This window comes from Pagrus major, chromosome 6 (genome assembly GCF_040436345.1).
Source record: "Pagrus major chromosome 6, Pma_NU_1.0".
Classification (NCBI taxonomy): domain Eukaryota; kingdom Metazoa; phylum Chordata; class Actinopteri; order Spariformes; family Sparidae; genus Pagrus; species Pagrus major.
In genome coordinates, this window is record NC_133220.1 from 22925483 (window position 1) to 23213840 (window position 288358).

Genomic DNA, 288358 nt, shown 5'->3' on the forward strand with positions numbered 1-288358 from the left:
ACACATGAAAGAGCCCGCGGTCCTCCAGAAGGAATCAAGATTAAACCTCACTGGCCCTGAGCCGAGCAGAGGGGGAGAAAGAACCACTGTGACCTCCAGAGGGAAAAAAGTCAGGGAACAAACCCAACAGGCAGGCTTGTCCACCAAAGGAGCGAAGGAGGGAGGGAGGGAGGGAGGGGAGGGGAGGTTTAGGGACGGAGAGAAACAGAGGAAGAGAGAGAGAGAGAGAGAGGGAGGGGAAGGAGAAGAGTGAGAGAGGCAGAGAGGAGAAAAGACACCAAAGTTGTGACTTGACAAAAGAGGGCAGGTACCAGAGGCAGGTAAGAAACTTTATTTGTTGTTTCTGATGGGGGGGGGCTGCTTTAGATGGGACATAATCAATAAGATAAGCAAGCAGGCATGAGTGTATTTGTGTGAAGCAGAGAGCGATGAACACACAGCAGTGTGTGTGTGTGTGAGGGGGAATCCTGGCTCAGGCTCATGAGCCATGCTTGAGTGTTTCTATAGAAACGCTGCTGTGCCATAGTGTGAGTGGTACTCCGTCCTCCAGGGAGCTGCAGCAACACTGGGACTCGACTGCTTTTCTCCAGTCCTGCCTGCGCGCTCACCTTGATTGGATTTTTCCATCAGTGTGTGAGGACGGCGGCTGCTGCAGCGCAGTTAAAATATGAGGAGTGAAGCTTTAGTCACGCTTATGAAAACTTGCTCACTTTGGCTGGTGGACAGGAATCTTCTATTTTGCAGCTCATCAGGTGGATGAGTGGTGGAAGTTAGTTCAAGGCAGTGCACACACAGGGCTCTTTGCTTTAATTTATGTTACTTACTCTGCAGTGGAGTTGTAATCTAAACCATTTTGTCATCACAGATTCAGATGGGTCTTATGTTTGGATTGGTGAGGCCAAAATAAAACTGATGGGGAATATTTTAGGAAATGTGAAAAAAAATAATCTTGTTGCTCATGCATTTTTGGTGAATAACTGCATTGTAAGAGAGCTGAACTTAAAAAAAAATCCTCTGGAAAGTGTGTGAGGAATGTAAAAGGTAAACAAAAATCTATTCAGGTTGAGCTGGCTGATGATCAGGACAAGAGAACAGGCTGCTTTAAGTTCGAAGGTTTCTGATTCTCTACTCTCATTTTGCTTTAAACAGGATTATTTTAGTTCATTTACAAATGAATCACGTGTTTTAGTCATTGCACTTTCTAACTGTTTCACTGCACATCCAAACTGCCACAGATGTAGATCCAATCTGTGCACAGCCACTGCAGGACTGCCCCACCCGCATGAGGAAATGTTTTGTTAATCATGTAATACTAATGCAGAGTATCTGCTTCCAGTTTATGCACAGTATACCAAGCTATTCTAAGATTAAGTCCATCTTTACTATTATATAACTAGCCATAACTATGTTTCTGATTCATAAAGATGATGCATAACAGTCAGACGACAAAATTTGGTATGATGTCACATATATCATCTTTTGTTTTTTGGAGCTCTCTTTGTAATTGTGTTGATCTGTTCAAGATATTTCCAGATATGTGAGTCAGATTTCTGCTGTGCACGATGTGGCTTTTGTTCAGACTATTTTAGTGGTCTTACAAAACAGGGGTGATCATTTTTGGCTCAAGGAATCACAGGGCCTGTTCTGCCAAAAAAGAGAAAAGTGAATCAGAAAGAGCTCATTATCAAGGACTGAGGATTAAGTTTTTGTTTTTTTTACTCTCCTGATACACACGGACACTCTGCAAACAGCAATCTGGAGCTCTGATGTTGACTGAGGATATTAATATCTCCCCTGAAGATATATCAAGATTTTCACCTAGTACGACTGGTGTTCTCAGGGGGGGTGCAGGTCATATGTCACGACTTTCTGTGTGCTGGTGCCCCACCTCATACACCTGGTGCCCTTTTTATTTATTTTTTGCCCCTTAAACATCCTGAATCCGCCACTGCCTACCACATATCTAAAATGTAAAGATATTGAAACTGTAGTTTTCACTTGTGAAAATAGCTGCAGTTCAACATAAGTGGACATCTGTAATCATGATAAAATAATGTTATTTAAGATGTTAATCTTGAGTTATGGTCTTAATTTGAGTGAAAATACATTTTAGATTAGGAAAACTGAAATGAGGGCGAGGATCAAAATGCATTGTTGACCTTGGATACATCAGCTGAGGAAACGTTCCCACCATTAAGCACATTTATGTTGCTGTGTATGTAGCTCATATCACATAAACATCTGCTATACTGCTATAATGTGATCAAAAGCTCCAGGACGTCTGCTAAATGGACCTTGTGTGGGGTCTTTTAAAGAAGGATTCAACTAAATGCAGAGTAATTGTTGGTTTTATAGTGTAGTTCATAATGACTAGGGATACATGAATCACATTTATCTGTAAGTGAATCTCTTCAATGTATGATGAGGTGGTTTGTGACCTGCAGAGATGTCCTACAGGAATCTCTAATTGTAGTTCTCATACTGATCAGATTTACTTATTTAGGTCACAAATAACAAAGCAATGACTCAGCCCTCTCTGACTTTGAATCTTCAGTTGTTTGCCAGACCACAGGTCATGACAACAGCAGCATGAAGTAAAGCTGGTTATGGTTTTGAATGGTGAGCTGGGAGGCTCTGAGTGGCTGACAGGGAAAAGGAAGGGTAGTGCCAGGGAACACTGTCAGGGAAAAGTTTATTTTTCCAGGCGGGACAGATACTGGCTCCCAACCCCATTCCTGCCCTGTGATTCATATGTGATGTTTATCAAATTGGCCTGGAGGCTTTACCAAATCTGAGCTGGAGCGATGTGATGGAAACTAGCGGTGCATTTGTGTGGTGATTATTTACAGCAGGCTTTACTGATGAGGTACAGAAACAAATGCACACAAACAGACATCCTGAATAATCTAAAACAAACGCAAGAAGTGGATTTATCTCCACTGAAGGGTAAATAGTTGTGATGCTAAGTCAAACATCTACATCACTCTCTCTCTCTCTCTTGCTCTGTGTGTGTGTGTGTGTGTGTGTGTGTGTGTGTGTGTGTGTGTGTGTGTGTGTGTCTGTATGTGTGTGTGTTGCAGCCTCTCAGCCTGAGGACATGGAGGTCAATACATCATACACACATGAGCTCAGCCAATATAAGTTGAACACATCTGCATCTTGCATCACAAGTCGTATTTAAATAGTCATTAATTACAGTACACACTTTAAATGAACCTAAAACTGCTTCAAAATTTGACTTCCATGAGTCTGTATGCCACCAACATGCTAAATCATAACAGGTAATACCATTAAAATACATGCCAGCTTTCAACCTAACTAACTGCTATTGATTTAGCATGGTTTAGAAGATACAAATGATCTCCATCTGAGTCTCGTTGGGATTTCGTCCAGTTTCCTTTGAGTCTCTGTGGGGTCAACGAGCCTTAACCTTCCAGACCATAAGTTTTTTCCTCCACAACTCTCCCTCTGGACCACTGCTGACAATAGAGCCTTTATCCTAACTCCTTTCCTTCCCTCCCTCTCTCTCATAAGTACTAATTTCCTGTATCGGTATCTGGCCCTCCTCCTCCTCATGAATTTAATCAAATTTAACAAAAGACTGCCTGCTCTCTTGCTAGTTCTCTTTCACTTTTATTACAAAACCACAAACCACCCCCCCATCTTCCATTTGTTAAGAGTGGAATAACATATCAATTTATGTCACTTTTACACTATGACAATAACATACAGAATTTACTGATACTCTGAAAGACACTGGAAAGGTAAACCAGATTGCTCTCTTTGTGCACATACTTTACTTAAATTCAGCTCAACAGGACACTGACATCATGAAGAGCAACAACCACTTATGTAAGAGCAGCAATGGGCAGCAATAATTTATGTTTAAATAAAAGTGCAGCAAATGTTTAGGCAGCAGACTGCTTATACTACATATTGGTTTATCATTTACAGTCTCAGTGTTTTCATGGTAAAGATCAGAAAAGAAACCTGTGAAGCGAAGTGTTTTTTCGGCTAGTTCACCAAACAACACAAACACAACAATAGGTCAATGCCTCAATATAAGTTTATAGTCATGACGTACAATGTAAGAAAGGTTCGATTCTCCTGATTCTACTCTTGCAAATAATTTCAAGATAAAACCACATCAGCAAGGTACAATCAACAAACAATCAAACAAACAAGCTAACAAACTAGCACGTACAAAATGTGTGTCTGGGTGTTTCAGTAGTGCATCAAACTCCAAGTAACATATTTAGTCCAAAACACAGTATTTCATGATTAAATGGTGACAAAAATGAAAAAAAAAATGCAATCACGGTTGCTTTTTCATGCTTTTATCTGTAAAAAGACTCCTCATTTCACAGCAAGCGCCATTATCCCTCCACAGCAGAGATGCTGAGATGGCAGCCGTTTGATTGACAGCTCTTTTAAGTAGATTGGAGCTTCTATGTCCGCCCTAGAGCCTACAACAGCCAATTAGTGATTGTGTAGACCCGTGACCACTCTCTTTTCTTTCTCCTCTCTTCCCCTCTTAGCCAGTTATACACCAGCCCCTAAGATGATTGATGCACCATGTAGCCCATGATATTTTAAATCTCTATCTCTAAATCTATTTAAAAATCAATAATATATAGTCTATATCAGTTTATAAAGCCTTATGTAGTTTTATGCATTTCACTCTGAATAGAAAAACGCTTAGAAAAACAGGTGTTAAGTGTTCATTTTTTCAAATTTGAACTTTTGGACCATGTAAAACTTTTTTGGGATATTAAAAATTTAGACAAGAGAACAAAAAAGAATAATTAATTGTGTTTAAACTCCTACAGATTAATGCCAGAAGCACTTGCAGAGCTTCTGACAGCTTGGGGAAAAAACATCATCTTATAACCTTTCGAAGTACCATGCCTGTACTCCAAAAAAGTTCAACAACAGCTTTCAATTTACTTTGTGCTGGACAGGGATAGGCGATTTGGGATCCTCTTACATACATTTCCAGGGATAAGCACTGAGCCTCTCAACACCTGCCAATCAAGGAAACAGGGTCTGTGTGCACACAAGAGTCAGCACTGCCCTAGACCTCCCACACAGGGCAAGAAATACAAAAAGTACCATGTGCATGTGTTTCTTTATTAAACTTCCTGTGAGGGAAAGATGAGCTGACCACATTGGCTACCATAAGATAAGACAATCCTTTATTGACCCCCACAGGGAGAATTCGGTCATAAATGGCTAACCAGCAGAACCAAAATGATAGCTTGTGTGATGTGGGATTGCTTCTTTCTCTCTGTTACTGTAAATACAGTAGTACATCTGATCATTTTCTGCCATAGGACCATGAAGGCTGGCGCAGGACTCGTCTCTGCATTGGCACTGTTCCTCCTGATGGGGGCAGTGTTCACCCAGAGAGTTCGGCCAAAGAAACCCACCAGGCGCCCAGCCACCACCAAGAAGCCTTCTGTCCCCAAGCCTGCTGCACCAGCACAGCCAGAGCCCGTGGAGCCAACAGACTTCCCCCCACCCATCCTGGGCCCACCCTCCATGTATCCTGACTGCCCACGAGAGTGTTTATGCTCCCCAAGCTATCCCAACTCTCTCAACTGTGAGAACCGCAACATCCGTGTGATCCCTGTCATCCCATTTAGAACCCACTACTTGTACCTGCAGAACAACTACATCTCAGAGGTGACAGCAGAGGCATTCTCCAATGCCACTGATGTCCGCTGGATCAACTTGGCTAATAATCGCATTCATCAAATAAATAAGCAGGTCAGAAAGCTTCCTTGATTAAATGAGACCAACTATGCTTCTTCATTTTTTACCTTTCTGTCTGTGTTTTAAACAGGTTATTGTGAACGCAAAAGATTCTGAAAGTTAAAAAGGTCAGCAGAAGCTCCTCTCTCCCACAGAAAACACTGCTCCTGAAACACCTCGTCAGTAATCTCACCTTTAATTCTGTCACTTTGTGACATCACACGATGTCACATAGTCACACATTTGCATAATGTGTGCCTAGGCGCTAGTTTGGCATGTAAGAATTGATTTAGCACAGCGGCTCTGTTGTTGTTGGTGGAGCTGGGTCAAGAGTGTGTGAGCTGACCAATCAGAGCAGACTGGGTATTCAGGAGGGCCTTAAAGAGACAGGACCTTAAACGCAGCATCTCTGACAGACGGAGAATACAGTGCTGCTGCACTGGACAGTATGAGGAAACTGATGTAAACATGTAAACCTATTCTAGTTGTAACCCAAAATAAAATTATGAGCCTTAATTAGAATAATATGTCTCCTTTAATACTCATGGTTGTTTATACCATAAAACCATCTCGACTGTGTTTTTTTGATATCTGTCTCTTGTGCAGGTGTTTGAGAAGATCCCAGCACTGCTGTACCTTTATGCACAAGGTAACCAGCTGAAAGAGATCCCTTCAAGTCTCCCAGCAAGCCTAGAACAGCTCCGCCTTGGCAGGAATCGCATTTCTAAGATCCCTGCTGGTGCCTTTAACAAGATGGGGAACTTGACTCTGCTTGACCTCTACAACAACCAGGTAAATCTCTGTTGAAAGTACTTAGCTTGATCATCTTACTACACTGTACTGTTTATGATTGAGCAGTGTGTGATGACTTCTCTTCCAGCTGAGTGACAGTGACTTTGGAAGGAACACATTTAAGGACCTGGCTAGCCTCATGCAGCTCAATCTGGCTCGAAACAACTTGAAAAAGATGCCTGCTGGTGTACCAAATGGCCTCATACAGCTTTTCCTGGACAGGAACAACATAGATGACATCCCAAAGCAAGTATTCTTTGCACACGTTGTCACATAGCTGATGGCCATACATGCACACACTCATCTCATCCATTGTTCTCCTGTACAGAGACTACTTCAAAGACTTCACTAAGCTGGCATTTGTGAGGCTGAACCGCAACCAACTGAGTGATAAAGGAGTTCCCAAGGCTGTGTTCAACGTATCCACCCTGCTGGACCTGCAACTGTCCCACAACCAGCTCGCTTCGGTTCCTCTTTTCAACTCTCACCTGGAGCACCTGCACCTCAACCACAACAGCATCGAGAGTAAGTTATCTCAGCAGCAATCAGAACCAGCTTAGCCTATGGTGATTAGATTCAAATGTTGGCATTGTACGTTTCTGTAAATCGCAGGAGGGTAAAATTTTTACATTTCATATGTATCATAACATCATTTCAGCAGTAGGTATCATATTATGTTCAGATTGCATGGATAATAGCTGACTTTCTCTTTGGGAGAAGAGGGGATAGTGGTGTCGAGAAACCTTGGCAAGATGGCCCCCAAGCAAGAGACCATTTGATAGCACTTCAACCAAGAAAACCTGCTTATATTAACAGCCATCAGGTCCTTCTTTGTGGCAATAAAACAGGGACAATTTCCAGCTAAAAAATTTTCTTTTCTGCACTGTAACCATGTTGTTATTGTGCCTAAATCTAGTCGGACCTTAAGTGCAGCTTTGTCACAACATCAAAATAAAAAACTGAAACATAAAATTGAATTGTTAAGTAAGGTTAACGTTAAGGCGTGTACACTGCCATTGTGGATAAAATGGGTTGTAGTTAGATGAGACTTGTTTCATTCATTGTTTCTGGCGCAAATGTTGTTGGGTTAGAGCAGCTTTGGAAATCCTTCAAGCTCCAAATTTATCTTCCTAATTACAAAGCCCTTATAACTGAGTTCAGCAACATGGCTAGCCCCTTGCTTTGTTAACCTAATTTCCTCCAGTAAACAAAGTCAGTAAAAGATGTACTTGGGACTAGCCCATGCCTGATATCTACTATAAATAGCTCCCTTCAATCTGCCCCATCTTATTTTAAACAGTCTCTTCTGAAAACACTTGATCCATTGCTTTCCAAAAACTACTGGCCTATATCTCAGCTGTCTTCTACCTCCTAAATCTTAGAGAAAGTTGTTGCCAAACAGCTCACAGCTGACCTGACAGCACACAACATTTCAGATATATTCCAGCCTGGTTTTCATCTAAAGCATTCCACTGAAACAGCTCTTCCCAGAATCTCCAGTGACATAAGGACGTCTTCTGATGTGGATGAATGCTCTGTATTGGTGCTGTTGAAGCTTAGTGCAGCTTTTAATTCTGTCAATCACACCATCCTCACTAAAGGGCTTAGGCAGTGGGAGGGTGTCTCTGGGCTGGCTCTCCTCATATCTCTCAGATACACATTTTTCTGTGCTGCTTGCTCACTACAGGTCTAAAACTGCTGTGGGGTCCTTTATTAATTGCTTTGTTTGCTTTAAAGGACTCTCTTATCATTGTTACGCTGATGATATCGTACTGTTTGTACCTTTTAAGCCTGATGAGACCAGTGGCACTCCCAAGGGGTACCATATGCATTATTATAGTCAATCTTTATTTGTATAGTGCCAATTCGCAACAAAAGTATTCTCAAGACACTTTCCAGTTGGAGTAGGTCTGGACTTGATATTAACCTTGGCAGACACTTTAGGACGGTGTGTCTTTCAGTCTTTTCAGATTGGTAGTGCGACGTTACATTTCTCAGGTGGCAACAAACATGACGCCACATGAGTTCTGAAGTTAGTACATGCCTAATAATTGTGTTAATAGGCAAGCATTTGCTGACATGTTGACTATAAAACTTCAATGTCAGGGCTGTTTCTGAGTTCTTCTGCCACCTAGTGGCCAACAAATTACCAATGCAGCTTTAACCTTCTGTAATCACCTAATCACATCTTATTTATTTTGTTGATAAACTTAACTCCAAAACTTTCCTGAAACTGAGTCATTTGACACAAATTTGAGCAGTTGTGGTTAACTATTAATTGACATGTACTTGTACAAAGCTGTTGAACAAGCACATTATGTATCCTAATTTTTTTTTAAACATGTTGAAATTTACAATGATCCCAGGCTGATACACTGTTATATACTGTTTCTGCAAAATGTTGAGGATACAGGACACAGGACATAGACTGGTTCATGTTTACTTTCCTGTTCGAGCCAACAAAGTGCTTCTTCTGCAGCTTTGTTGTGTTGTTGTTGTGTTAAAGAGTTTTTGCTGACAGGAAAAGCTTTGCTTGCTTCATTCAATTACATGCATTAAATCACCATTTAGGAATTAATCCTAATGTGAGCTGTTTATCTGATCATTTCCTTTTATTGATTTCTCCTTGTTGCTTTGTCTGAAATGTATTTACCCTCATTTGTTTTATTTCTGCTGTACTGCTTGACACCATTTGTTTGCTTAACTGATTAACATCTTTTGTTATCTCTCTTGTTTCAAAGCACTTACGAATAGATGATGAGTATCACAAACAAGTAAAATAATCCTATTTAATGGGCTTTTTTAAAAAATTCTTGTTGTATCAAGGAAAACATTCGAGGACTAATGACTATGTGTTTTCATGACAGGCATCAACGGCACACTGATCTGCCCATTCAGCCTGCAGGAGGACCTGAGCGACCTCAGCCTGGTGCCCAAACTAAGGTAGGTCACATCACGTCATGTCTTGGAACTCAGCAATACAAACTCACAGAGTGGCACCTTTTGAAAGAAAGTGAATAGTCATTGTGATGGGATTAAGTTAAGTGCCCGCTCTGTTGTGTCAGGTACCTGCGTTTGGACGGCAATCACCTGAGCCCCCCAATCCCTCTGGATGTCATCATGTGCTTCAGACATCTCCGCTCCATCGTGCTGTAGGAGAACCATGCTTGAAGGCCTGTGGGCATGCACACACATACACACACACACTTAAACACACACACACACACACACACATACACACAAATAGACACAGTACAAACTGAATTTAAGGCAAAACATGCTCAGTGAAGTACAATTCAACTGTACGTGAACTCCAAATAAATGAAAAAACTGTAAAGTTATTACGAATCTACAAAGAGTGGATATACTGACATTTAGGGTTAGGTTTTTGTAGGAGTAACAGTTTATCTGTTGTTTTTTGCTTATTAAATTACAATGCAAAAGTGAGTAAAGCCTGAAAATACAGGTACATTGACAGACATGCTACAGATATGGAGGGTAGTTATGTTCACTAGCAGATGAGTACAGCTGCCACCAAGGACAACACACAGACCTGCAGTGGATGCCAGAAGAACAAGTTTAAAACATTCTGTAACTACCATGTAGTTGAGACTGTCCCGAATGTGCCTGTGATTTTCAAGGTACTCCATGTAAAAATGTCATTTTATTCTTTTTATTCTTAGTCTTCTGTATATTATTCTTCTGTATAAAGAAGCTTTGTACAAATAATGGAAAATAAAACTTTTTCTTTGATCATTTGATCATGTTTGATGTTTAATTTAAACACACTATAAGGACTTTTTAACTGGTTATCAATACAATGCTGGTGCCTCTATAAGACATAAGCAAATGAGATAATCAGCAGATGGTTGGTTATTTCTGCATAGTTATTATAGTCATTCTTAATGCCTGTCATTGGTCAGATTCAGGTTCATCCAGTCTCAATAGGTCTTTAATTACAAATATTTCTTATGGTAGAGTGCTGAGGATGAGTTCAGGAGTCTCAGAGCCTGAGGAAAGAGGATGCTCTGTAGTCTGGTGGTACAACACCAAAACAAAGTTTACTTTGTCCAAAGAAGCCACCAGAATAAAATAAAAAAAATCTTTGCAGCAGCTTTAATTGAAATTACAAATTTCTTGTATGTGCTCAACTGGTAACTCAGTGGTTATCGACATGTTCCAGTCATTTGGGGGAGTATATCGCATATGGAAAGCTGTGGAAAGACGAAATCTGGAAATGCTCAGAGGCAGCAAAGGATTAGCACTGCATTAGCAAAGACTTACTGTGGTTACAAGTAGCCACTAGAAATTACTACTGAGTTGATGTGCTTTATTAACACACAGTGGTCCCCAACCTGGGGGCCAGGACCCCCTCGGTAGTCACAGAAGAACTCACAGGAATATTGTACTATTTATTATAATGTGTCTGTGATTATCATAACTTGGTGGATGATGTGAAGATAGATATCTTAGACCAGTAGGTGTTATATTCACCTACAGTTTCCTAAAGATTCAAAGACTATCAGACTTCATTAGAAGTTTGTCCATGTGCACAAAGCTTTGTGACGACCTCTAGTGGCTAGAAACGAGCATCAAGCATTCCTGAGCTGGGAAGTGCTGTCAGCTGTGACACTGACATGTTCACCTCCTCAAGGGAAATCTGGAAATTTTGCACTTCCTTTTTTACAGTATATTGCTATAGATGCCAATGATATATCTAATATTCTTCCTTGAACATGGGTTATTCCTGTTTCCATTGGACTTTCCTGCTCTCAATTCTTTCCACTGCAAGTAATTTTTCAGCAGTAATCAAAAGTTAACTCAGCCTGACAAGCAGGTGAGCAGGTCCGGTAGGTATTTCCGATCAGGACTCGTCTGACAGGAGTGAAGTCACTTCTAGCGAGAGTGCTCCTTGAGGAAAAAGGAGTAGGGGTATGTCCTACTCTGCACTGGGGGAGGTGTAATTTCCAGGATTTTGTTGAACAGTCACACGATATTTGAGAGCAGACACAGATATCAATCAGAAGTCCATGAGAACAAAAAAATCATTGTTAAGAACAAACATCAGATGAAGATACCCCCCAAACATCAGATGAAGATATTTTAAAAGATCATTAGCCAAATGATGCAGGGACTCATTTCAAACAAGGAACAGCCAGCTGATTGAATCAAAGCTGTTGTGGAATGACGACACTCTGATCCAGAGAATGACTCATGAAATAATTAGACAGAGCATCACTGACAGTGAAGGTGTTTCTTCTCTCCGATTATTCCTTTTCCTTTTCTTCCAACCAGATATTGAGACATCCGCTGGCATTTCCTCTAATAGTTACACACTTCCTCCTCCTGTAAACTAATTTGTGTGAATGTGCAGGTACTTGTCTGTGTGTGTGTGTGTGTGTGTGTGTGTGTGTGTAAGCTGTGCAATACCTGGTGAAAAATCCCCCTCACTCCACTATAAGAGGAGACAGCATGGAGACACAGAGGCACATCTCTCCCAGGACTCTTCCTCTAAGTGACACAAACACAGGTGAGTCTGAACACAGGTGGTGATGCTCAGGGTCATGGTGGTGGGTGATGGTGCCTGAACATATTGAAGACAACTTGCCTTTATTTTTTAAACAGGATAAGACATCCAACAAGGATTATAGAATATATATGGCATTAGAATATATTGATTGTTTTTTTCATCTGTTAAGCAAGATGCCAAACATTTTCTGGTTCCAGCTTCTGAAATATGCAGATTCAGATGCTTTTATCTATTTTTTTTATATCTTTATGAATTGAGTTTTAATGGTTTGGGGTTGTTGTTTTGACAAGATATTGAATTACTAAATTATTAAATCACAAAATAATATTATTATAAAATCATGCCTATATATTTTCTTGTAGATTTATTTTCTGCTTCTGCCTATTGGGCCTTTATTTAGATAAAATATATGTTTAATAAAACTATTTTCAATATACTTTTATCATAATTTAGCATAATGTCCACTGGAGTGGACGGATGAATATTCAGTCATAGAACAATATTATTCAAATCTGGATAAAGTATTTCTAACATCTTATTATTAGTTGAAAAATGTTTATTTTTACTTTACATACATGAAATGATTTAAGTTATTCCAGAGCTTCTTGGTGCATCTTGTTAACCCTCCACCATTTTGAATTTATGATGCTATATCTCAAAACTACAATGAACAAGGAAGAATCGAATGGAAGTGTAGTGGCTGGAAGTTGGAACATGGTGCTACAACTTCAGTGGTTCAAAATGGCTTTTACAAAAAATGTCTGTCGTCTGTAGTGGATACCATGCACCAAAGAGTTAAAGAGTAAATAAACATAGATTCTTTAACTACATGATATAATTGATTGCCAGTCATTTATCTTAAGAGATTTTAACAAACAAAATGTTTCTGTTAGCTTTCCCAGACGATAACCTCAGTGATGAAGATGCTGCTCAGCCTGCTACTCCTCCTCGGCTGTCTGAGTGAACTCGTCCAGAGCCGAACTTTGCAACTGGACAGCTGCTCTGTCAATGTTCACACACATGAGCTGCGCAAATATTACTCCACAATACGATCAAATGCGGTGAGTTTAATACAGACACACTCTAAAATTTATTCACACAAAAGAAATCAACACAAATGACTTAAAATGACCTTAAAAATGACAGACACTGTTCATACAGTAGCAACAAATGCAGCATAGTATCAGTTTGTAAAAATATTTGACATAATTTGTCTACGTGGACACAAATTTTGAATTGTTTCCATGTCTGTCAGCATTACTATTTTTTGTGTCTTCACAACTTTTCCTTGAATGAATGAAACACAACATTTATGAACTGTGCTGGCATTGCACAGAATTGGCCAGGGTGGATGGTCCAGGGCTGTCACACCAGAATCTGAGGTTCCCCATCCAGTCTGTGGTTAGGTGTTGGCAACAGAAGCACTTTGGTTAAAGGAGACCCTTTATACTCTTACTCTCTTACCAAATGTATGCCTACAGCTTGTTTGGCATGTACAAATTGATTTAGCACAGCTGCTCTGTTGTTGTTAGCGTGTATGAGCTGACCAATCAAAGAAGAGAGGGAGCCTTAAGAGAGACAGGAGCTAAAACAGAGCACTTCAGACAGAGGGGGAATATGTATGACAGGGGCAGTGTGAGAAAACATGTGTTTTTTTGAGTATTAAAGCATGGAAACCTGTTCTAGGAGTAACACAAAATAAAATTCTGAACCTAAATAAGCATAATATGTCACGTTTAATACTCAAGTACCATAAAACCATTCCAAACTGTGTTTTGGATATCTGTCTCTTGTGCAGGTGTTTCACATTTCACATTTCACAAACTGCTGTGATGTTGTGTTCGTTTATTAAATCTTTAATTTGACAAAAACTTAGGAGAGATTCTTACTCGTTCTTTGTGGTGTCTGTTCTACAGATAGCAGGAGACAGTGAGGTCGGAGTGAAGCTCCTGGAAAAATCATTGATTAAAGATGTTCAGGTGAGTCTTTGCACTGTTCTTTGTGCTCTCTATCTTGTTTTTTTTAATTTTTTACATTTCTCTGCCCTAAGCGATTCATAGCTCCAGGCTTTAGAAACAGTGTATGAGTATGTAATATGAGTGTGTGGGAGCTGCTGTAGTCTGACCTCTGTGTGTCCCTGTCAGGACGGTCAGACGTGCTGCTTCATGCGTCTCGTGCTGCGTTTCTACGTTGAGAGAGTGTTCGGCAACTACGCTCCCTCTCAGCCACAGGATCAGCGCTGCTCCAGCTCTCTGGCCAACGCTTTTGTCAGCATCAGGAGGGATATACATAAATGTGTAAGTTAGCTGTTCAATGAGCTGCCTGATAAAATGTGATTCAATTAAAAAAATAGCGATGAGTCGTGTTAATAATTGTGTTTCATTCTGTTCAGCACTGCCAATGTTCAGAGGACACACAGAGGAAAGTGGACTCCCTGCATGCTGAGTTTATCAAGGTGTGTACAGACAGAGCCCTCACTGAACATTAAAATCTCTTCATGTCTCACATTCTCATAGTGGACAGCAGAGGGTGCTGGAGTCATTTAATTAATGGTTTAAAAATGATGTCTTAGTTGGTGATCACTACTTAAAGGTGCCCTGAGGAGGTTTCTTATAAACAGTTTATTTTCATCTTTAGTGTTTCTTAAAACAATAAATGGCTGTCTGGAGGTTATTATTAACAAAACCTGTCTGCCAAATAGTTTAATTTATATCCATTTATAAGAGACAAAGAACATGATATGAATGAACTAGCTCAATATAAGTGTCACTATTTGTTTTATTATTGCTATTATTATTTATTATTTTTGCATTAATTTTCCTTTGCTTTCATTCATTCCGTCATTTTTATTTAGAAATCACCTCTTAGCTTATTACTTTATTTATTTTCCTAAAGACTCGTGCTGTCTGCACGTACTGAAGCCCTGAGGGGCAAGCGAGGACATTTAAATATTTTCTTTTGGTGATTCATTTTCTAAGTCTGAACTAAATTGTTTTCTGTTTATGACTTCAGAACTGGTGTTTTGCATGGATAATCTTAGAAAGATTATTTTGTCATCTGAGGAACTATTTTTTTTTCTTTTTATGTGTGAAACCGAGTAAAAAACAAAAATCACTTGATTTCACTGTTTTTTTTTATTCACTTGGCTTCACACATGAAAAAACAATTCTCTCCCAAAAAACATTTCACGTGTTTTTTTCTCCCAGGTCATAAACAATAACAACAAGTTTCTACACATTATTTAATCACCTGCTCTCTCTTTTCTTTCTCCTTCCTACGAGCAGCTCGAAATAAACCAGGCAGCACAGAAGGCCGTAGGAGAGCTGGACACTGTGCTGGAGTGGCTGGAGGGACTCGGCCAGAAAACACTCAGATGATCAGACGGACACTGTGTAAAATCAACAAAACGATCCCAAAGTTTCCCCCGAGCTGATAAAGTAACTCCTGAGCTGACAGGAAGCAGAGAGGAGGATGGGAATTTTTCACTTCTCTTCTGCATCATTGTGCATTTCTCTATTTTGTACTTGAATTAACTTAATGTGTGTGTATGTTAACCACTAATATGTGGACTAAATGGTTTTGATGCAATATTTATAATTAATATGACATAAAGTATTTATATTTATCAAAAATAGACAGCAGTTAAGGCATTTTATGTGTGTTTAAGGTTATTATGACTACAGATATTGTTCAATTTCATCTTTTCAATTTGAACGGTGGTTTAATTTCAACTTTTTTACTTCGAATGTTCTTAATTTCAACATCAATAAAAAAAAACCTTATCTTGCCTACAAACTTTGGGTGTTTTCTTTAACGCAAACACATGATGACTGCTCATCGGTTGCAGTGGCAGGAGCATGACGGTTGGTTGAGGCTTCCTAAACTAAGTCTGAGTAACAAGAAGTCTGGCGCAATAAACACTTTTTTTGCTGATTTGACTTTACTGGATCATCTGCTTCCTCTAACACAGATCGGTGACCTAAAAAAGTCAAATAACATAAGATTCTCATGCTCTCTGGATCCTACACATAACATGACACAGTGTCACTTCCTGTCTTTGAAACTTGACATGTGGTCAGTTTTTTTTTTTTTGTTTTTTTGTTTTTTATGGTGCTACAGTTTCAGGAAATAAGTTGTTCTGCATCTTGACAAACAGGATAAGTAATACTGAACCAGTGGTGGAGGAAGTACTGACCTACTGTACTTAAGTAAAACTACATACAACAACGTAAAAGTGCACCGTTACAGTGTAAGTCCTGCATTCAATATCTTACTTAGATGCAAAGTATGGAGATATTTTCTGTAAATTGTAGTAAAAGCAGAGCAGGCAAGGAGAAGTACAGATCCTTGAGTGATGATAGTGATTAAAATTCTTTACTCAAGTAAAATGTACTCATTGGCCAGGGCTACAGTCGACACAGTGACATATGGACTGGACAGGATCTAGACACATGCCTAGGTCTTATTGCTCTTTTAGCCTGTTTATGTTTAACACTGAATATTATTTAGACCATGGTCTGGACGAAAACTCAGGCCGCAGCTCAGGTGGTTCCAGTGAGTACAGGTATATAAGTTGCTTCAGATAAAAATACTCTTTAACTCTTACTTTAATTAGTTTCTCCACTGTAGTAAACCCACTGTTAACAAATAAATACACTTAATTCTACAAAATCTATCAAAAGAGAGAAATCTAGTTTGTAAACTTGTCCTCAGGACAAAAAAGTAAACGGAAGTCTCAGAACAACAAAGACATCAGCTCAGAAAGCTCACAAAACAAAATCATCGTCTGGCAACACTCATACCACAGAAAATAACGGATTTAAATACAAAAGAGTGCAAGATGAAAGACTTTTCTGTCTTTTCTTCTTCCCTGAGATGAACAAGGTCACGGGTCAGGTCTGTCAGGTCTTCAAGCGGAGGCCACATGTGTTCCGTGCCGTTTGGAAGCCAGATATGTCTCAATGTAGTTGAACAGCAGATCCAGCTCTCCCATGGCCTTGTATAGACCTTTACTCTCCATCTGTGGACAGACACATGGCTCACTTTATTAAAACCATCAAAAATGCAAGCATGCACACATATATGCTGTAGGCCATCATGATTTCATATTTTTGCAGTTAAATCTTGGCACTCAAGATTTGTAAGTAGAGTTAAGGCTTGTGATGTCAAACGTTTTTTTGCAGGAGAAGTAATGTCTCTGTAAGAGGAAGAAGAGAAAGATGAAGTTACCACAAAGGTTTCAAACTTTTATGAGACTTACATGCCCTGAATTTACCCCCCCAGACAGCGGCCAATAAATGAAGCGATCAATCTGTCAATACATGACAAGAGTGGTGACTGATACAGGGGCAGAGTTGGTGTAAGGAACTTAGTCTGAGCACCATGTCTTCCTTTCTTTCTCTTCCCCTTTTGCAAGAACTGGATGATGCACGGTTATGCATGCTGCTGCAGTAAAGGAGACACTGACTGAGGCAACATTGTGATCTCTCCTATGAGCCATCTCTGAACTTTTCCCCGACTGTCTGACAGCCATTTGGCTCATGTCAAAAAGTGTGTAGAATCTTTCAACAGGTCTTTTGGATGAAGCCCAAACCACAGGATGCTGAACTGACTTCTACTTGCCTACAGTGTGAGCAACAGGTCGCCCCAAACGTGTCCAAATGTAACGTTTCAGTGCAGTAAGAGAAAACTATGTATCAGGAACCTCCAGGACCATTATGTTACATAACATGGAGGTCGAATTTACTTCTCTCCCTCACTTATTTACCCTGAGACGTTTTGCAGAAAGACAACAGAACCATCTCATCTCATCTCTCTGCGCACTGAGTGTGCCGGAGCCTTCTGCTGCGCGTAATCGGTGCGTACTTGCATCTTTATTCTCGTGTAGGAGTAACACGCGTTTCAGATACTCACACATGTGTGGACATCAGTCTTGAGCTGATCGAAGATCTGCTGGATGGACTGCATGTGAGGCTTTAAGTCCCTGGTGTCCTCCGTCTCATCGGCCAGGGCTGTCGGCAGCACCGTGCCCAGATAGAAGTCCAGGATGCTGTTCATGGCGTGGCAGGCGAACGGCGTCTGGAGAAGGAGAGGGAAGCATCAGCCTGGTTATACGAGTCTCCTTTAACTCTTTCAAAGTCTGCTGTTTCTTTATTTAGGGAACCATGTTTTCTTTTAATGATGAATTAAAAGTGAAACTTACTTTGAGAGATTCCTCCACGCTCTGGTCGAGAAGCGCTGTGTCCAAATTATCGTTTGCTTCCTGCAAACAGAAGGAGAAAAAAAAAAGCTTGTGTTCAGTGTGCTGTGAGGCAGACAGACACACAGTCAGCATCACCTGGAGACAGACAGGAGCTACACGGCCACATATGGGCGATGAGGATGTCTCCAAATGATGCTGCACTAACTGTCGAGGTCGGTGCAGAGTGAGTGCTGCGCTTTTACTCACGTAGAAGTCTCGGATGTGTGAGAAGTTCTCTCTGAGTTTCATCATCGGAGTAGAGACATTGCTGACAAGTGTCAAGAGGACCAGGACGCACATGAGGAGAGACCGAGGAGTCATGGCGTTGCAGGTGGACAGGCTACTGAAGTCTTCTGGAGGCAGAGAGGAGAGGTCTTCAGGGTAAAGATGTTGCTGAAGAGTAAAGTGAGCATATTTGGTCTCATGTCTTGGGTTAATTTATAGTCGAAATTTCGACAGGTGAGGGAGGAGACTGACTGGAAGAGAAATGGTTAAACATGCTTCATACATACAGGAGAATTTTTTTCCTCAATGAGATTTGGGCCCCTCCTCCCATGATGGTACTATTGATTGATGTCAAGATGTGAACTGTCAAGGAAAGAAATCTGTGATCATCATTCATATTTCTGACATACAATATGTACATTGTGTTATACATGTTACATTATTATTATTATTATTATTATTATTATTATTATTATTATTATTATTATTCAGTGGCCTTTTATTGTGGCCAGCCTAAGGCACACCTGTGCAATATCCATGCTGTCTAATCAGCATCTTGATATGCCACACCTGTGAGGTGGGATGGATTATCTCGGCAAAGGAGAAGTGCTCACTAACACAGATTTAGACAGATTTGTGAACAATATTTGTGAGAAATGGTCTTTTGTGTATATAGAAAATGTTTTAGATCTTTGAGTTCAGCTCATGAAAAATGGGAGCAAAAGCAAAAGTGTTGCGTTTATATTTTTGTTCAGTGTATTTGTTGTTTAGGTCATTAAAAACAGTAATCTAACTACTTGAATCACTTGTTGCATTGTGTATCTCACCCCCTCCCGCCATCGTGCCTTTCAGGAAAACATGTGATTAACTGTGTCTCAGTTGAAATTTAGCACAAGTCTGCAAACCATCAAAACCACCTTTCCATTTTGGACTTCATCCAAAAGCTTTTACATTGAAATAAGGCAAATATCTGACCACAACACAGAGTTCACCGATGGCTCATAGGACAGATCATACTGTATTAGTCAGTGATTCATAGACTACAGCAGGTTGTGTAAATGTGCACCAAGCAGTTCCTACAAAAGAGGCAGAGAAGTTTTTACCCTGAGCTGTGCCTCTCAGGTTGAACGACCAATCCTGACCAAGGCACTTCCACCCATTATCCATATTGCATGTATACATTTCCCTACTGGAGGATAATCACCTGAAAGAAGCAGTTTGCCGTTAAAAACCTAAATTGTACTTTCACTAAAGGTGACGACCAAGGACTGTGAAAATATCTCATCACATCTTGAAGAGAAAGATTACTGAGGGGAATTTTTGCAATATGGTTCAATTATGTTCCCACCTAGAAAATACATTGTACATGTGTGCATGCCGTTGTTTTGATGGATAGTTTTGATGAGTTAGTGGACAAACTGTGTTTGTCCACAGTTGAAGACACCTTCAGTGGGTGGAAAACCTTTGTGGTGTTCACATGAAGTTCTGTCAACAACTTTGTGATCTGTACCCATGCTCTACAGTTACTGTTGTTTGCTGTAGGCCTGCTTCTTTTCTCCATTAGAAAATAATAACGAAACCTCACACTTGTTTTAACACTGATAATGATTGTAATGTCTTAATTCGTAGAGTGAACTCTTTTTGGCATGCAATGTATCCACAGTTTACTCGTCTGCGCAAGCTATTTGTGTTTTTTATACACTTTATTGAAAAATGTTATAAATGTGCTTTCAGCTCATTATTGCTGTAATACATTTTAACAGTTTGCAAAAAGAAATGTAACAGTAATGCACAGAAATACAAGCATGAAATAGGTGCATAATATAAATTATAATGATAATTTTATCATAAATTTTAAAACATTTGCACAGTAAAACAAAGCAACAACATAAAATGAAGCCGATTGTGCAGATGAAATTTAAGAAAACCTGTGGAGGCTTATAGAAGAAATCTCACCTCAATATGCAATATGAGCAAATAAAAAAGTACAGTAATCCATAAAAACTAAGTAAGTAAACAAGTAAACACAGGATCAAAAACAGTAAAATGAAACAGTAAAAAATACATTAAAAATTTACATAAATATGTTTAAAAACAAAGTTTAAGTAGTACACATAACTTTCACTTTAAGAACATTTTCCTAAAATATATTTCTAGAAAGTTAATCATAGTACAATCATTTTAAAGTGTGCTGAAAGTTTTATTATGAAAATGGTACAAACATGATGTTAGTATATATATTTGTAGATGGTATAATTCTTTGTTAATATATTTGCAACGTACCATTGAAAAATGTGAGTATACTTAACATCTAATGTATTTTCCAGAGAGCAGGAGACAGTGAGATCGGAGTGAAACTTCTGGACAGACCATTGTTGAAGGATGCTCAGGTGAGTCTATCTGTTGTTTATACAGTGTAGTGCTCGTCATGTGCTGTCTATCCTCACCTCTGTTCCATACTCATAGTGACCATGTGTCTCTCTCAGGACGGTCAGACGTGCTGTTTCCGGTGTTTTGTGCTGCGTCTCAACATTGAGCGTTTTTAGCCACTACACCTCATCTCAGCCACAGTGCTCTCTGGCCAATGCTTTTAGGATCAGCAGAGATGAACATCAAGGCTGCATTACCAACTGGGCAAAATGGGCATCTACCCCAAAGGCCCAGACATTGAGGGTCAGAAAAGTTCCTCAGGATCATTGCATTAAGGTAGATGTGCAGGCGCTATCAGAACCCTAACAGGTTCACCCAGCAGTGATAGTTCGATATTTTCAGTGGTATTTTGAAGGCTATCCATCGGTGTTTGTAATGAGCTCAGGATTCAGTGAGTGACTAGCGCAACCCAATCCAGAATAAATGTTGGCTAAGTACATTTCTGCAAAACCACAGATAAGTTCAACCTGGACGTTACTTCATGTTGCAACTTTCCATTTGTTTAGGTTGAGTTTTCTATTTCTCTTTTGTCACAAATCTGTGCTTTTGCTCTGTAAAGGTTTAGGCTTAGGGTTAGGAAAGCATCATGGTTTGGCTTAAAATACCTGTTTTGGTCTCCACGCTGATGGATGGGGATGGTCCATCTTCCTGTGAAAAATGGCTGGTTTTGATGCCCCATAAACAAATGGAAATGTCTCCATGGCTCCTTCAAAAACAGTCGGTTTTGTCACCACTCGAACCGCTGAAAATGTTGTGGTGTGGTGTGGTGTAAATATCCAGTGGTGTCATTCATACCGGGGTCGTCTGGTTGGCAGCCTTGTTGGCTTGTAAAAATAACACCACCTTCCCCTCCACATCCTGCTAGGACAGGTGGCTAATAACTGTATAATGTGAACGTGATATGCCACATTTGGTACAAATGTCAGCCTCAGATGTATCTGTGGTTTGCAGAAACATTAACTGCTAACATAATATCCTGGCCACTGGGCTGACTAGTGATGCCTCAGTGTTACTACTGCTAAAAACTCAGGAGGGGTTTTGTTTCAGCACCAGTCAGATTTTTTGAATGATATGGCCTATAGATCCATATCACGTTTCAGATGTCATGAATGGCTTTTTATGGTCTAATTTATTCATTTGTTGTGCACTGTGACTACAGTGTGTGTTGTATATATGTATAAATCAAATAGTTGAATATTAATAATCTATGTTTTAATTTAAAACATGCACTATATTACATTAATAGGTGTTTGAATGTATGCACAACTGACTACATGTCATTCTCGCAACGGACTCCAGAGGGTGCTATGTAGTAAACCCTGGGGCAATTTAGTTTCACTTTTGTGATGATGATCTAGTTGGTTTAAAGAAGTTAACTCTCTGTAATCATTACTCTCTGTAATCCAGTGTGGATAGTAAAGTAGATTGAATAATAGATTTTTTGTTTTAAAATGAGAAATAAGCTGTTTCTGTATAAGAGCAAAAGGTTCAGCATGAGTTTTGGGACATAATCTTCTTATTATTTAGAATTTTAATTAAGTGTACATGTCAGGCTAGTATTGTAGTAAACTCTGTGCTTTTTGCGAAATGCAACATACAACATTGTATCATCGGCATAAAGATGGACATTGCAATTTTCATCTAAAGAATAAATACTATAGTAAATAGCAGGGGATGTAAACCCTTGTGTCTGAGCTGCGACAGACCAGGAACCAAATGAATGTAAATAAAAACCAATTAAACTGTGATTCATCATTCAAATTGCACCGAGGACCTGTGTTATTTTTAACTTTAACTGATTCAGCACTCATATTTTTGAACACCATGGGAAAATATGAGCTGTCACAATGAGAGCTGCTTACATAAGTGCGGTTAACACCATCAACGGCACTATGCGAATGGCCATATGATGCATGTGCTTACGCACTTGCACCCTAACACAAATAAAAATGGTATGGAGATTGAAGTGTTACACTTTCGGAAGCATCACACTGGAGTGTTTCATCAACTGAAGTTTTAGCCTTTTTATGGTGTCATTAATTCATTTGTTGTGTACTGTGACTGCAGTGTGTGTTGTTTATTGTCTGTAATTGATTTGGTGGCAAATGAGGTTTCACATGGGATTAATATAACTGTGTGTATACATACATATATATATATATATATATATATATATATATATATATATATATACATATATATATATGGGTGTGTGTGTGTGTGTGTGTAAATCGAATAGTTGAATATTAATAATCTATGTTTTAATTTAAAACACACACTATATTGCATTAATAGGTGTTTGAGTGTATGCACAACTGACTACATGTCATTCTCACAACGGACTCCAGAGGATGCTTTGTAGTAAACCCTGGTGGCAATTTAGTTTCACTTTTGGGACAACGATCCAGTTGGTTTAAAGAAGTTATGGATGTCTGATATCTGATTCACACATTTTGCCAGGAAATTTCTAATGAGTCAATTATATCAGGAAAAATGTCTCCAAAGAAAATGATGTAACCTGCACAAACACAGCCAGCACATGTATTAGGATGTTATTTAAAATGCAGAGGGTCCTACAATGTATTAAACTTGTCACGGATAATAAGAAAAATGTTTTTTAAAACTATTTTCAAAGAAAACTGTTGTCTGTTGCTATTTATGATGCAGCATTTTTAATATAGTAAGTTTAAGAAGATTAAAAAATTACTTTAATGCTGACTCAAATAATACTGTACTATATATTATAAACACATAGCTTTTCTTATTTCTTATGCAACATGTATTAATTTATTCATATTTATATTTTTATTCATCTATTAACATAGATTCAATGTTTATGTATTTATATCAATTAAACAGAGGAGTTTAACAAACTAAATGACTAACTTTCTAAATGAAAATAGCATTACTATATAGTAACTATATTAGTGAGATCAAGATCTTTTTCACAATACAAACTGCATATATGTAATGTCACAACAAGAAGGCTCAGAGATAGAAGCTCAAAAATAGCTTAGTCTTTTTGCTGATGGTCTCGTTTGCTGTTGCAGGTCATATATAATCATCAGAGGACTCACAAGACTGTTTTCATAAACACTTAAATGTTCCCCGTAGTCACTTTAACAAAATATTTTTACAGCATCAAAAGCCTTGGCTAATGAGTACAGCAAGAATATTGACTGCTGTGCAATATCACCCTCTGGTGGTGATCAGTGTTGTATTCGATACAGGTGAGCAAATGTTTCTAAGTCAACATCATCATCAGCAGCAGCAGCAGCATTATCGGCCATGAGGCTTATATACCCTCTACAACAGGTTCTATATTTCTTTGCGTCTGAGCTGCGACAGACCAGGAACCAAATTAACGTAAATAAAAACCAACGAAACTGTGATTCATCATTCAAATTGCACTGAGGAACTGTGTTATTTTTTACTTTCACTGATTCAGCACTCATATGTTTGAACACCATGGGAAAATATGAGCTGTCACAATGAGAGCTGCTTACATAAGTGCGGTTAACACCATCAACGGCACATATGCGAATGGCCATATGATGCATGTGCTTACGCACTTGCACCCTAATACAAATAAAAAGAGTATGGAGATTGAAGTGTTACACTTTTGGAAGCATCACACTGGAGTGTTTCATCAACTGAAAGTTTAAGCTAGTTCAACCGTACATTACTGATGATGTCCAGTTCAAACTGAAACAGAGAGTTTCACCTCCTCCTGATGAGATGTTTGGTCAGCAGAAGGACAAGGTTACTTTAGTTTTTAAGTTACAGAAATACATTCATCTAATGTTGCCTCCTCAGTTCTGTAGAAATTCTAAGATTTCCAAGGAAGTCTCTGACTATCTTTACTCATGGGTATTAAAGTTCAGATTTGCATATCTTAATTATTTATTTCCTTTCCATCATAGGAACTTTAATAGACTTAGCTCTACCGCAGATTATTCAGATCCACAGGGTGATATAGTAGGTAATATGCCAACCAGAGGACAGCTCATGTTTGCCATCATGGGTGAATTGACAGGCAGTCTTAATGATGTCATCAAGGAATTCATCTGAAATCCAGAGGGGTGTCTGTAGGTCACTCACAAGAAATAGAATACTTGAAGCAATGTGGCTTTTCCGTTCTACACATCCTCAAAATGGTCATCCGCCTACCCAGATATCAGCTGTCATACAGTTTGTCACCTAGCCTGAGTGAATCACTGTCCGCTTATTTCACATGACAACTCACACAGTATACATTTCTCATAGTTTCATTGAAGCCTTTTTAGAGAACTCTTAACTATCATTTATGTTTGCATAACAATAACCCCTCGCCATAACAGATCTCTGAGGAAAAACACAAAAAAACACAAAACACAGACATGCACAGTGAACACATGATCTGAAAGTGAAAGAGGAATGTGGTGGATGTATTTGCAAAACAGACCGATTTCCTCTAAAGGAGACTCTATGAAGACACACTATGCACACAGTGTGAAGCATAAGGTAGAGGCAATGTAAAGGCATAACTACAGTACATCAAACAGCTCATCTGGGATTCATGATAAAACAGCTGTTAGCATCCACATCAAATCTTTGTGAATTCATCATTTCAGTTCAGTGTAACCTGGTTTTCCACTGTAGTTCGTGTTCCAACAGGGGGCTGAATCAACTGGATGTGATATCAGCAGTCAGCTTTCAGGTAATGGGCTGCAGTATTGCTGACTGCAAATTCTGAAAACTGGCTTGTGACGATCAGAAAACCATTCCCACTCAGCACCTGATCACAGAGAAGATGACTTTCTGCTGACTGGTGCTCAGCAATAGACAAAGTGATTCTTGAAAGATAAGATTTGACTGATTCAGCTGACACCCCATTTTGAGGGGGCAGTGTGAGCAAAGACATGGAGGGAGAGGATTCCAGCTGGTTCCTGGTATAGCTTACTGAAGGAAACAGTTTAATCAGAAAAAGCAGGGAGAGAATTTCACTGACTTCTTGACTCTGGTTTGAGTGCACAATGATCATTAACTTGCTAACATGAAGCCTCAATTCTACTTACCCTCAGGATTATGACCTGACAATGTAATCAAACTGGTTTCAGTTAATAATGTCACATGAGACTAGCATGACCACATCCAGAGAGTGGAAAAAGCAGACAAACCGCACACCCACTCAACTCTCATATGAATGAATGAATGAATGTATCCTATATTTTGGTAAAAAGTTAAAATAAGAAAGAATAATCTGTCATGTGGTCTGCTTTTTATGAAACAATGAAAAACCTTGTAACAACAGGATTAGTAATACATTAACGTTGACAATAACATGACACTGGTTAGCACTCAGTATTTTCCCTGGTCACTTCTGGTACGTTGGGTTTGATTATTAGTTTTGAACGAGGAAGAGGCTGACTCACAGCTAAAACTGAGTTACAATAGAAAAATACTATATGACATATTAGCAGACTCGAAATCTCTCATACACGCATATAAACAAAGCCGCAACTGAAATCCTATAGTAGATTGGGCAGGAGCATCTAAAATGCAACCACACAAACTCTCGAAATCACACAGTTACATGCATCAGAGCAGACATGCATGCACACACACAGTCAGTGCCAAACTTAGAGGGGTTTCCCATAAACTAGTTACTGCTGACTCATCTTAATTTTGCAAATGAATTTATAGGTACATATATTTTAATGCATAAAATATAACTGTTGCTTTAACGACTGATTAAATCTATACACGTTGCTTTAATTACTTCTTAAACTACTTACATTCTTACATTTTGAGAAATTAATAGAATAAAACCTACTTTATTTTAACCCACCAGTATACCAAACCAGCATTATTGGTTTTGCTGCTGTAGTTTGTATGCAAGTACAATGACCTGCATTTCTGCATAACGTTGCAGTTCGTTTTGTCCAGTGTTACATGGATTTCGCAATTCACAGAATTCTCTGGGAACAACTTGTTCTTGGTATTTTTTTTTCCTTCTCTCAATACTAAACCGTCAGCATCTCTCCATAACCAACAATCATTTTTAACCTTTTAACCAACAACAATATCTTTATATAAGTAAAACTGTATATAAGAACGACTAATTCACAACACTATTTTCTGGCTCAACATTCAATTTGCTCTCACTAAACTGTCACAAGTTACCTTTGAAATTCAAAACTAACAGACTCTTTCAAAACATGTACGATAACTAAAATCTTTGAATCTCTCGTTTAGGTAATGCATTCACTGGGCTATGGAAGATTTTAAGCGCCTAAACAAAAACAATTCAAACAATGAAATAAAGTTAAATGTCGCTCACACTGAGTTAATTCTGTTATTAAACATCAAAAAACAAACAATTGTCCTTTTGACATGTATTTTACACAGTAAACACATACACAAATAAAATACAAATAAAACGTACAATGTATTTTTTTTCTTTTTTGGCATTTTATATCTTCCATACAACGGGGGCTTTTGTTTTTTTGAAAAAATTCAAAATCTTTTTTACTAAGCCTCTAATTCTCACTTTGGTGCACTGTTTTATCCGCATTTGGCTGTGGTGCCTTTGATTTTATTCACTACTTCTGTGAAAAGCACACTGTTATCAGTATGAGACAAGTTTCATCTGGTAAATGAACTCTTGTGGAACCTGACAAATTATCCTGAATTTTATCTGCGCTGAATGTGAAGTCTTCATCATTCAGTGATAATAACTGGGAATGATTTTCCCTGCAACAGTTTTCAAAATACCAGTATTGCCTAACATAAAAGACGAAGAGTAAATAAAGCAGACAGAGATACATTAGTCTGTGATATGTGGGTAAAACAGAAAAAAGTACTGAAGGGAAAACACCCCTTACACTGCCACTACGAGGAGTCCAGAATCACTTCTCTTCTGCAGTTTCTCCTTTTTTACATTTCTATATTTTTGGCCCATGCATATGCAAACCTCAAAGAGAAAGAACACCATGACTCCAGTCACCAGTTAACACAGCAAAAAGCAATGATGAGGGGACGTCACCTGTCCTCACTCATGTCAGTCATATTACGTACATATGACATGAGGGAATCCACAGCGTCATCAACTCAGACCACAACTCAAAGTCATTTCCATCAGAGTTGCACGATTTCCTCTGTTATTGTGAATGCATTAGATAATATGATGTGATTCACTGCTCTTTATGCAATTACAATCACTACTTTTTAACCTAAATATCTATTATAGATTCCATATCCAGGGCCGGATTAAATGGAGAGACTACTCTATTTATTCAGGGCCCCCCATACAAACATTTTGATATTTGGTGAACAAAAAAATTACTTAAATGCCACATGGTTACTATAACACTCATTAATTTAGTTAGCCACAGCTTCTTTCTCCTTAAGACCAGAGTAATACATGTAAAGGGATTATGTGATCAAGATACAAAAAAATGGTGACTGTATTCTGACAAAGTTACAGAAAAAAAGATGTGATTAGATTACAGATACATTCAGTACAAAAGGGATTACTAAGAGGCGTGATGAATGATAAACTGACTGAAACCATGATCACGTGCACATGTGACAACACTTCTAGAGTCTTGAGGTATTCTGTTAAGATTAAATAAAAGTCATGTCATCTATATTTCTTTTCTCTTTTCTTTGCATTTGCATAGCCTATGTTTAGTATTGAAGTAATCCAAAAGTAACAGAAAGTAATCAAATTACATCACTTTAATATTGTTATACTTGGATTATGCTACAGACTGCATTTTTTTAACAGGTCATTTGTAACTGTATCTGAATACATTTTTCATTCAAGTAACCCTCCCAACCCTGCTGAATAATAATAATAATAATAATAATAATGTAACATGTATAACACAATGTACATATTGTATGTCAGAAATATGAATGATGATCACAGACAATGATGTCATATTAAATTCCATAAGTGCTTTGTCAGATTTCTTTCCTTGACAGTTCACATCTTGACATCAATCAATAGTACCATCATGGGAGGAGGGGCCCAAATCTCATTGAGAATTCTGAAGAAAAAATTTCCCCTGTATGTATGAAGCATGTTTAACCATTTCTCTTCCAGTCAGTCTCCTCCCTCACCTGTCGAAATTTCGACTATAAATTAACCCAAGACATGAGACCAAATATGCTCACTTTACTCTTCAGCAACATCTTTACCCTGAAGACCTCTCCTCTCTGCCTCCAGAAGACTTCAGTAGCCTGTCCACCTGCAACGCCATGACTCCTCGGTCTCTCCTCATGTGCGTCCTGGTCCTCCAGTCTTTCCTCTGCACCGTCTTGTGCAGCCCTTTGTGCAACAACCCGTGCTGCCGCTTCGTGGAGGGCTTTCCTGTCAGGCTGAAGACGCTCAGAGAGAACTTCTCACACATCCGAGACTTCTACGTGAGTAAAAGCGCAGCACTCACTCTGCACCGACCTCGACAGTTAGTGCAGCATCATTTGGAGACATCCTCATCGCCCATATGTGGCCGTGTAGCTCCTGTCTGTCTCCAGGTGATGCTGACTGTGTGTCTGTCTGCCTCACAGCACACTGAACACAAGCTTTTTTTTCCTCCTTCTGTTTGCAGGAAGCAAACGATAATTTGGACACAGCGCTTCTCGACCAGAGCGTGGAGGAATCTCTCAAAGTAAGTTTCACTTTTAATTCATCATTAAAAGAAAACATGGTTCCCTAAATAAAGAAACAGCAGACTTTGAAAGAGTTAAAGGAGACTCGTATAACCAGGCTGGTGCTTCCCTCTCCTTCTCCAGACGCCGTTCGCCTGCCACGCCATGAACAGCATCCTGGACTTCTATCTGGGCACGGTGCTGCCGACAGCCCTGGCCGATGAGACGGAGGACACCAGGGACTTAAAGCCTCACATGCAGTCCATCCAGCAGATCTTCGATCAGCTCAAGACTGATGTCCACACATGTGTGAGTATCTGAAACGCGTGTTACTCCTACACGAGAATAAAGATGCAAATACGCACCGATTACGCGCAGCAGAAGGCTCCGGCACACTCAGTGCGCAGAGAGATGAGATGAGATGGTTCTGTTGTCTTTCTGCAAAACGTCTCAGGGTAAATAAGTGAGGGAGAGAAGTAAATTCGACCTCCATGTTATGTAACATAATGGTCCTGGAGGTTCCTGACATATAGTTTTCTCTTACTGCACTGAAACGTTACATTTGAACACGTTTGGGGCGACCTGTTGCTCACACTGTAGGCAAGTAGAAGTCAGTTCAGCATCCTGTGGTTTGGGCTTCATCCAAAAGACCTGTTGAAAGATTCTACACACTTTTTGACATGAGACAAATGGCTGTCAGACAGTCGGGGAAAAGTTCAGAGATGGCTCATAGGAGAGATCACAATGTTGCCTCAGTCAGTGATTCTTTTACCACAGCGGCGTGCATAACCGTGCATCATCCAGTTCTTGCAAAAGGGGAAGAGAAAGAAAGGAAGACATGGTGCACAGACTAAGTTCCTTACACCAACTCTGCCCCTGTATCAGTCACCACTCTTGTCATGTATTGACAGATGAGATAATGATCGCTTCATTTATTGGCTGCTGTCTGGGGGGGGTAAATTCAGGGCATGTAAGCCTCATAAAAGTTTGAAACCTTTGTGGTAACTTCATCTTTCTCTTCTTCCTCTTACAGAGACATTACTTCTCCTGCAAAAAAACGTTTGACATCACAAGCCTAAACTCTACTTACACTCAGGTGAGTGCCAAGATTTAACTGCAAAAATATGAAATCATGATGGCCTACAGCATATATGTGTGCATGCTTGCATTTTTGATGGTTTTAATAAAGTGAGCCATGTGTCTGTCCACAGATGGAGAGTAAAGGTCTATACAAGGCCATGGGAGAGCTGGATCTGCTGTTCAACTACATTGAGACATATCTGGCTTCCAAACGGCACGGAACACATGTGGCCTCCGCTTGAAGACCTGACAGACCTGACCCGTGACCTTGTTCATCTCAGGGAAGAAGAAAAGACAGAAAAGTCTTTCATCTTGCACTCTTTTGTATTTAAATCCGTTATTTTCTGTGGTATGAGTGTTGCCAGACGATGATTTTGATTTGTGAGCTTTCTGAGCTGATGTCTTTGTTGTTCTGAGACTTCCGTTTACTTTTTTGTCCTGAGGACAAGTTTCTAGACCATATTGAGTCCTACACATATGAAGTTACAACATACACTGCCACTTGAAAAATTGTGATATTTATTGTATTTAGTATATTTATTTTGACTGGATATGTATTTTTACAGACTAATAAATGAATTGTTGAACATGACAGACTCTTTTGAGTTCATTTCAGAGGATGATACAGCTGATAGAGCACTAATTACATCACATCCTGCAGAGCTGCAGTCTACATGTGGGGAATCACTTGAGTGTAAAGTCAACAGGCTGTTGCACTAACCTCAAACGTGACCCGTATACACCACTTACCAGCAGAGGCCCTGCTGGATCTTAATTTACGGTAACTGTAACTAGCCAGCCTCACCCTTATGGCATATGCACACTTGCACAAACACTTACACGTGCAGTGCATGCAAAAGCAATCACACTTGACATATATAAAACAGAGCTAACACACAGGGTGAAATAGGGCAGTCCTACGTTTAGAAAATGGCTATTACTTTTTTATTACTATGACATTTCACCTTCTTCAAAGTGACAGAGGCAAAGACGTTAACTGGGCTTTTTTAAGTCAACTTAAATGAGCTCAGAAAAACAGCCTGTTTTCAGCTTTGTAATAATCTGTTTTATAACTAATCCCAAAGGGTTTTTAAATAGTTTATTCAGCTAAAGAAGTAGGAGAAGAAGAAATTGTATAAAGTACAATATTTGCTTCTGAAATGTAGTCAAGTAAAAGTATAAAATGGAAAAATTTGAGTTAAGTACCTTGAATATGTAGTACTTAAGTAAATGTATGCATTTATGTTCCACCACTGAACCTGAACAACAAAAAGTTTCACAAAAACATGCTCTGCATCCTGAAATAATGTTTGAATGTAGGTAACTACATGCATTACTCTGACGGTGTCTGTCAGGTTCCTGACTTCACTAACTCCTGATTTGACTCAGGCCGTCACACTGAAACTACTCTAAGGACATTTTATCAGTCACTTGCTCAGTCACCGTGGGATGATCTGAAAAGTATCACTCTAGCAATGGCGGTACTTTATGCAAAAATATCATTCATAACATTTGTCTGATGGAGCATAATTATGTCATTTTGACCAATATTAATGGCAGTTGTCCTCATGGATGAACCGTGTTTATCATAGTTTGCTCCTTTAAAAATTCTCTGTTGATTCAGTCTCCTTAAAACTAGTGTTTATGTTTTGAACCGCCTGTCTGTTAACGTGCTGGTTAAGATCATATCTAGCTGTTATGAAATGACTAGATGCTTCTCTTCAGAGAACGATAGTTTCGAGGCGAGAGGTGAGAAAAGAAAATGACTCCATCATTGACGAATACGCCACCCAAAATGTGCAGCTGTAGTTCTCCGCATGGTAGGGGCTTGAAGGAATAGTGTGTAATCGCTTTTGAAAGATCTTGATAAATTGTTACTTTTAATATCTAAAATATGGATCTAACATGGCCAACTTCACCTCGATAGTTGACACCCATTGGGCTTACCCCCAAAAAACTTCAGTGCCCTCCTAATACCCAATACCTCAAAACAATATAGTAATGGCAAGCTGGTGAATGGTTAGGACCAGAGTAAATGAAATATAGGACATAAAAAGTGTTTATAACTGTTGGAGTGGAAAGACAGCCGCCATGGGATAACGCTGCTCATGTTTACGTAGTTCCTCCAAGAAAGCATTAGTGTTGCTGCATGAAAAATGACTTCAACTTGTGTTGAAGATGCAGAGACCTGGAAATATATTTTTCTATTCTACATTTAGAAATGTCAAGTTTTAAATTTCACATGAGAAGGAGAGGAAATGGAACATCTCAAAAGCAGTGAAATACATCCGTTGTGATTCTTTCATAAAGATTAAAGATGAGTCATATACAAGATTAGATTGTTCCAAAGTAGAGATGTTATAGATATCCAGATCTTCCAACACTGCATTAGTGCAGAGTGACACTCTCTATAATGAACTGAGTCAGTGTATGATATCGGTCCATCACATTTATAATACACTTTGTGTATTGCATCATCAATCCAGTCTCATGGCGTGTCATGATAAGTTAAAGTACACCTATTATGCTTTTTCTTTTTTTCCCTTTCTTTTAGTGTAAGTGTAAAAGATCTTGAAAGTAAAAAAAGGTCTAAGTCCGCACCAACAGAAGCTCCCCTTTCCCACAGAAAACAATGCTCCTGAAACATCTCATCAGTAGTCCCACCTTTAATTCTGTGACTTTGTGACATCACACTACTTAACACATTTGCATAATTTATGCCTTGCAGCTAGTTTGGTATGTGAGAATTTATTTAGCATAGGTGCTCTGTTGTTGTTAGCGGTGCTGGCTCAGGCTTGTGTGAGCTGACCAATCGGAGCAGACTGTGTATTCGGAAGAGGGGGCCTTAAAGAGACAGGAGCTAAAACAGAGCATTTCAGGTGGAAGGAGAATACAGTGCTGCAGCCCTGGACAGTATGAGAAAACTGATGTGTTTTTTCAGCACTAAAGCATGTAAACCTATTCTAATAGTTACCCAAAATAAAATTATGAACCTGAAAATTAGCATGTCTAAGTCCACTTTGCACTACTTCTTGGTAGGCATTGCACAAGTTTCCCTGAATCTTAAATTTAGCAGCCCAGTTTGAGTTGAATTTCTGCTCTTTCTCATGTCTTCTTCATGTCCTTTCTGTCTCTTTACTGTAATGTAAGGACATGTGTAAGCTCTGACCAGGGTGTGACAAAGTAATATTTCACAACAGTGGTAGATCTTTGACAGGTTGAGAAATCCCAGTATTTTGTTTGTGGTGCTTTACCAAAGTCATATCATTCTAACGCTGAATACCTAAAGGTAAGGAAGTAGAACACATTCAGATCGTTAGGAAAAAATGGACTCGTCTCACTGTCATTCATTTACTTTGGTCATGTCAACAAACACGCCAACATTTTGGCCTAGTTGCCTTCATCAGAGCATTGAGTAAAAATGTTCCATAACACCAATGAAGCGCCAGAAAAACAGCCTTTTATTGTCACTGCTGTTTGGCACCAATTAACATAATGAGTGGTCTATTTCAAGTTATATTCTTATAGGCAGATACGTGTATTTATGTGCTGTATGGAAGTATCAAATGACTTGAAAATAGCGGCGGTGAATAAGGTAGCTCTTCTGTAAAATTAACAGAAAAAATGCATTAATGACCTCATTTACGACATACATACACGTACTTTTAACTGTATGTATGCATATATATGTTCGCTTTCTTGATTTTCCACAGCCTCTTTTCTTAGAAAACCATAACGAAAGCGTTTTTTAAAAAAAAAGCTCGTTTTTGACACAGGAAAGAAAAATATCAATGCCAACACTTTTACCACAGCATGTATCTAGAGCTGCACCTGACAGAAAGAACAACCTCATTTCCAGCATGTGCGACAGATTAGAAAAGACGTACGTGTAAAACTTTGAAAAAAAAGGGTTCCTCACAATGGTTCACTCTGAGCTGTGGTTTCACGCAGGGGTAATGTGTGGCATCTCACTATTGCTACATTGTCTGGGGCATGTCGATCAGCTCCGTCGCGTCTGTGAGAGGATGTGCGTTTGTGTGTCAGAATCAGGATGGCATGCCACTTCAAAGAAATCCGAGCTGTGTCTTCCAACCCCCACCAGCTGAGAAGTCTCCGTCTTTCATATTTTCCCTCACCTTTGAAGAGGGGCGTACATGGTAATGACATGCTGGCATGTTTACGCTGACATGTTTCAGTTTCCAACCAAGAGAAATGAATTCATCACTTGTTTTCATGTTTGTGAATTATTGAATGTTTTCTCCATGATGATGGAAATCCTCTGATGATGCTGAACTTTTGAGTCGATGACATGATATACGACAATAAAATGCCCAAGGGTTCCTTTTGAGAAGAACATGTTGGGTGGGTGCACTGAGGTTTGCTGTAGGAAGGGTAAAGGGGTAGAACCTCCAAGGGACTATGATGAGAAACTCCCCCTTAGACCCATTTAAAACCCTGTCTCACTTACCTGCCAGACGAGAGAGATGACTGTAGTGTTTCATGACACTCAAAGCTGGAAGCCCAGGGCCGCCTGACACCTGAAGAGAAATAACCTTGTGCGATGGTGGGAAACTGCTCTAAACACCCCAGTGTTGGCAAATGTCCATGTTGACTCAGTGCCACCACTGTTTTGCGACGCAAATTCGTATATTCCAGGAGTCACTCATGCTAACAAGTATGTTCATCACGAGTTGAGCCTGTGCACTCCGTGTCGAAGCCACAAATCCCAAAACATCCTGACAACCTGAGTCATAGTTGAAGACATGACTGACAAGACAGATTTTCTAAATGTGAAGGCAGAGGTCAAATATGGAGGAAATAATTAAAATTTTAGATTTGTCTCTTTTGGAGTTTAATCAAGATATTAAGTTAATGAGAAACTGGACCAACAACCCAGAACAGTAACACACATGTAATAAGTGGACAAGTTGGCTATTAAAAGCCAAGTGTTTGCTTTGCAATACAGAGCCATAACAGCCAGACAACTTTCACAAATGATCAGTCAAAAGAGATATGACCTCTAATAAATGTCACTTTAACTCATACTACATTCACTTGCTTTCCTTATACAGTAGAAATGCTGAATTACCTTGGTTTTAACCATTTAAAGAATATAGGTCAATGAGACAGCTCTACCAAATGCTTAAAGTTAAACAAAATTTCTATAATAAGAGTTTCTGAAATCTTTGAGTCCATTTGATAGAAAATCACATTGTTTACATGATAGTACCAAGTGCTACTGAAGTCCTGGAATTTGTTCCTTTTCAAATAGAATCCACTAAAATATTTTGAGAGCTTTAGATCAACACCCTAGTAATGAGAATTAGTGAACAGGTAATAAAGGCCTTATAAAGTCCTTAATAGTTGCTTATTAAAAATGTGTGGATAAAACTGGCTTAAAAATAGCATTATAAACATATTTATTGTTAGATTATGATTTATAAGCACTTAAGAAGTTTCAGTTTATGTGTACTGTTCAAGAACTTTAATAAAGGTGTTACGAGTTTCTTATAATTGTTCATAATACTATTATAAACAAAATTTGAGTTTAACTAGCTTACCTATTACTGTTAAACCTTTACTAAGCTTTCTTTAAATTATTTATTAAGATTGATACTTACTTCATTATGCATTAGCAGTTAAACAAGCACCTAATAACAGTTAACTATGATTTTGGCAGGTACTGGATATAAAGCAAGAACGGTACCTGAACAAAGAAAACAATTAAAAGAAACATTTATAACGTTATATCAGGTTTCTTGCAATTGCTTACAAATGTCTTGTATAATCCAACAATAAACATGTTTATGATGCTATTATTAAAACTAAGGTCATATTACAATAATGTTAATGAGCATCTTATATCGACGTATAAAGGCCTTGTCACCTACTAACTAATGCCAAACACAATCTAATGCTTATTACAAACATCTTTTATTGTCTGTTTTTCCTTTACTGTTAAAAGTTTTTTGGTATTCAAAAAAATGGACAAGAGAGCTTTTTTTTTTTTATGTGTTTTTTAATCCAAAGCTGAAGCAGACAAAAGTACGGCGGGTGGAGCTGAACAGACTCAATGACAAGAAAAAAAAGACATACACATCTGTGCTTCCACTACAAAAAAAGTGTCAAGAGGGACAAAAAGAAAAAAAAACATTGTCACAAACATTCAATGAACATTTTTACAGTGAGAGATTTATAGGTGCCATGTGATGGGTAATGTGGATGTGATTTTACAAAGTGAAGTGGACCAAATTGACAAAAAAAATAACACAATCATTTCCCATAATCCCAAGTGAGCTGGGAAGTGTCCTGTTGCGTAAACAGAACATTGAAGAGGAACCAACCATCACACTCATCATAAATGTGATGACAGCTTGCTGGTGGTATGTCAGATTCTGCTCCGGGACCAGGAGCAGCTCTTAAGTACTTTCTACTTCTTATCAATCCTCCAGGAAGTGTGGAGGACAAGTGTTGGAGAATAGTGGCAATTCACCAGATTAGGCCCAATGAGCCTCCTGACAGTTACAGTAAGCTGGTGCAACCAACAGTGATGCAAAGTGATCGTTTCAGAAAGACCTCCAGAGCTCAACCAGTCTGTCCAAACCATGCATTTCTTAGAGGGTGTTACTGCTTACACAAAAACACACACAAACGATCCCTATAGTTGCTCAACATCTCTCCCAACACACCTGCAAACAGAAATCAACACTAAAGGTCCTAGCGGTACTTCATGCTGACAAACACATCTGCATAGCATTAACCTGAAATATAATCTGGCAATGTTATAAATTCTGAAGCATAACATTGGTAAAAGCCTGAACAGAATGGTAGGTAGGGGTTAAAAGTAACTGGCTGCTTTAGCAACACTCAGTAAGGCCTATGCTAACATGTTCATAAAATCCATGAAAAAATACAGTATCCGTTGGCTCCTACTCTCCTATTAGCTACATGCAGGAGAAAGGTGGAGCCAGTTTTATGCTGCATGGCATCCGTCTCTGCCCTAAACCTACATACCTGAAACACAAGCGTAGATCAAAGGTAGGAGAGAGGGGCCAAGAGTGAGGTGCTCTGTCAGAATGGCACACGGCCCTTGTGAGTGCATAGGCCTCTGTTCAACATTCACAAAGACAAACTGAGCTGACAGACACTCCCAGGTCATGTCCCAGAAATGAGCGACTATCTCCAGCTAATTCCAACAGTCAGGGACAGAGTCCTTACATTCCACTCGTCAGTTCAAAATACATCTGCTTACTTTGCATTAACGTAAATAGAAACCTTCCCTTGCTTTTATTTTTGGGATTTAGCCATTTGATTTAACATTCACAGGTTTGGGGCTAGAACAGGGCTGTGGGGTGAAACAGAACTACTGCTAATGCTAAGGCTTCATGTCCTATCCCACCGTTTGAACCCCTCTGAATACACAACCTGATATTTGGGAAAGGAGAGGAGGGAGATCTCACCGATTCCCTCTCCTCTCCTTTTCTAGAATTCATAATCTCTTCACTGGTGTAAAAACACAGATAAACACCCTCTCTGTCAGAGCAGAGTGGTGCGCTTGTTAAAATGGTAGAGTAATAAAAACAAACACTTCTACAAAACATTAGAATTTGCCATGAAAAATAAAACACTGAGAAAATCCATGCAATGCGACTCGTGTCGACAAATTATTGCTTCCTTTTTACAACCTGTGTTTGTATGTGCATGCATACGTGCATCTTTCAGTGGGCAGCAGACTGCGGGTCGTCCATGGTGTTATTGGCTTTCTTCCTCCGTTTCGTTAGCAGTGGATTGGACGAGTCCTCAATGGTCTTGATCTTGATTTGCTCATAGTCAACCCTCATTGTTGCCAAGGCACTGGTCATTTCCTCCTAAAAACAAATGACAAAAAGAAGCTCATTAGAGTTTGCCGTTTTTGTATAGACGTAATTAGGCCTGGCACAGTTATTTGAGCTAACCATGATCATTTCACATAATCGCTTCCATTCATCTGTATAAAAACAGCTGGATAAAAAAGAACAGAACATAGAAATATCAAGTTTACATCACTACTTTCATATAATGTTCCACCATTTGAAGTTTGACCAGTGTTCCCCATCCTCTGCTATGGTTTCATGGCACCTGAGTGAAGAACTATCGTCACCAACTCTTCCTCTCGGTACTTATCTTCTAATATTCACATAATTCTGCTGGTTAAGGCAAAAAACTGTCTACCTGGGCACAAGGATACAATGTTAGGAAAAAAAAAACAGACCTTGGCTGTCTAGGCCAGTGGTTTTCTAGCTTTTCGTGCCTAAGGCAAACCAAATCTCAAGGTACACCTGTATTCATATCTGTGCAAAAATAGCCACTATAACACGTTATCTGATAACTCTGAACATCTGTTTGACTTTATCTACTAATGCCAATTAAGAATTTGGCAAACAACCAAATTACTTTATGAACAAAAGGATTCAGAAATGCATTTGAAACTTTGTAAAATAACATAAAAACAGCAAGACATGCATTTAAACCAGACAGGTCACAAAATAAAAAATGAGGTGAACTGGTCCACATAAGAAAGTGGTTCATTTCCCCCATTTTTACCCTACTTCACTTTGGCTGTCAATCAGGTGATGTCCAAATTAGGAAATGAATGTGTACAAAGTACTGATATAGTAAATGAAACCTCATTCGTTACTTGATGTATACTGCAACATAAAATGTACAGTTGTAACAAAATCCCACAGCACATCTAGACTTGTCTCACGGCATACCATCTGGGAACCAATGGTCTAGACTGTACTGCTTCTTTTGTTTCAGCTCATGTTAGACCATATTTTTTTTGCTGTATACCTGCATAAAATGATCATGACAGCCAAAAACATCATGAACTTTTGCTCGCCAAGCAAAGCAGGTGCCAGATTGTAACTTCTGTCCAAAGGGAAGCTAATCAGGTTCATTTAAATTAAGAAGTTCTATGGCATAAGCAAAACCTCAGATATTTCTACAGGGAAATTGTTGATGACAGAAAAGATAAATTAACACCAACCTTATCCTTTTAAGAGTAAATAACAATCAGTAAATGTAGTCACTAACCAGCATGGGATATATAATGTGATTTCTGAAGTTAATGAAAGGTATTTTTTCTGATATAATTGGCTGGATTCATTTATCAATCAAACATCAAGGATTTAAACATGATAAGTGAAAGGTGAGAACTCCTTACAAACGCATGCTAAGAAAGTCATTTTAACAATTGTAGCCATGATACAGGCACAGCGGTCTTTTCCAATATTTTCAGGCGAGCAAAACTGATGCAAAGTGAACCAGGCTTCTAACCTTGACATCCTCCCATGCATCCTTCTCTTCCTTTAGCACCCGGCTGGTGTGAAGTGGGGTCTGGGGAACCTCCATCGATTGCTTCAGGGAGACACACAGACACACATCAACATCTTACTTCAATAAAAGGATTGTCAGCTAAAACAACTGAGTTGAAAGATGGCCAGAAAGTGAGCTAGAAATATGCCTGACTGTGCTTACATTGATCCATGGATGATTCATGAACTCTGTGATGGTCATCCTTTGTGTCGGCTCAGTCTTAAGGAGGGTCCTAATCAGTTGTTTAGCTGCAAAAACAATTATTATTTAAATCATTAAAAAAAAAAAAGGCTCAACTCTTACAGCCGCTAAAATTAAATTTAAAATCACACACTAAGAAAACACAGGTTGGCCCTGAGTGATGGTGCCAGATTTATTTAATATATTTTTGTTATATTTAGATTGACTGGCATATCATGAGGCATATAAAGTGTGTGTAAGTATAAGGAAGTGTGTCACGCAAAGTACAACCAATCCTTCCACACCCTTCTGTTACAGTTAGATATTGGTTAGCTATCAGTCATCATGTTAGCTTCTCTTTTCTCTCTAAAACCTTTATATTACTCAAGAAATACAACGTCACTTTCAATTGTAGTGAATCTGACTGCTGGTATCAAATAGGAGGTGAAACACCTGCATCAGTTTCAATTTCTTGATAAGCCAAAAAAGCTTGTTTGACACATTTGAGCAGATGTTTTATGAAACGTGCATGAAAGAAACTGTGAAACAATGCTGACATGATATGAAGCAGGTGCTCCTTGGTTTGTCAAGCAGATAACTGACGTTTGAATTTTCCAAGTTTTAATACATTACTCTTAAAGAGTAATATATTTCTTTATAAGTTATATAATCCTTCACATAACTTGGTTTTTGAATCTCACACAATCGTCCAAGTTTACTATTTTTACTGACCTTCCTCTGATACATCAGACCATTCAGGGTTGGGAAACTCATACTGGCCCATCCTGATCCTCTTCTTCATCCCCGGAGAGATGGCTAGACCATGGTTAGAATAAAAAGGAGGGTACCCACACAACCTGTTGAAGGTTAAAAAAGGCAATATTAGTTACAGCAACCAAAAAATAATCTTATGTGATAAAAGGTTTAGAGATACTAGAAAAAACAGACTTACAGGATATACATAATGACACCCAACGACCACATGTCACATGACTTGTCATATTTCTCTGGGCCCAGAACCTCTGGAGCTGCAGACAGAAAAGTGAGGGACAGAAGAGATAGTAGAGAAATGTGTCATGTGTGTTTATCAATACGAAACAAGTGCAGAAAATGAGAGAGTACAGATCCTTACCAACATAGTAGGGTGTGTAGCAGGGAGTAGCTAAAGAGTTATGTGAAGTGGTCTCCTTGGCAAAGCCAAAGTCTGTGAGTTTAAGCAGGGCACTGGACCTCTTCGAGGAATAAAGTAAATTCTCTGGCTGCAGGGAGGAAATGGGAGGAGAACCACAAGAAATTACAGCAAGGCGTTATTTATCATCCTTTAAAACCTTCTAGCAGAGTGCTTTAATTTCCCAAGAAAGAGCAAGAAAACGTGTCATCATAGGAAGTTATTGCACAAACCTTGACGTCTCTGTGTGCAATGTTGATCGCATGCAGGAACTGGATGGCCTCTCCTATGCTCTTCATGATGTCAGATGCCTCTAAAGTAAAGACATATAGGGCTGTGTCAGGAACAGCAAATGTACAAAAATCACTTATAGGGGTTGCTTGATGTGGATCTTAGGGTGTCTGCTGCTTTATACGGTATTCAACAGGTGCCTGGATTTGTATGTGGATGCAGTGGTATATCTGAACCAGTGTTATGTAATCGTGTAATACAGTGCAGCAGTAGCAAGAGTAAGAAAGGAAGTCAACAAAAGCTTATTACCTCTCTCTGTGAAGGCCTGGTCTCCTCTGTCCTGGATTCGACTAAAAAGCTCACCACCGTCCATGCTGCAAAAAAATAACAATACATTTCAGGAACTGTTTTTTGTAGGCAAATCAACTTCGGATGTTCTCATTACTAACCTCAACCTTGATTCTTTTCTAGTGATGCACGATCTGTTATGACCCTGGGTCATTATTTTGTGTATACTGTGTATACTGATATGTCCCTCCTCCTCCTAAGGTGTGAGCAGTCTCCTCTGAGTGTGTGTGTGTGGGTGTTTGTGTGTGATTGATAGCAGGTTGGACCTGCTGATTGGCTAGATCTGGCTGATTGCCGACCCAGGATTGGTCAGAGGCAGGAGAGGAGCCTTTTTGAAGCACCGGCTGACTGCAGTCTTCCCTCTCTCCACCTATTCGCCCACATCCAACTTGGACTGGTGTCTAGCTTGCCTGTTAGTTTGTTGTGAGATCCAGTATAAGTCAATCATCTGACTGTTGAAAATGTTGTACATAGAGAACTGTGTTTGGTAGCCGAGTAGGAGGGAGAAGCCTTTTATTTAACCCTTTTTCTCCTGTTTTTCCTTCTTTAGGAGTTAGGTAAGAATTTGTCTTTTTGTTACTATTTTTGATTTGTGTTAGGAAGGTAGGGAGATAGACTCTTTTGTTTGTTGTGTTGGCTTTTGTCTCCCTCTGAAGCAGAATAAAAATGCTACCTTAAACATAAATGACCTGTGACACTGGCCTTCTTGGGAGTGGGAAGAATGGGGGAGAAGCACTTCATGTTATGTCTCTGTTTCCCCTAGACCAGGGGCGTAACAGATCATATTACATATTGACCCATCAACCTGATAATGGTAAATTGATATTAACAGTTATATATTGGCATCGGTTAAAAGTATTGCTGATAAATTGACATAATATGAAGCCAAATTGCTCTCAACAACCTTAATAAGCACAGCATTTACACACTTTGATACGGTGGCACGTTGAGTAGACTAGAGAGCCAAACAATATTAAATCATCCATTTTTGCTCACTTTATCCGACATCTCCCTCAGGTGTAAATAAGCTACAGGTTAATAACTTTCTGTTCACTCATTCTGTTAACATGTGATGCTGTTTCTAGTCCTACCATTTATGAAGTGCTTTTGAGGATAAAAAATCTGATATTATTTAAAGGCCATGTCGCCTAGCCTCAACAGGCCAATCGAGGATCAGAAACAGCCAACAAGCACATATTTGCATAACATGCCACTGACTCATGTCTGGGCTATATGAGGCGCTGTCATGTGTGGTTGGTCTACAGTGACCCGGTCAGCCGGACACACTCATGGTCAATTGCAGGAAAGAAGACAGAAATAATGTGACTGAAGTCAATTTTTCCCCTTCTTCTGAGTGTGAGAACTAAAATTAGCAGAAAAAGGCTCTGGGTGCAACATAAATATCACTATACTGTAACCACCGGAACTACTGTAAGATCAAATGCGAAGGCAACACGACGTACTAAGCCAAAATAACTGTATGCCATGATGTAAGATCTTGCCTAATTGTGCGGCAGCTGTATGAAACACATCCGCCCTGCCAGTTGATTCAATGCAAGGAGGATGCACACTTTTATCTCTCTATGACTGGTTGCTGGTAAGCTGTATGTTTTCTTTTGGTTGACCAACACAGGTGATAGCTGTGTGAAACCAATTGAATGACTGGTTCATACCTTTGGCCCACTAACACAACTATGTCACAGGCCAGGTCAGCAATCTGCTTGCCATTTTAAAAAGCCACACAGAACAAAGTCACACCTTTTTTAAAGGGGTTTCTAAGTGGTGATTAATCAGCATCAGTACGCTAGTACAGTTCAGTAAAGACTGCACTACAATCAACCTGCTGCACACAAGTTCACGCTTTCACCAGGTGCATGACACATTATGTCGTCTGTATTTTGATGACTAAAGCTTGGTAATTCGCACTGCTACTCAGTTTTTCCAACAGTACTGAAAATTTGATGTGTGATGCAACTGATGGAACTTGTCATTATACATTGGTTTTGTGGGCGAGTTTTTGTGTGTGTGGAGAGACACACATCAGCAGTAATTAAAGTAAATATGTTTTGGAAATGAGAGAATGTGGAGAGTACAATTCTGAATATGTTTAAAAGCAAAGTGTGGGTATTTGTTGGCCTGAGAATAAGACTAAAAAATAAACCAACTATTTCAGATTCGCTTTCAAAGTTTGCTTACATGGTGTTGCTTTAATTGTCCGCCTTAATGCACAGTCACTAGCTTGCTTCACCTTTCTGTTTCTCTCTTTCTGTATGTCCACTCTGCTGACTTTCTTCTTCAGCAGTATGCTATATAAAGTCACTGAAAAAATACACCTCGCATTTTTTACTTTTCCATACATGCTTCCGTTTCCACAACAGCAGATGAGCCGCGAGTGGAGAAACCTTGTCTAATTATGCAGCCTATCGAAACTTCCAAACCCAATGTGGTAGCGAACGACATCGCAACAACCGGGCGCGCTTACAAGCTGCAACGGCATAAGTAGTCCTACATTAAACAGGAGAGGTCACATCACAATCATTGTGTTTACAGGAGCGATGTTACACCAGAGAACATCTCTCTCTGTGTTTCTTTGCAGAGCATGTGCTAATGTGCGTAGACACGAGGGGTAGAGCAAAGGTGGATTGTCCACTAGTTTAGTGACTGGGGAAGGCTTTGTTCTCTCGGACAGATAAATAAATTAAAGTAAAAAATGCTAAAATAGGTCACAAAATATTCTTGGGTGGCCATTCATGGTCGGCCTGCCAGAGTAAAGTCTATGTGTGGGAAACACAGAGGCACCTTTTGTAGAAATGGCTACCACAGAAACAGTTTTGAGTGCAAGTGTTTGTTTATGTTTTTGTTCTTTCTGTCCGTCTGTCTGTAGACAGATTCTTGTAAGCATGACAGTGTCACAACCATGCAAGATACAGTCGTGAAACTTTATAGGTGTGTAGTTGAGAGTGAAATGAAGGCCAGGTTTGAAGATGATTGTGGCCTCATGAGCTAATGTAAAAATAAATACTGAGTTATCATGGGTCGGAACGTACCTATGTTAAAAGGCCATTGCAGTTGATGTGATCCAAGCTTTCAGGGGGCGCGCCAGGTTTTGAAGCCAACTTTCGTAGTGGCCAAACCGCGTAATTACAAGGTCACGTGATGCACTGGGGCCCAAAAAATACTTTTTGCCATAAGCTTACATTGTGAAAGAAGGGTCTGTAAAGTTGTGGATATATATATATATATATATATATTTAGAGTCAAACCCCCCATGAAATGACTCGTTTGACTATCGTGTATGAAGCCGCTCGGTCCAATGAAATTTGGAAAGTCTAGAAGAGTCGCAAGATCAAATCATTTTATTTCTATTCAAGTTAGCAGGGCACTAAACCAGAGGTTAGCCGGCTTTGTCGGCGGAAGTCTCTAGTGTGCACGCTCTACGGACCCCACAAGGTGGAAGATCTAGGTTATTTTAAAGCCGAGAAGTCGAGCCATTTTGGCTTAAATGCCACTGAGCAGCTTTCATAGGAATGAATGGGGCTTTGCCTTCATAGCCATGTCAAGATCTTAGTGTAACATCCTTGATGTGATCACATCGCAAGATGGTGTCTAGTTAATTTTCCAATTATGACCCCAAAAAAATGCACAAGTTGCATTTTTGAATGCCATGTTTTAAGATGTAAACAAACTAGTGTATGGCAAATTAAGAGCACACAACCTTTAGTTACAGTTAAGAGTAGACAGAATGGCTCATTATTGTAATTCTAGGATTAATATCCAGTATTCCTTGATCCACTAAAAGCGTTTATTTGTAAACAGAAATTTACTAACATAGCACAAAAACAACCATAGCCAAAATTCAAAGTCAAACAAAAAACTAATGGTTGTTCAGTGGGGTAACAGAGTTCAACCGAGCATGAGAAAATTCATACTCGATGCACTTCTTAAGTTTCATTTAATCCGTTTGCTCAGTATGACTGTGAGTTTCAATCATCAATGCCAATTTTGTGCATGCGTGTGTGTGTGTGTGTGTGTGTGTGCGTGTGCGTGTGCATGAAAGCACAGACCGATTCTTCAGGCATACGAGCATTAAGGACCCGCCGACTCAGAGGCACGGGACGGCCCTGCTAAACCACAGCACACTTCAAACTTCTCTAAATCACTCACTCACATGTTGAATTCTGCTGACAACGCAGAGCACTTGGAGCCATATCTTTTGACTTTATGATGATCACGTGTGAGAAACCGCCAGCAGTGAGGAAAACCCTCAGTTGTGCACACACTTTCTCACACGGGTCCCACAGTTTTTCTTAAGTGGTTGAAGATAGAGAGGAACTTGAGGTCTCTTGACCCCATCCCCGCCCTCTTTGTTTCTGAAAATGCCTTGAGGTTGAGTGTGCATTCGCAGCAGAATAGATACTTAATGGTAATGGAAGTGCTAAGAGTGCTCATCTAACACCATCACAGCAGAAACACTGAAACACCCTGTCTTTCACATCTCAAGTACAGTGCGGAAACGACTCATGGGGAGGAAGGATGTAATGTGCTCACTGGACCGCTTAGAAAAAAAAACAATACACAAGGTGTTTTTGTATTTCGAAACCAACTGTTGTTCAATCTAATTTGTGAAATGTAACTACTGTTGCTCTCGTTAGTAGAGCAGAGAGAGGCACTAAGATGAAGCACTAGAGAACATGCATCGATTCACATCGTCCTTCTCAAAGTAATCCACAGTCCAGCAGCTGCCCTATCATCTTACTGAATTTCCTAAATTACAAAGGTGTCTTGACATAATGACATGGTGACCCTTTACACAATGTGGGAGAATACAGCAGAATATAGGTCATCACTGGTCTCGATTTATGCAGTGTCAAAAGGAAAGGAGCTTGAATAGTTAAATCTCAAATTTGCTGTGTTTCCTCGTGCAAAGTTCTAGGAAATGTTTTAGTTTCAACAGAACTACTTGTTTCTTTATTGGCATTTCATGCTGAGTTTTCTCAAGGAAATTACTCATCAGCTGCAGCTTTTTTGCAGGAGTGTGGCGGCAGATAGGTCAACTACCTCTGCAATATAAAAGGTAACCACAAACCCTAATGCCTGCACGTGTGTGAAGTTGATGCAGCTAAACGGAAATATAGCAGCGAGGAAAGGACTCATTTAGAAGAAATGGGTCATTTTCTCCTCAGGGTCACACATAAGAGACTTACAATAATCAACCTGGCTGAAATGTGTATAGAACTATTGAGAGGCTAGGATACTCATCACTTAACCTTTGCTCAGGATAAGAGAGGCTTTCTCGCACGTGCCTTCCCAAGTCTGGAAACTGCACACTAATTACCAAAATATTTGATTCAATGTAGAGTTTTGTAAAACGAAAATGTACTGATTTAAATATTTGAATCTAAATAATGGTTTTAGCTCTATGCAAGTCCCTGCACTTTTTGGAACAACACGGTCAATTCAAATCATATAGACTAACCCAGGTTGAGGGTTTAACTAAAAAAGCCGCTGTAACAGCTGTGGTATCTCACTTGTAAGCCAGCACAGTAACACTGTGATGTATGTAAAGGATTTTACTTTTTGAAACAGTTGTGTTGTGGGTTTTAAGCCAAAAAATATGTCTAGGACATCCTTAACAGCCCTTCACATGTCAAAAATATAGCAATTAAAATGTCATTTAACATTTTGTATACTTTTAAAAACAGACAACTAGGCACCTTTAACATGAAAATCATAAAAAACCACACTGACTGGGTTCTGTGGTTATCAGATGATCAAACAGTGAACTTTGGAATTAAAAAGGGAAGCAAAATCCACAAGCCTCCACCATAGATCAGTATGCCAGCTGGAAAGGGGCACTCTGCATTTGTATTGGACCCAATTACAATACAAGAAATCCGATACTTGGTGCTTTTCATTTGTGAGCGAGCAAGAAAATGCCAACTGGAGTCAATAACTTACAACTTCCACATCCAGACTGTGACGTGTGGACAAAAGTAGCACATTCCTTTTAAGCCCCTGTCCAACTAATTGCTCGCTACTGTTAAGAGGCTGAACTTCCACATCCACAAGAGCATTTCCAACTGTGACCAAACAAAGTACATCTGCTCTTAATTCCAGTGAAATGCCCCAAAACCAACAAGAGAATAATGAGCTGCATTCATTTATGCTAATATTATTCATCATTATTCGTGATGTGTGTGCGTGTGCATGTGTAAGTGTGTGTGTTTTCGTGTGTGTGGAGAGACACACATCTGCACACAAGTTAATATGTTTTGGAAAGGAGTGTGTGTGTGTGTGTGTGTGTGTGTGTGTGTGTGTGTGTGTGTGTGTGTGTGTGTTCACTCACCACTCCATGACAATAAGCAGACACTTCCTGCCCTGATAGAGGTTCTCATACACATCAATGATGCGCACAATGTTGGAACACGGTGACGCCCTCCAGTGGAGCTCCACTTCTCTACGGGCCTTGGTACAATCCTGCAGCATCTGGAAGGAAGGACAGGGACAAGGAGGGTGAGGCTGATTAACAATCATGATTAACATCATCATCAGCTGTTCCATCATAAAAGATAGTACAGGTTAACATTATTAAGGTGAACAAGTGACATGAAACCTATTACAGACCAACTGGATACCACTACTTATTCACATCAGTAGTAAACACATAAGGCAAAGGTGCAGTGCTGCCATCAGCTGGTTGAAAACATGTTAAGTTTTTACACTCCAGTTTTGTGTGAATGTAGCACCCTCTCTGTGTCACTTAGTTATTGCACCATTCAACAAAAGCACCTGCAATTTTGATGATTTTATGTCATAAGAAAACAGTTTAGCTACTCATTGCTGCTAAATTATTAATCTCTGACAACAAAATGTTACTGACTCACCGTCTTACACCAGGAAGTCAAACTAGAGTGTCAGTGTAAGTGTTTGAGAAACACTTATCTGCAGGAGAAGTGTTTCTTTAACACTTACAAATTCAGCATGCTGCTCAAGGACACTCAGGATCCCTGGCCTTATGGTACCTAGCATGACTCAGGCCTTATGGCAAGGTGTAATTAGATTCAGTATTCCCCTTCTCGCAATACTGAATTTTAAACAAGCAATTTTCGGGTGTGCACATGTTTTATTACCCCCTTAGAATCTAAAATTATTCATCAACATAAAGCCTTGGTCATCTTAGGATAGTCATTTTCACAGCTGTCATTTCTATAAAATATGATCCGAGGGTGCACACAAATCAATTTCTTTGTTTGATGTAGGAGGTATGATTATTGAATATACATTTAATTTTATATTTCTTGCCATAATCCCTATTTGCTCCTTTTCTTTTTCTTGGTGAAGCACTTTGAGCTGCAAGTTTTTTTTTTCCTTTTAGGTCATGAGACAAAACAGAATAAGCAAGGATTTCATGCCATATCCTGACTATAACTACAGACATTCTGTGCACAAAACCAGCCATTAATATGCAGGGGGTAAGCTGTCATTTATACAAATAAATGTTTAAGCTGTCATTTATACAAATGACAGTTTGGGACATATATGGAAATGTATGACATGTATATAACATAACAAAATTCGATACTCAATAATGTAAATGTCAGTAAAAGCAGTCAGCAAGTTACTAAGAATGAGTTTTCAAATTGGTACACCTTTTCAGTAAGCAGATGAACTTACTCAAGACAGGGTCACGAATTATTGCCCGTTGTAAATAACACAGCTGACTGATACGGGAAACTGGCAGACTCCTTTACAGTAGTAAAAAGAGTGGCTCGGTCAAATGTAGGCTTGAAATTCTGAACCATTAGCTCCAGCCTGTCTCAAGTAAATACAAGATAATCATCAAACAGGAGGCAGCATTGGTTACACAGCTTCAACTTAAAAACAAGACTGAAATAAGAATATATCTGAATTGAAAAACTATAATGCAATGAATCTGGCATGCAATTTTCCATATTTTTTTGTAAAATGTTTTCCCTATTTTTTGGTGTTATTTAGATCACCAGCAGAAAGCAGTAGCCAGAGGTTTTCTTTCCTAAACAACATATCAAAACACAAAAGAATCCAGAAATTTGAAACCAAGTATGAAGAAAGTGATTTTTTACAACTTTTCAATCATACAACTGCTTAAAGTAAAAGTTAAATAAGCGCTAGTGTTTGTTTACAGATTTAATTATATGATATACAATAGTGCAAGTAAAACCCTAAAATATCCTTGTCAGTCAATGGAAAGAATTTGGCCTTCTGTAGCTTCGACAATGAGCCATCGTCTGTCCATCTCATGCTGGATTACATTCCAGCCATGCCCACGATCACAACACAACAGTGGGCTTCGTTCCAGCGGGCAATAAGAGTCGGGAGAGACAGACTCTCCAGACTGTTGTCTGACCTGGCACACAAGACTGTCAGTACGTTTCCATGTACAACCAGGTTACACAAAAAAAATGCACAACACACACAGTACAGTGTTGTAGCCTGGTTACTGTGATGCAGCAGGTCAGTAATATGAGAGTTCTGGCAAACCTCCAACCTCATTTTTGAAAGAATTACTTTTTTATTTAATCAAAACTGTATTAGTGAAAAAGATACTGCTTCCTGATTTTGTTTGTTATGTATGTGTGTGTGGTGGGCTAACAGCGCAGTAAGAGGACTCTGAATCAAATGCTCAGTGGTGCAACATAACTTAATACTCAAATTCTAGAGGCAACTTAAAAATATGTGACATCATCATAATGTGAACTCTATGGGCAGAACGGGAACTTGTGGGCAGCAGTAAAAACACTACCGCTTATATTCACTGGGTCGCACGTCGGGAATTAAACCTAGAAGCTAGAAACTTTTTGCCGTACATACCGAGCAAGCAGTTTTCATTAAACTGAATCAACGCCCTCTTTGGGTCAAGTATCTAGTCCTATTGTAAATCTATGCGTTTTCCTGACCTCGATTACAGAAAGCAGGTTTTTTTACAACATGATATTTAAGAAATCAGGTGACTGCAGAAAGCCCTGTAACCTGGTTGTCCATGTAAATGCAAATGACTGTTCTGGGCCGACTCCTCTGCCCAGCACCAGTTATTGTCAGATCATGTTCTTCTACTCAGTTGACTGAAAGCACTCCACCCAGTTCAACCAGGACACACTTCAACCTACAAAGTACCTGACCTCAAACCCACTTTAGCTGAAACCAGAAAGTCAACCCAAGACATAAAAGCCTCAAGTTCTCTGTTCTCATTTGTGTGTTTGTGTACCTGTTCTAATATAAAACAAACAAATACGGCTACAGCCTGTTTGTTTAAATTTAACTTAAACGCAAATAGAAGACATCGATGTGACTGTGAACAACAAGTTATTGAAAAATATATTAAGATTAAAGCAGCGCATTATCATTACTGCTCAGCTCAAAACAGACAGGCCACATTAAGATACATCTGTGAGATTATTGCTTTTCAAGCAATTATTTTGAAAGATATGATTGTAATATGACTCCCGACTAGTGGGAATGATCATTTTTTGATCACAATTTTCTATTTTCACTGAAAAAACTATTAATGACTTGTCATTTGTTGGCTTTTGTACGAAACAAACACGTTTTCTAACATCTAGAGAACAAGATTTTAGGACCAGGGCATCTCTGCAGCATTAAAGTACTTCATTATAATTCTGTTTAGACACATTTTACCTTTATTTAAAAATTGAAGCTAGTTGCGATTTGGATATTGTGATTGTATTTCGATTAACTTTGCAGCCCCAATTTGAGAGAACAAACAATTCTGACCTATACATCAGAGTACTCTTAAACATTTTTGACAGAATACTGGCTGCGGCTATATATAGGAGTATTGATCACTATGATTGATTTTATCAGTGTTATCTTTCCAATATAAAAGTAAAACAAGGTAAGAAGAGAGACACGTTTTTGACTTGCATATTTACATCTGAAGTATTAACTTCAGACTTCTAACCTCAGCTTCACAGTTTCAGCAGACCTTTATGAAGCCTAAAATGAAGCCAGCAGGATCGACAGTAAAACTACAAATAAACAAAGTTCCTAGGTTATTGAAGCTTCTGCTATAAACTAACTTCATCTTCACTGCATTAATATTTGGTGCAAGTGATTTTCACTGCTGCTCTGACCCAATTCCAAATTTTCATGACAAATATTCCGTTTCAAGGCGAGTGAATGAGACTCTACAGCTCTTTTAATGAAGCAAAGAGCATTTTTAAGTCTTTAAGTTTAAAAGACCAACGCCTCAATTCTCCAGCCTCTCTCACAGCAGTGTGAAACTCAAGCACATGTCAAGTCCAGCCAAGTTTATTTTCACATGCTTTGTTTTTACATTTATAAAAAGGGCTACAAAAAGGGTCAAGTCTTTGTTCCCATCTGTCACTCTTGAATACCAGATGTTTTGAATGCTTTAACGCTTTGGCTACATTTGGTTTAAAGAGTTCACAATAGGCAACACTGATCAGCTACCAAGTTGAGACAGTCAGCTTATGAACAGCATTTTTTATCTCAAAAAGCTACCAAAGTGTTACTGTCCTTCTGTTTGTATCCATGTTTGTTCTCCAGGTTTGATATTATGACAACTAGTGACAATAAGCTCTGCATCTCTGAGAAGTGAAATAGATACTGTTTGCTCTCTGGATGTGACCGAATACTTTATTTTGTAGTAATTTCTGTCCTTGTGCAGCTGTTAACACCTGAATTTCCCCTCTGGGTGATCAACAGAGATAGGAAAAAACTATGACAGGAAATTACCAAAAAAGGAAATTAACTACCCATGAATGATAAGACAGGTGGACAGACAAGAAAGACAAGATATCACAGACAGAAGATTACTTCCAGATTTGTACTTTTATACTTCTAATCTGAGTCAGAACATCCCGTTTTACTTAATATTTGATCAATAAATGAGGTTTCTACTTATGCACTGGCATGTTGCATAATAGATTAATTGACATTAAAACCAATGGTTTGAGGGGCGAGTGACTGACCAATAAAAAGTGACTGTCTTTGTTACCAGGAAGAGTTGGCATGGCGTAGTTGAGTATTACTCTGCTTTATCTCAACAGTGAACACACAGCAGCACAGTTCAACCACCCTTAGGGACAAAACAAACAAGGGTGGGTCTTTACTTTCTGGTCACAGTGGACCGAAAAAAACTCAAATAAACACGTGACCTTATGGACACAAACAAAGGAGGCATAGGACGGACCTGAAGGACTGTGATCCAGTCACACTTTCACCCTCTGTGATGTTTTGACATAACTTCAAGTGCCACTAATTGGCGTATGATTATTTAAAAAAAGTTTCATTTAAAATTATTTTAAAAATCATAAAATCTAAACGTGATAATCCACTATATCAACATATTTTTTAACTGAAAAGATAATCATTCTGTTTAGTTGGACCTATTCAAAGTATGCTAAATCCATCATCATCACACTTACAAAACCTAAATTTATATAGTTACACAGGCATACGTAAAATTAATTAAAATATAAAAAAGAGGCTCAGTTTAACTTTTGATACAAAATTAATTTAATAATAATGGACCAACAATAGCATACTGTTTGTTTTATCTCAATTTGGAATGTAGCTGTAGTCCCTTCTTCTGAATATGCTTCTCCTGGACAGCATACGGTTTATACTTTCCGCCCCAGATCACATTATTTTCTCAGTCATTTGGGTTATTGATTGAGTCAATTGATTTTTAGGATCAATGCTGTCAGACAATTTTTGCGCTTCATCTTTTTCAGGAAACAGGCTATCTTATTTCAAGAAATGACAAATTGCCAGTTTTATTATATTGCCTTCAAATTTCGGTGACAGAGCGATTAAACAACAGTGTAGACATTTCCACGCCTCTCTCAGGCATTAGGGTAAAAAGTCAGTATAAAAACATGCAGCTGGTATCATCTCCAGAGCGTCTAGCCTTAGGCAAAAAAACACATGTTTCAGTGCACTGGTCAAAACCACAGATGCACCATGAAATAATTCAAAGAAAAATTCTAAAATCAGACTTTTGCTCATTACAGTGACTCACTAAAGTTCAATGTCAATTTTTGCTGAGTTACACACAGGACGGTTTATGTTTGGAGATTCATTTGTGACCCTGATGTCAAAGAAGAACTAAAAGATAGATATATGTGCTTGCATCCACTGGAAACAAGAATCATGTGTCGGAACCAATATTAGCGCATCTAAATTTAGCAGACTTCCCTCCACAAACAAAGACTTCACACTGTCGACTCAACACATGCGCAATCGTATACGCACATGAGAAACACACCCCCGTCACCTCTCTGCATGTGATAGTGTGACTGCATGGCCCCCATCTGCTGTTGGCCCTTTGAGGCTAAACAGTGAAGCTTGTGGAGAAGGAGGGAGACAAGGGGGGCAGATGGGCACACAATACGCTTCCCTCTAGGAAACACAAAAGCTCCCAAGACCGGGGCAGGACAGGGGGAGGCGGAGTGGGGATGGGGGTAAGCTGAAGGAGCACCCATCCTCCACCTGCCGCTCGTGAGCCAAGGAAAAGTCCAGGGTTGATGTAGTAAAACTAGAAAAAACAAAAAACAACAATCACACAGAGGGTGATAGGGCAGTGAAACTCTGAGGATAGAGATTATAGTGGGGTGACAGGTTAAGCTTGGCTCAATCAGAAAAGCCTCTTAACGTGACAAAAAGGGTTAAACAACAACCTACCAGATGAGGTATCACTGTATGTGTGTGTCAATGTGAACTGATCTGATTAAAGACATCTGCTAGGCCTCACAAGACCTTCACATATACATATATGAGTGTGTGTACACTGTGAATCAATCACATTGTGTGTGTCTGTAATGCACACAAACAACTGTAACTTTTGGCTGGTTCGATTACTGAAATTAAAACGTAATTGTGGCCTTGGCTAACATGATATCTGTGTGTTCAGTTGTGCCAATCAGGCCCCTGTAGTGAAACTGTTGCACGTGGGTGCAAAATGATGAGGTTAGTGCAAAAATTTAACATGAATGGAATTTTTGAGGGGGCAAGATTTCATTTATATAGCTGATGCAAAGATTTAAATTCAACCTGAACTATGTATATTAGGTATCCTGCATTTCCTCTATGATTCTATGCATGCTGTCGTGCTTCGGCCAGTAATTCAATTTTCTGATAGTATTTACTGCCCTACTGGTCCAAACTTTGTTTCTAGTTGAGCTTCCAGTTTTACAAATGTTTTTAAATCTTATTATGGTATAATCATTACCGTTAAATTCTGCTTTATTTCTCTTGCAGTGGCAGTGCTTTCCTTGCTGTAACAGCACACTGTTAGATAAATATAGAACAACTCTGATTTCACTTCATGAACATACAGAAACAAAAGGAACATGGAGTGAGAGAGGAGGGGCTGAAGTTACTGGTAAGTTCTGATGTCAGTCAGTCTCAGCCAAGACAAACACACACAGCTACTCTCCACACATACAGCACAGGTGGCGCTTACGCTCCTGCAAAAACACTCCAGTTGTTAGTTGTGCCACTAATCCAAGGTAAAATTTAATTCCCAGCCATTTGAACACACCTTAAGAGACACAAAATCATTGTATTATAAATGACCACTGCATGCTTTGAAAATATCCTCCGTCAGAAACAAGATCTGTTCAAGTTTTGTCAGTCCTAGCTCTCAAGACAGACAGACGTCTAGTTTGCAGGTGAGTATCTTCAGCCAGCAGGTGTCCTGGCACACAACACACATTCTTAAAAAATGAGTGTCTGACAGGGGAGTGGAAATGAGAGTGTGACATCTGTATGACACACAGAAACAGCTGTCTCACTTCCTGACAAAGGCTGGAAGATTTGCTTGAAAACAAAGAAGAAGATGGAGTAGGGTCTTTTCAGAGAAACAGCAGGGAGACAAAGACAGATGAACATAATAACTACATAAGTGAACTGGAGAGTAGAGACTAAAGGCGTTTGTCATATTTTTGACAGCCTTTACCTATCTCTGTCCCTTTGAGCTGACTTCACTAACTTCTCCCTTTTGACACCTTATGATTCATGGTGTGAATCCCCTACTGGCCCGATGCAACAGATAATGCTAGAGGCTTTACTGCAATAAATACAAAGACTGGTTTGTTATCAGCTGCATTGAAATGACAGGGGGTTCACAGAGATGTGGCCTTTTGATTAGTCGTGTGCATGTACAAGTACAAATTTACATAGTATGTTTTCAGACAGACTAAATACAACTGGCCTGTTACATCTACCAGGCAACCAGGTAAGAGTTTAGGAGGTTACTAGTCTGACTCATAAATTTGTCATTTTCACACTTCAGTTTTTGTCCTGATTAAACAGAGTTTAATTGGTAAAGGTCCGTCATACCATATGTAATACTGTCTCATCTAACTCTGGGAAAGAAAGCAAGTGAGCTTATTTCCCAAAACATCAAACTATTTCTTTCATGTAAAAATGTGTTCAATTGTCTTTTCCACAATCTTAGAAGCTAAGGACACGTCTGTTTAAACATACAACCAACTAAATCAATTAGGTGATCAAAGGACAATTAATCAATGACAATTTCAATGATCAAGTTTTGATCATACAGAGAAAACATCAAACTTTTGCTGACCACAGCTGCCAAAAAGTGAGGACTTGCTCGCTTTTCTATGCACCAACCATCAAATTTTGCTTCAAATTATCTTACTTTTGCAGTCTAATGTTCATACAAGAGCAACAGGAGTGTAGCATGTTAAATGAATGAACTTTGGAAGAGAGAAAAACTTTCACTTCCCTTAACCGTTAACACCATTCAGCACATTGCTTCCTTATAAGGAACAGATCATGAGACCCAGGCAAAAAAAACATACAAACAAAAAAAAGTTGGAGTTGCTGTCCACCATATATAAAATCATGATAAGATACTGTAGTTATGTCTTTTTAAAACACATTAAGGAAGTATTCTCAACCATTCATAAATAAGTGTGACAGAGTATGACAGAGTGCTGCATCCGCTTGGAAACTACTCTGTATCACAGATATAGTTGGCTGGCTAGTTCTGGGTCCATCTATCACAACCACAATACCACATCCTTCCAAATACACTACACCCAGCAAAACAGGGAGGCAACAGAGAGAGAAAAGGTCGAGGTGGGGGTGGGTGGCTAACTGCACCCAATCACAGACGATATAAATTGCAATCCAGTAACTCATATTAAGTCAAAGGAGCTTACAACACCAAGATAAATGTTTGTCAAAGGAGCTTTAACGTCAGCTAATCTGTTTGTGACAAATGTCACACAAATATTTTCACAGTAATCTGAAGGGAGAAATAAGATCTTATGGCAGAAAGTGATTTGTCACAGTTTTGTCATAACAATTTAAAAAATACAGACCTGACAAGCTGTAATAGTATAATAATAACTCACTGGTTTTTTAATTATAGCCAGTCCAACATGTACCGACTATAAGCACTGCAACCACTGGACAACAGAAGAAATACAGAAAGAAGACGAAAACACGTAAGTAAAATGGCTTGATTGTCTCAGTCTGTATGGCTGTAACTGTGCGCCAAATAACAAATAAGTAGTCCAGTCACTGAAGATAAGGCAAACTTTCCTCTATAAACAGACACTAAGACATGGTTGTGTAACACCTAGTGGCACTCCTAGTTCAGACATTCACATATGAAAACTGGAGTGAAAGTCTTAAGGACAATTGCTGATTTTATTTCAGCTTCATACCACATCCATGTAGAAGTTCCAGTTGTCCAAAGTGTTTTGTAATTTGGAAAATCACATTTGTGGTCTTTGGTTCAAATACAAACTTCGATAAGTGTATGAACTTTAAGACTTGTCCTCAGGGCAGGTGGCAAGGAACACGCTAATCCATTAAACATAGTGAAGTACAATGTTAGACATTCTGTAACTAATGTTTATTTACATTATTATTGGATAATCAACAAATTATTTTCCCAATTAATCATTTTGTCTGTAAAATATCAGAAAATAAAGAAAAAAAAGTTAGACTTTCCAACATCCAGTTGTCAAAAACCCAAAGATTCAGTTCAATCACTCACATGACAAGGAAGAGCATCAAATCATCGCATTTGAGAAGCTGCAAATTTTGGCATTTTGCTTGAAAACACCCCAACGACTAAACAATACCGAAAGTAGTTGATTAACTTCTGTCGATCAACAAATCAACTAACTCTGTTACACATTACTGACTTCTTTGTGACCTACTAATTTGCAACTGATCTCCACACGGAGCCTCCGTACCCTGGAGAAGAGGTGTGGAAATGCATCTTGGTCTTATTGAGATATAGAAGAGTTACATATTTTGCTTTAGAGAAGGGCAATTGTTCAAAAGTACTTTCTCTTCTATCTAAATGCTGTACCTAAAGTTCTCAATAGTGGAACATAAGTTTGTAACATATAAACTGCCACTAGTATTGCCAATATTTTTACGTCAATAAACCCATTGGCAATCTAAATACATCACCCCAACACCAACATCTTTTATATCTGATTGCACACCAAATGAAAATGGGTAAAGGGCATTATGTAATAAAATTCTGAGTGGGAGCATTTCTCATGAGGGTGTAAGTACAAGTATAGCAGAGATGACTGGTTACGCAAGTGGCAAAGACCACATTAGTGAGGCAAAAACTTACTTTTCACAACAGGGTGAGATGACTGATTATCAATGAATTTTGTGATGAAAGCAGGGGGAATTTAGATCTTGCTCAAGTGGGTAATCAGTGGCATAGTGAAATAATGAGTAGGTACACTTAGAGCAATGAACAAAAGGCATCTTATGAAAAGTAAAGTTAGAAGAGAGAGAGAAAGAAGTCAAAGAGGGCCACCAGAGAGAGGACCTCTTCCTTCCTTCCTCCCTCCTTTCCTCCCTCCCTCCTTTTCCTTCCTTTCTCGCACGATCTCATGATTAAAGCATGGGCCTGGCTCTTCCTCTGTATCTTCCTTGTAACCTTTAATCAGACATGCTGACATTTTCATTGGATTATTCTGTTCTCTAGTAGTGCAAGAGGAAATTTTAGAAATCCAACAAACATGAACAAAATCCTCCACTGGAACTGGTTAATGGTTCCAGTTCCTCTTTTCTCAGCCAACCCCTGACAGGTGTGTTTACTTCACCATAGTGACTTCCACATCTTTCCAAATTTCAGGAAGCGCAACTTCAACGACTCACAAAATGTGGCCAAAGAATTTGGTCATTCTGTTTAATATTACATCACCTTAACGACACACATTTCACTGAGTTCCTTTCCAGATGAAGCAGAAACAGGCTTAAGGAGTCAGTGGTAAACCTTTACTCTTAAACAAGGACTAGAATTTGTTTTTAAAACATCTTGTTTAGTCATCACTTCAACATGTGTTTGTAAGGCAGCATCACTGCGACTGCTTTGCCTGTTGATTAGCTTTACTTGTACAGTAAGCTGGTTATTGTTATCTTTTCACAGTAACCACATCATGAAAACAAGGGACTTTTTCTTAATTGAGGTAAGGGATAAGGATAGGATGAGCAATATGCTTAATTACATCCAATTAATTAAGTTCAAAGCCTGACTAAAACTTTAAGTTTGTAAGTCTTAACAGCAGCTTGTTCACATAATTTAGACACATGGAGTAAAATAAAAGCTGGTCGCACTACAGAGTAGAGGTGTAAAAGGACATGAAAAGATCATTTAGAATTTAGAGACAGATAGTTTTTACGGTAGCTGTGGGACCAATGTACAAACACTAGGAGGTCCAACTGCATCATACCTCTTTTCCACCAAAATTAGCGGGTCTACGCAGGTTTTTTAAACCCGGGTCAACCCACTAAAAATCACCTATTGACCCCATTAACCACTACCCACAGGCAAGGCAGCCTCTGTGATTAGTCACAAATGCGCCGGAAACAGTTGTAACAGAAGAAAAAACAGCAATACACCCATCGTGAAAGAAGCATCTTCAAAACACCACTGAGCAGCTTTCATAGGAATGAACGGGGCACCACCTCCAACACTGTGTCGGGTAATAAAACGTCCTTGAATAGACCGCGTCCCAAATTCCTTCCTTATTTACACGCCACCACCGGATGTTGAAAACGCGCCATCACTGTGCATTGTGGAATTTAGTGCGTTCACCCGGGTCTTACGTTAAAATCAAAGCTGAGCCGAGGTGATAAAACCAGGGTCTACTGCAGAGTCAATGGACCCGGGTGTAAATGCTTTGTCATCAACTAGTGCATGATGACAAAAAAATAACGCCACTGTATCTCATCTCAGAGGTTTACTCAGTATTCATTTCCAGTTTAACTTGACAGTTCAGTCATAATGTTTAAGTAATGCTCCATGCACAATCACAGCTCATGTTGCTGTAATGAAAAAGTCTTGCAAATCTCCCCTTAAGCTGTTATTCAACTGGTACCTCCGCAGACTAATGCAAGGCATGGGCGAAAGAGACAAAAAGAGAGAGAACATAATTTGCAATACATCATTTATCTTTCCTGAGCCCAAATATTTGCAAAACTAAACAACCCGATGTCTTCTCCACCTTCCTCATCTACCTTTTTGCATTAATATTTGCAGTCTCCTCATTTACTGCAATGGGACCACTGTGTTGGCACAGTGGGGGGTCCTGACACTGAGGGTTGTCACAAAAAAATGCAGTGCTGTCTGGCGAAAAAAGGTGACCACACACAGTGCTCAACGCGATGCAACATTATCCATCAACGGTGTGTTGCGTTCAAGTGCAGCTCCAACGTAGAATACCTTGTAACATGACCTGCATACCTCTACTGTTCTACTGTTTTGTCTGCCACTCAAAACTACTGCCGAGAAGATCCAAAAATGAAAGGTGCAAAATCATGCAGTGATTTGGCATCTGGTAAGCCTTCAAACTTATACACATATAGTTCAAATTGGAATATATATGCATATAATGTAGCAACAGGGCCACAAAAACACACGCTTTTGTGGGGGTTTTTTTTAAACACAATGCTATTTTCAGTCAGGATGTGGCCTTAACCTGATTGCTCCAAGTAACCTGGTTTCTCACATGCATATAAATGTAGTCACTGTAAGACGATATCTGCAGATGCCTCACACCCTTTGAGAGTGCGTGTGGCAGGACACTTTAAAGGCAGACCAATCAACACAGTAGGGACCATACAGCTTTGTCTCAGACAAAAGCCACAAAGTCAAAAGGTATTGATCCCCTGCGACAGGTTATAATAAGCATACACTATCAAGACATGAGGGTCTCTCTGCCACAGTCTCTCTCCCACAAACACGGACGTTCCAAGTTACAAATTATTCTGCTGCACTGTTAGCACAAAACTTGGTTCAAGAGACAGGTGAAAGTTTTACAAGGTGATGTCACCTTGGGCCAGGCTGGCAGATTCCTGGTTCTGGCGTCTACTGCAGACCCTAATGAATATAATAGATGAGATGGGGCTGACTCAGCTGACGTAAGTGAAGAGACCAACAAGGACATTAGTTCATTAGTTCATTCAGTGAAGGCGTCAATATATTTAGTTACAGTCTGTCTTTGAACAGCATGAGATATATCAGTGAAGCTCGCAGATTATACGCCATGTCAAGTCCAACAAGTTTTAAGAGCCATGGGGGTAATAGGAGGGGGTTGAAAGAAGTATATAGTAGCTTTTCCCAATCAAATCATCAGGTTTGTGGGTGTGGGTGCATTTATACATATGCAGTTATCTGACATATAGAGACTATTCCCAGCTCTGACATCAGAGAGGGAGCTCAGAGATGCCATCTGTCCAGAAGCTCAAACACTTAAATATTTACCCCACATTCTTAGCTGCCGTTCTGTTGTTTTCCATGTTTTGGGCATAATTCCCAGTAACTTGACTGTAGGTCTGATGCATCAGGGAATTTCTCTGCTGCGTCCCTCTCAAGACAGGAATTGTGGTTTTGAATTCACCTCTATCCACGCACATCAAGTCACCCTTTTTGTTTGTTTTATTTTGTTTTTAACTCTATCTTTATCAGTTTACTGTATCTTTATTTTATTTTTTATAAATGCCACCTTTTCCACCTGAGCTAAGCTTAACTTTGTCAACTTGTAATCTAAGTAAAGCTCACCATCGTTGTCGACTTATGAATGAGTTCATATTTTGTACAAAAAGGGACATGGCAGGATGGCACAAGGGCATGGATATAAAGTGAAACTAATGTAACTTCCTCTTCTAACCAGTATCACTAAATTCCTGCACTCACAGTGCACTCGTGATCTAAATCTAAAATTTACCAAACAGCAACCCGATTGTCAACCTGCATATTCAGTTGCATTAATGCTAAACACACATCTTTTCACACACACCTTTGCTATACTTAAGTGACATACATTACTTGTATCAAAAATGTATGTTTCTATTTTTGCCCCAGTCCCACCCAATTAAATTTTGAAAAACGGAGTTTTATTTTGACATCTTTTTCCTCATTCTTTCTTTCTGCAAACCATAAAACAAAAAGGACCAAACAGCCTGTTTGGCAACACCTTCTCGTATTTCCACATGTTTTGTGCATCAAACTATACACATTTTTCCACATTTAAGCCTGACATTCATTTTTGGTGTGTTTGTCTTTGCCTAGTCTTTACAAGAATTTTAAATAAAGTCCATTGGGGTTACACGAAGCTTGGCTGAGCAAGGTCCGTTTGTGGTGTTGAACCTGCAGGATATTCTGGGAGGTTGCGGATATTACGGCAGGGAAGCACTGCATACATGTATGTAAGTTTAAAGGTCCCATATTATGAAAAACACGTTTTCTCTGGTCTCTACATATATAAACTGGTCCTCCCTGAGCCTACCAACTCCCAGAATGAGGAAAGCAAACGAGTCCTGCATGGTCTCTGCAGCCCACCCACTGGTAAAACGAGGCTCCTACAGGCTGTTCAGATTCAGCTCCTTTCGTTACGTAACGACAGGAGTGATTTGCATAGGCCGGGCTCCTCTGCGCGAAAACACTCCCCCCTCTCCCCGGAGATATCCGAGAGGGGGGCGTTCATCCCCGAGGTGAAGTTCGGTGTGTCCAGCGGTAAGATAGCGGTGTTTCACAATGTCGTCGCTCAGAGCTAGACACGCAAATTGCTCTGTTGTTGGTTGTAAAAATCAACATAAGTGCCTATATTCTGTCCCAGCTACAGAAGAACAGAAGGGACAGTGGTTGCGTTTCATTTGTAACGACAACGTGCCGGCTACGGTTCCTGTAAGTCTGTTTGTGTGTGCTAACCACTTCACATCGGACTGCTTCAGTAACGAGGGTCAGTACAAAGCTCGACACTGACCCTCGTAAAAGGATCAGTCCCAACCATACGGGACCCAGCAACTGCACCCGAGCCACAGGTAAGCGTCCCCACGTTTTGATAGTATTTACAGTGAGCTCATTAGCATTAAAGGTGCAGGCACAGAAACAGCCTGCTCTCAGTAGAGCTCACTTGAGCGACTTTCAGACAGCTGAAATTCAGGACCACTGATGGGTTTGGGGCAATACATTTCGAATACAGTGTTGTTGGACCTCTGACAGCTGTGTGAAATTGATGAAAAACAGTATAATATGGGACCTTTAAATTCAATATTAGGATTTTATCATTCTAAAATGTATGGTCTATATAACATGAAATCTTTACATCAAGAGATGCTTCATTTTGAGGAATACATTTAAAAAAACCTTACATAATATAAATGTTTTACGTGGATCACATTTGATCCACATTAGACTATTTGGTGAGACAGTTGTCACTGTCAGCAGAAACGCCAGTCTGCATTATCGGTTGATCAACTTTACTTGTCAACCATCATCGATCACATACCCGCATTAATCTATTAATTTTCCTCTTTTTAGCGAGCCAGTGAAATGTCATCTAAACTTCGATTACCCTTCAATTATTTTCCATTCCTTCCAGACACAACAGTTCACAGCAGCCAGGTAGCATCCAATGACATCCTTGAATGACAACCTACAATCACATTTTGATGTCCTTGACAAAAATTGTTGTTATTATACATTTTTTCTGGTGAGACAGTATGTTTCCTTCTGGTTCTACTGTGGCCTTGAACACTCTGGACATTTGAGCAGGGATGAAATAGAGGAGAAATCTTAGGTTTTTGGCTATCTGCAAAGGATTTAAAGACATGTTGGAACGTTTAATTGTTTGACTGACAAAGACCATTAACGTCAAAACATTTCATCATTAAATTGTTGGAAGCTTATGATATTGAGTTAGCAGACCGCCTCTCTTTTTGCTTTGTATACTGCTACGTGTCCTGTACCAAACTGGGGCTAAAATGTAATGACAAAAGCTCCCTTCAGGTGTCACATCTAAGTTTATCCAACACGATGCAACTTTCTACAGTTTTAAACATTAACACTGTTTAACCAAATCTGAAGAGTAGCAGACGCCCTGTGGAAAGTCACAATGATTTTATACACAGTGACCTCGTATGTTTCATACTAATTATACATACAAACACATGGCTCACCAACAGACAACATTAGATTAAACAGGTTTGATTAAGAGCGTGTGTATGTTTATGTTTAACATACACACACTAGCGTGCAGAAAGCTGTGACCCAGTTACTTAGTCTGAATTTCAGCTTGAAGCGCCACACAGGATGTTCCCAGGCTGTGAATCACTTGGGGAAGATTTTGTGTGATACTTATTTTTACATACTGTACACTCTACTTCACACTTCTATAATGATAAAGAAGTGATTGAATTATCATGCAGTAATAAAAGGTGTGCACCTATGTGTGTGTAGCTGTTGTGACGCTTGTCTTATCAATCATTGACCGATACAGAAAGCGATCTCTGGAGGTACTTCCTGATAACTGCAGAGTCAGTAATTTACAGGATACAAGAGGAGAGTACCTCAATTTCAAGCCGGAGTGCAAACAGTGGGCTGAACATTTTTTATCTCAACACACTACGTGGACGTGGATGATACGCAGATGAATTGCGGCACATGTAAATATATTCATGATTTGCATGTAAAACACTCACGCAGGTTTTTAAATCACAGATCACCTTTCCAACATCTGATCAGCAAACAGCTGGTCATTTTTTGGTCCAGTAATCGTGCCTAGGGAAGATAAACAACTAAAAAGGTGGGGAGACCCTCACTCATGACCAAGACACTTTGCCTTTATCTACAAATGATTTTCTCTGTTCTCTGTTATCTAGTGTTACATATTGTTATATATTAACCTGGAAATCTATAAAATGTCAGAAAACAGTGAGAAACGCTGATAACATTTTCCAAGAGCTGTGGGTGACGTCCTTAAATGTTTTGAGCTACCAACAACTCAAAATGTAAAGATAAAAATCAAAATCAATTCACTATCGTACAAGATTAAAGAAAACCAGCTAATATCCACATCAGAGAAGCCAGAACCAGGGATTTTTTGGAGAGTATTTTCACTGTCAAACGACTTATTAAGTAATCTTTTCAGGTCTTTTTGTTTTGTTAACAGTTGTGTAAGCCTTTAAAGATTAACTAAGCTAGGTTGGACGCTGACAGCTCCACAAACCCACAGCTGGAGTAAAAATGGGTCCTCACTTCCTTCCAGGGTGCCCAGATGTGCTGGTTATACCTCAGTTCTGCTCTGACGTCACACTCCTGCTTACTGACCAGTGTGTTTACAAAAATATAACCTACCTTCAGCGCATACTTGTCTCCAGTCTTCTTCTGGAAGATTTCAAGCACCTTGCCATTGATGCCCAGCCCCAGCACCTGGCTGGTTACCTTGTAGTCATCTGTTATGGCGTTCTTCTTGATCTGTAAGTTGGGTCTGGCGTGGAAGGGGAGGAACTGGCCCGCGGGGTTCTGCTGCCCCGCCGGGTTCTGCTGCCCCGCCGGGTTGGGAAACAGTGGCTGGTTCTGTGCGTTGGACAGCATGCTCTTGGTCTGGGGTACGAGGCGAACAACCGCCGCCTCTGAACAATACTTTTCTGGCTCTCTCCTTTAAACACACACCGCGTCTTCTTCCTGGGTTAGCTGGCCTGTAACGAAGTGTTCAGTGTGTATCAGCCAGGCCCGAGGAAAAAACCTTCAGCGGTTCCGACGTTACAGGTTAACAAAGTCACTTGGCTAGCCGATAAAATGCTACGTTAGCTAGCTGTTAGCATGCTAGCTTGATCCTACTCTTGACCCGTGATTCTCGGCTAACAACTCAGCTATCGGTTAGCTTATCCATCTCCGGTGGTGTCCGCCGTCCACCGGTTCCTCAAAGAGCACTTCAGGAACTTTTCTAAAACAACCCATAAATCGTCTACCAGACGGGGTTTCTAAAACGGTGACGAAAAAAGCTCGCGAGTGAAGTTAAAAAAAAACGAGTAAACACTCAAACGAAAGACAGACAACAGAGGGGGGAAAAGTCGGATACCAATAGCACGCCAAACACACTTCACTTTCCGACGGACAGACACCGAGGAGGAGCAGGTTTTACTGCTGACGTCATGGCGGTTTTTTCTGCGCTTAAAGGAGAAGTACGACAGAGGAAACCACTGCATGGACTGTGACGGCCCCGACACACGCAGACTGAGGGCACAGACTGAGGGCACATGCACAGGTACAGACATGAGAAATAGTGTGGCCTGATTACCATAATACCATAATAATAACCAAAAAGTTTGAATGTTTTGGTTATTTTTTTATGGTTGGTATTTATGTTCCTTCAATCTGTATGTTAGGATGGCCATTATATATATATTTTTTACTTTAAATCCCCACACAGGTCACCTATGTGAGCAGATTAAACCAATGCTTCGCTCAAGAGACCCACTTGCAATGTTTTAAAAGGCAGGGAGGGTCAAAAATAGACCCACAATCTCTGACCGGAGTCCTTACAGTTTGCCTCAAGGTCAAAGAGCGACAGTGTTTTTCAGCCTGCTTTTCCTAGCTACATTTCAACCATTTCTGCCTCATTTTGACTGGCTTTCCTCTCCAGTTTTTTAATTTGTTTCTACAGTTTAGTGGCTTTAACGCTGGCAGCCCAGAAGGTAAGATTCCATTGATGAAGTGAAACCCAAATATCGGCCTCAAAGTGTGGTAAAAGATATGAAATTGTTAATTCAACATACAATTTTATGTAGGTTAGATGCAATAGATGTGTATCTACCAAAGGGGCATTCAAGAGGGCACTTTTTGCTGTGTTTTTTTCGAATATGGGGGCCCCAGTGGGTCATAGTCAGGATTTTTGAAATACTGGGTTATGAGTCCAAGTACTCTTGAGGCCCCCAACTGAGACATCAAAAAGAAAGTCTCTATATTTTTTACCAAGCGTGACAGCGTTGGCTGGCAGTGTTTTCACCTTGTGAGTGTTTGCGTGTGTGTGTCATCAAGGCAAAATGTGGTCCTGGAGACACTTTTTGTCGTGGGAACTACCACAGAAGCAGTTTTGAGCACTTTCAGATGTTTATATGTCTGTCTGTCTGTGAGATCAAAATGAAGGCCGAGTTTGAAGATGGCCGTGGCCCGAGCAAGGGAGCCAAAATAAGGGTGGTGGCCCCCTCAGGCTTTACGTCCCTGTCCCACATTCATTTTGATTCAGTCATTAACTTCACAGGTGTGTAGTTGAGATCGAAATGAAAGCCAAGTTTGAAGATAGGTGTGTCCTGACCCAAGAGTGCTGAGCACTCATGTAGTAATGTGGTAATGACTCATGAGTTGCAACGTCAGCACATGACAGCTGGTGTGATCTCATCACAAGATGGTCTCTTGTTTATATTTTTTGTTAATTTAACTGTTAACTTTAATATTTTCTGTAAATTTCAGCCCCCATACTGAAGGTTCGTGGCAGCATGGAAGGGCTGTCTCAAAGCCTTTTCCACACAATCCCAGACAAAGTTGTGGTGGTGAAACTCTGAATCCCTTGTGTATTTATTTGTTGGCCTAAAGGTAGTCTAAAAATACTGGCATTAACGTATAAAACACCCACCATGTTTTCATGTTTAATTGCAGAAATAAACTTCCCACAAGGTTGTTAAAACCATTAAAATTAGTAGGAAAATAGCAAAGACAAGAAATAAGTGTCCTCACTTGTAGCTTAGGCCCAGAGCTACGGTAAATGTGTAGACGAAATGATGGAACTTTTTGTGTCTTTGCGCCTCTAAACTGACTGTCAATCTGTATTCAAGTGGGTACCAAATAAAATGTCTGTTTGCAGATGTTAATGATCAAAACATCTAGAAAAACAAATTAATATTTAATTGTTGTGTGACTATGGCGATGTCTGTGATCCATGCTTAATTATAGTTGGATATTCAAATGGAAAAGACACAAACTGCTTCTGGCTTTAAATTTTAATCAAAATGTTTATTTAGCAGCTGTCACAGGTTTAATCAGAAACACCATTCAGCATAATTCATATGTTTGGTCACATGTCGTGAATCAATTGTGGTGTATTTTAAAGGTGCACCATGTGGTTTTTTGGAAAATACATTTTAACAAGAAGAGAAAGATCTTCATTGGCTGAAACAAACTGAATAAACAAACTGACCTTAAAGGACAACCCAATTCATACTGTCTGAGAACAGCTTGTTTATTAGTTATAGAATAAGGAAAATATACTTGAGTTTGTATTATTATCTCATTAATATTGTAAACATTAAAATTCTGAGTTTGAATTTCCCTTCAAAAACTACATAGGGCCCCTTTAAAGTCAAGATGTACATTACATTGACTGAGTGAGTTATGAAGCCTAAACATTAGCCACTGACAGTGAATAAATACCCAGACTCCAAAGACATAGTACCTTATTTTCTAAATGTTCATCTTGAAATAAGCCTGTAAAGGAACACTGTCAGAGGTCAATTGTCCAATGTCAGCAATCATTTTCCCCAAATCAACAGTGTGACAACAGAAATCAAAGCAATTTCATGCTGGTTTACTCCACTTTAATCTTATCTCACATTAATATGCCCACACATCTGATATTATTTGTTGTTTATTCTGATTTCTGACTTCTAAGTGTATTTCTTGGACTTGTTGGTTGCAGTACTTCTTGTAACCACTAGATGGCACACCAGTCTAAGTTTTTATGAGAACCAAATCCTTGCTTTGAATGATATCAGAGCTCAACTCAGTATTTGCAATGAATGTGCTTATCAACCTGAATAGCGCAGATGAATAGGGGTTAACAACACAGGATTTGTACACTCACCTTATTACAAAAATGTTTTAAAAATATGCTCAAAAGCAGGACATTGTATTATCACTGACTATTTGTCATGACAATGACCTAAAGCTGAATTGTCGTCCTGGAATACACTCCAAACACCTCAATCTGGCACTCAGAATGGGGACAGTGATTTGAAAACACTCTCAGCCCTGACAGACATGTCACGTGTGTTGATCAAACCTTATAGCCTTGATGCCTTCATTGTTGAAATGCCTGTGTATGTAGGGCAATAACACAGTTGTGTATGAGTCAAGCTGCTGCAGACTTAATCTGCAAAAAAATTTGGAAAATGTCTGAAGCCCTCATTTCCCAACAATGCATATGCTTCGGTTTAGCTTTGATGCAGTCAGTGCACCCAGCTAACCTCTGCTTATTTGTGTACAGTTGTCCTCAGTCGCACTGGATTTGTCCAAGGTCCTCGGATCAGCCAATGACACCGTTCAGAGAACTAGGAAATGTTTACAGAATTCACAGAACAGACGGAATAAAGATGTGTCCTGACATTGTCATGGGCCATCCTGTGCTCCCATATTACACTCTATAAATAGGATAGAGGGGCCGAGATCCAACCCCTCAACTCCACTTCCACCTGTGGGAACACACTTGACTCTACTCCCAGCATTTGTTCTGCTAGATCTGAAATGTCATTAAACGAGAAGGACTATTGCTATTAAATAAGACCAATATGTTAAACAATGATTTTATTTGATCTAACATAAGGACATAATGTTAATGGAAATCAACATCACTGTCAAAAGTGTCATTGAGATCAATCATGAGATCACATTTAAGGGCTTCCTGTTAAAGGTGCAATATGTAAGAATTGGCCACCTGTTTAATAGTTACTCAAAACAAATATGGACAGTATATTACCCGAGTAACTTCAAACTGCTCCTACGTATTCTGTTACATCCTTGATCATAGCTACTGTTACCTTGTTAGCTCAATTAGCCTATAGCAGCTAGCTCGGCAACCCAGGGTAGTGTTGGTGTTCACGCCACTAGCACAGGAGTTTTGGAGCGCTGGGAGGAACAGGTTTTTATGCCCAGTGCTAGCTGGTTAGCATAATAACATATTTTGGAATGTTTTAAACTATAATTCTTACATATTGCACCCTTAAGATTGGATAACATTGTGCAATAATTATCAAATAAACTGTATTACAGATAGAGGCCACACCTGAAATATACAATAGATTTGCCACATCACAAAATTTAGTATTGAAAGATATATCTTACCTGACATCCATGTAACATTGACTTCTGGAGTGGCTAATGAGACAGAGGCATTTAAGTTTTTCTGCCAAATGTAGAGAAGCCACTGTATGTCTAGACAAGTAAAATGTAATCTAGACCTTGTTTTATTTTTAAGGGGCAGTCCAGTGATTTTGAATTGTACTGCCATAAAGTAAACAATAGTAACAACTTTATTTATATAGCACCTTTCACAAAGTGCTTTACAATAAAAACATATAGTAAATGCTTTAAAAAAAAACAGAACGTAAGATATAAACAAGAGAAAAGAAAAGAAAAGAAAAAGCCATATGATAAAAAAGAGATAAAAGATAAAAAAGAAAATGGTCAAACTTAATGCAGCGAAGGCAGAGATATTATGACTTTTAGTCTCAAGTATTGTTCAAGCTCAAAAAACACCTGATCCAACAATTCAAACAATGCATCTCGTCTGTAAGCCTGAGCTGAGATGGCTCCGATGACACCTTCAGGGTTATTTTCTCAGACGAGAATCTTCTCTGGAGCAGCAGAAGACGTTACACAACTGTTTCCATGAGATGAATAGTGCCTTCCTTGAGAAGTAAACTGATCTTGATGTGTAAAATTGGTGGAATGCTCCTTTCATAACTTTTATCTTTAAAATGTTAATTGCTGAGATGACTGTAAAGAACTGGTTCCTATTTAGATCAAAGACTGCACTTCAGTGAATACCTGTTGAATTGCCCTGTACATGGTTTGTCAGAAAGAATTAAAAAGTGTTCCTAAAAAACTGTATGAGGCATCTGGTCTGTACAAAGATATCTTCAATAGTTTGTTCATAACAATGCAGAGATTTTTACGTCTGTGCTAATAACATCCATTATGTACACATAACTCGACATGAACTGATAAGTTTGAAATATATTTTAACAGCCTTTAGAAACATTATCCAACACTGGTAATCCAACATGTTATCCTGATAGCAATTAATTTCCTTGATTTACAGTGTACATCTGATACAATAATGTATTTAGGATGTTATATAACATTATAACTTCCTAACCTATAGAAAATCTCCTGGCAGAGCATAGAGGAGTGACACAGTCCTTAAGCTTCTTTTTTACTTGGATGCATTTCACTGTTATTATCCTCAGTTATGTAAGAGAAGCACATCACATGTCCACGTGGATCCCATATAGACACTCTGAGTACACCTTTTTAAAAACACCTATGCACAAGAACACGCACACACACACACACACACACACACACACACAGATGGTCTATGTGAGGCGTCTGAAATTAGAAACCTGAGCTTTGACAGCTTTGTGCTGATGAATTAAGACAAGTTACATAGTTACATTTACTTTGCATAGCTCCAGGTTCACTTATAGCTGACACTCAGCACTGAGGACGACCTGTTCATTACAGCGTTCTCCCTGGGGGGATGGTGTCATGTCTCCAACCATTATTCTCTGTATTATCACAGAGGGACAAGAATGTTCACATAACACTGTACGTGGAAGATTTCTGTTGGCTTGTGCGCCATTGTCCCAAAGTTTGCCCTGGTCGCTGTACAAGCATCAGGAATGCGTGGCCTGGGCACGGAGCTGTAGAATCTGGCATGCTGACATTTTCCTTTTCTCCTCTCCTTCCCAGAATGCTCCCTCGACACTCTCTCCAGTTTCACAGCACTTCTTTTAACTTCCTGACAGGAAGGAAATCTCAGGGGCAAGAGGTGCATCTCTCCCCCCTCCCCTCCCCTCTCCTCCCCTCGCTCTGTTCTTCATTAGTGCGCGAAAGTCGGAGCTAGTTTGGATCAGTTATTTCAGGCTGGCCAGAACACGTCTTTGTCAGAATAATCCTTCATCGCCGCCTGGGGCTGAAACCCTAGCCGGCTCTTGATATAGACCCATGGTCAGCACTGGCTCTGATATAGGATTCTAGCACCTGAACACTCACAAGCCCAACATGGGACCTGTTGAACCTGCTCACCCCACTCATGCACGCAGACACACACGCACACACACACCCTTATGATCCCCTCGTATGATCTCTCTCTCACACACTCATTTCTGTTTGTGTCTCCATCTCTCGCTATGTAGTGCACCAAGAACCCACATTTACATATGATCTCATTTCATCCCGCTTTATCTGCATCCTTCAACCACCGCTATGCATTTGTTTACACATGGCCTGTCTTAACTCAGCCTTAAAAGAGGCCCTGCAGAAACTAGAAACTTTGTCTATCAGTCAGTCTGTCTGTCAGCCTGTTTACTCGATGGTCTATTTGTGTCGTGATTTGCTCCTGGACTGGTTCACCCCAGTGAAGCATGATAAAACTCTCTGAGGACAGGAGAGGTGGTTTCCCAGTTCTGGTTGCGTTGGAGACAGATGTAAAGTTCCTCAGAGACTCCAGTGGCTGACTAAGCTCCCTCTTCCTCTATCCTCCATTCTCTTTTCTCACAATCCCTCTCTTTCATTCATTTTCACACTCACACAAGGTCATATAAAGTCATGGATGTTATCAGCTCCGAGGCAATCCAGTCCCGAGATGGAGCGATACAGAGTGTGTAAAGGCACTTCCAATCTTAACTCAGCAACACGGGCCTCTGAAGGTGGAGGTGCACCACAGCCTCAGGGACATGATTGTGGTTTGTGTGTGTGTATGCATGAGTATGCTGCAGGAGTATATTATTTATTGATATAGCTCATATATATTTAAGCATCACTTCAACAGTGTTTCATTCACATTATTCTCATGGAACACTGCTTGCTTTTGCATTCAAGTTAAAAGCATTGAGGACCAAGAGCAAACATTCATTTCTCTTACATACACACTCACACACACATTAAAATACCTGTACATGTGAAACCAAACATTAAAAGGCGCGTGTTGCTCACGTTCTTTGCATTTCGGCAGCCAGAGAACTGGCTCTCAGCCAGGGAAACTGGTTCCAGAGCGACACCATCATTTTGCTGGTCTAGAACAAAGAACGGCTTAAGTCAGGGGCTGTGGGCAGGGTTATCATGATCAAGGACCAACTAAATCCGCTCATGACCGCCATTTTTAAAAATTCAGAGCTAGTGTAGCGTGTTCTGACTTATCCAGAGAATAAACTGTGGACGCCAAATCAAAGCAACAGTGGTCCGAGGACCAGTTGTGTTTGTGTGCCAAATGTAGGCATGCAAAGCCAGGAGCAACACTTGTAAAGAGTCAGCCATAGTTGTTCCTAACAATGCTGGGAAATTGGAGACATATACAATGACTGAACGATGTGACTCTACAGTGGCTTTCATGCCCGTGGAAATGCAAACCAGCATTAGCACCAGCCCAGAACCAGCACTTTGTTCGCTTTGGTGGAAAGGGGGTAATAGGCAGAAGTGGACTGAGCTGACGGGTCTGAAAAGTGAAGCCAATGCTCAAGAGCCTTAACCCTGCATTCTGTCTAATGGCCAGCAGGGGGCGACTCCACTGGTTGCAAAAAGAAGTCTGATCGTATGTTAGCATACAGGACTGCAGTGGGAGTTAAATGCAGATAAACTCCTTTTTCAAATGAAACATAGGCTTTACTCACCATTTTAATTCATGTTTTACCATTACTGAACATTGGACAGTTTATCCAGCAGACACGTATGATATATTTATTTTACCACAAGAGCCCTATATAACAAGCTGGGTACATTGTCATGACTCAGCCGTGCTTTCAATTTTGCCCAGTGGCCACTCGCGGTATTGCAGCAACAACAAAAAAATTGTTGGTGGCCCAAAAAGCCTTATCCCCATGGAGTATTTCTGACCTTAGTAAACAGTTTCCTAATGAGTTTGTGGTCTTAATCACTAGTTTGAAGTCTTCTTCAATACAGCATAAAGTTTATTTCTGTAAATTATGGTTTTAGAGTCATTTAGAGTACAATAGACAGTAAAGCAGTGTATGCTTTAGGGCGTGGCTACCTTATGATCGCTACCACAGCGTGCCCTTGGGCTCTCAGTCACATCCAATCAGGATTGAAGTGCACCAATGCATATCCTCCCCAGCTCCACCCTCTTGTCCATATTTAGTCACCTCTGGCTCAAAAACGAAAAATACGAACATGGTGATGGCCATAACCCCAAACACGTGGCTTTAAAAAGGTAGTCAATAAACCAATTGTAGACGTCACAGTTGATCCATCCACTATTTATTATTCAGTCTGTGGTGTTGCAAAGGTTGCTGTTCGCAGAAGAGCTGCACAATGCCATAGAAATCTGCACATGCATGCACACAAAGGAAACCATGTACGGCTCTTCAGCCATGAAACGGGTGGCCTCCCCTATAGCCCTGCAGGGCGCATGTGACTACCACTGGAATCCCCCTTTCATCCATGAACAGAGCCTGAACTACATGGGTCCCTGTGGAGGCATGAGGGCTCTCAGCGGTCGCATGTGTGCTGGCCTTTTCAAACTGACCCCGGGCGTGTTTTGGAGCTGAGGAGAGAGGGAAAGTTTTGGGTGACTGATAGAGAGAAATGTGGAATCGATGCCAAGACTGTAAAAATAAGATTAAAAAATTGGGTGAATAGACTGGAAACATAAGGAATGACCTGCTGTAATTTCATTCTACCTTTCGAGGTTAGTGGGACAACTACTTGTTAGCTTATGTGTGAGCAGTTGCTCTCACGTTTTAGTCACATGGACATTCCTGTCCCCCCCTCACACCCATATAAACAAGAGACCGTTTGATGATAGGGGACGATTATTTAGCCTACTTTTGTTGCCAGCTTGTCTTCTGCCCTGCTCAGCTGTAAAGAATGCCCTAATTTCATTTTCAGCCAGCTAACAAACAACCACGCACATACTACACACAGACACTCACACTTCTCTTTTTTGCTTCTTACGTACTTGTAGCTCCTCTCTGTCTCTAGTTTCTCTCTCACATTTGCGCACATGTACAGGTCCAATTCTGCTGACCCAGTGACACCGGGCAGTGGGACGCTCCAGTTCTCCTGCACAGAGAGACTTTCTGTAGAATTTGGTGCTTTGGCACAACACTGACTTCCTCACAGACACAACAATGTCATGTCATGCTGCTTTGTCTCTTCATGATTCACTCCAGGCCACTGACCCAGTCTTGGTAATAAGATACAAACGCACGCTCACTTACTCATACAGGCACTCGAATGTGTCTGTTTTGGCACTTGGACAGACACAGTGACTTGAAGGCCGCTATGATGGCCTAGAATTGGATTGGGTTTATCAGCTGCCTTTCATAGATACAGATGAATTGTGAGTGGTTACACTGTGAAGATGACTTTCCAATCTAGGTGTGTGTGTGTGTGTGTGTGTGTGTGTGTGTGTGTGTGTGTGTGTGTGTGTGTGTGTGTGTGTGTGTGTGTAAAAATTAGTGTACATGAGTGCTCTGACATAGAGGTCACACTGGAGGTTTGCGCTTATATATTCATTTCAGAGGACATAATAAAGATATCATAGGTAATATTTCATCATTAAAATGCATTAAAACAAATAGACCTTTGTTATATATATTTTGTTGCGATGTACATTATCCCAAATGTTTCCCGCAGAATTCTGTAATTTTCTTTCAAGGTAACAGTGTGTTTCATTTGGTCACTTGTCATTATAACTTCCATGGGAACATCAGATGATAAGTCAGTGAGTCAGACAGGAACCTACAAAAAATATCAGCAGAATGTGAAGAAATAACAGTTTTGAAGGACAAGTAAAAGGTCTTGAAAATTAAAAAGGTCAAAGTCCGAACCAACAGGAGCTCCTCTCTCCCACAGAAAACACTGCTCCTCAAGTACCTGAAACGTCTCGTCAGTACTCCTGCCTTTAATTCCATGACTTCTCGACATCACATCACGTCACCATATCACACATTTGTATCATTCAGGCCTGGCGGCTAGTTTGGCAAGTAAGGATTCATTTAAAACAGCTGCTCTGTTTTTGTTAGCGGTGCTGGCTCAGGCTTGTGTGAGCTGACCAATCAGAGGAGATTGGGTATTCAGGAGATGGGCCTTAAAGAGACAGGAGCTAAATAGAGTGTTTCAGCAGAGGGAGAATAAAGGAGCTGCAGCACTGGACAGTGTGAGAAAACTGTTTATGAGCATGTAAACCTGTTCTATAAGTAACCCATAATAAAATTATGAACCTGAATATTAGCATAATATGTCTCCTTTAAAGGGAACTACCCAAGAAATATAAACTCACATAGACGAGATCACAAAGACACTCAGAAATTATAATATCAAAATATCATAATCCAAAATTGAAATATAATAATACATTCTTTTAATTTTTCATTCCCCAAGCTTCAGCTATATATATATATATATATATATATATATATATATATATATATATATATATATATATATATATATATATATATATATATATATATATATATATAATATATATATATATTTATCTCCGTCTGTCTGTCTCTCTCCCTGTGGAGGCCCTTGTAATCCAATAATCCATCCTAATCCAAACTGAGATTACATGAGGTGAAAGAGCCACTTTGTGCATAAGATTATCCTCCAATTTAAATCACTCCCATAGTTTATGTGTATTGAATGTATGCACACACTGTATATATGTGCACATGTTTTAATGTGTCTGCATGGGTCTGTGTGCCTAGAGGACGTATAGTGATCTTTTTTAATGAGCAGCTGTTCCTGAAGCCTCCCCTCGGTTCTTCATCCCTTCCCTCTGTTCTGTGCATTAGCAGAGGTCAGCATAGTGCTCTTTAATCCTACCAGTCTGATCCCCATCACGTTCCACCTCCTACACTCAGCCCACTGCCCCACTGCCCCTGCATGTCTGTTCCACAGACTCCACACCGTTCAGCTTACTGCCCCTGTGACACCTATAACACAGCCCTACCTGACACACCTGTAACATTGCCCCTAATCTGCAAGCAGCACACTCGCTTCGCTTCTCCAGTCATTAAAGACAGACAGCTGCGAGAGGGCTCTATACGACAACTCAGTTTAATCATCATCCTCTCTTGTCTCGTCTGTCATCACAAAGCTGAGAGAAATCCGCTGTGAATTACTATCGGACTGGCAGTCATGAGTTCCTAGAGTCCCGTGCAGTTGCAGTGCTCCGCTGTGCACTATATTTAAGCTGCCCAGCTGGCACTACCACCTCCTCACCCCTCCTTCTCCCCGCCACAGATGCACACACCCACATAGATGTGTGTGCATGTGCGGGGTTGGTATGACTATCCTCTGCCTCTGCTATGCCCTTGTACGGTTGTATGACCCACAGACCAGCATGCCCCACTGGTGTGGATTTCCATTCCTGGAGCTCACTCCTCAAACATATATTCCCCTCAGCCAATATCACGTCCTGTCACGTCTTACGCCGACTGGCTGTCCTACTGCTGACATGCATATACAGTAACATCCACGTGGATATGTGGCACAAACACACACACTACTGCTTATCTATAAGTTGTGACCCCATGCCATTTTCACATAAGCGACATATATAGACGACATTATGGCTCCTCAATCCATACTGCCTATACAGTACATACACAGTACTGCGAGGCCTGCCTCACGTTTTCAGTGTACATTTCACCAACTGACCGGATTAGTAACATTAAGCTCTGAACTCTTGAACTCGGGACTTAATGTCACTCAGAGAACATAGAGGGCAGACTACCGCTGTTCAATCCAGTAGGCCTCACACTGTTTTGTTGTGTATTTATCTGCGAGTGTGTGTATTTGTGTCTGAGCCGGGTCTTGACTATGACCTTGACTGTGAGCAGCATCAAACCACCACGTGCAAAGTTTCACTCTTCTAATACCTGTACACAAGTACAAGTATGGGTGTAAAGCAAAAGTTGGAGAAGTTGCTCTCATTCGGGTTTTTTTTGTACGAATTAAACAAACAAAATATAATTTGTTAATCAGTTAGCTTCAGAGGGTTTAGCAGTTTTGTTACTCTGAACTGCTAACCCTTTTAGAGGGTCTAGAGAGCCAGGGTTAGCCGACCAGCTAACCAGCTGCTAATTGTAGCCCTGTATTTAATGGACAAATACGCCGGTGGCATCAATCTTCTCATCTTGCTTTTGGCCAGAAATGAAACGAGATCATTTCACAAAATGTTGAACTACTTCAACAGCAAACCAAAAACATAAAAAGCCATTGTGTCCCGCACATGTACCCCTTATTCTTTCAGCACTTCTGAAACATTTCTCCCTGTAGATTTCTCAGTAGTTCTGTGATGTTTTACAAAGTGCTCCAGGTCTTAATATAGCACAGAGCTCCTGCGTTCTGCCACCAGTGAAACATAAACATTAACGCTGTGCAGAATGACTGAATTATTGATGCCAAGCTGATGGGCTGTGTGTTCAAAGATTTCTTCTGTTTCCTTCAGACTGTGTGTGGGGGTGTATGTGCCAGACAGAAAGCCAGACGTGGAGATAAAGGAAAAGGAGAATCCACCATGCAAAGTGTGATCATCATGTTGGCTGCCAAAGGAAACCTTCCTCTCCTCTCCTCTCCTCTCCTCTCCTCTCCTCTCCTCTCCTCTCCTCTCCTCTCCTCTCCTCTCCTCTCCTCTCCTCTCCTCTCCAGGTCAGCATGTTTCCTGTCAGAAGCAGACGGAAACTGGCACTCCACACTCTGCCATGGAAAAAGCACTTAGGACAACAATTCACCCAGCAGCTGCTATGAAGGAGAGAGAAAGAGGACATCGGAGAGAATGAGGCCAGCAGGGCTCCCCCTAACACACACAAACATATAAACATATATATAGATATCTACTGTGTACACTACTGGTGCCACCCTGTCCTGCAAACATTGCCATATAATGTACTGTTTAATGCCTTCAGGGAACATTTCAATGGAGCATTTGTCCCTTGAAACAAAGCAATGCAGTGTATCGTCTTCAAACTAGATTAACTGTAATCAGCATTGAATTGACTTACCAAGTAGCCACTGCTGGTGAAGCTGTTATGAGAGCAGTCAAAGTACAGACAGCCTGACTGGAGCACACTAAATTGTTGTTCTTGTTGACCGACAGTGACACAAAATGGCGATTTCACAGAACACTTTGGTCTACTTGAATAACACCGGTTTTTATTGAATTTCATACTCGGAAAGCAGTTTCAGTAAAAGGACAAACAAGACGAAGCATGTGACAGAAACTGCTGAGTCTCTGTTTACTCTGTGCATCTACTGATACAAACACAGGCACAGCACACGAGCTTGTGTCGTGTGCATACACATGCAACCACAAACTCAGAGGGGCAGACTAGAACCAGGCATGTGCGTTTTATTTCTGCTTTACAAATGCATTTCTCCTGATTTATAAATCACCAAAATTAGGTCAAATAATGTGAAGCCACCTGACTGTCTGTATCAGCCTGAGCCCCAAGAGGGAGAGATAAACTAAAGGTAGCTTAGCGACAGCGGCCAAGGTTCACGCCAGCAGATGACTGTCTCCCAAACTCCAAAAATTCCCCGCTAAAGGTTATCCTGTTTTCCCCGTGAAACCTGAAACCAACCATAAATATCCCATTCACCCAGCAACAGAACACTTGTGACAACAGCGCCCGGACTGTAGGTGCCTTACAAGACAATAGGAGTCCTCAGCTTCACATCAGATAGCTACACATCCAACATTGGAGCATCACAGTGACATGTGTAAAGAGCACAATCTTGGGCCATCCCGCTCATCAGAATGTACTGTAACCGTGGGAGTGTGGGAGTGCATGTGTAGAAGAAGAAAGTGGGAGATTAACATGTAGATAGAAGAGGAGATGGGGTCATACTGTATATCATACTGTGAACTGTGATTTAAGAAGTCTTCTGAGGACAGTGAGGTACCACTGGATGAAGTAGCGGTTTATTCTTCCAGAAGTAATGAGTACATATAAGGACATACACTGTATCTCCAGCTCGCTTTCAACACAGAGGTTAGGATAAGAGCATGAGTACTGGCAGAGAAACACAATACAGACAGCTTAAATTTGTAAAACCTTGGCTTATTTTTCATTTTTACTCTTTTAAAGGTCCAGTGTCTAGGATTTAGTGGCATCATCATGTCCTTTTAGGCAAGTTTTGCCACTTGGCAGTCATCTTGGTAAGGTTATTTCGATCTAACAAGACCAGGCTCCTATCTAAATGCATGGGGAGAGAGTGATAAGTTCACTTTTAGTTGTCACCAGGACATAAAAGTTGCATTAATAAGATCACCAGTCAAATCTGATTAATAAAAAAATAAATAAATTAAAACTTTACCCAAAATAAGGTTTAACAAGTATTTTCCAAGACACTGACTTCTTTTACAGGTCAATACAGAATGCCGCAATGTGATGTCGTCAGGACGTCAATTAGACATTGCTGTCTAATGTTTGAATCACCTCACCTTTCTTGATAATCTTGTGCATTAACGTGATATCATCCTCTTGCATCCCTGTCAGGAGTCCATCTGCAGCCGAACCAAATCAGAAACTGTTGTGAATCTCAACCCTGCACTCCCATCAATGCAAAAAACACAATTGGCTGATATATTTCCTGGTTTGGCTGTGATAAAGCAGACGATTGGCTTTTGGGGGGGATGGATATGTGTCACCATCTCAGCGGTACAACATGGCAGACCCCGTGGAAGAGGACCTGCTCCCTCTGTAGATATAAAACACTGAATTGAAGGTAACAAAACCACAATGATTCATAGTTTCAGGTGACTATACACTAATCAAAACACAATGCATTTTGAATATTGCCTTGTATTTGTTTGACATCTCGTCTCAATGTCTTTTTATGTGTTATGTAAAGCACTTTGAGTTGCCATGTTGGTGAAAGGTGCAATAAAAATAAATGTACCTTATATGCTGGAGACGACAGAAGACAAATGGTGGCACACAGTGTGAAGATGTAGGAAGAGAACATCATGTGAATTCAGTTGAGTGTTTATTTCTGTTTGGCTCAGAAAGCAATAAAAAGGTCTAAATGGCTGGATTGTTTTTGTACAGCGCGGTAGGATATTAATATATGTGCAAAATGCAGTAATAGTCATGAGTTATTATGAAACATTTTATCACGAAAGAAAAAAAAACTGTGAACTACATGTTTCATAATAAATAAATTCATCCGCCTCTTCATCTTTAACAGTGGGTGAAAGAAGAGACTGGAAAATAACCTCCACAGAGCTTTTGAGTAGGTGGGTTTGCAGATACTGCACCATGATTGCTTTGAAGTGCCCTTGGAGCTTCTTGCCAGAGTGTTGCTGTGCAGACCTGCTACCTTGAGGCTATAACAGAACTGGAAAGACAAAACCATAAAAACACATGCAAACTCACACACATAAACACACGCACATATAGAGAAACAGACAGACAGTCAGATTCATCTCTGTAGACAGGGGATGAGTCATCCTCTATTCCAGGCCCCGACTGTGACCCGGCCGGGTCATGTAAACAAGACAAGGGAACTGAAAACCTAAATATGGGGGCCGCAAATACAGTAACTGTAGGAAGAGACGGGCAGCTGAGGTTTCAACCAGTCAGATGAAGTTAAAGGTCTCGACAAAATGCCTGTTGCGAAGGGAAAAAAAAAAAAATGCCACAACATGCACACATGCCCTGCAGTCTGTGTGGAATGTAGATTGGTGGGATGGGTGGGCAAATGTTACTGGAGCACAACCCCACCTCTCCCAACGATCTGCATCTGTTCAGCCTGTATAGACCTGTGCTCAGCTGTGCATTTGTGAGTGTGACTGGTGTGCGCTCAGCTGTGAGTGTGTCATTGTGTGCATGTGAGTAAGGAACAGTAGGCTGTGGTCTGCTTTTGTGCATGTGGGGACATGTGTTGTCTCTCTTTCTGTGTGTGTGTGTGTGTGTGTGTGTGTGTTTGTGAGTGTGTTGGCCCAACAGCGGGGGGACTAATGTGGCATTCTCCTGCTGCCTCCATCGCCTGGTTCGTACCTCAGCTGTCCCAGTGGACCGAAGCCAGACGACACTCATAGCTCTGGTGTGTGTCTGCACTCTGTGACCCAGGACTGTGTGTGTTTATAGTTGAATGTGCGTGTGTGGGTGACTGTATTGTCCGTTCCAAGCACAAAAAAAAAGAGGCTTGTGTAAATGAAGGAGTGAAGTACAGAGGACCCTGCGTCGGAGCGCTGTGCAGTGCTGAGTCACAGTTCTGGTTGAATCTTCAGTCCAGACAGCACGAGTTCTTCTGGTGGATCACGACACAGCTTGCAGTGACATCAAACGAACCACATGAAGAATTCTTTTATAACTTTCAAATATGTGAACAACAAAACATCATAGAAGTACTGCCAGCCCTCAGGGGGAACAGAGGGTTTTCCAAGACACATCAGTCACTCTGTCACAGGCCTAAATACAGGTTGAGTCAGTGTGCTGTCACATAATGTACAGCATGAACGAAGAAAAGTACAAAGTTAAAGTTAGCATATATTTTGACAGACCCTTCCAAGCCATTGTGGTACAAGCAGAATCAACTTGACATATCTGAAGCTATATAAGTAACATAATGCAATGATACAGGAGCCTTCTGTTTTGTTCTGTTTTGTTGAAGAGCCTACAGAGGCTCTTTAATATATCAATCAATTCATTTCATCGGGCCACATGTCAAGGTAAAACAACTATATACAAACAGCTAACATTAGCATTCAACCACTTCCTAGCTAACATCACCATTAATTCTAAAATATCAACACATATCTTGGACACATTTATTTAAGCCTGAGTGAAACACACTGGATTCAAGTAAAGTCATGCTAGCCAGGAAGTGATTGAATGCTAATGTTAGCTACAGGGTTAACCAATATGTCGTTTCACCTTGAAATATGGGCTAATGTCGATCCAGATTTTCACTATCCAACAAGTTTACAGTTGCTGATCAATCGAAAAGTGGTGAAAGAAAGAGTCTGTCAGATTCCCTACCTTCCCTCCCTACGTATCAGAGGAAAATGGCCATGGTGAGAGTATGGTCTAATGGCTACTGTCCGACAACGACTTAGCCAATGTTTCAGGGCTTCTGGCGTAGCCAACAGATATCCGGTAACAGATGTCCGGACCAAGACTTTGTCTTCTGTGTGTCTTCTTTTTTGAACAGACATCATTGTCATTGTCAGACGACAGCCGATGGGTTTTGAGAACACATTTCCAACAATGCGTTCTGCCTGTTTTGTTCTCCACGTGGACTGTTTACCTGCATTCAACCAAAGTTAGCACACGTGATTGTTCAAAACTATATGGACTACACTGGACTACAAATGGAAACCAAAATGCTTCTGATACCAAAATCCTGTTACTAGACTACAGAGTCTACATCTATGTGCAGATCTATTTATCTTTTTATATAGGTTTTATTTGTGTGTGTTATGGCATATGCATGCTGGGTAATTTTAAACTTTCGAATTTCTTTTAACTATTGAAGTTTTTAAAGGCGCTACTCAAAACAAGGAGGGGAAGTTTATCACTATGGTAACCACTAACAGTTGCTAACTGTAGCAGCTGTTCACTAGTTAGCTCAGTTTCGTGTGCAGCTAGTGGGTCTGACTAGGAGCTCAGGAAGTGTTGGTGTTTACACCACTAGAACATGAGCTTTTGACAGGGACGGGACAGGACTAGCTGGTTAGCATGCTAACTTCAGTGGATATCTCTGCAACAATACACATACTGTTCTATCTTCACATTCTGTTACTGATTTTGGTAAATTTTTAATATTTCCAACTAAAATTCTTAGATACTGCACATTTAAATGCAAGCTGATATCTATTTACAGCATCTTTTAATGGAGTGGAGGCAGAAGTCTCAACATACGTCAACAACTGGGCTCATCAACTAGCACTAAAAGTGGCCTGCTTCTAGCCTAAACCTAACCCTAGATCCAAAAAATGTCAATACAAATGGGTACCAACCAACTCCAAATGGCTGAAATGTGAACTTAAACACTTTCTGGAGGAACAATTTTGGCCCTGACAGTTGGTCAAATTTCGCCTCTGATCCATCTCATTCACTTTGCAAGCCTGCCTCTAACCAAACCCTAAACCTAGATCCAAAAAAATGTCAATACAAATAGGTACCAAGTGACTCCAAATGGCCTGAAACATGCTCCTAAACACTTTCTGGAGGAACAATTTTGGCCCATTCACTTTGCAGGCCTGCCTCCAACCCTGACCCCAGATCCGAAAAAGTGTCCGTACAGAGGGGCGCCAGCACGCTCCAAACGGCCTAAAACACGCTCCTAAACATCCCCTGGAGGAACGATGTTGGCCCTGACACTTCAATTTCACCTCTGATCCATCCCATTCACTTTGCAAGCCCACATACTGAAAATAGAGTTTTTGCTGTTCAGACTGGCCCATGATTCGTCTCAAAGTGTCTTGACAACAGCTGACTGCAGGTTCAGTATTTAACTTATCACATCTGGTCACAGGTATCCATGTGACAACGACAACAACAACATTGAGGGAATAGACCGACAGATAGTTAGACGTTTACACTTTGAGACAAACATGGAGCAACAAGCAGGTCGAGATGTCTTAACCACCTCGGTAATCAGAGAGCTGTCACCACTCAGCCCCTCCTCGCCCTCGCTCACAGCCAGAGATCCTGCTGTGGCTCCATATGGTCTGAAGGCTTAGACTGGTTCTCATAGGAGAGAGGCGAGGAAGAGGAGAAGGGAAACGCCATCGTACTTCAGAGAATAGAAGTCAGTGTGCCAGAGGGGATGTAGGGACGCATGAGCTTTAGACCATATGGTCAGAAGGTGACTGGATTGGTGTCTAATGGGATTGATCTAATCTGCTTTTACATTAGGAGGAGAAGGAGAGAGAACGACGGGCATTTTAATCTTGATAACAACTAACTGTAGTGTAGTTAGAAGGCAACTGGACAATTTATAGGACAAATGTATCATTGTTTAAACATCTTTTTTACAACACCAGTTCTAATGATATAAACGGCCTTAGAGCAAATATTTTAGAACAGCGTCACTACTGTACGGAGACAGATTAGTAGAATTAAATAAAGTCACAGCTACTTTACTTTAAGGCTCACCAGACAGGACGAAATCTGCCTCCTCTCGCATGTTGTTTACTTGCTTGTTTCAATCTGATCTCACAGTAATTTGAATAAACATGCTGCTGATGGAAACAGTGAGGAGCCCATCCCAGGCTGATGATGAATAACCATACCCACGTCATTTAACACCAACGTCCTTCATACTTTTGAGATCAGCTGGCATTAAACAGCTGGCCTAAATTCCCCAACACATTCACAAACCACCCTCATCTACCTCTCTCTCGTCTTCCTCAGCAGGCGATGTTGCCGAACCGGTTCCTCCTCCCCTCCTCCTCCTCCTTTTGCGTGTTACCTAAGTTTTTCTTCCCTCAGGGCACCGGTGTGCAAGTGTAAACATCGATGAATCATCAGTGTCACAGGAGATGATCAGTCTACCGTCATTACCACCACCTGAAAGTCAATCTTCTCTTGCTCTTTTATTGCTGGTATTGTTCACTTAGATGTACGTCTGTTTGGTTACTCATAGAGAGAGGACACAGGGCTGATAGGGTGGTATAAAGGGAAGGAGCATTCAAAGTACTTTCACTGAAATCATCTTGAAAACAAGACAAATATGGCAGGTGCAAGGGCAGGAAACTAGACTTGTTAAGTTGTCTTTAAGTCCCCACAAAAAGTACCAGATATGTCGCAATAGATCTCTCGGAAACCTTCCTAGGATGACAACACTGAGCACCTGAGCTCACTTACTGACTGGAAGTGACATCATTACACACCCAACAGCAGGGTAGACGCAGCTGCAGCTATCAATTAACAACAATAGCAACTATTGTCAACCCTCGCTCATTAGCTCGCTGTAAACAAACCTATACCCATCATTAATTCTATCAGCTGCAGCTGTGTCGACCCCGCCGTGACACTTTCAGTCAGAAAATCCAATCAGAGGGAGAACGAATCAGTATTACTGTTACATATCTAGGCTAGGCTGTTTACAGTTATCAGACACTTAAATGTATTGCTTTTTAAGACTGTTTTGAGATCATTTTAAAACAAATTGATGACTGATTTTTGGATGATAGGTCTTTTTGGTATGTAGTATGTATATGGATACCTTTCCAGATATATACTGTCTCCAGGTACCAGACTCTTAAAGTTAATCCTTTTTAGAAGGGCACTATGTAGTTAAGACCTTTTTTAAACAAACTTAAGAATGATTTTTGTCATTCAAGCATTGCAGGTAAGTATAAAGGCATGTAGTGTATGTGGTAGAATACGGTTATTAGAGTGAGTTAATCTACATTTTAGTACTAAGTAAAAAGGCAGTATTGGGTTCAGTGGTAGCCTTAAAGGGGCACTATGTAGTTTGAAGAGAAATTCAAACTCAGAATTTGAATATTTACAGTATTAATGAGGTGATAATACAAACTCAGAAATATTTATTTTTTCCATAACTGGATAAACAAGCTGTTCTCAGAGGAAAAAAGGTTCCCAAAACACTGTTTGAAGCTAGAAAGGCGGCAGGGTCCGCCAAATATAAACAAAGTCAAACAAACAGTATGAAACCGTGTTGTCCTTTAAGGTCAGTTTGTTTATTCAGCCATGAAAACAAAGAGAGTTTGTTTATTTAGAAATAATAAAAATCAGTCAAAGATCTTCTTTTCACACAGAAGAGCTTGACTCATTTTGACAAAAGAAATAAAAATGTTTGTGGCAATAAAGACCTCACAAATTCAAATTTAAGACTGTTTGATCACTTTAAATGTATCTAATGTTTATAAAATTAAATTGAGCTGCTGTATCTATGTTTCACTGCCTGGGAGTGTTATGTCTGCTGTGAGGTACGTTTCACACGTACGTTACACACTTTGTTCAGTCTATACTTTACTTTTCACAACTTCCATGGAAGTGCATAATAACAAGGCAGTGTCAGTATCACACGCTGCCTTGAAGTTGTGTCACAGGCCACTGACTCATCAGCCTCCAAGTCAGTGTTCACTGAAACCTTATCGCAGACTGAAATCCAATTCACTTTATGGTGATTCACTATACAGACTAAAGCTGGGGCAGTTTGGAGACAGACTGCTGTTTTATAACACAAGCCCCAGGTGTCAAGTAGCACAAACAACACTGTAACCGCTGGTTACTGGAGCTTCATGTTGGACGATAAATGAGGAACAATGACCTGAGTTAAAGTTTCTTTTTAACTGTTGTCTCAGCAAATCTCAGGACTGAACTCAGAATCAGATTAAAAGAATTATTTTAGGGTTTGAATCTTATCTGGCTCTCTGTTGACAGTACATAACAGATTTGGAAGATATGGTACATAAAGCCAGTTATCATCATCAAAAAAGATGTGTGTGTCAAAACGGAAATCAGCAGCAAGGCAGCAAGTTTCAGTTAATAATCATTTTTATTTTCTTTAGAAAAAGAAACTATCACAACTTCATTTGGTTACTGTACAGTTTCTCTTCTCATAGTCACTCAGTCTGATAACAGGTTGTGATTTCATGCTGGAACACCAAACACCCTCCTACTAACGCACACCACTAGTACAACATGACAGTATACGACTTTCTCTTTTTCCACTTTTGCATTTTACATCCTCTGATATTCTGGACTGGATCGCAGTATAAACCACTCCTATATTTTAAAAAAAAAAATTGGAGACAGAGTAGAAATCCCTGACATTTTCACTTCAGAAACGCGGGACAAATGAAAGAACTCTTCGAGCGGTGTGGTCCGTACAACATGCACCTGACGTGTTTTTCTGTGTGCGTGTGTGTGTGTGTGCGCGCGCGTTTAGGACAGCACCATAATTCACTATAAATGTGTGTGTGAGTTTAAGAGGTTCCCTGCCCTACATGAGAGAAACGAGAGAGAGACCGTGGGGGGAGGAGAGAGAATCTAGGTCAGATTGTGGAGCATGCAGACCCCCTTCGCACAAACTCGTATACGCATTCTCTCGCTCTCGGTGGACAGAACTCGCATGCATGTTCATCCATACTCGGGACAGAGGACTGGAAGTGGAACACAGTTAATATAAGATTAAGGGATGTATCAAGTATGTCTCCCTGAGAAACACTTCTTTCTTCAGTACCATAAAAAACCTCCTTTGTCACTGGCACGTCCCATCAACACTTCTACACCACCCCCTGAAAGAAAAGAAGAACTTGGCTCATATTAAACATACCGCCCTTCATTTTACCCCATGATCTTTCTCACCTTCCTCCATTCGGATTAATGCACCACTGCCAACAATCACAGCAGCCAATAAAATGGGCGTGGGCGGGTGACAAACTTTTACTTTCCAAAGCTAACTTTCCACCCCACAGGTGCTCGTGTGCAATGACTTGCAGCTCTCCTCCTAAACATATATATCAGTTAATGTGAGCCAGCCTCACGCAAGCCAGTCTGTGAAGTACCGAGTGTGATGGTGACACCTTTGTGACAGTTCGAGTGGAGCTACTGTCCTCCTCACCCCCGTCCCGCTTTTCACTCAAATGGCGGAACTGGGGGGAGGAGGGGAGGCTGTATATAGGTTGTCCTACGCCCTCTTAACGTCTCTCACAGTAGCACCACAGAGCTAAAGCACACACACATACTAATGTCACATATTGAGCTGACATGCACGCACCAGGGAAGGTAGAAAAAGAGCGCCATTAGAAAAGACAAAGAAGTGAAGACTTATTGCTAAAAAAAAGTTTTCCTCATTCGTCACAACATAATGCCAATCCCTCATTATCACCTGTGTGAAGGCCTGTATTTATGTTGTACATGTGAGGGATAACTGTCATTGTGCAGGGCCCAAACACTCGAGCTTGATTCTTTTGTTTCCTAATAAATTATGTCAGCTGAACAAATCTTTCCTTGCTAACCTGATAAGAGTAATCTCTGTAGCCCTTTTCAAGTTTCACTCATATAAACACGTCCCAAGGAAGGGTGGTGTCCTCTGAGTGTTAAGAAAGAGTGCGAAGTGAGGCAAGTGACAGTGCAGGTGTGCTTGAGTGTGTTTGACAAAAAAAACACAACGCTCACGTGAGAACACACGCCGGTTAAAAACATTTGCTCATTTACGAAGCTGTCCACTCACACAAGCATGTTTTTAAAAAGCATTATCTAAATCAAACCTCATCAATGGCTGTTTATAGAAATTCTACAGCCGCTCAAGGAAATCCTCTGTATAAAAACATTTTTTTTAGAGTGTTTTTAATTGTCTCTCTCTCTCTCTGTGTTCAGCTAATAATAAAAACCAGGAACTGGGGTGTCGACACCTCTCAGTAGAAAACAAATAAAAAGCAACCAAACAAGTTTTAAAACCTAGGCTCCACTTACTCCCGTACTCTGACTCCTCCTGAGGAGTTCAGAGGAGGAGGAGGAAGTGGAAGGAGAGAGGAGATTACAGGACTCTCTCTCTCTCTAAGAGACAAGTTTGGGTAGGACCGTGCGAAGAGGTATGGCCTCCCCAGAATCTCCCATCATGTTGCTCCTCAGTTTGTTGTTGGCAGCTGTGGTGCCTAAACCAGGCCCCCCTTTGGCCAGGATAGAGGGGAACGAGGTGCTGTGGTGCTCGGGGAGCCGTTTCACCGTGGCCCCTGGGCTCTTTTCTGTCCCAGGTAGGGGCTTGGGTAGGCGGCGATACAGCCAAGGGTGTCTGAGGGCCTGGCTGGGGGTGAGCCGAGACGAGGGGTCCCAGTCCAAACACTTCTTTATGAAGTCAGAAAAGGTGGGGTCCTCGCAGCCCTTGAGCGCGGCGCTCCACTCCTTGCTACCTGGAGGACCTCTCATCTTCCCACGCCGTGATCGAGACCCCGTCAGCACAGTGGCCCCCGTGGGCAGGGTGTTGGCTCCGCAGTAGCGAGGATGGCCCTTGGAGTTGATGAAGTTCTTTGCCCTTTTGGCCTGCTCCAGGACCTTCTGCGGAGGCATGCCCAGCAGCTCCATGACACAGGCCAGCTGGTCGCCCTCGTCCTCACCAGGGAACAGGGGGTAACCAGTCAGCAACTCAGCCAGTATGCAGCCGAAGCTCCACATGTCAATAGGAAGGCCATAACGTGAACCGAGGATCACCTCCGGAGCTCGATAGAAACGAGACTGGATGTAGGTGTACACTCGCTGGTGTTCAAAACAGCTGGAGCCAAAGTCAATCACCTGGACAGGAGAGGAAAGAATTGTACAAATGAACTTCAGATGCACAAAACATGTTACAGGGTTTGTACATAATGAATGTGCGAGGTGTCCTACCTTGATGCCGCTGCGTCCCTGCTGTTTGAGCAGGATGTTCTCTGGCTTGAGGTCACAGTGGATGATTCTGTGCCTGCTCAGGGCTTCCAGGCACTGCAGGATAGAGTGTGCAAACTTTCTGACCAGCGGCAGGCTGAAGCCCTGGAACTTGTTGCGCTTGATCAGCTCATACAGGTTCATGCTCAGCAGCTCAAAGGTCATGCAGATGTGGTTGCGGAAGGTGAAGTTTTCAAGCATGTGCACGACATTCATGGTGCCGTTACGATCCTGCTTGCGCAGGTGCTCCAGGATGCGGATCTCCTCCTGCGCCTGCCGGTGGAAGCGCTTCTCGTTGCGCACCATTTTCAGAGCCAGGTGCTGCTGCAGTTTATGGTCGTATACCTTCGCCACCTGGCCGAAGCTTCCTTTACCAATAATCTAAGGAGGGAAAGAAAGAGGGAGATAAAAGCTGAGTTAGCAACAAATCAGAAACAACAAGTTTTACGTGCACATAACTGTGATTGTGATAGCCTACAATCACGTCTCTGACCTTGAGGAACTCGTAGCGGTAAGCCAGGTGGTCATGGGGGACATGAATGTATCCGCCCTGTTCATCATCATAACCACAGTTGTTGTTGCCTCCAGCTACAGCAGGCCTCTTCTTGGCATTGGGTCCCACAAAGTAGACATCTGGGTAGGAGTGGATCTCTGTGTGCTCCAGGGTGGTCAGCTGAGATCGGTACAGTCTCAGAGCCTGGTCAGGAGTGAGAGGTCCACACAGCTTCCCACTGTTCCCTCCATTCACAACACCGTGTGAGCCTGAGGATTCACTGGAGCCCTTACTGGATTCAGTGCTGTGTCAAACCAGTATGACAGAAACACGGTGATGAACAACTCAAGCTTTTGAGCCACACAACTTGCTCTGAAAGACGTTTTAAGAAGACGTTCTCACCTGTCTACACTGCGCTCCTTGGACAGGCTGGAGACCGGGGCAGGTTTACTGGGCGTCTGACCAGTGGTCCCACTGTTCTGAGTGGTTGCTGTGGTTATGGCATTGATCTTTCGGTTGTTGGTGGAGTCTTCATACAGGTACTTGACCTTCAGCTGGCCACCTCGCACGGTCACCTGATCCCTCATTACAGTCTTGTTACTGACAACCTGTTAGAGAAAATGGTAGAGAAGAAAGTCTTTAGAAAATCCTGTCGCGAAACACGCCACTGAAGCTTACTCAGTGTGTGAACAAGGTGTGTATGTTGTACTTCCTTGAGTATAAGACTTGTAGCTTATTGTGTTGTATGAATGTATTCAATAGAATGAAGAGAGGGCGCACATCAGGGTCTACTTAATATAATATATAATAATAAAAAAACATTTAGCTCAAGAGGAGGGTAAAGGAAAACATATCACCTCTGGATGTATCTAATCACACATCACCACTACACACTGCCATGGAATGAGTGCTGAGAGAAATTCATGATTCATGCCACAAACAAAAAGTAGTCTTCAAATAAGAGATCTAGCTGAGGTTGTGTTTGATGGTGGCCTTAATATCAACAGCTAACATCAGGGCAGCGAGCCATTAACAGAGATGAGACTAGCAGGAGGTGAACCAGCAGAACTAGATCTAGAGCCGGTTAGGTAGGAAATTCAGAACAACAGGCCCACCCCCAAAATGTAACTCATGCAAAACGACCCACATCCGCTGCCTGCTTGCACAAATGACTTCTGATTGCATTTCTTTCCGAACTAGACAATCACAGTACATGTTGTTGTTCCTTTTAAACGTATTTGCCAACAAACTTTCAAAGTGACAGATCCACCTTTCCATGGGACGACCCGTTAGGTTAAAAGAGTTTCAGGAAATCTCTACAGAGACTTGCTCTCGCCTGCCAATAAACAGCTTCGTTTCAGCAACCCCAGGAATTCATTCCTCCTCGCTCTCCGTCTCTCCCTCTCTTCTCTCGCTTACCAGCGGAAAGAACCCTCCACAAGATTATGGAGCACAAGGGAAATGACAGTCATTAAAGTTAGATTATACTCTTAAACTGCAGAAGCAATGTGGCTCTTAATAACTCAGCGTGGCCTTCCTATATACAGACACACTGAAGAGGCATATTTACAGTCTAGCTGTCTCTGTCGTATTTTAATGGCAGTGTAGCGAGGGGACATTTTCCCTGACGTTTTCTTTTCTCCCATTAGATCGCTATGCTGCCCCGTGGAGCTTCTGGCTTCGGCTCGTACACACAGCTGAGCAGGTCAACGGCTGAAACCTTGTCAGCTGATAAAGACGACACAACTAGGAAATGTTCATTAAAAGTAGGTGTTGACACGTTGCACTGAAAGAGGACTCAGCTCAGAGTGTGTTTGTGTTGTAAGTTTGAGTCCTAAAATAGAAGAAGAATGTAGGATGGGTTTCCATACATGTAACCATATAGTCTTTACTTATTACAACAGCCCTGCTGCTGACCCAGGGTCTCATGCAGCTGTTGTCCCGAAGCTGGACTACAAACACACTGAATGTCATTGATTGAGCCCCTTCACCCACAGACACAAATGTGGGCATAAAAAAAAAAATCAAAGCTTCCTACATGTGGAGCAACAACTGTGATAGATTATTGAGTGACCGGGCAGGGGGCGTGGTTAGAAAAAAACAATGAAAAAAGTGACCGATGATGGAAATGAAAACCAGAGAGTTTGAATCTTCTTAACCACCAGGTAATACCGAGGGTGGAGAGTCCTCTGTGAGCAAATCTGCATGGTGCAACAGATGGAGAGGAGCTAATCTCTTTGCTGTCAGAGGAACACATAAGTATGCTTCTCTACAGCACACGCTCACAGAGTTGCACAACTCAACACATGTAGACACACATCAGCAAATCACGATCACGCATGGATATAAGTTGGGTGACAAACTCAACTAAATCGATGTCTACGGTAGTGTTGAGCTGAACTTTCCACTCTCTGACTCTTTAATGCTGTATGATGACACGTATCTAAGTGCTATTACAACTTATTTTATCAGTTTGTCCCTTCCTGTAACAGAGAACAGGGATGACCTCAGTTTATTACTTTAATAGAGCACAAAGCAAGCTGCAGAACAAGCTGAACTGGGGTGAGCACGTTCAACAGAGGATATTACCTCTGTGAGCATGACAGAAAATACAAAAGGAAAAGGGACAAGACTAGAATAGAAAACTAGGCCTAACCTCTGTGCGAGCCCACTGATGGCGGATTACAATGAGACAGAGGAAGGGGAGGAAGGGGAGGGGGGAGAATGTTGATTGGCGATTTTGTTTGTGGGTCACATTTTCAAGCCCAATAAATCTTTACAATATATCAAACCGGCCTTTTTTCCCCACTGCTGGTGGAGTGTCATTGTCTGTGTGTGCGCATTTTCTGCCAAAGGGGCTTTTCAGAGAGGGAAACGTGGCAGAAAGGTACCTCACCAGGGCTGCCGCTCATATCTTTTAAATGTTGATAAATCTGTTCATCCTTTAACTTAAAGAGTTAAAATAAAAAAATGCCCATCACAAGATGTTACCAGATCTCAAAGTGATGTCGTAACCATGCAGATCTTGTCTGACCACCATGCTATTTAAATGATATGAAAGTAATAAAGCAGCAGCTACATGATCAGGAATTTATAATGGTATCTGGGTCAATCTAGTGAAGCATATGACCTGCATATCATCACTGGTATTCCCGTAAATGTGCATGACTACACACAGACCTGCAGATGAAAGTGGTTTGTGACTGGTTCCTCTGTCGAATCATTTATCCGAGCAGATGAGGTTAAATGGGTTGATCGTGTATCAAGCAAATGAAGACTATACCATACATCAATAAACTGCAACATCACGTTAACTGTATGTACGGCTGGTTGGATGTCTGTATTAACTTTGTCGGGAGACACAAAATGGCTACAGACATTCTCGTATCTCCTCGGGCAGTCAATCAATATTACTCACGTGACCACATGTTATTCTTACAGAGGTGCATAAAACTTGACTGAATTACAAAGGTTGGAGATAAGAGATAAGAGACAAGCTACCCACTCTGCCAAAAAAGACTGAGGGCGAGAGGGAGGAGTGCAGATGTGATGAATGGGAACAAGGCTGTGAGGGGAATCTCTCTCTGAGGAACAGGATGTCTGGAGACAGAGTGTGCTTCAGCACAGGAAGTACGGCTTTACTGGCTCTGTGCACGCGTGTGTGTGTGTGTTTGTGTGTATACTTACTGTGTGTTTGGGCATGGGGGGCAGCCCAGACGGACTGTTTGTATCTGCTTCGTCTTTAAGGATGTGGTCCGTCCTCATGTACGAGTCATACAGGCCGTCACCATGCCGTGCTGAAGGAGACAAAGATGGACAAGATAAATCAGCGTGATAATGTGGAATTATCAAATCTGCGACAGAGACGCGCTCTGGGATAAAGGCCGAGGATGACGGCTAAAGAATGCAATCTAATCTGCACACAGGCCCACAATTGTTTGTTTGTTCAATCCAGGTAAAGTCCCATTGATTATTTCATCAATCAACCTACCGCTGGTTCTCTTGAGACTGACACAGTCTGGTATGATCCAGCCTCAGCGGGACCACCCCACAACACTGGGCTCCGTCACCCAGTGGGGATGCACATCGTCATCCACAACATCCTAACCCACATTTACTATGAAGAGGCCGTTATAAGCAGATACATCTATTGTATCTATTGTGTCCAATACATTGTATCCGAGGCCAGAGCTCCAACCTGACCAGCTTAGATAGGGCTTAGGGCCGCAGATCGCTAGCGCTGCAAGTGGTATTATTGGCCTAATAGGGGCAACAGATGCCCGTGTGACGACAGCATCTTTCCGCCTGCCCATCTGTCCATTCAGGTCGAGTCATGTCGTGCGCACACCAGGTGTGCTCAGAAATAGAGCTCATATGGAAGGATGCGGGTGCGTGTCATTCAATAGTGCAGCGTGTGGGTGCTCACCTCCATGGCACCGGGCCAAACACCTAATGTGAGATGACATGGAGAGTAGATGGACGAGGGGAGCATTCGGGACTGTAGGAGGAAGCCAGTTACTCAAATGACAGCCCTCCATCGGCCGGCTGTTCTGCTCACTTAGCTTACCCACTAGTTGCTACTTCAATAGAAGTAAGCTGCCAGTATTAATCTCCGATAGCCTGAAGAGTAGCCTGTTAGCATAAGCCATTTAGAGAGCTATTGTGTTGGGTTAGCTCATTAGCAAAAGCCCAAAACTGTGGAAGGTTTGGTGTTCTCTCTGATTAGCCCCTGAGAGTGTCGTAACCATGAGCAGGTGCGTCAGAGCCCGTGTCCCCAGCTCGTCAACAGAGCAGCACCGGGACAGATTAGACCTGCTGCCTGGAAACGGATGCATTAGACCTGCACAGCACAGCAAACAGAGGCATTAGGGCTCCACACACACACACACACACACACACACACACACACACACACACACACAATACTAGCAAGCACAGACCCCCATTAGCCCTCTGCAAACTCCTAATGACTCAGTGGGGGCTCTGCACTTTCTGTACTCTCCTGGAAAGCTTTCCTGCGGAGGAAAGAAATTAAACAGAGCCCAAAACCTGTGTGTAACCAAACATCCAGCTGGAGTTCAGCTCTCCACGGCAGAGGGGAGAGAACAAGGTTCAAGCAAACAGACATACATGAGCTCATGTGTCATAAAACGTGTGAGGGGGGGGTGAAGTTACAGCTTTTTGCCCTCCTCTTCCGGATGTACACCACAGGGTGTATTTGACAAAGGCTTGAGAGCAACTCAAACTTTTCCTACACCTTCTTGCTAGTAACCCAAACACACAACACAGAGGGGAAACTAAGACGAGGTCAGCACCAATAAAGATACAAGACAACAACAACGAGGACAGTCACGGTACAAATTCCACAATTAAAAGTTATTAATAGCCTACATGGCTTTGATTGCTTATCAAACTTTGATAAGAGGATAAATGATTAGGGGGAAGACATTATAAAAAAACAGCACACAGCTTCCTGGATCGTGTTCCAAAACACAAGGCTCGTGATTGAAATGGGGAGTTGCAGAGCAAAGGGAAAACAAGTTTACAGCCCACAGTCCCGAGACACGAGCCTCATCCGTCTGCTGTCCACACGGTGACACGACGTGACATTTAAACCAACTAAAGCCACAAACAAATACGTGCTGAGGGATAGAGTTTCATTTCAACGTCTAATTTGCATTTAACAAAAAGACTGGGAGACAAAAAGTCAGCGACACTTTGTTGTGGTTACCTGTTGCTATTGGGCCCTCTGGTTTTCTGCTTATTATCATCATGGTTGCAATTAAAATGTGATGCCAGCATCCGAAGTGGAAAAAATCCAAGAATTAAAAAAAAAAAAAGTGTAAAACAAGAGATTCAAACTGGAGTCACGTTGCAAACTTAGCTAACAGCATTTACAACTTGGCCGTGCAGCGTTAGCAAAAAAAACAAAAAAACAACAAAAGAGTCCAAGCAGCCTTGAGTTGTGGTTTCGGTTCAACTCACTCACGCTACTTTCTTCTCGGCTTTGACTGTAATTTATCCTCGCTTTATTAAAACCACGGGGTTGTGTGCTCTGTGTGCTTGCTCACACACTCGCCCCGGCTAACATTAGCCTTGGCTGCAGTTTGAAAAACCTGAGCAGGCGGTGGGGGGTCGTCTCCCTCGGTTTTAGCTAGCCAGCTAGCTCGAACAGCCACAAAAACACCCGTCCGCCGGAGAGCCGCTCCCTCTGTTAAAAATAGTTTGAGTCCAAATATTACAGCTTGGTGGTCTGAGCCGTGTGCCCCTCGCCTTTCTCTGTCGGTTCAGTGAGTCGATCCAGAGCACCATTCCCGTGCTTATTCCCGGTTAGCTGACTTTGTAGTTAGCAAACAACGATGCGAGCACTCGTCGAACCCCCAGGATTTCGTCCTCCGTCGGGACAGCTTGGGGCTGCTTCGCTCGTCTTCGGGGACGGCTAGCCAGAATAGGCTAGCTCGCTAGCTGTGCTCAAGTCCCATGTTGAGTGCTCAGACAGCCGGTGCATCGTGTTTGCAGCGGAGCTTCACCTGTACTCAGCGGAATAAAGCAGCAGTGTTTAATCCGTCTTCTCCGCGGTAGGAGTATCTTATTCGACGCAGCCGTGTGTTGTTGCTAAGGGCGTCTTCGCTGAGGCTGGAGTCAGCAGCAGGCGAGCGGAGGGAGGGAGGGAGCGGGGCGGCGCTTAGCGAGCATCCAGAGCAGACACACAGGCAGCGGGCGGGAGGCAGGAGGGCGCCCCGCAGCGTCCAGCTGGAGCTCTGCATGGGAGCCGGCGTCAATGTGCTCAAGCAACATACTGTAAATGTCCCCTGAGTGGTATGAAAAGGAACCCAAAGGCCATAAAAAGTGAAGGTATAGTGTAAAAGTATTACTGTTGTAAAAGTGAAGGTCACACATACATATAGTACTTGAATAAAAGTCTTAAAGTATCTGATATTCAATGTACCTCAGTATCAAAAGTCATTTTATGGCACTAAATATGATCAGTATACTTTACATGTATGTATATAAATATATACATATATGGGTGCACTGATCATCAGCCTGGACAATTATCACAGTCAATATTCAGCTTTTTTCTGTAAATCAAGATCAGTGTTTGTTTGTTTTTTGTTTTTTTTTATCCAACTGAAGACAAATTGATTTAAAAATGCTCCTTTGGCTCTGTAACTAATAACTGAAGCTATCAGATAAATGTAGTGGAGTGGAAATGAAGTACCAGAAAATGGAAATACATAAGTAAAGTAGCTAGAAGTAAAAGTACCTCAAATGTACTTAAAGTCAGTGAAGACTGTAAAGTCATATTTGAGTAAAAGTAAAGATATCGTGTTGAAATATTACTCTGGTGAAAGTGAGAGTCACCAACATGAATGGTAGCTGAGTTAAAGTCTTAGAGTATCTGATATCAACTATCAAAAGTAGATTGGCAATAAATGTACTTAAATATCAAAAGTAAAAGTAACATGATGCATATATTTACATGTATGTATATACTGAATACTATGGGTCAATCGATAATCGGCCTGGACGATTATTGGATTCGATATTCTCCAATTTTCTCATTACTGGAATCAGTGGTTTATTTATCCGATTGCCAATCAAATAAATGGATATAAAATGTACTACTTTGACTCTGGTAACTAGAGAAATAAAAAAGTTATCAAATAAATGTAGTTGGGTTAAAAGTACAACGTTTGCCTCCAAAATGTAGAGGAATGGAAGATTAAAGTAGTGGAAAAGTGTGAATTATATACCAGGTTATGAAAAGTCTTCCTGGCTGTCAACTCATTAAAAGTCATTTCTGAAAAGTAATAAATGATCGCATCGCCAGTTTTGTAGGCCTGTGTTGGTAAACCATAAAATCTGTAGTTATAAATCTTCATGAATCATCAACACAGGGTAATAATCATTGAGGCTGCAGATGTAATTGTGGGAAATTATAAAAGTAGTCTAAGTCTGAAGTCGTAAATGTTGATTTGTTTTTTCCATGCCCTGTGTTTCCCAAAGGATCAGAGGTCAAGCAATGCATTAAAGGAGTCTTCCTGGTGAATAAAAGTCTGAGTAGTTTATGAGTGGCTTAAAGCTGTTCTGTAAAGCATTAGTTAATTATTTATCAACCATTAATGAGAAAAACAAGACCAAGACAGCACTGCAGTTTGACCTTTTAACATTGCCACACAGATTTGGGCAAGATGCCCTCGTACAGTGTGTCTTCTATTTCATTTTACTGAGAGACAAACAGGGTGTAGGTACAAACATCCCAAGAAACTTCTGCAGGTGCTCGATCAAAGAGCGAGCTAAAGGCAAGAATTAAATAAATGTTATTTTATTGATCTTTGATGGTTCCATTTGTCCGTTCTTTCTGTGGAAAAGTACAAAAAACTAACTAGACATGATTTCTTGGAGGTAGTTGGTGGTTTTGGACTGCTGGTCAGGCTGGAAAGGCCCTTGTAAGACATTAGCTTTACCTTTGGGTGATTGTGATGGACAATTTTCCAAATTTTCGGCATTTTATTGACTGAACAATGCATTGATAAATAATGAGCAGATAAAATCTGCTTATCCTCAGGCCGACACAGTGCTGTTGGTCATTCACTTTGCATACCCTGTGAGGAAAGCTGAGCTGGTGGACTGAAACTGGAGAGGGTATGGAGAGATCTATACAGGGCTGGATATAGTTAGGGGCAGGGCAGAGGACAGACAGAGCGAGAAGAGGAACGGGCTAAATTCAGACAGTGATACATGCTGGCCAGAGGGTGATGCTAATCTTAGCTCTTTCTCAGAGGTGAGAAGAGGGGTCTGTCTATATTTGCTGCCATAAATAAGCATACTGACACAGTTTCAGATGGCCCCCTGGGCAGCGGCCGGCCTTTAACGCCAGCTCGGCCACGCTGATTATTCTTAGATGGTGGTGTATAGAGAGAGTAGGGTGACAATGCCTATAAACCGATCTGCTTATTGCACTTTCCTCTCAAAAGGGTTCAAGGTGTAAGTGTGTGTCTAATCACAGCCAGTGAATTTACAACCACAGCAAGAGATGGGACCAGGTGCAGAACTACCTATAGGTCCATGTGGGGGTTGGGGGTTCGGGCTGTATTTGGTCTGAGAGCCTTTGACGGACACAGACACCTGTGGGTTTACTGGCCTAACACTTTATTTTGAATGCCCTTTGAAAGCAGAATCTGCCTGAAAGCGACCATATCAGGGAAAGTGTTGTGTAAAGCTGAGTGTCACTGCAACATGTTTTATCATGCTGAGCATATCACAGCATATGAAACACCATCACACACACACACATGCATCTGTGCTTACACACACACACACAGTTTACACGCTGCATGTACTTGCACTTTAGATGACACATCTCCACCTGCTGGTGATTTGAAAGCAATGCAAGCTGTTGAAGAACACATGAGATGCAAAGCTCAGCTGGTACTTGGATCATGTCTGGACAACACTCCTGTTAAGGTCACTGACGCACTAAATGGTGTACATCCGACTGTCCCAAACAAATCCCACAAACACTCAAATCTTGAATTAACCGTCTATAATATGACAGTGATGTGCACGTAAAAGCAGCAATAACTGCAAAGTATTTATTCTGTTGGCGCAATCCTCACGCCTTCGGTCTGTTGGAGTTCATTGTCTAGCTCAAAGAGACTTTTGTTGTACAGACCAACTGTTACCAAGGTAACGGAGAGGCATCTCTTCCACCCTGTGGTTTAAAACTTCCTGAGAAATATATTATACATGTGTGTAATGTGATTTAAGGAGACCTATTATGCCTTTAATTCTGTGACTTCTTGACGTCACACTACGTCACCATGTCACACATTTGCATAATCTATGCCTGTATTCACGGTAGAAGTGAGGCTAACAGGAAGCTGAAAACAAAGACTGGATCGACCTGTGACACAGGGAACCATTTTGGGCCTCGTGACATAAAAACACACACAATATGAGACAACTTAAATGCAGAAGAGGTAAAACCTGTTTCTGCGTGCCATCAGTGAAACTCAGTCGAAGCCAGAGACATGAGGACATGAGAACATTTCAATAAAGGGATGACCTTTTTATTTCATTTTGTTATTCTGTACAGTTCTACTGCTATATTTATGCACACTTCTTCAATTAAAACAAAATAAATTGCAAAAAAAAAGCATCAAGTCTCAACATCCTCAACATTATATCATATGGATGAGGTGGACCATGAAATAAATAACACGCATTTCACACACACACAAACCCACTCACACACACAGAGGGTTTGTTGGAAAGACAAATGTGTTAAAGTTAAGGGGAAGAAAGAAAAGTTACATATACAGCACCACCCGAGAAACACAGATTTGCACGCTATGCAAAAGAACCCAGACATACACTCTCAGGCACCTGTGTGCTTACACACACCTTACATCCAAACACAGGGGCACACGAAACAAAAGGCACTGCCAGCAGGAACAGCCTGGGTTTTGGGTGGCGGTGTTAAAAAATGAAGTAGGTTTGGGTTTACTGAGAAGCATGTGCTTATGGACAAGGGGCCTCATTTATCAGTATTTATGTCATATTAAATAAAATGTGTGTGTGGAAGATGTTGACAGTAAATGCTTTGGTTAAATGCACTCATTTTATGATGCATGCACGCCAAATATCTTTTCCGAAACAACCCCATTTGCAGTTGTAATGAACTATATTACATGTGCAGTCACTGCATGTTTTAATACTGAATAAGTGAGGCCCGATGAGGGAGCGCTGATGACACACTCAGTATAAAACACTATTCACATCATCCTCACAGTCCTAGATGAGCGCGCGCGTACACACACACACACACACACGCATTAACCAGTAGGAATGATACCAAAAGAATATTAATATTCATCGTAATAACAACAAAGTTAAACCTTGTCACTCTTTTTCCAGTGTCTACATAATACATATGCATGGCAAACACATCATTGGTACATCATAGCCATTATCATGAATTTTCATATATATAGTTTTCTTTTCATGGGTGGAAAGTTGAGGGGGGGATAAGAGCCATTCAGTGACCTGCATCTACATGTGCAAAAACAGAAGCTGCTGATTTTTTTTTTTTTTTTTTTTTTTTTTTACATACACCACCTTTAATTCAATAAACTTTCAGATCCCTTTAAAATCCTCTCAATAGATCTGTCCCTCTAAGCTTTGGTGTAAAAACCCTCTCACATTCAAACGCAGCCCATATACGATAACAGCGTACTTTACAATTAAGTGTAAAATCTGTAAAGGTATATGGATTGTCTAACTCAGTGGGCTTCATCTGCAAGTAGAGTCCATGCAAGGGAGGGAGGATGAAATCACAGTTCACATTTGAGAAGAAGTTAGGTTTGGTAACTGGGTCAGATTAAACTTTCTGTCAGTGAAGCACCTGACAGCATCTTTTCACAGGCGTTAAAGGAGGAAAACTGAATGATTGGAGCTAATTAAAAGGTTGAGATTTTGGAGGGCTCAGCTGTTGTGGTGTAAAGGTGGGATTCTGTTTGTTTTTCCTCCTTTAGGTTTTATCTCTGCTCAACACGTGCTCCCTGAGAGAAATCAGAGAATGGATCTCGCTTTCTTATCTTTTCCATTCCTTCTGGTCCTAGCATCCGAAGCAAAACGCAGCCTTCTGCCTCCAACCCTAAACTCTTCCCTCACAAATCCACACATCTTATATTCCAGCAGAAAACATAATACATCAGGTGATAACCTTACACATCAATCAAAAAAAGAGTATGATTGTCCTTCCATCCCAAAGAGATGCTCAGAAAAGTAATCATGCCTTCTGTTTTACTTCTAACTCTATGTGCGGGGGGGATGAGCTGAGAGAGACTCATGCATAAGTAACACTTGCAGTAGCAGCAGCAGCAGTAGCAGAAGAAGAAGGAATCTTTAAAAACACCATTGGTTAATATCAGTCCTAAGATTTCAAGTCAGAGTTTCAGATCTTGCTGTGATCTTTCTTTGTGTGTGTGTCCTTGGCAATGAAAACACTACTCGTCCAATCAGCTAGCAGACCACACACCCTGTCGCTTTCAAAACCCCCGATTCTCTCCTCAGGGAGTGGATGTATGGAGGGTGGTTGTGGAGGGTGGGTGGGGCTCGTATGCGTCCTGAGAAAGGGTATGCATCTGTGTGTGGGTGTACTGTATGTTTGGGTGTACATGTGGAGGGTGGAGACAAGTTCAGCTCCGGCTCCAGTCTCTGATTGGATCACGGGTCTTGAGGGGGGTCGAAGGGTCAGTCTCTCCCTGGGTTGAGGTCGTAAGGTAACAGGTGAGGGGGTCAGGGGTCATGTTGTTGTAAAGCCTGTTGGAGTTTCTGTCGGTACATGGTGTATTTATGCTCCACTGCCCGGACACGCTCCGCCTCCTCTTTCCCCAGGATTACCAGGAAGTTTTGTAGTTCGGGGACAGAGAATGCATGCCACTGTCAGAGGAAGAGTGAAAAACAGATTATTAGTTTTTTACTGCTAGCCTCCTGTCTATCAAAAATAAGGATATTGCCTCAGCAGCCTGCATAATTCACATTTCATGGCAAATTAAAGCATGTAAACATTTAATTGTGTAACAAGGGTACAACTGGAATTAATTCCCAAGTCAAGTGACATTATTGTAGTCACGGGTGTTTATTCAGCTCCAGCTTCAATTGGCTATGATTGAAACATGCAAACGTGTGGACACGCCAATGGTACGTGTCCACAGGAGCGTGACTCGCTGCCTCTGGAAAATTCTGAAAAACTATAAAGTGTTGTCAACTTTAAATGAAGACAGATTCAGCAGCTGCATGGCTCATTTCTACCTAAATGTCTTCAGAAACACATTTCTACTACTGTCATAAGAGAAAAGGTTTCGATATGAACCATCACATGTGTTCTACTGTTTCCTATATCCTGTTTATGACGTTGAACGTGGCACAGTGCTACTGACAAAAGAGTCAACAGCCTATTTTTAGCAGGTTTATTTGTGTTTAAAAAACTTCCATATACACTCTAATTTAGCTTTAAAATTGTTATATGTTATATATTCTCACCTCCACCTCTCCAGTCTCATTTTCCTTAAGGACAAAGCTGAGGTGGTCTGGGTCAGGCCCTGCTATCAACCTCAGAAGAAGAGGTCGCTCACACAGAGGAAGCTTCTGGAACAAATCTGGATTCAACAAAGCACAAAGAAACATTTAATTCAATGTTGTCTATTACATATGTTCTCTGGAAAATAACTCGTCACAAGGTTTTTTTCCCTCACCCTGTCCGTCACGGTGCGTCTGCCTGTACAACGCAAACTTGCGGGGATTGTCCAACACCATGAACTTTTTCAGCAAGCCCTGGATGACCTCTCTGGTGGTGGTCAGAGAGCTGATGTGGAGCTGCTTCACACAGTCGCATGGTAGGTAGAAGGACGTTCTCTTTTCGCTCGGCCCACAGTCCGTCACTGCCTGGCACTCTGACGGTGCTTGGTTGTGGCTTCCTGTTGGCCTGGACGCTCCCTCTGAGCCCGCCGCCTCGGGGACAGCGGGGACTGTGACTGGTCGACTGAGCCTCAGGTGGACCTTAATGAAGCCTGTGTAGGATCCATCTGTAGCCTATAACACAGGAAAAGATGGAGACAGTAAGAGAGTGGAGACACATTTCCAGCACTGCGGTGGTTGCAAAGACCCAAACAGAACTGATGCGTAGACACAGTGACCGGTGCCGGCTCAGGCCTGTGAGAGCTGACCAATCAGAGCAGATTGGGCATTTCAGGAGAGAGACAGGAGCTAAAACTGAACATTCAGACAGAGGGTGAATAGAGGTGCTGCAGCAATGGACAGTATGAGAAAAATAAAGTGTTTTTGAACATTAAAGCCTGTAAACATTTTCTAGTACTAGACACCCAAATAAAAGTATGAACCTGGAAATGAGCATAATATGGGATCTTTAAAGTCACAAAAAACTCTGAATATGGTGTTCGACACATTTCCGTCTTGTGTATATCAAAGTTGCTTTGATGTAATCATGCATCTTTAATGATTACTTCACTCATGTCTTTCACGCTGATGTCCAACTTTTGTTAAAGCTTGCCACCTTACGTCCGGGCTCAGTTTCCTGTTTCTAGGCCTCATCTATTCATGAAAGTTATAAACTCTAGTTTCATTGTGAGTTTGACATTATACATCAGAGTACATTCACCAGCAACAAGTATTCAAAACTCACCAGTTTCATGCCATTTTCAGAGATTTGAGCGTTATAGTCTTCTATCCTTGTCCGCACTTCCTCCTCTGACAGGTCCTTTGTTCCTTCATCATCTTCCTCCTTTGCTTCATTCTTCTGTAAGGTAAAGAGAGAGTGAAGGGGGGGGGGGGTCAGTATTAATAAATATCAGAGTTCTGGTAGTAGCAGTGTTTTATTTTAACCAGCAGATGGTGCTGCCTTCACCAACAATCCTTTAAAAACCAAGTCATCTGTGTTGCTTTGCTCAAGTTTATGAATAGAGATCAGAACCAAGAGAAACCCTTCCACCCTTTAAAGAAGCATGAAGATTGAATGGCCTGCAGGCATCATCTAGGTCGCTTCCTGCATTTCAGGGTCTCCCCCTCGATTGCAACTGATTGTCACAACACCTCCCGCTCCTATCCTCCATCTTTGTCAACCTCAAGAAGAAAAGCTGCTTCTGTGATTGAGGGGATTCTTACAGACACTACACTACCCCTTCCTCCTCAGCTGTTTACACATCTCTGCATCTCTACATGGGGACAGGAAATGTTGTGAATGGAGCCAATCACGCATTAAGCCTCACAGCATGAGAATATTGACAGCGCGGCCACTCTCTCACTCTTACTCATTTCCCTCTGTGATGAGGAGAGGAGAGTGAGTGAGTGAGGGAAGACGCAATGAACGGAGGAGGAGAGGGAGGCAAAGAGGGGGAGGCAGCGAGAGAGAGGCGAGTAAGGGGTAAGGAATGATGAAAGAGCGGCTGCTGAGCCAGCCTTAGCAACACAGAGTTTGACTGGGTTATTTATAGTACAGTGGGATGCATCCTCTCTATCTCACAATAGCATTTTTTTTCCTTGTCCTGTTCGTTTGCATTTTCTGGGGCACAGAGGAAGAGAGAGACAGTGTGTGTGTGTGTGTGTGTGTGTGTGAGAGAGAGAGAGAGAGAGAGAGAGAGAATGCAGGGCAGGAATTATCTCTATAGGGGAGTCCTCAGGTTGTGTCACTGTTTCATTCAACACAGATGCAGTGTGCAAGTGCATGTGGGTCTCTGCGTGTGTGTGTGCACTCATATACACTAAGGAGCCTTGTGTAATAAACACACACACAGGAACACACGCATAGCACAAGTGTAGCTTAGCTCATGCTGGCTGGCATTCAGCAAAAGGAGGTGATAACATTTAACATTTCAAGGCTGATGTTTGGAGAAGGATGCTGGGATAGGACTATGTGTGTCTCTGTGTGTCTCTCTCTCTCTCTCTCTCTCTCTCTCTCTGTCTCTCTCTCTCTGTGTGTGTGTGTGTGTGTGTGTGTGTGTGTGTGTGTGTGTCTGTGTGGGTGTGTCTGTGTTCATTTTGTTGCTGCCTTTATCTCCACACTTATCATCAGCCACTCCTCTGGGCAATTATGCTCTTCTTATCTTGGTAAATGTCCACGTCCTGTGAAGCAGCAGTAAAAGCTGACGCTGTGATGGTAACTACATGCCACAAATTCAGTTACTGAAATCCCTTTTCATTCTGATGACACACTTCAATATCAAGAGTTTAGAGCCATGGTTCTGGTCTCCACAGACTCCAAAAGAGTCACTAAGTGGACTCATCTAATCACATGTAGATGAGAACAAAAAACAAACTCTGGTGGATAAACATTAAGTGTCCAGGGTTAAGAAAAGAATCTGAGGGATACAGAGGAGTTGACTTGCATCTAAAATTCCTCAGAGTGCAAAGAACCTCGCAGGAATTCCTGCGTTTGTACGAGAGTTTCTAAATGTATCAGGGGCAGCGCCCTGCCCTCCCAGTCTGCATACCAGTGAGAGTGGACAGGGGACAATGGATCGGGACAATGAAGCAGTTTCCGCCTCTGAGAGTTCCACAAGGTCCTGGGACGCTGCCCTGACTGGACCTGGTCATGAGGGAGCCAATGACCGGCAAGGCACAGAAACAGAGGGATGTGAACCATGAGAAGGCTTCACTTTGGTTACAAGAAAACACAAACACTTTGGGTGACTAGCACTTTGGAAGTGATGAAAAATATGATACGGGAATTATTTATAAGTACTTTATTGGTTTAAGAGCTTTATTTTTTAGTGGTTAGTATAAGATGAGTGATACTAAATAATGCTGGTGGTAAGATGGTAAGAGCTCTTATTTTTTTTAATGTAACATAAAACACATGATTGATTCAGTTAACATTATGCAGCCAAGTTTATCTTAAGAACTATTCGGGCTGCTGTACAATCTTCCACATGCTCACATCTTATGGAAACATAAGTCATCTGATCGCAGGTTAAAGAAGCCCCTAAACTTTTGATTTCATATCTAAACTGGTCCAAATTTGATACACCAGACTGTCAGAGTTTGCTGCATTTAGTGCTTTTGGAAGTGAAGCGGTGAGCATGGCATAACAATGTACTGTACCTGATGACACAGGTGATAAAATGCGACAAAAGTCAATCTTACCCAGCAAACACCAGTGTACGGCAACGAGAGTACCCACTGACTGATTTGAATGACCGTGATAACAATATTACAGGTGACAGGTTCAGACTGTTTAATCCAGTTTAATGGTGTGATTCATGTGGACTGATGTAAAGCAGCTTAAGGGTGTAAGATTTCTAGGACTGTTACATAAGGGTCACACACACATATGTATACAAGCCATGCAGATACATACACCCACACACACCCCTTGGGGCGACATCAGTAAGTGTTGAGGCTCTCACTCTGATGAGATCAGACAAGAGAGGTCATACGACTGCTGCAGAGGAGTCAGTATCAAACCATGTGTCAAACCTGTCTGTCTGTATAACCTGACCACCTTAACCTGAAATTAACTCTTGACACTGTCTGTCAAACCTCCAAGTGTGTGTGTGTTTGTGTGTGTGTGTGTGTGCAATTGACATCATGATCTTCAGGTAACACTAGACTCTAGGATCTGTTACAACTGGCCAAGATTGGGGACAGGAGGGGCGCTGTCAGAGCTAACCTAACAACACTCAAATAATACAGAGAAAAATATGTGGGCAGAATTCAACAATAACACATGAATATGCACCCAATGCAATCACACACACATACACACAGACACACATACAGTATCCACACACACTGATAACAGCGTGTGTTAGCAAAACGCCTTTACTGGGTCAAGTGTCGAGGAGGAGAAGCGCAATCGAGAACACACACGCTGATTCTATTTCACAGCTCAGAGACCGCTGTGTGCCGGCGCTGCCAGCAGTACACACACACACACACACACACACAATGGTCAGAAGGCTCTAACCCTTTACATATGTATATTATAAACAGTGTAGATATGTAAAATGAGTATACCACCCTGTATTAAAGGTCCAGTGGGTAGGATTTATGGGCAGAAATGGAATATAATGTTCATAACTATGTTTTCATTTGTGTATAATCACTTGAAACTAATGGAGCATTTTTTATGTTCTCGAATGAGTCTTTATATCTTCAGAGGGAGCCGGTCCTCTTCCATGAAGTCCATCATGTTTCTATAGTAACCTGGCATGGACGAACCAAACACTCCACACTCTAGCATTTTTTGGTGTTTTTCGCGACCACAGTAGGGGAGATTAAAACAATGGGTACTTCACTGTTTGCAATCTGTATCCTCACTGCTAGATACACACTAAATCCTACACACTGGACCTTGAGTAAGCACCTGCAGCAAAGCATACTTCAGTATCAAAAGAAAATGCATTTATTATGAAGATGGTAACATCAAATATTTAATTTGCTAGCAGTATTTTAATGCTGCTTTTGCTCCCAGTGGTGCTAATCTAATTCCTTTAAGAGCATTGTATTGTGTATTGTGCGACATATTTTAGAGTTCATAACATATTATGTTTTGCACATGCAGTCTTTATCTGTAACACAAATAACTACTCTGTAAAAATAAAAATGCGACTGAGTAAAAACATAGACAACTTCTATCTGAAATGTAGTGGAGTGTAGGTGTATAGTTGTATAAAATAGTACTGTGTATAGTAAAACTGTATATAATAAAGTACAGTTTTATAATGAGTACGGTACTAAATGCTCAATAAGGGAGTTGTTGTCTTCATTGGATTGCCAATAAAAATCTATCCATTTTCAAGTTTTATTCAGGTTATGTTCAGTAGAATTAAATAAAATATAGTACTGTTATCTTGAATACAATTGTGAATTTCTCTGGGTTTGTTAGAATAATGTAAATGCACGACTCAACAAAATATTTACGGCCTGGTTGTATTTGGACATTTTAATGCAGAAATGTTAGATATTATATCTTTAAGTCTACCTCGTCACACACCGACAATCTTTGTTTCCTTCCAATTTCACCTGATGTGCGAGTGAAAATGCTTTTCATAGTGTTGAGGATCACCAACAGCCATGTAACTCATTCATTTTCACTGCACCAAAAAGCAGACCAGAAAAAAATGAATATGCTCCCTGCTCATCACGGTGGTAGACACACACACACACACACACACACACACACACACACACACACACACACACACAGAGAGAGAGAGAGAGAGAGAGAGAGAGAGAGAGCACATTAAAGCTGGCTGGCTAATCTGGAGCAAAAGGCTCAGCTCTGGAAATAATTCATAAAGAAAAGAGGACCTGAACTCTACTGTTTTGATGAACGTGAGCATGTCCCTGCGTGTCTCTGTACATACATGCACACAAGCCCGGAAGACAAGACTGAACACGGTGACATATTTCTAACTCCTTATACATATAACACATGATAATATCTCTATTCACAGGATGCCACACAGATCTTTTGCATATCTCCTTTTCATATTAAAACACAAGGGGGAAACACAGGACACTTTCACTGGAGGGCTTCTTTTAGTGCTCTACCCAAGGACACAATTCAATTACTATCGAGGATGTAGAAGCATCCCCTCTCCTATGGTTAGCTGACTGTGCTGCTATACATTATGTCAAAACATTTTGTCTCTCTGGCTGTGTAGTGCCAGGGAAATCAGGCCCCATCAACTGGCAGCCCAGACAAGCTAACCCCAGTACCCTTCTGCCTCAGCAACCCTAACTCCACACACAACACAGCTGGTCAATTATTCAGAGATTATACCTTCTCCAAGTCAGACACCAAAGGCACTGCCGGGACAAGGACGGCAAGAAGAGGGAGTGCTCAGCATGTTTTACATGAATGCAAATGTAGCCAAATGTAGTCTGAAAAATGTCATCTTTGGGCCTCTTGTGCAACCACACACACTTTCTTCTTTTCTATTTGCCACACTGCTTCTTTGGCTGTAGAAAATCATTCAAACACCAGCTGTGCATCATGGGACAACCAGTAGTGAAAGTTATACTGTATGTACTACAGTATATGGCACAATGGCGTGTGAAGCATTTGCATGTGCAATAGAGCAACACCAAATCTCAGGAAGTGTGTACAGAGTGCCAACAAAACCATGAGTTGCTATGGTAACTGGGAAAATGGTTCACTACAGTTAAGTAGTTGCCCTACACACACACACACACACACACACACACACACACACACGTTCTAGTGCAAAAGTATCAGCTTTGTTTCTACGGTAACCTCTCCCACGCACTGTAAAGAAGACACCTCTATGGAAGCTGTAGGTTCTCATCATTAAAGGTGCCGCGAGTGAGAATTTAGTTGAAAAAAACGTTAGCTAAAATTATCAACAGACTGTGATGAAATAAAAGTTTTAGCATCATGTCTTATGCCGAAGAGAAATCCACTGAAGTTAGCATGCTAACCAGCTAGCCTGGGCCCATCCTGTCTCGTAATACCATTTTGAGGTATTTTATAGCTGTCAAGGCTAACATTGGCTATTTAGCTTGTAAAGGAGGCTAATTGTATAGCGTCAAGGCAGGAAGTGTGTACCTGAGTGCCAACAAAACAATGAGTGGCCATGGTAACTGGGAAACCCATACCCTAACCCACTACAGTTAAGTAGTTGTTTTAAACTTTCAAAAATGAGCTCAAATTAGCACCCCAATGTGAAAAAATACAAGTTTTAGCGTCATGTAATGTGTTGCAGAGTTACCGACTGAAGTTAGCATGCTAACCAGCTAACCTGGGCCTGTCCTGTCTTGTAATATTATGTTGTACATCAAGAGGTTATAGTCTGCCTTGATTCCAACATGTGCGAGTAAAGAAAAGATTAACATCGGCGTTGCTGGGGACAGCTGCTGGCGAGTAAAGGGATGAGGTTTGATGCTGAACTCACATTTCTCCTAGACTGGCAAGTAAACAGCTGTTAATGTCAACGCTGGCTATTTGGCAATAGCTCATAAAGGAGGCTAATTGCATAACATTACTGACAGTGTTAATATGTTAGCTGTTCGTTGAAAAAAGGAAGACCTATGAGAGGGACTGTGCATTTCCTTGTTTTCTTATGAAAGGGATGGACAACCCAACTTTCTGGTGACATGCTGCCCCCAATTTGTTTTGTAGCATGAACATGACAGGTGCCCAGTTCTTACATATAGCACTGTAACTCTGAAAACGATAAAGGTCATATTATCTGTCGACTGTTGACATAAAAACACACAGCAGTGAGTCTTTACTCTCCAAACAGTGTTCTCAGACTGTGATGCAAAATCTATGCTAGCCGCTCACATGATAAATGAGCTGCCAAAAGGCACCAAGGCTGATGAACAAGGCTGGACAGATCAATGTGACACAACAGATGTATGACAGTAACCTTTCCTACACTCTCACATACGTTCACACACACACACCTAGAGGCCTACTTCAACACACATCACCACTTCCTCTCCACACTTCTGCTTTTTGCTGCCATGTTTTTAGTATAAATGGCAGTTTGTTTCCCAGCCCAACTGAAACACCGACCACCTGACCAATCTGAGTCTGTCTTACTCTTACAATTTCATCTATCAGAGTGAGTGTTGTCCAGATTCTATACCTTAGCTGCGTGCCTGGGTTTGCGGAAGAACGAGGTCTTGGCTGTGAAGAAAGTGAAGTCTTCGCTCTCATCGTCCAGGCTGCAGTACCCACTGCTCATGCTGTTACTGCTGGTCATGGAGGGGGTCATCACTGTGTTGACAGTCATGGAGAGGTCCAGAGATGGCCTCCGGTACCAGCGCAGCACCGGTGCGGCACGTTGACAGCTTGAGGAAGTGCTGGTTGATTTTTTTTTACGAAAAAGGCAGGGCTGATGTGACAATCAGCCACGATCAGAGTCCGCACGCGTCTAACTGTCCTGTACTCCTCCAGAAAAAGTCAGCGCTCCACTGTTGATGCATCCAGACAGTTAGAGTCCCACCTGTGAGGGCGAGACAGGTGAACTCGGCTCAGATTAGGCGCTTTGCGTGCCACCGGAGAGGGGACCAGGAAATCCGAGAGCAAGCACAGACGTGTCACTTCCTCCTGTGTGTATGCTCTGACGCCGGTGTCACAAACACACACCATACAGTAGATTCACCTGCTCATTTACGGCTAAACACATATGCTCATACACAGCATGTAACCTTCTCACACACACACACAAACACAGGCTGATGTCCTGGAGTCAGTTTACAGGTTGGTTTCAAGTTAGCCCTGCTCACCTGAGAGCCCCTGATATACCCGCAAACAAACGCTCATAAATGGCACGCATGCAATACCACATCCTGCTCTGAGTCTCTATAACAAAAAAACAGTTCAATTCAAGTCCCTGGCTGCGGCGGCAGCTCAGTCGTGCCGGTATTTACGAGAGTGAGCATCCATCCGTCCCCGGAGCCCAGAGTAAACAGCAGGCAGAAGATCTCCTTGCGTTCACAGACCCTGCACTGCCTCTCCTCTCCTCTCCTCTCAGTTGCTTTGGCAATACTACCAGAGAGACGGATGCCTCCCACTCAGTTTGCCTCGCTCCCACTCCTCTCCTGTCTCTCTCTCTCTTTCTGCCTGTCTTTGGACCCACTTCTGCTCCCTCACTCTCTTGCAGCCTTGCTCAACCATCTGTGGTTTAGTGTGTTATCAGCCTGCGAGCACCCTCCCCCTTCTCCCTCCACTCTCTCTCTCTCTCTCTCCCTCCACCCTCTCTCTCTCTCTCTCTCTCTCTCTCTCTCTCTGTCTGTCTTCCTGCAAGAGACTGCACCCTGCAGAGCACGGCCACTTCCTCTTGAAGAGAGAGAGAGAGTAGAAAGAGAAACACTGATGAGTGAGAGATATGAAGCCTCCCGTTTTACATACGTAAGAGCAGCAGTGACAGGAAGCAGCAGAGACAGACCGGAGGAAGATGGCTGCTCTTCTGGTGAGACTCTGCTGCATGCAACGTATCATCAGAAGCATCACAACCAGTGTAAACATGTGGCTTTTATCTAGAACCAAGCCATAATTAGAGCTAATGGTTTGACACACAAACAAATCAGACAGATTCACACAGGCAAGAAAAGCAGAAAAAACATGACCGCCATCACAGCTGCACCACCATCTCTGGAAGGGAGGGCTCACACCCAGCGCGTAAAGTGAGATTAAGAAAATAATGACTGATTGCCCTCCAGATAGAGATTATAGTGACCTCTAACCCAATAATGACCCCACAATCTGCCCTCTGACTCTGGTGGTGACCCACCTCGTCAAAAAGCAGCTAATGCCACCCGTCACTGCTGAGATTGATGGCGCAGACGTGCATCCGTCTGCACCTGCCGTTTCTGTGTGTAATATGATTTTAAAAATCTACTACGACAAGATTATAGGTAAACATATATGCTGCTAGAGGGACAGTCAGTCGCCCTTTCATCGGGTGTCTTCCTGTCAGATTCGACTCAACTGAAGACTGATTACCTGCAGCTCTGCTCCTCGCTTCCATCAGTGTAATCACTAAGGGAGAAAGGCAGCTTGCAGGGGGTGGGATGCTACACACACACACACACACACACACACACACACACACGCATGCATGCTGAACGACACTCCTACTAGCTCCGAGTCGATGAAGCCCGGTCAGTATGCCGCATGTATGTGCTTAACGGGGGTAAAAGGGGATCAATTTCTGCTGATGCACACACAACAAGGATCTTTAAAAGATAGAAGGGGACGACAACAAGCAAGCACACTCACACACTAACACACACACACACACACACAGCTGCAGCTACAAAACAGAGCAAAAGGGGAGAAAGAGGACTGCAGGAAATGAACTGTCATATCTCCTCTTGTCTGCAGCAGTAGTGTACTCTATGAACAAAACAGGAGTGTGGGGAGAGGCACGTACCTCCAAGACACATCATCGACGCTCACTTAATTCAAAGTTATCTTTAACTACACAGTCATTAAACTCAGAGAGAAGAAGAAGTTAAGCTAAAAATGACTGGACAAAAAATGATATGCCAATGATTTTGTTCCAGTAGATGTAGAATATTGAAAGAAATGAACATGTTTTTCTTTTTTTATCCTGACATTCGGGAGAATGTACTCGATCTCCCTCGCTCACGCAGTCGCTCGCTCCAATTCTCGCCATTACCATCAACGCGTTTCAGGGCAGCATGATTGTGTGTATTTGTTCACCACGCTCTAGAAGCAGAGTACTACCTGGCACGCTACCAGGGGTCTAATTTTGTGTTATCTGCCCCCCGGGGGATGGAGTAGCTGCCAACATTCTGCTGCAGGCCTGCGGGGTTATCCAGCTTTCTCTCGTGCATGATATGTGTGTGTGTTTGTGTGGACCACATTGCGTGGGTGACTGCGGCTGGGATGCCAAGAGCTGCATGCAGGCTCACACTCTCTCAGGTTCCCGCACACACACACACACAAAGAGTGGGTGAGAAACTATTTTGAAGATGAATTTTACATAATTACTGTATCACTAGATAGCCTGTGGCTCGTACAGTATGAAAGACAGCATGAAAAATGATAGATTTCAGTCCAACTTGGTGCAAAATATCGTGTTCGTGGATAACTAAATATATTCCACGAGCATACATAACATCTGAGAATAATTCGAGCTAACGCAGCTACGCCACGCTGGAGCTCCCTACAGAGAATAGTGATTAACCTAATTAGTTTGCATTCATATGAGAGAAGCTGAGGAAGTGAGGAAATCGGCATCCACCACTGACTGAATAAATCAAAGCCATACTACAGGGGAGAGATGATAGAGAAACTGGGGGAGGCCATGACAGCAGAGAAAGAGGGAGGGAGGCACATCAGATGTTCAGGTGACGTAGCATATTTGGTCCTGGGAACATTCTGTGACCAAATGAGCGCATATATAAATAAATTCATAAGTAGACAGCCGAGGAGGAGGAGGAGGAGGAGGAGGGACAGCATGTTGTGAAGGAGGTTATGTAAAAGTGTAGGCTTGGAAAGATGAGGCGGGATGAACTCTGCCATTACCCACTCGTGACTCACATACACCTCTGCAAAATAACACAGGAAGAGAGTTCAACACACTCACTCTCAGATGAATGTGTTTGCTCTTCAGCAGCGACCCGGAAAATGCCACAAATAGCTCTGAAAAGCCTTTTCTTCACAAAAATAAGATTCTTTTGTGTGTTTGAAAAAGCTCACCTTGTGTTGAGGGGCTTTGGAGGAGCAGTGGCTTGTGGGAGATGGAGTTTGTTCAGGCTCTCTGTCCCTCCGGTTGCAGTCCAGCTGGACCCGGCTCTCACACTCCAGGTGGCAGGTGTAGCTGCAGTCTGATGAAGGGAAAAACACACCAGTCAGAGACAAGAGCACATGTGACAGAACCGATCTCTGAAAAGTTGTGAATAAAACACCATCGAGAATTGATCCGACAATGAGAACTACACTTCATCTCAGAGAGTATGCTGCTGATTAGTCATCTGTAAGTGTCTGAAATGAAGAAGAACAATCATAGAAACACTCCCGTCACACAGGTAATTAGCTCCACCTAGTGGCCAACGCCAGACACACACCTACAAGGTAAAGGACTGCAGTGTGAGTGGTCATTAACAAAGCATACCTAACAATACATGTTTGTGTGTAGAGTGACTTAAGATTGAATATCCACTTCTTCACATCTCATTCTCCCATCAGATGGCAGGAAATAGTCTGCTAAGTACAACGGTTAATATGATATCTGGTGGAGACACATTACTCAATTTATAATGGGCATACTGCACGAGGTCCGGTAAAGATCGTAATGGAAACAAATGTAATGTAATACTGTATCATAACAATAGATGTACACACTGTACCAGTGTAGCAGCCCTGCTGTGGTCAACTCAAATCTCACTGCTCAGCTAGAAAAGAATAGATTTAGGTACTTCCCCCAGAACTTCCCAAAATAGGCCGCAGTTCTTTGATTTCTAGTTGGTTCCACACATGACAGCCTCAGCATGTTTATGCCTTGCCGGCTTTATTGTGGCCAGAGGCTTCTCCGCTGAGACGTATAGCCTCGCGTCTAACTTCTCCTGTGTTTGGTGAGATAATCTGTGCTCAAGAAAAAGGAGATTTTAAAACCGTGTGGGCAAAGAGGGGACTGTGGTTTTGGGGGGGAAACTATGAGTCAGATCCTTTTGAAAGCTTCTTAACTAAAACACTTTAATTAAATTTCAACAGTGATCTGTTTAGAAGCCACTACTTCAATATTTGCCTCCAAACACATTTTCTGGTATACTTCCTTTGTTGCTGCAGTCAGTGCTGAATGGGCGAGCAAGATAAGCCTGGTTGGCTTTCTGTCTATTGATATTAGTGCCTCTGTCTGTATCCTGCTATGAGCGGGACACCGCTGCGCCTCTCACACTCAGCATCAGCACTGTTACCAAGGCAACAAGCTTCTTGATGACCACTATATAAAGAGAGTAGCTCTACTGATACTAGGTCAGTGTGAGATGGCTGTGTGTGGAGGTTTTTCAGTTCTTCCTTAGTTTTAAAGCCCAGATTGATTACCAGCGACTTTTAATTTCATGCCTGAAATTGCAGATAATTTCAAAAGAGCTTGTTTGGCAATGAAATGCTCCGTGTGTTTTGCACTGGCAACAGAAAATAATAGGCCTGATTACTGAAGCAGGGACAAGCAGGAGAGTAACGGGAGGCAGGATAGACTGGGCTTATTGACAGGAGGGATATGTCAAGCAAAGAGGGAAGTTCAGATAGAGGGTCCTATTCTCGTGACAGTGTAAAGGTCACTGCATTAAGAGAGGGAGACAGACGTTGAGTGTGTGTGTGTGTGTGTGTGTGTATGTGTGTGTGTGTGTGTGTGCGTGCGTGTGTGTGTGTGCATGTGTGTGTGTTACAGAGACAGGTTGGTGTGAGGGTAGGGCTGCAATGCCTCGCTGACAGGAGGGATGTGTCGAGGAAAGAGTAGAGTTTTGATAAGGGAATCTGCGCATGACAGTTTAGAGGTCATTGCAGAAAGAGAGAAAGAAAGGAAGCACGCAGGGGAAGGGAAGAGAGAAACTCCTTTCCTGTCCTCCATCCACACTCTTTACAGATTACAGACCGTGCCTGTACTTCCATTGTCTGGCCGTACTTAAAAGAATTACGCAATATTTTGGGAAACACTCTTCTTCGCTTTCTTGCCGAGAGCTAGATGAGAAGATTGATACCACTTTCACATCTGTACAACAAATATGAAGCTGCCACGAGCAGCTGGCTAACTTAGCTTAGCATAAAGACTGGAATCAGAAAAAACTTCTCCCTGTTCCACACCTACAGTGTGATACACCGCTGTCAGCACGTCACGGTTCACCTGGGATCCAGATCATTCCCACACTGATAAGACACACTGTCTCTGTCTCTCACTCATATTAAGTACTGTGCATAAACACAAGCAAATCAGCATTTCAGCATTTTGGACCAAGTGCTGCCTGATTCTAGACCGACGCACAATAAACAAACAAAACGGTGTCTTATGATTATGTGACCACAAAGGCAGTGTGTAATTTTGCTGACATCCTTGTGAAAACATGTTCATGTTTGACACCTTGTTTTACACCTCAAACGAATCCCAGAAGTTAAATTAGGTTATAAGAACAGATTGAACTTAGAATAAATGTTACACGGTTCTGCTTTCAGTGGATTCAAGGCCACTAAATGTGACGTGCTATTCGTGGTTTTAATTGGATGTATGCATACAAGGTGTGGCTGCGTATTAGGTGTATATCCTTGAGATGCTGAACCATGCATATGTTGAGTGCTAATGCGCAGGCGGAGAAACTGTAGCAGTGATCCACAGACCCAGCAGGGCTCTGAAGGTTATGCAGGCATGCTGACACAGGCACAATCACAGAGACCTGAGGGAGAAGAGGGAGAGGAGCGAAAGAGAAAGCACGAGAAGGGGGCAGTCAACAAAAAGGGTCAGTTTTCTTGCGTGATAATTTTTGTGTGTGAATGCCCGAGAAAAAACTCCCCTCGAGGATCCATGTTAGGACTTGCAGGGGTTTCCCTTTCGCTCTTCTGTGGAAAGTACAATGTTGCGCCATGTTATGAAAGGGGGAAGTGGCTTTAACATGAAGACAGCGACGCTGAATCCCCTCAGTGGGAATTTTAGGAGAAGTTGTGTTGAGGTTCATTTATGGAAATCTAACAACAGGTTTTGTTAGTTTCATTCACCAGTAGACCTTTATCGGGCCATTAAACTTCACAAAGACAAAGAGGCTTGTCTCATTGGTCTCTTCTAAAAGTATTTGTGGTTGAACAGCGAGCTAATCTAGCTGTCAGTGCTCATTTAGCATTTTCTTTGACAGGCCTTTAAGACACTTTGTCCAGTAGATCACAGTGATGTAATTCCTTTGATAGCTTTATCTCTTCCAGCAGATAAAACTTTGTTATCTCTATCATTCCACTTGAAATGTTAGAAGATTTTATTAGATTTATTGAAGTTTGGTTTCAGATTCCATATTTTGTGATATTCATCAATTTTACGTGATTATTCTCGTCTCATCTCTTTATTTTTCATACTAAATCTGAATTATATGTTTTAAAAAATATTTGAAATGTCCTTGAGGCATTTCCTGGTTAAAGCTGTTCCAAAATGTAGACACTTTGATGACAGTGAACACACCTGCATGCGGGGACGGGACACCGACATCCAGAGATGACTGTAATGAAGCTGAGCCGTAAACACTCATCAGCATCTGTTTCTCCTGCACAGAGCCACAGAGTCTAGAGTCTGTGTGTGTGTGTTGTCTCAACAAAAAGGAGGGCTGGGGTGTTATGTGTCGCCATGGTAGACTGGCCTTGGTTGCTCCTCCACGACAGGAGATGCGTGCACAGACTCCCCTCTTTGTTTCTCATCCCATCATTCCAGTCTGACTGCTTTTAAGCTGACATCGCCTCCAGACAGAGCGTGGTGATGATGCAGATAGATAGAGATGGAGAAAGAGACAGCAGAAACAGTGGAAAGAGATGAGAGGGCCCCGGATGTACGATATGTGAAGATCTATATGTGGTGGCTGTGTTAACTTCCACTGCTGCACTTGGGTCGATAACACCCGCTGCGAGGGAAGACAGGAAAGGAGGAGCTTTGATTGCAGCGTGTTAAATGGCGAGAAGGAGGACACTCAGATTGTCTTTAAGGCGGCTGCTGTGTGAAAGATTTTCCACGATCGTGTTTCAGCTATCTCCTGAATTCTCTGCCTCTTGTTTTCTTTCCACTCCCATCATTCTTGGGAGTCCAAGGAGCAGGAAAATTGTCCCGTTTCTGCATCATCTCCTGTAACTTTAGAGAAGATAGGGGATGTTTGTTTCTGTGGGTGTGTGACAGACACAGATTAGCAGGTCATGGAGGATGTCTGTATGGCACCAGATAGAGACATATTGTATTTACTCCATGTCTGCGTGAGGAGGGAGGGGGTAAATAGGGGTGAGGCAGCTATAATGTCGGGGCGAGGATATTAACACGACCACTAATGAACCTAAAGGGAGCTCTGCAGGTCTTACGAGGGAATTAAGAGCAGCTTTGGGGGGCTTTAACCAGTCTGATCCCATCATAGCTCATTTGGAGCAGTTATCCATGCTCTCGTACTGTGCCGCTCATCATACTGTACACACAACATGCCACTCAAACTGTTTTTCATCCCTCGTTCCATCATTAGAAATAAAGATATCTAATTCATTCTCACTCAAATGTACTCTGACTCAACGAGCCTCAAGGAGAAACACTTCATATGTTGATCCACCAGACGTGACCAAACAAATCTCCCCTAACCTAAATAAAATCTGCCCCGGTTCACGTTGACATCTGTGTGTGTTTGGTCGCAAAACATTATTTTCATATTTGATACTGACAATCTCTATCTACACCACCACCGCAGCATCTCTATGTTCCCCTCCCTCAGCTCCTCCATCTGTCGGGCTACAGATGCTCCCCGAATCCACCAAACAAACAAATGAAGAACCAGGCTTCGATTGTCGGTTTTATAAGCGTTTTTTTAAGGGCTCATTCTGTCCAGAGGGCTGCGAATGGAAGCGGCTGAATTTGTAATGAGAATATTTCTGTGGCTGAAAATCATTTCAAATCATTACTGACTACTCAGCGAGTGTATTTTAATGTTTCAGTTAAATGCTCTTTTGATGGCTGAGATGATCAGACATATGAAAACTTTCAGGGTCAATTAGATAATCAAGAATGTTATGTCGTCAAGATAAAATAACACTTCTGATACTGATGTATAGTGATATAGCAATGTAGGCAAAATCACATATACAGTTGTCAATTCATTGATTTGACAGATGTTCTCAACTGAAGAGGTATTTTGAAGGATTTCTTCCAGAGCTGTGAGGGACATCCCGTGGCCTCCATCAGCAGTTGGATTTTGCTCAGCTGTCATTGAAGAGTCCGTGTTTAGTTTCATACTTAGGTCACATGATGACAACTGAACCATCTCCATCAGCTGACGGAGGCCCCAAGACACAGTTAAAAGCTCTTGAAGACATTAGATAAGTAGATGTTGAGCTGAGAATTTATGCTGGACATGTCTCTATTCCTAATGTCAAGAATAAACCTAACAACGTATAGACTCCTACAAAAGGAAACCCTCTCAATCTAAACTTAAGACCCAGTATGTATCTGTATCTGTTTGGGACATTTCTGCCTTCGGTGAGCAACCAACACAAAACGCTGGGGTGTAATAGGAAAATTAAAGACTTAAGACATGAAGCCAAGCCCAAGCTGAGCTAATTGATGAAATAACCTTGATGACATCATCAGTGTTATTCTCTTAGACTTCAGAAAGCTCCTCCAGTAAAGAGAAGACATTAAACAACAGTTTCTACCTGCTAAGTAGTACTCTTCATGATGAGTACACTTGTGTTGCCTTTTTTCGGAGTGCAGTTTCACCTTAGCCTTGAAGACACACATTAACCCCTCCAACTGTGAGACGACAGCCACTAAGCTGATATATTTTTAGTCATCTAAAAATCAGAGAATCTGAGAGGAATTTCCAGACAGCCTCTTCAGACATTATGACTTAGACGGATGATAATAATAGATAGAAGAAGCTCTAAAAGAGGAACTGAGGAATCTGGCGTAGGCCGCTTCATTCTTCCGAGGATTAAATGGGTTTCCTACCAGGAAACACCATCAAAGAAATACTGATTATCTGTCCATGTCAGCACAGGCTGCTGATGCTGTTTCTGACTCTTTTGAGGCTGCAGCATGACGTCACTCAGGTGGAGCAGTGATGAGCAGCTGGCCTGAGTCATGTTTGGTCAGGGTCTTATCAGGCTCACACAGGAGGGCAGACACATACACACACACACACAGTGTCACAAAAAAAGCTGAGGTAACATCAGCTGTCAGTCTCTTGCTATGAATGAATCAATAATTCTGCAGCAAACAGCCATCTTGGTCCCTGCCTCTTTTTTTTCACCCCAGCTACACTTTGTGCTAATGTTACATTATGTATTCATCACTCCCCCCCAAAAAAACTGCATTAGCCAGTCCTCTATTTGGAGAAAACATGGGAAAAATCGATACCATGCAGCCTCCAGCAGGCTCACTCTTATCTCAAATTCCTGCTACAAATATGAAAGTCAATATGATAATCCAGTTAGGTAGGCTTTTCTCGACAGTTTCATATTGTGCTGGTTTCCTGTGTTCGTGTGTGTGTGTATGTGTGTGTGTGTGTGTGTGTGTGTGTGTGTGTCTGAAGCATAAATAAACTGTGGATTCAACTGCTTTTATCTGACCTGTTTACTGGACTGTTCTGCCGTTTACAGCCCATCTGCAGCATGTGTCCTCGCCGCTCACACATGATCTTACACACATAGGCACTATGTGCTCTTACACAAAAGCGAGGGGAGTAGATCAGCCGATAGAGAGAGAGGGAGGGGGGGTGTATAGACAAAGAGTAACAGGGCTTGAGGGCATTGCAGTTCACAGATAGATGGACTGATGCACACAATACCCAAATATTTTGGCCCACAGCCGGCCTTTGAGGCCAACCCGGCTCAACCTGTCTACTCATCATCTTTGCCTTTTTTCCAAAATACTGACTTCTATCAACACCAAACTGATCGGGATGTACAACTTTTAAGTCTCCACACTTCATTCTCCTCTCCATACCTGAGGTGGGGAGCAGAGATCCGTTAGAGGATGATCTTCTGAGGATCCTCAGGCTGTCACTCCACGACCGAGACTTGGGCAGCCTCTTCAGGAGCCGTCCCAGCCGCCTCGACACCTGTCCAAAGCAGGCGCTGCCAACTTCACCCTCCGAATCGCCCCTGACCTCCTCCAGGTGCAGCGACACCTGGCCGAGAAACGTCCTTCCCACCCCAACGCCTTCAACCCCACCCGCCCTGACCCCGACCCCCACCTCCACCTCCTTCTTGGCTTCCTCTCGCCCCGGGACGAGAGGTGCTATCTGGGCCATGGATGGAGCATGGTGGCACCATCCGGCCGGCACCGTCCGGTGCGCGTAGTCCTCGCTGGCCCTCCTGTCCTGCCCCCGGCTGGCCCTGTCCCTCTGAGGACTGCCCCAGCGCCAGCCCCCCCAGTTCCCCCCTCTGCCATCCCAGCGCAGCCACTCTGCCACCGGTGCCACGCTCCGAATAAACAGCCCCCTCTCCACTCGCTCTGCCACCCCTCCACCTGTACTCCTCACACACTCCCTAATGCTCTCACCGCTCTGCTCGCCTCACACTTTTCTCCCGAGCGGTCGTCCTCACACCTCAGCGTGTGGACATGAGCCCCGAATCTCTGCCGCACAACTTGTTCCTCTCCAGTGTCTCTCTCTGCTATCAATGCTCCCTCATCCTCTCTCTCCCTCTCTCTGACTCTACTGCAGCACCCACACACTCTGCAGTAACAAACAGCCAGCTTAAAGAGACAGAGACCCCCTCACAATCCTGCCATTTCTGCTCCCCTCTCTTTCCAGCAACAGGAGCAGCTCTCCTTTCCGTTCCCTCAGTGAACACACTTCATTCAGCTTTAGAGAACACAGTGGGACCTCCATGCAAAAGAGCAAAGACGTCACCGACCACTGCAGAGGTGGTTACCGACACTGCCTCCTCTTGTCTCCCCCTTTTCTGTCTCCTCGGTGTGAAACCCCACAGCCTGGTTGATGGGAAGTGAGTCAGCCATCCAGTCTAACCCCACAACAGTGACATATCTTGTCAGTGCGAAGGACTTGCATCACCTCAAGTGTGTGCGTGTGTGCGGGTGCTTGTGTGTGTGGGTTGTCCGTCGGTTATTAATATGCACAGTGAAAGACAGAAAGAGAGAGAGAGCGCTGCTGGAGTTCTCCTGCCCTACTTCTAAAACTGAAGAGTTTGGAGGAACAGGATGTGCTCACCAGTTTCACTCACAAGCAGATGACATAATCACGAGCAACACCATAAGAAGGCAATGCCGTGACGTCACTGCAGCGCCGAGGATGATGTTTCTGTTTTCATCCAAAAATTGCTCTCAACCAACATGTGCTTAAGAGTGCCTTTGTCTCGTCCTTTCGGCCCAAGCCACCTCTTCCTCTGCAGTCCTCCTATCACTTTCCACCAAGGGCGACCTAAATATAGCCTGCTTGAAAATCCCCACTGTTCTGCCATACATACAGGCTACAGCTGAGCAGCGGTGCACGGTGAGGAGAGCACCAAACAGCACTCAGGTCTTGTGCAAAAACAAAACCCCTATCTGTGTGACCTATCTTGTCACTTCCTTTTTTTTTTTAATATATAAAGGTCAATTAAAGTTAAGCAGTGGGTGACTGGGCGTCTTTCCATGTACACTGGTTGTTTCTAAGAAACTGAACAAAAAAACTACAGTACAGTGTTCAATAGCTTTCTTGTATTCAGATTTTCAACTTAAGATATTTGAGCTCTGAAGGAATGGTTTTGGCCCAAGTCTAGTTAAAACTATATTCATCACAGGTCTGGCAGAGCTGCAGCAGTGGTATGTCGGGACAAGAAGGTTATGAGCCATTTAACACAGCCCTGCTCCTGTGTTTTCCTCTTCCACCGTGAATGGACCAATGTGAAACAGCTAAAGGCTTCCTAAGACAAGGTCTGCTTTGTGTAGATCAGGGGAAGAGGTGAAATAAGGAGGAGATGGGGTTTAGGGAAAAATAAACATCCTCTAAAGAGAGATCAGGAATGCCATGGGGCATAAAGAATACACAGGGAGGGTAACATGAAGGTCTGCTCCTGGCAGCCATGTGTCAATGTGAGTATCCCTCCCTGTCACTGCAGTGACCAGCACACGACCCCACATCTGCTGCTGCAGATGCACCGTAACAACAAAGATCTCTGCCTTGCTTGTCAATATCAGAGCACAAACACTGTGAGTGGGACTTTATCAAATTGAGCTAACAGTGTTGACATACGTGGATCATGAATGCTTTTTTCCTTGTTGTGAAATCGTGTTTGGAGGAGCTCTGATCTCTGGAGTGTTCAGGACTCAGTGGGGGTGAGAATGGCAGATAATCATGAAAACACAGCCACTTTTAAGAATCTGCGGGGTATCGAGTTAATGAATGCAAATTAGCTGGTTGGTAGAGCGACACAAAATTAATTGAAAACTATTTTGATTAGAGCCAGACTGATTTTGTGGGGCCGATGTTGATATTAGGAAGTAATATATTCCAATATGGAGCCAAAACATAAACTCACATTTTTGCAGTGTTCCCTCAAATGTGGTTATCAAACACTAGTGACAAAGATATGTAACAGAGGCAGGATATTTGAGTTAGAGTTAGAGTTTTACACTAAACTGTATTCACCAAAATGACATCAGCGCACTAAAACAGTACACTTTACCTAGAAATTCATAATTATATATTATCCCAAGCATCTATATCTGAATCTGAATAACCCTAACCCTAACCCTATAATCTCTGAAAAAAAAGTTTTCGTATCAGCGAACATATACGCTGATACTGATATCTATGATAAGCAAACATCAGCAGGTAATATCGGCAAACCGAGTGTCTTAATCAAGAGGATTTTTTTGCTTTCTTATGCTTTATATCATTGTAAATGCAGATTTTAGGGGTTTTGGTCAGACAGATTGACAATTGGAGGATACCACCTTCTGCTACATGAAATTTCATTCATTTTTGACACCTTATAGCCTCAGGTACTAATCAATTAATTGCAATTACACAGATTCAATAATGAAAACAGGCATTAACTGCATCCCTAATTGAAGGTGCATTTGTAAGAGGTTCTCTTGATTAACCTTTTAATCAAAAGGACATTTTCTACTACACTTGCTAGTACGTTATGAAGCATCCAGACCCCTCAGGTCCTCTGGGACAGCTTTACTCAGTGATCCCAAGATCAGAACCAGGGAAGGTGAAGCAGCTTTTAGTTTCTGTGCTCCCAGCCTGTGGAACAAGCTTCCTGAACAACTGAGGTCTGCAAAAACTGTCAGCTAATTTAAATCAGGGTTTAAAACATTATTGATCACTGTAGCTTTCAAATAAGTAGATTTGTAACTTCTTTTTAATGTGTAACTTTTGATTTGCTCCCTTCTCCCTTATTGTCTTTTAAATGCAACTTTAACATTTTCTTAATGTCTTGCTGTAATGCATTTATAAGCATCTGAAGCTGTCTACAGCTCTTTGAATTGCCTTGTGTCTGAATTGTGCTATAAAATAAACTCGCCTTTTAGGGAAAACATTTTGAAATCCCCATTCTTTATTTCTTAGCAGCACATAAACACATAGTTAATGGTTTACAACACACTGATGTAGCTGTAAGCAAATATAAGGATATCTTTAGGTGTTTATTGTGTGTTTGTCAACAATAATAACTCCTCCTAAGAAGCATTCATATGATGCTTATCAAGTATTATTAGTTAACTCTGAGCACTGTATACCACAGCTTTAGTCATATACAGTACAATGATACTTCAACCACACATGGACACATCCTTGTAGCATGTTATAAGGTATTTGTTACCTGTTTAAACACATTCAGCTGGGTTTAAATATATGTTTATAGATGAAAATGTCCTCAAATCTGTGTGTTATAAACCATTCATTGGTCCTTTGGGGTTTAGATGCTACATTGGGAGGGCTAAGAGCTACCCCAATGAAGTTTAAATGACAACTATGTAAATGAAAACTGTGTATTTACAGTAAGAGCTGCATGTATTATTGCATGACAGAGACTGGGGAAGAGCACCAAACCCAGTGTGTCGGTGGGCTGGTGCCACAACAGCGTGGTTCCCTGAAAGCTTTAATTAAATATTAATCTGACGTCTGACTCTGTCTGCCAGTCTGTAATCCAGCCTCTCCATCCCTGAGACATAATCCCTGGCAGGAGACACCCAGAGCTGGGATTAAAGGAGGCTGCTATTCCCCTCCCTCACTCCCTCCCAGCCTCCTCCCTGCCTTTTCTGACCAGTAGCACAACATGGAACAATATATATAACAACACAGTGTAACAAACATCAGAGAAGATTGACGGACAGTGGAGTTTGTTCCCTAAATGGGAAAGATTAGTGTCAGTAACGCAGACATATAGAGCTCATAATGTCTAGACCGACTCCGATCAGACATATTGGTCATATGCTTCATCATTTTATGACTCATTAGGGCCTGATGCCACACAGAGCTCTCATCTGTGTGTATGTACGCATATATAGTGTGGGGGTTGCTGTATAGCACTGACATACCACAAATCAAACAATCATCCAACTCCCTAGTGGAGCAATAAAGACAAAAAGAATGCACAAAGCCAGCTATAGGAAAACATTCAGAGGATTACACAACAACAGAGGAGCCGACTATGAGACCGGGAACTCTGGCTAGATTGACAGATTCCACTGTAGGGCAAGGCCACATCACAACAGCCCCCGTCCGTCCCAGGGGAGAGGAGCTGCGTAGCTGCTTCTATAAGCTTCATATGCAGAGACAGCCGACAGAGATACAGAGAGGGTGATAAATTAAAGACAGACAGAGGGAGCGAGGCATACAACAAGACAAAGAGGCAGAATGATGGTTGTTTATGGTTGCAAGGCCTCCGTCTCTCCCTCCCTGTCATTTGCTGGGTGTAGTTGAAAGAAGAGCATGTGTGCGTGTGTGCTCTGTTCCTATTTTAGCAGTTTTGGTTGCGTTTTCTCCCCACAAAAATACCCTGACATGCCTAAATTTGTATGGCTTGTCATAAATGTCCCGGTGACCCCCGTGACTGTACACCACACCGCATGCACCTCTGATGTTTTTCCGAGAAAAGGGAGCAGAAAAGACAGGGGACAGAGAGCAGCTGGCAGCATGGGACTACAGCTAATTAGCTTGATCCATAAAGAGACTAGCAAGGACAAAAAACTCTGTGAAGTTCTTGGGTTGTAATAAAACTCATGACTCTGTGTGTTAGTGTGTGAATAGTGCTCCAGTAATCACTGCTCTCGCTCCACTGAGCTCTTGCTGATAGCACACTAAATCAGACAGCTCTGCAGTGCCGGACAAACTCTTGCTCTTTCCTCCCCATCCCTCACTTTCCTCCCCATCCCTCTTGTTCTAGCGCCCCTGTCTCTCTTCATTCCCATCACTCCTGCCTCCCTCCAACCCCTCCTCTGACTCTTTCCACTATTTTGTCATCCCTTCCCTTCCTTGTCCCCCTCGGTCCTGTTTTTTTTTTATTTCAGCCAGTGCGTCCTTTCTTCCCTCTTCTCTTTCCTCAATTGCTTTATCTCACACCGCTCTGTATCCGCAGCCTCCCAGTGACAGAGTGCTGCTGACACAACGCCAACTCAGCAGCCGCATGCGCTCACACACACACAAGTTCAAACACGCATACACAGCATGCATGTACAGTATATGCAACACACACACACAAACGCTTTTGGCTGAACAGATTAAACACATATCCACACTGCCAGGTCAAATTGGCTTGGCCCGAACTCTCTGTGTCCCAGAGCTGTGCAGGTGGGAGTGATGTCATCAGAGCCTGAGCAGCTCAGCAGTATAGTCAGGTATGTCAGTCCAGACGGATCAGGCTCAATGACTGGACAACACATAATCAATTTAAAAAAGATGCTTCTGGTGTCCCTACAACATCTGTACCCCCCATGGAGCAAAGACTTGTTGGTGCATAAGTGTGAGCTTTAGACATTTCTATTGTGTTTTTGAAACTCCACCAATGCACCACTGTAAATTTCAATCTATCCCTCGCTCTTTGAGCCGAGGCTGCAAATCACAGACTGAGAACTCTGGGAGGACAAGATAATGGGCTTTCCATGGAAGGGCTTTTTGGCTTTGTCTATGGAGCAAATGCTTGGAAATGCCCTTCCCTGTCACACTGCCTCCTTCACAAAGGCACATGCACACTTTTTTGTGTACACATACACACACACAGCCACCAGTATGGAGGAGTTAAGCACTTGTGTCCTTCATAAAATAATCTAATAGTGTGCCAGAAAGGAAATACAGCCTGATCTTTTCCGTTTTAAAAGAAACAATTAATAGCCTACAATCACGCAAAGTGCGTGTTTTGGATTCCCATAATATGAAACTGCCAACTCCCTCATGTCCACTGGACACGCACAAAGACACCCTTAAGATGACTTGGAGGACACGACCACTTACTTTGACACTTGAGTGCCTGTGCAGTGATCTGGCGGCTACAGGCGTCACACCAATCCTGCGTAACGGGCGTATCCTCGAACTTGTGTCCTTCGCCCTTCTCTGCCCTCACCCGGGGGTCCGTCCCCCGGGGAAAGATGGACCAGGCCTGCCTGCGGTGAGGCTCAGTGCGGGCCAGCCTGACGACTCCAGTCCTGCCCTGTGTGAGCCGCTCCAGGTGGAGGCCGCTGCTCTCCCCTTGTGCCTGCACGGAGGAGGAGACGCTCCGATGTCTGCTGTCTCCGCTCCAGGTGTCTCGCCTCCCGTGTGGCGCGTCCCGGTGCCGGTGCGCTCCTTTGTGTCCATTTGTAACCGACCCGCTAGGCATGTCATTGATGCCCGAGCTCTTGAGTGAAGTCGCCCTCCGACCACCTGTGTTACGGTTTGAGTCACAGTGGAGGTTGCAGTTGAAGTCACTGGTGATGTGCCCGGCTCCACTTCCCCGACTCCCGGCTGCGGTGCGCCTGTCGCAGCCCGAGCTGCCCTCCTGTCTGTCCCGGTCAGGGCTACGTGGCGCAGCAGGGGCGGCCGGAGCTCCGCATCCTTCACCGGGCATCACTCCTCCTCTCTCCGCCGTGTCTCCCGCTGTTCCCGGAGACGAGGGATGAGCTGCCGCTTCCCCTTCAGTAGTGACGGACCTGGACTCCCCGCTGCTCCCTGAGCTTCTTCTGGACATCAGCCTCTCCCAGGACGACTTCCTCGGCAGCTTTTTATTCCCGCCGCCGAGCATTTTGAAGAAGAGGAGCGGCGGTTCCGAGTCCAGCCTGTGCGGACCCGGGTGCTGCCCCACCACACTCGCAGACGCCATTATCCCGTCGTTCCTCTGTAACGCGTGTGTGTTTGGCTGTTCGGAGTGTGTATTAGTGCGTGTTTTCACTCCGTGCCCTGAATGTAAACTCAACTCACGCCCGCGACGAGCGTGTAGTAGTGACGCAGGGATCTGACGGCTTTAAATGCCGCGAGCGCGCTCCCCTTTAAAGCGACGGGAGCGCGCGCTAATCCCCGGTCCTCACTGTGGCTTTGATTTGGTCATCCGACTGAATTATTGAGCAACAATTCAATTCCAGCCGACTCACGTGAATTCGTTGGCTGTTTTAGGCATTTACTCCAAATATAGTCACAGTAATAATCTTCTGAAACCACTTGTACTAAAAGTAGACTGCAGAGAGGAGACTGGCATAAACCAGAAACCACAATCACAGATGAGCAGTCTGTGAGAGCTCCCAGAGACTGGATTAAGATGAGAAGCAGAAAATAATAATGATGGGGAGTTAGATTTGCTGTTTAAATTGTCAATAAAACCAGTAGACCAACATCTCTGACACATGGTGCCTGTTCCGGACATGGAAAGTCATCTGTTCATCTGATCAATTATTTAATACTTTTTGTAGGTGCTTAAGAGGGCCGGCTAGAAGTGTTGTGTCACTGTCGAAGCTAAGCAAAGACCAACTAATGTAACTGACTGTATGTATAACACAGGACTGACACAGCAAGACATAAAAGTGGGCCTCTCATATGTACTGAATTATCAAGTCTAGGTGATAAAAACACAATGTCACACTTGTTTGTGTAGGCCAGAAACAGGAAAGTTATCAAATTTTCCACTTCGCCAAGAGCACGTCATATGAGCGGCACAAAACCACAGCGACGGTTGAGGCTTGTCCCCCTAGCAGAGCTGAGAAAGCCCCCGAGGACACCCACAGCACTCCCACACAGGCTGAGAGAAAAACTTTCAATTTCACTGTGCTTTGACATGTCAAAACAGCTCACTTGTTTTCTCTTTTCATGTGGTGATTCATCCTCAAAGAGGTATGCTGCCCCTGTAAACCTACGAGAGGACATGTAAGGGCTTTTACTTTTACTTTTGAGCCTGTTTTACTTCATCAGAGGAGATGATATCATTTCTCACAGCAAAACAAGAAGTATGTTTTACATTTTTCTCATGCCATACCCGTGAGCCATTTAAAAAACCCTGGGATTCCCCCTGCATTTAAACCATGTTGACTTATATCATTTCATATTGTTAATTTGCTCTAATGTCACGCCTGGGTGTTGGCTTTACACTTCTGTTAAAAGTCACTGTGGTGAGCGCTGTTTCCCTGATTTTATTACTTCTCTTTTACAGTGAAAACCTGTGATCAAATGCAGAGAAATAACTTATCATTCAAGTTAAACATCAACAGGAAGACAGACACATGAAACATCAAAACCACAGGACGATGTAATCACTCACTATTCATTCACTGAGCTGACAACGATACACTTGAAGTCAGTCTAGAAATTAAGTCATGTGAAAGAATTTGAATGATCAACCATGAAGGGAAAAGTCAAACTCCTTTAATACACACAGATGTCAGACACACATATATACGCAGACAGATAAACGGAGAAATATACAGTCAGTTTGGTTAAATTCATCACTTAAGGTTCTCCAGATGTCTCAGCGGTTCTTCTGCAGGAGAAAGAGGAAATACAGCCTTAGAAAAACACTAACAGCTGACTTAGCATTCATTTGGCTTTATCCTGAAAGTCCATCACCGTGGCAGCCTGTTAGAAATACAATAACACTAAAGGCATTAATGAGGTTTATATTGAACTGCTGTACTCAGTCGCCAACCACACACACACACACACACACACACACACACACACACTCACATAAACACACTGAGTTATAATCCATCAGTAGTGTTTCCTCCTTCTCCACACTGTGCATCTTATCTCTAAATTGAGATTCACATTTTATCGACTGTTCTCGGATGCTTCCTCTTCCTATAGCGTGGGCTGCAGAAGATCCAGTGTCCATAACTGTTCATGAGTGGCACTTAAATTGAGGTGCTTATCAGGGGAAGTGTGCGTGTGTGTTTGCGTTTGTGAGTCAAGATGATGCTGCACTTTTGTCACAGTGTAGAAGGTCTGGCCAAGCTCGGCTCCAGAGCTGCTGCAGGGTTCACTACTCCCAGACTATAGGACAAAAGACAAATACAATCAACATCATGGTTTCTCACCTACTGTATCATGGGGGTGTTAGTTTCAACAGAGGTTGGGTGCTCAACTGACCTCTCAATGATGCCATTGTTACACTGTAGCTCCCTCACCAAAATCTCCATTTCCTCCTTCAGACGGTGCATCCTAGAACAAAGGAAGAGATGTTATCAGTGCAATCGGGCAACTCTTTATCATGCGCGCACACACACACACACACACACACACACACACACACACACACACACACACACACACACACACACACACACACACACACACACACACACACACACACACACACACACACACACACACACACACACACACACACACACACACACACACACCTGGAGACCATCTGGTCCTTGTCGGTGGGCACAATTCCAGGCTGTTGTCCTGCTTTGGTGGACCGCACACTGAAAAGGATTTTGTCCAGAGTCTGAGGAGCACAGAGGAGATGTTATATGACAACCAAATACTTTCAAATCTAATAAAAGAGATCTCCAAATTATTTATTAACTTTTGGCCTTGTGTCATGTTACAATCTTTGATTTGAGATGCAGAGACAGAGAGTAAATTGAAATGTTGACCTTATTTTGGCACTGCTCACTCATCTCCAGGTCTGCCAACAAGCCTGTGGAGAAGGAGCTGAAGTCCTGCAGTCGGGTCTGCATCTCCAGTAAAACACTGCAAGGTACAGTACAGATGACACACTTCAGTAAGTCAAAGCAAACATCTTTATAATGTGTCAATGCATGCTGGATTCCAAAACAGAGGAAAAATCAATGGAAAAATGTTTGAAACATTGAATTGGAAGACTGAAATCTACTATGGTCAATTTTAAATGAGCAAAAAATGTAAAGACAGATAATCTGGATATTTTGTTAACAGGTAATTAAGTATTTATTCAACTATTATGATGAGTTTTGATCTAATAAAATATATTTTTATCATAGTTTAATATTTTTTAACCCTTCTCTTAAGATAAAAACCAAAACAGTTTTAGTTCATAAACCCTATGTAAGGTTTTACTTTACACTTGGCAAATATGTGACACAAGAATGATTGTGAGAGAATCTTTTGGTTGCATGTATAATACCTACACACACATTCACACCTGAAACTGTCACGCTCTACTGTTCTTCAAAGGCTCCGCTGTGTCTGGGAAGCCTCGTTCAAGGTGCAATACGCAACCAGACTTTTGAATAAACAAGGCCACACACAAAAGTTCTCATTTGTTGGATTTGAAATGCGTTCATTTAAATGCACTTCAACAAACAGTTCACAGCTTTACAAAAAGTGTTATGTTAAGCACATTTATTCCTTAATTTTAAGACTTAGCTTATTCAAAATCAACTGTCATAATGTTATTTTTTTAATGTAAAATTTTGTTGCTTTATCTGAGCAAAATTGAACAGGAATTTAAGAATTATAGAGTGAACTGTGATAAAATTTACAATCTCAAAATCAGATGCTTAACAAATGTGAAGTGAGGATTAATAATGCAGACTACCTACTTAATCTCTTTGAGGGAGAATGTCCTACTGCTCTGTGCTAATCTTCTTCATCTAAGCTTTCATCATCTGAGTGAATGCCTGTCAAACCACACAAATAGTTATCTTGTTGTAAATAATCAGGATAATGTGAGATAACACAGATCAGTTGAGTCTGGCCAAAAGTCCACACTGTATTTGGAGTTCAAAAAACGACCCTAGAGCCTGCTTTGACCTGCTCCAAGTCCGTGTTGAGGCCAAAATCTCTTTGTATCTCTGCACGCAGTCCTCTCTGAAGAGAGATTTCACTCGCTTAATGTGGCCCGACAGGTGGATTCTGGGAAGGGAGAGTGACAAGCAGATTACAGGAGAGCTCAGAGTAAAACCCTTCGGGACAGCAGCTGTGTGGACTCGTACTCACTTCTCAAACTTGTGGATTTGCTCATCATTATATGCCAACTCTGAGGTGAAAATAAGAAAAGTTACATTTTTTTCATGAAGAAAAACAGCAATGAATACACATTATGTACCAACAAATAAATATACATACTGCCGGTAATTCTGTCTTTACGATAATGCTGATGTATTGCTGTTATCTTTTGCAGCAGCATCTCCATCTTCTGACAGCTGTGGGAGACAAAGAGGTCACAGTTCAAATGCCACACAGCAATGAGGTCACCCTGCAGCTTTGAATCACTAAGTACCTCTTGTCATTGGCCAGCGTCTCTGCTAGCTTGGCCTGCTCTATCTGCAGATGGTCCAGCCGGTTCTGAAACTCATGGATGCCAGCAGCGTATATAGGCAGGTGCTCATGGACCTGTAGAGACAGCAGCCACAGATACCCGAATCAACAAATCACGAGTCTGCCACAGGATTAATGGTTCACAGTCCATCATCCTGGATTAGTAATGAAGTAATTCATCCCAATAAGTAAACGTCTGCTGGGTTGATACTAGAGCTGCAACGACTAGTCTGTTGATCCATTAGTCATCTAAAAACAAAATCAATCGGCAACTATCTTGATAATCGATTAATTGTTAAAAAAAAACTGTTTCCAGCTTCTGAAATGTAAGCAATTCCTGCTGTTCTTTGTCATTTATGATAGTAAATGAAGAGTTAATTTGAAGACGTCACTTTTGGGTTCCCGTAGACTGCGATGAGCATTTTCCACTACTTTTTTTGACATTTTATAGACTAAATTAATAATGGTGAAAATAATTGGCTGATTAGTCAATAAAGAAAACAATCTTTAGCGGCAGCCCTAGTTGGTAACATGGATCTAATAAAGTAAATCTGGACACAGCGTCAGAGGTGGAGCCTACGTTCATTCCTATGAAAAGCATCTCAGTGGTGCATGAAGCAAAAAAAGTTCCACTTCCTAGGTGTATAATTACATGATTTTCCACATAGTTTCCTCGTTGTGCGGCCCATAGAGTGTGGGCTAGGGACTTCCACCGGTTAAGACAAATTAATGGTGCTGTTTTTCTAGACTTTCCAACTGTTCACAGACTGAGTGGCTCAAATACTGATAGTGAAACAAGTTATTTCACAGGTTGTGTGTTGTTGAAAAAATATATCCACCGTTTTAGAGTCGCTTCTTTCACAATGTAAGCTCATGTTGAAAAGTGGGCCAGTGTGCCAGTGTCTAGTGACAATGTCATTAAATGGTTTGGGCACTATGTCAAATTGGCTTCAAAGCCCAGCGCTGTTCCTGGGGGCTTAGTTCATACATGCTAGAGATGCCCATCAAAACAGGAACAATTTTCCCATCCCTTTTCACATTACTATTTGTGTTATGATCTGTCATTCTCCACTTATGAAAGAAGGAATAAATAAATAATATGCAAAAAGCCCTCTTCCAAACAGGAAGTCACACATCAGTCACAGCAGTCAAGCTGGTTTCTGTGATGCTTCTTCCTGATGCCACTCACCAGCTGCAGCTTCTGAGTGCTATCAGCTGAACCTTGGTTTTCTGAAACGAAATGGCCTCTATGAAAAATAAAGATACAACAAAAGAGGGAGGAGAAAGTGAAAAAACAGAAGGTGGGTTTAAGTTTGATTATGAAAAATCAAAAATGTGTGTGTAACATCAAATATTCCTTTTTATTTAGCACAAAACTTACAGTGTATGAATCCTGTGTTCTACGTTGAGGCAAGACTGCAGTCTAATGGTGATCATCGCAATACTGTGCATTGCTTCTCCACACTCCTTTCGCAACTTCATCCTGAGGAACAATACGAATATAAGACCAGGAGGAGTAATGGAGGCGAGAAGAGTTTGACAAGGGTCATTACCCAGAGTCACACGTCATCACTCAGTGCAGTTAAACAAATAATCCTTATTTTAGCATGTGTGTGTGTGTGTGTGTGTGTGTGTGTGTGTCTCACATGTAGCTGTAGTATCCCTGTAGTAGCAGCTCTCTGTGTGTGTGCAGCAACCGTACTATCCTCAGATACTGGTGGACCACTCCCACTATTACCTAGAGAGAAGAGGGGGGGTTAAAGGAGGTCATAAATAATGGGTTGGAGGGTTATAATACACATATCTCTACAGAACATTAGGCATGTCTGTGATAAAAATTCAGTGGAGCAGAAGTACCTTGGAGAAATTGTAGTCTGCTATGACTTCAAACCTGGATGGGATGACTGGAGTCTCTGCTGCAGAGAGGAAAACCCACATCCCATAAAACGTATGACTTATGGAAACAGTGTGTCATGGTTCTTTTTTAATAAACCTTAATGATGCACTCATCTTTTGTATCTATATAAATATTACTCAGCAAAACATGATTCACAAACATATTTATCTTTTTTCTGTGTAGGTGTGATACTGGGATACACCTCAAATCAAAAACTCTTTCATATTTCCCTCAGGGGACTGCTATGAATAAAGAAGAGGAAAGCTACAAGACTTCACAGAAACAAATCAAAGGTGTCTTTGATTGTCTTACGTTCTCTAAAGGGCAGGCTGGTATTTGCTTCAAGCCCGAAGCTGAGCAAAATGAGGGGTCGCGCAGGTGAAGTACTCGGGAGGTTGACCACCTTCATGCTGCCTTCCAGTGGGAGGTCGTGACCCAGGTAGAGCAGATGTTGCAGCTGTACTCCTATACCAGTCTGAGAAGCCACCTCCTCGAAGAATGCTGACACCCTGTGATGATTGACGGGAGAAGAGAAGCAGACACCTTTTGAATTCAAGGTCTGATTCCTGGCTAAATTTGAAGATTAGAGTCAGTGCTATAATTGTGATTCCTTGCACAGATTTCCTGAGGCATCCATAATGTGTTATGTATTCATGTTTTTTGAGACAAAATATGTGATTGACACATCTGCAACTATAGTTAGATAAAAGCAAAAACTAACCTACAAACTATGATTCAGCTCACATCACATCCTCTGGCACTAATCAGATACTGCAGATGTAACACACACACTCACTCTGTTCTTCCACACTCAGAGGCCTGCAAGGACTCAATCAACTGAAAGGGAAAGCCTGTATACAAGCACTTGTGGATTACAGATATGATCTGGAGCTTATTTCCATGATCACATCAAATGCATTATACTCATTATTCTGCTCTTTCTTCACACTATGGGCTTGTTGGTGGATTCATCAGCTGAATGAGTCATGTCCACCAAAGCTTTTGACCATAATACCAACATCCCACCTTGCACCACGTCATTTACATTGATCCACCTACTCATGTTTCATGCCGTAAAGTAAACAAAAAACACTGTTGAACAGGCAGAGCACATTTAAAGGTCAGGAAAATACAGCCTACATATGTACGTATGTGACAATCTTTGTGCAGCCATAAACACACAGTGTTCTCTCCTTTCATGTTGTGGAAAAATTTAAAAAGTAAAAAGTAAGATTCTGCAGTTAAAAAATGCAAAATAAAACATAAGTTGTATCATCCTTGTTATTGCTGTCTCTTGAATTCTGTCAAAGCCACAGTAGTCTGTTAGGATTTAAACAGTTTGCTTCATTTATGTTTGATCTGTATAACGAGTGTGTTATGATACGCCTGTGCAAACCTACATGTTGTAGTGGTGTATGTAGATGCAGTGTGCCATGGCCTGTTGCAGAGAGAAGAGGTGAACTGGCTGTCGCTGCAGTATGTCTGTGGTGGCTGTGAAGAACTGGTCAAAACCCCAACACCTCTCCTGGTCGGCCTCCAGTATACCTGCAAGCACTGGAACCAGCTGCACTGTCAGACCCCTACAGACAGAGAGGGACATTACATAATTAGCATCAGGTGTACTCAAGAGCCACTGAGATGCATGTTAAAACGCTCTTTATTAGGCGACATACTGTGAGAGTTGGCAGCTGTGAGGTAGTTGGTAGCTCCACTCTATAGGTCCGTCCAACACCCGCTGTACTCCAGCTATTGCCCCCATAGGCTTCTCTGTAGTTATCTTATACCTACAAAACAACAGAAACAAGACAGGACAGGTTGATCATTGGTGGATGCTCATGTTCTACCTGATACACCAGGATTCTTAAGAAACAACATGGCAGAGGTTGCGATACTGAATGTTTTCCATCATTAACTTAAATATTTTTAACAATGTAAAAATGTCCGACTGTCCGTCATTTTGACGGATTAAGACTCTGAGGGCAACCTACAGTAACATTAGTAATTCACACACAACAATGGTAATGACCACATGTAAAACCACCTGTAGTAGACCCCCTCGCTATCTGGGTGCTGTATGGCAGCAGAGCAAAGAAACATAAGAAGTCATCTGTCGGAGTCAAAGGCACAATAATGACAATCAACTCTGACAATTGCTATGTCCCTTTATCATTAGAAAATAAAAATGACAGGTAATAATACATTACGACGGAATATTTACGACCCTGTTTGTCAAAATCAAGGCCAACAAGAAAGAAAGAAAACGCAACCTCTGCAGCATGCAGCAAAACATCTTCCTCTGAGGGGAAATCTAAACACAGTTTGGCACAATTTGAAAGATTGAGTGGTGTTTTCCATTTTCACAGAAATATGTTAACTGTCCTTGAAGGGGTGGATTTTGAAAGTCACTGTTGCCATCAAAAATATACGGTCTGTAAATTTTGAATGTATTCACTTACATGGTGGGCTTGTTTCTGCGGGGCCCTCCATACGGTATGAAGGGGAGACTCCCGGTGGCAGCGTGGTAAAATGTCACACCAATACTCCACAGGTCTACACTCACTCCATAGGATTTCTGATGAGGCTTACGCAGCACAGCACGTTCGTACATGTCTGGGTGCTGCACACACACACACACGTTTCAAACAGTAAGAAAAAAAGACACAAACAAGTCTGCAGAGGTGGATATACAGCCATAGTAGCTTCATATGTTGACAGCAGTTCAGATTATCATCTAATCTTGAGTATTAGCTAAGTATCAAGTGAAAGCAGAGGCAGTGTTTTGCCCTAACATGTATTATTTTCCCAGGAGTGCTTTTTCTTTTTTCCAGGAAACACCATTTAGCTGATTAAACATTGAGAGGTCACACATATACACTCTTATCAGCTAGAAATATAAATGATATTGTTGCCAACATGTACAAACACTGTGAAACTGTATCACATAAGCCAATAATAATGCTCTTTTGTCTGTCAAATTATTCCGATTATGTAGAATTTCCACGTTAAATTATTTAAAACCCTTTAAACTAAGATATGTATCAATTTGTCCACTAGAGGGCTACCTAGTCTTGATAATACAAGTTGCATTGACGTATAAGGAACTGAGCCTTACAAGTCTGTTAGTCTCACAAATCCATTTGAACAGGTTCAGGTTGTCTTTGCTGCAAAACCCAACACTGTTCAACAGGATTTTCACATGAAGCTGGAGTGGAATCACATGCAACGGTGTGGTTTGTAACAAACACACCAATCACATGCAACACATAAACATTTCAACAGACAGTGATAGAAACAGCTTATAGACTGCAGGATAACAGCTAGAGCATAAAAGAAAGGATGAGTGGGAACAACACATGAGATACTGATTGCACCCTTGGCAGTAAAGAAATGTTCTTTTGTCAAGAACAAGCTATTAAACAGTGAAAGGCAGTGCTGTTTCTGTGCTAGCAAGCCTTAAGAGCTTTCCCTGAAGTAAACACTGAACTCACTGAGAAGGTTACCAATAATCTTACATAACACTTTTATACACTGCCTGGCCAAAATAAAAGTCACTACCTGGATTTAATGCAGCAAATAGGTAAGAGCCTTCCTTTGGATAATTACTGCAGTGATTAATATGTTTCAACTGGCAAAAAGTTATTTAACCCTAACTGATGCAGTGAGTAGCTTCTCCTTTCTTAAACAACCATGTGGGAAGACATGTCCTGTGGTCGTGGAAAAGATGATACTCTGTTTCAGAACGGTCAAATTTTTTGCCTGCATCAAATAAAGAAAACAACTAAGGAGATAGCTGAAACTACCAAAATTGGGTTAAGTGCATTATTAAACCTGGAAGGATAGTGGTGAACCATCATCTTCGAGGAAGGGTTATCTTGAAAAAATATCTTGAATGATCGTGATCGAGGTCACTTAAACGTTTGGTGAAATCAAATTGTAAAAAATCAACAGCAGAACTCACGGTTATGTTTAATAGTGAAAGTAAGAGCATTTCCACACACAGTGTATAATAAGTGTCCACCAATAGGGTGCACTGAACTTACTTTTCATTGATGGAATGTTAATTCATCATTTTTTTTTATTTTACTCTGTCTTTATTTATCCAGGATATTAGGTTAGCAATGTCCTCTTCCACTGAAGGAGTAAAAACACGTGCTGTTCATAAAATCACCTCATGTCCTATAAGGCAGCAGTAATGGAATATAAAGCTATGTTAAGATTGCCTGCAGGTTCACCCGTAGTAAAGATGATACAGGGGAAGTCTGTCCACAACACATTATGGAAACAAATCTTCAAAACACTGCCCCCTCAGACATCACAGTAGTTTATCAAAGTATTAACTTTATTATACTTATTATCAAAGTATAAAGTATTAACTTCATGACATGGCTTATGTTCCAAGATCTGTTTCTTTTAAAGTTAGCAGGATGCATCAATAACTATAATTTTAAATGAAATTCTGCAAAAGCTATTCCATATAGAGGCCCCCCAATTACTACCAACTAAGATTTTCACAATTTTTGGGGGGTAAAACAACTTTTTCACAACTAATTTATTAAATCTTAATCAATCTTTAGTTTATTCTTTACAGATACACTTGGATGACCCACCAAAACTTGATTTGAAAAGTCAGTTTTATTGCATTTTCCCATACAGCCAAATACAGGCTTATTAAATGTATTCGTGGGACGGTTATCTTACCAGATACTCTTCAGTTCCATATATAGACACGAACTTCTCATCGTCTTCCAGCTCTCTTGCAGCTCCAAAGTCAGTCAACTTATAAACAGACTTGCCGTCCTCCCCAACCTGCCGCATGATGTTACCTGGCTTAATGTCCCGGTGTACCACTCCATTTTCCCGTAGGTGGTTCATCCCCTGCACTGAAAAGGAAAAAAGGGAGCGACACCTCAGTTTAGGTATATGAAATTATTGGGAAACACCAAGATATGCACCCACCTACACACAGCAAAACTGTGAGGAACTCTGTTTCAGGCAAGCCAAAAGCATTTTCTGGCTCCTCAAGGAGGCTGAGCAGACTTCCTCCCGAACAATACTCCATCACCAGCACCTTCTGTTTAGACGGCAGCTAGAGAGAGAGTTGAGAGATGAGCAGCACTTCATTTAACACTGTAAACATTATGAAAATATAATGAAAACTTACTGACTCAAGAAATCCATGACATATACTGTAAAAACTACTGTAACTTAGTAAGGAAAGTGACTGAGAAGGTAATTAGCAATGTATAAACACACTAAGGAAGCCATCTACTCCAAGTGTAGGGCTGCAACAAACTAACTGTCTAATTGTCTTAGTTTTATACAACTGTCTAACAGAGTAAGACCAGATATACAAATAAATTAATTTGGAACAAAGCAGCAGCACTTATACTGTGACGCTAAACTCATCTTAACACATGGCCATGTTTTCCATTGTCGTATTTTTTGTCTCCCCCCCTCTAACGGTCCCCATACCTCTTCAACAGCGTACAGCTTTACAATATTGCTGTGGTTGAGCTTCCTCAGCATCTCGAACTCTCTCATCTGGACATCATGGGGGCGGTTGTAGCTCACCACGTTAAAAACCTTGACGGCTACCAGCTCACCAGACTTCTGCATGCACACGCACGTGCACACGGACACACATTGACATCAGCATAACACATCAAAGTATCACATAGGAACATCAAAAACAGCCCACATTAGCACTGCAACCACAACCTTTTCTTATCGCACATCCTGGTGACGCTTTAGAGACAAAAAGTAGGCTGAAACATCAGCCGTACTGGCAGCAGCGATGAGAATGAGCTGCTCAGCGAAAAACAACTTGACAGTGCATTTGAATGATAAACACACAGCTACCTTATTGCGTGCCTTGTAGACACTAGCAGTAGCCCCTTGGCCGAGGACATCTTGTAAGGACCACAGATAGTTTGTTGTACTGGCTGTAATGCCTGACATGCTGGAGGAGGAGACAGAGAGGATGATTCAGATAATTAGAAAAACATTAACAGAGACTGGGGAGAGAGACAAGCCCTCTTTGTCTTTGTGCTCCCTGGGAAATCAAATTAAATACAGAACAAACTAGTTAATTATACATACATAACAACTAACCAGTGTTGCAAAAAGTACCCCTCGGTCATACTTTAACAGAAATGAAGATATCATGTTAAATATTACATTGGTTAATGTGAAGGTCACCCATATGAAAAGTACTTGAGAAAAAGTCTTAAAGTGTCTGAAATTAAATGTACTTCAGCATCAAATGTAATTTTCTAGCAATAAATGTGTTTAAGCCTCAAAAGTACAAGTTACAGTAAGTACCACATATGTTTACATGTACATGTGTCTACTATGGCTCTGATGCTGCATGTAATCTGCAAAGTACCTTGTAATTAAAGTGGTCAAATGAATGTAGTGGAGTAAAAAGTACAATACTACAGTACAGTACTCAGGTACAGTACGTGGCAGAAAATGGAAATACTCAAGTTAAGTACAGAAATTGCACTTAAGTACACAACTTGAGTAAATGTACTTAGTTACATCCCATCACTGCAACTAACTACCAAGTGGGTCAATGTTAGTAGTTGGTTTATAACTGAACACATGAAGTAAAGTACAATATAAATCAGTTATTAAAGACAAAACAAATCCCTTCCGTTACAGACAAACTAGCTAACACAACAGCGAACTACACATGAAATGCTCAGGTGATTTTAATTAGCGTTACCTTAATATCTAGTTAGCTAATTAAACTGAGAGCCAACTGGACTGTGCACTTTAACAACACAACAATTAGTAGCCACACTAACGAGCTTAAATCTGTTAGCAACTACTTATGTTAACAACTAACCAGTTTAGATACTTCTTACTGTCGTGTAACTAACTAAAATGTTAGCTTGAAGTGTTAGCTTACCTGGTCTGCTGCTGCAGTTAGCCTTCACCGGTTAAGCAAACTGCACGACGGTAAATCCCGGTGACTTTGGCGTCAAAACACACTTTGTGTCGTCAGTTACAGCTCACAATGACCTGGGGCTTTACGGTAAGACCCAGGCTTGGCTGAAAACAAAAGACGCCTACGTGTGAAACTTCTTCCGTGGTGAGAAACACAAACAGCTGCATACCTGTCCTAATGGCCACTCTCTGAACAGGTACCAGGTACACGGCACAGGGAGGACAGGCTGATGAGGACAACAACAGCGTCGCTCCGTCTCTTTCTAACGTGGATCCTGAAGGTTCACAGAGACAGCTGCTGGCAGCGCTGCACTTTCTGTTTTAGGAAGTGTGGGTTTCACTCGGGGCGGACTCTGGTCTGCAGATGCTGGCGGAAACACAGCTTAGTGCAAACTTGACAGTTTTATTCTCTGTGTGAACTTCCGACCGTGTTACAAGTTGTGAGAGTAGTAAAGGCTGCAGACTGTGGCATCCTGGGAGATTTACAGTAAGTCTAAGTGTTGATTTGACACCAGTTTTTACGACTTGGAGACCACAGCTTCATGCAGGGACCCTGGTTGTCCCCAGACCTGTGTGGTTAAAGAGAAACAGACAGCTGAATGTCCACGTGCCCACATCAGCATATCAGCAAACACTGCCCCAAGCACCAGGCCCTGTACTGAATGTTTCAATCATAGTTTTTGTTTTGTAGATGGCCTACTTAACAGGGTTACGCCTTCATGAGTGGATGTGATTGTGTCCCCATGTCCCTGTAAAGTCTCCATGAGTGCTGCCATCCTGTCCTTTCAGTTGTTCCATTCATGTCCATGGAGCAACAGTCCATCCCTCACAAACCTGACCTGTAAAATGTCACCTTAAATAACTCTGAATGTCTTAAGTGGTGAGTATAGTTCCCCTGTACTGTCAGCTGAAAATGCATGACTCATTATGTGATCGTTTTAGTGAAATGACTGACTGATACACGTGAATTTGTCGCGACAAGATTGTGCACGCACGTGCAGCCTCATGCAGAAATCAAGGAAGATAAAGAAGAAGGAAGGGTCTTTGCGTCACTGAATCTTTCTTTGGTGCCAGACTGTGGTGTCAGCTGTATTGAAGTCAAAGGGAAAGGCATGAGGAAACACACTGAAACCCAACACATCTACGTCATATGACTTCTGATGAAAAAAAAGTAGGTTAACCTACCCACTGCAAACAGGAGCCTTTCCTAAACAAAGTCGAGGAACCTACTGTCACCACTGTCTGGCCCCAAGGTGAGATTCGGTGACCCTTCTTTCTTTTCTGGGCTTCTTTTATCTCCCGATACCAACTCTAACACCTCGTCTTAAGGTAAGCTATACTGATACTGAGAACTGATCTGATATCAGTGTCTCTTTTTTCACAGATGTAATAATCTGCACACATCCACATGTTGGAAACTCACTGGAATCTTGCATGTTGCTTAAGAGCCAGTCAGGAGGTTTCTTGTGAGTCACAGAAACGACGTAGATAATGCACAAGTAATGATTGTTTAATGTTCATGTATGGTTTATCATTTGGCCGGCCGTTTCCATGATGACTGTCTGGTCTGATGCCGCAGACACTGTACAGTATGTGTCCACCTGTTCACCTGAGTATCACTTCCTTAATTGCCGAGCAGACTTTGCATGTTGTGTGTTCTGTCAAAGAGGAACTCCGCAGATTTTACTCATGAAGTTATATAATAAGAGTTTAAAAGAGTTAAATGTGTTAAAATGGAGTAGTTCAATTCATTATTTTCTTATATTCACTTTAATTCTGCGTACATTCATTCTTCAACAATTTTTCAGGTTCCTGTTTTGAATCTCAGTTCAGTCACATTAAAAGCCTCCCTGCTGTTTGTGTTGGTTATGGGGGTCTATGGAGAGATGCTGTTGAGTTGCACTGAGTGTATGAGTCTCAGACAGTTTTGGACTGCTTTGGGTTTTTTTGTTTTTTTTAAGTCGGCCTCTTGGGAGTCTCCCAACTTTATGGAAGTAAACCTTGAGGCTTTTCTTTTGTCTACACAGCTTAAGCAAACTTTATTTCCAACAGACCATATAAACATTTTGGTTAGTTAAACCCTCAATTCTTGCTTCACTTGTGTCTTCATGCTGTATAATCTCAGTCTCTCACATCACCTTTCATAATTACTGTACTTTCCTGAACAGACACAATGTTCAATGTATTTTGTCATTATCTTCATCAATATTCTCATGGATGATGTTCTGAAGTTAAATGTGTAATATTTTCTGTCAATCACTGCGCAGAATCCCCAGAAAAGATCCAAATGATGATGATGATGATGATATCCACAGTGATGCTCTCCAATCAGGAGAGAATCTGGAGGTCAGGTCATCCACAATGCTGAATGAGCTCAAATTTGGACCACAAAATCAAAAATCAAAGAGTTCAAGAATCTTTATAGCAAGCAATGTTTATTAAAAAACAGATCTACTACAAGAACTACACATAGAATTATATAAGGCCTATTTGATTAAACTACTATTGCTATTACTGTACAATATTGTACCAAAAAAGAGTGTACCTCTGTAATGTACAACATTGTATATACAAAGTACATCTGAACACAGGATTCTCCAGTAATACAGAGACAACTATAAATAGATTTGACATTACAGTCTTTTTTTTTTTTAGTTCTGCTGTTTTCAAATGGACACAAAAATGCATATTTAACAATATTCAATTCTGACAACTCATCCCCACACAGTTAGTCCACACGCAAAGCCAAGTTGTTCAAGTGCACGATGATTGATTTAAGATCGAAGAGAGTCCCAACGGCCGGGACAAAACACACCAACCAACCACATGCATGTCTGTATGTGTGAGAGTGCGTGTGTGCGTTGATCAGTTCACTGCAAACACACACACACAGTCACACTCCCTCTAGCTGTCACGATGAGGTAAGAGCAACACAAATACGCCAGGTCATACACAACAGTATACAGAGATTTAAAAAATAACCCTCAACAGTTATAATTCATTACCTGGTAGAGAACATACAGGAATGCAGTATGTGCTGTATTTCTGGGAGGAGGGTCGAGGAAGGGGAGGAAGGGGAATATGAGGACAGAATTCAATCAATACAGTTGCGAGAACAGGAAGGTGTTACTCAGCTTACCAAGAATGGCATATGTCAACTTTGGAAGTCAGTGTTTGCAAAATGATTCACATATTCCTCAATTCTTCATCAGATCTAATAATGCAAAGATACATTTTAGCGAATAATATAAACAAAAACAAAAGTTTAAGATCCTGGATTTGGGTTTTCTCGCCTCTTTCTTTTAACGGTCCAGTGTGTAGGATTTAGTGGCATCTAGCAGTGAGGTTGCAGATTGCAACCAACTAAAAGTCTGAGATCCTTTATTGATGAGAAGAGGGTTCACTCGTAGAGGAACAACTGAATGAAACGGATAACATTGCCAAAGATCCTTGAATACTTAAGAAGAATAAACTGAATAAACAAATTGACCTTAAAGGACAACACAGTTTCATATTGTTTGACTTTGTTTATATTTGGCGGACCCTGCCACCTCTCTAGCATCAAACAGTGTTCTGGGGACCTTATTTTCCTCAGAGAACAGCTTGTTTATTCAGATATTATCCTGAATTTGAATTTCTTCAACTACATATTGCTCCTTTAATGGAAACATAATTATGAATATTATTTTCTATTTCTGGCCCTAAATCATCCAAAATCCTGCACACTGGACCTTTAAAGCTGGCCTGCCATGGATGTTGTCACGGCAGCGACTGAAGACAACATTTTATGTATCCCTGCAGACTTTTGTTGGCAACACATACACAGTGCATATTTATTCAGCACGGCAGCTGCTAGCTGAAGTGTTTTCCTGTGTGTTACGCCATATAGTTGCTGCCGAGTGGCATCCCTTGATGACGGGTGGTCGGGGGGCAGGGCTGGGAAGAGGTGCATACATACTCCTCGCATGCTCACACAGGCACACACACATGCACACACCCAGACAGCTACACAGTTCAAAATGTTTACCATTACATGATCTGAGCATTAATAAACAACTGGAAAAAAAAATAATTATAATAATAAAAGCAAACTTTTGCTTAAGAACGCATCGGATGAGGTGGTTGGTTGTGCTTCTATCTAAACACACTCAGGAGGATCCTCAGCTCCATGCTTCCAGTTATCGTCATGATTATTACACATACATACACACCATTAGAATAATAAAACCCTTTTTTTTTTTTACTGTTAAGTCTGAAGGATATAGTTAAAGGAGCAAGCTGTAACTTTGTTTTGAAGTTGTCCTGTAGCTGGCACTGCTGATATATAAACTGATGTCTATGGCCCCAGCATGCAAGGAAAAACCTGAAAGGCGTTTAGCTGCCACAAAACACACACACATTTGGAGAAAATGCGTGCGTCTGTGTGAGTACGATCCAACATTACCTATAAAAATGCTGGGTTTCAGTGGTCCTCTACATACACAATAGAGCTGCAGGAGGGAAGCAGCATAATGCCTCAAACTACCAGCTTTCATTATTTTTATTGCTATATTTGGAGTTACTGTTGTTATGTTTTGGAGAGCGCTGCTCCTGCTATGCTCATGTTGTGGTACTAGTACTGAACAATAACAATAATAATAATAATAATAATAATAATAATAATAGAAAAAAAAAATCACCAATAGATCAAACACTGGAGGAAGAGATAAAATAAAGCTCTTGATCACATGACTTACACTGATATTTGGCCCAGTTTTCTTTCCTTTCATCATCAATCAGAACACCTTTAATCTGCAGTCTTTCCACTTCTGAAGCAGCGAGTCAGTGAGTTTTCATTTCTACACAGAATGAGAGCTTAGCATTTCACAGTCTATTCTCAGGAATCAAACACTCCCTTCCAGTCCGCTAGTCATGGGTCATTAAAAAGAAAAAAAAAACTCTGTCATGTCTACTATACAAAAATCAAACAGTGCTTTTTGTTCCTCACTTAAATCTGTGTGTAAAAGGCAAGTAACACTCTTGCACGCTCACTCAAACACAATTTCAAACATCACAAACTAGTGTATGTAAGCTGTAGGTGCCCGTCCTGAGTCCTGTTCCCTTGTACGAGATTTTAAAAGTCCGGCGATCCCTGGAATCTCTGTGGTGGCAAAGAAAGAGAAGCGTCTAATCTATGCCTGTGATAGCAGAGCTGCAGGGAGAGGGCAGAAATAACTCTCGACACCCTAAAGGGAACATGGCGTCTTAAGAACTCGCCTGGACACCGAGAAGTGAATGCTACACATGAGTAGTGGGTTAGGTCTCGTGTGAAAATGAAGTGCTTTCTGCACCTGCTAGAAGAGCTGTAAGAATCCAAGAGTTTGTGAGAATCAGTAAGGTGGATCAGACTGAGAGGTCCTAAGCCGGGCAGGATTTGTCGTTAGACTGGGGTGGAGGTGGAGGAGGAGGGGTGTGAGGGAGAGAGTGTGTGTGGCCTGTGAGTGGAGGAGGAGGTGTAGGGGGCACAGTAGAGGTTGGGGAACCCATGGCCGGGCTGCAAGCTCCCCCTCCGCTTTTCGGGAACACCACTGGTTTGGGCCTCGTCGCTGGCGGGCGCAGCTCTCTGAAGGAAGGTACGGATGAGGAGAGGGAGGAAGAGGAGAGGGAGGGGGACGTGGCGGATGGGAGGGGGCTCCTCGGCTGGCTCTTGGCTGGGCGGAAGGAGGAGGGCACGTCGCTGGCAGAGGAGGCGCTGCGCTGAAGTGGGTGGGCGTGAGAGGAGCCGCCCTCGCTGTCCCGCAACAGACGGGAGTGGAGTGGACTGGAAGGCTCCGATGCCCCTCCTCCCCCACCACCACCCACACCTTTCAGCTGCTCCAGTGTGTCGAGGACCACGTCAGGGGCGTGTGTGTGTTTTGAGGTGCTCTGTCTCTCCAACTTAGTGAGCTCACACAGGGCAGAGCTCATGGCAGCCTCAATGTCCTGCAACATGACAGTAAAGTAAAAGTTAACTTGTGCATAGAAAACCCCACAGCAGCACATGTGGATGTCACTGATGTGTACCTGTGAGCTGGGCTCCACCTGGGCGATGACCTCAGGGTCCAGTGGTCTGTGGTTGCTGAAGCTCTTAGAGCGCCCTGCTGTAGTTGTCTTGCGTAGCTGTGGACTCTCCACCTAAATGTTCACAATGTGTTCAATTAAATGCTTGCTGGAATTAAACAAAAACACCCCTCCACTACATTAATCTGTTGAAGACGTTAGAGTACCTTGGTCTTGAGAGAGGAGTGTCGAGTGACTGAGTTGAGGATGCTGTGAGCACTGACGGGTCGTTTGTCTCCAGTTTCTTTCACCAGAGCCCCACCAACAGGGAGAGAAGCTGTTCTCACCCCTCCTCCACCCCCTCCGCTGGGTCCCGGACTGGTACTGTCGCTCTCTGAGCCCCGGAAAGTCCTTCGGATGCTCCCGGACTCTGGACGTTTCCTCATCCTGAAGGAGACAAACATTTCAGTTACATTTTTTAATCATAAAAAAAAAAAAAAAAATCAATCCCTCTGTTCCAGTTTCAGATCTTGTGGGTTTGTTTTGTTGTTGTTGCAAATGAAAACCTCTGATACACTGTCAATAGTCTGTATTTGTACACGACACCCACTTGTTCAGGTTGGCCAGGTAGATGTCAGCCACATGAGCTCCAGTAGGTGAAGCAGCGCTGCCTCTAGTGGACACCCTCTCCTCCAGCAGGTCCCTGCTGTCCACATCAGGTTTTGGACTTCCCCTGCCCCCATCAGATCTGAGACAGTTAAGAAAGAAGAAAATGTCTCTCACATTCAGACATTACTAATGACAGACAAAGATGACTGTGTTTGCATGATATACAACACGGAAAATCAACAGGGAAGTTGTTCTGGTATAATATGCAGTTTGCTACGTCTCATAGCAGATTAACTTCCTTAGCTACGGGGATTTCCAGTGGACTACTTTTTGTGTTTACTTTTGATCAGATCACAGAACAAATGTCATTTCTATTTATGTTTTTTTTTTTTAGAGAGGGCGGTTTGCTTTGATGGCTGTCCCCAAACCGCTACATCAAAGACCATGAGTAAAATGTCATTCAGCTCCTTCTGCTTGATATTTTGAAGTCTAGTGACTTACATGTCTTGGACAACAATGTACTGATGTGGCACCAGTCCGTCCACACCGTTATGTCTTCCCTCCCACCAGTCATCGGAGGCTCTCTGGAACAGAAGCAGAGACGCTCCCTTCTTGAACGAGAGTTCCCGACTAGTCCGGCCGGAGTAGTCGAAACGAGCGATGGCTTCAAACGGGTCAGACTCTGAAACAGCCAAGGAGCCTGAGATTCAGAGGACGGTGGACAGACACAGGAAGTGATGGAGAAGCAGGGGGCAGCAACAGATGGGGGAGAGAAGAGAGAAAGAAAAGGGAAGCCAGATTAGTGCATAGCAGGTTAGTGCTGCTGTGTTTGGTGACTGCACACATGTTAAAGGAGTAACAAAGCAGCATAATTAACAGGTTACTGGGGAGCAGAATGTGAGCTGGTTTAACTGGTTAGAGCCACAGTAACTGGTGAGAAAAGCAGGAAGAGATCTCATAAACTGGTGACAAGATTATATACAGTAAATCATGTACATGTACTGCATGTATTCACATGAGTGTGTGTGTTTACTGTGTATTACGCACCATCTTCACTGTTGTGGCTGACTGAGACGGTGTCGGGCGCAGGCTCTTCCACCAGGGGGGGCTCACAGTGTGGACTGTCACTGATGTGGACACAGCGGGCAGATGAGGTTAGAAGACACAACTACAGAAGTGTCAGACTGACAACACATGTTGGTGACTCACAGCCTGACCTCATATTCCTCCATTAGATCACATAAGCTCATAATGTAAGCACCACGCCACCGCTCAGTGTTGAGATTAGAGCGACGGTGGAAACTTGTACACTCCCTGGAACCACAGATTTTGTTGAAAATGTGCTGAATATTTCTGCTTAGATTTTAGACACTAGTCCAAGACGATCCAACGCAGAAGACTGACTGGACCTCTAAAAGAAAGTCTTCACATGAATGTTTTTCCTCTTACCTGTAGTGCTATTAATCCATCTAGATTGTTTGGGGGAGGGGTTATGGAGTTTTCGAGATATTGGAAGCAGAGATGTCTCCTTCTCTTGAGCATAATGGAACTAAATGGCACTCAGCTTGTGGTGCTCAAAGCAAATCATGAACTGGTTCATCTCATGATAATCTACAGATCTTGTTGTGAGCAGTTTCATGCAGGAGCTATTTTCTCTCTACCAAACCATCTTTGTTTATGAGTTCATCTGGTTGCCTGTAATTGAGTGGTTGATAGTAACTGTTCTTCATGTATGTCATGTATGTTTTATTTTTACAGTTATGGTTACAGACTCTCTCCACCTCCCTACACTTGCATTTTGAGGGTCATTTATTTGCCCAAAAAAGACACAAAACACACAGTAAACAAAGTTAAAGAGAGATTTGATTGCTAACATTTTTAAATTCCTATAGATATCGCAATAATATTGTTATCGTGAATTTGTTTCAGCCACAATAATCATATGTCGAAAATCTGATATCGTGACAGCCTTCTTAGCTAGCCTCTGGTCTATGAGTAGAGTCACGCTTCCTTCTGTGTGGTGATATAGTTGGTGGGTGTAGGTTGGTAGAAAGAAAATAGTTCCTACTAGAAACTGCTCACAACAAGGTGTGTGGGTTATCTTGAGTAACAGGCTCATGACTTTTGAAGTTTTTCAAATTTTTTTGCCGCTTTGAGCACCGCAAGAGTGGTGTGCCATCTGGGCTCCATTATATTCAAGAGAAGGCAGACATAATCCAAAACTCACACCAAAACAATCTCGACGTATAAGTAGAACTATAGAGGAAGAAAACTATTCATTTTTTATTCTGGGTGGAACTGTCCCTTTAATTGTCAGATGTAGACTCCCTCCACGTTGCTTTAACTTCCCACTAGTACAGTACAGTATTGATCACATGAGCTAATTGGCTGCTCTGGCCCAGCCATGCCAGTGAGAAAATACCTTCTGTCTACACTTCCTACAGTAGAGAGTGAGAGCTGCTCCTTCAGGGTGACTTACAGTCTAAACAACTGCACTGACTGGCAGTAATCATAATAACTGGTGCCGGGGCTTGTCATTACAGTAAAATTGAAAGTTGGCCCCTGTGTGCATTGTGGTGTGTGCATGCTGTGCTCTCCCAGGCCAATGTGGTCAGGCGGTACTTTAATCTGCTGTGTGATGGAGGGAAAGCTGATCCTCGTGGCCCCCTGGCCCTGAGCGGAGCAGACAGACTGAGCCCCCATCACTCCACGGCAGCCCCTAAATCAACCCCCACCCCCACCCCTTTCTGGCCTCCTCGTCATCTCCAAGCCCCCTCCAGTTAGATACCAATTGGACAAGACATTTCCTGCTGTCCTGCTACCCTGCATGACTTATCGCTCCTCACACACACACTCACCAGAAGTCGTCTCCAGCTCCAGGGATGGTGTAGATGGGGCCCTGCAGGTCCTGCGGTCCGGGGAAGATGGTGTCATGGTGGATGATGATAGTTTTAATGAGCTCGTTTACGTGAGCCTGGCAAGAGACCTGGTCGTGGCCCTCGGGGACAGACATCAGGGTGGGGCCGAAACAGATGGCCAGGTTGTAGGGGTCCATCATGTTATCCTCGCTGTACTGAGACAAGCTGGGCGGAAGGGAAAGCAGAGTCATTTAGAGGGCATTACCTAATCCTTCTCTCTTAAACATATAATATATACAAACTGACTGTGCACACAAACAACCATGACATGTCATTTATTGTCTCCATCACCACTGCTTGTGGATAAACTGTGAATGCATATCTGTGTGTGTCAGGACAGTGAAAACTACCCAAGCCTGCATCATACTTCATTTGTACACTGTGGTGATGTGCGTTTGTGTATGTTTTTAGTGTGTGAGGAGAAGCAGGACCATCGTGTTGACTGTAAATCACATAAGCAAAAGAAGAAGCTCCCCATCTGTCTCCACACGAGCTGCCCAAGACCACTTGATTTACTTAGGGGTCTCAAATTTCAGGTCCCATTTTGTTTTTGTCTTTCACTCCTTTATACTAACCCTCCTAACTAACAGGCTTTGTGATGAATTTTAAGGATGGTTTGCAATGGATTCTTAATATTCTCCCTTATTAGCTGATGCTTTTTGTAGAGTTTGTCCCCGTCTTTTTTAAAGAGATTGTGGCTGATGTGAGCCGAATCAGACACTAAACAATGCCAAGAAAAGTAAAGTGAAACCTTTGGGGATGATCTACATTTATGCATAATTCATCCAAAGTCTCGAAAATATAAAAACACACTCTCTGTAAAGTAATAACACTCAAATAATTGTTTTCCAAATATGCATATTCATTAAATAACCTTGATATCAAAAATCTAAATAGGAAACAGTACATCAACCCCTTCACAAATGACCTTTAAAAAAATCTGCAAAAAAATAAAAATATTGCACCTTTAAATTGGCAACTTGAATGTTCTTATATTGAATGTTACTGGGACAATGTTATGTAAAACCTTGAAACAAAAGATGATGTTTTATTGTAGAAACACTTGTTGCAATGTTTGGAGTAATAAAGCAAAGTAGTATCATCCTTAAATCGAAGCATGGAGTTGGGATCGTCATGATTTATAGTCATTTTGCTTTCTCTGGGCCTGACCGACCATTATTCACTGAGACAATAATCCAGTCAAACATATAAAAAGAATTTTAAGTTTCAGGGAAGCTGTCAGTCATTGGATGCTTGATAGAAGTTGGGAGACATAACACGAGAATGTGCCAAAACACAGTGAAAAATTACCCACAAAATGGCTCAGACAAAAGAAAAGTTCATTTTCAGAATGGTGAAAGTCGATCCTGACGTCAGATCAATTGAGATTCTGTGACATGAATTGATGAGAGCCATTAATGAAAAACATTCTGAACAGGGATATGCCCTAAAAATCCTCCTGGCTAATGCTTAGATGTGATCAACAGATGGAGGTTGGTTGAGGACACTGACGTAAAACAAGGTCGACCAAAATCAAGGTTTCACTTTCTTTTCTAAACCTGACTTTAATGTTCGTGCAAATAACTTAATAAATACACAAAAACATGCTATTATTGTAATGTTACCACCTCAGGAAAGTTAAGCTGTGATTTAGAAAAATTCTAGATAATATTTTATGATTAATTGTGCAACACAACAGGAAAATCCAAGAGGTTCACTTACTATTTCTTGCCACTTTATATGACATTGGACTTAACAAACAAACTTGACTTGAAGTGGAAAACAGAATCATTCCTCAAGGGGGAAATATTCTTTGCACTTTGGACTGTCATTAGGGTCCATACTTGACTTCCCACAGAGGTCAAAGGATGTTTAGATTTACTGTGAGGAGACCAAATTAAGTTCTTTTGACCTCATTCTGGTGTTTATTTGTGGTGTTTATTAGTTTCTGTGGAGTAAAAAAAATGCTTCTCAACTCTTGAAAGGCAGATTTTCAGGCCCTAACTTTTATAAATGGCTGAGCAGGTTTAAAGTTTTGTGCTCCTTATGTCAAATTATGCAACACTGTGAACACTTTTTTGTTCTGTTTTTTTGTGCATTTGATTGTCTTCTGATAGTTACTTTTTCATGGTTTATGGTGATTGAAAACTGCTTTTATTGTCAGTAGACTTTGGTATACTGAAAGATGTTTTTGTACAGTGATTGATACTGAAAGCAACTGCCTTTGAGGAATGGTATCTCATTGTGACTCATGAGCATTAATAGAAAATGTGTAGGAGCGGGGCTGTCATCTCTCCACATTTTGTTCTGGTCAGAGCAATTATTGCAGTCTTTTTCACCCTACACCCTATGACACGCTAATCATAGAGAGTGATGTAGGCTGGGTGCTTAGCTGAGACTGTTTGGTGTTCTTTAGTGTTGAAATCTGATGAAGCATGTGTTGAAATGCATGTGTTATTTAACGAATATGAACCTTTGCAGAATATTGACACAAGCCTCTGAAGTGGGCCATAATCTGCTTTTGTTTAAACTTGCAATCAACAACGTTTTTTTGCACTAACTTATCATTCTGAAGTAAATAAACAGCAGTAAAAAAAAGGACACCATCCCTGTACAGTTCCCTATGAAGCTTTCACTATGCTACCTGGTCTGCCACCACACTGGATTTTTCCCAGAATAACTTGCACTTACACTGCAAAAGGAAATGAACCCTGCTTACGGAGGAGCCAAAGAAGAGGGAAAGTGATAGAAACCCAGGTAAAACAAGAGCAAACAGACAGGCATTGACTAAAGGGGAGCGCACTGGTGTTGTGTCAAACTCTGTTACCTGGTAGATTTGTGTTTCCCCCATGGTTCAAAACTGGCATTCTTTCAACTAATTCAGTGAGTAACAACACCCAGGGCATTATTGTTGGGCATGTGTAACTATTTAATTGTAACACAACCTCTTTTACTTTACTAATGCATAATCACAAGTAGGTAATAATGTGTTATGTTGTACCACTGGTGCAAGCAGTAGTGTGCAGGCTGCAGCAGTTGTTTGTCCTTCTCTGTCTGCTGCAGCTACATGTTTTTGCTTGTACAATTATAGTCAGGCTAATCTACTTTAAAACTGTCCAGATGCACTCAGGAAATTTTTGCAGAAGCCTCCAACAGCTGCTGGAGAAGGTCCCAACTAATCTGCCATCCACACCACTCTCTCAGCAAAGTGGCTAGAGCCGGCCCTGACAACACCTGCCTGCTTATTAATACAACCAGGTGTTTTACTCTCGCTTTCTCATAGCACTGAGATCAGAGTTTCAAGGTCAAATTGGAATTCTTACGGTTGCTCTTTGCTTTGGTTGGTAGCCAGGCTGCAAGCTGCAGCCGTGTTAGGTGGAGCTGCAGCACCAACAGTAATACCACAGGGAAATACTAGGAGGGGAGGGAAAGTTGAAAAGTTGTCTATTTCCGTTTAAGTTAATATCGCAGTTTGCTTCTCGAGACTGCTTCACAGTGGTGTATGAAGACTGTGTTAAGTGACTATGGTGTTACTATTTCTGTAACTACAACAGCAACCAAACATTTGGTTTCTCTTGCAGTGCATGCCTGAGGCTGGAAGATATGTTGAAACTCAAACATAAAAAGTGGTGACTGTCGCACCGGTTTTATTGACACACTCCTAATTACAGTTCAATGTAATTCTTGTGCAATTCTTTGGAAGTTTAAATTTGTTTTTCTCCTGTCATGTCATCTAATACATAACATACATTACAACCACAACTACTAACTTAGAGAAGAAAAAAAAACAGAAAAACAACTATAAATGGTTGATTTCTGACCTATTAGTTTACTTTAGATTATTGGTATGTGTGTGTTTGTGTGTGCGTGTGCGTGTTGGAACTCACTGGTTAAGGAAGGCGAACAGGTATCTCATGATGATGAGAGTTTTGCTCGGCAGAGACTGCAGACCTTTCTTGATGTGTACTGCCCGCTCCTGGAGGCTCTCCATCGCTGAAACATAACATAGCCATGACACATGGGAGATTACTCGCACACTCAAGCACAGAAATACACACAGAACTGACCAAAAGGATGAGACACTTACAAACACAGGATATGAGGTCATGGAAGACTTCCTTAGGGAAGAGGGCTTGGTCCAGTCCTCTGAAGTAGAGCTTCAGGACACCGGCGATTGAGTCCATGTCGTGGTCATTCTGGTCCCCTGCCAGCGGGTCCTCTCCTATATCCAGAGGAGAAGACGGAGAGAAAAGATAATAAAGTGTTGGACAAACTGATTAAAATGCTCATGTTTCCTGCTGGATGATTGGCTTACCTCTCTCAAAGGCATTCTTGATGTCATTGACTTCCACCTGAGAGCCTGACACTCTGAAGATGCCCTCATGCTGCAGACCTACACAGACATAAACACACAAAAAACAGGTGTTACGTCAAAATAAGACCCCCTTTTTCATTTTCAAGATTTAAAGTTCTGGAGGTTTGGCATATTTGTAGTTTGAAGCAATGAAGTTCTGGTAAAATTCCCAATTTTAAATTGTATCCAGAACAGATCACACTTGAAACAAACAATGCAACCAATCAGTGCACAGGAAAAGCTGATGCTCCCCTGGAGAATTTTGCTCACCATGGCGACTGATGAAGCGGATGCAGCTCTCGACCATCAGAGGAATGGCTTCACCGGAGTCCTGAAACAGGAGGAGAAGAAATTACTCCCGATAGAGGAAGACAAGACAGGAGACTGGTGTGGAAAATAACACACACAGCGCACTTCTTGTCAGGAAGATTTCCGCACACATGTCTGCACACGCACATGCATCGGTGCACACACTTGTGTGTGTGTGTGTGTGTGTGTGTGTGGGGTGGGTGTAGTAGTACCCAGCTGTTGCTAGGAGACAGCGCTTTTTCCTTTTCCCTTTGTTTGTTTGGGGTTTCCAGAAAATCTCTGGGAGGTGAAGGCTGTGGAGTGCATGTTGGACTATTTACAGTATGTACCCATTGTTAGGGGAATCCCACTGTGGGTTTTAATATGTAAAAAAAAAAACCTGACCGATATTTGAAACAAACAATCTGTGTATTTCTCTTTCAAGTGAGAGCTGATGGCCAAAACACAAGCCAGCCACAGGGGGGCGCCACAAACATGAGATTCCCCAGCGGAGTAGCACTGTGATCACTTAAGTGTTGTTTCAGATTGTATTACAGTGCACCAACGGATTCAACGGCAAATAAAAATTATGTGTTGGTTTGAACCAAAGTGCTGTCAGCCTCTAGGTGTCGATACATCCTGTGAGAAAACATGTGGCACGAGTTAAAAAGCGAACCTCCGGCGGCTCTGAGCTGGTGGCCCCTTAGAAACAAACACACACAGACACTTATGACAGATAATTACCTGCTTCCGTACCGACGAGTTCCTCCGTCCACTATGCAGAGGGAGAGATGGGAGAGAAACAAACGGCAGTCTGTCATTATGTCTCCGGAGAAAGTCTATTTATACTCTGGTTACTCTCTGTTTGTATACACAGACACATACGCACATGTGTTGAGAATATCTATAAACCATGACGGGGAAAATAATACCCCCGGTTGCCAAGAAATCAAGCTCAAACGCTGCTATGGTATATGCAAGTGTAAGCATGTGTGTGTGTGTGTGTGTGTGTGTGTGCATATTTCCTTCCTTCACCACACCTACCTGGCAAGGCAACAGTCAGTCTTCTGACCTAAAGAAGGGAGAAACAGGAAGAGGGGGAGGGGAGAGAGAGATAGACGGTTTTAGTAGAAGCAGGACACATGAGGAAACGGCTTCAGATGGACAGAGACAGGGAAACAAACTTCCTACGTAAAGCTGCAAACGAACACACTACTTGAGAATGGTTTTCCTGTAAAGTTGTGGAAATACAGACACATTCAGCACTGAGGAACACCCCCATCCTCAGACCAAAGCACACAGCTGCATCCACATATGGTCACTGTCACTGTGACCTAGCCCTCCGCGCACACGAGCACACACACGAACACACACACACGAACACACACACACGAACACACACACACGAACACACACACACACACACACACACACAGCTTGTGATTATTAGATATATTAAACTCTCTCTGCTTCCCTGCTTGGGCACTAATGTGTCCCAGTAAACCACTCATCTCCCTGATCTGCTCCATATTCCGCCTCTGGGCATCAGGCCTTTCCTGAATCCATCTTCCTCCAACTGGGGGGGCTCCCAGTTCACACACACACACACACACACACACACACACACACACATACATATACACACACACTTAAACAGGACAGGACACACAAGGACAATGTCTTCAAGCCATGACTGTCCCACTCACTCTCTCCCAGGGTCTTCTCGATGAGGTCATGCTTGGCCTCCAGCTTGGTGATCAGGTTCCTGCCTTCCAGAAACTCCTTCAGCTTCTGCAGCATGCAAAAAAAAGGACACACGTGGTCACGTATAACTGCAGGAAAGCTTAAAGTTCGGTCAATTAGAGCCTTTTGTCAATCAACGATGACAATCAGCACTGACCGTGAAGTAAAACTGCTCCGTCTCCTGCTGGTTGGCCCGTCGTTTGGCCAGGCTGGGCTTGCTCAGATAGGATTCGCTGAAAGTGGACTTGACCGACTCCATGCTGTTGCTGTGGTGGAAGCACTCAGAGACGTCGTAGTCCTCCACCGTCACCATGTCTTGGATGGTGGACAGAGTGGCCTCCATTGTTTTCTTCACCTGATGGAGAGTAAAGGAAGAGGAGATGTCAACAGAAGACCAACCAGATGAATTAGTATAATAATAAAAGAGAAAACAGAAAGATGTCTGACCTCCTCATTCTCAATCTTGAGCGTGGACAGGCGGGACTGCAGCTGCTGACACCTCTGGAGCAACTCGCTTTCCAACGGCTGCTGTGCACACACCACTCCCATCTACACCCACCCCAACACACAGAGCACAGTGGAAAATGAGACAGTGCACAATTTGAGATCATCTTTAAAACATTCTGCCCTTCCCAGTGCACTGACTTAAACTTTAAAAAGAGGTTCTGTATTTATCACTGAAGAGGAGAAGCACTACAACTGTACCGTGTCTCCCATGTGGGACTGGAAGTCAAAGCGAGCCGGAGGGCAGAAGACGTTGTTGTAGGTCTCCATCAGTTTCTGTTTGTCTCCGTTGGCCTCCAGGCTCTCTGTGGCTCCATCCAGCGTCTCCAGGCCCAAGTGTTTGGACGTCTCTACGTTCTGTTCTGCAGATAGGTAGGTCCTCAGGGCGCGGTGTAGGCTGGCGTGGTAGCCGAGGTCACAGCACTGTCACACACACATGCACACACAAAAATAAATACGTGAACTGACATGACATGGCATGTTAACTTTGTTGGTAAAATAATATGCAAGTTGAGAGAGATCATGTCGATGTCCCCTTGAGTTGAAATGTAACTTGAGGTTTTTTGTTTTTAATCATATGTAAACAGTAATGGCTCAGATATGACACATCCCCCTAGGGATAACTGTGTGCACCTGCAGTAATGTAATAAATTAATGCAAAACAGTGGTACGATGCATAATTTGTACATTTTATCAACATAAAATTTTTGGATGGATAAATGAACATGCAAGAAGACAAAATATCCATAACATTTTTTCCAGGAAGGCTGGGCTCACATGGAGCCGATCCCAGCTGACATTGGGTGAGTGGCGGGGTACACCCTGAACAGGGTGAACCAGTTTCGAGCAGGACATTTGTAATCAAGAATCAAGGTAGAGGAGTGCACATTGCGCAACAACCTCTCGACTACAGTTTGCACATAAGGTCAAAAAAAGTCTGCCAATTTTTGCTACCAGCAACCAAATTTATTTTGCTCCTTAATGCTCCCAATGGTTCAAAATTAGGTGCACGAATCAGAGCAGAACCGTTTCCATGTGGGTGGAAAAAGAGTGTCAGAGCCACCTGCTGCTGACCGCTCTATCAGTCCAGCCAGCAGTTAAGATGTTTTTATTCGTCAGAAAATGAACTGCTTCCATTCTGTCTAGATGTTTTGGCCACTGGCTGTATGTGGGAGAGGGTGGGGTGTGGGGGCACAACACCACTTTGATGTGTGGAGTGTTGGGAAGCAAAGCAGAGAGGGTGACCGGTCTGCTGGCTTCATTAGGAGCACTGAAGCTAATGCGAAGAGACTGACCGAGGGGGCCCACCACTGGTTAGAACACAGGGACACACACACACAGACACAGACACAGACACACACACACACACAAATGTCTGCAAATGTTAGTCGCTCACACAGAGTAACAGAGTGTGTTGATACTCACGTCAATGATGTCGGAGAGGTCGTGGATGTAATATTTGAAGGCGCAGCTATTGGTGGCCTCGAGAGCGAGCAGGTACTCATTCCTGGCCTTGATGGCCTTCAGCCTGTTCTCTGTGTACTTGGCTTGTCTCTGATAGGAGAGAGAGGGAGTGAAGGAAAGAGAGAAAGATATCCAGCAAGAAGGAGAGAAGAAGGGTAATGACAGGTAGAGGAAGGGAGGAAGGGAGGGAGGGAGGGAGGGAAGGGAGGGGAATAATAGGTGTTAGAGTGAAACGCCTCAGTATTGATTATGGATAATAAGAAGTGGAGAACTGCGTTGCTGTGACAGGCCCCAGCTGTAGTAGACAAGGTTAGCAATAAGCCAGTCATGCACTCATAAATCATTCATGAGACACACTGTAAGCCAGCGTAACAACAGGTGGAGCACTCTGAAACAGCTTTTCCCTCCTACCCTTCCCTTCCCCCTGCAGGTCCGACCCCAGCTCACCTTCTCCTTCATCTTCTCGATTTTCTTCACACTGGAGCGTCGGACGGGTTTCTCGTCGCTCTTGATGCTGGCCAGAGTGTCGGGGGAGCGTGGCGTCTGGCGGTCGTCTTGTCGACCGGAGCGTCCCATCTGCTTCTCCTCCTGCTTCTCCGCCTCCTTCAGCTTGGACTCGGCATTGATGCTGTCAGTGTTGTACATGTGGTACGTCTTCATCACCTGGGAACAAGGGTGGAGAGTTGCAGGCAAACATAAGAGTGTGTTTTCTCTCTTGTACTTCAGTTCTTGGCTCCGGATCAAAAGTGGGATTACGCCAGTCAGGATAATGAGCAGAGTGGAGCACTGAGGTTCAAATACACTTAAAAGATTTTTTTGGAAGGAACTTCTAGCGCTGGCATTCAAGAATACTGCAGCGAATGAGTCAGCCTCCTCTACTGTACTACACGACATGGTGGTATGAGTTTGACATGAAGGGTTAAACACATGAAACGAGTGTGTGTGTGCAGTGTCAGCCTTATTCCAGTGACCACCACCAGAGCCATTATTACACTGCTACATCGCCTCCAGACAAACACACTGGCCTGTCTATGAGTATGCATGTGAGCATGTGCGCGTCACTCAAACCAGATCTATTTCTATCTCTTACTATATACTGTAATTACAGCATAAGACCTGCTTTTATGGGCCTGGCTCAGCTGAAGCTATGTAGCTGCTTGCTGCTCAGGGCTGTGCTGCGGGAGGAAACTTTGCCCACACACACACAAACAGACAGTGAAACACACTCTGATTGCCTAGGTCCTTTTGGCAGTACCATGGACATGTGTAACCGGATGCTACCAAGCCCCTGACAGCGTGAGAGGACCAAAACAACAGGCGGTCATGATGTCTGAAATATCAAATCAGACGGTCCAATTAGCAAGGGCTGACAGTAACAGTGACTCACAGAGGAAGAGTGTACAGTATATTTTTAAATTGCTTTATAAAACATACACTTGTGAACAAGAGTCTACAGTCATGCTAGCTAGAAGGCTCTGTCAAGCTGTACAGAGCTAAATGCTAGCATTAGACAGCATGCTGACATTCTCATGTGTTGATGTTTAGCAGGTATAAAGTTAACTGGGATCACCATGATTTAGCTTAGCAAGCTGGCATGCTAACATTTGCCAATGTAGTGTGACGTATAAGTGTTTAACGAGAGTACCATCGTTTGGTTGATGGGTTTATGAGCTCTGCCTTCATAGCACCCAGTTTCTACAACAACTCTTCCAGAGAGGCTTTCACCATCTTTCTCCTCCCCTGCTGATGCAGTCTTCTGGCTGCACAATTTTGTTTGAGGCACCAAACAACATAATAGAAACTCAGAGCTTTTTGGTGGACCTCTGAATGTTTGTGCTTGTGTCTTTTTTTGGCCTATATGACAGCATCTGTTTCACCCTGACACCAAATGGATCATATCAACCAGCAACCATACATTATAAGATATTTAGTAGTGGGCTATACTTAAAATGTCATTTTATATATTTAGTGAAAATGGCTTGAACATCACTGTTGTCCAGTTGGTCTGATCCCCAGCTTATGTGATTGGCCACCACATTGCATTTCTTCAAAAGTTGTTTCTGTTTAAGCCTTTCGCAGCAGGGTAATGAGACCACCCCACCGAAGCCTAAACACACTACTCAGACTCAAAATGAATGGCAGGACTGGCGTTTCGCCACAACGACTGATTTGGTGTGAATGAGGCCTAATCCATCCAACATTTCATTGTTGTAATATTTCAGTCTGGATGAAAATGGACAAACTGAACAACAGCTATCCCTTGAGCCAAGACGCTAGTGTGGCTAAAAATCTTTAATCCTTATCTGAATGTACCCAAGTTGCCTCCTTAATCTCCGTGTCATGTTTTTGTGTTGTCTGTAAGCTTTTTGTTGTCTGCTTATGTCATATTGATGTGTCTGTATTAGAATTTTTACTTGTAGTGAAATATTCTGTTAAATAAAGTTTAAGCATTTTGATAGCTTTAACATCTAATATCCCATAACACTTGTGAGGAACAGGACGTGTGCTCTCGCTGTTGAGCTGTATAAGATGCAAGAGATCACAACCATAATAATGTATCCACATATGAGTGGTTCCTCTTACCGTGTAAAGCTCATTAAGAACTTTCATCAGGTCCTCTTGCAGCTGTACGCCGACCTCTTTGCTCTGCAGAGACAGAATAAGACAGATAAATGTGAATAAAGAGCCTTAACCATTAGCTCAGGATCAATACGTTCAGCCTCTACTGTCCAACTGTCCACCTGGTCACCTCTGTGTCTCAGTCATGAGGTCAACCAACTACCCATCATCAATCAGGGTTAGATTTTCTGGCTCAACAGGAGCGGAGGAGTCGCTGGCCCAGATAAATGAGCGAGGCAGTAATGGACTTGATGGATGTGGAGCTAAAGTAGGAAGCTACAGATACTGATCTTTACACATTGGCAGGGAGGAAAAAGAGCAAGATAGAGAGGGTAAGAGGACAACAGAGCTGAAGACAGGGGCGAGATGACACAAAAAGGAGGACAGAGAGTAATACAGGCACAACCATTCTCCAGACATTAACAGCCAGGAGCCATGAGTGACTGATGACTTCACGGCAGCCCACAGATCAGTAGACACACACAGAAAAGAAGAAGGTAAGAAGGCTGGAGCTGCAGTGATTAGTCGATTGGTTGGCCTGAGGAAAATTATTTCTCCAGCTTCTTAAATGTGAGGATTTGCTGCTTTTCTTTTCTTATATTTTATAGAATAAACAAGTAATTGATTATCAGTTTGTGCACACTAATTTACACATACACAAATAAAAATGACATAACAGGTAAGAAAGAGTGGGGGACAAACATGGGAGGACAGAGGAGAAGAAAGAGAAAAAGCAAAGAAAGTCAACTGAGAAAAAAAAAAAAAAAGGTTAAGGAATGCAGAATGAAAGCAAGAACAGATTTCTCCAGCGCATGTTGAGCATCTGTCTTCTCCTAGAAGAGGGTACAGAAGGGGGCGGGCTGTGGCGTAGTGGGAGTTCAGAGGTGAGCCAGTAAAAAAAAAGGTGAAGGGTGGTGAAATTAAGGTGGAGAAATGGAAATGAGAGGAGAGGTGAAGGAGAAGCAGCTGTTTACATGCCTACACAGAGAGAGAGGGGGTTGTGGATCATAATAATGAATCTATCTGGGAAATGCATTATTTTGTTTCCTAAGACAACTGCGCCTATCCCTGTCCTACTGTGCTGTGTTGTGTTTGGCTAGTGCTTGTTGCACTGTGATGTACCTTTTGATGGAAAGCTTTCTGGCAGGAAGACTTGTAGAAAGGTGAAGTTGGATGTCTGGTATGAAACCAAATGTTCACTGATTATTTCTAGATTCACTTAGTGTTTTCACAAAACAAATTATGTTCATGTCTTCATTTGTCAGTCGCCGTTTGGTTTAGATTAACAAAACTCCTTGGTTAGATTTAGAAAAAAGATCATTCTTTGGGGTAAAACAGAACCAAAGAGTAGATCTCTGCATTAAAATAGACCCTTTCAAATTCACACAGAGGCCACCAGCATGAGCCAATCAAAGCACAGAAGTACTAGCCAATCAAAGCACAGAGGGCAGGACAAGGTGAAACTGTCTTGGGAAAAAATTGGGAGAATTACAGAGAGCACAAAGGTCAGGAACAGAAGGCTGCAGAGAGAGGAAGCGACAGGGAAGAGATTTAAGGTAGCGCAGCAGACAAAAAAGAGGTAACGGGATAACTGAGCTTGTCCCACCCTCGCTCTTTAAAGCCCTGTAGGACGCTCATATTAGGTGACAAGCAGCCAGACTAGAGCCAATCAAAAAGCAATCAGCCGTGGCTGAGCCCACCTATCTGTCAACTGTGGATCTTGACCTTTGGACTTCTCATTTTACCTTTGGTCGTCCGTCTGCCTCGGCAAGACCGCAGCATAAACCAGCGACTAGCACGCTTCATTAGCTCTGATGTCTGTGGTCCAGGTTGACACTGTGTGCTCATTAATACAGTTTGACTCATTAGTACTTCCTCTCTTTCACTGACAAGCTCTCAGACACACTCCCACTGTGCTGCTGACAGGATCATTCTGTACTACTATCCACACGGGCTGAGATGAATGTGTCAACTTCTCTATTGCGGATCGTGACGTTCTCCATGAGTCGTGCGTGTAAGAGCGGTGCGTGTCATGGCCCCCGGCACTGCTGGTAATTCATGGTACTGACTGGAAATGCCATAAATGAACTAATTATCTGCTTAATTAGCCATCAGTGCATTCTCTGTGTGCAGCCTGTTTATGACCCAGACATGATGGAAGCGACCCTCGTGCCAAAGAACAACCAGCGCGACAAAATAGAAATCAATGCCCATGACTGGACCAAGAGAGAGAAAGAAAGGAGAGAAAGTGTAGGCAGAGGGAGGTTTGAGTTCCCATCGCCTACGATCAGACTGTAGTTCAAAGACGACCTATCTGGTTGGGAATCAGCAGCCTCTGCCATGACATTCCAAACACAGACTGCTTCACTTTGCCTTCCACGCACGCACTTATCTTACTCGACTTGTGAGTGCTTTACACATTCTTTTCTCACACCATATCCTTACCTTGACTTTAATATTTAAACCTAAACTCAATTCTGATTTTAAATCCAGAACAAAGTGGTAACAATCAACCAAAATCATCTCACCTGGCAGAAAAGTAATGCAGAACAAAAAAAGATGCATGTAAATCAAAACGTGAGCAGTAAGTGGTCGTATATTTATAATGTTCAACTGTTAAAACTACAGTAGATGTGAGGTATAAGAACATATGCCTGCGCTGAGCTTGTGTGTTTGGTCTAATATGTCTGACTCAGTCTTGGTATTTGTTCTACGAGCTCTGATCTCAAGAGAAATCTTTCATCTCCTCTCTCTTTTCTCTCTTGTCCTCTCTCTCCATTCCTACTCTCTCAGTTCTCTCTTTCTCTGTTCTTCCTCCACATCTCCTCCGTCTCTGTCTGCCTCGTCTCTTTTCTCCCAGACTAGCCAAGGCAGAGATCAGAGGAGACAAGAATGACGCTACTGTATGAGGCTCAGGCAACATAAACTCTCCTGGCTGGCCTGAGGTTCAGCTCACTCGCTGTCAGTCAATAAATCAGACGAGACAGAAAACAGATGCTGGAGAGAGGGATGGATGGGCAGGGCAAAAATATGACATGGATTCAACATGTCAGCTACTGGTGTGACACACAAAACCATGATTATTAAACAATAATTTCAGTATGTACGGTAGAAGCGCAGTTATTTTTAAGGGGAGACGTACCTATTATGCTTTTTCGGGTTTTTTTTCTCCATCTCTTCAGTGTTTTATATATGTTCTTGTGTCCGCACCAACAGAAGCTCCTCTCTCCCAAAGAAAACACTGCTCCTGAAACGCCTCGTCAGTACTGTTGCCATCAATTCCGTGAATTTGTGACAGCATACCACGTCACCATGTCACACATTTGCATAATTTATGCCTAGTGCCTAGTTTGACACGTAAGAATTGATTTAGCACAGCTGCTCTGTTGTTGTTAGTGGTGCTGGCTCAGGCATGTGTGAGCTGACCAGTCAGATCAGACTGGGTATTCAGAGAGAATACGGGTATTAAAGAGACATGAGCTACAGGACAGAGCGTTTCAGACAGAGGGGGAAAACAGTGCTGCAGCACTGGTCAGTATGAGAAAACTGATGTGTTTTTGGAGCATTAAAGCATGTCAACCTATTCAAGTAGAAACCCAAAATAAAATAACCTGAAACGAACCTGAAAATGAGCATTTGTTTCCTTTAAGATTCATACATTTTAAATCTCACTCAATAGCCATCTATTCTACAATGTTCTACGACGTGTACTGAAATCAGCTCCTTGACAAGAAGAGTGCACTCAGTAGAGTGCAGATCTCCGCCAGGTTACAGTCAAGCTGGCAGCAACGATAACAAATACAGGGATTTATTCTTCGAACATTGTGTCTAACTTTATTAAGTCATAACATATCAAATATGGAATCAATCTGCAGATGCTTCAGTTGAAGATTAGACCTGGATCTGGATGTCCGTTTTTGACAAAAGCCAAAATATGTAACAGACTAAGTTAGCCTTGTTTAAATCTTTATGATAGGCTCATAAGGAATCATATCAATATTTATTATCAGGAGTAAGCAGTCAATGGCAAAAAACAACAGGTTTTTAAAGAATTGTTAATAACCGCAACCATAAAAACCTAGGGTGAGGGCTGATCCTATGTCCGTACCAGGGTTTCATATCCTGTACTGTATATACCAACACATACATCTCATAATATGGTAAGGCTGGATGCAGACTGACCCTGAGGACCAGGTATCTACCCTCTGCACCCCTTCATAACATCCCTAAAACATAACAACAATGACTTTGAATAAGGTGTGATCTGTGACGCCATGTTTACCTTCTTGAAGAGGCGTCCTGAGTCCTCGCTGATCTGTGCGAAGCGGGGAATGATGTTGTTGAGGTAGAGGTCGGACAGAGTGGCATGGTCGCGGCTCTCCCTCTTCACCTGAAGCAGCAACAGGTTCCAGCAGTTCACCGGGGATAAAATGCTCTGCTCTTTCCTGCACACAGAGAGATAAGGAGCCTTTTAAAAAAAAGACTTATTCAAGGACCTCTGAGCATCATTTTAGATAAATGACTAACATTAAGTCTCTTTCATCTCCTAATTTCACCCTCTCATCCTGCTGATGTGCGCACACACACACACACACACACACAAAATGCAGAGAAAGGCATACACTCTTCACACACCGTTTTACAAAGATGAGAGAAGACATTAGGATAAAGGACAGGGAGGGAATTAATGCCCAGACAGATTTATGCACAAATCAGCCACCCTCGCTCTCTCGCATGCGCATGCACACACACACACACGCGCGCACACGCACACACGGTCAGTGAGCCAGCCCAAACAGGGGATTCAGCCAGGGTACAAAACCCAGCAGGAAGAGTTAAGACTCCCCCACGAGCACAGCTGTTGCAGAAGGAAAAGAGAGAAAAGGGGAGAGAGCGAGAAGTGAAAGAGACAGAAGAGAGAGATTTAAAGACTGTAATGATTTCACTAACTGTCTAATGGCTCAATACGGTTTCATTGTCTTTGCTTCAAGTGCCCATAAAGCGGTTACACAAATGCGAGGCTGTCAATGCCTCGCCTACACGACAAAACAAGCCCTTTCAGAGAGCGCATGCACATGTTTGACTGTGTGTATGTGTGTGCGAGGCGTGCGTGTGTGTGTACAGTGTGTGTTATGGATGATCCATGGATGATCTAGTGGGTAAAATGGATTATGAGTGAGTGTAAGTGGATGAATGAAGGTCTTTGTGCAGTTAAAAGGAGCTTTAAGTGGATAGAGACAGTAAAGAGCTGCGAGGCATTTACATCACACACTCACACACACACACACACAGATGGGGGTCAGGAAAAGTAGAGCAGTGACCCAAGCATACACAAGGTCAGACAGACAGAGAAAGTCTTTGACCGAGGGGTATAGGGAGGGGGTGGTGTCCATTGGGAGGTGTGTGTATGTGTGTGTGTGTGTGGGAAAGTCTGATGAGATGAGTCATAGTGATGTGATATGCTGGTACTGGCTGTCACTGGTCAGATGGTCAGATGACTAACTGAGTGGAATAACAATAATGACTTCAAGGAAAAGAAATCAAAATATCCACCTACGCAAAAATTATGGAGCCCAAACACAGCAGCTCTCCACGTGTCGAATGCTAAATCTGAACAATATGGTCATGTGGACGCACTCAGACTTCTCTCTGCTGTCTGTTTGTTTTCCGGCACGTCTGTCTTCACTGGTTGCACAACATTTTTCTCCACCAAAACAGTTCCTCTATTTGCTCAAGCGACTGACCTGCCTCTCCATGTGACATGTCATCCTCAGCCCTCCAGTGATCACCATGGTAATGGCACTGAAATATCACCTAACCCTCCCCGACCCTAAGCTATCACAAGGTAAACAGTGAAATGTCGCTAGCCCTCCGAAGGTCACGCGCTGGGAACAGAGTCAGTCTGTGGGTCAGGTGGTGCCAGTGACTCACGTTGGAGGGGAAATGTGAAATGGTCATTTACATTCAGGATCAAAACACACAGCATTAAAGAGGGCATCACTGCTGGGGGATCTGTACGACTGATGCAAACTGAATGGTTAAAGCTCTGGCTGCATAAAATACCAGCACAATGTACAATTAGAAAAATTAGAGCCAGGATGATATTTGTGATATTTTCTATTTTTTTGTTTTGTATGAATTGAATTTCTACTTTTGGTTTGCTTAGATATTGTAAAGAAAGTTGTATTCGGTACTGATTGGATTTAGTGTGCCTTGACTAGCATGTTACCTTGTATTCATGTGCTGTCAGAACAACAACTCAGAAAGTCGGAGAGAATTGACGAAAGTTGACGCCACATGATGCCGAATCATAGTGGATGAAAGTAAACAAAAGTCATGTATTGTATAGTCATTGTCATTAGTTTCCTTTGGGCTTCCTTGTCGCTCAAATACTGGAAACAGCTGTCAGTGTGTTGTTTAAACACTCTTGGTGTCCATGTTGCTCCCACATTCTGACATGATGCACATGAACACACCGAAGTCAGAAGAACGACTTCCCAGCTCGGGAAATGGGACCATCCGAGGAGCATGTGGATCAAGATGGGGTATTTTGTGATTGTTTCTTTAGGAAAAAGGTAAAAGGATGCTCTTTATCTTGACATGCTCAAGTTAGATGTTCACCCTTGACATTAAATGCTATTGTACAAAACTGCAGCCAAAGCAGCGCAGTATTAAACAAACCTCCTCCCTACATGGGATTATTTCCACCCAGTGATTCAAATGTGTTGCATCAGTACAGAGTAGACTAAACTTTGCTTTCAGATATCTACACATTTAATCAAAAAGATGTTGTTTAATGAATTCTTACAAGGTTGGTACCACTGTGATATGTGATCTATTGGTATTGTCCAGCACCATTAACTATGTAAATAGACACAGAGAGGAAGAGTATGAAAAAGAACAGATTTGAACAAATACAGTCACAACAGATGCAAAACAGCAGTTGTCAGTCCATGATCTTTAGAGTCATATCCAAAAAAACACACTGAAATAGTATGTCGCTGTAGCCGTGGGTTGTATAAAGGGCTGCAGCTTATTAACAATGAAACTGGCCTAATATTTAGCATACAGGCTTTGAATCACTGTGCAACTTGTGAGGGCTTCGCCATGTGACCAATCAGCCTGTCAGCCCCAAGGCACGCACAAGCACACACAAGCACACACAAGCACACACAAGCACACAAGCACACAAGCACACACACACACACACACACACACACACACACACACACACACACACAAAATACAGTTAAACCGTGCAACCCCCCACCACTGCTGTACGCAGTCTGCCAAATAGCAGGAATACCAGGGGTCTCCACGGGATCAACACACACAACCCTCACACCCCACATTGCTTGGAGCACCATCAACGCCTGGCTGTACGGAGACACAGCCACAGGCCTACACACTCACACACACACACCTACATTCAGACGCACAAAAATACACATGCATAACCGGAAAATAGCTGAAATTCCAGTGTGGCACCCGGACTGAGCAGCAGCAGATGCAGGGAGACTGTTAAACACACAGATGTTGGGTGAAGAGGAGTGAGAGGAGCAGAAAGAGAAATGAAAGCAAAGATTGAACACTTGTCAGTCAGTCAGTTGTATCGTTTTATTGCCTTGTGACATCTTGATAGATCATGACTTGAGCAGACCTGCTGAAGCAGCTGCAGTGGCTGACCTGCTGCTCAACTACATGTTTTATTCTCTGTCCTTTGCCCTCCCTTCCCCTCTGCTCCCCTTCCCTCCCCCACCATAGGGAAACACACACTGTCTCAGTATTGATCCGAGCTGGAGGGAGTGTGTGTGTGTGTGTGTGTGTGTGTAGGGGGGTATGTCCTCTTGGTTGGAATTGGGTTTCGTTTAGAGACCCTATCGATCCCTTTTAGTCTGTGCCTCCATGTGTGTATGTGCGGTGTGTGTGTGTGTTTGTGTGTGTGTGTGAGTGTAAGTGTGAAAGAGAGGGATAGCGAGAGGGATAGCGAGAGCGAGAGCAAGAGAGACCATGGATGTGGGTTTACCCCCAGTGGAGAAATGATCATTTCTGGAATAGTGTGCAATGCAACAAAATAGAGAACAAGAACAGCACAGGGGGAAAAAAAGAGGAAGGTGGCAGGAGAGCAGGTCATAGTTAACAGGAAGTAAGAGAGAGAAAGACGATGAGCAGACAAGGAAAGAGTCCAGTCCTTCTCAACAGTTTCGGTCATTTTGGAAGATCCAGTCTATCACAAAAGTCAGACAGTGTTTCCTCAACAGTGAAAACACCAATAATACTGCTGAGTCTAAAAAAAACCCCAGCTGTTCTCTTATTTCTCTTTGGAATTAATTCCAAGAACAAGCAGTTAAACAAATGCTACACCTTTTCAACCTTAACAAAATGATACATTTGGCTCTGAAGATAAGAGATATGGCTGCTGCACAATTATTGATTTCTGATTTTGTTCACTGGTGGATGAAATCACATCAAGAGTAGTATTTTACCTGAGGGGCAAGCATTAAATGTTATTTATTGCCATGTAGATATGACACAGAATTAGATTTTTTGCCTAATCAAATAATGACATTTATCGTTTGTTCATGATATTGGACTCCATTTCTAAACTAACATTAGCTACTGTTGCTCTCTGCTCACATATGGCCAATAAAAAGTGATTTATCCATGTATATTGCTACAAATTGTTACATAGAGCTCCTTTAACACTGGGTGCTCTGCATTAAATTTGTCTCCTCTTTTCATCACTTGCATCTGTTAGTTACATCTTGGCTCTTGGAGATGCAAGCGAGAGATCAGGGGACGTCTTTGTCCACCATTCTGAAGAGTGAGCAGTTACTGATGATGCACAGCCGTCCCATAAAATCATGGCACACTTGTTGCAGCTACTTCTGTCCCCGAGGGTTGTTTGAAAAGGTATTGCATCAATGATGTATTAACGATACTGCGGTAATGATCACAGATCAGCAAGTGATAAATCAGTCAACACACTTTATTGAAAGGGAGTTGCCCATTTTGCAAAGGTAACACACCTGTGTTTTCTTGTTCAGAGCTCCTCCCTCCTCCATGATGAATCTAAGGTATTAAAACATTCGGAGACGGAGGAGCGAGGACGCAAGGAGGCATAATTAGCTAAATGGAAAGGATCCTCTGCCTCTATTTATCTGTGGTTGCTCCACTGAGAATGTGTGTTTGCATGTGTGTGCGGTTTATGGTTAGATTGGCACTTCAGTGAATCATTCCCCACAGGGAAACAGACTGCTCTCTCCCACCAAAAACCGCCAGATAAATTATACAAGAACATGTCCCGCTGCTAAAGCTGATGAGCTCCAGTGTGTTTTTGTATGCACAGAGAGAGAGAGAGGGAGACACACACACACACACACATACACACACAGAGATAGAGAGATAGAGAGACAGAGAGATACAGAGACAGACAGAGAGAGAGACAGAGAGATACAGAGACAGACAGAGAGAGAGACAGAGAGAGAGAGAGACAGAAAGAGAGACAGAGAGAATCCCTCTTTGGGCAAGGTTACCTACACAGCAAGACGCTGCAGAACAGTCAGAGCACAAAATCACCACCTGCCCATTTCTGGCAAAATTTACGGTTTACACACACACACAAACACACACTGAAACATCGCAGACTCACGAGCTCATTGTTGTCAGAAATGAGCATCCTAATGAAACGCGAAAGCGATGAATCAGTTGATGTTTTAATAAGTCAGACTGGGAGCAGTGAGTGATGCAAGTCTGTGTTTTACAGATATGGCCTCCCTCTCCATCCGTCAAACCGTCCTTCAGTTTCAATTTTTCTCTCTTCTCTACTTCCCTTTTCTTAGGAAGTCACTCATCTTTAAAAAGGTCCTTTAAATATTGCTTAATAAAGAAACGTTTTTTTTACTTGAAATTTTCAAAAGAGAAGAATATTAGCTGTCTAAGGATCCTGATCTGCCTCCAATAAAACCACATGAAACATCACAACAACCCGCTGCCCTGTGTGGTAGTGTTTTGTGCTCATTCCCATACTTGAGTAGATGGTCCTTGGTACTGCGTGTCTTGGTGAGGAACCTCTCGGCCAACTTCTCCAGGTTGCGGCTGTAGTCCACCTCGATCTCTGCCTTCTTCCTGAAGAAGTCCTGCAGGTCCTGCAGCAGCTGCACCCTCAGCTCGCACTGCTGGTCCAGACACTTGAGCTGCTCCACCAGCTGGGCACGGATCTCTGCCGGGGGTGAAGAGGAAGAGGTAGAGAGACAGAGATGAGTTTGACTTTATTATGCTAACCACAATCACATCAGAATGTTTGAATCAAAGGCCTCTCTTCTCTGAAAAACATGTAATTATCCATACAAGCAGCAAACATTACAGTTGGCAGCATAGCACTGTCATTAAGATGCGTGCCACAACAATGTGCAAGATTTTAAAGTCTAAAATGGTTTCCTCTTTACAGCTGATGGGGATGGAGCAAAACACCTGGCAGAGCTGTGACACATCAGCCAGGAGTCTTGGTTGAAACCCCCCTCCCCAACCCTCCTGCCCGTCCGTAAAGCATAGACCGCTTTGCATGTGTGTGATCAGCTATCCTCTTCCATACACAGAGAGATCTCCAGAGGCAGTCATTTATCCCGGCTTATCACTTTTCATTTTCCTCCTGCCTCCTTCCTCCTCTCCCTCCTCCATGCTGCTCTCCAGTCTGGCTTCAAATTAATAGAGTGCACTCAGTGCAGACACACTCAGTAACCGTATTCAATCACCGGCTACAGAAAAGTCCTCTGGAGAGGTCCTGCCCGCTGCAGCTACAGACCGGGACGCACACAGCGTCCGCAGCAACACGTGCACACGTCTACACACCCAAGGACATGATGATGATAAGCTGGATCAGTGCTGACAGCTGACAGATTAATGCTATGCTCTCATAGCTGCCTGCCAATGCTGAGCGGGCTGCACATGCATCCTTTTGAAAGAGTCAAGAATCAACACACACACACACACACACACACACACACACACACACACACACACACACACACACACACACACACACACACACACACACACACACACACCTCCAATTGCCAGCTGATGCAGCTGCATCATGGCTCGCCTGTCGACCGTCCTACCTTTACAGCGCTGGCTGAAGAGAAAGCGGACCGTTTTGGCCTCCATCCCAGCTTCAGTGCACTATAGACTCCCCTCTCACACACACACACACTCTGAATCAAACACACACACTCCCAGGCAGGCAGGCAGGCAGGCAGGCAGGCAGAGTCAGCCGTCCGTCGGGCCGACAGTGACTGTTGATGCTGCCTTTGTGCTCAACAGCTGAGAGTGCAGTTTCTCATTACCACAAAGAGAAGTGGGATATCTAAATGTGTCTGTGACCACCCCCCTCCTCCCCCCGCCTCCCACTTCTCTCTCATAAACACAGACCTAAACATTGTGCCACTAGCCAGCGGCCACTCACAGCCATTCTTTACTGATTAAAAAGGCCAGAACGGAGGAGTTTCGTGCCGTTATGACTCACATACGCAACAAATAAATGCATACACACAGCCCGTGTCTGCGCTAATGACCTGGTGTGAACGTTTGCTTTGACAACATGTGTTACTGACTCGTGGTCTGTATGTGTGCAATTTCCTCATTGCTCATTTCTGTCAATGGTGGGGAGTGAGTCAGTGTCCCGCCTCTCAAGGCTGCGACACAAAACCTCGAGACGGTGGCCTTGTAATTAGCCGCACACAGCAACACACACCATATGCACAACACCTCGACTGAAAACAAGTGCGCCCATCCATAAGAAGGTGAAATAAAGCATAAGGTAATCCGCAGGGAGGCAGCCTGAGGGGTGGGGGACATGTAGCGACATCAGTCCCATGAGACACCAATGTTTAGAAAGCAGGTCTAATGGAGCTCAAATTAATTTAATAGGGAGGCCATGCCCCATGCCCTGAAACCCCTCTCGGGCCCCTAACAGTCACATTAGGATGAAGAGCGATTCCGACAGCACGCTCCATTTACAAAATATATGGCTGGCTGTGTGACTCAACCTAAGCTAACCCTGAGCACTCCACACTATACCTTGTTGATACTGGCCGCTTAGTCCCAGAGGGACTGTCTTTATGAAAAAATGTCTTTATCCATCTAGACGCTGGTGCAGGAGAGGAGTGTTAGCTGAGAGGAGAGATGCCGTCAGAAAAGATCGATGCGGGTCCTCCTCTACATCTAAGCCCTCTGTAAGGGTCATCATCCCGTTGAGCCAGTAAGAAGTGGGATGTGAACTGGAATGTGACGCCTCCACCCCCCTCCAGACAGCCCAAGTCACATTTTCCAGGCAGATGAGAGCAGGTCTTGTAATCGGCTCTGGGATTCTACTTTACTGATGCTCTCTCCTTTCTCTTTTTTCCCTTCCTCCTCCTCCTCCTCCTCCTCTGTCTGTAGTGCTGAGGGCTGTCTGGCTCTGTCTACAGGACTTTGTTCATCAGTCCCACCAACACAAAACAACCAAACACAAAATAACTCAGCAAAAGGAAGAGCTTTGAAACAGCTCTTATTCTCAGCAAGATTTTCATTTTCCTGTATAACAACCTATCTACATTCTGTACTTGTCTACAGAAGCTTCACCAAATTCACAATGGTCACTTCTGATTGGTCGGCATCTGCAATCATTCACATGGGATCTATTCCCCTTCAGTATTTGTTTATCTATTTGTTAAGTGTAGCATTACTTCCCTGGTGTAGAGCTATGTGTACAGCTGTGTACATTTACACATATACTGATCTGCCACAAAATTAAAAAGACTCAGATTTGTTGAGGCTTACAAGGTTGGACACAGGTCCTCTGGGGGTGTTTTGCACCAGGGCGTTGGCAGCAGATCCTTTGAGTCCTGTGGGTTGTGAGGTGGGGCCTCAACTGATCAGACTTGTTATGATATGTCCCATAGATGCTTGATTTGAATTGGGAAATGGGGAATTTAGAGGCCATGCCAAGTTTTTGTGGTCTGGAAGGACACATTGCCCTGCTACGGGACCGCTGCCAATCAGAAAGTGCCGTTTCCATTAGGGTGGGTGGTGCATGTCAAGTGGAAAACACACTTTTTTGCATTGCATTGTAACAACTTGATTGGTGTTATTCAGTTCACCTGTTAGTCCTTTAAACGTTGCGGCTGATTGGCGTCTTTGTCCTGAAAATCTATTTCTGGACGTAAGTAGCATGCACAGACAGCTGACAGTCTTTGTTGTACCGATTACTTTTGATTCGGATGGCCTCATCTTTCTAGAGATTTGTTTTGCCCTTTTATCCCATCTCTACCCAGTCATAGTAGCCACCTGTTGGTTTGTTTTGCATTCCCAGTGTAGGTGAGGGGGGTGGTATTGTGTGAATGCGTGTGTGAATGCACACCCGCCACATGTCTGGCTTTCTAAACAGTGAGCATGAAATGGCAGAAATCTAAGGAGACTGGTGTCTTTCTCTCCTTCAAACCATTTCACCCAAACCTGCCCCTCCTTACCATCCATTATTGATCAGGTTGCTTATCCTGACCCAGAAAGAGGAAGACAAAAATAGAGAGAGATGATGGATGGAAGCAGCGCAAACGCACAACAATGACATTACCACCACGGTCAATACCGGCTGTTAATTTTGCAGTGGGCTGAGACTGAAGGCAGACATGCTGCCGCATACAAATGTGTGGCTGAATACTCAGGAGGTAATAAAACGAGAAAGTTGAATAAAAATGCTGCCAAAAGGCAACCCAAAAAGAAAAAGTCATGTTTCTCCTGCAGCATTACTTTTTGTAGCTCAAGTTAGTTTTTGCAGCGAAAATGCCACCAGCTTTAGTCTGTTTAGCTGCAAGCTGACAGAAGTGATGGCTGCCCTGGATGCTGTTCTGAGCTGGCCTAGATACAGGAGCAACACACACTGCTGTGGGCACTCATTATACCTGAAAACACCCTGGGCTATGGGCACAACACACACACACTGACAGCGATGTGACACTGCGAGTCCAAGCTGTCACTCTGAGCTGTTTTGACGGCAGCTATCCAGCCACACTCTTGAAAGCTCCACCCCAGATCTGTCCTCCTCTATTACTGGACTGGTTTGCAGACACACACACATACACACACATGCACTCAGGCAGACACTTACACACACACATGAGAACTGTTTACAAGTAGATGTGATGAGTGTTCGAGACAAGGCTTGAACTGGCTGGAGAGGTAGAGCAAGGGTACAAAAAACAGAGGAACAGAAAATGACAGAAATGATGGGTCTCTTCCTCTGGTTTATAATTATGTTTTGTTACCACCGAGTCTCATTTTCACATTTTTAGACCATGATACATGGTACTAAATATAACACTATTCTCACCAAGGTAACTGCAGGGATTAAGGATGCCCTGTTCCAAGTTTTCTCTCCTGATACTGAGCAATAAAGGCAACATAAGTGCTCGCTTTTCCCGAAAATGTAATTCTGTATACTTCACTGCATTGCACTCATTGGATTCATTTCTAAGTCAGGGAACATGAGGTCAGGGATTTCTGTGACTGAATTCAGGTTAACTAAGGGCAAAAACATTGAATTTTTGATGACCTTGATGAAGAAACTATTTAATGCGGATGAGTCACGCCATGTTCGATACACCATTGTGAAGGTGGATGGGCTGCATCTGCCGATTATATAATTGATTAATCATTTAGTCAATAAAATGTCAAAAAATTGTGAAAATGCTCATCACAATTTGCCTTTTCAAGATCTAATTCCATTTTCATTCATCAAAGAGGTTGTACACAAACCACGGATTAGCCATCGTCTTTGTGAGACAAAACTACGGAAACATGTAAAAATCATTACCCAAATGTTCTGTTGTAAACATACACCACAGTCCAAAGTACAATGTCGTAGTTCAACTTCTAACTTTAACCCTCCTTGGTAGCGGCTGCACAGTTTTTCTCTTCATGAACAGAATAATAGTGAAATGTCTGGTGCTCTCACTTTCAGTTTTACTTCCAAATAATGTGGTTTAGACAATCTGTCTTAACTGTAGGTGTGTTTACAACCTGAGTGTCGGATGCACACTTTGTTGTAGTGATTTTGCCATTTTCTCTTATATCGGCATTTGCTTTTAGAGCATCCAGTGTTATAAAATATGTAATATTATCAAAATCGATAGAAGCGAAGGTCCAAAACAGGGACTCTAGCTTTATAATCCAGGATAATCCTTTAAACACAAGCCTCTCTGCCAGCATTGGGGTGCCTTCAACCTGTGCCAGGTAATCAGTGAACACTGCAGGAACACAAGAACGAACACGAACACACGAATACACGAACACACACACACACACACACACACACAGTTAACTGGTTCTACAAGACATCCGACCAGGAGATCTAGCTACTGGCGAGGTAGACTATTACCCTCTCTGTTTGTGATTGTGTGCGTGTGAGCACGCGTGCACACCGTGTTTATGCAGTAAGGCCTGGTCTTTGTTGCCCCAGGGGCTGATACTGCAGTACAGAGTGGTGGAGAAGAGGAGGGGGAGCAGAAAGGGGGCGGTGGTAATGGTTTTGAGTTGTACCACTGTGAGCTCATACTATTGTCCTCAGAAGAAAGAAAGAAGCAGAAAGAAAAGGAGAAAGAACAGAAAGCAGTGTAAAAGAGTGAGTAAGGGAGGGTGGGAGTGGGGGGGGTGGCACTGCGTCACTGTGAATAATATGTCCATTCATCCCGGTACACACAGGAAGAGAGGACAGAGAGACAGGAAGTCAGTCGGACCGGTTCATTGCCAGTAGGGAGCACACGGGAGGGGAGGGTCATACTAAAACAACCACAGGAAGCATGTGTGTGTGTGTGTGTGTGTGCGTGTGCGTGCGTGTGCGTGTGTGTGCGTGTGTGTGCGTGTGTGTGTGTGTGTGTGTGTGTGTGTGTGTGTGTGTGTGTAAAGCCGAGGTGCAGCAGGATGGGGGGTTGGACTGAGGTGTGTGTGACTGTGTGCGTGTGTGTTTCTTCAAATGAAAGGGCCTGAAGAAAAACAGGCAGCTGCGGAGTTCACCAATATAACCCTCCGAACCTGAAACCAGGCAGGAAAAGAGGGAAGAGAGAGACTGACGGCGAGAAACTGGGCCAGGGGTTTGTAGGTTGAAGGGGGGGGCAGTGAGTGTGTGTGTGTGTGTGTGTGTGTGTGTGTGTGTGTGTGTGTGTGTGTGTGTGTAAGTGTGTGAGTTGACGGTGGGACTACGGGACGTGATTTTTAGGAAGTTGATTGAGTCGGTAGTCTGAAGCCTCAGGTTGCAGGTAGTAATTTCTAATAAGATTCTTGAGCAGGGTGGAATCTATTAGTTCCAGACATGCCTGCTTAATACTGCTTCACTGTACGCACGCACACACGCACGCACAAACATGCACGAGCGAGTGAGGCGGGGAGCAGAGGAAAAGATAGAATTACAGTACAGTAAGTGTTGGAGGGAAAACTATTGCAGGAATGGAAAGATCCCAGCCAATGTCTTTTCCTTGGGTCTGGACTTTCCTCTGAAAACAAATACACACGGACACACACACACACTAAAACTTATATAGGCATTTCCTCTCTCACCCAGAGCTTGAAACCTTTAGGAAAAGCAGTGTCGTCTTAAGGAGGCCAGTTAACGAGCTTAGTGACTTTTAGACATGGAAAACCCTGCTGAAGCCAAACCGCTGCAGACCTGCTCTGTGTGCAGGAGAGGAAGGCAGAGAGCAGAGGATATGGGAGAAATAAAAGCTACTCTGTGATGTGCTTGAGCATGAATAAGTAAAGAACAGGAGATTTCAGAGGGTAAAAGTTATCTGTGTCCGTTTGTCATTTCACTTTATCTGGCCCAACTTTATAATGGAGAACCAAGCACTGAAGGATGCTTTCAGCCAAACAAGGAAGCAAGCCTCTCAGCTTTTAGTCTCCATGCACACACACACACACACATCAAAACAAACACTATGTGTGCACCAATTAAACCACTGATGACCCAGGAAATACAGAAATGGATTATGAAAGTAGGACTCGTGGACACAAAAGGCCACAATATGAGCTTCTGGGGAAAGATTTCCCACCATCATTTGTAAACATCTCATTAACAATGAATGAGAAAAGTTTGAAGAAGAAGTAGCAGGCCTCCTCAAAGAAACAGTTGGATATTTGGCATGGTCATCCTCCGATTATTAGAGTGGAAACCAGGAAACAGCTTGCCTGGGTATGTCTGAACTGGGTTATAAAACTATTTAACGAGGATTTCTAAAGACCCCGGATTAAAACATTATATCTCTTTTGTTTAACCAATATAAAAAACAAGGTTTAAAAACAGCAATAATGTGCAGGAGCATGTCTTTTAGAGCCTGACTGACATCTTAAACTGTAAAATATCCTGCCTCCATTACGTTTGTTTCTTTGTCACAACTGATCGACAAGCACATTTGAGGAAAAATGTTATAGACCAAACAACTAGTTGATTAATCAAGACAATAATCAATAGGATAAATCAACAATGAATATAATCATTAGTTGCGGCCCTCATTACACTACTGTAGACACTATTACACTGACCGGGTGCTATAAACTATAATCAAAATGTAAAATGATTACTTGCATGCCATATGACATGACCATAATATAATTTCTAAGGCATTCTAGACCTAACTATTACATCCATTGTTATGTTAGATTATTATTGCAATGTTTTCTCCCTCTGGTAAATAACAGCACAGTCTTGCTGATTTACCTCGCCTGCCCCCTAAAGTCTGGCCTGTGTGTGAATAAACCATTATTTGTCCATGTTGCACCCTTCATGGTGGGAGTAGCACGAGGAGGAGGCAAATGGAGGTGACAGAGAGAGAGAGGGAGAGGGGCAGTACTCAGTGGGGGTAAATTCCTCTGCACTACTACTCAGATCAGGAAGTCATTAACCCTTTACTAGCTTGTGAGATGCTTTATCTGCAGCGACAGGAAGGAGAGAGGACTCTCATGGAAGATGAGAGGTGTGTGTGTCTGAGCCATGTGGGCTCTCATCAGGGGTCCTTGCACTCCGTGAGCTGGGAGCACAGGTCAGGGGTCAGGGGTCGCAAAGCTACCAAGAGGGGGTCAGTCTCCCACGTCAACCAAACACCTACAACAATAGAACTATCAATTTCAGCTCTGGGTAAAGTGGTTTTTAACTAATCCTGAAGCCTGAATCTACTTTTCTACCAAACAGTCATCTTCTTTAACATAAATATGATCAATCTTTCTATGTCTCTATTATACTGTAACACCAGCAGCCTTTTCTAGCAATCACATGCTCCGATTCCTCGCCTGTGGTGGCAAAGGGGTTGCACAGTTGGAGATCAGAGCGCTGGGGTCTCTATGCATAATGAAAAAGGCTGCTTATCAAAAGTTAACTAGTTCTTCACCCATTTACAGCCCCTGCCTGCTCTACTAACCCAGTCTGGAAAAGACGCTGAGACACACTAAGTGGGGTGTGTGTTGGGGGAGGGGGTACATCAAGCACAGATGAAGGGACTTCAAATGAGATTAAAGCTGCAACCAGTGATTATGTTAAAATACATGAACCTGTCCATTTTGTTCTGATTAGTCGCTTCATTGTGAAGCCTAGAGCTGAAGTGATTAGTTGAGTAACGAGCAGCTTTTCTGATAATCGGTTGGTCTTTTTTCAGGCAAACATTCCCTATTTTCAGCTCCTAAATTGTAAGAACTTGCTGCTTTTCTTTGTTTTATGTGTTGGTTAAGCTTAAAGGAGACCTATGATGCTTCTTCGTTTGTTTCCTGTGTTTTATATAGGTCCTTGTGCATGTGAAGGTCTTGAAAGTTAAAGAGGCCAAAGTCTGCACCAACAGAAGCTCCTCTCTCCTTTTGAGCATTAAAGCATGTAAACCTATTCTAGTAGTAACGCAAAATAAAATTGAAAATGAACCTGAAAATGATGTGATGATATGTTATGCGATATGTGTCCTTTAAAATCAAAATTGTTGCTGATAACATTCCTACAGATCAATTAATCGTCTAATTGCTGTAGCTTCAAATTAGGTCATATGCCATCTTACAACTCGTCAATTCCCATGATTTGAGACGGGCATCCAGGCTAATTTGTGTATGTGTGTATGTGTGTAGTTCACCCTCAAGGGTACTTTCCACCTGGTGTCACCTCTATTTCCTGTCTCTGCCGGACACGACCATCTGGGCCTCAGTCTGTTCCAACAGCCTTCATCTCTGTCTCTCTCTCTCTCTCTCCATCCCACTCACAGACACACACACATGCGCGTGCACACACGCACACACACGCTTCACCGCAGGGATGCAAACCATGACAGTATAGTGATCTACACCATCTGTCTGAGGAGGTATGGATAGGTATCAGACAAAACCGCACACACATATTATACCATCCAGCGCCAGCAGGAGAGACAATAATAAGCTCAGTTGTCCCACTGCGTTTTTATGTGTGTGTGTGGGGTACACTCTTTCCAGTGTTTCCAAATGACCAGTGCATAACACCCCCCGTAATCAGCTTAGCAGCCAGTCAGGGGATTTGACTAATCCACAACACAAGCATGGGAAGGAGCCCGCCGAGTGTGTGTCTGTCTGTCTGTCTGTCTGTCTGTCCGGGCGAGCGGTCTGTCTGACAGCGTGTGTGTGTAGTAAGTTAAATCAACCTCGACGGTCTTGGACAGCGCTCTCTCTAAGCGTCGAGCATTACCAGAATCATCCGAGACATGGGACTGCTTTCAAACAGCGAGGGATGGGCGTGGACTTCATGTGCAGACACATCGTCGGGAAAAAGGTTCATTCCCACCTCTATTAGCAGGTTAACACTCGTCATAATTCCAGTGAATGAGTGACAGTGTGTGATCACTCCCTTTTTCTAGATTAAAACAGTCATCAATGGTTCAGTCATCCCTTCTTAATCTTTCTTTCACTTCTCTGTCAGAATTAGTCTGGTCAGCACCAATGATTCACAGGGACCTTCACAGCGTTGCATGCATGTGCGCATGCATTTCAAGTCCCTCCCTCGAGGGAAGCATCAGCGCTTTCAAGCCTAACACAGTGTGTAATAGCCTACACTCTGTCATTTAATAGTTGTGCATGACAGCTTCTCACACAGCGAAACACACACACACACACACACACACACACACACACACACCCCAGTGGGGAAAAAGATGCATGATACTAAACATGTGTACGTGACTGGTATGTATTCCCTTACACAGCAAACTCTTATCGCTGCATTCCAAGAGACGCCGAAAATGGGCGAATGAAAAGATGGCAGCGATGGAGATAGTGAGGAAATAGTGAGAGTGGCACCGCGGCACCGCCAGTTAAAGGCCGTATCTGCTGATGGCTGCCGATCCTTATCTGAGCACCAGTGGAAGAGCAGCGAGGCTGAAGGGAGGAAAGAGCAGGGGGGATATGTTCCATCAGACAAAGGATGAGATCAAGAACAGCAGTCGATAACACGAGATGCTATCGCTGCATCCACCTTGAGGTCACACTGTCGCCATCTCCAGCTACAGCCACAACCTTCCTACCAGACAGAGGAGGAGGGAAGGGCTGGGGGAGAGAGTTTATGGGGCTGACGCACAAGATATGGTGATGCAGGGCAAGGAATATGAGGTACATGAAGCTCACTATACAGTCTGTTTTAGATCCTGATGAATTCTGTTCATCAGGATGAATTCTGTTCATCCATCTTCTCACAACTTTGTATTTCTCATAGGGCTTTCGCGAAGCTTCAGTGAGAATAACCTTGAATATCAAGGTTGCAGATATTATTTACTTAAATAATTTGCGATGGGTTTAATCGGAGACAAAGACAGGAGGGGACACACCAGCCACTGTTGAGCAGTTGCGAATGCGTAGGGAGTGTTGATATCTGGCTCGTCATGGGCTCGTGATTGCGGGGCTGCATTTGTGTAGGCGTAGAAGAAATGGTCCCTCGCCAGGATTGTTCTTCGCGCTCATATACATGATTGTGCCTGGTTTTTATGTTTGCTAGTTAGAGACCAATTAAACACTATATAGGGGCTCCATCATTTGCTGTTCTTCTTTAGCCCTTTGCCTCTTTTTGGGTGCAGCTGATGCACTTGGGAATGGCCTAATTTCTCATTTATCAACTTCAGTTGCAACCCTGGGCTTGTGATGATTGCGTCACTGCCAAAATGATTAGGTGAATAATTGAGAACAAATAATAACCATTTTGACAAGTGCTTATTTGCTTGGGTCATTTATACAGATAAAAATAAACTTTTATTGATTCCAGCCAGTTGCAGACTCACGGTTTTCAAGGGGCAGGGGCAAAAATAGTCAAGGGGCACCACATATATCCTGGAGGGCATATTTACAGTAGAGCACCCTAGAGGGCATTTATGCTGCATTTTTTCGAACATGGGGGCACCAGGGGGCAATCAAGACCAGCAGTGGTTCCAGCTTCTAAAATGTGAGGATTTGCTTCTTTCTCAATTTCAGATTATTGAAATTTTAATATTCCTCAAAGTCAGCTCTAGTATAATGTGATGACATTTCTTACCATTACCTAATATTTAATATCAATCAATTGATTAACTAACAAAAGTCCTACACTGCATCACTAAAAGCACTTACAAAACACAAATGCTGATCTGTAAAAAGATGTCAGATTTTGCCAGATCAGCTGTACAATAAAGCTGTGAAAGGTTATTGGAGGTAAAAGCTGCAGTTCATAATCAGAGAACAGCGTGTGAATCAGAGAGGTACAGTCTTTGGCTCTCATCCCTTAATCACTGAAGGCAGAAAAAGCTGAATCAGGATCAGCCTATGCAGCAACTGCAATCACAAGATCCCCCCTTCTCCTCCCCTTATTCCCCTCTTCTGCATCCATTTCACCCGTCTCTCCAACCCGCTGCTCCTGAGGTATAACTCATTCTCATGCCTGCTTGCTAATGTGTGCATGTGTGCATGTATGTGTGTGTTTGCACGCTATGGCGAAGTGGCCTCCCTGTGTAATGACTCCTGCAGAGGCACAGCTCAGAGAGCAGGGGGTTGCCAGCGGTGACAGGCCGGCCGATGAAATATGGCCACCATTTCAACCAGGCGGCAGACTGTCACAACAACTCCTGCAGATAGCAAGCTTGGCTACGTGAGGAACAGCGACGGTGTGCATGTGAGAAGCTCGGAGCCACGCCCTACCTGCCCCTCGCCCTATGGAGAATGTAGCATTGCGGTATAAGCTATCACTCAGGAGCTTATAGAGCCATGAGGATGACTTCACTTTACTCACTGACTTATTTGAAGATCATATTCAGCCAGCTAGTAAAATTCTTCCCCACTCGCTCACATACGTACCCATTTGGCATTTGTCTAAGTGCTGCAGAGACATGAGGGAGACGGATAGGGAAAGTGGGCCAAGCTGCATGAAGAGGCACCCAGGGAGGACGACAACTCAACACCTCAGCACAACAAACCTCTGCAACAGAATTTTGTTGAGCAGCACAGGGGACTCGGCTGAGAAAAACACTCTTCCCTCCTCTCGTTCTGTTTCTCTGCAGGATCATTTCGTCTTTAGCTGTTTTACACAAAGTTTCTTTCATATAACAAAACAACTCCGTTCTCTTGAGGTAGACTAACAAGAGTAAGAAGTAAAGATGAACAGTTTTTTCTTGCTATCGCTCATTTCTTTCATCTGTTGAAAAAATACAGAAAACGTACAAAAACATACAAAATTTCAGTACCAAATTTGCCTTTTTAATTGAATTTGGTGAGGGTATAATGAGATGCATGCAGCACCACATAGGCTGCATTACCTAATCACCAATAAAGTCTAACAAAGGAGACGTTTTACATGCAGTAAATAAATACACTTGTTATTCTGGTTTGGTTTGTGAGTAATTCAACACCGTAGGCTACTATTCCAGCCTCCCTTTCATTGTCGAAATACCAAGACTGGGTCCTTTATCTTAATAGCGTGAGGGGTCTTAAGCTGTGAAGATCACATTTATCCACTCAGAATGAGATCGCAGTAATCCTCAGACAGAATTAATTACTTGAGGAAGTGTCGGAGCCTGTAGGTGCAGCTGTATATAACAGTTACTAATGTAACAAACTGATCCACATGCTACAGGGATATGAAGGATATGAAGGTTTGAATGAGGACTCAGGTCACTGTTCAGTTCACCGCACTACTAGGTTAAAGCCCACTTTCTATTCAGAATGCTTTATTAAAGATTGGCCATTTAATGAATATTTTGGGCCTCTAGACAAAGTAGAAAAATGAGCTTATAGAATATACATAAGACAGGTCTTTCATTTCAGCAGGCTTAATATGAGAGTGAAACAGATTACACTAATCAGTGTCTGCATGCTACTTCAGCAACTTTGCATACTCATTATTAAACTGAATATCGTCTTCGGAAATTAAATGATACATTCCTGCATAAAATGGAGAGCATAGTTAATAATTCAACCAAAAAACAATTGACTTTGTTCCCAGCAGTTGGCTGAGGGTTTATTCCTTTAACAGGATGAGCTGCAGCATAAAGACACTCTATTAAACCTCACTAGTTTGTATCAGAGTGTATTCCTTTTTACTGAGTAGCCTGAAATCATTCAAAAAACAAAGCTCAAGGCCTCACCGGCAGTGCTGAAACACAGGGGTCTTTTATACTTGTCACACTTCTTTGAAGCTTGGTATTCAGAAACAGCCTGGAGCCAGTAAAATGTTAGTAAAAAGTAAAAACCAGACAAGAGTTTTTTGAGTTAGAGCTGTTTTAACATTATCTTTTAATGCACAAATGTATAAATTTATATGCATGCAACTGACGCAGATGATTGGTGTGAACTCATTTAGTGTTTGGGATATATCAGACTGAGTGAATTTTAGTGCAGCAGGGCAAATCGGGGTCAATTCTCGCTCACTGCCCAAATAAAACTCTGTGTCTTTGTATAGCTTCGTGTCAAAGGCTGCATGATTACGCAGTGCAGAACACTCATGAGAGCCTTATGGACATCTTCCCAGTACTTTGAAAGTAAAACTAGAACAGCAGCACACAAGTCAGACAGAAGAATTAATCAAAAGCATCGCCTCCCAGAATTCTCACAGGTAAAGTCTGACTGAGAGGACACTTAGAGGATGTGTTCATAAACCACTGCAGAGCGAGGAAATCTCACCTGAGGTCAGCCTGAGGAGGCCCCGATACAATGAACACAGCCTCTGTGCTGCTCAAACAACACAAACACACATACACGCTATTGTTTTGCTTTCTCACACATAACTGCCTACTCAGCCACATGATTGTCCCCACGGCTCAAATATCAGCATGTCATGGGTCGTAACAAGCGTCTTCACAGTCTGATGACAAGGATAGCTAAGGAGCTGAGGACAGACTGGCAGTAATGCTCCTGACTCACACAAGGACAGATTCTACCAACATGCCACTAGATAGTCTAAGAACTGGTCAAGATCTCGTTAGGGTTAGTGTAGGGTAGGGTTAGGGTGGAGCTAGAGTAGGGTCGGGCTTAGGAGTAGGATAGGGTCAGGGTAGGGCCGGACAGGGTTTGGGATGGGGTTAGTGTAGCGCAGGGTAGTGTCAGGGCAGGGTCAGGGTTTGGCCAGGGTAGGGTCGGGCTTAGGAGTAGGGTAAGGTCAGGGTAGGGTTGGGTTATGGTGAGGGCCAGGTCAGGGTAGGGTTAGGGGTTAGAGTTAAGGATTTGCTGCTATCCTTTGTCATTTATGATAGTAAATGAAGTCTTTGGGTTATGGACTGTTGTGTTGGACAAAGAAGCAATCTGAAGACGTCACTTTGGGCTCGAGCTCTTAAGCTCTCTAACGCTAACCCTAGCAACACAAACTGCAATCCAATCATAACACCTTGCTGTTTGGTGCCAGCTCTGCCATTTACCTCCTACGCATAGAGACAGAAGAAAATTGCTGCCGTGATTGATTTCTAGTCGTAAAACTATGTTTCAAAAGGGAGCCCAACCTGCTGAGCAGTGTTTTTTGGCATCTGATAAGCTCTAAAACTCATAGCTGTATTATTCAAACTGGACTTCCTGGTGCATTTTTACTCTTCTCACTGCTACCTGCAACAACACGCTTACGCCCACGCAGCCGTTTGCACTTGATTGACACAGCGCTGTCAGTTTGAACAGTCTAAATGATAAAGTAAATGTTCTTAACTCAAAAAGCCTGTCTTCACTCCTCATTGACAGCGAGCAAGTGCCCACTGGAATGTTCATGTCGCTGAAGAGAGAGCTGACCTGGAGCTTTGACCTCCCTGAGGAGGAGGGTCAATGACGAGACCAACTTCTTGAAGTATCAGGCTATTAGACTAAAAGTCTAGCATCTCCCCATGACATCCTGATGGTTATATCCTACTGTTCGAGTCTCTCTCTAGCAGTCTTCCTGCCCTTTGACACCATGGGAGCCTGGCGTCTAGTGAGCCTCGGACACATGACAGAAAACAAAGCTATCTGTACTGAGGAATGGACGGCCCTGATACCAAGAGAATACGCCTCTCCGACGAGAAGAGAGCGAACACGGGGTCAGTGACTCTGCACAGCGTGTGTGTCCTATTTTGTGATGTGTGTGTCAGAGAGAGAAATCAGTTCAACACAATGGAGTGCTGCAGTGTGGGCGGCCACACCCTTTCCTCCCAGCTCCCCTCCACGGCCTTCTCTCAGGCCCCTCAAAACTGCCTTGACAAGATTTTAAAAGAAAGGGACAGACGAGGAAAGAGGGAGGAGGAGGAGGAGGGAGGGAGTGGACACACCAGGCACACCAGGAATGAAATCCCTAATGTATACAGTATATGAAAGAAAATCAGGAGTAAGAGAGGAGGGAAAAGTAGAAATAGACACTAATGAATGCAAGAAAAAGTGAGAGGTTTGACAGATTCTCAGCTCTAGTTGTGGAAACATGACAAGAGTGCAGAGACAGATAAAGTGGGCAGAGCTGGGAGGACTGGGGGAGGGGGTGAGGGAAACATAATGGGGGCATAAAAACAGTCAAGCAGGAGGCAGATAAATACTGAGGAATCTTGAGGGAGAGAGCACTATGCAGTGTGTAGCATTGTGTTCTGCAATGTGTTGCTGAATTATTGATGCTACCTCTGTGTTGAAGGGCGCGAAGAGGGAGCACTTTCACACATAGTGTAATCTCTGCATCAGAAAGATGCACGCACACACACACAGAGCTGTGGCAAATACGATGATAGTGAGGCCCCCCTGAGAGTGACTGTGGCTGCCAGGGAAGAGGAGAGGTCAAAGGTCGGAGCAAACCAGAGGGAGACATGTGGCTCACACCTGTTCGAAACTAGCCATGGTAGATTCACGCAGACAGATCGTCAAGAGTCAAGGTAGAGTGAGAGAATCATTAGCGCCATTTATTGTTTAATAATTCTCTCTAGTTTTAAAGACTACAAAGAGCTTTCCTCGTGCTTCCCTGTATCCCTTCCCTACCCGTGTTTTCCCTCTCCCTGGCTGGCTCGCTTTCTTATCCGCAGAGGAAGTCTGTTTGATCTAGTGGAGTCCTGCTGTTCCTACTCTTCAGCTCCCAGACATCAGGCTTACACTCCTCTCTCACTCCTTTTTCTCTCCTTCACAAAAAAGGGAAAAAAAAGGAATCACACCCTCCCCTCCATGCTCGAAATTAGACCCATTCTCCCTGTTGTACCAAAGACAACAAAATAATTCATGAATTCAAAATGGCCTCTGTGCTGTGAGGCCAGCTGTGTTGTGTGCATATGGAGCATGTAGAATGTAAGCTATGACAGCGATGTATTTCACTCAGAGGACAGTGGCCGTCATTGTCATCCCCAGTGCGAGCGGGACACAATGGAGAGGGATACAGCCAGGGACCTGACTCACACATACTGTAAGCCTTCCTGGCCATTATCTGTGACAAAGACACTGAAAACAATGGGCAGTGAGTGTCAACGTGTTGTGCAGAGATACAATAGCTGCTTTAATACAGGGCGGTTATGCCAAAACATGGCTGCATGTTGTTTTTTTTGTTTGTTTTACTGGAATTCAGTGGGATTTTTGCACGTCTCTGCCAGTTAAGAAGAATTTGTGTTAACATTACTTTCAACAGTCTTTCAATGTGCACAAAGCAACACCGTGTTGTTGGAGTCTCCAACTCAAACATAGATTCTGCTTTAAAGGATTCATCTGGTCTTTTCTTGCATTAATGTGCGAATTCCTTTAAAGTGCCATTTTGAAGGATAACTTCACCCAAAAAGGAAAATTCAGCCATAATCTTCTCACCCCCATGTCGGTGGATAGTCGGGGGAAGTCTCATAGTCCATTTTTTTCCACCATTGAAGGTTACGGGCGAGCTCATGGACCCACTTCAGAAAGGTCCGCTAACGCTTTTAGCTTAGCAGCTAAAGTTAAGATTTCAGCTTTAAAAGAGTGTAAATAATGTTTTTTTTAATCCATTTGGGATCTCAGGGCATCTGGAGACTTGGATTACCCTGGACAAGCTATCTGGAGCCTTTTTATTATTATTTTCTGTTCCTTTTTTATGTTTTCTAACAAGTTCCCATCTACTGCAATTGTTTAGCAGAGTCCTGCAATGCTGTGAAGTTCCAGAAATGTTTTGTGGACTACGAAACTTCACCTGACTTTCTGTCTGCATGAGGGTGAGAAGCTAATGACTGAATTTTCATGTCTGGGTTAACTTATCTTTTAATGTCATTTATGGCTTGAATTTGAAATATACTCAATGTGATAGCACTCTGTAATTTTAAGTAGTTTCCATTGTTACTGCCGCAAACTGCGATTCTCTGCCTCACCATGACATCTCCACTTGCTAGCCACTGCGTTGTGAAAACTCATCACGGTTTCAGTTTGACATGTGTGTACAGTTTTTCTTCACAACTTGTACACAACTGATGATACAAAGGATGTACAAAACTAATGGGACCACTATGTCTTCTGAAAGCTTACGTTCACGCTCGGATCCAGCGGTGGGAATCCACCACTCCAGACTGGGAAACTCTCTCCTCCACATTCCTCAGAGGGAATACCATCAGCACATGACAAGAGCCCCACTCACACTCGGCCACTTAGCCTGCTGCCTCCCACTGCAGCCTTCACACACAGGGAATGCCTGTGTGTACGTGCATGTGTGTCATGGACAGCAACCTTTAACACGCCACGCTGCCCTCAGACAGAAAGACATCACAGAGAGAAAGAGAGTGGGAGAAGGAAAAAGAAGAAGACAAAAAGAGTGATGGGGGGCACCAGAACATGCTTGTGTCAAGCGGCTATGCTACGAATGTGATGAAGTGATTGATGGGAAGGTTCTTTGTGCTAAAGGGCATCCCCCTTTTTTACCCTTTCTTCTTCCATCACCCCAATACTCAAGGCTCTGTTCATGTCCAAGAAAAAACACTTACTCAACTTTCAGCTCAGCTCAGGTCTAGGCAGAGGTCTACTTACAAAAATATACAAAGTGACTAGACAAAGTGCAGCACACTGTAAAATCTATAGGGAAAGCACCCATCAGATACACACCAAACCCCTGTCCTGTATGGGCCACTGCACAACAGGAATGAGTATGTGTGAGTGCATGTATAAGGAGAGGGATGTTCCCATTTCCACTCTGTTTGAAGCACATGGACTGAGTCGGAATGTGAGGGGGGAGGATGGGAGGGCAGCAGAGGGAGGGGAGGGTGAGGGGAGAGAGGCGAGGGCGGTAATCTGAGAGGGGTATCCCACAGCGCAGACCAGCACATGGTCTATACACTCTACTGTGGGCTGAGCGCCCAGGGAGAGACACACAGACAGAAAGAGTTACCTCTCAATCAATAGAGCGATACTACAGTGTCTGGTAGGCCTCGCCCCTATCACAATATAGATACTGACTTTTACGACAATAACAACGCAAGACAGTGTCTTTAACTCTTCAGCTTCTGAAGAAAATACTGAATGTCTAATTGCAATTATTACATGCAGCCCTTATCATGTAGTTTGCACTGTATCCAAGTTCATACAGTATATACCGCATTCTCCTAACCCTAAATCAAACTCAACTCCATAAGTTGCAGCATATCTGAAAATACTGGCACTAACCCTACTGATTAATGGTTTAGTCTATAAAATGTCCAAAACTTGTGAAAAATGCTCAATGAAAATTTCCCAGAGCCCAAAGTGATGTCTTCAAGTGGCTTCTTTTGTTCAACCAATAGTCCAGAACCAATTGCAATGCAATTACTTACATTTAACAAGCTGGAACCAGGAAATATTTGACATTTTTTCTTGAAAAGTGATTAAATGATTATCATAACAGTGTTGGCAATTAATTTTTCTGTTGGGCAACTAATCTATTCAGGGCTCCAGACTAATTTTTCACACTGGTTGCACTGATGCTCCTAGCTTTTTCATTTTTCATTAACACATTTAAATCACATGCAACCAGACACAACAAGAAAATGTGATAATCTTTATAGTTAAAAAAAAAGAACTGCTAAATTTCAGGCGCACCAGCACCACCAATTACAATGATAAGCGGCACTTTTGGGTGCATGGAAGACCAAAATAGTGGCACCCTGGAGCCCTGCTTTTAATCGACTAATCGTTGCAACTCTAGTATAAAAGTCCAGCTATTTATCAATTATTCAAGATATGTCTCAGCACACATCAGTGCAACTTGTTGTCAGAAATAATTACCACCGCTGGATTCATTAAGTGCTCTTTTATCTATGCCGTCTGACTTAATTAAAATACTTTGACTATTTTGGCACTCAGCATCATCCTGCGAGCCCACACCACAAAACATCTATCCGTTTCAATATTGCGGGATTCTTGCAAGCACCACCTGACTCTGGTAGTTGCTCACATCGCCAATAATTTGCAAGATGCTAAGCGTACCTGAATTTGAAACACTGCAGTCTGCAGATGTGCTGACTGCACACGGCTCATTATCTGTGATTGGATCTCAATATGTTCTGTGATGCTGAGCTCCTCCTAACCCAAACCCTAAACCAATGTTCCTCCAGGGATCAATAAAGTATTTCTGGTTCTAGATAAAACCAACGTGCATCAACCACCACCAGAAAAAAAGCAGCACTGCATCAACTTAACCTTTCCTACAAATGACAAATCTTCCCAATATGAGTGCAGAGACAATATGTATAGACAACTTCAACTCTACTGAGTCAATGCATTAACAGGGAGATGTTGCCACCCAAGCTCAATGTATAGATGGGTGGGTAAATGCATTATGCTGCAGCACCACATTGGATCCAAACAATCTCTATCTGTTTTGTTTGTGCATGACAGGTTCAGAAACTTCTACAGTACATATTCCACAGCCTCAGGACACGCTTAAACATGCATGAGTGAAGAGCACATATCAGCATGTTCTTCACACACACACCGTTGCCCCCTGGCCACGCTCAGCGCGAGGCAGAACAAGAGAAAGAGTCTGCTGCTAACAGGCGCCTGCAAACCAGTGAGATAAATATCAGTCCTCTGGTATGTGTTGCAGCTCGAGCACAGTGTCTCCTGCAGGTATATAACGTTTTCAGGGTGGGTTCATCAACATCAAGAACAACTGCAGCACTGACATGTCAGTCCAACACAAACACGTAAACACAACCACAAGTGCATTCAGGAAGGTATGCAATCAGCTCATACAACCACACCCTTCAACATGGACTTAAATGAGACAACTGCTGTCACTAGTTGACTTCTTGTTCTTAAAATGTCCGCAAATGTAGAACCTTACACGTCACTTAGTAAATACATTTAAATTACCCAGTAAAGTTACTCAGTTTCAGTTTTCTCCACAAACCCCTGCACAGTCTCTGCTTCTCTGTCCTCTTCTCTAGATTTAATTTCTTTACTTCTCTGTACTTTTTTCTCACTGTGTGACTACTACTTGCTCCTTTTTATAATAATCCCTAATTAAAATAAGCAAATGAATTTACTTCAATTATCTTTGCTTACACTCAGCTAAACTCAAAAAGGTAGCCCAGCTTAGAACATAAACACAACGCACATTTCATGTTGGATACCTTTCACCATTTAATTCCACAATTCATTTAATTTTTTACAATTTACTTCATCAATTTTATTGATTTTTGCAGCTATATTCTTATTGTGAAGTTGATACCAGCAACATGTTTCAAACAAGTTGGGACAGGGGCAACAAAAGACTGGGAAAGATGTGGAAATGCTTCAAAAACACCTGTTTGGAACATTCCACAGGTAAACAGGTTTATTGGTAACAGGTGATAGTATCATGCTTGGGTATGGTGGGGGCATTCCCGAAAAGGCTCAGTGGTTCACAAGTAAGGATTAAGCGAGGTTCACCACTTTGTGAAATACATGAATGTATAAAGGATATTGGTACATGGGCTCGGGAACACTTAGTTAAACCATTGTTCGTTTGTTAATGATTAAAGTGTATTTTTATTTACATTTTACACAGCGTCCCAACTTTTTTGGGAGTTGGGCAATACAATACTGCATATTGTTGCAGGTGATTAAAATGTCGAGAACTGGATTTTAAACTCCCAATAACTGACTTGTCCGCATCGAGACTGATGGTTATGAGAGATCGTCTAAAATCTGCAAAGGCCAACCACCAAAACAGGTTTACCTCATGTCACTATGTCAGCTAGCATGTGTGACGTTTAGCCTTTCTTGCTTTTGAACTTGTGCAACTGTGCACACATGCGGCCGTGTTTCCTTGTTTGTACACAGCGGGTGCCGCCTATCACGAGTTGTCCTGCGTGGACGAGTGAAAAGGAAGACGTTTGCAGGAAATCTGATCTCCACATCTACTTCCTGCTGGCTTACAGTGACCTGGAGGTAACCTCTGGCTATGGTCGACATGTTAGCAGTACACACACACACCCAAACAGCATCCACACACGGTCGACGAGCTGTTAAGCAATGTGTGTGGTTGCGTGTAGAGGTGGTGCATCTGGTTTGAGTGTGAAGTGAGGGGCCTGAAGCAGGGAGAGAACGGCTGACTCTCCCCGGTATCAGGATCAGAGAGGAAAGGATGCTCCTATTCAGCTACCCATGCAAGAATGTGTGTAGTTTTTATCATCATGTACAAAAAAAAGAGTGACTGCGTGTGTGTGTGTGTCTGTGTCTGTGTCTGTGTCTGTGTGTGTGTGTGAGATGACTGTGGGAAAGAAAACTAAAGTATTCCCACATTCAGAGTCAGTTTAAAGTAAAACTAGGGCTCAGCACTTTAAAACAAGCCTCTCTAAGCCTGTGCGTATGCGGCAACAAACCCTTTGAGAAAATGGGAGAAATCTCCACCAGAGCAGCTTTCATGCTGGGAACAACCAAAATAGAAATGGTGCATCCACACACAGCAACCAGGGGGAAGAACACCGTGTCCTCACACACATTCGTACAGAAGAAAAGAGGATAGAGAGAGAGGCTCATGCAGATTCAGCAGAGACGAGGTGATGAATGGCTTCATTAAAACGGCATTAGCAGAGGTGTGAACCCGACTGGTGAGTGCCAGCGTGCACTGATTGCCCGGCACCGACACACACACACAAACTTGTCCCAATACTGAAATTCTCTCTTTGATAGCAGCGCAACCCACCCACCCATTCATTTACAGTGTTTGATGCTGATGCAAGTTTAAAACGAGACCTCGGGCTTTCATAAATATCCCGCTTAAAAAACATCCATGACAAGCCAAATGATTTTCAGGAAACGACACCGACAATTCAGAATTTCCTTTAATCAACCCCCCTTCATGTCGGAGCATACCACCCCACAGCTTGCGGGAGGTGAGGAAACAGCAGTGACACCACGGAAAAAGAAAGCGATGAAAAGAGGGAATAAAGGAGAGCAAATAAGGAATGCAAAGCAAGAAAGCAAAAGAGGGAAGAAAAACCTGAAAAGAGCGAGGTCTGAAGGTTCAAAATGGAACCGAAGCCTGTGTGTGTATGTGTAGTGGTAACCTGATTAGCCAGACCCTACAGGGGAGACAAATCTACATTATTCTTTCTCATTTTTCCCTCTGCTCCTCACAAACCCAGAAAAATGGGGGCAATTCAGTAACCCTAGCAACCAACTCTGCCTACGTGCAGAGAGGAGCTGCTGATGGAGGGGGAAGGAGAGAGGAAGAGGAGAGAGAGAGAGAGAGAGATGGGGAGTGGAAAGGCTAATACAAGTGCATAGTGTACTCTTGAACCGAGCAGATGGATTGAGTAGAAGTGGGGTTTATTCCCTCCTTTATACCGCTCTAAAATTCTCTTCTTTTCAGGCCACCGCTTGCACATTTCCTGATCCCTCCTCCTCCTCTTTCTTCTCCCTCCTTGGTTTTTTTCCCCTGTCCTGCTCTCTGGCCACGTATGAGGGCTGTTCAAACACAACCTGTTTCCTCTGGCGTCCCCCCAGGGAGCATTATCCAACCTTTCTACTGTTGTGTTTTCTCTCCTTCCCCTCTTTCTGCCTCCCTCCTATTTATTTACAGCTGGATGTCTGTTCGCCCATCGATTGTTTTACAGAGGATATGAGTGGGCTTTGTCTCTGCCCTGCTCGGCTTTATATAGATCCCTCTTAAAGATGTTCTCACCAACACACACACACACACACACACACACACACACACACACACAAACATCCTCTCTCTCTCAGCTGGTTGTGAGTCAGTGTCCGGTGCAGAGGCTCCCGCATGCGAGCACAATGTGTGTGTCACATATGCTGAAATCATAAAGTAGTGATTATTGGTTCAAGCTGCCATAGGAGGCGGGTCGGATATGTGTGTGTGTCGCATTTCATCACAACTGTCAAACATCATGAGAGAGAGGAAAGGGAGAGAAAAAGAGTGAGAAAAACAGAGAGTTTGAGTTGAAGACCAGCAGTTCTTTTCACAATGGTCCGATTGTTCTTTGGATGTAGGCTGACAGAAAGAAAAAGGTTGAAAAAGAGGGAGAGGGAGTGTGGGATTGACAGACAGAGAGTGTGTATGTGAGTGAGTGAGGGGGAAGGCCAGACCACGACTCTGCTTTTTACATTTTTACACACTCTCACCGGTTGCTCTGCTGTTGCCGTGTGTGTGTGTTAGTCGGATAAAGAGAGTGAAATTTGAATGAATGAGGCACCCTAACAGGGGTCAAGGCCTTTATATCAACTATGGTCAGGTCACACACACACACACACACACACACACACACACACACACACACACAATAACTAACCCAATTAGAACATTGATAAGTACCAATTTTGACTGTGTCGACTTGAGCTCTGGGATTAATCAATCACGCAATAATCAGCAAAATACTAAAAAATGAAAATAAACATAAGTCGCAATCCTAATATAATGTAAGGTGATCTAAATTTGTAACCACCATATCTAGGCGTGCAACCAACTATTGTTTTCATTGGCGAATAATCCGTCAATTATTTTCTCGATAAACTCATTGGTTGTTTGGGGTGAGACATTCTCCCAAGCCCAATATAATGTTTGCTAGTTAGCGCTAGCAACATTAAGGTTAGCTAGCTAGCGTTACCAATGTTGGGCATCAAACTGGCACTGGAACGTGAATACAATCGTAGGGGGAGATGGAGTGCCACATTTAGTGGCTGAATGTCATCAGTAAGACCTTTAAGAGTAAAGAATCAATAGTTGGCTTTTAGTTTAATAGCTGACAACTAATCAATTAATGTCTTTGATATGTCTGGTTAAATACACATATATATGATGCCAGTCACTGCATCAAATTCACTAGTTGTGAAATGTGCTATATCACAGTATAAAACTACATATATTATTATAAAAATATCATAATTTATCCATATTGCCCACACACACACAGTACTACACCACAACACTGACTCAACTTCATCATCTCACAGAAATCAACTGTCTGATGATACAGTTGACATTATGCAAAAAAAACCCACAGCAGGTAACAACAAAGTCTGCTGCAGGCTGGAGATGCATGTGCATGTGTGTGTTTTGCATAAATAAATATGACATCAGCCTCATCGTGTTTTAAAATGTCAGTACAAGAGGCAACCCATTGACTGGGTATACAAATCAGGTTCACATGGCTGCACCTAAACACACATACACTTCTTCTACATCACAGCAGGGACACCTGAAAAAAGGGAGGGGAGATTCCAACCAATCCCAACATGCCTCAGTGCTCAAGCCTAGTGAAGGGGTGGCAGCCAGTGTGTTAGGATTAGCCAACCAGGGCAGACGGAACATCTGTTGCCCAATCAGAGCATCTGGAACATCTGGCACCAATGAACAGCAGTCATCTAGCAGCTGAACTCTGACCTTACCCACTTGGCTTCACTGGCTGCGCTTTTCTTCTCCTTTTTTCTCATTCATTCTGCAGCCCTCTCAGTCTCACTGTCAATGACACTGATGAGCTGTTTTAGATCTGTTGTGGTACACCTGGACCAGTTCACCTGCATATCACAGTGACAACAGACATTCCTCTTTTATCTCTCCGCCATCAACTGTATCCAGAATGAAGGAGGGTAAGCAGGCAGGGAGGGACCAGACAGCTCAATCCAAAAAGCAATAACACACTTGTGAGAAGCACTGTGTGTGTGTGGGTGGGTACTGACGGTAGCCAACTCAGCACTTACAGTATTGGTAAATAAAACGCTGTGCGTTTTCTCCCAGGTGCCGCAGCAGCACTGTAGTACATTGTCATATTGAATACTGAAGAATATGAAGCAGGTAGGTAGAAAGGAACAGAAAATCAATGAGTGTTTTCAGCTACGTCGTGGTCTAGTGCTGACACAGCACAAGGCAACTGCTACCGTGCACACACACACATCCAAAACCAAAAAGGACAGTGACAGTAGGACATCAAATATGGAACACATTGTTCTATTGCGACTGATCCGAGAGAATAGAGGATTTTCACTCTTTAAAAAAACCTCCACCTTTATCTCTCGGTTCCTTTCTATTCTGAGAGGCAAGTGTGCTGACTGCAGAGCTAAAATCTGTCGCACTGTGTCTGTGATGTGAAAGGCAGTTGATTCCTTTGCCCAGACACAAAGCCGTGGGCCCAAACAGGAAGCTTCACACTCCCTGTACGATCAGTGTGTGTGTGCTCCAGCCTGACTCCTGAACCTCAGTTTCACACAAACATCCTTCCTGACTGATTATTTTAAGCTCTGTAAGCATTTTTAATTCAGCTCACAATACAAACACACAAATCCAGGACCCCCCCTCTTCCACTCCCTTTTCTATTTCACCGACACGCTCTGACAGACATCCTCACACTTACACAGTACAGTGTATGTGGAGAGTAAATGATACCATTAACAGTTGTGCGATTGACTTGTGGTTGGTAAATGCACCACTGGACTCAAGTCAATACAATCCAGCCCTTATTGACAGCATTGTAAAGATGATCACACACAGAAAGCCCTAAAACTACCACTAATTGATTAGTTTAACGACTTCTCACATCCTTCCACCCATGTGTGATGTTTGCTGATGTGAAGGTAACCACAGCAAAGGGGTCAGTAGCTGCGGCTACATGGATAATATTTCTTCAGCCCAACTGAAAACAATCTGATCAGTGATTCCAACTGAACTATTTACATGGAGTCTGGAAAATTGTATCCATCTCAACCAGAGAGAAATGGTCAGATTATGCCTTTAAATTGTTATTAGGCACCAATATTTTCCTCTTAGATCCTCTTAGATTATCCAAGATTTATACCACCCCCCCTCAATCTGATTGGAAATTCCTTCTGAGGCCAGATATAGGTGGTTACATAAGGCATATGTATTGTAACTGGGCTGTTCTTTAGATTATTAGTGGAAAATGAGGGTCCATGTAAACACAGCTAGCGCTACGATAACAATCGAGCTGTATCCACCTTCCCTGATTTATCATTTCTCCGTTCCTTCTGCCTCTTATTATATCATAGTTATTGAATAAGAAACAGAACCTCCTTGTGATTTATGTCAGAGGACCCCTCTGCAACATCCCTGCTCCTCCTGATCAAATATACATCAATCAACCACAGCATACACATAAAAAAAGCAATATTCAACCCAGGCATAGAGCCTCACAGACACACTTACACACAGACCCACAATCCTGCTTGCAGACAAACCTCTTGCTGTGTCACCACCTTTCCCATTGTGTGCGAGTGAAAGCAGTCATTTATCCTAAATCATATGTTTCTCTGGCTGCCTTGTAAACAGGCAGCTTAGTAACGTACACGTAGGCAGACACACGGTTTCAGTTTATGGCCGCAGGCGCTCATCCCTCTTCAGGGAGACACATCAACATCATATCTGCAGAGCTGAATGAGTTTGTAGGCCGGTCTGGAAAATTATAATCGTCTACATCTGTTTGGAGATACAGCCTGTGCATACCTCTATGTGTGGGAGTATTTAGTGTAAAGATCAATAAAGGTTCTTCAGCACATCATCAGATTGGATACCCTATAGTTCTGTCTCCAAATACGGCATAATCAATAGGTTTCATCAGTGGCAGCAGTGGCAGTTATTTGCAAAGGCAGCTACTTATTAACATTCCCAGATGTGTAAAACACTGACAGATGCTGAAGCGCGGAGCCAAATGTACTTGAAAAATGAAACATCTGTCATATGTTTTTAAAGACTCAGCACTCCCTAATTTTTCCTCTAAAATGTTTCCCATTGCCTGATTCAAAGCTTTCCTTTTTCTTTTTGAAATAATATGGCGAGCTTGCTGACTGGTACACGGGAGATGCTGATAGCTGCTAGATGTTCATCGACTGGATAAACGTAATGGAGCCTGTAATGGTGACAAAGCTCAGGGCAATTTGAAGTATTTCTTAAAGCAAAGTAGCTTTCTGGATTCAATTCCAAGTAAGTGCTCTGTGAACGACGAAAGGTGGGTGATAAGCTCATTCCTTAACTCCATTTCAGCGCCGTGTATAACCATTAGCATCTGCGTCTGAACATTCCTGTTCCTCTTTTAATGTCGTTCTCACTCTCCCTTTCTCATTCTCGCTCCTGCTTTCTTTTTGTTTCTGCATCTCAGTCATTTCTTGTTTCTCTCACACACACTCTCTCACACACACCCTCTTCCTGAGCAGTAGGAACATTCCTTGCATCAGCCAGAATCCCATATTAGAGTATCAGCACTGTCTGTGTGAAATAACACAGACTGAGAAATGGACGGTATTAAAGCGTTGACGTGCTTGTACGCGAGTGTGTGTGTGTATGTAATTTTCTTCAGCTCACCTGTCAGCAGGTGAGATGACAGTGTGCATAACATTCTCATACGTATTTTAAGGGATCACTTTGCTGCAATTCCACTGTGTTTTTCTAAACAAAAATGTACAGAAGGTAGACAGCAATTGTCAGTACTTGATTAGAGCTGCAATGATTAATCGATGAGATGTAAACTATTATATTCTATTTCAATTATCTGTTTGAGTAATTTTTAAGGAAAATAGTCCAAATGGTTCGATTCCAGCTTCTTAAATGTGAAAATTTTGGGGGTATCTTTACTCCTCTATGTCAGTAAACTGAATGTCTTTGGGTTGTGGACAAAGCAAGACATTTGATGACATCATATTGGGCTTTGAATGATATTTTTCACAGTGTTCTTTTTGTAGACAACTAATTAAGAATCGAAAAAATAATCAACACATTAATCGACAATGAAAATAACCGTTAGTTGCAGCTTCAAACTTTTAAAAACTAAGCAATATGGGAGAGCAGTTGTAAGAGGCCAAATTATTTAAGGAATCTCATCTGAATTCCTTAGTGTGTGCAGTAGTCATGTTGTATAGCTTGTATGCTGTAGACCGTAATAGTGTTGTGTCAAACTGTAAGTGCATTGGCCAAACATAAGAAAAAATTATGGTGGTTAATAGGCCAAGGGAGGGTCTTGAAAACAATCAGAACAAATGCATTCATCAAGTGTTTGCGCCAGTTCATCAAACCCGAGGTCGTCTCTGTGAATGTGTGCATGTTTGCATCATGCATCTTCCTCTCCTGCTGCAGAGATTTAAGAATGTAAGCCATGGGAGGATTTACATTTATTTCCCCCCATGACGCTGCAGCATGTGGCTGAGAGAGCCTGATTAAAGCAGACGCACACAGGTTTGAGCCCACAGCTAACTGGACTGCAAGTGTGCATCCATTTAAGATTTGGGTAACAGGCTAGACACATGTTAGCAAATAGAGGGAGACAGAGATGTGACATGTAGGTGCTTCTTGATACCCTCCATTAAGGAATGTCTAACAGCAGTGCATGGGGTAATGACAGTCTGTCTGCGTCTTCCAGCGAAGGCAGACTGCTGGGAATGTCACAGCAGACGCACAGCACCTGGAGACGCCTCTTCACAGCTGGGAAAACACGCACACACCTTAAACAGTTATGTGGATGCACAGGTTTATCCTTTCATCTGTGCAATTTCAGATAGGGAAGACGGGATGTGGACAGGAGAGGTAGCTCGACAACACAGCTGTTCACTGGGGAGCAGTGAAGTAACTGACAGGAGGAATCGATGCAGAGGGTCGATGGACAAACATTAAGTCCACAACCTGACAAACACAGCAGACAGCCCTCACAATGCAGCACGGACAGAAAGCCTTTACACAGGCTGCCAAGCATAAACAGCGGCCTACCGGGACATTAAGACCAACAGCACTAATGTCACTGTGGTGACAGCTAAAGGAGTTTGCACACAGGCAGGTAAACAAGAGAAAGAGGCTAAGAAGAGGTGGTTTAAGAGTTAGCTAAGTCGAGGTTACCCTAGACTGCTCTCTTCATTAGTTTAACCAACAGGACTACCTGTTCTCGACCAAAGCAGACACCTGCCGAGATTTTGTAGGGATGCACAGATTTATGGATACCGGTTGATGTTCACCTTACTGACTGCTATCAGCCTATCGCAAAATAAGATGACAGTCACTGATAGCAGCGACAATGATTATCTGTTGTGTCACATACGTTTTTGGCTCTGAAATTCATGAGCTACTGGCTCATGACATCTCTGCCATCAGTTTGTAAGGCTCTGTAAGCACTGAGAATTTTTTATCAGTGAGTAAAAGTTGTATGATCTCTTCCCTGGCAGTAAAGGAGGAATAAATAACAAAAACAAAATAAAAAACAAAGCTATCGGCCCAAAACGTCGCAATCAATGCATCCCTAAAAATTCATATATACGTACAGACAAGTGGCAAATTAAAGGAAACCCTTGAGTGGAGTGGTGAACCAAAACCAATGCTTCCATAGGGGAAACAACGGGATCTTTGAAAAGTTTGATAAGTATGAAATTGACCACCACATACAGTATGACATGGCTTTCACAATCACTGGATCTCAGCTCATGTGATCAGCGCTGGATATCTTTTGGCAGAGTTCCAGAAACTTGTTGACTCTATGTCATGATGGCTCCACACCTTAATAGGACACATCATTGTGGATTTGCCCTTTAATATGTCACTCATCTGTTCATTAACACCAGCTATTCTGGTTGTACAACATTGAGATTTATGATAAGTCGCTTGTTGCAGACTTGCCGCTCTATATCCTACAAAGTCGCAGGTGGCAGAAAAGGAGGGGCCATGAGGTGTCAATTTTGTGTGGGTCTTCATGGGAAGATGGTGTTATGAGGAAGGTGGTGGCCCATTTTATCTGGTGATCTGGCACTGCAGCACCAGTGGAAACATGCTGTTCATGAGGAGGACAATATCCTGTCCCCTCCTCCCCAGCCTTATATCACTAACCTAAACCTACAGATCTGATAAGCAATGGCTGTCAGTCTTACTGACACTGCCCAGCTGAATACAGGGAGCCTGCCCGAGGACAGAAACATCCAATCAGCCAGTAAACAGTTAACATCTGAACGCCCCTCTTCCACCACTACAATCTGCTCTCCCACCCCTGCTGCTCCCTCATGTCCTTCATCATCGGCAGGGGCGACATCAATGGACTGTGATCAATGGACAAGCCTTTGCACAAACTGATCATTTCACTATAATCTGCGTTAAAAGCCATACATGAACACAAACACACACACACGTTTGCACATGCAACGGACGGCAGCGCACACCAGCAGCAGCAGCAGACACGCAGGAGACAGAGAGGGAGAGAAAACGCCCTGCCTTGTTCCATGTCGAAACCCCAGCCCTCTGGGTAGTCTACACACGCACACACACGCACACACACACACATTCACACACACCACCTTCACATAAGCTTTTCTTTAGAGACCATATAGAAGCCACATCTGGACAACAACACTGATTTCTGAGCGGGGTTTTTTTTTTTCTTCCCCCTGTCTTTGTTGGCCATCTGTGTGCTGCGTTAAAGGCGAGCGATCACACGCCTGAAGACACGTTGATCATGATGTTCTATTAATGACTGCGATTATTGATGTATAATCGATCTGCCACGTCCGCATGACGACAATTAACCTTCATAAATGAGCGGTGAAATACAAAAGGCGAGCGCGTTGTACCCTTTACGCCTGATAGGAGAGGTGAGGGTACAGAAAACCCATGCAGTCAGCCAAGTCAAGTAAAAAAACACGCTTTACAGTCAGAAAGCACAGATTTAGCGGCACATCGCTCCATCTGAAGCTACATTTTGTCACGTGAGAAGCTTTTAAAAAGTTTTACCTTTAACTTGGGTTTCATATTCGGCCACTATCTCCTTGTCCTTTCGGAATTTCGCCGGAGACGTCATGGCTGAGTTTGGAGATCAAACCACTTGCCCTCGTCGCGGAGTCAATTTCGTCTCAATCAATCAATAAATCGGCCGTAGACTGAGGAGATGCCACTCTGGAGAGGGTTTAGACAGGGGGAAAGAAAAGATGAGAGATTGCAGCTCCTCAGTGTGCCCGCGGATCTGTATTGTCTCCCTGCCTCCGTTCACTCCGGGCGCATTGTGAGTTTGGCGCTGCTGCTGCTGCTGCTGCTGTTGCTGTATGTTCCCATCCGCCGCCGCGCCTCACCGCCTCCTCAAAACCGGTTATGGTGCAAACAACTTCAAGTGAAAGGAGATGCATTCCCCTGTTAAAGCACAAACAGCGATAGCTTGTCAGTCAGCACTTCCCAAAAGTTTTTTTTATATATATATTCGCCCTGAGCGGGTATCGGCCTCAGAGCTGCCCGACCGCCTGTCTAAACTAAACTGCTCTCCTCTTCCCCCCCAGAAGTGAGAGAGAGAGGAGGGACCGAGTGGAGATGGAGGGGCTGAAGGGGCAGCCCTAGTGCGCAGGACAGGCGTGGATGCACACATGGAGAGGGTGGATAGATAACTCCCATTGCTAAGTGCCTAAAGCTTCATTAAGATGAACCTAAGTGAAGGGCAAACCTTGAGAACTCAATAAGAAATAGACACTATTTGGGATGCTACGTCATTCTCAGTGTGAGGATACTCCAATGTGGATAAACTGAGCTAAAGTGGGTTTAAAAGTCATTCCATGTATGAGTTCAGTAAAGTTATGGCTGTTGACAGGAGAAAATATATCTTACATGTCCTCATGATGCATTTTAGTGACTGCAAAACTGTGTATCTACTACACAAGGCAACAAATTATCAACTATAGCTAGGAGCTAGCTAAAGTTAGCCCTAATTCGGCCCAAAACTCCATCCTTAGCTTTAGCTTGCTAGCTAAAACAGTCCCATAACTAGCTACTTTTTAATGATAATATGATAATGGGAATGCATTAACCTTGCCTTGTAATTCGACGACGATAACATATTTTTAATACAAAATAGTTTAATTAAGCTGTTTGTTTGTTTTTTTAACGAAACCCTCCTCCAGAAAAATCAAAATATCAACTTTTTTGTACTGATTCAACGACAACCCCGCTGCATTTCATAGGACACGGCTATACTTCCCACACCACAATTGGCGGAATGGAATTTGAACGACATGCGAGCACACCAATCGGCTTTCCGGAATTTTGAACGTGGGCGTTTTATCTCTGATTTTAAACCAATAAAATTCAGACGTTGGAATGAAGGTGGCCAATGGCGTCGGTTACTGTGCAGTGTATCCAATCAGAGACAAGTGTAGGGTCTTTTAAAGATAGTTTCAGGAAGTGCCGTTAAATACCAGGAAGTTGTAAACAAAGCTGACAGCTATTCGGTTAGCTGTTAACTACATCTGAATGGATGCTGAGCCAGTCGTGTAAAACAGGCTAGTTATTCGCCGATATCGTGTATTTATCATTTATACGACCAGGCATTTCCTTTTATACGAGATCGCTTCGCGGAAATAGATTTTTTCCGTGCGTTTGTTCAACAAGCTAACGTTAGCTGCCTTCCGTTGTGTCGTTAGGGAAAGGCTAACGTTTGCACAAGGACGTTAGCGCTAGCGTTAACGCTTGCGAAGTAGACGTCAACTCGAATATTATCCCGAACTGAGCTGGACAGTGAGCTACAACAGGACCCGATCCTTGTTTCTCTGCTGCATTTGCGGTCTGGGCGCAGAAAGAGCGAGAGAGTTCGTCCATTTTAGCAGGACAACAATGTCTACATCCAACGCTAATTTCAAAAACAAGTGTGTGACCCAGGTGAACTGCATATTCTGTGACAGTCTGCTCTGCACGAGAGGCATGAAAGCAGTGCTTCTTGCAGACACCGAGGTTGAGCTGTTTTCGACTGATATACCTCCCAATAGGTAAGTGCTAATCGAGTTAGCAGTGCTGCTAGCCTTTGTTTATGTCTGCTGTTGTTGCCAGGGCAAGGTGTAATTGAAAAGATCTGCAGCTAACTGACATCTAAATGATCATTTGGTGGGTAGGGGACACAATAATGACACTCATACTATGATAAACAGGGTCTGTTGCATGAAATTGTGGACTTAATGTGGGTTTTAACCTTTCATGGCTGTGTTTGTTTCTCATTACACGCACCCTCCCCCAAGAACTGTTGACTTTGTGGCCAGCTGCTACTCTACTGAAAGCTGCAAATGCAAACTGAGAGACATCGCATGTCTCAAGTGGTATGTGAAGCTCTTCTATAGCCCACAGGGGTTGCTTTAGAAAGACCATCTGCTGATGTGAGATGTGAATAAGAGCAACACAGTTAACACAGCAAACAAGTAGGGACCAGCCATATAGCTGGTTTTAATAGTATACACCTGTAAAATTGCAACTTATGATCATTTTCATTGTTTATTTATATGACGATCAACTTATTGATGAATAATTTGGTCTATTAACGACATAAAAAATGAAAGTGTAAGGGTAAGGGGTTATGAAATTCCTTCGACTCACATTGACAGCTATCCAGACAGCAAACCTACATGACAGAAATGAATCAAGAGAACACAAACAAGCTTATATGATAAACACCAGAAGACAGGGAAAAATATCCTTTGCAATTTGCTAGAGACGAAGGTGAAATCTTCATATGTCTTGTTCTGTCTGTTCAAAGGGCCAAAAGCCAAAATATATTCAATTAACAATAACATAAAAGCAAAGATTCACATTTGAGAAGCTGGAATCAGAGAATATTTGGTGTTTCTACTTGGAAAAATGTCTCAAAAAAATTAATCAACTATCAAAATAGTTGCCGAATCAATTTTCTCAAATAAAATGATATTCTGAATTGGCACTGACATTTATTTTTTTATATTAGTCTAAAGGACAGTTTGGTTCTGCAGTGTGGCTTTATGGAGCCTCTTTTGTGTTCCCAGGCCTTTGTTGTTGTACACGGGGCCAAAAACAAACATCTGTTAGATAATGGACACCCAGTCGTGGAGTTAGCACTTTTCACAAGTGCCTCCAGTAAAGTGCTGACAGACGTTTCTTCTTTATTCTCTCTCCCTCCCTCTCCCAGTGGTAATGTTGTGGGCTACCATGTTGTGGCCCCCTGTAAACCCTGCCTGCTGTCCTGTAACAACGGCCATTTCTGGATGTTCAATAGCGACGCTGTATCTACTCTCAACAGACTGGATGCAACAGGTCAATATATGCACCCTCTAATGAAATTGGAATCCCTTACAATTTTGCGCTGTTAAATGTGTTTCGTCTCTCTCGATTGTGTCCGCAGGTCTGAATCTGCTCCTGTGGGGAGATCTTCCCGAGCTGGATGACAGTGAGAACGAAGAATCAGAAAGCCCATCAGAGGAGGAGTGTATTAGGTAGACAGGGAAAAGGACAATGTGAGAGCCCTGGAACGCCGACAATTGAGAGGTGGAGCTAAAAGAGTGTACAGACCATGCTTGAGATAAGAGAGAAAAGAGAGGCCTTAAAGGGTAATTTAATACTGAACTCAACGGGATAGAAAAGTGCGGCCCTACTGCTCTGTTTGGGTTAAAAACACATCCGACCACACCTTAATCAGTGATGTCACAGCAGGTGTGAAAGGCAAAACACCTGCTGTGACATCACTGATTGACACAACATGCTCCAAAGTTGGAACCCACAGAGAACAGCGCAGCAAAGGTTTTTGTCCCTATGTAATTTAGTGTTGAATTACCCTTTAACCCGTGACCATGCCTTTCCCCGTCACCTTTTCACTGTTAAAAGCACAGACACAAACACACACGATACTTTCTCTCTTTATCTCCTTTTCTTTGTACATTTGCGTGGGCTAATCTCAACCATGTGGCTGAAGTACACTGAAAATAACAGACGACTAGACTCGTTTATCTAGTGCATTCTACGTTTCATCGCAGATTCTCCACTGAGCTCGTTGTCGTGATTGGCCTCATGAGAAGTTGGGAGTGTGGTGGTGTGAGAAGTCAGTGGACCTCACCAATGAATGCTGTGCTTTTTCACGCCGTTTCCGTTAAAGTCCAGTTTTCTGGTGAGATGACCACAAATCGCCTACCTTCTTTTTTTATTAATGGCAGTTATAATCTGTACAGTGGATATGCTGTAATAAGCAAACGCTCCCATTTAACAGTCATGTCTTAAAGGATTATATGCTCAGTGTGTGGCTGGGTGCTGAGTGAAAGCTGGAGTGCATTGGAGAAATAGCACAACTATTGAATGATATAGAATATATATATATATATATCTATGAGTTTTTTGCTTTTTAAGGGCATATTTGATTTAGGTTACCTTCACGATCTGATGCTCTATCAGTGATATGTTTTGATATGCTAACACAGTGTTCGTCACACACCTGACAGCAGCAGTATGTGTTTAACACCCAGATAAATCTGACTGTAGCAGTATCTGATACTAACATACCAACTTATGCATAGGGTGTGCTTCCACAAAGGCCTGAAGCAGCTGAATTTTAAAGTTTAGTGTTTTGTAAAGAGCTCAAATGATGTACTAACTTCCAGATTGATAATATAAGATAGATAAGAATGAGGACTAACAAAAAAGTGCAATTCTGCAGCACGCTGTAACTCTTCAATACGGGAGAGGATAAGGGCCTCTGAAAGTTCTAACTTCTTTCTCAGAATTCTGACTTTTTTTCAGAATTCTGACTTTAAACTCAGAAATAAAGTGAGAGCAAAAGTGTGAATTTTGATTGTTATCTCAGAATTCTGAGGAAAAGAAGTCAGAACTGATCCTAATACTTTTCCATACTTAGATGTGGATGTGGAGCAAATTTGTGAAAAGTTTTTACTGGGTTTCTGTGTCCATGTTTTGTTTTTCTTCTGTCAACGTTCAGTTTTATGTAGCAGCGTAATTGTAGCACCTGGAGAGAAGAAAAGGTCAACTCCAAAGAATCATGGAACATATCAATATTGAACTTATCGACTGGCTGCCCCTCTAAAAAACACGTTATTGATTCTCACTCAAGTCAGCGGAGCTGACCTTAAAACTCTTAGTATTCTATTGGCCTTACTAATGCTGTGATCGCTGACTATGAACTTTTATTAAGCTGCAGAGTTGACGCTGTACATTAGTTGGTCATCGCCAACTGACCAGGCCCTCCTCCTCAGTCTGTTGTGCCAGACCCAAGCTTCAACAAGTCACAAGGGACCTCAACTCAAGTCGGTCCTTTTTTGGCAGTACCATCCTTCTGTTCTTGTTATTGTTTCACTGCTGTGCCCTGCTGATACTATGATCCTGTCTTAAAGTAACAGTCTTTCTGTGAGTGAATGAGATTTGCCTGAACTGTGGGCAAACATTGCTGAAGGAATGTGACTTCTTACCTGAAGGAAAAGGATAAAGAAGCAGATCTTTTTTAAAAAGAAAACTGTAATTGGCCTCTGTGTTTATCTATGCTATAGCCTTTAGTCGTGGACAACTACAGATAGTGGAGGGGAACTTTGGCCAGATTTTCACATCCTTCACCATAAACTTATAACTGACAGTCTGCTACACTTGCACACCAAATACTGTCTATGTGGTAAACAGATAGGTTACAGTGCATCAGCTAGGTATTTATTAAAATCCACAAACCAAATATATAACCACATACTTCCTTTTTTGTTTACAAGCTTTGTTTACAAATGCATTGGTTTGTACTGTATCGTGCTATAGTACTTATGTTTTTGTTCATGTATTTAATATTTCATTTGTAATGTAGTGCTTTGTTTTGTACGTTACAGTTCAGATGTGTACAGTTTTACCTCAAGAAGGTATAACTTGCAAGCTTCCTCTGGCTAGGACAATTGTCATATGATAATCAAAAGAATTATTTAAATGGCTGTTTCTGACGTGAATAACTTTGATTAACATGCCCTGCTGAAAAGAAATGTATATTTTGGAATTGCACTGAAACTGCATTGGTAGTTTGAAAAGATGATTTGTTGTTTTGTATGCTTGTTAACTTAATAAACTTTTTTTTTTTTTCAAAATATCTTAAACGCCCTGCGGCTCTGCTGTCATTTTTTCCTTATTTAGAGTCACTTTAGCTTCTCCCCTCCACAGACAAGTTTTTTTATCAGGAAAATTGACACTACATGACTCACAGAATGTTTGGTAAACTTCTCACACTGAGCGTTTTTGTTTGCTTTAAAAGTGCACTACGTAGTTCTGGGGAAGTCATTTTCATCAGAAGAGAAAGATCTTCATTGACTCTTTTTCTCATGCCTAAACTACCTTAATAAACAAACTCTCCTTGTTTTCATGACTGAATAACATTAATAAACAAACTGACTTTAAAGGACAACACAATTTCACGCTGTTTTACTTTGTTTATATTTGGCGGACCCTGCCACCTTTCTAGCTTCAAACTGTGTTCCTGGGACCTTATTTTCGTCTGAGAACAGCTTGATTATTCAGTTACAGATAAAATAAAAATGTCTGATTTTGTATTATTACCTGATTAATATTGTAAACATTAAAATTCTGAGTTTGAATTTCTTCTTCAAAACTACACCGCGCCCCTTTAACTTGCTTTAATTACTCCTCTCCCTGTTAAATGAGAAAACATTTTAGTACAAAATGCTCCAAACAATGTGAAGCAGAGTGTCTTTTGTGTTTGGTTTACCGCCTCCAACATCGACACAAAAACCTGACTTCTCTCTGATTTACTGTGCACAGATGACTGCCAAGATTGATAATGAATTTATCAGCAGTCAGTTTTATTTATAGCCAAAAATAACAAGTTTTTTCTCAGAGAGCTTCACAACTCATCCAACATATCTCACCCTCTATCTTTAGACCGTCTGAAAGGATGCGGAAAAACAGAATCCTATTACAGGTAGAACAGACATGCAATAGATGCCGTGCGTGAATTACAGCATCACATAAACAATTTTAAGAATAATATACAGTAAATAAAGTGTAATGTTTGTGTTCAAGGTCCAGTGTGTAAGATTTAGAGGCAAAAATGTTATATAATTTTCATAATTATGTTTTCATTAGTGTATGATAACCTGAAATTAACGGTGTATTCAGTTTACCTCGGAAAAGACGGAAGTCAGTACATTCCAGTACAACAAGTTGGGATACCAGCTCTTGCCAGGTTAGTCATTGTCAGTCATTCCAGTCTATAACAACACATTACCCAGTACACAAACACTGAAACAGCATCGCAGCAAATATAAGTTGGACAGTGCTGTGTGTAAGACTGATCTGATGAGACACAAATAAGACAGACGTGCTAATAAACAGTATATTCTTTAGCATTCACAGCTGTTGATAAGTGGAGCAGCCATCTTGGATTTTGAGGTCGGGGTTGGTGAGGTGTGTCCGACTTTCTGAGTCGGAAGTACGACTTTGGTGGGTGTTCCAGGTGAAATTGCCAACAGGGAACTGAGAAATTCCGACTTCTCAGTTCGAATGGTTAGCACCATGAGAATCATTGTGTTGTGTTACCTTTTTGTATCTACATAGGGAGCGGAGTCCAGCATGTTGCACTATCACAACATCTACAGTAGCCCAGAACAGACAAACCAAACATATGTTTTAAAGAGGGTCTTTTTTCACGTGGTAAGGTGCCACGTGAGACGAGGGATGTTGAGTCGCGCAGATGTGACTAAATCCTCCACACTGCAGCTTTAAATGTACTAAATGAACTGGTTTTAGTAACATTTATTAGATCTTCAGCTGATTATTAGTGACTGACAGTGCCAAGAATTATTTATAATCTCTTTGGTGGACATTTTTATTCCACAAGTCTCATGATGATGCTAGAATTTGACAGTATTGGCTTCTGTTGGCGCACCAGGGGAAGAGTTGAGTAAACCGAATCATCCTCCCGAAAATTATATTTTCAGCCTGTATCCTCTGTTACCAACGAAAAGGAGGTTGTTATCTGGACGTCACGACCTGCACTATCAAGGCCTCAGACAGCATCCATGTGTCTGTGGTGTATATGGTTGTGTGTGTTTTGAGATCTCAAGGAGAATTGTTCATCATTAGAATCACTCAAACTGCTAAACTGCTCCGTTGGCAAGAGCACTTGGATTTCTTCTTATTTTATTTCTGTCAGTGCATTGGAATTGGGTCTCTTCATTCATGCAGTATGCAGATTTACGATATTCATCAACAGCTTTGAGGAAACTGACATTTTAGATCAATATTTATGAGCTGTAGTACTCCTAGACACGGGTCGGAAAGATGCTTTTGTTTTGTTTTGAGGTGAGCAGGTTCATAATGTGAGGGCACTGAAAATTCATGAGATGGATTTTGACTACCGTACAGGAGGAGATGGTAAGCCAGAACAGAACAGACCTGACCACAATTTACAATTTACTTTAACGTGAAATTGAGAGTCAGACTTGGGGGGACAGACAACTTGTCTTTCATGTGCAATGTGGGATTTATAAAAAAGCATGCACTCATTTTGGAGGCATTACTTGATTTGAGTTCTGTGCATTGTGTTCCTCTCAGCATGCACCAAGAAAACTAGTCCTTTTTCTGGAATGATCGTACTGATGTGGTAATTAGTCTTTGCATACCTCCTTCTCAAGCATTCTGTGCTGCTGTTGGGACATGTACCGGGCATTGCAGGTAGTGATGGCAGGATAAATCTGAAACAAATACTTGTGGCCTGCCCTGTTTTCACATGTTGTGTAGCATCCGCCCAAATCACAAACCATGCCCTCAGAACATCAGCTCTGTGTTTGTGTTTCATGTTGCACCACATCATGAGCCCTGTGTGAATGGTGTTTTCTGTGTAATTCAATGACTTCCCCTCAGACTTCCTCACACAGATCCAAAGGTCAGGGTCAGGAAAAACTGTGGTTTGGATCTTCTTATACATAAAGCCACACGATGCTTTGACATGACGTAGTCTTATAAAAGAGAACTGGACTCCAAGGTACCCAGTGGTCAACCAGACAAGACTGGTTTCCAGTTGTGTGTTTGCAGGACACTGAATGAATGTGAAGCAGGGTGTTGCTGAGTTAAAGAATGTATGCACAGCACTCAGTGCATGGTTGCCTCCCCTAGACAAATAAAGGATAAATAAATCCAATATGCTGCCTCTCTGCCCCAGAGACTGCCAAGCAGGTTAATCAGGCAGAGACTCTGCTGCTAAAACAACATGCTAATACAAGTCCACACATTCTGTCACACCAACCCTGGGTTACAAAAGGCAAAAACAACACAGGGAAGCATAATCATGACACGCTGATGATGGATTATCTGTTTTTATGGTACACAACATCTTAACGTTTACACTCATAAAACTTGAATCCACTTCAGTATGGAAACTTTTCAAGATGGAATCAAATGTCAGTGCTCATTTCTCAAGTCTCTCTTGAAACCTCAAGGTTGCTACAAAGACATCTTGAAATATGGAGATCCAAATTTGTGAAATTCAAAATGAAATATAATATCCTTTAATAAACCATATTAATATTCTCATATCAAGAAAAAGGTAGTACCCAATATCAAATACACACAGAAGTGCTGGCCTCAATCTTTCAGCGCTGCCACATTAATATTAATGTTCTCCGATCAAGAAAACAGCGACCACTGGCTCCACTAAACCTGGCAGAACATGAATAGTAAAACACAATGAAGGTAAAATCACCCCAAACTAGAGTGCATACCCCATCACTCTCCTTTTGTGCTCTCATAGATACCAGCCACCTAAATATGCCTCATTTTTTATGTCAACATTGAGTGGATACATTATTCCCTGAGAAATGAAAGAAAATATAAAAAATAAAGAAAAAGAAAAATAATAGATCAGTGCATTGACACCCGAGTACTCCCTTACCAGGTTTTTAGTTGAATTTTTGTTTGGTGTTTAGGAAACATTTGAAGTAGCCAGAGTTTGTTGTTGGTTATTGACAATAATAGGACTAATAAGGGGATTTTTAGCTTTTAAATTATACACCACTACCACTGACAATTTCTAAGATGTTTCTTGTGTTTTTTCTTTCGTTGTCAGGATTAGAGGTTTCCAGTCTGAGGTTTGCATCCTCCCAGGGTTTGCATGATAGATTATTGATTAATTATTTTCCTTCTTTTTAAATAAATGTTTTTTTTCTCAAATCTCTGCTTTTTTTTCTTTACTTATAAATAAAATGCTTTGTAGTTTCTCCCTTTGCGCCTACCACAACCTCTTCAAAACCGCTGTTTTATCACAGCATAATCATAGTGATGTAACTTACTTTGTATTTCTTTTACTATATGATGCCTGGTTGCATTTTCCATAATGTAAGGAGCTGCTTCAACAGTGTCACACAGAGCAGCTCTGAGCTGAGCAGGGAACCATGCAGACAGGCACGGACCTAATATGGCAGCTGTTTGAGTGAACTGTGTGTAAGTGGTAGGCAGGTGTGTGGAACATGCTGTATAACAGCAACAAGAGGGGCAGGTGCACACCTGTTTTACATACACAGCTGCCAGGTGAGTCGACACAGAGTGAGGATAAGGTGTCCTGTGGTTGGGAACAGATTATTCAACTGGCCTCACTGGTTCTACTCAGGGTTATTTTCTAAAATGAGAAAAAAATGGCAGCATTGTGACAGACAGGAGACACAGGTGTAGCTAATAACAGTAATGATGACTCATGCTCCTTCTAAATGTCCCTGTAGGTCACGCCGGGGAGCCAGTAAGGAATGTAATTAATTCATTACACCCGTGCTTTTCCTGCTATGACATGACTGTTGTGAAAAAAGGTCTCTACAAATACTCAGTGCCTCAGGTACGAGGAGTTCACTGCTACATCAATAAACTCTCGTACAACACTATGTAAACACTACGTAAGTGATGAAACAAATTCAAAATCTTTCCACATTAAAAAAACAAAACAAAAAAACAAAAATGGTATATCCTTCACTTTTGGTATGTTGAGCTAGGATAACATGACCAAATTTATGTCAAGTGAATCTGTTCAACTAAATGAAAGCAAATACTCAAATATAAGAAGAACCTTTGATGACTTTTTAAGTGAAAGTAAAAGAAGGCACAACAACTGTTTCACTCAAAATGTATTCTTAAAGGCTCTGCACATTTGCTACAGGTGTTTTCAAAGATCAAGTTGACCAGGTAAAACTATTGCAGGAGAGTGAGGACAGCATCAGTGCTCGTGCCCACACAGTCCTGAGAATTTGTCTAATCTGCCAAAAATAAATTAATCCATCAATGTGGTTGTGACCTTCATGTGCACGACCTTTAAAGACCTTTCAAAACCAGAGGAACTAGTGCATTGTCAGCTCAGATCTATCTTCTCAGCTTGGATGGAAATCTCACAGAGAACACTGTGGCGCTCTCTGCTGGACTTGAGGTGCAATGACACATAAAGAAAACAGTTACACAAACAAAATGTGGCAGGTGCAGAGTAAAATTGGAATTGTGGAATAATGCTTTAAAATAAAAGTCAAGGATTAATTCATATACTGTATCTTTTGTTTGTTTTCCAAATATCTTCATATAACATTACATTACAACTGCACTGGTGTAGTTACCAATTGTGATATTTTTTATTGGCTTTCACTGAATTAATTTGCATAAATGTGTAATGTGTGTAGAGGAAAAACCTTTAAACAAAGCTGGTCGCAGATGCCAGATATTTACCTGCTGTAGGTTCCCATCATCCCTTATGGTCATCTTGTGGCAGACAGCCTACATGTTTCTAGGGTGCCAGTTTTATTTTTTTTAGTTTGAGGTTTTACAGGTCAGTAATTCCACATGGACACCAGAGCGACAAAGCCAACACATTTCAGCATAAATCAATGTGTTGAAAACACAATTTAAACCCAAAGAAAATGTCCTTTTCAGGCAAATCCAAATAGTCCAACTGCAAGACCCAAATGATGCATTCTCACCAACAATAAACAACCCAGAACAGAAAATACCCTTTGTTCAGTTCAGTTCGTGTAGGGCACAAAGCCACAAGCAAAAAAAATAAATTCAGTTTGTTCAGTTCAGTTCAGTTTCTCAACCAACCTGAGTAAACCTGAGGGAAAACGGACGATGCTTGGATATAATTATGATTAAATAAACTGAATCAAATAATTTCAAGCCTGTCATATTCCTGTTATTCAGAGTACAGTGATTGTGGTGGTTCTCATGGCTACATAAGCCCAAATATCTTGATCCTCTGCTCAAGATGGTCAGGAGTAGATGAAGGACCTCCCGAGGATTACAAATAATAATAATAATAATAATAATAATACATTTTATTTGTACAGCGCTTTTAAAAACTCTCAAAGACACTTTACAAGAATAGAATACATACAAGAATACATAAAATCAAGTGCATGGTGCATAAACACAGGTGCATGGTGCGATAGAGGAGAAATATGAAAGAATCTAAGACTTGATCAATTAAAAAAATACATGTAAAATGGAAAGAACCATAGATGTAAATAAATAAATGAAAAGAAATATGTAAAAGATTAATGAAATTGCCTGCCAACTGAAGTCATATTGGTAAATTGTAGCACAAGAATCAAATGAATACTGAGATAAATGAAGACATGATGAATGAAATTTATTTGTAAATTTGGAAAATACATTTGTGAAACTGACTTGTGATTCAGTGGTTACAATACACTCATGATATCAGTGGTGATGATTAAACAACAGATACAACTTGTTAACTCTTAGAAGAAGTGATACAGTGAGTGAAAACTCTTAATTTAAAGTTGCACAGAGAGGTAGTTTGCACACATGTGGAGGAGTGAGCAGAAGTCGATGATCACGTCTTTGTACAACTCTCAGCAGAGTGCTCATTTCTCAGCTCTCAATACCCCGCAGGTCTCCACAAAGACATCTTAAATAAAGGTCAAAATGAAATATAATATCCTTTAATAAACAATATACAATTCTCATTTAGCAAAAACAGCCAAATATACCCAATATCTATCCAATTAAGGTTGGAAATACACACAAAGGTCAGCCCTGACACATTTAACATCCAAATTATTCAAATATCTACATGTATTTTTGTAAAATTTGACTCAACGATGAAAAATTAAGCATTTAGTGTGTTTTCCAATTGATCATAATTAAGAAAAATATTTGCGTGTTTTGCTGCAGTGTTAACAAAATTAGATTTAGAAAAGCTGTTGTCTGGCATTTGTCCCTGTGCTAAAAGACCAATTAATTCTTAGCTTATTCGGACCGTGTATTGCACTTTTAAGGCTCATTATGCAAAATTCAGAAATGTTCTGGTCTCAAAAACAAATTAATGAGCAGTTTGTTATCAGTATTGCTTAATGAAAACATTTGGTCTCACTTGACAAAAGCTACTAATTGTGTTTTCTTCAAATTTCTGAGAATTCAGGGACTGTGCACAACCAGTAATACTTTGTCTTCTCCACACTAGATGGTGCAGTTGTACCATGAATGGAGGGGACCGTTAGATGATCTCTGGCAGAGTGAAACCTTCACTAAACACCACAGCATCAGAGAGACACATCAGAATGAAGACAGCTTATTTACGCTGAAAAACTGTATACCTATATTTACCATGTCACTGTTAGTAGTACTTAATCTGTGGGATGACAGAAAGCCCCGGAGGACACATTTCTGTCTTACTGGTGACTAAAATTGAAAACCAGCAACATCTGGATTTTGGTAAAGACAAGTTGTGTGGTCTGTAAATGTTTGAAAAGATTTCACTCAGCACAGAAAACAACACCCTATTCCATCTCATGTCATCAGGAGGCCAGCCGTGATAAAAGACAGAACTCTCCTTTTTCGCATTGAATAAATAATTTTGCATTTAAATATTCCAACTAGACGTCTTTATTATACTTGCTAGGACAGATGAGGAGGATTGCCATCAAATTAGCGGTCACCTTGATCATCAGAGGGAACAGAATATCTTATAAGAAATATAAAGAGGTTCATAAAAGCTCTGCAGCCTGTCATGGTCATCTCCTGATAATAGACCTAAAAGGCTAGGCTAATGTCCAGCTTTGCCTGATTATGCATATTAATGGCACCTCAAGAATTCATCACAAAAATCTTTTTTCAGTGGGTGAGGAGGGCAAACGGTAATAAATGGTGGAATTTATTCACTTTAGGAATAATCCCTTTAATCAGGAGAGGAAACTGTCATGAGACTGGTGCATGCCAGGGTGCTTGGATTCTTAAATAATTTTACTAAATCAATTTTATATGTAATATGATCACTTAAGCACGAAAAACAACAAATCCTTTAGGAGCTAATGAGCCCATAAGCTTGAGAACATTAGCTTCATAATTAAGGGATAATAAAAACAATTGCTTTTCCATGCTTAGTCTGGGGAAACAGAACTGCAGGTGCCATACAGCACGCAACAGTGCAGGTTTTCAACAAATGGGCTGCCTACTGGCCCAGCATTATACTCTGAGGCAAGCTGCACTGGGCTTTTGTTGAAGTGCTCGAGATAACACAAAGAGAACTTCAAACAGGCTTCTTATTGTGCTCTATTCTTCTGGGCAAGCTGATTACAGTTAAGGATAAAAGTTGTTCCTATACAGTAAACTAATGCGGAGAATCAGAGAGCACTAATTAAGTCATGGGGGATCCGAGGCGGTTGGCATGGATGTGTTCCCCAACACCCAGACCGTGGGGGTTTAGTGGGAACTTTACAGCCCAACAGCAGCCAGCATCAAACGTGTTTATTGTCAGCTGAATGTCCGGTTGAGGCATGAACCGCTGGATCTGCAAAGCCACCTGGGAAAAAAAAAAAAGCAGAAGCTGCAGCTTCTTAGCCTGAGTCCTGATAGGCTTGTCTGTCCCCCCATTTTTCTTCCCCCCATCTCATTGCCCCTAGCACAGCTTAGAAAGTTGCTCCGAATGCCAGCGTTGTCTGAAGCAAACGCAGCCACTGACTGTGTCTCAAAGCAAGAGAGTGTTTCACCTTTTATATTGTCCCACGTTCACTGAAGTGGTGTAAAGTATCTCTGAGAGGTGAGCTCAGGCAGGTCTATCCAGAATTTAAATACATGTTAATAAAATGAAATTGGGAGTGAAATTCATAAGTGCTGTATTTTGACCTTTGGTTAAACCTTAATTTTGCTGGTAACCATGAAAACTAAATCATATTTAAATGCTTTTGTATTTTCTACGCGAAAAAAAATTAGATAGATAGAAAAGATCCTTTATACTTTTAATATCCTCTTTAAAATCAGCAAACTGTCAAACTATAAACCTGTCTTTCAGGTCAGTGTCAGCTTGTGGTGTCTTACTTTCAAATACAAACCAATGGACATTTAATGGTATGGATATAGCGAGGTATGTTTAAGTGGAGCTGCTGCATACTTCATGACCACAGCTCTGAATAGCCACCCGCTGAAGCATCATCACTAATGTCTGTCTCTCCTAATTATGTCTTTCAATTTGTATATCTTAGATAAATGTGCATCAGTATGTGTGTGTATTTCCTGGCTTCTCTTCAGTTTTCCTTTCATTTGCAGGTTTTGTTACATGCATCATTCTTAGATATTTCTATATTTCTCGTGTCTGCCTGCCTGGCTACACCACCCCAACTTTCATTTCTTAATAGAACAAAGTTCTGAAAGTCTCACCTGTCAGCCCATCCAACATCAACTCCTGTATTAAAATAAATGTTTAAACATTCTTGCATACATGCTGTTGCTTGTTTTTCTTTTTCGACCAATTTTTTTTATCTGATTTAAAGGGGCACTGTGTCGTTTTGGAGAAGAAATTCAAACTCAGAATTGTAATAAAATAAGGTCCCCAGAACACAGTTTGAAGCTAGAAAGGTGGCAGGGTCCGCCAAATATAAACAAAGTAAAAACAGAATGAAATTGTGTTTGTTTATTCAGTTTATTCAGTCATGAAAGTCAGAGCTTTTTTTATTTAGTTTGTTTAGGCCTTACAAAAAATCAGTCAATGAAGATCTTTCTCTTCTCATTAAATCTTCTTCCCCAAACTACACATTGCACCTTTAATTCAATAGTCGGTGTATAACCTGAGTTAAATGAATACAATTATAATAACTTAGTTAATTATTGACAAAAGTTATTGCAGATATGTTCTTCTTGCATCCATCCAAAAGCAAATTATGTGAGAATGAGCAGCTTCTGGGGCGAGTCAGCTGGGAAATTATTAACAACAGTTTAAACAAAATGTTGCTGTGATGTTTGTTGGTGTAGCCATGTCTTATAAGATTTAGTTGTGCCGATTTAATGTGGTGGCGCACACACACATGCTCACACAAACACACGTATATGTGCGCACACAGGCAGACACACGCTTTTCTTAACCCCTTTTTCTCATTATTGGGAGGGCCTGTCCTACTGCCTGTAGCCACCTGCAAATTACAATTTAGTACTCCAAGAGTTAAGACTGTGTTCTTTCAGCCCATTGTGTGTGTGTTTGTGTGTTTGTGAGTGTGTGCCTGTGTATGTGTGTGTGTGTGTGTGTGTGTGTCGGGGGGAGGGGTAGAGAGAGAGTCTGGTAGAAAACCTTTAATCCGGGTGCTGTCAGGCCCAAACCCGGCTTGACGTCCCATTGATGTGGAACAGAACAAAACACAGGGCCCCTTGCTAAGCTCCCACTGGCTCACACACACACACACACACACACACACACACACACACACACACTGGGCCCCTCTCTAAAGCCCCTAACCTGGGCCCCTGCTCCCAAACTGGGAAGGGCATTCCTCAGCCTATGCACACGCAAACACCCTCGCTCTCACACACATGCACATGCACACGCACACACACACACACACTGAACTGAAACACACTCTTAACTCTTTAAGTGCCGTGTTGTATTTTGCAGGTGGCGAGGGCATAAGGGTCTATCTCCCCCTCCTATAGGATGTGTCCATTCATTTCCATACACAAACCTGAGTGTGAGTGTGTGTGTGCGCGTGAGTGTGTGTTTGAGGTGTGAGAGTGTCCCAGCCAACAATCCATTTTATTTGCAGACAAATACACACACACACACACACACACACACACACACACACACACACACACACACACACACACACACACACACACACACACACACCGATATATCATAAGTTTGTGAGAGGCTTGGATACACTTAACAGAAGCCAGATGCTCCAGTGTGTGTTGGTGTGTATCCGTGGTGACAACAAACAGTTATTATTGTCCTGCTGTTTGGACAGCTCCCAGAGAGCCGCATCTCTGTTTACTATTAGCTTAAAGTAAGAGAAACAGAGAGGAGGAGACGGAAAGCAGACACAGAGAAAGCACGTCGGAGCGGATACAAAAAGAGACTCATATTAGAATAAACATGTGTTTTAGTCAATGGTCTGGAACTGTCTGGGATATTAATGTTATATTTGGCTGCTCCTCCCACGGTGGCCACCAGGTGGGGGTGTGGGCGGCAGTCAGTCAAGGAGCAGAACTTCCCGCTCAAACTTTGACCCTACATTGGCCTTAAGGTCGAAGCATCTCAGTTCAGCTTCAGTCTGAGTTGAGGTGGTCCTGGGTGGGTCAGATGTAGGTTTGAAGCGGCTCTGCAACACTCAAAATAACTACGAGGACATGCAGGAGCCACACACCTAACCATTCATACACACACACTCGCACCTACATGGTCAGCTCGTTTCCCTCCTCACCTTCTCCAGGACTAAACTCACCCCTCGGTTTCCTCTGTTAAATTACAGAGATCTTTATTCCCCCCGGCACTGGAATTCTGCCGCTTCCGTTTTGGAATGTCAGAACTCCGAGTGAGCCGTTTGTTTGGGGCCGGGCTGCGGTCCAGAACAGGCCCGGGCGCTCCCAACCAAAATGTTTTTATTGACGGGCGAAAGCAGCCGGGCCGACAGCACCGATTGGCTGTAATTGGTCGGCGAGTCAGCGGCGTGTTTGAAATACCCTATGTAAAGTGGCAGCCTTTAAAAGCACAAAACACACACACACACACACACACACATATACGCCCACCCCGGTTTCTCCCCTCCCGTGGCTTTAAGAGAAGCCAGATGTGCCACGGGGAAGCAATCACCCCTCTATTTGTCTTGGTGCTGATCAGGTTAGTGAAGTGTTCTCAGGCCTGGCCAGGAGTCGACACACTGCTGCCTGTTGTCCCTGTAGCTCGCTGCAATGCACCGCTCCAGCCAGCTGGCCCGCTCACACCACTCCGAGACTGTCCAAACAGCAGCACAGTGAGCGGGGAGAAACCAGCAAAGGTGCAATAAAGGTCAGGAGTAATGATTCTTGTCCATTTTCTGTCTCATCTCGGATGTTTGATGTCGGACTGTGCCGAGCTGAACGCTAGCTTTCAACCTACTGCTAAGTAGCTGACTGAGCTAATGTATAAATATGAGGGTCAGCAAGGAAGCTGGGAGCTAACATCTTTCATCTGTTGATATGGACACCACCATTTAGGGCTGGGTCAATGGATGGGAGGTGAGGAGGCAGCAGCAGTGTGTGTGTGTGTGTGTGTGTGTGTGTGTGTGTAGAACATTCCAGCCATTGAACACACAGATGGTTTGGTTTAAGCAATGAAATGAGCACCAGACACAGGGCAGTGACAGTGAACGAAAGCCTCAATGATGCACATACACACACACACACACACACACACACACACACACACACACACACACACACACACACACACACACACACACACACACACACACACACGTAGCCCTGACTGCACGGGTTAATGGAGTGACGGAATCCAGAAGGAATCCACTCAAGGACTCAGGGAGTGAACTGTTAGGTAGCCTCTAAACTGCCCTGCAGAAACTCCAAAAGCATTGCTCGTTTTTTTTCTCTCTTCACATTGTTACACATTTGTTGCTTCTCAACAAGGTGAGGATGAAAGAGCTGCGAGTGCAGGAATCAACAGAAGAGAACGGGAGATGAAAAGATGGTCAGTGAGGAAGAGGCAAAAAGAGACTGTGGAGCAAGTTGCACTGAGGCGGAGCAGGAAACCTGACTCCCTTACTTCCCCACCTCCTGATTGGCTGGCCCTCCCATGAACCCTGACCCTTGACTTTGTCTGGGGCTTGTGACCTTGAGTGAAGTACAGGCAGAGCGTTACGTCTCTTCCCCTCTCTCCTTCTCTCTCTCTCTCCCTTGGCTTTTCCTTTCTGCCCATTTGTCTCCAGTGAGAGCGGGTCGGCGGGGAGGAGATGGAGAACAGAAATGTCAGCGAGACATTAAACAGAGTGCGTCTGTGTGTGCTCTCATAGTCCAACCTGTCTGATTTCCCTCTCCTCCACCCCCCCTTCCTCCTCCGCCCCACATCTCCTCTATATACGCTTCTCCACAGAGCAATAAATTCATCCTCTCTTCTCCAAATCTCCAAATCTCTTTGTCTTTTCTTTTGCTCTGTCAACACCCTTATCACTTTTTCTGCAAATCCTCTCGGCCCACCTTTGCACTCTTATGGTTTATTACACCCCCGAGTCACGGCCAGTACCACCAGTAATTTTTATAAAATGGCTGTATTTTAGGATTGTTTGGCAAAACACTGTGACTTAGAAGCCTTGAATCAGTCATGAATAAAAAAGCTTCAGTTCAGAGAGAAGCTCAACATTTTTGGAATTTAGCTAATTCTCTTGCTTGTGGAGAGTTAGATGAGAAGATTGACGGCACTCTGTTATTCATATATATACATACATATATATATTTATATATATGTATGTATGTATATATATATATATATATATATATATATATATATATATATATATATATGTATATATATATATATATATATGTATATATATATATATATATATATATATATATATATATATATATATATATATATATGTATATATGTATATATATATATATATATATATATATATATATATATATATATATATATGTTTATATACGAAGCCTATGAAGCTTCCTGGAGTCTTGTTGCATCAAGACAACAGGAAGTTACTGCACCCCGCCTAGCCTAGTTGTTTCCAGTCTTTATGCTAAGCTAAGCTAACTGGCTGATGGCCAATGCTTAAGTGATTTGTCTCTTTGAGAAAGAGTGCTTATTTCCTAAAATGATAAACTATTCCTTTAATGTTGTAGCAGACAGGACTAATACAAAATATTTCCATATACTGTACACAGGGATGTCAATTAATTTGATTTCCTTTTTAAGCTGAATAAATAAATATGGAAATACTGTAAATATTTTTAAAAAAAATATTATTTTATGTTTTCGTGCTACCACAGATTCAGTGGCAACAAATACTCTCTATCATTTCTATTTGTGTTCTATCTCTAAATGTGTGGATAAGCATTAAAAATCATCCTCTCAGAAACTGGCAAGCATGGGTGGCCAGTTCCTCAAACTTCTGTCAGTGGTTATTTCACTGTTAAAGGTGCAATATGCATGAACTGGGCACCTGCTGAATTCCTACTCTAATCAAATAGGGGGCAGTTTATCAACAGGTAACTGCTGCTAACTGTAGCTAGTTAGCTTAGTTAGCAGTGCAGCTAGTGGCCCGGAGGAAAGAGTTACCATTTTCTTCTCATTGTTTTAAACTAAAATTCTTACATATTGCACCTTAACTAACAACAAGATGCTTTATAAACATTTATCAATCATTTTTTAAGGTTTATAAACATCAGCTTCAACTTTATGATGACCATCCAAATAATGTTTACAGATGAGCTGCACAGTATTTATAATCCATTTACAGTTTTATAAGTTTTATAAACATCAGTTGCAACTTAAGAATAAATATTTGCTTAATAAATGGTTTGTAAAGTATTTCAGTGTATACTTACAGTAAAATAACTATTAACTAGAGTTTAATTAACTATACATTTGCCATTTATTAGTGATGATTGTTATAAACCCACATATGTGTTGGACGTGTGCAAGGATGCATACATTTTGGAAACAAGTGAAAGATGAAGGGGTTACCTTGATTGACAGCTAAAGTTGGAATACTCTCAGATGTATTAAGAAAGACTCCTCTCAAACTTTCTGAAGATAGTACTGATAATATTCCCTCTGGAGAAGCTGACCTACACACTTCTTGGAATGCTGAGGGATTTATTACTGTAAGATATAGCGACCAGACCACAGTGCAACCCTCCGGGCTTCATTCTACCACATTAAATCAATTAACACAGCATATTTCTAGTAATTTGGATGCAATTATGTCAGCCTGGTGGAGTGTGTGTGTTTTGTTTTGTATCAAGTTGTGACTCCTGTTGTTTTTGTGTTGTGTTAGGGTAGTCCTAAAACGATGAACAAAGGTGGCTCTGAACATATTTGGAACTGAAAGTATGTCATGTAGTTGTTGCCAGAACCTCAATAAAAATCCTCTCCTCTCCTCTCCTCTCCTCTCCTCTCCTCTCCTCTCCTCTCCTCTCCTCTCCTCTCCTCTCCTCTCCTCTCCTCTCCTCTCCTCTCCTCTCCTCTCCTCTCCCCTCCCCTTACACCTGTGCACACACATGTATACGTACCCACATGCAGTGTTGGCAGACGCACACAGAAGTCTCTCTGTGCTGTCCCGGTACAGAACATGGCAGCAGAGCACAGCCGAGTGGTGTTTATTTTATTGGATGTTTATTTCGCTCTGTAAAACATGCCACTCAGGGACCTTGTGGAGCAGTGTACTCAAACCCTTTTCTCTCTCCCCTCTCCCCCTCTCTCTCTCTCTCTCCCAGTGTAAACAGTGTGTATATTGGGAGTGTTTCCTTCACTCGTCTGTGTAGAAGTGTAATCCATCCAGTCAGACATTGTAAACAACATCTCTACGTGTTTATAAATACTGCCCAACCACTCTAATGAATTTATGGTAATGCCTTGTTCTACTGCTTCTGCTGTGTGTACGAGTGTGCATATAAATGCTTATGTGTGTGAGGTGTGAGTGTGCATGTATTACTACTCTGCTTTTACTGGTTTCTGATGTTTCTGGAGGGGAGTTTTATTTCCTGGTGTGTACAGCCTGTTTAAAAGCTTAAAACCTGTGACAGAGGCAAGCAGTGACTGACTGATATGAACCAATGTGCCGCAGTACGAAGTCCATTAGCAAACCAACTCTGTTTTATTCCATTTACCTCACTTCAAGCCACCACAGCCAGATCTGATCTCTTAATAATGAAGCATGTGTTATATCTTTGTAGAAGTTTGTTCCATTGATTTTGACTTTGATGATTTTTTAAACACATGGCGGAGACAGCCGCCGCTGCCGCTGGAAATGTGTGCACGTTATTAAACTTGCCATTAACTTGTTGGAGCCTTTTTTCACCACATTTACTTGTTTGTAAAAAAGTAGAGAGACATTAAACTAAATTTCCAGCGCTGGAAATACACCGAGGAGCAAACCAAAGTATTACTCACTGAATAAGTGGTGGTGGTGAGCGGACTGCTTTTTATTTGCCTTTCATAATGTGATTCAGTCTGTTATGTTGCATTTCGAAATGCAACTGTGACTTAAGTGTTCCAGTTTAAACTGATGTTTATCCTTCTGTTTATTGAACTCACATGTAACACGGGGAAGTGATACCATATTGTTGTTGCTATTTCTGACAGCTTTATTTTCCACTCAGTCTGTGTTGTTGGAAATGACAAACCAACAAAAACATGACAAGAAAGAGTTATGCCATCAGGATTATGTACATCTAATGATGCTTTTGTGCATGTACCCCAGAAAGTTATGAGGCTGTGCAATTTCCTGCTCTGCTGTGATTGGAGCATTGGGGGGTAAAGGGGCAGGCTTATAAATTGGCCCAGTGATCATCACTCAAGTCATGTGATGGCACCTCAGCCAGTTCCATTTGCTGATTAAGACCAAGAGAAGTTGAGAAAAAAGCTATCACGTGGACCTTTGAGTTATGGTGTGGTCACACATACCTGAATGCAGGCTTAAGACCATGGACTGTTGGTGCTGAATGAATGTGCGCAGTGCAGGATGTGAGGCATTAGTTGTGGCAGCAACTTTGCCTGTCATGTTACACTCAACGTGAAGCCAACATGCAAATTTGCCACTGGATATGAGTGTGTTCTTTGCCCCCTTTGCATAGAATTGCAGTGAACGCGAGGCGAATATTCGCTACACTTGAGTTTGCAGATGTGTGACCGTGCTCGTCATGAAAACGACATACTGTGGGTCTGCATTCAAGAGGCAAAGCACAAATAATATGACTCTTATCAGTCTGGGGCAAAAAGAAAAATGTGGCAGCCACAAAGTTCATGGCTTTGGCTTCTTTAACCGTGATCATAGTAGTTATATTAAATCAAACCCTGTTCTGGGCGGGGGCCAGTGCCCTCCATTGGAACTAGCCTGGAGCCCCTTGGTTGTCCTAAAATGCAAGCCAGGACTCCCTCACTGTATAAATATATATCTCTGTGATTTTCATAATAAAATGTATCAAATGTGAATGTGAAAACATTGTGCCAGTGTGAAACTAGTCACTTATATGGATGAACCTACAGGGAGTTATTACCTGAATCTGCAGCTCCCATCAGCTTCACAAAGCTTTACAGTGAGTTTAAATTGTTGTTTAGCTGGCTGGCCTGTTCTGGTTCACTCTCACTGTTCTGAGTGTTGTGTCCATCAGCAGCAGGCAGCTCTGTTCGACGAAAAATGACAGACATAGCGTCTATAACTAGGTTAATCAAAAGTGTGAATATGGGACCGAAAGTCATCAGGTGGCCAAACACGACTCCAATGGATGTGACTGCTGGATGTCTAAATAAGCAAGTGTTTGCTCAGTTAAATATCATGATATGTCAGAGTCGTGCTCACCGTCTCCAAGTCCACAAAAATCTGTTCCTGAATGTTTAATATAAAATATTGGGACATATATTTTATTCTCGTGGACCAGGACTGTCTCCTAACAATACTGCATTCAGTTTCCTCAAATGAGTGAAACAGCGCCCCCTGGGTGGCCACAGCAGGTAGGACGAATGTCAACTGTCAAACGTTAGCGAAGTGTGCGTGAGGGAAGACAAGTGAAGCTGGCATCTGTCCAAGCAAAAGTAGTTTAGTGTCAGTCACTGAAGCTAAACTAAACTGAATACAGAAGGTGACGTATAGGAAGCCTGTGGCCTCACGACAAAGAGTAGAAAGTAAACTCATTATTAATTAAACAACCGGAAGAGTTAGCTTGTTTATTTGTGCTAATGATATTAGCTGTCTTTGTAAGAGTTAGCTAGCAGTGGTGGAGTCCTGTGAATGGACCTCGACGTGAAATAACGTGAGTTAAAAAGCCCTCCGTCTGTCTGTCTGTCTGTCTGTCTCTGTGGGTGTGTCTGTCTCGTTGCTTGCTGGTTTTTCTCCTTGACTTTTAAATGTCTCTGCTGCTGTCTGCGTGTATTTACCTCCGGGAAAGCCCAGAGGTCATGCAGCCTTCTACTTACTGTATGTATGGACACTAAACTGTTGTGTTACATCGTTGCTTTGTCCGACACAGATGTGTACTTCCTCCAGTTTTGCATCCATTGGTTGTTCAGTCACCTGTTGATGGTGTGTAATCTGTGAAAGAGCCTGTCCAGAAACGTCTTGCTGCTATTTCTTCTATTTCTTCGGCCTGTAGGCTAGTGTGTAAGTCATGTATTTGATACACGCAATGGTATGTTTTTTGATGTGATCTGTTTTTACTGTTACATTTTCAGTACTGATGAATACAGATCTGCAAACCTGCGTCAGAGTAAGCTCTACATATTGTGTGCTAAGAGAATACACAGGAAATACAAACATTATTTCCTTGTTATAAAAAACACAAACAAAAAGATGAAGTTGTTTGTGAAGCCCTGTGGTTTACACGGGCTTGAACCACCCCCTGCCCTAACCACACATTTTTTCCAAACCCTGACTCAGGCGATCGAAAGATGAATTTATTTTTCTCTTTTGAAATGAAGTCTTTCAAAATAGGGGTTTCATTTCAAAAGACTCGTCTATAAACGATTCGAGAGGTCAGTGATAAATGATGTATTTTGTCATCAGATTTCGGAGGACATTTTTGTTGAGTTTAGATTATTTTGTAAAGCAATATTATAGCATTTGAAACAGTATTTGTAATGCTAGAATTCTAACGTTATTTTTATTTTTCGATTGAATATCACATGATATAATATACATATGTCACATGACAGTATAGAGCATGTATCCTCCTGAAATAAAGGAAGCTTCACATACTAAATATCAACATCATCACAGAATGAAGATAAAACCATAATTGAGATGAACAGTCTCTCAGACCTAATCTAATGTGTGTACTGGTATGTAGCTAAGTATGTTTAAATGGAAAATGTGGGTTTGCTATGTGGCTCCTGTTCCTTGTTACATGTGTTTTGTTGATTTGATTATTTTGAGTGCACGGATGCCCACACGTGTAACTATCTATGTGTGTGTGTGTGTCCGTTGCTCTCAGACTAAGCCATCATGGCTCCCCCCTCATCAGGCCCGACAGGTGTTATTACATTGAAATGAGAGCAGTGATGTATGCATCTGTAATGTGGACCTGTCCTCTTCTGCTTGATGGAACCTGACGCTTCTCATTACCGTGACGCGTCTGAGAAAAGAACAAAGTACCAACACTTCACCTGACGTGCTGCTCATAAAGCACTATGATGCGTCCCGAGCACATTTCATGAAGACGTTGACAGAAAGTGACGCATCACATTCTAAAATTCTTTCAAAGTGCCAACAAATCTGATGTCAGTTCTATTTAGTACAGAAAAATGATGTTTCTTTTTGCGATTTGGACTCAGGATGTTAAAGTACTTAAACACAGCGAAATGATAATGACAAAATAATGCATTTTATTTAGATTTGACTTTCAAAACAGTGTCACCAGGTACTTACATCAATAATAGTATTCATAAACAGAAAAGACCAGTTAAAACATACATTGTTGATTTATAAATGGCATCTGGCAGCAGCCATATTGAAATAAAAAATGAATCACCAACCCCTTGTCTTAATGTCAAAACAAAGATGCATAACAATTACACCAGCTCCTCTGCTCCTCATAGAGACATATCTCGACTACAATTGCAAAAGCTGGTGCCGTAGAAAACACACACACACATGCACGCAGGCAAACACACGAACACACACGCACATTTTCCGAGCTGGTATTTGCCATATTGTTTACTGTATCGGCAGCTTTGACTTACAAGCTGCTTTTCTTTGCATTTCCACCTTGAAGAAAATTCTTTATTCAGTTCACATGTCTCGTATTCTTTGTTGTTAATTAATGAAGCTTTGATATGTTGTTGTCCCATCCAGTGGTTGTTGTGCCACAGAGACCTGTGAATGAGCAGGTTTTTGTTCCTGACACACTGCAGCAGCATATTTGACTGCCGTGCCACACACAATGAGCAGTGATAAAATAAAAGACGAAGATAAAGACAGCCTTTTGTTACTGGGAGGAGAAAAGAAAGGGGAAGTGGATAAAAGAAAGAACAAACTAAATACAACCTCTATACAAAGCAGTGTTAATTTTTATCCTGAAGAGGGTCAACATCTCTTACCTGACACTACTACTTGATATACTTTGTAATTTTTCTGTTTGTACTCACTGTATTGTATTGTATTATGCTTTAATTCCTTACAAATTCATGTTACATGCCAATTCGAGAGAATTCTAGATATCTTGAAGACTAGCACAGATTAGCACAATCAGCAGGTGACGGTTCTATCTTAAAATACGTCTCACAAAATGTCACACGTTTGCATCCAAGTTACAATTGGATTATGCACCGTGCACAAGCACACCCTTACAATTTGTCTCCACTTATCTGTGAACAGCTAAACACTCTTGATTGCCAAGCCAGAATCATGTTCAGCTCTGCCTGAACATCTGGCTGATTTGAATTCAGTCCAGCTAACTTAATTCACAGCAAAGCAGCTGTGACACCATGTCTTTGAAGCATTAGCCCTAGCTGTTGAGTGATACAGCAAGGAAGCTGAAAACATGATTTTTATGCTATTAAAAAAACCCCCAAAAGATACAAATTAATCGTGATGTGATTTCAACTCATGCTTCCTAAATGTAAACCAGCAGCTTTTATGTTCATAGAGTTAGTCTGTATGACCGTCCTGTCCTCATCAGAAAAACAGCATTATTGGTTGTCTGTGTAAGAAGGTGATTACTACCGGTATTCACATTAATTGTTAGGCGGCCTTTAGTGGATGTTGTAATTAAAAAGGAAGAAGTCAGGTGACATATATAAATAAATATAAATATAAATGGCAACAGAGTCTGCATATAGAGGAGGCTGGGTGGACTGACAGTTCAAACACACCCCGAACACTGCCATACATGTCCAACGTCGAACCAAAATTATGAAATATGGCCTGATGTGCCTCCACTTTCAATTGTCTTTATAATGGCTGATCAATCAGGAATTGGTGATATTATAACAATTAGTCAGTTTCCCTATCTTTAAACAACGCGCAACCTGGAGCGACACTTGAGCTTCCTATCCTGAGCATGATGTCAGAGTTAAGTGGCCACTGTGTGAATACAAACAATGGCAGTTTTAAATAGGATGATAGTAGATTGCTATAATCATACACAGTTACTCATTAAAAAGCTTATATTCTCTACAAGAATATGTTCAACAATTGTAAAGTGTGTGCTGCAGATTTTTAGCATGAGACAAAAAGGCCACTGTCAAAAAAATCAATTTTTTATTTGGAAGATTTCTCTTGAAGCGAATGACATGCTCAATAGGGACCATTCACAGTTCTTGGTGCTGGTGTGACTGCTGTCTGGTTTGCGCAGGTATGACCTGCCTTGCCAAACTCCCTCTGCAGGCAGGCACATCACAGGGATGTGTGCTCTTTCTCCCTCCTTTACTCCCATGATACCTATTCATCAAGCCACTTTCCTTTGTGAACAGTGCCACCTGAATGACACAGCAGAGAGGCGGCTCACCAGCTTCCTCTACAAATTAAGACTGCCAGCTCTGCGCCCTGAGCTTCAGTAATCATACGTTTGATAATTACAACAACCAGCAAACCACTATTTTCTTGTAGCCTACACTCACCATACCATTAGTGCACCATATCTCTAGACTTGTTAGATTAAACTTATTTCTTCTTTTACATTGCAAAAGAGCATTTTGCAGGGTTGACAATGAGACGGGATTGAGGCAGTATGAGGACACATTATTGCAATAAAAGCTCTGCTGCGATGATGATGTTCTCAAGCTTTTGCCTGGGTGAGGAGCCAATTCTGATCAGATAGAGGATGTCTGTCATGGTTACATAATGGCAGCAGTCTGAGTAAACATTTCAAGCAACACTTTAAGTAAAGTTTTTTCTGTCCTATCAGTCTTGTAAATACATTGTGAGTGTAAGCGTGTTGCTGTTTCCCTCGGAGATGGCTCGGGTGAATTGCATGAAAGGGCAGCTCAAGTGTATTAGCAAATAAAGTATACACATTTTATTACCCTTCATCCCTTTATCTGTGGATGTGAAAGGGTCTATTCACTCGGCTGGGCTTATGCAGCGCACGAACAAGCAGCCGGTCCCGCGTGTGCTGCTGGCTGAGTTTGTCCATGTTCGCTCTGACAATTGAGAGGGACAAAGGTGAGCCGACTGATTTGTTGCAGTCGCTAAAATAATAGAGCAATTTCTTTCCTTAATGCTCACGGTCTGCTGTTGACTCACACAGACATACACACACGTGCGCACACACACACACACGCAGACAGGCAGGTCTGCTGAGAACAGGCTGTTCGCTCAAATCGTCCTCAAACAATGAAGTGCTGAACAGATCACATCAATCTCTCTCAAGAGAAATATTAGTTTCCCCCACCTTCCTTCCCCCACCCACACATACTGTAGGGGGCCGCGGAGTTGCGCATGTGTTTCTGTGCCTGCACACCAGTGTGTGTGTGTGTGTGTGTTAGCGCGCGATCTATGTGACAGTGTGCAGCGAGCTAGACAGTGGAAAAAAGATACATTTTCAGCTTGTCTCAAATTTACCCCGAGTCCCCCGCAAGGCTTACACAACAAAATAGTCAGTGAGATTCCACCGCCACGACCGTCCCGCCGAGACATAAAACAACCTCTAACTGGCGACTCACTGCACATCAATTACACCTTTATTTGCTGGCTGGAGGAAAGGTGGGAGAGGCCTTGTTTTCAGTGCGGCTTTAAAAGGGATTTCGCCGCAATAGCAGTGCAACGATTTATATTTTTTTGCCAATTTAAATAGCAGCGGTATGATCTTAAAAATTAATAGGCAGGATGTTGCATGAGAAGTTTTTTAATATCAGAATTTGTAAATTTGAAAGCAAGACGACAGAAGACTGACTGATAAGGCAGGTGTGGGTTTAAAGAAGTTTCTCTTTTTTGTGCAGTTTTAAGACTTTTTTAAGAAAGGCGTTCTCTCCCCTTCTCACTCTCCCACCCCCCCACTAATCTCTGTATATTAGCTCTCAGGAAGGGAAAGCTCTCTCGGTGTGTTCTGGCTGTTTTAATATCTGTCAGCTTCATCCTGTGCTCCATCCCTCTGCTTCCTCCTCTCTTATTTTGGCTCTCTGTTTCCTCCTGTCTTCATATTTCACTCCTTTGTTTGACTCCTCCGTCCCCGTCTCCGTTCACTCTATCAGTCCTCGTCAGTGACCGGCAGCGGACAACTGCGTGTGCACAAGTGTGTGTCCGTATTTTAGAGACAGATGATGAGGTCCGCGCCATTTGGTGCGTCGTCTTGGCATTCCTCATTTCACCCAGTGCTTTTTGTCAGAGTGACCCAGGTTTCTTGACACTCCATATAAACACACTGATTACAGCTAGAGCTATGGGACCTGTGTGTATGTGTGTGCGTGAGTGATGCCTAGTGTGCACCTGTGTTTAAGTGTTAACTCTGCAGCTCCATCTATTCAGTTAAATCTATTTCAAACCAGGTTACGTGCAGAGATACCCATTTTTTCCATGTTTAATTCCAAGAATATGTCTAATTAACTGAATAAAATACAGCCAGCAATGTAACACCCTTTGATATCCATTACTGTTGAGATTGAATTGACAACATGCCCTTGGGACACAGATTGGATAACTGCACACTGAAACATTCTTTCAACTGAATCAAAACTATTGAACCAAATGTTTCTCTTTAGAAAATGATTTCTGTGCCTTTGCTCTGGATTTCATCTTAATATGTTACACAATTTGGCACAGAACCACTCAAGTGGCTCATACTAGGTAGTTAGTACAAGTGGTCCCTCATTATCAAAAACATTTATTAAGCATATGTCTGTAAATGCATGATACATCACATGGAAATTGGCTTTCACACAGAGTATCTGATGGCCTTTGAACTGATCGAATCATCAATAAAGGCAAACTTACTTTGTAAATGATTTTTGCAAACAAAAGACACATCAGTGACTGTGACCCTGTTTATGTGAAACAGGCTGTCTGATCAACTCAACAGTTTTAATTAATACAGTTGTAAGATACTGTGTCAGAACATCCAGTGAAAACATTGAATATCACACATCAGCTTTATAGGAACTAAGAAAACAGGCTTGTTTCAGACTTAATAATGCATTTTTTAATAATCCGTTGTGTCTTTAGAAATCTTTAGAAGATTTATATGAGCCTTAGCAGCAAGGGAATTTCTTAAGACTTAAAAAAAGCATGTAATCCTTCAAGTTTATTGAAAACATACGAATCACCATACTTGGAGAGGCCTGAATCACGCTGGATAGTGACGATACTATTCAACAACCTTCTCTCCTAAATTTAGCCAAACTCGTATTTATGCCACGGTTCAATTTGCTGATGCTCCGGGCAGCCCTTGTCTCTAGGCAGCTGCTTCTTTTCATATGACAGCAATCAGTTTAACCTGGAGATTTGGTCTGAGGCACAAACCACTCATCAGCCACAACTTTTAAAAGGACCCACAGGTGAAGTCACTAACATTGATCATCATGTTACAATGCAATGTTCTGACAGTTAACCTTGGCTCATGGCTTTCATGTGGATGCCTCTTGACACCAACCAAAACACTGTTGCGGACCAAGTACAACCCCTCATGGCAACAACACTTCCTGAAGGCAGTAGCCCTCCAGGAGGTCAATGCATTCTGCCACACTGCAAAAACTTCTCAGGAATGGCCCGAAGAATGTGACAAAGAGCTCAATGCGTTGACCTGGCCTCCAAACTACTCAGAGCTCAATCCGATTGAGCATCCATAGGATGTGCAGCAGCAAGTCCGATCCTTGGAGCCCCCACCGTGGATCAGACTTGGCCTTGACCCCTAGAGGCATTAACACAAGACCTCTGGGGGTGTCCTGTGCTACCTGGCACCAAGGCGTTGGTGGCGGATCCTTCGAGTCCTGTGGGTTGGGAGTTGGGGCTTCAATGGATCAGATTTATTTTGCAAGTCCCATCGATGCTCGATTGGATTGCAATCTGGGGAATTTGAAGGCCAGGTTGACGCCAGGAGTGACATTGCCATGAGGGGATGGACTCAGTAGGTTTGATGTTTTCTGTGTTTCTGTAGGTGCCGGTTTTTTTTGTTGTCTTTTCTATTCACACTTAAGCTAAATAATTTACATGCTCCTTCAGTTAATTTCACACAAACTGCTGTTGTTGCTGCTGGGTATATCAAGGACACCATCTCCTGTGCGGTAGAAGGCTTTACCATCCATCCAACGCTGCATGTGTAGAACGGTAGTTGTTAAAGCTTTTATGGCTGTGTTGTGTAACTTGACAGCTATTCACAATATGTGGAAATAATTCAAATTATCACCATAGGTAAAAGTCTTGTAATAGTGAGGCAGTATTTAAGTGCTTCCATCTGAATTAAGCCCAAGGAAGGAAAAGCTTACAAACCTCTTTTAGCATATCTGACCTCATTACATTTACCTTGCACCCATAAAAACATAGATTTTTTTCTATATCATTTTGTCCTCTTTTTTTAATAGATGCTGAGAGCAGGCATGCTCATTAAAGATACTTCTACTTCACTTACAATGTAATATGCATTTGAATGTCTGTACTTTGCTGTTTACATGAACTCTGGACATTTTTATGTGTGGAAGTTCAATTTTGCACAGGTATGAAGAGTATCTTACCATTTGCTTCTGTTCCATTTAATTTAATTTCATTCCAGTCCGTTAATAATAATAATAATAATAATAATAATAAATTTTATTTGGAAGGCGCCTTTCTGGACACTCAAGGACACCGTACACAAATGAGATAAAAGAATACATCTAGAATAAACATCAATATCAATAAATGAAAAAATAAATAAAAAACACACAAAATAAGAACAATTCCAATAGATTCAAGGGATGGGACAGGGCAAGTGGCATCAGAGGGAATAGGCAGTTTCTCTTCTGTTGTCCTGATCTGTTAGCTGTGGACTTTGTCTCTGAGCGGCAGCACCACATTACTGTTGACACCCCATCATTTCTACAGAAAATAAGATATTTTGTGGTCTTTAGGTATGACAGATCATATAAATATACATCGACAAACTGTTTATCAAACTATAACAACAATAACATACTAACACCAGGAGCTATCGTGTACTATACTGATACAATTTAAACAATAATCAGTGCTCGCTGAGTGTTTAGAGTGGTACATTAGTAATCTGAAACTGATTATGTTTAACTTTCAGTAGCTGATTATATTTTATAAGACATTTTTGGTCAGCTTAGACTCGGAGATGTTTGTGGACTGATCCAACCAAACCTTTAAGTCACCTTGAGTAGGTTTATTGCGATCATCTTCCTGCTTGCTGTTTGGCTATGGACAGTCAGCAGCAAACTACTGCATGAATTGGTTGCATTCATAGACCATTGTCCATTGTCCATTCTGCATATCTGCGGCAACTCTTGTACTCCTATTGAAATTCAGAGAGTTTTTCTGCTACTGATTGTGAAACCTGAGAGGCCAAGGTGGAACTAATTCTCTCAGCCTTGTTAGCGAAGGCTCCCGCACATTGTTTGCCGCACAAATGTGTCTCTCCCCTCCAAAGCTGGCCCATTCTCATCTCTCTATTTGCTTTTATGTCTCAAGTACATTATTTTGTTATTATTATTAACCAAAAAAGCCGAGCTCTCTCTCTCTGTCTCGCTTCCAGGAGTGCGGAAATTGAATATTGCATTTAAAAGTCAATTTCCACGATGGGATTACGCAAATCAGCCTCTCCCTGTTTCACCCTTTTGCTTCCATTCATCTCTCATTCATCCTCCTCCACCTTGATGCATCTCTTCATTTGCTGTGGTTTACTCTATTCATTTGAAGACATCTTTTTTCACGCTCAACAGCCCCGACTCATGTTTTTCCACTTTGCATTGTTACGTTGCCCCCAGCCAACCTGTGTGTGTGTGTGTGTGTATGTGTGTGTGTGTGCATGTACAAATTTCTTGTCTAGGCTTTTTCAACCGCAAAAATAAGAGGAAGAGAAAAAAAAAACAACACCTAAGAGCTATTACTCCTCTGAAATGTAATGCTTTTTGGTCAATGCAATTTAACTATTAGGAGTGTGAGTTATTTATTTATCTTTCTATCCATCCATTTGTATTGAAAGAGGGGAAATTGGTGAAATTGTGTGTGTGAAGTGAATTAGGAGAAGGAGACTTGGTTGAACAAAGGCACACATTAATAGGCCACAGCCACACCTTACCCTGAGTCAACTGGTCCGTCATTCTGACTGTCCCTCCAAAACATGCTCAGAGGAAGGATCCTATACAGGCGCTTATAGATTTCCTAAAAGCAATTAAAGTAGATTCAAGGGGAGAAACTTGTCGGATTAAAATGTAGAGCTGGCATTGTGGTGAGAGATGTTGCTCAGTTTGGCAAATTCATATTATATTGTTATTATCATGTATTCAGTTCTGTATTATGATATATTCAATATCTTTTGCTCCTCCTGCCTCCAAGGCCACCAATAATAGAGGCAGTTTTTACATTATAAACCATATAATGGTTGTAGTAAGAACAGCTGGACCCAAAAGTTGATGCAAAACAGGGAGTAGATTTGAAAGGTGAATTTATTGATCACAAAAGGAATCGCTGGCAGGTAGAGGTGGTGAGCTCCCAGGTTGGTGCAGGTGGAGACTCACGGTTATGCAGGTTGCTGGCTCAGGCAGTCAGGCCTATGGGGTGGCAGAGGTGTGGGAGGCTGGGTGGCGAGTGGTAGAGGAGATGGTTGGCAGGAATGGTCCGGTCACACTGGAAGAGGAGAGAAGCTGGATTAAGGCGCTGGCGAGTGAACATAAAGAAAGCTTCTAAATACAAATACTCTAGAGACACTGAGAAAAACCAAGTACCACTGGAGCTGGCAGCGGGAAGAGGGAAGGTCTGAGTATAAGTGCTGATTACGTCCAATGTGCTGCAGGTGTATGGACCGGCACAGCTCCGGCCAGCAGAAAGCCGCGCCCAGCCTCAAAAAACACTACAAAAACAGGCCACCACAAAGTCCAATCATAACACCACTTTAGTTATTTCTTTCCAAGGTTTTTCTCAAGTGCTCCGGTCAGTAACTGGAAGGTGTGGTTGCAGTAGCATGAAGCCTCAGCCAACGGCCCACACAACAGATGCTTTTAATCAACACTGATATGCAAACGCACACACACTTCTGCAGGAAGAAGAACGATCTTTAAGGAATATTTGGAAGACATGATTTGAATTTACTAACTGACAAAAGCCCATAAAAGAAGGCAGGATGGATTATTTAATTAGTACTAACTCTGAACAATGAATTTTGTTGCAGACAACGAAGGTCTGAAAATCTGGTGAAATTTGTGAAAATTATGGATTTTTTTGTGATATTTGAAGATGTATGTGCAGCATTGCGGATGTAACTTCTCTCTCATGCATACATGACTTATTTATTGCCCTGATATGATTCTTCCTATGGAAGCCCATTTCCACCGGTTAAAGACAAAAAATTGATGAAAACTTGAAAAAAAAAATCATTATATATCTTTATATTTCCATGGTAAGACATAGTTATGTGGTAAAACGTTATGAATATGAGATAAATATGATTTTTGTGTCTCAATTTCAACGTTATCTAATAATTTCAATTTTATAATCTCATAATAATCACTTTTAAATCTCATAATTTCGAACTTGTTATGTCAGTCATATTTATGATTTTTTTAACTCGTAATCTCAACTGTTTTTTATATCTCATAATTTTGACTTTCTATCATAATAATTACTTTTTTAAACTCATAATTTCTACCTTTTATCTCATGATTATGGCTTTTTACACTCATAATTATGACTTACCCTGGGAATATTTTTTCATCAAGCTTAGTTTTCATCGTATCCCTTTCTTTAACTTGCGAAATGGGCTTCTATATTTATCATTTATTTACGTCAAAGCAGAAATTCTTAATTGACTCTGCACAAAGCCTGGACATGCCAAGTTTTATATGTATATAGGTTAATAGTTTGTTGGCTCAGGTCCTAAACACAGTTGCTGCTTCTGTTCCTCTCAGTTACTTTTGAGTGTGTAGGTCAGGTGAAATGCAGCCCCTCGACCCTTAAACACAGAGTGAATGAGAGACGATGCTGTACGTGCCCAGCTCGTTACATATACTCTATGTCACATAATGTAACAAGCTCAGTAGTAGTTTTAGCAATTCATCACTTTAATATTTTAACATTCAATTGTTGGATTATGCAAACTGTGAACATTTTATGTCCTCACTTTGAGATAAAAAGTGGCGGTGCGGTGCAGCACTACACCTATGGTCACTAGTAACCACTTAAACAATATAAATATCTGCAAAATGAACAAAATGTGAAGCTCTGGCCTCCCAGTCCTCTGCCACCTTTCACCCTCCCTCTCTCTCCTTGTCTCTTTGCTGCTTTCTTCATTTTCTGCACCTCTCCAGACGGCATCTCTCACCCGCTCCACTTTCCTCTCTGCTTGTTTACAGTAAGCAGGTCCGAGCAGGATGGTTTTACCTTTTATGGCCATTCTTTATCCACGGTAAAAGTGCACTAATACAACGGTATGCTACCCGCCTCCCCCTCCTTTTTCTGACCTCCCGGATGGGGTACCAGGGGTGGGTGGACTGTGCGCGTGTGTGTGCTTGTGTGTGTGTGTGTGTGTGTGTGTGTTTGTGCTTGTGTGTGTGTACAGACTGGATCACCAAGTCTGTGAAGCATTCGATTTCTGATGTGTGGTAAAAGCACCTTTTTAAAATGTCTCCCTCGTCTACATAGACAGATAGCGTCTGAGGCAGAGGTTTGTTTTGAATGTCTGTCTGTATAAAAATCTCCTCTCACAAGTGTTTAGGTTAGACTGGGGGTCCCTATGTCTGACACACACACACACATGCATACACACATGCATACATGCACACACTCCCAAGGCAGGCAGGTGTTACTGAGTTAGACCTACTGCAAACACATCCAAGCTTTCAAGGGAAGGAGTGTGAACATATAGAAAGAGATGACATATAGCATTGTGCAGACAGAGTGAGCAAGGACTGGAAATGTCATGTGTCAAAGCAATCTCATTACAGATTTTTTTCATTTTTCTTTTACAATTGTTAACACATATTTCTTTATGCTGAGTTCACTTTTTCAAAACAGAGTCAGCACAAAAGTTGTAAACGTGGGCTGAAATGTGGATCAATTTTCATTCATTTTATGTCATCTTTTAAATTTCTTATATTGTTTTCTCACTCAAACTCAACCAACTCAAAACTCTATTTACAGTTTTACATTTCAAGTTCTAACATAACACATCACTGAGAGCCTATTTTCATTCCTTGGTTACCTTGATGAAAGACAGATGAGGAAAGGTGGCAGGTGAGGCTAAAATATGAATTATAACTTGTTCTCGTTCCCAGGTCGTCAAATACTGATGTTTTGTCATGTCCCTCGTATGGTTTCATTTGATTTTATATAAGGATTCATGTCTGGCAGGAGACAATATTTTTTAATTACTTGATAAAGCATTTGTTCAACAAACATACCCTTTGGTTTTCATGCGTCTAAGGGTCATTGCAACTGGTAATAATAATAATTAATTGTTAAACGTGTTGATTGCTGTGGTGTGTGTTTGTAAGCTTGTTAGCGGTTGTCAGCTGGTCTTGTTTGTTTCTGCTGACCGCTGCTCATCTCCGTTAATGTTCGTGACGGCATACAAAGTGTTCACAAACATGTGGCCTGCTTAAATTTTGTCTTGCAAAGATAAATATCCAGTCATTAAATAAAAGAAATGCTTGCAACTGCTGCGTTGTTTTAAGATCACTTCAAGATAACTGCTGTAAATTGTCCGGGTGATGCACTGCCCTCGCAGCTGAGTTCCGCTTATTTCATTCTGTCAACATCATGCATTAATTAACACTAAGAATTTTTTTTTTTTAACATTTATAATCAATTCTAAATCACAGGAGACAGGAATCGAGATTCTTTTGTTAATAGATTTTTTTACCCACCCCTAGAAACTTGTGTGTCTGTATCTACTAACTCCACTGTAAACCCATCCGGGGCAAAATGAGCCACTCAGAGCAACTGCTCCGGCTGTCTATTAACTCCAATATTAACCCAAGTAGCATATAGAGACATGACCTCCACTGCTGTTCATGTCCTGCGTGAAACCAAAAGTCAGCGATATTTTCCTAAACCAAACCAAAACCAAAGTTTTGGTGCCTAAACTTTGACACTACTGCCAGAAAGCCATTCTAACCAGGTGTTTATGATGGCTTTCTCGCAGAAAAGCTTGAAGGAAAACTTCCCCCATAAGGTTACCTTTTGTGTTTGTTTGAAATGCTGAGGTATGTGACAAAGCATCAGTATTTGATGATGTTGGAGTGGGAATGGGTTGTGTTTCAAGTGTTTTGTTCGGAAAAGTACATTGCAAATGTTAGATTAACTATTGTGGTGCCGCCAGCCAGTAAGGAGAACGATCTGAAGAGTTTTGAACTCAGTATAGGGAAATGTGCGTTACAAAAAAAACACAATATATTTAGACAGCATTAATTGCTTTTCTGACTGAACTCTGTAATTCCACTCTTAAATGTCGCTGTTATTCTCTCTTCTCCAACACTTCAGATCTTCTCCATTGATGCTCTTTACTATGTGTCAAGGCCACCATGTTGGCAGAAGCATCTCAGAGAACTGCCACTATTACCACCAGCTACAAAGGCGTCAAAAGCAAAAGCATTCAAGAAGTAAGTGCCTGTGTGTATGTGTGTGAAATGCCTCTGTGAGCATGTCTGTTTTATTGATGTATTTGTGTGTCTGTTTGCGGCCTGTGTGCAGCAGCAGGGGCTTAAGTTAGCCACAGGGTGTGGGCTTGGACCTGACCTCCACTGGTTATGAAATGTCAACGTGTACGTTTGTGTGTGTGTGTGTGCGTGTGTATGTGTATGTGTGTGTGTGTGTGTGTGTGTGTATGTGTGTGTATGGCTCTGGAATGCCAGTGTCAAGGGCCTGAGAAACAGCCATGTACAAACAAACACAGGCTCGTCTTTCCCTGTTGCCCTCCTCTGGTCCCTATCACTCACACTCACACACTCACACACGCACGCACGCACGCATGCATGCATGCACGCACGCACACACACACAGTGCGGTTGCATGGGAGCGGTGTTTATTGTCTCAGTGTTAACTAACGTTGCTGCCATATCTGGCCTCTGTAATTAGATTTACCTTTCCATGTTTTTCTTTCCCTTCATTCAGCCCTCTCTTGCCTTTTTGCTTTCTCTTTCTCCATCAAAGTTGTTTTTCTTCCATGAGCGGCCCGCGCAGAGGGAAGGGGTGAAGGTAAGGAGGAGATGAGGAACCCAACTCCATCTCTTCTCCTTACTTACATCTTATTTTTCTCCCCTGACTCTGTCACCTGTCCCCTGTCTCCTTGATTTACGTGGGAACAGCAGCACCCTGAGGTTCCTCCCAGAGCGTTGCCAGGGGGACCCCTGCTGTCTCCCCCTGCCCCTCAACACCCTCACCCCACCTGGAGGGATGGCATACCTTGCTGTGGGCAAACATGCAGGAATCCCCAAAACACAAACATACAGTTAGATTTCAAGCTGAACAGACATTCAGTGGGTCCCTCCTTTAGTCCCAAGGTGTCTCTTTTGTGCAGTTAAAAGAGTGTGTGTTAGTGTGTGTTTTCCCTACAGAGCTGAGGTCGCAACCTGCTGTCAGGGGAGATGTTGTGATCTCTCTATTGTTGTTTTACCTTTTATCCGTTCTCTCCTTCCGTTATGTCTCTCCTCATCAGCTGGTCCCAAATGCTTTGGGATGTGGAAACAAACAAACACAGAAAAACCACACATGCTCACAGATACGTAGCAATAAAAAAAGTTTGTTTTAATACTCATTATCTCGTGACACAGGAGAGAATACTTGCTCAGAGTTTTGTTTAAAGTCAACGGTAATCTGTGTGTGTTTCTGTTTGTGTGTGTAGGCGGCTGATTTTAGCAACACTCTTTTTAGTGACACAGTCTCTGGTTCTGTTTTGGAAAGAAAGCCTAAAAATGTCCCACTGCTGGTTGAAGTGACCCCGCGGTGCCAGCTGTAAACTCCTCTTATGGTAGTGTTATGACCATGTGTACAGTACTGTGTGTGTGTACGTCTATGTGGGCTACGCCACTTTGTTTTCCCCTCGAGATTTAAAGCCTTACATGGAGACAAACAGACACCAGAAGCTAACATGGAAGTTCCCCAGACAGGTTTTTTGTTGTCTGTGTGTCCTTCTGTGTCTGTGTGCAGATAAACCTTGGAGGCCCATGGGTGAAGGCTAGCATATCAAAGGTTCAGTAAGCAGGGTATTAAGTATCACTCCCCCGCTAAAGAAGGTTTGGTCCTGTTTAGAAGTGACAACAATAGGTGGCAAAACATCACTAGAGGGGCGAAACCCAGTCCGCTATGCCCTGAAGTACCAGGCTTTTAATCTCTCTAGTTTAAATTTGATGGGCCTGCTGCTGTCAAAATGAACATTTCCACATTTGCTGTCTTTTGTCCTTTTTTTCTTGCAATTTTTACACCTGGTTCGCTCTTGTTTCTGAATGCCGAGACATGTCTGGATGTACCAAAGTGAAAGACAGGAGAGTTGAGTGCAAGAGGGAATAAAAAAAAAGAAAACTCCTCAGCTGCCCCCTTCTTTGACTCCCTCTCCCCCTCCTCCTCCTCCTGAGCCCTCCCCTCCAGGGAATGTTTTGGGGCCCAGCTCATATTTTGTTTGCACAATGCATTCCTGCAGGCTCTTTATTTATGTCAATCTTCCTTTTGATCAGAGTCCGGTTACCACCAGTTACCCACTCGCTGCTCCTGTGAGTGAAGGAACCCACCTGTGATGCAGGACTGTGTGTTTGCGTGTGTGTGTGTGTGTCTGCAGGAGTCTGGGGCCTTCGTTCCAGGGCAAGTTTACCGTCAATTAATATGGCTAAATGATTCCCTCACATGGTAAAGTATTTATGTAAGGTGATCTGGCTGGTGGCGGAGCCCAGGACATCTGGCTGTGATCTACACCACAGATGGTTCTACCTGCACACACACTAGCTCTACACACACACACACACAGACACAGACACACACACACAGAGTCTGGAGGTGGAGAGGTGAGCTAGACATTTTGTGTGCGAGTGTATGTGTGGTGAACTGTGCGTGCGTATGTGCTCTAGTGCCCGGCTGCCGCTGCTAAAAAGGAAATGGTGAAGTCAAGCCTTTCAATGGGATGCACGTACACACTGCTGAGAGAGGAGGTCACGCATGCTTGACTTCTGGGCTTGGTTAGGAGAACCAGGCTCTATGAGTGTGCACATGGACAAATTACACACAAAAAACAACAGATTTGGGGAATAACCAGAGAGTATTAGTTATATAGTATATCTCCTTGCAAAGAAATGGATAAAAACAAAACAGCTTAACGAGTAGGAAAAAGGAAATTGAGGACAACGTGCAGAATGAACACCAATAGATCACTATTTGTCTAAACAATTACACTTGGATATCGTTCCCCCGTGCTATTCATATTGCTGTTTGAATGATTTGCTTCAGAGTTCCATGTTTGATTCTTGATTTTCATCTGTAAGCAAAGAAATAACTGTTGTCATTTAGTTTGTGATCTGCAGTTATCACTATTAGATTTAAGTGTAAATGTCTAAATTAGTGTTCAGATTGCCTGCCTGAAGGTTGCCTTGCATGAAAAGCTGACCGGACCAGTTTGTTGTTTGAAAAAACTTCTTTTGAGTATAGCTGCAATAATTAGTCGATTAATCAATAAGTCGATCGAAAGAGAATTAAATACCAATTATTATGATAATGGATTAATTGTTTCAGCCTTTTTTTAAGCAAAAATGTCAAACATTTGGTGGTTCCAGCTTCTTGAATGTAAAGATTTGCTGCTTTTCTGATTTTTTAAAATGTATTTATTTATTTTTTAAATTGTTTTAACATTTTAGAGATGATAAGATTAATATAATTATGTCCTTAAATGTCTTTGCCTTTTAGAGAGCAGAGGCAGATGGAAAACAGGGGTGAGAGAGGGGTGCAACAACAGTGGGATTAAACCTGTGATGTTGTGGTAACCATTTGGCTGCCAATTTGCTCCAGTACAGAATTTTCCTCAAACTCAAATATTAAAATCGGTAGCGGCCTCAAAAATCTTGTCTGGCAGCATCGCTTTCACTGATGATAACATTGAATGTTGTGTCACAAACTGTTAAGTTGTATATTTGGTGTCATATCCACGCACTACAGTGACAGACTATTCAAAAAACATTTTCTACTGAACTTAATTAAAGTTTTAACTCAGATCGCAGAAGCACACACTTGTTCACATCCTGTGAAAATGTGAAAAGGAAAAATGAAAGAATAACGCTCTTTGTCCACCTATGATGAGGCACCTCTTACTTCTGTTCAGTAGACACCAGTTGAAGAATGTGGTTGTATTGGACAGCTCCCAGGTGTGAAAGTGTGCTTTCAAAGACTCATTTTGTCCACTTTCCTTAGAGGAAAAATGCTAAAAATGCTAAAAAAGGACACGATTTTTATTCTGATTTGCTCCTCTGTCTCTCCCTTATGGATGATGTTCATGTTTGTGCTTTTCTTGGCTTGAAGAGAGATGGATGCCGGTGAATCTTTCCTTGAAACTAGCCCTCCACACTCTTCCTCATCTCCCCCTCCTCTCCATCCCTCCATCCTGAAAGAGCCCTCAAGAGATGTGTGTACCCTCTCGCCGCCCGTATCCAAATAATTAATCCAAAGCAATTACTCTCCTCCTTCATCTGTCCGTCGGCCCGCTAACAAAACATTTCGACACGTGTCCTCATCACTCCCCTTTAATTAAGGCAGCACTATTTATCACTCCCCTTTAATTATCCTAGCCTGTTTATCAGTCTGCCTTTAATGGAATAGGCACCAGAGAGATACTCGTACAAAACACACCCCGCTACGCTTTTCCTCGCTTCTGCCAGTTTTGAACTCAAGAAGAGAGAGAGAAAAAAAAGAAAACCAACAAAAAACAATTAGTCAAGGAAAGCAAAACAGAGAATTAAAAAGAGGGAGAGGAGAGGAAAGAAACTCAGAGAGCTGAAGGAGATACAAGTTGTTGTTTTTGCTTCCTCTCTTGGCAATCAGGGTGATGGCCACACTCGCACACTCCGCTGTGCTTTTGTTCCCCTCGCAGAAAGCTTCCGCAGACTCCATGCAGTTCACACTGAGTTCAAACACACACACACGCACACATGCACACACAAACTGAGATCAAACACACCTCCACAATAGTTCTTTTGTGTTCAGTAACCATGGTTTCTGTCAGGTTTAATGCCTAGCAACATGTGTCACGGGGCAGCCACTCACTGAGAAGGGGAGGGCCGATGGTGCACTTCACAACAGCACAAGTGTTTGACCATGAAACAAATTTTACTATCGTGGCACTTGCTTAGAGGAGTTTGAACAGTAGGAGGTTTTTTTTTTTTCAGTTTCTACCTACACACAGCGGACGAGTGTGAGTATGGTATGCTTGTATGTGTGTGCGAGAGCGAAAGACCATGTTTTGCCTCTCCTCACTAGCTGCATTAACAGAGTTGTCCATCAACCGTTAACCAGCTCAGACAGAGGAGAAACCCACAGGAGAAGGGAGGCAGCTGCAGGATCACACCCAGATACAGTGCTCCTCCCCTGGATCCGAACCCGCAGGCCCGGCTGTAGCTCGCTTGGCCTGGGAGCAATTTGGTGAATGTAAATTGTAACCACACATGGGTTGGACCACTAGTAGAGTCTCACACATACACACCCACACACAGACGAACACACACCTTCACACACACACACACACACACACAAGCTGCTGGTAGGGTCAGAAGTCTGGGTGTCACACCCTGTCATTGCAGATTAAGTTATGCAAAGTGAGGTGGTCGGGCAGCCAACCCCTAGGGCTTAACAAGCAGGAAACACTAATTGGGTCGGCTTGCTGATTGCCATAATTGCTACTGTGTGGTGTGTGTGTGTGCGTCTGCACATCTCTGACTGAGAGAGGAAGGCTGAACAACCTGCTAGGTAACATGGCAGCTTTCAGCAATGGACCACTACCCTCTGAGGAGGAGGAGAAGAAGATAAAGGAGATGAGGAAGGGGAAGGAGAAGGAGAGCGATAAAGCAGGGGGATTAGAATTATCTCAGGTCAGGAATTACACAGAAAATCTTGATAGATAGGTAGTTTATTTGTCCTTAGGGAGGGAATTATTTTCTACACAGGACAAACAAGACATACAGAATTATCCAGAATTATAACGATATAGGAGAGACACAAACAACATAGATACCCTACATCACTTAAGTTGACGAAACTTATCAAGGTTGTTTTTTGTACACTAGCCCATCTTTTCCAAAGCAAGGCAGGAAGCCATCCCTTTCAAACAAAACTTCATAATGGAAAATATTGCAACTGAATCTGTAAATGAAACATACTTAAACATATGCAGTGAGCTTTTGAAGTACAGCAAATGCTCAAACATCAATACGTCCTCTTGAAGAAGAAGAAACATCAGAAATATGCCGCGTTATTCCAACAAGTCTGGTTGAAGTGTTGTACAGACAGACTTATGGTAAATGATTGTCAGCTGTAAAACTATGGCATCAAAAATGTCTCAAATTTCCACGAATAGATCTGGTACTTAAAGTATGCCACGGTAAAATGACACCACGCGCCGCGGATTAAGTGCATTCCATTCTTATGCATATTTAAAAAAGACCATCATGCTTCACTTAGAGAGGAGCAAATATATAAGGTTTCAGACAGAAAGTAATCACGACAAAAACATTATTGTCAGACACACATTCGTGTTAATAAACCCTCGGGCTAACATGCTTATTAAATTGAAATAGGCTACATCAACTTGTGGTCTACAGCAGAGTAATTTTTGCACAGGGTTTTTTTCTAGACTGATGTAATTGGCTGCTGATGTACACAGCTGTTGTGTGTGAGGTGTGACCCCTACACTTCCTCTCGTCCAGCCAGCTTAGCCCTGTTGCACGACACTGTAGGAGAGAGCTTTAAGAGATGTCTCTTGATTCACTTTCACGTCCTTCACCTGTGTTCAATGTGTGCATGCTCATTCACCCTGGTGTCGACAGAACACAACTGTATGGTTTGTTTCACATGCTCGCCTCCTTCATTCACATAATTCACTGAAATGTTGCGTTCAGATATTGCAAAATACCCTATTTAGCGTACCTCATTGACTGTTACTTTGAAAGTTTGTGTCTACAGGGGTGGGTGATAAGGCCCTAAAATAAAATCAGAATATTTCTGGGTATTTCTGGGATAAGGATTTTCTTGACAATATGACAAAATACTGAAAAATGTTTTGGGTTTAGAACTCACAATCTTTGGAGTTTTTGCTCTCGCTGCATTAAAACGGTTTCTTCTGCTTGAGGTGGAGAAATAACTTTGTTGTATTGCCAAATGTTGTTGTTAGTCTTCTTGCACTTCTTACATATTACCTTCATTTGCTGTGTATCAGATCTGTAACAAAACCACTTCCACACTACTGAAGTCGGGAATTAATAAAATTGTATCAGTACTAATGCCATTATTGATTCTGCTTATTAGATTCTGTATAGATTCTGTTATTGATTTCTGCTAAAAAATGTTCCTGTGTCAGAAAAAAAGTGCTAAGTCTGCCTGCTCGACGCTAATTTTATCATTACTCTCAGTAACGGACATGCTCTCGATTGGGAAGCAGTGCCACTCTTATGATTGTCAAATTATAGCATTTCTGGGGCCTAATCATAAAGCTTCCTAGTGCATAAAGTTGCTCCTTGTGAGGAAATTCCAAGAACATTTCTGAAATTCTGATGTTTTCTAAGAATTTTGAATGGTGGAAAACTGGAGTAGGTGTAGTAATAGTCTGAAGAGTTTCTTAAGATGAGGAGACAATGTTGGAACGACAAAGAGGTAGAGAAATATTCTCCAATAAATTATCACCACGAGTGCATATTTATTTCTTTTTTTCATCAACCAATCACAACTTTTAAAAGAATGTGTCATACCTAGCAAAAAATGGCTCCTCAGATGAAAGTTTCTGTGCCGTCCTCACTCAGAGTTGCTCTAAGAAATCACTCCAAAGCAAGGACTCCTTGCTGGAAAGCTAAGAGCTCTGTGAGAGTTTGTCAGAATGTGAATACATCCCCTGTAATTTAAGCCCGTGTTGTGCAGAAAGATGTTTCAGCATATTGCTCTTGTTTCTACCCTTACTCGAAATTATAATTTTACAGATATTTCAACTTGCACTGCTCTTGTTGCCAGTTTCCAGCAGACACATTATTGTGATGTCATTGTTTTGCAATGCCTGTTAGAAAAACAGGCATCGTAAAAAGCCAGCATTGATGAAAGGAATTGATAAGCTTGGAGGCATCCGTACTGATGGATTGGACAATTTGGAATTTTGGTTCTCAACAGTCCTGGTTCTTGATTGTAAACCCTACTTTGCTTTATACAAGCTTTTCTGTCCCTATTTGCTCTTCCTTCCCTCAGACCTCTTCTTCTCTCTCTCCCACTCCCACACACACACACACACACACACACACACACACACACACACACACACACACACACACACACACACACACACAGGCATCCTAACCTACACTGTCTCTCTGGCTAACTTCCTTATTTAATGTGCTTTGGATGGTTCCACTTGTGGAGCTGAATGAACCAGCACACTCTTCTAGTCCTAATTGCCTGCTTTCGTCAGCCCTTCCCTGGCGCACACACACATGCACACTCGTGCACCTACACACACCCCTATGAGGTGCTAGCGCCCAGCGTGGCTAACGATGCACAGCTACAAAGGCAGTGTTGGGCCCTGTTAGTCCGTTAGCCAGTCTCTGTGCAAGTGCTCCCAGCAAGCGTGCTGGATTTTAGGGTTTAGTGTCCCACTGAGACAGAATAATGAGTGTATGTTTCTAATCTGTGTGCATGGGGCTGCGGGTGTGCATGTGTGTTTGTGTGCGGCAGCAATGCTGGAGAATAATGAGTGTGTGTTGCTAATCTGGGCCCTAGGAGACTACCTCTCCCTGCTCCTCTCACACTGTCTCAAATCAGCGGCCTCTCTCTCACTCTCCTCCTCTCACTCTCTGTATGTAGGCTAATTTAGCGCCTGCTTTGATGCGTTCTCCTGCGGGCCTGCGTTTCTCATATCCAAATGCAGGGATTAGCGGTCTTTTATTCTCCAAAGCCCATCTCATCCTGTTCTCCCTCTTTCTGTCTGCTTGCCGTCTCCCCGACCCTTGGAAACAGTGGCAGGGACTTAACAACCTGACAACAACTGCTTTGTTGTTGTGTTTTTGTGTATCGGTTGTTAGCTTAGGCGCTTAGGCCTTTGTGGGCATGGTGTTTGCTAGTGCGTTCTGGGGATACGTGTCAATAGGGAGTGGGATGTAGGGGAGATTTGCCAGGGATGACAGGAAATAAAGATGAGGAGAGGTGAGGAGAGAGGAGAAGATGGAAGTGGTGAGTAATTTAACAGCCACTATCTTGTTTTAAGATTCATTAGGAGGAATAATGGGAAATTATGTGGAACTAAGTTACGTCTCTGGGTGACATCATGAATCCCTTTGTAGCAAGCTTTGTGCGGGTATTTCTGCATGTTTGTGTGTGTGTGTGTGCGTGCGCATGAGTGTGTGTGTGTGTGTGTGTGTGTGTGTGTGTGTGTGTGTGAGAGAGAGAAAGAGATGGCAGGTCTCTTGGTGATATGCTAAATCCCTTTGTAGAGACAGGGACTGTCACTTCTGAGTGTGTGCGTGATGAAAGTGAGTGTTAAGCAGGAGACGCAGCCAGCATGCTCCCACAGAGACAACACACAGACACATGCACACACACACACACACACACACACACACACACACACACACACACACACACACACACACACACACACACACACACAAAGTGAGAAAAAAGTCTCTTGATGATCTTTCAACAGATCTGCAGAAGTGGCTTAGGCAGTTAGGGCACCTCTGGGACTCTTCACAGACTTATACACACATGTATACACCACACACACACACACACACACACACACACACACACACACACACACACACACACACACACACACACACACCTTCCAAACTTGTACAGACACATGGTGCTTAATTTGTATACGAGGTTCACAGAAGGATTATTGGACAACACCTACCTACTGTAGCCCCAAGTACAATCATCATAAACAATGCTATATTGAACACACCTGCTAATGGAACAATAAGTTTTCATCAACTGTGCTGAGCTGCAGGTCTTACAGCGATAAGGAAGAATATCACAAAAGTCGTATGAATTTCATCCAATGAGGGTTTTTAGATAAGAACTGCAATGTGCAAGACAGTCGAGAGTTCTTAATACCTTCCTTGGTAACTTTTTATTACGCATCAATATGCTAAAAATATTGGTAATTCATGGCAATGGTGAAATGTGTGTTGCGTATTGCAGAAATCCAATTGTCAGCATTTGAGAAGAATGCAAGGGTTTCGGATTAAAAGCAGCAGACTTTGAGACAATCACTGTCTACCGCATCTTTTGACCATCCAACCTGACCTGTTGGACCGCCCCAGGGAGGAAAGGACGACAGTCAGGATAAGAGCCATGCTATTCCTGCTTGGATTAATGCCGCTCTTGGTGAATGTATAGCAGGGAAACGAAATGGACGAAATGGGACTCCGACTGGCCAAACAACATGAAATCAGTGACTGTTGTGCCCACGTCTTTACAGAGACCTGTCTCCAGGACACCATCGAGGATCAAGCTGCTGCAGTTGAGTTGTTGGGTGGACCTAGTTGACAGAGCGCAGGACGAGGAGCAGTGGACTGATGCTGGTGCTCACATGCAGTCAAAGTTGGTGGACAGTGTTTACCTGATGTCCAACTTGTGAAGATGCTGATCACATTATCATCACCAGCTTGTTGCTGCTGCTTACATTTACCCAGATGCAAATTTAAAAAATAATTTCCTGGGTGTTTATGTATTTATGTTTATAACCTAGATAACTATATGTTCTATGTTTGTGTAGCATGATGAGTTACAATAATATAATGAACAATAAATAATATTGAACTAGTTACCAGTACTAACAAAATATTTAGATATTTACATTTTGAATCATATGGTCCACCTACAGTATACATGCCACCATAACCACGCACATCACTCAGATTGCTAACTAATCAAGAATCATTGATGATTGAAGAATCATTTATTTTGAAACTCTTAGCAACGTCTTCTCAACTCTCAATATATTCTGCAGTTCTTCCCATCGTACTCTGTTAGCAGGTGCCACTGACCTCCTATCTCCACTCATGTTTCAAGTAACCATCAGAATTGGCCATCCACTTGAGATATACCTACCAGACAAAAGTGAGCTTGTGTTTGACATGTGTGCAGACACCTGCCTGTGATGAACAGCCATGCCATTTTCTCAAACATGTAAAATGATTTCTTGACTTGACTGAATTAATTTCAAGTTGCACAGGGACATACAGTTCATGGGAAATAGAGCCACAAACGAAGAAAAGAAACAGTCCTCTTCCACCATCCTCAATGAAAGAAAGTGTCACAACAGAATACAATGTACCTCAGTGATGTACAAGTAATATGATGGGAAATCACTGGCAAAATGTTGTTAAATATCACAAAAAAATGATAGTGCCAGAGGGGGTTAACCCTTTAATAGTGCCAGATAACACAACAACACAAACCACAAAACAAGTGGCGGTCCAAATCTGGGGAATTCCAGATCCTGTCAGCCGATTCAGATAAAGCAGACACCACATATATATAAATGCATCATCATCCTTTAAATCATGTACCCCTGTCTGTCTCCCCCCTCTGTTTCATTTGTTCTTTTCTGTGTCATTTTCATTGTTGTGGCTGTAGGAGCCTCTTGATTCTTTACTCTGTGTTGACTGTGATTGAGAGTGACCTCGGACCTCTTCAGCTCTATGGAATTCCATACATGGTGCGTCTGTGACCCTCTGACCTCCAGCTGCGCTCTGATTCTATTGGCTGAAAGGCTCCCTGTGCCGTACAGCAAAGTGCCACCAGTCAGAATCAAGGGGTCAAAGGTCGAGACTCGTGGAAATGAGGCAATGGACTACGGTCTGCCTTTTACAGCACGGCCACAATAACATCATTCTGCGCACAGAGCGCAGCACACATGAGAAAAAGAGGATTTAAGAGGAATATCAGGATATTTTGCAGTATTCAGTGACGTAACTGTGAGATGGGACCAAATCAGTCTTAGGTCTGGAAGCATTTTTCAGATTTATTTCAATGATTATCTTATTTTTGTGTGTGTAGCCATTATTCCTATTGGCCATGATGAACATTGTTCTCACCAAGGTAATTGCACAGGTCTCATTATGAGGCGACATTGTTACAGTCAGGTCCAGCAGGGAAAGAAACCCAAGCAGTCAGACAATTAGCTCATTATCTAAACCACCTCTTACCACTTTGTTTGAGGGTGAAAGCAGAACTGAGTTCGCCTGTAATGTTGCCAATAAGCTCTTGTAACGCAAAGAAAACTCAATCCAAATTAAGTGTATCTGTGACTAATATTTAAAGCTGACATTTTAGATAATAATTTTTCAGTTTGTCTTCTCTCTCAATGAACATCTCAGTCATGTCTTTTTGTTTTTGCATATCTGCTGTATTGTGATAGTGACAGCTGGAGAAAGACAGTAAAGGCAGGAAAGAGAGAGAGAGGGGACGACATGCCGCAAAGGGCTTGGGCAGTTAAACCCATGCTGCTGCAGTAGGAACTAAACCTTCATATATGGTATGCGCTCTACCAGGGTAGCTACCGTGGCGTACCACTACCCGGTGCAGAACATAAGCTAGTTGGCCGGTGGCTGAAGTCTTTGCTGCGTGTTCAAGTGCAGCTTTTTGGCTGAGACACAGGTGACATGAAGTGAAACAACAGTCGGACTTCATCGCTACCAGTTCTTTGATGCTGGTTTGGTGTGTCAGGTTCCCAATGAATTCTCTGCATAAATCAGTCACGACCGATGAATAAAATGGTGTACTTTATACTTATGTGACTCCTGTAATTTAATCCCACACCTCTGAATTTACTTCAAATGCAACCAAACTGTAACCCCAACGCCTTTCAGGTTATGGAAACTTCAGAGATCTGATAGCTTAGCGCACTGATCACACTCTCAACATCAATGTCCAGGCTGTCCAAAACTTTCTATGATTCCTCTGTAGTCAAAATTAACTTCAAGTATCCCCCACCCTCACCCTCCGATCCCTAAACTTCTGTCTTTGTCAAAGTGAAATGCCCTCCGTCTTCCAGACAGAGGTGGGTGGAGGGGGTGGAGGTGAGGCTGTCAGCAGTGGCAGCACCTGGCTGTGGAGCAGCCTTGATCAAGGCCCTGGATTGGACATGAACATAGAGCGCTCGTCTCCCCGTACCGCTCAGCCAGTGACACTGTTACAGGACAGGCTGACAGACAACGCCATAACTGTCTCCCTGCCCGCCTTTGAATGGCCTTTAAAAACAGGCAGGTACAGGAGAGTGGAGGAGAGGGGGAGCGGTCCTCCTTCTTTTTGTCTTCATGCTGACAGGTCAAAGACGAGTTCCTCTCAGTTTGGTCTCTGCACTTCCAACCCCCTTTCATCTGTCTCTGTTCTTCTTTTACCTTCTTCTTGAAGGAAGAGTGAGCTATAGTCACACAACATATAATACATGCAAGTTTTGAGCCCTTTCCATCTTCTCTTTTCCTCGCAACCACCTATGTACTCCCGGCAGAGATGAAGCTGCCTCTGACCCCCTCTCCCGCCATCCCTGCACCCATCCACGGCACACTGTTTTCTGTTGCCTCCGTTGTGGGATTACTTTTCACAGAGGGAGGGAGAGAGGTGGAGAGCTGGAAAGAGAGAAGAGAAGGTCCAGAAAAGAGCCCTAAAATAACTGTCATGCGAGTGGACAGGCAGTGATTAAGGATTTAACTGATCATCCTGGGGCTGACAGTGAACCAGCTATTATCTAGCAGGAATCAAACGCTGCTCAAAGCCCTGGGAGGCTCTCTGCGCCTCTCAGCATCTCTCAGCTCCTCTCAGAGGCCTGGCCAACATGAAAGGAGACGTCAGGGTCTGGCAGCTGACAAGCCATGGAGAGAGAGAGAGAGAGAGAGGGAGAGAGAGAGAGAGAGAGAGAGAGAGAGGAGAGTAAAGTAATGAGATCTTTATTTTGGCCGTTACCTCAGGGACTGTTGATCTGTGTTGTGGTGATGTGCAGCGGAATACAAAGACCCACTCTGTTTGTTTATGTGGGAACTCCGTCCCTGTGTGCGTGTGTGTGTGTGTGTGCACATGTTGGATGTCACTCACAATTAGTGGAGTAAAAGTCATTCATTAATCCTGCAATGCCTAACAAATGACAGGAAACTAGATGCTACCAGATGAATAAATGAATAACCAGATGAAAAAAAGTAAATCTTTATCAAGACTGTGGTGAGAACATAATTACAGTAAGGAGGAAATTAGTGAATTGGTCTGTGTGTGTGTGTGTTTGTGTGTGTTTTATTTTGGTGTGGTTTCACTGTTTGTGTTCTTCTTCATCAAAGGCCTTTCCATGACACAAGAGACTTTACACTTGATCCTCCTGCTGATCTCCCCACTGAAGTATGAGCTTCTGTGTGTGTGTGTGTGTGTGTGTGTGTGTGTGTGTTTGTGTGTGTGTTGTGCAAATGTTGTGGTGAAGTCTTTGCACTGTAGTCGTTAAGCTTTACTTCCTGGATGTGGTATTTATAGTATAATACTAGCACTGGTGTCCGCTGCTTTGAGATAAAGCACTAGCAACTGGATGGTAACAGCAGTGGTGAGCAACCCATAGGTGGTGCTTAAATCTGTAGTCTGTAGTAAGATTTACTCAGCAAGGTGGACACTCACCTTTAGATTCCTAACTTTTCGATGAATAACTGTAGCTTAATGCTCTTTTCTTACAGCAGGCCTATTCAGCTACTTTTTGAGGTGAAGTTGTAACTTCCACAATTTAAATGTGTTTTAAAAATGCACTTTTCTGATGTTAGAAGTAAGTTGTCCGTTTGATTCTTGTAAATTCCCTCTGCTCAAACAGCCAGGGTTAAAACTTTTTAATGAAATGAGAATATTTTTGTGCTTTTCAACAGGCATAACTAATGAATGGACTAATTAGCCTACTAACAAATGATCAAAGGGCCGGAATGAGGTTGTGAAAGGGCCGCTTTCTTACATTACTTAGTAACACCATGTGGATTTAAATGTAACTTTTCACTTTATTGTTTCAACAATCACCTTTCCTCTGTTTTGTTGCTTTGTTTTGATGCACAATGTTCTCATTGTTATCATAGTCAAGTTAATTATTCGATTTAAGACTAACTTTATCCTTTATCCTTAAAACATGGCAGAAGAGGGACAAATAATAACCTTTCTTTTTTGAAAACTAGTGTTATAAGCTAGCAACAGTTACAATAAAGAAAGTATGCAACAATATGAAGATTGAGTTTCCATTCCATATTTTTTTCCCTGCATCTGTGATCTTATCTTAAAGGTGCAATATTAAAGAGTAATATTAGTTGAATAGATTATCGAATGAATGGGAAAAATAACAGTTTTGACTTTATGACTGTAAGTATTGTGTTGCAGAGATGATCTACCAACGTTAGCATGCTAACCAGCTAGCCCTGTCCCATCCCGGTCCAAAGCTCCTGTGTGAACAATGTAGTCACTAATGCTCCCCCGGTTCCCTGAGCTTGCAGTCCAGACTACTAGCTGCATGGCTAACTGGGCTAACTGACCTAACAAGCAAACAGAAGCTACAGTTAGCGGCCAGTTCTTACATATTGTACATTTAAACCTTTCAGAATCAATAACATTTGTGCAGACTGAGGCCTTCCCAAGACCTGAGGCCTTTTTTCTTTTTTTCTTTTTTTTTTTTAAAGTTATGTATTATTTTAATTTGATTTGATAGTGGAAAGACAGAAAGACAGAAAGAAACATTGGGAGAGAGTAGGGGGGCATGCATGGCCTGCAACAAAAGTTGTCCAACATTGGGAACCTAGGGAAGCACCCCAACCAACAGGCCATGTGATGCCCCAGAGAAAGTTTTCTTGCACAACACCATAATAAATCACAGTAAATTTATGTATGTGTATCAACTCAGAAAGCCAAAATTTCAAGTTTATTATGAGCTGGAAATTGTTTTCCTTTACATGTGGGACTTACATACATAAACAATACCATGCCAGAACTGAATGAGCATCATAATGGGCTTTCTATCCTCCATTTTCTCAACATACAGCATCCTTTACATAAGATGCCACTTTTCTGCTGTATCAGTTTCTCCTCTTGTTTACTCTATAGCAGCAGTATACGTTCCCTCGTCGCAGCCTTGAACTTGGTGCTTGTAGTTTCTCAGTGTCTTCAAGGACCATTGCAGTTTCTGTGCTTTAGCTGCAAGAACACTCACACACGCACACACACACACATGCACACACAGGTACACACACACATACACACGCATACATGCACATACCCATGCACACAAGCTCACTCGCTCATGCAGAGACGAGTGCTGTGTTCCTTCCTGAGGTCCCTTCACACATTAGACCAGCTCTAATAATAAAAGGGAGAGGAGTCAGAGTGGATCCTTTGAGTGTTCAGTTGAGGGCGGGTGACCCACTTATCCATTCCTCAGGCTTTGTCTGGGCCTCTGGGTTAACCCACTTACCCACTCCCCAGGCTTCTGCCAGGCCCTGGAGTGAAGGCCGGCTTCTTTTCTCATCAAACAACTGCTCTTAATAAAGGCCAGGGGCTGGGGAGCCTGAAGCCCACGGAGCCCTGTGTGTGTGTGTGTGTGTGTGTGTGTGTGTGTGTGTGTATGTACACACATACAGACCTACACAACAGTGCACTCATCAGCACAAAACCCACTTACACGGTCCTCAGTAGTTTTCTGCTCAAACAGGGAATTTGTTCTAAACCTTTATCGTCATTTGTGATGTTTCTGCTTGTGCGTGTTTTCTGTAACTGTGTTTCTCCTTCTGTGCATCCGTATCTGTGTGCATATCAGCTTAGAAATCTCTCTCTGTCTCCTCCAGCACCAAACTGCATTTGCATTTTAATTATGTCAATGTTTGTTCAAAAGCATGACAGGCGCTCAGACATGACAAAATGGAAATAAGGGACTTAAACTGGGGAATTACAGCCCATTCGCACATGTTTTGTGCGACGCCAACATGATGTACATCCCAGTGTCCCGATTGTGAAACCCTGCTCTTTCACGCCTCTTAATCCTGCTGTGGGGGTTACAGAGGAGGCTCGCTCAGGGGAAAGCCGAACGGTTTCAGGAGCACAGGAAGGAATTTATTATCTGTCATCAAATTTGCTATGTTCCATTATTTCAAATAGTTTTGTTTCATGCTCTTTTTCTTTTGTGTCGCTCTTCTCCAGTCTCCCCCCTCATTTCCCCTGCTGAGCTATGCAACTTTTGCACAGTGGCCAGGATGGAAATGACACATAGTGGCATTTTGAATTTCCTTAAATTTGTCAAATGTTAGTCTCAACATTTGATGTTGAATGTGTTGATGTGTGAATAAAATATCTTTAGAAAAATTGGTAGACCAGGCTAGCAGAGCTATGCTAGCTGTTTCCCCTGTCCAATCTGTTTGCTAAGCTAGGCTAACCCTGTCTTGACTCTGGCTCTGGCTCTGTACTTAACCCACAGACATGATTGATCTCTGACTCCAGGAAAAAGAGAAAATAAGACTAGTGACCACCTTGCAATGGGATCACACCAGCTGCGATGCTCGTCAACGTGTTTGCGTTACAACCCATAAGTAACTAATAACTGCATTATTGCATTAGTACTCATGGGTCGGACCATGCCCATGTTGGCACTCAGTCTTAATATTTAGCTCAACTTCACACCTGTGAAGTTTCGTAAATGCATCTTGCACAGTTGCAACCTGTCCACAGACATACAGACACACCGTATGAACACCTGGAAAAGTACTCAAAACTGCTTTAGTGGTAGTTTCTGCTACAATAGGTATCTCCAGGACCATGCTTTTCTCATGATGACACACAGACTCACAAGCAAGGGCGTCACTTTGTGTTGAAAAGTGGTGGGGACTAATGTCACTGACATCCAACAATAGGTACCAAAAACATCTTACAAGTTTTGTATTTATATAAGCAGGGTTGGTTCTCTGAAAAGATGTAACTCAAGGGCTAATAATTAAAGTATATAAATGCATTTTACTGTGCACAGTACTCAAGGGCGTCACTTTGTGTTGAAAAATGGTGCAGATGCAAGGGCTCAGAGAACATTTTATTTTATTTTTTAAAGGTTTTTCAAGATAAGCAATTTTAGGCAATGTAATGAGGGGATCATATGAGGTACAGCTGGAAAAGAATTGCAAATGGTGCATCAAAATTCATTTAACATGTCTTTTTTTAACTAATTATGCTTTGAAAAGTGATTGGGACAAAGTTGGCCATTTCAAAAGGTGTTGGGGTCATGTCCCCAGCGTCCCCACTAAATGACAGCTATGCTCACAAACAACAACAACAATACAAACAGAAGCATTCGTTTAAAGACATCATCATTTATCAACCTGACTGAGAGCTAGTGAAATAAGACCACAAGAAGAACATGTCTTTTGTTGATGTCTGGTGTGTTTACCTCTTGTTCTAACTTCACAATAAAACCATTTTGTTGTCTTTCTCTGGCTTGTTAACACATAGTGCAAGAGGGGCAATAAGGAAGAGTCAAAAAGTCTGCAAACCTTGTCAGTGAAGTCAGTTACACAGCAATATTTATCTGCTCTATCTCAAGTTTGCATAGCTAACATTAGGCACCATAAATTACTGGTCGTGCCAAAAAAACAAAACAACCCCCAAGTGTTGAATAGGCCTATTTCATGGAGGACATTTTGACATAAGTTATAATAGGAAAAGCGCAGGTGTAAAAAATAAAATGAGTTATGGCACAATTTCAATTCAGCTGCTTGGTTTCAGGGTCCTGGTATTGTGCATGCTGACTTAGTGTTTACTTCTTATTGTGTTATTCCTTTTGTTGTGAACTTCATTGTCTGGTGAGACCCCGCAGGTCACTTTCAGACGTGGATAAACATCTAAACAGGAGCGTACACGTAGTTCCCCTGATCTCCTGACTCACTACCTGTCCTATTCCCTTTATCGCTGCCTGTTTCTTTTTCTCCCTTCCTCCCTCCTCCCCCTTCTGTCTCTCCAGTGAGCTGCTGGGCCAGGATGCTGCTTCTGTTGTGTGTAATAAATGCTGTTGTATTGAGCCCACAGGGAAACCCTACTCTCCTCTCCCAGCCATTACTGTCTAATGGCCAGATGATGGGAGAGACACACACAGAGCCTGTCACAGACAAGCTGATATACTGCCCCGCTATGTGTGTGCACATGCATGTGCATGTGTGTGCGTGTATGCATGTGTCATATAGAGGCTGATATACCAGCCTGGCCCCTGGGCAGAGGAGGGGGGGTGTAACAGCAGTAACTCACTCGCAACCTGATCAAGCAGTGATAAATCTTCTGAAGCCATCCTGTTTCCTGACACTCACACACACACACACACATACAGCGCACACACACACACAGCTCCACCCTCTCACTCCCTCTTACCCACTGAACCCTTAGGGCGACATTGAAAAGGATACGCGCATCACTTAAACTGTCCCCTATGTGCATTATATTACAGGAGAGATGTTATGGTTGTGACTCACTGGAGGTAGCTCAGATTCCCCCCCCCCGCCATATTAAAAGTTTTTTTTAACAGAGGTATAAAACTCACTCTCACCATCATCTTTTCTCCATAATCAATAGATTTTAATTGGATAATGGCCCACTCTTGGGGAAGTAAAGCATGCTTTTGCGGTCAGTTTATGTAATTTTAACAGTTAAGAAAGAAGCCTTGCTGCTTCTTCTGAGCGCCACAGACACTTTCAACATTGCAGCCATTGAATAGGGTTGTGATGTATTTTCAGTCACTAAAGGCTGGAGAAATTTTGTCTGGTGCTCAGGTGGTTTAAAGTTCTCAATCTTTCCTCATGGCTATATTTTGGAGGGAATGTATCGATGTTATTCTGTAGTCCAATAATGTTCAAGGACAAACAATTTAAGTGTTTTTAACCAGTTCTGTCCTTTGTCGACAGTTATCTTTCATATCAGTGTTTTTGAATAATGTTGCAGAGAACTTCTTGGTATGCAGTTTATTTTTTGTGCTCGTGACAAGATAATAACAGACTGCTTTAATTAGGGGTTATTTGTGTCTGCTTGAATATTTCATTATGTGTTGAGCCGAGTTTGGGTGAGTAAATCTGTTTAAACTTTTCAAGCATTCAGCCTGTATTCAGCATTTGATCTTGTTGTCTTGCTGAATGCTAAAGTGTCCTTAATGAATTCCAGACTTGCAATTCAGACTGCTTTTGTATCAGGAGCACAGTGGCTGTCAATAAATTTTTATAAATGTGTACATGCATGCAAGCACATGCATGGCCACACACGCACACAAAACCGTTGCACACACGTACACACACAGCTTCACAAACACTAGAGAGAATACAAGGACTGGACAGTGCAAGGACACCAACCCACTTCAACTACAATCAGACCAACCTTGAGAGGCACTGGTCCTTTCTCCTCAACCAAACATAAAAAATAATTTGAATACCTATATAACTCTGAAATTTGCTTGCTTTGAATGGCAAAACTCATAAATACCCAAACATTTTGATTGCGCTCCTTTAAAACCTTGTCTCTGAAGATAAACATTGAAAAGGCTTTTTTAAAATTCAGCTTTGACTTATTTTACAGCACAAATTGAGGCTGTTTAAACCAAACCCTTGAAGAAACCAATTGTGCAACCTGACAAAGGACTTGCTGCTTTTTATTACTCAAATTTTGGATATGTGTGCATGCATACAGGCAAATTGACACACTAATTCACTAACAACAACCTAGCATCCACTGAAAAAATGGACACAAAAGTCCATCTGATTTTAGTCTTCAGTAGTGTGGTTAAGCATATTACATTTAATTCACCAGCTATGGGCCTCAGAGTTTGTTCCCGAATAGGTCCCAACATCGGACACCTACGCCTATTTTCACCAGTGACACATGAAATTAATTCAGATCGTACAGAAGATGTGAGTCGCTGTCTAGGGTCAGATGCTCGTGCGTGTGTGTTTTCTCTCTGTCTGGCCTGCGACAGTCTTCCGTCGTAAAGCTCCTGTCTTACCTGAGGATTAGGTGGATCAGACATTGATTGACAGATCCTCCTTTTTCCTCCTCCCCCTCCTCTAGGAACGCCGTGTTTGGGGTTACCGAAGAACACAGGCGGGAAACCATGACTACAACACACCAGAGACGGACCGCCGAAACATGAGGTCTCCTTGAATTTTGCACCGTGTGTGTTTGTGCGTGCCAATTATTGTGCTGTGTGTGTAAGCATGTGTGTGTGTATGTAATATGTGAGACTGTGTGCTGCTGGTAAAGGAAGATGAAAGGTGTGTGTGTTGAGCCCTGCTGTCAGTCCCTGCCATGTTTTACAGCCCGTCCGCTCTGCACAGTGATTAGAGCTGTCGACTCTGATGTGATGACATGGGCTGAAACCACAGCAGGGGAGTGAGAGACTGAGGGAGAGGGGGAGAGAGGTAGAGAGACAGACAGCGAGAGGCAGTTTGAGGGTCAGTTGGAGATCAGAGAGAAAGTTTGAGAGAGAGACAGAGAGGGTTTAAGAGAGAGGGTTGACCTTGACAACAGCTGCAGCGGCAGCTCTTAAAAGTGCCGGGGCCGACGCTGGGCCGCGTCTACAGCCGTGGTGGTTACAACATACAAGTCACTACCTGCCACTGTAAAGCTCACAGCCCACCCATTGCTTACTGAAAGTCAGCATATACTGTAACGCCTTGTATGGCAGGGTCGCGGACAAAACTGATGATATACAGGCCATGGAGTGTGTAAGTGCATTAGCATTTTAAAGAATACATTCAATGACAGCTATAAGAGAGAAGAAACCCAGATTTAATTTTTTCACCTTTACTTTAGAGCCTCAAGGAAGGCATATACATAGTTTCTGACACTTCTTTGCACACTTCACAGGCGTACCCCTCCCCTCTCTTTCACCTTTAGCGTGCCCCATTTCCATATGTTCCTAATCGGACCAGAGGGAGGGAAGAAAGAATTGATGGGGGGGACTACTCGAGGCCTGTTTGGGTTTAATGTCTGCTCCTGCTCTAATAGAGGATAAATAAACACTGCTCTGTTGTGGGGTGCACACACACTCCTACACACACACACACACACACACACACACACACACACACACACAACCCACCTTCTGGTTGCGTGGCCAGTCAAAGCTAATACAGCAGAAAATGTGCTGGTGCTGTTATTACTGGAGCCTAATAAGGCCCAGATGCCTAATATTAGACGTAATCTGTCAGAATAGTTTTGTTTATGTAATTTAATTTTTCCAGGCAGTTGTTTCCAATTAGGTTGTTTAAAAGTTTTAATTGAATTAAATGGGAGATATCTCCATGAAGAGAAATGGCAACAAAAAAAAAAAAAACCCAAAGCAGGGCCAGGGGAGACATGTGGGAACAATGCTGTTTTGGCCCGAGCATGTGTGTGTGTGTGCGTGTGTGTGTGTGTGTGTGTGTGCCATGATACACACCTATCATTACAGCTTTCCCATTATTGTCAAGCCTCTCAGAAGTGAGTGCTGTAGCGTCTATGGTAATTATGACGTTATGAGGTGGCAATTACATTGAAATGTGTTTGACTGTCAAACGCCCACTACAATGACATGTCAGTCTGCTGAGATGAGCATAAAATGGTTGAAATGGAGAGAATGAAAGAAATAATGTTGAGTGACTGCTGTGCTAAGAAACTGACACGGAGGAAGAAATAAAAGGCGCTGCACTGTGTGAGGTACTTGACCATTTAATAACCTAAACTAAGGCTTGCTTATAACTTTTAACATGCAAGTTTGTGTTGAAATTGCTCCAAAAGTTGGAGTTGGCTTTTTTTATTAAGGAATGCTATTCATTGTGTGATTACCTTCATTGGCTGACAAATGCCCATTATTCTCTTTTCAAGACACTCAATTGTGAGAATTTGGAGAATATCTTGACCCAAACCTCCTCCGGTTTCAACTCAGCACGCAGAATTTATAGTCATTCTTCTTTATAACCACAAGGGGCACCAATGAGCACATATGAATGAGTCTTCATGCCTCGGGCCTGCCAGTGTAGTGCATGAATTATGCTGGAGGATGTGCCGGTGATTCTCTGTTTATGTGGCACCTTTCAACTCAAAGTATGAAAGAGTTTCCAGGTTATAGCCTCAGTGTTTGGGTGTGGGTGGGTAGGTAGTGGTTTGTTGATGGTAATGTTTTGAGTGGTGGTGTGGGGAGGGGACAACCTGTCACATATCCCAAAGAAAGAAAAGGCGAGTGCATGTTAGAGAGCATTCCGGGCGAAAAAAAAGAGGGAAGGGAGAAAAAGGAAAGACAAGGATCCCTTCAGCAGGCAGGGCAGTGTTGCGTGACTGGCGTTTCATAAACACACACGCACGCACGCACACACATGCACCAAACACAGACATCGCCCAGCTATGAATTCTGCCCCGATGTGTTTTCTCTCACTGGTAACTTTAGTATGGATGATTTAACGCTTAACTGCAATCAGTGTTAAAGCGTTCCACAAGGCTCACTCAGACATAGCTGCCGTGTGTGTGTGTGTGTGTGTGTGTGTGTGTGTGTGTGTGTGTGTGTGTGTGTGCCTCCCCCAGCCATAACAGACTCCTGGGCTGTTTAGAGAGGCTGGCTACAATGCGGAGGACAGATGTGGAAAACCCCTGGCTCTCCAGACAAGGGCCTCCTTCATCCCTCCTTCTCCTGTCCTTCACTAAGACGGAGGGACGGAGGGATGGAGTTACTGAACTAACTTCCTGGATTACATCAAACACCCCCTCTGCATGCAGGGCTGCTGAACCTCCCACCTCCTCCCTCTCTCTATCACTCTCTGCCTCTCTCTTTCTCGCCATCTCAAGGAGTGTATCTCTCCATCTTTCCATCCAGACATTGCCGTGCACAAACACAGCAACGTCTGGCTCTGTCGACTCCGCTAAAACACAGGCCTGTATGACCTTTCTCTGCCTCCTTTATGCTGAGGTGTGAGTTATGTGAAAGAGTTTGAATACACTGCATGCACATTCATGGAGTGGTTGTGCAGCAAAAAAGATGAATTATTTTGAGATTATTCCAAACCAGATAAACGCCAACAAAATAATACAACTACAAACAAATTTGAAACACTAAAAATTACAGCAAAAACGCTACAAATGGAGAAAAGTTTTACACAACCAGGAGAAGAGAAAGTTTGCTGTTTGACGAGGGATGCTGTAATTGAGTGAGTTGAAGCATTAAGCAGCAGGTGTTTGTGCTGTGTAGAAGGCATGGCCAAGGCAGCGAGCTGCAGAGGGCAGTCAGTAGCCACTGAGCCACGGAACAAGTTGGGGATAGGGATTGGCTGTTATCTGCCCAGCCGTCTGCAGCTGTATTTACCGCCTTTGTTTGTTGTTCCCTAAGCAGTCGGAGATATGTGTATGTGTGTGTGTGTGTGTAAGTGTGTGTTTGCTGTTCCCTGTGCGGCCTAGGGAGGACTGGGAATTTTCTGTGTCAGTGCGTCGGAGGATTTTGGCTGGAGCTTTGTTGATCCTGTCTTTGTTGATCCCGTGTTGTTGTAGCAAGGGGAGCAAGAAGATTGAGGCATTAGCCATGGCAGCCAGGACTTAACCCTCTCCCTGCCCCCTCGCTGCCTTTACCCCACCCCTGAGTCTGGTCACTGGGCAGGGCCAGAGACCCCCTCTGACCTATCCCAACTACCTACTAACTCCTGCATAAAAACAGTGCGAAAATGCTCTTGGTTCCCCTCTTGGTTTTGTGTCATGCTCTCTGAAGCGAGCCAACTTTCAATTATTGCCCCTCCGGTTCACCCAGGCACCATTGGCCAGAGGTGTGTGATGTTGATTGTGTGTGTTAACGCTCAGTTTGTTTGTGGCTGTGAGCCAAGTGATCCAGACGCCTTTTTGCTTGTCTGACTAGAGATAGCGAGTTGTGTGGGTGTATATTTGTACGATGCGAGATAAAGCTTCTGCTTTCATTAAACTACACTTCTACACATCTGATGGGCACTGCAGTCTTGGCACTGTGTGTTTTTTGGCATCGTAAATAGACATACATACAGTGACTTGTTCCACATTGACTAGTTCTTAGCCCTCTGTGAGCTGTGACCTATCCCTCTCTGAGCATCCTGAAGGTCAGGATAAAAAGTGGCCCATCGAAAGAACAAAGTGGACTGGAGGCAGGCTGGAGGCTTTAGCTTTCCAGTGTGACCCTGCAGTTCCAACCCAGCAGTGGAAGACACACTGCTCTGCTCTGCAGGAAATCCTAATAACACTGGAGGAAGAGGAGAGAGCGAGGAGAAACTTCTGCACCTTGCAGTTTGGGTTGCAATGATTTAGCGTACTGTGCATGTGTGTGTGTGTGTGTTTGAACAGAAAGAGAGAGCCTGAGAACATAAGGAGTGGTAACAGGAAACAGTAGCAAGAGGAATAAAGGCTTCTTTTCATATGAATGGAGAGAAAAATAACTACAGAGAAATACATATTTCATCTTTGCTGTATTATACTGTGTGTGCAACAGTGATGTGCAGTTTAATTAAACTGTGACCAGAGGCCAAAGCACATCAATCCATCAGGGTTATTCAGGCAGGTGCAAGCATATGCGCATATTTGTGTTTTAGTGTTAGTGTAACATTGCCCAGGCTTGCCAAAAGTGTGTTAACACACACAGTTTTGGTTTATTAACTTCAAAAATGTGTGTAACAGTGAAAATATCATCTTTCTTCTTGTATTCTATTTTTTCTCTTTTTTAAATGCCTTTTACTGAGACCAGGACCTTATTTCCATAAATAAGGTCCTGGAAGACACAGGAAGTGCTGATTGAACGGTTTTGGGGAGAGAAAGTCATGGATAGTTGCACAATTAGTTGCATAGTTGCACAATTAATCAAATTATAATCCAAATAATAATTGATAAAATAAATATGTGATAAAACAGAATTATGATGAAATACTGTAGTAACATTTTGTTCTCCAGATGTAAGAAGACGTGTTTGTTTGGTACAGACACCAAATAAAGTCACATCACCATGATGTTGATAGTTCCTTCAGTGAAAATGAATGAAGCAAAAACTCACTAATGGTGAACCATATCACAATCAAAACATCTGTCCAAGTAATTGCAATATGATACTTTGACCAAGTATGGTGTGGCACTAATGAACTGAATCAAAATCGTCAGCACCTATCACTATGAACAGCACTATTTTGCACACCTGCTAAGGCAGAATATTTTATTTTACAACTGCAACAATGTGCAGGTTCACATTTTTAGGCCCACAGCCAAGTTTTCATTAACATGAACTCATTTTATCACAAAGCACAAACGCTCACTTGTTCAGCTGCAGTTCAAACAAAATATTGTACATTACATTTTACAATATTACACAATATTATGCAACACTAAAGATACATGCCAAAACACCCCAGTGATCATTGTCATTGTCCACATGAGAATAATCACAATACTGATCCAGTTAAAAACTGAATTTTACTCAAGCAGAATTAACTGTACAAAAAGGAAAATGGTTAACAAAAGTTTTTAAAAAGAGTTTTGAATTCTTGACATAAACTCGACCATAAACCATTAAAAACACTTTCTCACCCTCTCCTGTTTCAAAAGAGCTTCCTCTCTTTGGTTCTTCCTCCCAACCCAGCAGACACAGCAGTCACCTGCAAAGGATTAAGGGGGTGTGGAGGTGGTGGGTAGCTGGTTATTGTGTGGGTTATGCTTGTTTGTGTGTCTGTGTGCTTGGCGGTTGGTTGGCTGGTTTCAGGGTCTGGTGGGTGTTCAGCGACCTACATAGTTAGTCTCTATTGAAACCTTGACCTGGCGGTCTCTGACTTATGGGTTGATCACTCTCTTTTTGGCTAAGGCTAGTTGGTTTAGTGCTCATCCTGTCATAGACATCATCTTCAGCAGTTTACTTTTCATTCTCACACAAGAGGACTGGACAAACTCTAATAATTTTTATTATTTATTGAGAGCTGCAGAAAGGACAAACATACATTTTTGCAATCCTCACATAGGTTTTCCTGCATCCAATAAGGTATAATTAAGAAATTTAATATAATATTTTTCATATGAGGCACACAACATGTGGATTCTCTCTGTGGTTTCACAGCACATGTGCCACAGAGGTCATGCATTGAATACAAAGCATTCAATTTGAAAAGGAGCAACAAGTGTAGCATGAGGACAGTAATGGTGAAACAATTTATTAAATGAATGCTGAGAGCAAAACCTCTTTCATCACAATTTTTTCATCTGTAACGGTATAGAAGTGTGAGAGTCACAATTGCATGAATGCAGAGTAAAATTGATTTAATTTAGCAGGAAATGTGTGGGTGAAATCACTGGCAGCAACAGGTGAAGATAAAGTGAATATTTGTTCAGATTTAGACTAAAACAACGTGTAATTAATTAGTGTTATTATCTTTACAAGCTTCCGGGGACAAAACAAGTTACAACTGGCAAGGCCATCATTGCTATTGATTTTGATAATAATGCTACAATACCGATAACTTAAGGACTTTACTTAACAGTAAAGACAGAATATGAACAATAACAGTAAATCAGTCGTTGGCTATGAAATTCAACAGTGCTCCTAGAGATATGTATAAAGATATGTATAAAGAAAAATAAAATACTGTAAGTAAAACAAAATGGTAGAGCAGGAGAAATAAAGGAATATGATATAATATTGAAAAAATACAAAATAGAATGTATAATACTGTGTTAGTGTGCATACTGTGGCATCTGTGGCAGCAGAGTGAGTAAAAGTAAAATGTATAAACTGTAATGTAAACAGGTTGTGCAGTAAAGCAGCAAATTATGAGAACAGGTTGTATATAAATATATCCAAAAAGCACTTTCTGATCCAAACAAGTGTTTTAAAATGTCCCCTCCGAAGTTATTGCTGTCAATCAAATTCCTCTGTTTGCCCCCAGAAACGTTGGAAACATGATAAATGACCCTTCCTACATGAAACTGATGCCGATTCACTGCAATAACAGTGGTTGGTGGTAAGCACAATAGGATTTTGTTAGCTGGTAGCCTATCGGTGTAAACCCACGTGTTACCAGCCCATGGTAGTCATGAAATGTTGGAATAATAAAAAAAAACAGTTACCAGAACAGTAACATAAATAGCGTGTTGGTACTGCTAATTTAAAAACTTTAGCCTAATGTTAACTTTACGCTTACGTGTCACAAAAACATAAGTTGTTTGCTAAAGAAGAACAGTTGCTACAAACTGTAATTTGTAAATTGTTTTTGTATTACTAGCTTAAAGCGCCAGCATGTAAAAAACTTACATTTTCTGCTATCAGGATTCACCATGTTAGCAACAGGTCCTTTTCACAGCAGACATTTTGACCCGCAAAGCTGGGAGAGCACAGGTGTGACCAATAATGTTAACGATGGCTCCATTCTATTATTGTCCCCGTAAGCCTAGCCCGCGAGTGAGCATGCACATTACCAGAGCCCTGGAACTAGCTCACCTAAATGGAATGCAGCCATCATTAATGTTATACATTCCACCTGTGCTTTTTCTGCTTTGACAAGTCAAAATGTCTGCCGTGAAAAGGGTCTATAGCATTTCAGTTTAATAATTTCACACTTTGCGTAAGTATTTCATACAAGGCTAGAATTAATTATTTCAGGGATTATATTTGAGTTCTATAAACCATTTACAGCATGTCCTCGACCGGACTGGACTGCTCATTGAGGACCTGCCCTGCCGTGAATTTGGAAATTTCAGGTATGTAAGCTAGCTGATGCATATCAGATAATTTCTGTTATGTGAAAAAAATCTAAAGGTTTGGCTGAATGTGTGTCCAGGATGGTATGATATCCAGTAAACTATTGTACTCTCATTATAGTAACCATCAGGAAGGGTTCTGAAAATACACAAATGCTAGAAAAGAAAAAAAAAATACGACAATGTCCCCCTTTGACTCTACTTTTCTGATTGGCCTGTGGACCTCTACACAATCTTTTGGACATTAACTTCTTCAAGCAACTCATTGACAATGAGGTTTTTGAGAAAACTGGGTTCTAAAGAAACAAATAGATGCCTCAGTCATACAATTTATTTTCTTTTCTGGCCGCTCACAGACATTGAGTTATTTTTGTGCATGTGCTGTAAGTACTGACCATGCTATTGTCATTTCTTTCTTTCTGCCTAAGATGTTTTGAGAGGGAAACGGTTCAAGGTTTCTGTTTTGATCTGCTCTGCCTTTGTAGCGGGGGACACAGTTAAAAAATCACCACAATACACCCAACAAACTGCAAAACACCCAACAAACTTTTGGCTCAGCGAGGGAGAGACAGAGAGATCATTTCAAAGCTTAATTTGCTGTGGAAACGTGGGCATTAACAAGAGGAAAACAAAACAAAATACAAGGAAGCGGAGAGCGAGATAGTGAGGGGAAACCAGATATTAAAAGAGCGACTGAGAGAAGATAAAGACAGAGCAGTGTGTGTGCTCAGGTCTGTCAAGTTGGTTAGGTGACAGTGGTGTGTGTGTGTGTATATGTGCACTGTGTGGAAAAGCAATCACACAAACAAATTAATTAGTCTCCCCCAGCAAAGGGGTTTGATAAATTGAGCTGCTCATCTCTTCCACCACCTCCCCTCCCTCCCTCCTTCCCTCCCTCCCTCTTTCTCTCCCTCCTCCCCTCTCACAGTTGATCCCTCCCTCACATCCCCCTTTTTCATGTCCTGCTCTCTTCTATGCAATAAACAACTCATTACATTGCCCCACTTTTAATTGTATTTGTTCATTGTCTGTCGTTTTCCTGTTTTGCGTCGTCTGTCTAGCTGTTTTGTTTACAACATTACTTGCCCCCTTCACACACGCACACACACGCACACACACGCACACACACACACACACACACACACACACACACACACACACACACACACACACACACACATGCACAAACAGTGTCCTGTGTTTAAGCCTCCAGGACGTAGAGGCTTATTCTCACTCAGCCCGAGTGGCTTATTTAGGCCTCCATGCCGCACAGCTACACTCCACCTGCATTTAGATTAAGTAATACGTTTTAATTATTCATATTTCCCGTTTTTATTAGACCACTTAACTGCAATATTATTCCCCCAGTTTGTCAATGGGCACTCTATACACCCATCGCCAGGAACAGGAGAGAGCAACTTGAACAACAGAAATGTGCAACGGACACACAAAATGTATTCATGAGTTTCTTTTTTTCCATCCCTGTGCGAACGCTGGAGGGTGGAATGAAGACTGTGTCTCAATTCAATTATCACACTCAGTCACATACACACAAATAGAGGCCAGACACACACACACACACACACACACACACACACACACACATACACAGAGGCGTTAAACAGTGTGCACTCATTAAACACTCTCATTATACACAGGAGGAGATCCCTGCAGGTGCAGTTTACCAGAGTTTAGTTCATTTCCTGCTCCTCCTCCTCCTCCACCTCCTCTTCCTCCTCCTCGACCACGTCTTTCTCTCTCCTATTCTGTCGTCTTCCATCGTTATTTACCTCACCAACCCAAAACTTAACCCTACAGCGGTGTATCATTGTGTGTCCGGCCTGAGGAGAGGGGCTTTCTGTGTGACTCTGCAGCAGCAGGTGTATTAACGTTTTATGAACCATATCGGACATGATAAAAATTCATCAAAAATCCTGGACATCAGATCTTTATCGCTACTTATTTATTCTGCTTTGCACCTATCAATGCTGATGCCATCTAATATAAAGGCCTTTCCCCTGGTAGAAACTTGATTATTCACTAGTATGATTCATATGCTAAAGTGAGAGAGTCTCTGAATGGCCGTTGAGCGGTATTATTTTAGGCGGCTGAATGTTTCTTTGTGGCAAACCTCTCATTTTCCCTGCATTCTCATAGGCTTTCATACTTCTCTGATTGACATGCACACAAAAAAGCCCTTTATACCTGACCCATTACAACTTCAGATGAGCCTGTTCAGTGAGCGCAAGGCCGTGCTCTGTGTGCGAACGTGTGTGTGTGTGTGAGTGTGTGTGTGTGTGTATGTGTGTACATTTGAGGATGTGATAATAAGGACAGAGAGCACTCTCAGCTGGTGGTGCTGTTCAAATAGTTTCACTGGACTGTGGCTACCTGAGCACAGATAGTTCTATTGTCTGTGGCCCGGCAGAATTCGCCTTTTATGTTTTATAATCTTGGTTACAGCTTCGTCCCCCCTGAGGAGAGCACCTTTTATGACCTTTAGAGTAAGGAAATTAAAATGGCAGAAAGTTAAAAATGTATAAAGTATACCTGAGTACAGCAGTGTCTTACTACAACGTTTCTACTCTCAATAAAAGAATGAGTGACAGTCATTTTTATTTTCAGGTTCCACCTCTACATTAATTCCATGTATACCATGCTGCACTCCTTAAAGTTTAGAGAAGGAATGGCGTCTTTGTACTCCTGTGGAGGAAAAAAAAAATTCATAGTCCCATTTGAAACTTCAGAGAGGGGTCCATGCCAGATGTTTTAATTAATTTACTGTAATTCATTCATCACTGTCCTGGCTTTATTTCCTTCGCAAAGTGAAGAAATAATCCATTTGTCTCTGGTGTGCAGCGCTGCAGTCCTTCTGACCTACTTTCCTTTTCTTTTTCCGCTCCCTGCTGCCATCTTCTTTATTGAGCAATGATGTTATAAGTTTGGCATTGTTTTTGCCCAGTGGCCTCTCTTTCACCAGGTCGGTAAAACCGAACCAAACGTCCCGTGTGTATTTGTTACTTTCGTGTGTGTTTACCTCAGCTGTAGCCATGAATGCATCTCAGCCTCGAAATAACTTGCCTAGTATGATCAGGTTAACCAACAGTGTGGTTTAAAGTAACTGTTAGACGAAACATTTGTAGTCTTTAACTTCATCTTTGGTCATCAAAGCAAGTAAAGAAAAGTAAGTTGTTAACAGAAGTTTAACACGAAGTATATTGTCCTGTAAAATGCAGATTTTGTGAAGTTTTATTTCGTTTTTAGGTTATATAAATTATGGACACATTTTTCCCTTCATTTTTGATTTTCAGTAATGTACATTGTACAGTTTTTTGATCTCTTCATCTTTTGTGACCATGAGAGTTACACATAAAATACATTTAAGCGCAAAGACGGAGTTCTATTGAAAACTAAAGTATTACAGAAACTCAAATTCTAACCATGGGATAGTAGAGTGAGGAAAAGTTAAATAAAAAGTTGCATGAACTATGACTTCTCTTCCCTCAGCTTGTTGTCACCTATAACTCATTCATCACCTCACCCGCCTTACTCACCTTTGTATCGTCTAATTCAGCAAAACTCGATCGAAACTTCTCTGCTGGAAGGCTCAGGATGTCAGATGGCATAAAACCCCTGTTCCACAAAAGCTAAACCCACCGAACCCTTTAGGTTCAAAGCAACGGAGGCGCTTCACATGACGCAATCATTTTGCATTGATTGTTCCAATTCTCACTTGCGTTCAGCTGTTTTTGTTCAGCGAGAGATAACATTCAGGGAGCGGGTGATTGTGCATGTGTGTGTGTCTGTGTGTGTGTGTAAGAGTGTTTGCAGAGACATGGGAGTTGAGGAGGCAGCATCCCACTAGGGTTTGGATTCTTAAATATGCCTCACTGTCTTTGTTCAAATGTGATGCAATAGTGATGCAGGGCTGTCAGTGTGTGTGTGTGTGTGTGTGTGTGTGTGTGTGTGTGACAGACAATGAATGAATGAGTGAGTAGCTGTGATTCAGTACTGATCTAAGTCTATGTTTAAGGCTGTTTTTCAACCTGGAGGAAATTATAGGTTCTCTATTGATAAGAGTAGGAAACCCCTCCCCTCCCCTCTCAACCTTGCCATCTCTCTGTGTGTGCGTGTGCGTGTCTGTGTACATGCACATACATGTGTTTGCACATGTGCATGTATGTGTGAGTGGCAGGGCTGCTATCTGTGCCATCGCACGTGGATGTGTGTGTTAATAGAGAATGCCCCACGCTGCCACTGCCTTTGTTTGCCAAGGACATACATATGCATGAAGCCTGTGTGCCTGTACGTGTGTGTGTATGTGTGTGCATGGGGGGGTTTACTAATTACTAGATTTCTATCATGAATATGTATGGCCGCATCCTTTATTATGGGATTGGCTTAAACACATCACACAGACGGACGAGTGGCAGAGAGAGGGGAAGCGGGGGTGAGGGCTTGAGAGGGGAGACGCCTCTTCAGAAAAAAACAGAGAGGTTTTTCCGCTGCCATTGATTTGAACCTTCAACCTCCACTGTGCTTGTTTTTTATTTAGCAAAAATAATATTCAACCTTTCTTAGATATTAACCGCACTGCATCCTCTTATATGATTTAATTTTAACACCAACCAAATGACAAAATGACCCATGGTAGACGTTTTTTTTCTGCTAGTGATTAATTCCACTCATCCCACAATATTAACCAACCTCCAGTGTTGCCTGTTTTATCAGATAAAGCATTATGAGCTTCAAGTTTTTGTTTGATTGTTGCGACATCCTTGGCGACCATTCATGTATTGTTTCTGCCAATTCACAAGTCTTAATTAATTTAAACTGCTTGTTAACTGTTATTAGAAGCATATGATCAAGTAGTCTGACTCAGCATATGTAGACCGTTGGCATCAGCCTGCCATCGGGCACCTATTTCAGGCCACGTTCTCCTTCTTTCCACTATCTGTGTGTCACTGTTATTAAAACAATGACAACAACAACCTCCAAGCTAGCAGCCTACACCTACAACCTACAATGGCAAATTTCTCTGACGCTAACCTGGTAGGTAACAGTACGAACGTAAAAAACTAGCAGCTCCTATCTTTTCTTTTGGGGATTTTTTGCTGGGATTTAGCAATAACAATGTCTATTCAAAGCAATTTCAATGTCCTGTCTTATAGAGGTATCAAAATGTTAATTTCAAGTTTACACTGTGCTCAACATCTCATTGGTCGAGTACTCACAGAATTTAATTTCAGTCACTATTTCTTTTTTTTAATTTTTAATTTTTTTTTTGTTCATTGTGCTCGACACAAAAACTTGGAGTGACCGACATTTATTGCTGTGGTATGTATACTAGTGTGCATAAATTACATGTAAAAATGGAGGTTGTGTTTTCTTACATCAGTGGACGAATTTCCCTAACCTTTGTTGGAAACTTTTAGTTCCTTGAAAAGTAGTTCTTTGGACTAAAAATTCTGGGTACTTTGGGTGGTGACTCTAAAACTAATCGAACCAACAGGGACAAAACAATAAATTTGCCCCAGAGGTCACATAACATGTTAATCCAGCCCTTCTCTTGGGTCTTTTAACCTACAAAACCGCATCGTCTTTTTTTGTACATAATTTTATGTTTTTAATGCAAAATATTACTCTGCAAAACAACTACCGACTATATTACATTCTAAAAAGTAGCTATATAGAAGTATAAAGAAACATTAAAAATAAATACTCAAGTGACTTAAGTACAGTACTGCCCACCACTGCTCTGAAATTATAACAGATAATACAGTCATAAATGGTCTTTCATCTGTTTGGTGCTGAAGATAAAACTGAAGCTTTCCCCGTCCACGTGTAGAGCATTTAAGCACCATGCCACTTCATCTCTGTCTTCTTCTTCTTTTTTCCGGTTGCCTCCTCTCTACTCAGCTCTTCTCCCTCTTTTTCACACACGATGCACAAGCGGTCCCAATTTAAACTTACACTCATGCGATCTGACATGTATACAAAATACCAGGCATTAAGTATTTTTCTGGCTTGTATTGTTTTTCCACATGGACAAACTCGATTACAAGAGCTGTGTCTTTTGCTGCGGAAATCTTTCCATGTGAGAAGTGGAAGACAAAAAACAAGAAAAGAAAACAGAGAGAGCAGAGGAAGGCATAAGAGGTGTAAACAATATACACAGAAGGCAACAGCAGGTGGAGGGAAATGACAAATCACTCTTGCTGTCACTGTGGCCTGTCTCTGGTTCTCCTCAGTCTTCTTTTCTGAGCATGCTACAATGTTCTTTTACTCATATTCAGCAATAGTGTAGCAGGAAGAAGAAATAAATGAATGATTGAACAAGTGAATGCAAGCAAGTGACACCTTTTATCCACCTTTGCTCTCCTTTATTCTTTCCATGCACTACTCTGTTTTGCTGTACCTCCCTTCCACTCACCCCAACACCCGGAAATCGCACAATCAGAAGACTACGAAAGCTGCTATCTCTCCCTCCCTCCCCCCTGCCCCCCCCCCGCTCCACCAGTGCTATACCTCTGACAATTGTCTGGCAATCTGAGCAGAGCGAGGGAAATAAAGGAGCAGAACAGCTTTTTAAAGAAGAGAGAATGTCAACTGTCAGTCTGGCTGTGACGTTGGAATCAGTGCAAGCCATCAAACTTCTATCCTGAGAGAGAAAAGGAAACAGAAAAAGAAGGTGGCGTGTATTTAGCCAAAAGGAACAAAAGGGAGGGAACAAAAAAAAGAAAGGGCAGCATGAGTGCATGCTAGGTAAAGAGGCTGGTCATCCTTAGTTTGTAGGGGCTCGATTTGTCGTTTTATTCCAAAGCTGCTCTCAGCGTCTCTCCACCTTGCGCACGGGGCCGCTGTGACGGGTTTTTGAGTGTTTGAGAGGGCAAGCTCTTTTTGCATGGGAAAACGTAGAGAGAGAGAACGAGGTGATCAGGGCAGCCGGTGTTTGCGAGCGCTAACACAGACATCACAAGTTGCCAAAGTGAGAGAGGGCAGCGAGGTGCAGCGGGGCATTGAGCTGGAGAGAAAGAGAGGTTGCAGAAGAGAGGAGGAGAGGAGGAGAGGAAGAGAGGCGGCCGTGTTTGAAGAGAGCTGTTGAGATAAATCAGTATGTTTACGTTCTGGAGGAACAAAGTGTTCCGTTGGCAGAACACCACTCGACTGTCCGTTTCCCCTCGGACTGTTTTTTACCGGTACCTTTTGTGTGTGCATGTGTGTGTGTCAAGGCAAGCTCTAGTGCCATTAAAAATGAAGCATGTCAATATTTAGGGGGTCTTCTCCTTGTGGACAGTAAGACTGGTACGTTAATATTAAGATGGCTACAGTTTCTTTCTTTTTTCCACAAATGACAATGTCACTGACCGATTATATGCTACACACAGTTTTTCATTGACTATGTCATAAATACGAGCTTAGTATATGTGTAATCAGAGGTAAGAGTAGATATGTGTATGCCAGAAAGAAACTCCATGCTTGTGTATATATATTTGCAGAACTGAAGGAGAGAGAATATTTACTGTATTCTTTGAAGGTTTGAGGAAGGTCTGGGTGAAACTCAAGAGGTCATCATGCTTTCTGCTGGTGTCAGATGTCTGTATGTTACATAAAAGCACACTTTAAACAGTGTTTATGTAAATCTAATGTGGTAAATACTGAAGCTTTTTTAAAACACTGATAGAAAAGGACTAGAAATATACTGACTGACTGGGTACAGACAAGTAAATCGAAAACTGACAAGCAGCTGGCAATTCATTCTTGCTCAGACTTGTACTCTGCTTCTCTTTTTCTTTTCTTTATCATTCTACTCAAAATCATAAATTTAGCTTCTCCTCTCTTCAATTTAGATAAAAATCTTAAATAACATACAGAGAAATAAATAGATTTGAGAACGTTGGCTTCTTTGGCTTCTTAAACAAAAAAAGTTGTTTGTTTCGGTACTGACATCAGATATTGTGTCACATGAATCAAAAATCTTCCAATGACACCAGATCTATACTTTTGAAAGCAGGACAGGTTCTGTAGTTTTACATACAACACTATTCAGGGTTATTGTCCTTATTTGTACTCTTTTCATCCTTAAAAGCCTGTTTGAGCTCACAGTCAGCAGAGTGTCAACAAGGCACTTAATAAACATGGTCAGTGGCGTTTTGTGCTGGAACAATAATGCCACTGACTGCTGCCGTTAGACAGGTTAGCGGTGTCAACAGTGTGAGAACTGATGATAAACTCACATACGCAGAATACTGCATTAATATAGACGTTAGTTATAGACGTTATAGTTTGTGAAGCAGGATGAGCAGAGCTGGGACAAAGAATCAAGAAGCTGTAGCTGATAGCACAACTTTAGCGTATCTCCTCCACCGCCAAGTGGAACGCTGTCGCAGTAATACGCGATATCAAGCGACCAGACGAGAAGGAACCCGTCTGTGTGTATCTCAGCCATTCCCTCTCTTCCTCTTCCTCTCCCATCCATTGTCCTTACATATGGTTCGTCTATCAGTGTCCAAACTGCCCAGAGCGGAGAGAGAAAAAGGGCCGTGCAGGGTGTGGTGGAGCGGCTCAAGCGCTCTTGCGTACAAGAGAGAGGAGAGAATGATAGCCATTCTGCTTTTATTATCTAGAATGTATCAACTTAATCACAGCTCCATTCTCCCCCAGTCCTCCCCTGGGCTCAGTGGGAGACACTGAAGGAAAATTGGAAAAGTATCGCTGGGGCAAGAGGTAGAGACGAGTGGAGATGGACAGAACAGGGGGATGGGGGGGCGTGCAAAGAGTAACTACCATAAAGAGAGGGGCAGAGAGACACAGAGGAGAGAGAGAGAGAGAGGGAAAGAGATAAACCTGTTAATTTTTTCATGGCCAGCCGGTCGTAATCACAGTGTTCGGTGCCCTTAGAGTCTTTAGACTTGGCCAATTTGAGTGTGTGCATATGTATATGTGTGTGTGTGTGTGTGTGTGAAGGAGGAGAGATGGATTGAGCTTCATTACCAAGACTTGAGGGACACCCCCACCCCAACCCCTCACACTCCCCTGTGTCCCTGCCTGACTGCCCAAAGTTATAATAGTCACTATCATAAAGACACATTATCCTCTGATAGGAGACTGCACTAGTCTTAAGGCTATAAAAACACTCAAACTTCATTTATTTGCCATATATGGCCGCAGATAGAACTAATGAACTGACGGGGAAAGTGTCAGAGCAATCAAAAAGAATCCCGGATAAAATAAAGTTTTTTTTTTTAAAGTCACCAATTTGAAAATTATTTGACCACTGGCGCAAAGTGTGTGTGAGAGACAGAAGCTACAGCGCTACGAAGCTGCATTCAAACGTTCACTCTTCCCTCCTTTGTGCTAAATGGATATTTTGAGTGCGAATAAACCTAAACCAGCGGCGTGTGTGTGAGAAGGTGTTCAGTCAGTGACACAAAAATACCTGCACTGTGCAAACAACATTGTTCTAGAACATGAGCTCAGTCCAGCGCGCTCGCACACACACACACACACACACACACACACACACACACACACACACACACACACAGACACACACACACACACACACACACACACACACACAGACACACACACACACACACACACACACACACACACACCGAGCAGGTTAATAATGTCCATAATCACCCATCCCCAACACACATACACACACACACACACACACACACACACATACACAAACACAGTTTGGCAGCACATGGCCATGTAAGGGGAAAACCGCTGTGTGTGTTTACACTAAAACACTGCTTGTCTGAGTGGCTTTAGAGCCCAGGCAGAGCGGGCAGCCTTTTTAACAAGTCTTCAGAAAAAAACAGGCAAACACACACACACACAGCCTCCCTTTCCTCTTCTTCTTTCCTCCGTGAAGAGTCCTTTACCTGCTCTGATTTGTCTGATCAGGTTGAAACTTGATAAATGTTTATCAGTATATGTCTTGCCTACAAGTGTAAATCATCACCTGTATGTTGTCCCATAATAGGATGTGTGTGTGTGTGTGTGTGTGTGTGTGTGTGTAGAGTGTTTGTTATGTCAGGGACACTAAGCTGTGGCTGCTGCTGACTTCGGTCCCCGTCTCCTTCGACTTTATTACAAGCACTTGCCTCTGTTTCTTCCGCTGGGGGGAGTGTGTGTGTTTCCTCTATATTTTCATACTGTGTGTGTGTGTGTGTGTGTGTGTGTGCGTGCGTGTGTGTGTATCTGCAGGTCAGAAAGGCAGCATTTGTTCTGTGAAGACCTATAAACATCTGCGATCCCTTTTAAGGGATTGTTTAGATTGACGGAACGGGAAAATAAACGTTCTCAAGGAGGCCGGAGCTCTTAACTGACAGAGGGATCTCCGCTACCAGCACAAAATGTGTGTATGCGTGTGTATCTCTTTGTGTATTTGTGTGAGCTGAGCCTAAAATGACAGGTTCTTTTTTTGGGTGCTGTTTGGGTGATCAGAGGGCTCTTTTACGTGAACCCTCCGCGACCTTGCTTCTTCTTCTTCTTCTTCTTCTTCTTCTTCTTCTTCTTCTTCTTCTTCTTCTTCTTCTTCTCCTTCTTCTTCTTCTCCTGCTTCTTCTTCTTCTTCTCCTTCTTCTTCTTCTTCTTCTTCCTCTTCTTCTTCTTCTTCTTCCTACTCTCAGCAGCTCACACTTTTCCTCTTTTTTTCTCTCCTAAAAGCATGGGTGTTGTTTCTACCCCACCCCCATTGGTTCCTACCCACCATAACTCCCTCTCTCCTCACCAGCAGAAACTTCTCCCCCGTCTCCTCTCTTTTTCATAACACTCCTCCTTGTGCCGAGGACTTGTTGTGTCTGGGTTGCGAGCAACATGTGGAATATATCAAAACCCTCTCTCTGCCTCTCGTCCTCTCACTTATTCACACATACACGCACGCATACATACACACACACAGATCTGGTAGCGGCGCGCTGGTCTCCTTGAGAACGTCCAGTGTGAGGAAGTGGGGTGTCCGTCCAGCCGTGATTTAGGTCAGAGGGAAGCAGGGATGGGAGGCTTCTTCTGCTCTGTGTTTATTTGAAGCGGGAGCCATTACTGCTGTCTCTGGGCCGTATTTATACACAGACACAAAACAGACGTGCGCTGATTCAACCGGACTGCGCGTGGGTTTGTGACTATGCACATTCGTGTGTGAGAGGAGGAAAGAAAGGGCATGCATATTATGTGACTCGAGAGGGAGATGTGCGTCTGTGTACAAGGCACAGTAAAAATAAACTGCTGTGATTTGTGGTCTCGGCCTAATAGAGGAAGGGCCGGCACTTTTAGCGGGAACAGTGCGGTGGTGGGCCTCAGCGAATCTGCAGGGACTACTGGCTTCCCTCCAGTCCGGTCCCAGCATGTTTGATTCACCTAATGAAAGACATCTAATCACTGAGCTGAGGTAAAATAAGCAGAAGTCCATCTGCTGTGTGGAGCATGAGTTAAGGCTTTGCAGCAGAGTAAATAAAAGTGTGTGCGTGTGCGCCAGCAGCCAGGTTGTGTAGAATCTGTGTGGTGTAAACTAGTCCCATGGCGTCTATTGCCTGTCTGCCATTACTGCAGGGTTGCCGCAGCTTGTAAAAGCCTCGTTAACACAAAGACCTGCTCACATGTTAATTGGCTAATTGACTAATTAATTTTTGCATAAAGGCGTGCACGGGGAGAAAGGCTAGCTAATTGAAAGTGACTATAGGTTTAATTACGTGAAGAAAGGGTGAGGAGGAGGAGGGAGTTGTGAAGGTGGGAGGCCCAGATATGTTGTTCTTTTTCACGGCAATTGTCTTATATGTTCTCTGTCTCACCCTTGCCGACTCCTCTCTCTGATCTTCACAACCCACCTGTCACTTCCATCTGTTTACTCCTCTTTTGCTAACAATTACCTTGCAGCGAAAAGAAGGTGAGATAATCGGCAAACCCGCAACTCTGTCTGATGCGAGTGTTTCTGAGAGAGATGCAGAGGCAGATAGTGTTTGAGTGAGTGACAGCGACGCCAAATAAAAGATAAAAGCATCCAACAAAGCTTCTTATTGTCGTAAACATTTTTCCAGGCTCCTCTTCCATGTCACAGTGAAATAATTGAGGTATGAATGCCAAGCTTGTTGCAGAAACCACGTCAGGCAGCTTAACCATCTCCGGACGTCTGTCGCAGAGAGGCATCAGTGTGATCATGCATTCACATCAACAGTAATCTAAGTCCAATTATTGAACAATATGTAAAACTGACACACACGTCGGGGAGGGAGACAGAGGAATGTAGCACTGAACGAATGTCTGTTAATTCAATTCCTACCCGCCGCTCACTAAAACACCACCACAAATTAAATCGGCCGGGGGAGCAGGCGGCTAACAAAGGAAATTAACAATGATGCTGCCTCTGTATTAGGGCATATGGATTCGCTGCATGTTTTGCTGCGTGTGTGTAGCCGCAGCCTCGCGCCTCTGTACGCAGAGAGAGGGGGGAAAAAGGCCAGTTTTAATCAAGAAATCCATTCCACTTTTCTAACCCCTCTTCGCTTCTTGCTCCCCTCCCTCCATGGCAGGCTTGTGTGGAAACAGAAGTGCTAAATTACCCTGGAGCAGTCAGACAAAAACATCTTGTTGGGTTCTAAATTGCTTTGCATGCATATTAATTGGACAGAAATCCCTGCAGTGTATTTGGGTTTGCGCGAGCGTTTGTGTGTGACTTCACGAGCGTGCGCGTCTGTACTGTATCTGTATATGTACAGTACGTGCATGTGTGTGTGTGTGTGTTGGGCAGGACCGGTGATAGCTATTATAGCTGCAACGGCTTGCAGAGATTTGGAGGTTATCTGTTTTTGTTGGTTAATTGTGAAGCTGATAGTATCGAGGGTCTGGGCCAATTCAAGTGGGCTTTCAGCCAAATTACCTCAGTAATCGCCTGTATTCAAGTCCCTGGATGCTCTCACCAAGACAGAGCCTGGGAAGCCCTGAAGTTCAATGGAGAGGGGCAGATCTGACCCCAGCTTTAGACAGCTTACACTGTAATTGAAATGATATTTTTTTTCACGCCGTTATTGGATTGCTGACAAGATTTCACCCAAAATTCCATTTGTGGTCAATTTATCCTGTTTGTTTTTAATTAATGTGGGCAGCTAATGAACTCAGAGGGAATCTTAGCTAAATGATCAGAATTTCCTCCATGTTCCCTGTTATCTTTTAAGCAGTAGGCTTTGGAATTGGAGCATGAAATTGTTTGAAAGTAGGAAAGGAATGGATGGAGCGCACAAACACTGAAGCCAATGCAAGCCGAGTTGGATTTGTAAATTTGCATCATTCACTAGGACTAGAAATTTCATTGACTATGACTAAAGATTATTTGAAGCTATAACTAGTTTATTGTGGCACAGACTTGAAGGACTAATGAAATACACATGCTGCTATCACAATTAAAAAAAATGTTGATTCAATTAATTCAAAAGTGGAGCACGTTGCATATAAGCAGTTAGAATTTTGTGCAGTGTCTTGGTGTCTTCTATCTTTTGTTCCCGCTCTCTTTCTCAAAGATAAACGTATCCACAGCTGTCCTTGTCCAACTAGAAAGTATTCCACTCACTAACTGAATGGATTTGGGAAATAAATTAGCAGAATGTGGTTGATGTCTTGAAGCTGTGTACTTTCAAATATGAAAGTCGTGGCGTCGAGAGCGTGGCGGACAAAGGCCTCAAATGAGTTTCGTCTTGGCTGTTATTATTCATGAAAGAATGAACATTTATGGATCTCAGATGTGATGGAAAAAACAGGATCAAGCATAACCTTGACAGATGATCCCTTGATGTCTTTGTGACCCCTCTGGCCGCGGACTGTTATTTAATTTTTCCCCATCTTCGCTAGCCATGTACGAAGGACCACACGTGTGCAGTCTGTGGTCATCTTCATATCCCACCACGTACTCCAGAACTGAACCAATGAATCTTCATGGGTATTTGTGTGTTCTCTAGGTTTGTTGAACTTCTAGGCAGCTAACTGTAGCTGCTGTGAGCTAGTTTGGCAGGCAGTTAGCGGCCCAGACCGGGAGCTTGGAGCAACTTGAACTGTTTTATATTTTCATTCTTTTGATAATTTAAATTAATTTATCAATGTGTTCTTACATATTTTTTAAAGATTAAAACTGGCTGAATAACTCCACTGAGGACTAACTGATCTGAGAAAAGTAATTTAGTTAGTTTTGATGTTTGATTTTACGTGAATTCTGCTAAGATGGTGGCCAAAATGTCTTGGGTGCTCAGCCTAAAGGCCGACTGTTTAGTCGTGTCATGTTGCCTCTGTTGGTGCCAAAATGCTTCACTTGAACACACCGCAAAGACCGCAGCTGGCAGCCAACAAGCTTGTACGCTCTGCGCTGTGTGAAAGAAAATACCTCTCTGCCAGAATAAAAAACATTGTTATGATTAGCCAGCATTTTTTGACATCGCTCTCGGTAATATAGCTCCTTCTAATAATTTTGTCCAACAGAAAGTTGCAAACGGCACTGGCCAAAAGGCAGAGAAAAATAAGGAGAAAGAACTAAATGACTGAAATCATGGAAACTACAATGACAAACTTTTCTTGTTCTGTTTCACTTTTGCTCTGATTCGATGAGCTGAACAGCCAATCAGAGTGATTTCTCTCACCGACGAGCTGCTGCCGATTCTACATGCCGCATCAGCCAAAAATCCTCCAACAAAGGCTGTCCAGTGCCAACGTTGCAAGACACACTGCACTGACTGCCCCTTACAACACCCCACAGCTGATCGTCAGCCTGGCGTGTAGGAGCCTTAAAACTTACAATAGTAGGAACAATCCTGTGGTCATGTTTTTGTTGGGATGTGAGAAAGACAAAAAGTCAAAAAGCAGCAAAGCAGATTGACGCCATGAAAACGGGCAAACTTACAGTTTACCACTTCCACACAGGAATAAGAGTGTGTAAGAGTTTAAAATGTGGAATAAAAATCTGCAAGTCAACATTTGGCCTGTTTAGTCACCAGCAGGCTTGGCGAGAAGTGTCAGGACGGAAATCCTTCTCATGATCTTTTCAGGCGAGAAGTAAGTTGTCATCATCTTCCTCTACGCAGGACTCCAGGCCACGAATCCTCAGACAGTGACCTCATATCTTACCCCCAACCCCCAGACACACTTAGACAAAAAGTCAAATACCCACCCACACACACACACACACACACACACACACACACACACACACACACACACACACACACACACACACACACACACACACACACACACAGATATATGCAGTGCTTCCTTTTTGCTCTCCTCTTCATTTCCTCCGTTCAGCTCTTTTCTGTTTGTTTCCACATCAGTGTGTAAACTGCTCAGTGTCACTGTGTGTCTGGGAGATAGAAAGACAGACACCCACGCACATTAGTTCTGCCGACAAGTGAGACAAGACGTCACTTTTTTTTGGAGTCATTTAGTTTCTGCTGTTTCATTTGCCGTTGAGGTTTGAAGGAATATTCTGCTGAACACACAAACAAAATGCACAAAAGAGACAAGCACGCACGCACACACACACACACGCACACACACACACACACCCAGCACGGTGAGAAGCTGTGAACATAAACACTTAACCCTGGAAAGATTCAATGATGGCGGATAAAAGAGTGATTTGTGTTCTGCTAAGGGGAAAATGAGTAATCCTATCATTCAGCGTGACATGCAACACAACACGCCGCATCAGTCACAGACACACACGCTCACACACGACACTAAACACTGCCTATCAGGATGATAAAAGCATGCCTCACCCACACAATAAAGCGTTTGATTTTTCTATTTTCCATGTCATTCATTTCCTCTTTATGCTGTTGTAAACCTCCTCTATTCTCTCTCTCTCTCTCTTTGCCCCGCCGGCGTTGCTCCTGACACAACAGCACATATTTGTGTATTCATGTAAATATCTCAACTAATCTCTATAAATATATTTATGAGATTTAATACCTTTGTACTGTAATACTATGCATGCTGAGCGACGAGTTTTACACCCTCATGAAGACAAGCGCACACACACATACCCTCATGCAGACACACACGTCTACACACAGCTTGCATTGGGTGCATACCAATCCCTTGGTCTTTCTTTCTTCCTGCCGGGGCATTAATTCCTGCCCATATTTCCATCTGATTATGGTCCGGTTATACCCGCAACTAATTGAACATTAAATATAAAGAAAGTTAATGAAAATGTCCTTTATCCCCTCCAAACTAGGCCTGAGAACGCATCCATTAACGCAAATTAATCTGGCCCTGGTGCGTGTTGCAGGGGAGAAGATATATGCACAGTTTGCTGCTCTCCTCTCCGACCCGAA

General features: G+C 42.1%; 10 protein-coding genes across 14 annotated transcripts; 4 read left to right on the forward strand and 6 right to left on the reverse strand.

Annotated features, from left to right (window-relative positions):
- Positions 1–260: 260 nt before the first annotated feature.
- On the forward strand, positions 261–10173 carry prelp (proline/arginine-rich end leucine-rich repeat protein). Its single transcript, XM_073468683.1, has 7 exons — positions 261–320; positions 5334–5769; positions 6361–6546; positions 6635–6792; positions 6875–7071; positions 9414–9489; positions 9612–10173. Exons 2-7 carry the CDS (start codon positions 5338–5340, stop codon positions 9700–9702), a joined length of 1140 nt encoding a protein of 379 aa, XP_073324784.1. The 5' UTR covers positions 261–320; positions 5334–5337; the 3' UTR covers positions 9703–10173.
- A 2820-nt stretch (positions 10174–12993) lies between these two features.
- On the forward strand, positions 12994–15519 carry il19l (interleukin 19 like). The gene is made up of 5 exons (XM_073468685.1): positions 12994–13137; positions 13993–14055; positions 14221–14373; positions 14469–14531; positions 15361–15519. Exons 1-5 carry the CDS (start codon positions 12994–12996, stop codon positions 15451–15453), a joined length of 516 nt encoding a protein of 171 aa, XP_073324786.1. The 3' UTR covers positions 15454–15519.
- A 1368-nt stretch (positions 15520–16887) lies between these two features.
- LOC140998391 (interleukin-10-like) lies at positions 16888–18638 on the reverse strand. Its single transcript, XM_073468669.1, has 5 exons — positions 18525–18638; positions 18279–18338; positions 17990–18154; positions 17216–17273; positions 16888–17101 (listed from the first exon to the last, which is right to left on the reverse strand). The coding sequence occupies exons 1-5, from the start codon at positions 18636–18638 to the stop codon at positions 16986–16988; spliced, it is 513 nt and encodes a 170-aa protein (XP_073324770.1). The 3' UTR covers positions 16888–16985.
- Positions 18639–29219: 10581 nt separating this feature from the next.
- il10 (interleukin 10) lies at positions 29220–31183 on the forward strand. The gene is made up of 5 exons (XM_073468547.1): positions 29220–29384; positions 29570–29629; positions 29754–29918; positions 30643–30705; positions 30821–31183. Exons 1-5 carry the CDS (start codon positions 29220–29222, stop codon positions 30929–30931), a joined length of 564 nt encoding a protein of 187 aa, XP_073324648.1. The 3' UTR covers positions 30932–31183.
- A 5504-nt stretch (positions 31184–36687) lies between these two features.
- Positions 36688–66418, reverse strand: mapkapk2a (MAPK activated protein kinase 2a). The gene is made up of 10 exons (XM_073468356.1): positions 65645–66418; positions 48320–48459; positions 41935–41999; positions 41628–41707; positions 41359–41485; positions 41179–41254; positions 40959–41083; positions 40209–40294; positions 40008–40088; positions 36688–38557 (listed from the first exon to the last, which is right to left on the reverse strand). The coding sequence occupies exons 1-10, from the start codon at positions 65882–65884 to the stop codon at positions 38408–38410; spliced, it is 1170 nt and encodes a 389-aa protein (XP_073324457.1). The 5' UTR covers positions 65885–66418; the 3' UTR covers positions 36688–38407.
- A 21359-nt stretch (positions 66419–87777) lies between these two features.
- Positions 87778–97795, reverse strand: dyrk3 (dual specificity tyrosine phosphorylation regulated kinase 3). 2 transcript variants are annotated; one of them, XM_073467811.1, is made up of 6 exons: positions 96888–97795; positions 94844–94953; positions 91559–91764; positions 91157–91460; positions 90628–91044; positions 87778–90534 (listed from the first exon to the last, which is right to left on the reverse strand). In XM_073467811.1, the coding sequence occupies exons 1-6, from the start codon at positions 96928–96930 to the stop codon at positions 89803–89805; spliced, it is 1812 nt and encodes a 603-aa protein (XP_073323912.1). In that variant the 5' UTR covers positions 96931–97795; the 3' UTR covers positions 87778–89802. The 2 variants fall into 2 exon arrangements, with proteins under 2 accessions (XP_073323912.1, XP_073323913.1); XM_073467812.1 differs by lacking the exon at positions 96888–97795 and adding an exon at positions 95148–96215.
- Positions 97796–102270: 4475 nt separating this feature from the next.
- On the reverse strand, positions 102271–130266 carry rassf5 (Ras association domain family member 5). 2 transcript variants are annotated; one of them, XM_073469317.1, is made up of 6 exons: positions 129311–130266; positions 115887–116014; positions 105369–105482; positions 104422–104758; positions 104210–104325; positions 102272–103606 (listed from the first exon to the last, which is right to left on the reverse strand). In XM_073469317.1, exons 1-6 carry the CDS (start codon positions 130152–130154, stop codon positions 103463–103465), a joined length of 1683 nt encoding a protein of 560 aa, XP_073325418.1. In that variant the 5' UTR covers positions 130155–130266; the 3' UTR covers positions 102272–103462. The 2 variants fall into 2 exon arrangements, with proteins under 2 accessions (XP_073325419.1, XP_073325418.1); XM_073469318.1 differs by lacking the exons at positions 115887–116014; positions 129311–130266 and adding an exon at positions 112300–113470 and having other exon boundaries at positions 102271–103606.
- A 1401-nt stretch (positions 130267–131667) lies between these two features.
- ikbke (inhibitor of nuclear factor kappa B kinase subunit epsilon) lies at positions 131668–143749 on the reverse strand. The gene is made up of 21 exons (XM_073468544.1): positions 143380–143749; positions 142326–142425; positions 141939–142076; positions 141423–141552; positions 141165–141346; positions 138923–139083; positions 138140–138250; positions 137867–138046; positions 136779–136975; positions 136427–136485; positions 136216–136307; positions 135951–136052; positions 135759–135816; positions 134532–134644; positions 134378–134454; positions 134249–134288; positions 134063–134164; positions 132925–133021; positions 132682–132773; positions 132407–132478; positions 131668–132310 (listed from the first exon to the last, which is right to left on the reverse strand). Exons 2-21 carry the CDS (start codon positions 142422–142424, stop codon positions 132247–132249), a joined length of 2166 nt encoding a protein of 721 aa, XP_073324645.1. The 5' UTR covers position 142425; positions 143380–143749; the 3' UTR covers positions 131668–132246.
- Positions 143750–145833: 2084 nt separating this feature from the next.
- srgap2 (SLIT-ROBO Rho GTPase activating protein 2) lies at positions 145834–206602 on the reverse strand. 3 transcript variants are annotated; one of them, XM_073468107.1, is made up of 24 exons: positions 206583–206602; positions 205525–205917; positions 173964–174156; positions 168217–168379; positions 163899–163961; positions 161763–161978; positions 161277–161405; positions 160053–160274; positions 159795–159896; positions 159505–159702; positions 159311–159395; positions 158649–158676; positions 158349–158379; positions 157587–157647; positions 157278–157355; positions 157050–157184; positions 156850–156955; positions 152903–153127; positions 151092–151171; positions 150546–150744; positions 150046–150183; positions 149663–149882; positions 149460–149570; positions 145834–149378 (listed from the first exon to the last, which is right to left on the reverse strand). In XM_073468107.1, exons 2-24 carry the CDS (start codon positions 205589–205591, stop codon positions 148815–148817), a joined length of 3414 nt encoding a protein of 1137 aa, XP_073324208.1. In that variant the 5' UTR covers positions 205592–205917; positions 206583–206602; the 3' UTR covers positions 145834–148814. The 3 variants fall into 3 exon arrangements, with proteins under 3 accessions (XP_073324208.1, XP_073324209.1, XP_073324210.1); XM_073468108.1 differs by lacking the exon at positions 206583–206602 and having other exon boundaries at positions 150546–150726; positions 205525–206028; XM_073468109.1 differs by lacking the exons at positions 145834–149378; positions 149460–149570; positions 149663–149882; positions 150046–150183; positions 206583–206602 and having other exon boundaries at positions 150657–150974; positions 205525–206028.
- Positions 206603–207039: 437 nt separating this feature from the next.
- LOC140998866 (protein FAM72A) lies at positions 207040–211108 on the forward strand. Its single transcript, XM_073469270.1, has 4 exons — positions 207040–207536; positions 207783–207860; positions 208700–208824; positions 208913–211108. The coding sequence occupies exons 1-4, from the start codon at positions 207385–207387 to the stop codon at positions 209005–209007; spliced, it is 450 nt and encodes a 149-aa protein (XP_073325371.1). The 5' UTR covers positions 207040–207384; the 3' UTR covers positions 209008–211108.
- The last annotated feature ends 77250 nt before the right edge of the window (positions 211109–288358 follow it).

Excerpts from the sequence above, each read along its gene's own strand:
- prelp (XM_073468683.1), top strand. The coding sequence starts at position 5,338 with ATGAAGGCTGGCGCAGGACTCGTCTCTGCATTGGCACTGTTCCTCCTG. Across the intron at positions 6,547-6,634 it reads TTGACCTCTACAACAACCAG|CTGAGTGACAGTGACTTTGG; the intron begins GTAAATCTCTGT and ends CTTCTCTTCCAG. Across the intron at positions 9,490-9,611 it reads AGCCTGGTGCCCAAACTAAG|GTACCTGCGTTTGGACGGCA; the intron begins GTAGGTCACATC and ends CTGTTGTGTCAG.
- il19l (XM_073468685.1), top strand. The coding sequence starts at position 12,994 with ATGAAGATGCTGCTCAGCCTGCTACTCCTCCTCGGCTGTCTGAGTGAA. Across the intron at positions 13,138-13,992 it reads CCACAATACGATCAAATGCG|ATAGCAGGAGACAGTGAGGT; the intron begins GTGAGTTTAATA and ends TCTGTTCTACAG. Across the intron at positions 14,374-14,468 it reads GGAGGGATATACATAAATGT|CACTGCCAATGTTCAGAGGA; the intron begins GTAAGTTAGCTG and ends CATTCTGTTCAG.
- LOC140998391 (XM_073468669.1), bottom strand. The coding sequence starts at position 18,638 with ATGACTCCTCGGTCTCTCCTCATGTGCGTCCTGGTCCTCTTGACACTT. Across the intron at positions 18,339-18,524 it reads CACACATCCGAGACTTCTAC|GAAGCAAACGATAATTTGGA; the intron begins GTGAGTAAAAGC and ends TTCTGTTTGCAG. Across the intron at positions 17,102-17,215 it reads AAGCCTTAACTCTACTTACA|CACAGATGGAGAGTAAAGGT; the intron begins AATCTTGAGTGC and ends CATGTGTCTGTC.
- il10 (XM_073468547.1), top strand. The coding sequence starts at position 29,220 with ATGACTCCTCGGTCTCTCCTCATGTGCGTCCTGGTCCTCCAGTCTTTC. Across the intron at positions 29,385-29,569 it reads CACACATCCGAGACTTCTAC|GAAGCAAACGATAATTTGGA; the intron begins GTGAGTAAAAGC and ends TTCTGTTTGCAG. Across the intron at positions 29,630-29,753 it reads GCGTGGAGGAATCTCTCAAA|ACGCCGTTCGCCTGCCACGC; the intron begins GTAAGTTTCACT and ends CTCCTTCTCCAG.
- mapkapk2a (XM_073468356.1), bottom strand. The coding sequence starts at position 65,884 with ATGCTGTCCAACGCACAGAACCAGCCACTGTTTCCCAACCCGGCGGGG. Across the intron at positions 41,708-41,934 it reads CCAGGCCTTCACAGAGAGAG|AGGCATCTGACATCATGAAG; the intron begins GTAATAAGCTTT and ends TCTTTACTTTAG. Across the intron at positions 38,558-40,007 it reads ATGCATGGGAGGATGTCAAG|GAGGAAATGACCAGTGCCTT; the intron begins GTTAGAAGCCTG and ends ATTTGTTTTTAG.
- dyrk3 (XM_073467811.1), bottom strand. The coding sequence starts at position 96,930 with ATGATGATAATAAGCAGAAAACCAGAGGGCCCAATAGCAACAG. Across the intron at positions 91,765-94,843 it reads CCCCCATGCCCAAACACACA|GTTGTCAGTAACAAGACTGT; the intron begins GTAAGTATACAC and ends TTTCTCTAACAG. Across the intron at positions 90,535-90,627 it reads AGGGACGCAGCGGCATCAAG|GTGATTGACTTTGGCTCCAG; the intron begins GTAGGACACCTC and ends TCTCCTGTCCAG.
- rassf5 (XM_073469317.1), bottom strand. The coding sequence starts at position 130,154 with ATGGCGTCTGCGAGTGTGGTGGGGCAGCACCCGGGTCCGCACAGGCTG. Across the intron at positions 104,326-104,421 it reads GACGCACCGTGACGGACAGG|ATTTGTTCCAGAAGCTTCCT; the intron begins GTGAGGGAAAAA and ends TGTTGAATCCAG. Across the intron at positions 103,607-104,209 it reads ATGAGACTGGAGAGGTGGAG|TGGCATGCATTCTCTGTCCC; the intron begins GTGAGAATATAT and ends TTCCTCTGACAG.
- ikbke (XM_073468544.1), bottom strand. The coding sequence starts at position 142,424 with ATGTCAGGCATTACAGCCAGTACAACAAACTATCTGTGGTCCTTACAA. Across the intron at positions 141,347-141,422 it reads CACAGTTTTGCTGTGTGTAG|TGCAGGGGATGAACCACCTA; the intron begins GTGGGTGCATAT and ends TTTCCTTTTCAG. Across the intron at positions 138,047-138,139 it reads CACAGCTGCCAACTCTCACA|GGGTCTGACAGTGCAGCTGG; the intron begins GTATGTCGCCTA and ends CTCTGTCTGTAG.
- srgap2 (XM_073468107.1), bottom strand. The coding sequence starts at position 205,591 with ATGACGTCTCCGGCGAAATTCCGAAAGGACAAGGAGATAGTGGCCGAA. Across the intron at positions 174,157-205,524 it reads ATATGAAACCCAAGTTAAAG|AGATCCGTGCCCAGCTGGTG; the intron begins GTAAAACTTTTT and ends CACCCCCGGCAG. Across the intron at positions 159,703-159,794 it reads TCAAGATTGAGAATGAGGAG|GTGAAGAAAACAATGGAGGC; the intron begins GTCAGACATCTT and ends ACTCTCCATCAG.
- LOC140998866 (XM_073469270.1), top strand. The coding sequence starts at position 207,385 with ATGTCTACATCCAACGCTAATTTCAAAAACAAGTGTGTGACCCAGGTG. Across the intron at positions 207,537-207,782 it reads ACTGATATACCTCCCAATAG|AACTGTTGACTTTGTGGCCA; the intron begins GTAAGTGCTAAT and ends CCCTCCCCCAAG. Across the intron at positions 207,861-208,699 it reads GACATCGCATGTCTCAAGTG|TGGTAATGTTGTGGGCTACC; the intron begins GTATGTGAAGCT and ends TCCCTCTCCCAG.